Genomic DNA, 288,358 nt, shown 5'->3' on the forward strand with positions numbered 1-288,358 from the left:
CTAACAAAACACACTTGGAAATAGTGGAGAAAGGCAATGAGATGAAAAAAGAAAATGCTTTCCTCGGCAATGGATCAGCTTGTGCTCCGGATTTTATAGTCTGGCCTTTTGTCAGGGTTACTATTGTTTCTTTAAAAAAAAAAAAAAATCCCCCATTTCTCTGGGACTCCTCCTCGCCCCTCAAGCTTCCCAGATACCTCGCTTTACTGTATAAAAGCATCACTTGCTCTTTGGTCAACGATGTGAAAAAGAAGGAGCAGCGGAGAGGTCCTTGGCTATAAGGCTTTCTCTAAGATAAAAATTTTAAAAAATCGAGGAAATAAAGCAAAAAAAATCTTACAGATATGTCTATTAACAGTTCAGTAATTGAGGGTAAGATCTGACATGAGATAACTTGGTTCGTGTAGCTGCTTCAACACCGTGTGACCTTGTAATTGGACAAGTAAATTAATCTCTTACAGCCTATCCTCCATTTCCTCTTGTGAAGAAGGGGGTAGTATAATTACTAGGCTAAGCTTCTTGAGACTGCCCTAGGCCGATAATGCTAACTGAATTCTCCGTACTTGGCCTAGTACCCAGGCAGGGGGACCCTCCATAAATAAAGTCCTAGTGGGACTATAGTGAGGATTACATGAGATAATATCTACAAAGTGCCTGGCAAATATTTCATCCTCAGAAAAGTTAACTTCTATTATTGCTAAACAATTATTTGAAGGGAATGTAGGTGTAAAGGAGCTTTACAATTTTGGTTGACTTTTCACACAGGTGCTTCTCTTAGAGGATTAATAGATTTTTACGTAGTTAGTAATATTCCCTTACTCCTTTCCTGAAAATTCATATCCTCTTAATTTTTTTGTTGAAAATCATCACAAAACATAAAAGCCTAATACATTCAAGCTAACAGAAAAAGTTACTTTTGCCTTCTCTTTTCCCCTTTAGTTTCATTATTGTGACTTTATAATTGTGCAAATATCAAAGCAAAAAGGTGGCTGGCCCCTTATTAATTTTTTTGTTTGAGAGCATGACAGCACAAAATTTGACCTTAACCTCTACACTTATTTGGGAATAGGAAGGTTTTAAGCCTTCAGCCACTTGATTACTGAATATTTTTTAAATTGTTTTCTGTTCAAGGATGACCAGAGTGAAACTGAAATTTTAGAACACAAACACCAGCTGGAAAACTCAGTTTCTAAAACAAATATATTTTTTATGTTTTAAAAGAAGATATCAAAAATGCAATATGCTTTTCATTCACTTTGCAAAACCTCTGGCTCGTGGACTTTCTGTCTGTATAAATTAATTCCCCTTTCATCATTTTATTCTCAAGTCATTGAAGCAGAAGTTCATTGGTTTAAATCATTACCACCATCAAGAATATTATTCTCTTCTAGGGGCACCTGGGTGGCTCAGTCAGTTAAGCGTCCGACTTTGGCTCAGGTCATGATCTCACAGTTGGTGGGTTTGAGCCCCGCGTCGGGCTCTATGCTGACAGTTAGCTCAGAGCCTGGAGCCTGTTTCAGATTCTGTATCTCCCTCTCTCTCTGACCCTCCCCTGCTCATTCTCTCTCTCTCTCAGAAATAAATAAAACATTAAAAAAAAAAGAATATTCTGTTCTGTAACGTGTAGAGAGGAGGACACAGAATAACCAAAAGCTTGGGATACAGAATGTAATAGATACTAATCTTAGAGAATTTGCGACTCTATCTCTTTTTTTAATGTTTGTTTATATTTGAGAGGGAGAGAAAGACAGAGCATGGGTGGGGGAGGGGCAGAGAGCAAGGAGACACAGAATCTGAAACAGGCTTCAGACTCTGAGCTGTCAGCACAGAGCCCAACTCTGGGCCCAAACTTGGGACTGGCAAGATCATGACCTGACCCGTAGTCAGATCCTTAACCAACCTGGGAACCACCCAGGCTCCCCCTAGCATGCAACTCTTCATCTCAGGGTTGTGAGATCAAGCCCCATGTTGGGTATAGAGATTACTTGAAAGTAAAATCTGTTTGGTACCTGGGAGACGGGCTAGATGGGTGAGGGGTACTAAAGAGAGCACTTTTTATGATGAGCATTGGGTGTTGAATATAAGTGATGAATCACTGAATTCTACTCCTGAAACCAATATTGCACTATATGTTAACCAAAATTATAATAGAATATTTTTTTACTACATAAAATCTTTTAAAAATATATATTTTGCCTGGGCACCTGGATGGCTCAGTTAGTTAAGCATCCAACTCTTGGTTTCAGCTCAGGTAATGATTTCATGGTTTGTGAGTTCTAGCCCAAGTCAATCTCCATGCTGACAGTGCAGATGCAGCTTGGGATTCTTTCTGCCCCTCCCACACGCATGTGCCCTAGTGGCGCGATCTCTTTCCCTCTCTATCAAAAATAATTTTAGGGGCGCCTGGGTGGCTCAGTTGTTAAGCATCTGACTTTGGCTAAGGTCATGATCTCATGGTTTGTGAGTTTGAGTCCCATGTCAGGCATCTATGCTGATGGCTGGGAGACTGGAGCCTACTTTGCATTCTGTGTCTTCCTCTCTCTCTGCCTCTCCCCCACTCATACTGTCTCTTTCTCAAAAATGAATAAGCATAAAAATTAAAAATAAAAATAAAAATAATTAACTTTAAAAATATATATATATAGCGCCAATGTGAGTTTTTTGATGTCAATGTATGACTTTTATGGACAGAAAATGCTATTTTGGGGGCACTTGGGTGGCTCAGTCAGTTAAGCATCTGACTTCAGCTCAGGTCATGATCTCGCAGTTAGTGAGTTCAAGCCCAGCTATCTGTGCTGACAGCTCAGAGCCTGGAGCCTGTGTCAGACTCTGTGTCTCCCTCTCTCTCTGCTCCTACCCCACTCACACTTGTCTATCTCACTCTAAAAAATAAACATTAAAAAGTTTTTCAAATGCTATTTTTGATATTTGCATTTTTCAAGTAAATAAAATCTTTTTTAAGGAATAGCAGGTAGAGTTAGTCTTAAAATTTCATAACATTTTCTAATGTAGTCTCCTATACCTTTCCAATTAAAATCACAAATCTCAACTCAATTACTCAATTACACATATTTAATTAGAATCTTAAGTATGCAAAATTCTCTTAAACATTACAACTTAATTATACATACAAAGTATCCGTAGGGTGCCTGGGTGACTCAGTCGGTTAAGCATTTGATTTTGGCTCAGGTCATGATCTCACTGTTCCTGGGATCAAACCCCATGCTAGAGCCCCAAATCCAGCTCTGAGCTGAAAACACAGAGCCTAATTGGGATTCCTCTCTCCTCTCTCTGCCCCTCCTCCATTCACACACACTATAAATAAATAAATAAACTTTAAAAATAAAATTTAGGGGTGCCTGGGTGACTCAGTTGGTTGAGCACCTGACTTCAGCTCAAGTCATGATCTCATAGTTTGTGGGTTTGAGTCCCACATCGGGCTCTGTGCTGACAGCTCAGAGCCTAGAGCTTTCTTCCTTAAGATTCTGTGTCTCGGGGCGCCTGGGTGGCTTAGTCGGTTAAGCGTCCGACTTTCGCTTAGGTCATGATCTCGCGGTTCGTGGGTTCGAGCCCCGCGTCGGGCTCTGTGCTGACTGCCAGCTAGGAGCCTGGAGCCTGTTTCAGTCTGTGACTCCTTCTCTCTCTGACCCTCCCCTGCTCACGCTGTCTCTCTCTCTCTCCCTCCTAGAAATAAAAATAAAACATTAAAAAAAAAAAATTAAAAAAAAAAAAAAAAAGATTCTGTGTCTCCTCTCTCTGCCCTTCCCCTTCCCCTGCTCATGTTCTGTCTGTATCAAAAATAAACATTTAAAATTTTTAAAAGTAAATAAATAAAATAAAATTTTAAAAGGTGTTTCAAAGTATCTCAAAACATAATATTAAAGATTTAAGATATAATATATATATTTAAATTTAAACCTTTCTTTATAAAAATATACCCATAAGAGAAGAATTTTATTATCTCAAAAAATGAGATTGACATCCCAAAAGAATTCATACACTATCTCAGAAGACCAAGGTTCCTTTCTGGCCAGAATTTTTGACCTGGACCAAAGACCATGGTTTCATAGTCTGCCTGATAGATTCTAGCAATATTCTTGAGCCACTGACAGGCACAATGAACCATTTTTTTCTTTCCTAAGTCATTACGACATCAAGAATCTCAAACCTCTTCAAATAGATGGGATGAACTTGCCACCATATGACTTTTGCCTGATTTGGGTGTATGAAACTATCCATCCTACCCCTTAGTACTTGGTTATCTAATCAATCTACTGATTGAATTTGGCATTTGTTTCAAAGGCTTGTCTGTCTACTGGCCATAATGTCAGGGACATTTTAGTGACCTACCCTAAAGGAATGTTCATCAGCTTGAGAATGATTAGTCCTTAAGAGAAGAGGATATTTTTCAGGGGTACATTACTAGCCACTCATTTCATGGACTGAGACTCTCATAATTTTGCTTGGTATCACCAATAAAGAAACCTGTTCCTCAAACAGGATACAGTTCAACTAGATAAGGAAGCAACAACTGATGTTTTTGCCACAGTTTAATATTTCATCACAAAAGTACAATGTTTTAAACTCCCATAGTTAAGGCAATCAAATAAATTAAGGGGCCCTAATGAATAAGATGATAATGCAACCCATTTGTCCATCCCATGGGCAAAAGGATTGCCCAAAACACTATTTTAGCCTAAAAATAAAAATCAAAATATTCAATACACTGTAACAAAATAGAATTTAGAACATTTTTTTGGAGTTTTATCAGTGAAATATGCCATTTACTCATTCATTTGATAAATATTTAGAACTTGGATGGCTGTATGGCTGTCAGTTAAGCATCCAAATTCAGCTCAGGTCATCATCTCACTGCTCCTGATTTAAAGCCCCACATCAGTCTCTGTGCTGACAGTTCAGAGCCTGGAGCCTGCTTCAGATTTTATGCCTCCCTCTCTCCCTGCCCCTCCCCTGCACTCTCTCGCTCCCTCTCTCAAAAATAAAGTTAAAAAAAGTTTTTAATATATATTAAAAAACAAATATTTAGAAGCTTCAATATTTTCAGCACTCTGCAGAATTATTTGTGGGTACAAAATAAAGGAATAATCTCAAGGTGCCCTATTTCAGCTCAGGTCATGCTCTCAGGGTCCTGAGATTGAGCCTTGCGTAGGGCTCCACCCTGAGCATGGAGCCTGCTTAAGATTCTCTCTCTCTGGGGTGCATGGGTGGCTGAGTCAGTGAAGTGTCTAAATTCAGCTCAGGTCATGATCTCATGGTTTGTGGGTTCAAGCCCCGCATCAGACTCTCTGCTATCAGCTCAGAGTCTGCTTTGGTACCTCTGTCCCTCCTCTCTCTCTCTGCCCCTCCCCTGTGCTCTCCTTCTCTCTCCCAAAAGAAAAAAAAATGATTCTCTCCCTCTCTCAAAAAAAAATTTTCCAGTTTAGCTAGGAAACACCTGAAGGAACAAAAATCAATTTCAAGATAGTGTTTTGTATTAAAACTTTACATGAGCTCAATACCTTGAACATCATAGTATTAATAATATCATATATTTTAAAATTTTTTATGTCTTTACTTAATTTTGAGAGACAGAGACAGAGAGCAAGCAGGGGAGGGGCAGAGAGAGAGGGAGACAGAATCTGAAGCAGGTTCCAGGCTCTGACCTGTCAGCACAGAGCCCCACACAGGGCTCGAACCCACAGACTGTGAGATCATGACCTGAGCCAAAGTCAGACACTTAACTGACTGAGTCACCCAGGCACCCCAATAATATCATATTTAAGTGACAATAGCTTATAAACCATTTTCTATACATTATCGCACTTATTCCTCTAAATCTATTTATTTGTATCAAATGAAATTAATTGATGGGATCAGACTATGATGGAAGTGGCCACAGAATCTTCTGGAAGGAGCTGATTGGTGTAGATCATTATAGAATTAAGGAGTATTGGGGTGCCTGGGTGGCTTAGTTGGTTAAGCGTCCGACTTTCGCTTAGGTCATGATCTCGTGGTTCGTGGGTTCGTGCCCCGCGTCGGGCTCTGTGCTGACTGCCAGCTCAGAGCTTGGAGCCTGTTTCAGAGTCTGTCACTCCCTCCCTCTCTGACCCTCCCCTGCTCACGCTGTCTCTCTCTCTCTCCTAGAAATAAATAAAAAACATTAAAAAAAAAGAATTAAGGAGTATTTTTTTCAACATTTTATTATGAAAACTATCAGTTGAGATAACTGTATATGGGCCCACCACCTATTTTACATTTTTAAATGTTTATTTATTTATTTTGAGAGAGAAAGAGAACTGACACATGCATGCATGAGCAGGGGAGGGGCAGAGAAAGAGAGAGAGAGAGAGAGAGAGAGAGAGAATCCCAAGCCGGCTCTTTGCTGTCAGCATAGAGCCCAACATAGAGCTCATTCTCATGAACCATGAGATCATGACCTGAACCAAAATCAAATGTCAAGTGCTTAACCAACTGAGCCTTCCTGGCACCCCCACCTATTTTACTTTTAACATTTTGTAATATTTGTTTTACGACGTATCTATGTACCTACCTTCTGTCTATCCCTGTATCCAGCGTAATTATCAATGCTTTTTTTTTTTTTTTTTTTAAGATTTTATCTTTGGGTCACTTGGGTGACTTAGTTAAGAATCCAACTTCAGCTGGGTCATGATCTCATGGTTCATGAATTCAAGCACTGCATTGGGCTCTTTAGAGCCCATGTGGGATCTTCTGTCCCCCTCTCAGCCCCTCCCCACCTCTCAAAAATAAACATTGAAAAAACAATCTTAAAAATTTTTTTAATGTTTTATTTATTTCTGAGAGAGAGAAACAGCATGAGCAGGGGAGGGTCAGAGAGAGAGGGAGATACAGAATCTGAAAGAGGCTCCAGGTTCTCAGCTGGCTGTCAGCACAGAGCCCTACGTGGGGCTCGAACCCATGAACTGCGAGATCATGACCTGAGCCGAAGTCGGATGCTTAACCAACTGAGCCACCCAGGTGCCCCAACATTGAAAAAAATCTTAAAAGAATTTTATCTTTAAGTGATGTCTACACCCAATGTGGGGCTCAAACTCACAACCCCGAGATCAAGAGTTGAGTGCCCCATGGACTGACCCAGCCAGGCGCCCCTTTGATACTTTTCAAACTAAATTATAGACATCAGTACCTTTATCACTAAGCACCTCAGCATTGCATATTCTTTTTAAAACTTTTTTAATGTTTATTATTTACTTTTTTTTTTAACATTTATTTATTTTTGAGAGATAGAAAGAGACAGAGCACAAGCAGGGGAGGGTCAGAGAGAGAGGGAGACACAGAATCTGAAGCAGGCTCCAGGCTCTGAGCTGTCAGCACAGAGCCCGATGTGGGGCTCGAGCCCGAGAGAGAGAGAGAGAGAGAGAGAGAGAGAGCATGAGTGGGGGAGGGTTAGAGAGAGAAGGGGCCACATCTGAAGTGGGCTTCAGGCTCTAAGCTGTCAACACAGAGCCTGACGCAGGGCTCAAACTCACAGACTGTGAGATCATGACCTGAGCTGAAATCAGAATTTTAACCGACTGAGCTACCCAGGCAACCTAGCATTGCATATTCTTAACGTAGAGTTTAATAGTTACATTTTTCTAATGAGGTAAATTTTACAGCAAAATGCACAAATCTTAACTGTACTAATAGATGAATTTGACAAATGCATACAAATCAAGTAATATGTAAAATGAAGGAATGGTAGAAGCAGGCATAGAGGACCAGACAAATATCCTAAAATATCCTGATTTGACCACCAGAGAACTGAATAAAACATTGCAAATGAGGAGGCAGTGTAATGTTTAAAAATATCTGCTAATGAGGTGCCTGGGTAGCTTAGTTGGCTGAGCGTCAGACTCTTGATTTTGGCTCAGGTCATGATGATTTCAATGGTTTATGGGTTAGAGCCCGCGTCAGGATCTGCACTGAAAGCATAGAACCTGCTTCGTATTCTCTCTCTCCCTCTCTCTCTCTGCTCCTTCCCCCACTCTCAAAACAAACAAACAACAAACAAACATTTTTTAAAAATGTATTTGCTAACAGGGGGGCACCTGGTAGAGCATGAAACTCTTGATCCCAGGGTTATAAGGTCAAGTCCTACATTGGGTATAGAGATTAGTTAAAAATAAAAAAACAATCTTGGGACTCAGTCGGTTGAGCGACTGACTTCGGCTCAGGTCATGATCTCACAATTTGTGGGTTCAGGCCCTGCCCCCGCGTCAGGCTCTATGCTGACAGCTCAGAGCTTGGAACCTTCTTCGGATTCTGTGTCTCCTTCTCTCTCTGCCCCTCCTCTGCTTGCACTCTGTCTCTCTTTCTCTCTCTCTCTCAAAAATGAATAAACATTATGGGGCGCCTGGGTGGCTTAGTCGGTTAAGCGTCCGACTTTCGCTTAGGTCATGATCTCGCGGTTCGTGGGTTCGAGCCCCGCGTCGGGCTCTGTGCTGCCTGCCAGCTCAGGGCCTGGAGCCTGTTTCAGTCTGTGACTCCCTCTCTCTCTGACCCTCCCCTCCTCACTCTGTGTGTCTCTCTCCTAGAAATAAATAAAAACATTAAAAAAAAAAGAAATAAATAAAACATTTTTTAAGAAATGAATAAACATTAATAATAATAATAATAATAATAAATCTTAAAAAGAAATCTGCTAACAGATTGCCCTGAGGGGAGGAAAGGAAAGTACAGCAGGTCAGAACCTCCCCCACAGCAGTCCTTGGGCCCAGGTAACTTCTCTCCTGAACCTCACTATTTTCTGGGAATTGGATTCGATGCAAGGATGACCCATTCATTTGGCTGGCAGACATTTACGGACACTCAGTGTCGGTCTTGTGGGAGAACAGGGCCTCAAGCTGCAGTCAGTGCCTAGCCCCTTCCCATTCCTCCTCCATAGGGCCCAGTGTAAGGATGCTGTGGGGCTGAAACAGACTCATGATGGATCCTAAATAAACAGTAGTCAAGTGGGAAAAAAATCTGTTAATGAAAGCAAAAAGAAATGCAATCAAACATAGCATTGCAAAAGATTTGGGATTTAAGCAAATCTAGCAATAGGAGGATCCTGCTGACGAAGCATCACAAGATGGAGATATACCTTGAAAATCATGGATGACAAACAAAAGAAGCATCAAAGCACAATGATTTTGAATGAAAGCATGTGATTACATGATATGAGTGAATGGTCCTGTACAATGAACAGCCCAGAAATAATGGATGTATTTAGTAGGCTCATTCATTCTTTTTCGGAGCCAGAAAAAAATAAGTCCTTAGCAATTATTTTCTGGAGGAGGCCCAAAGAGACATTATATGTATAAATATTTCTAAATAACTATATCTTACCTCCTTATATAAGTGAAACATCTGAGTTGGAATCTATGCAGCATGAACATGAGTTATATGCAGTGGCTGCAAAAGAAAATAGAGGTGTTAGCAAGAATGTGGAAAAAGTAGAGCACTCAGACATCACTGGTGGAAATGTAAAATGGTGCCACTCCTGTGGAAAACAGTTTGGCAAGTTTCTCAAAAAGTGAAATATAGAATTATCATGTGACCCAGTAATTCCAGTCTTAGTTATAGACATGAGTATTGAAGATGTATTTTCAGGGGCACTTGGCTGGCTCAGTTGGTAGAGCATGTGACTCTGGATCTTGTTTCAAAAATACGTAATATGCTTTCAAACAAATACTTATCCACTAATTGTCATAGCGCTACTATTTGTTATAGCCAAAAAATGAACACAACACAAATGCCTATCAACTGATGAATGGATAAACTGTGTTATATCCATATAATGGAATATTATTCAGCCATTAAAAGGAAGGAAGTACTGATACATGCTACAAAGTAAAAGAACTTCAATAACATTATGCTAAATGAGAGAAGCCAGACACAAGAGATCACATATTATCATAGGAAACATTCAGGGGCACCTGGGTTACTCAGTAATTTAAGCACCGACTCGATTTCGGCTCAGGTCATGATCTTGCAGTTTGTGAGATCAAGCCCTGCATCATTTTTTGTGCTGACAACCTGCTTCAGATTCTCTCTCCCCCCACCTCAACGTAAATAAATAAACTTACCAAAAAAGAAAGAGAGAAAGAAAGAGAGAAAGAGAGAAAGAGAGAAAGAGAGAAAGAGAGAAAGAGAGAAAGAGAGAAAGAGAGAAAGAGAGAAAGAAAGAAAGAAAGAAAGAAAGAAAGAAAGAAAGAAAGAAAGAAAGGAAAGGTAATTCCATAGAGATGGAAAGCTGACCAGTGGTTGTCAGAGAGTGTGGGGAGGGAAGAATGTGGAGTGATTATTTAATGGGTATGAGATTTCCTTTTGGTATGATGAAAATGTTCTGGAACTAGCTAGTGGTTATGGTTGCACAACATTGTGAATGTACTAAATGCCAAAAAATAGACATATTAGCATGGCTAATGATTAATTTTATGTTATGTGAATTTTGCCGCAGTAAAAAACAAGGGAAAAAAAAAGAAAAAGAACAGGATCTTCTATGGACCTCTAGAATCTAGAACAATATGCTGGAGGGAGAAAATGGAAATAAAAAGGCCCCAGATCTCTGCTCTCTAAGACACTTCTCTTATCATGTTATGGCTTCATTCTCTGTTTTCAGGATACTGAAATATTTCCTTGAACAAATATATACTGAATTTTGACTACGTGGCAGTCACTAAACTTGGTACTTGGAAAACAAACAACAGAGTACAACAACAGTCATGGCCCCTGCCCTCCTGGAACTTAGAATCTAGTTGGAGGAGGCAGGCATTAATCAAAAGACTGTAATGAGTAAAAATATGTACAACTGTGACAAAGGCTACAAGAGAGGTTTATGGTATTATGAACACATTTTAAAGGAAGATTTGTGTAAGGAATAGCATTTAATAGGTAAAGAACAGTTTAGTCCGAGAATAGAATATGCAAAAGGCCTGGTAGCAGGAGGAAGTATGCCATCTTTACGGATCTGCCAGAGGGTTATGTGGCTGTAGCAAAGAAGCTTATGAAAAGCCAGACCATGCAAAGCCTTCCGACCAGGTAAGAGAAGTCAGTTATTAGATATTTTCTCATCTCTAAATCTAGCCTCTGCTTTATGATTTTGGCGTTGGGACTCTGCCAATATTTCTCTTTTGCCTACTAGCTTTCGGTTAAGCTCTCCTAATAGAGACTACTAGAAGAACACTGCAAGTCTCAGGAGGAAGGATGGAAGCCTCCTTCTTGCTTGCTTCCTGTTCCCCTCTGTGGTATCCAGCAAAGCCTCTCAATTCAGCAGTGGCCGCTCCTTCCCATTACAGCAGCTCAATCAGTTTGCAGCTTTTACTACACTCACAGACAGAACCAGTCTCCTTATTCTCTCTTCAGAGACACCAGAATTGACTGCCCAGTGCCTCCTACTGGCAGGTCTGGGTCCGAACCCCATGGGGCCCTTCCTCTGAATCAGAGACACAAGCACCTGCCAAGCAGTACCTTCTCTTCAGACATCTGAATTTCAGCTCTGTTTGGCCCACTCTTTATGTATTCATTTATTTATTTACTTATTTATTTTAAGTTGTGTGTTTTAATAATTCCAATCTCTTCCCTTTGTTTCCTCAGCCTTACAAGTGGTAGCTGTTCCTATAATTACTACCACCATGATATCTTAGATTTCTCATTTTACCTCCTCAGTTATATAGTCAACAATCCATTATATTAAATTCTCTTTTTTCGGTAACATGTGGTTTTTACCCCCTTAACATGACCTTGACTGGTATGTAAGGATCTGATCTTTATTCTTCAAGGCCCAGTTCAAATGCTACCTTCTATGTGTGTCTTTCCCCATTACCCTCAACTAAAATTATTCTTTTACTTAATTCATTTTTCTTCCCTTCAGTTAATTTTTTTAACTTTTTTTAATGTTTATTTTTGAGAGAGAGAGAGAATGCACGCGTACCCTTGCGTGCATGCGCAAGTGGAGGAGGGGCAGAGAGCAAGGGACAGAGGATCTGAAGCAGCTCTCTGACAGCAGGGAGCCCAATGTGGGGCTCAAACTCACAAACTGCAAGATCATGACCTAAGATGAAAGTAGGACGCTTACCCAACTGAGCCACACCCAGGTGCCCCCGCTTCTGTTAATTCTTAATGCCTTTCTTAAGGGCTATACAGTTTTCTGTTTTTCTAATCATAAGCCAAATCACACCCACATACCTAATAACATCCTTCAGTTGCCCTACAATTACACTGAAACCCCTTCACTCAAATTAACTCTGTGGATCTACATAATTCACTTACCAATTCTAGTAGAGAAGGGTATGAGTAGAGCAGACAGGAACAGACATGGGTTCTCATCCCTTCTCCTACATATTGTATGTAATTCTGTATAATTTACTTAATCTCTTAATCTCTTAGTTAGGTTCCACTTTGCCCAGCCTCACAGACTGCTCTGAGGATGAAGTAAAATAATATGAAGAAGATTAAGTAAGATAATGGATGTGAAGAACTTAGCACAGTGTTTAACTCACAATAAACATTCAAAAACATGAGTTATTATTTTTGCTATTAGTTTCTGATTTATACAGCTATGAATACCAAGACCTAATTTTTGTTTAGATTTTTTAAAAAATGCCTACGTATACTTATCACACTCTTCCTTGCAGATTCCCCTTTACTCTCTGTTTCAGTCAACTGGCTTCCTTACTGTTCTTTAAATACCCAATTCACATTTGGTACCTATAAGAACCCTGGCATTTATGAAGCTTTGCTTAGGACGTTCTTCTTCAAGACAGATACAGGTCTGTCTCCTTCCTATTTCCTTAAAGTCACTAATCAGATGTTAACTTCTTTTTAAAAAAATTTTTTTTAATGCTTATTTATTTTTGAGAGAGATAGAGACAGAGTGTGAGTGGGGGAGGAGCAGTGAGAGAGGGAGACAGAATCTGAAGCCAGCTCCAGGCCCCAAGCTGTTAGCACTGAGCACAGGGCCTGACGCAGGGCTCAAACTCAGGAACAGCGAGATCATGACCGGAGCTGAAGTTGGACGCTTAATCGACTGAGCCACCCAGGCGCTCCCCTCCCAAAAAAATTTTTTTTAATTTTAGAGAGAGAGAGAGAGAAAGCATAAACAGGGGGAAAGGGGCACAAGGAGAGTGAGGGAGACAGACAGACAGACAGGCAGAATCCCAAACAGGCTCCTCCACACTCAATGAGGAGCCTGCCTGCCTCGGGGCTTGATCCTACAATCCCAGGATCATGACCTGAGGAGCCGAAATTGAGAGTCAGGTGCTCAACAGACTGAGCCACCCAAGCGCCCCTCTTTTTTTCTTTTCATTTTAGAGAGAGAGAAAGAGTATGAGTGGAGGAAAAGGGCAAGGGAGAGAAAGAATATTTTTTTAAATGTTTATTTATTTGGAGAGAGTGAAATGGGAGGGGGCAGAGAGAGAGGGAGACACAGAATCTCAAGCAGACTCTGTGCCACTTGCACAGAGGTGGATGCGGGGCTCAGTCCCACAAACAGCAAGATCATGACCTGAGTTGAAACCAAGAGTCAGATGCTTAACTGACTGAGCCACCTAGGCACCCAAGAGAGAGAAAGACTCTTAAGTAGGCTCCATATTCAGCATGGAGCTTGATGTAGAGCCCTATCCCACGACCCTGGGATCATAATCAAGAATTGAATGCTCAGCTGACTGAGCCACCCAAACACTCCTAGATGTTTCTCTGTGAGGCCTTCCCTGACCATCCTATATATAATGGCTCTCCCTAACTACTTATTCCCCTTTTCTGCTTTAGTTTTCTTCATAGCCTTTGTCATCATCTAACATATCATGCATGTATTTTACTTATTTATTCATTCCCCATCTCCTGCCATTAGTCTATAAACTCCATGAAGACAGGGACTTTTGTGCATTTTGTTCATCATCATATCTCTAGGGCCTGGAATAATACCGAAGACTACCAATGGTATGCTGGTAAACTTTCTCTCTCTCTCAAAAAAAAGCTTAATGCATAATGTTTGCCATAATGTAAATATTTCCACTATGGCCTATTTTAAGCTACCAAATAAATATTTATCAGCTCTTGCAAGCCAGAAGAAGCTGGCTCCAGCATGCCATTGTATGTTTGTAACATTGAGTGACTCATTTAACTTGTCTTAAGTCTCAGTTTTCCCATCTGTGAAATATCTGTGGGATAATAATAGTACCTGCTTTATCAAATTGAGACAATAGTTAAATGAATTAATACAAGTAAGGCACATAAATCAGTAGGTGACACATAGTGTTAATTTCATTATTTTTATTATTTATATATTTATCATGTTTACTCTTCTCCGTATGCCACCAACATTGGTTTGTCATTTCCAATGTTTTTTTTTTTTTTTGTGCCACACTTTCCAATGCCTGTATTGATTGAAACAGGTCCATCAAGTCCTGTGGCATTATTTGATTGATCAACAGAATACCTAGTTTGCTGGCCATGGATTTGATGGTAAGCAACAGATGCAAAATTTTGGCAAACATTCCTCAAGATGTTGACTTATCTTTTAAAGTTTATTTTTATTTATTTTGAGAGACAGAAACAGAGGGTACTAATGGGGCAGAAAGAGAACCCCAAGCAGGCTCCACAGTGACAGCATGAAGCCCCATGTGAGGCTCGCACTCAGGAACCATGAGGTCATGACCTGAAATGAAATCAAGACTTGTATGCTTAACCAACTGAACCACCCAAGTGCCCCTCAAGATATTGGCTTATTATTATATTTCTCCTTGTATTCATGTTTTTTTAAGATTTTATTTTTTTAATTTTTAAAAGTTTTTATTTATTTATTGAGAGAGAGAAAGAGTGAGAGAGGGTAGGAAAGGGGCAGAGAGAGGGAGGGGAGAGAGAGAATCCTTAGCAGGTTCCACACAGCACAGAGACCAATGTGGGACTTGAACCTGTGAACCATGAGATCATAACCTGAGCTGAAGTCAGATGCTTAACCAACTGAGCCACCCAGGTGCCCCTTTAAGATTTTATTTTTAAATATTGCCTACACCCAACATGGAGCTTGAATTACAACCCAGAGATCAAGATTTCCATGCTCTACTGAATGAGCCAGCCAGCCACCCCATTTATTTTTTTTTAAAAGATTTTGGGGCACCTGGGTTGCTCAATCAGTTAAGGATCTGAGTCTTGATTTTGGCTTTTGGTTTCAGCTTAGGTCATGATCTCATGGTTCATGGGTTTGAGTCCTGCATAGGGTTCTGCACTGATAGTGCAAGGAATGCTTGAGATTCTATCTCCTTCTCTCTCTGCCCTTCCCCTGCTCCTGCTCTCTCTCTCTTTCTCAAAATAAACTTTAAAAAATATTTTATTTTGAGGTCCTGTGTTCTAATCTATTCATTGATTTTGATCATTATCCTATTGGAGATTCTGCAATAATGGAGTGCAGTAGTTTCCCACTGACAGTCTGGGGAGCACACAGGAGTCCAGGATGCCTTATCATCTGTCTTACCCCACTTTTTGATTTGTTTGCAAAGTCTCAGATGGCCTATATCTCTGTGCCTAAGAAATATCTGTCCTTAAAGATGTTTGTGTTTTATTTCCTCGAGGAAGTTGGGCTTTATCCTGCCTACACTTGTTAGACTCCATCAATCTCTCATTATTGCTCTTATTGGATTGTAATTCAATTTACACATTTGCCTTCACTACCAGATTGTGAGCTACTCTGAGAACATGAACTGCTTCTCCTTTATCTCTATCCTTTCTCTGTCTCCCAGCTCCTAGCATCCCACCTAGAATGTGCTGGTTGTTTAACAACTATTTGTTGAATTGGTTGGGGTTGCTTTGGAAATGCATTAATGTAAAGCTGGGATATAAGAAGGAAAGATGAAAGATCTTCTAAGATATAGAGCACATTGCCCAATGATAATTAAGTATAGACAAGCAGGGCATGTTCTCACACAGACAGGAATTCTGTACAATTTGAAAGTTGATTGCGTGGGTGAGTTGAAAAGTCAGAGAAGATTTCTCTGGAAAGATACATAAGCACTAATTTGTGAAAAGTCTTCCATGCTCTGCTGCCAGTGATGTGCTGGAGGGCTTGTAACAGTTCATGAACCAATTATTAAGTGTCCAGGAATTTTGTGAGCCAGTTGATCTCACACTGGTAGTTTGAAATCAGCCCCAGTGTGAGTATTTACACTACAGATAGATCTGCAAATGCTGAAAATCAACCCGCTCTTTTTTTCTTGGAGAGTCAGTTGTTCATAGGCCACTGAAAAGTTTTGGACATCACATTTAAAGAGTTGTTAAATCTTATAAGGTTGTTATAAAGAGTAGGTGAGAAAATAAATGTGTAAAGAAACCTAGAATAGCTGGCATAATGGAAGTACTCCAAAAATATTGTTTGATATTTTTATCAAACATCCATGATAAATTTTAAGTACTTCTTCCATGCACTGGGGATATAACAGTAAACAAAACAAAGTCCCCACTCTTATGAATTTTAAATTCTAAGAATATGAAACAGATATCTTCTATTTATTTCTATTTGTTTGTTTGTTTATTTAAAAGGTTATTTATCTTACAGAGAGAGAGAGAGTGTGTAAGCAGGGGAAGGGCAGAGAGAGAGAGGGTGATAGAAGATCCAAAACCAGCTCTGTGCTGACAGCAGAGAGCTCAATGAGGGGCTTGAAATCATGAACTGTGAGATCATGACCCGAGCTGGAGTTGGAATCTTACCTGACTGAGCCATCCAGGCATGCCTGAAACAGATATTTTCAAAAAAAAAATTTTTTTTTAAAATTTTTTAAAACTTTTATTTATTTGAGAGAGAGAGTGTGTGTGTGTGAGCAGGGGAGGAACAGAGAAGGAGACACAGAATCCAAAGCAGGCTCCAGGCTCCGAGCTGTCAGCACAGAGCCTGATGCAGGGCTTGACCTCATGAACTGTGAGATCACGACCTGAGCCAAAGTTGGACACTTAACCAACTGAGCCACCCAGATGCCCCTTAAAATTTTTTTTAAAGTTTTATTTATTTAAGTAATCTCTTCCCCGAAAATGGGGCTGGAACTCAAGACTCTAAGATCAAAAGTCACATGTTCTGACTGAACTAGCCAGGTGCCCCATATAAATACATATTAAAAAAGGGGGGGTAAGGTAAAGATTTGAAGTAGAATAAGAAGGGGAGACAAAGGTGAGCGTGTAGGGGTGAAAAAAGTTTTGAAAATCTATAGGGAATATAAAAATAAATTTTATTTCCCCATCTGGTCTTTGAAAAGTCGGAGGTCTTACCCCAAGGCATCTGGTGGGAGGACAGAAGCCCTCTGGGCAGGGGAGTTAAATGTGGGCAGGATTCAAGTTTCTTGTAATTGTCAAGTTTTGTCATTTGGGTTTTTATGGCAATTTTCGTTTCTAGTTTAGCCAAGTATGCAGAGGTTTCTGACTCTATTTTACCTCTTGCAATAAAAAGCCTCCCTTAAGAATAAGGAGAGAAAGAGGCATGATGATTTAGCAACTAGGATAAATAAACCTTTGAAAAGCATGAAGACCCAGAGGTGCCTGATTGGCTCTGTCTGAAGAGCATGTGACTCTTGATCACGGGATCCTGAGTTTGAGCCCCACTTTGGGTATAGAGATTACTTAAATAAATAAATAAACTTTAAAAAAAAAAGCAGAAAGGGGACACCTGGGTGGCTCAGTCAGTTAAGCGTCTGATTTCGGTTCAGGTCATGATCTTGCAGTCTGTGAGTTCAAGCCCCGAATCGGGCTCTGTGCTGACAACCCAGAGCCTGGAGCCTGTTTGGGATTCTGTCTCCCTTGCTCCCTGCCCCCCTCCCCCCTCGTGCTCTATCTGTCTCTCAAAAATAAATAAACCTTAAAAAAAAAAAGCACAAAGATCTGAAAGGGTTTATGAAGTAGCAAGGATAAGTAAAAGACAATGATATAGACAAAGAGAGCAGCAAAAGTGGAATAAGGTGTGAGAGTACCTGGAACTACCTGTTTCTCCATAATTACCATCTGATGACTTTTAGTGTGCTATTTTGAGCCTGGAATTTGGAATTCAGATTGGATGTCAGATATGGTTTTAGGCCCAAGGGAACCGTGGGCTGTTCTGGGCTGGGTGAATTCAAGTACGTGAGATTTCAAATGCACAAGTGTGGGGAGCAAAGAAGGGGAAGAGAGCTTTTGGATCTTAGTGAGTCAATAAGGAATCCACTGGGATTTGGGGAGCAGACTATCAATTATTAGTGCTCTTCACTATCACTATCATCACCATCATCACCATCACTCTTTTTTAACCTCAAATGCATGCAATTACACGAATATATTCATACCTTCGTTTCTTGGCTCACTATTTTCATTAAGCCAGACACAACTCCTCTTTTTCTCTTTTTCTCCTGTATGGAATTACAAGGCTGTTTAATGAAGCATTGCTTATAACAATTGGAAACGTTGTGAATGATCATCATTAAGAGAATTATTTATTGCAAAATTGTTTCCCTCCTTTTTTAAAAATAAAATCTCTCCCCAAACCATCATTTAAAAAATTTTTTTAATGTTTATTTTTGAGAGAGAGAGACAGAGAGAGACAGAGCATGAAAGGGGGAAGGGCAGAGAAAGACGGAGACACAGAATCTGAAGCAGGCTCCAGTCTGAGCTGTCAGCAGAGAGCCCAACATGGGGCTCGAACCCATGACCCTCAAGATCATGATCTGAGCCGAAGTGGGACACTCAACCGACTGAGCCACACAGGCATCCCCCCTCCCCCATCATCACTTTTGTAATTCTCCCTAGACTGGGCTTCATTTTAGCTAAAACCATGTTCTAGCTTGAGTAGGTTTTCTTTTTTCTTACTGCAACATCGTTTATGAACACTGGAAATAAAGTGAATGGGCCCTCTTTGTTTGAGTTACACTTCCTTAGCCTTCACTCGCAGTCTCATTTTCCTATATACCTGAAACCATCTGTTTATATATTACATTTGTGGATAGAACAGAATTTTTAAATGTTCAATTTATAATATTTTACTTAATGGCTTGTCCTTTCATGCTTAAGGATGTTTATTTTATTCTACATCAAGATCATCAAGATAATTTCTGATATATCTATATATCTCTTTTAAAGACACATGGAGGAGGGGTGACATTGACATGTACGATACACACAATTGTGCAGGGGGTTATACACATTTATAACTAGAAACTGGAACATTACTCATTTCTTTCCTTACCAGAAATGAAAGTAAATGAGACTAAGATAATGGGAATAATTTTGAAACTGCTTCTGTTGCTTAAACTATAAATAAATTGCTGGATTTTAATTATTACAAGTAACAGATTACTTGTGACACATTTTGCAACTGTGGAGTTATATCTTTGGGGAATCTATAGCGGGTAAATTTCAATCCCTAGCAAAGTTATAAATGCATATATTCCTGTGGCTCATAGCTTCTATTTCTGAGAATTTAGACTACAATTCTGTCTGTGCACATGTGCTTTACAATTTGTGAGTAGATAATTGTTTTCAAATTGCAAAAGATTGAGGGCACCTGGGTGGCTCAGTCAGTTAAGTTTCTGACTCAATTTCTGCTCAGGTCATGATCACATGGTTCATGAAATCGAGTCCTGCTTCAGGCTCTGTGCTGAAATCTCTGAGCCTGCTTGGGATTCTCTCTCCCCTTCTCTTTTTGCCCCTCTCCCACTCACATGTGCATGCTCTCTCTCAAAATGAATAAACATTAAAAAGAAATAAATTGCAAAAGATTGAAAATAACCCAATTTTCCTTCAATAAGGGACTAATGAAGCAAATTATAGTACATCCACACAAGGAATACTATGCAGCAATAAACTGAAACAAGATTATGAGGAAATTATTTTTACACTGTTGTACAAATGGATTCTAGGGTGTTTAACCTTGTTTAGCGAAAAAATGTAAGGTGGAGGACAACATATATAAATGCTTCCTTTTGAGGGCACCTGTCTTGCTCAGTCAGTAGATCATGTGACTCTCAATCTTCAGATTGTGAGTTCAAGCCCCACATTGGGTGTAGAGATTACTTAGAAAAAAAAAATCTTAAAAAAGTGCTTCCTTTTGAATAAAAGGGTTAGAATGTATTTGGACTTATATATATATTTTTGAACTTGTATTTGAATATATACATGTAAAGTGGGGTGCCTGGATGGCTCAGTTGGTTGGGTGTCCGACTTCAGCTCAGGTTATGGATCTCACGGTTTGTGGGTTTGAGCCCCGCATTGGGCTCTGTGCTGACAGCTAGCTCAGAGCTGAAGCCTGTTTCAGATTCTGTGTCTCCCTCTCTCTCTGACCCTCCCCTGCTCACATGGTCTCTCTCTCTCAGAAATAAATAAAACATTAAAAAAAAGGTGAATATATATATATATGTGTATATATATATGTGTGTGTGTGTGTGTATATATATATATATATATAAAGAAATCCTGAAAGGGGATGGCTCAGTCAGTTAAGTGTCCAACAGCCTGCTTGGGACTCTCTCTCCTCTCTCTGCCCTCCTCTGCTTGTGCTCTCTTTCTCTCTCTCAAAATAATTAAACTAAAAAAAAAAAAACTTGTATGGCGTAAAAAAATCCTTAAAGGCTTCCTAAGAAAGTGAGAATAGTGGTTAACCAGTGGAAACAGGACCAATGAGGGATAAGAATTTGAGAGAGACTTTGTATTGTATACCTTTTATACAGTTTCTGACATTTGAACCATATGACGTAGCATTACCTATTTAAAAGTAAATTATAAAAGTTTTGGGGAGTGGAACACAACCAGATTTAGACTCTTCATTTAATCAACTTCTTTAACCTCCGTTCCATTCCTTTAGTCCCTAGGGCTAAACTCCTCCTTCTTTCTCTTTATCTCAGCATTGTCGAGTTTCAACCCACAAGAAATATGTATTAGATATGCTTAAATTACAGGGAACAGTGCTAGGTATTAGGGCTTCCAAGGTACAGAGTTGAAAAGGACATAGTCCTTTGAAGCGGTCCAGGTGGATTTTATCATTCTTTTTAGTAGCTAGCACAAGAATAAAAAATGTTTGCTCCTTTTCCTCTTCTCCCCCCTTCTTATAATCTTGCAAAATGCTGGAAATTCCTACTTAATTCTCCTCCCCCTCACTTGGAGAGCATTAAGGCTTGGGGAGCTCAAGAACTTTCCATCAGGTCCCGACTGGAAGACCTCAGGCCAGGGCCAAGACTCAACTTGCTTCCCTTGGGCCCCTGGCGCCTTGTGAAGGTTCTTGGACCTCTCAGATGCTGCTGCGACTGTGGTTTCCGGCTTCCTGAGTTCTCACACTCAGCCCGGGTGCTGCAGATATCATGCCCGAGTTCCTGCTCTGGAGACTGAACTACTCAAGCTTGATGATACTCTGAGTATATGGGGGTGGGGGGTGTCTGTTGAATATGAGTCACAGCTGAGGGGCTTGTTTTTCTATTTTAGTTTTCCTCTTTACCCTAGACAGACTCATTGTAAATACCTTGGGGTTGCATAAGGACAGAGTGTAAAGGTTTGCTTGCTAGAAGCTGAGAAAGATTAGTTTCTAATTGAATATTCTATCTCATGTTAGGCCTTTAGTTCTGCTTCTCTTTAGCCAGGGGCATTTTGAATACTCCAGATATGACGAATCTAGGAAGGAAGCAATCAGAAAATCAATTATATAGAACTTTGCAGTTTATAATACATTTTCCCATATGCTGTTTAACTTAAATGTGACAATTTAAGAAGAAAAGTAATGAAGAGACGTGATGCTTAGGGAGTGAAAGGACTTCCTGTGTAGCTACTGAATGCTTCTTGTGCTGTTGTATACAGTGTGTATATGGATGATTTCGTGGTAGAGTTGTCATTTTACAGGCTGGGGCCAGAGGTTTTTTTTTTTTAATATTTATTTATTTCTGAGAGAGAAAGAGAGAGAGAGAGAGAGAGAGAGAGAGACAGCGTGAGCAGGGGAGAGTCAGAGAGAGAGGGAGACACAGACCCGAAGCAGGCTCCAGGATCCGAGCTAGCTGTCAGCACAGAGCCCAACGCAGGGCTTGAACCCACAAACCGTGAGATCATGACCTGAGCTGAAGTCGGACACTTAGCCTACTGAGCCACCCAGGCACTCTGGGCCAGAGTTCTAAGTTGGTTGTATACTTAGCAGGAGAGATTCTACTCTGTGTAATTGAGGCTGCTTTACATTCATCCTTTCACTCATTCACTAATTGCAACTGTTAGTTGAATGCCTATATTGTACAAAGAAAGGCTCTACCTAAGAAATAATTGGGAGGCTGAGACCGACTACTAGTGAGATGCTGAAGAGGCTCTTAAGGCCCAAAGATGGATGCTGCTAAGGAGTGGTAAGATCAGGTTTTCAATCAGAATTTGGCAAACTGGAGTTCTGTGACTAGCAGCCAGTGAACATCCAGTTTAGAAGAAGCTGGCAAACCAGGTTTTGCAGGAATCAGAAAAAGTTTAACTCCCAAGGTACTTTATTCGTACCTGTATCAAGTTATTTTTGCCTGGCCAGCATCAGCTCTCCCCTCCCTTCCCAATTTGTGGGAATGTCCTTAGGGGCAGATTGCTCCTCTCCTCTTTCTCTGGCAGCCTGGACTAATCCATGTGACCTGAGATTGGCCAATCAACAGTGGCTCCTGGCCAAGTTCTTTTTCTTTTTTTTTCCTCTTAAGTGAGTGGCTCAAAGACAAAAGGATGTTAGGATTGAATCCCAGCTGTAGTGTGTGCTGCTGCTGGCAGAAGCAGCTGCTTCTTGGTGAAGCTGCTTTTCTGCAGGCTGATTTTCCAAGCCTACCCTCCTCCATGCTCTAGGCCCTCAATATCCTTTTTTTTTTTTTTAAAGATTTAAGTTTATTTATTTATTTTGAGAGAGAGAGAGTGAGAGCACATGTGTGAGCAGGGGAGGGGTGGAGAGAGAGAATCCCAACCAGCCTCCCGTGCTGTCAGTGTAGAGCCTGAGGTGGGGCTTGATCTCACAACTGTGAGGTCATGACCTGAGCCAAAATCAAGAGTCAGCTGCTTAACTTACTGAGCCACCCAGGTGGCCTATCCTCAATATTCCTGTAATATATTTCTCTTCTGCTTGTGTTGGCAATAGTGTCAGTGATTGTACTTGCAACAATCAAAAAGAATTTTAACTTGCAGGGGTGCCTGGGTGGTTTAGTGAGTTAAGCATCAACTTTGGCATCACGAAATTGTGATGATTTCTTTCTGTGTAAACTTTAAAAAAAAAGTTTATGTATTTATTTCAAGAGAGTCAGAGAGAGTGAACAGGGGAGGGACAGAGAGAGACAGAGAGAGGGAATCCCAAGAAGGCTCCTCACCCTCAGCACAGAGCCTGATGTGGGACTCAAATCTATGAACCACGAGATCATGACTTGAGCTGGAACCAAGTGTCAGACTTGCAACTGACTGAGCCACCCAGGTGCCCCCAATCTGTGATGATTTCTTTACCAGACTTTGAGATCCTTGAGAGTAGGGCCTAAATCTCATTCTGCCAGATGTTTTTGTGCCCAACTCACACTTATTATTGAATAATAGTGAAGAAACATATTGTATCCACATGGGACTATCGAGTCAGGGATTCATTAATATGGTTGTGGGACAACAAATTCTCTATATGCTACAACAGCCACTAACATTTGAACGATTTCATGTTTATAAACATAAACCAAGAAGATCCTGGGAAGGGTCTTTCTTACTATATTGGAGCACTTAGCTGAGTTTATGCAGGTGGTTCTAGTCCTCAAATTCCTAATCTTGCTATTGTTATAATTTTTGTATATGTGCTGCCAAAGTGAACACAACTGAAGCTTTTGTCCCTGGTTTCTCAGAACCTCTTCCTAAGCATGGCTCTCTGCCCCAAAGTAATGCCCTCGTCAAGCCTGATTTGAAAAACATCACTCCTAGGGACTTGAGACATAAAGTGAAGAGCCTAAGTAACATCATTTTGAGATTAAGGCCTCCATTAAGAGCAACTTCAGGCTGCACGTAGCCCCATTTCCTCAGATTGCTCAAGGCTAAAGCCATCCTCGGACCGCCCTCAGATCAGCTAATCAAAAAAACATTCCTGTGGTCTGAGTCAAGGCTGGGAACTGTAGACAGTTATTCTGTACAAGCTAGCCAGTTTCTCACCGCTTGCCTGAACCCCACGTGGGCCCTTTGAACTCACCTCATAATTGGTCATTTTCAAAGGATTCTCAAAAGTCATAATTGGGTCCCACCAAAAGTAATGAACACCTCACAGATACTGAATGGTCAAAGCTGTTATCATGGGTGCTGTACAATTGCAATTGGTGCTTATGTGATGATGCTATACGTACAATGTGTGCACTGTAACACTCCCGTCCCTAACTCCATAAAAACCCTGTTCACTATTGTTCGGGGCTTCACCTTGCTGCCACTACACTGGTAGGTGGGTGAGCCCCTGCTCGAGCTTGTAATAAAGACCCTTTTGTACTTGCGTCGGTGTCAGCTCCTTGGTGGTCTCTGGGGACTCGCGAATCGGGCACAACAAGAGAAGTATCTGCTAGTTTTTTTTTCAGTGTCATTTTTCCCCTTTCATTTCTTCCACAGATACACACTGAATATCTGTTATTTGTCAGGTTTGATAATTCAGTTGATATAAGATAGTCCCTAATTCTAATATAGGAAATAGACAAATACAATCAAGAGAACAAATGAAATGATTAAAACTGTGTTAAGTGCTCTGTTGAAAATGAATGGTGATAAGGCAGAGAGTAATTGTCATGAGGCAGGCATTTGATGGAGGGAAGCACTTCCAGATAACATAGCTGGAGAGAGTCTCACTGAGGAGATGATAAACCGAGACCTGCATGATGATAGAGTCAGCTTTGCAAAAAGCAATAGCTTAATCAATGACCCAAGATCTGAGAAGAAACTTAGAGAGCCATAGAAACTGACAGTCAGTGTGGCCAGAGGACGAGCAACGGTGAAGAATGCAGATGAATGGATAGACTGTTTTTATTTTAAAATTTTAATGTTTTATTAATTTTTGAGAGAGAGAGAGAGAGAGAGAGAGAGAGAGAGAGAGAGAGGGACTGTGAGTGGGGGAGGGGCAGAGAGAGAGGGAGACACAGACTCTGAAGCAGGTTCTGGGTGGCTCAGTCAGTTAAGCATCGACTTTGGTTCAGGTCGACGAACTGTGAGATCATGACCTGAACCAAAGTCAGATGTTTAACCGACCGAGCCACCCAGGTGCCCCTAGATTGGTTGTTTAAAGCAGGACAGTGATATAGTTGGATTTACATTTTACAAAGTGCAGTCTGGCTGCTTGATCTTTCCAATGTAAAATAAAGTCTTCATTGCCCTCATAAATAACAACTGTTTAGCACCTCTCCTTGGGACTTCCCAAATCCATTGGGAAAACATTTCATACTCTTTTGGCGTGGCTGCAACTCTGATCTTGCTCCCCAGAGGCAAACTACAGGTCTTTTCCACCCCAGCCATTGAAATCCTTTACTAGGAGTTAATGAGGCAAAGTGGAGGAGGTATTAGTGCAAAGACCCTGAGGCAGCAAGCAACCTGGCTCGAGCAGAGAATGTTGGGAAAGCAGGATGTGAGAAAATGTGAGACAGGTAGGTTAGGTTCAGACAGGTAGGTTAGTTTTGACTTTGAAGGGCCTGGTTGATAGGCTACCGTGAAGATTAAGATTTCAATCCGAAGAACAGTGGGCAATGGGCTTTGAGCCGCTAGTGGCTGTGATTACACTTGAGTTTTTTTTTTTTAAATTTTTTTTTATTTATTTCTAGGAGAGAGAGAGAGAGAGAGAGACAGCGTGAGCAGGGGAGGGTCAGAGAGGGAGTCACAGACTGAAACAGGCTCCAGGCTCTGAGCTGGCAGTCAGCACAGAGCCAGACGCGGGGCTCGAACCCACGAACCGCGAGATCATGACCTAAGCGAAAGTCGGACGGTTAACCGACTAAGCCACCCAGGCGCCCCTACACTTGAGTTTTGAAAAGCTTCCACCTCTGTGTGTGAAGAATAGATTGTAAGGAGAGAGGGTAATGGGATGGAGAGGACCACTATCATCTAAGAGAGAGGTGGCTTAGACTGGAGTGTTGGCAATGGGATGGAGTAAAGTGAGAAGCTTCGAGATGCATTTAGGAGGCAAAATTAACAGGTGATGGATAGTGTCCAGTCCCAGGCTTCGTGTAACCTCAGTGGTTTTGGTTGAGTGCGGACTTCGTGCTGCGGACCAGGGCGCCGGCCTGGTTCCCGCGCGTCAGGGCAGTGGGCGTGGCCCGCCGGAGCCGTCGCCACGGGGATCGAGTGGGGCGGGGCCGAGGGCGGGGCAGCTGGGGCGCTGCGTCACTCGGTGGTGGCGATGGTGCGTGTGTGTGGGGGGCGGGGGATACGCTGGGCGCGTCCCGGGGGTCACGTGGTGCGCAGCACGCAGAGTCCTTCTGTCGGTTGGTTCTGGAGCGGCGCAGCCGGAGCGGGGCTGTGAGGTGAGCTCGCGGCGAGGCGCGGCGAGGAGAAGCCGGCTGGCTGAGGCCGGGTTGGGCCGGGCCCGAGCCGTGCGCGCGCTGTGCTAGCGGGAGCGGTGACGACCGCCACCGCTGCTTGGGTCCCCTGCCCGGCCTCGCTCCCGTCCCGGCCCCGCTCGCCCAGCCCGGAGGGAGGCCCCGGGACCGCTGCTGAGAGCGTGGCGGGCGTGCGAGCGGCGCCCAATCCCCAGGGCTGCCCTAGGGAATGACGGCGGCCGGGGCCAATCAGCGCCGCTCGAGGGGGCTGGGCCGCGGGGTGCGGGCTTGGGGCGCGGAGCGGGCCGTGTTGGGGGTGGGGGGTAAGGGCTAGGGCTAGAGCCTAGCTGTGTGGCCCCCGAGAGCTCTACCACCATCCCTTGCTGTTGCCTTGTGCTTTGGGAACGCGTTTTCTTTTATTGACTCTTTCATCCTATTCTGAGGCGCACACCCCTTTCTCAAGCCTCTGTGACTATGGGAGTGTCCCCTCTGTAGTTTAGAAAATGTGGTGCACCCCCTTTCTTAAACTCCAGCCCTGGGGTTTATCTTAATTTCCAAAGCTCCTCAAACTGAGGATATACCACATTTCCCAAGCACCGCCTCCTAAACTGGGAGGTCACTCCCTTTTCCGAGCCACAGTTCTGAATATGCACTCCCTTTCAAATTTTGGGGGTTGCCCCATTATTGAGTCTGAAATCTGGGGTCCGGTAACCAACGTTTTGGGAGTTATAGTCCCATAAATCCAAGGAATAATCCCCTTCTCCAGGCCCCACATGCTTTCCAAGATTTCTTAAATTCGGGGGTCACTTCTTTTCCCCAGCCCTTCAAAAGTGGGGGTGCATCTCATTTCCAGAGTCTACTGAAAAGGTGCGATCCAAATCCTGAAATGTAAAGGTAGATATTTGCAGTTGCACAAATAAAGGAATTCATTGCTTTTTCTAGTTACTGTATTCTTGGGGTTGCACCCATTTTCATGAGTTCCTCAAATTAAACTACCTTATTTCCTGGGAGAGATTGGTTTTCATTCTGAGTGTATTTATTTCCGGTGCCTTCAAGATGTACAGAATCCACCCCTTTTGGTTACACAGCTCTCAGGGTGCAGCCACCTTCCTGATGCTTCTTAAATCTCGGAGGGGACACATTTTTTTTCTAAGTCCTCTCATTCCCTGGCCATGATCCTTGGTTCTTTAGCATGCCTCCTATCCTTTTAAGCTTTCCTGCTATCCAAGACATTTTCATTCCTCAGTTTCCTTTCCTCTTTGGAACCCCATTTCCCTTTTAGGTGGTCTCCCTGTTTGGTCAGGGCACCCATTTCCTCTTCCTTCCTTTGGTGAATGAGTATCTTTCTTAAGCACAGCACTTTCTCTGCTTCTGTGGCCTTTTTTCTGAGCACACTTCCTATAGTCACACCTCCTGAATTCCCCTCCCCCAAGGGGAAGATTTCCCTCTCCCAAAGGGTGCCTGCATATGTGTCTACTTTATCTTTTATCTTTCTGCTTTCTACTAACAGAAACTCTTCTATCTTGGCTTGCCCTATCCCATTTTCTGCATTTTTCTGGTTTTAACTCCCTTTGGATATTGCTCTGCTTACTGGTGTTGTTGGAGATTTTCCCTTTTATACTCCTTGTGCTGGAGGTGGCCTCAGGTCCAGGACTGCCTTACAGTCCAGCACGGATTTAAACTGGAAAGGAATCCCTTTGCATTTCTTTGGTTGTTCACAGGACTATTAATTATCCGGGTGGTTTGCTTCCTATAAGATTCTGGTTAGATGGGGGCGCCTGGGTGGCTCATTCGGTTAAGCGTCTGACTCGGCTCAGGTCATGCATGATCTCACTGTAGGGGTTCGGGCCCCTTGTCGGCCTCTGTGCTGATGGCTACCTCAGAGCCTGTCTTCGGATTCTGTGTCTCCCTCTCTCTCTGGCCCTCCCCTGCTCATGCTCTATCTCTCCCTCAAAAATAAACAAAACATTAAAAAAAATTAAAAATAAGATTCTGGTTAGATGGGTACTGTGTTCTCCTTTGCTTCCCCCCCCCCCCATATTGGGGTAAAAATATGAAGAGAGTCTTCTAGTCTTGCTTCCAGCTCATAAGCTTCCTCCCTACTTTGGCTTTCTTTCTTCCTTTTATCAAGAAAAGAGGTCATTTAAAGGGATCTCTTCATTGCTCTTTTTGTTCTTGTCTCTGAGGTGCAGGTGGGGGATGGATACTTATCTCTCCTCATCATTTTCTCATATGTCTGCCAAGCCTTGTCCCCAATCCCCACCTTAAAATCTCCAAATATCTGGGACCTCTTGTCTTTTAAAAGCCTCTCAGTAGGTTCTTTCTTTTGTATTATCCTCTGCCTTTCCAGATCTTATTCAGGGCTTCTCTGCCTGAACCCCTAACTGGATTAATTTCTCCACAGCTGGAATCCCAAGTGCTTATGGGATAATGATACATCTGACCTTTCTCCCTTTGGGAAGTACTTGAGTGTGCAGCTGTATGAGGCCTCAGTGGGGGAGAGAGTTTGGGCCTGAGAAGCTACACTGTCAGGTTGAGGCAGGAAGGTACTGCATTTTCAGGACCATGTCCTTCTGAATCTCATTTGGAGATTGGATGTTTGCCAAGCACCTGCTTCTTGGGGATGTTGGGGGATTTAATGATACTCCCAGGGACCTGTAGGAATTAATGGGGCTTGTGGAAAAGTGCTCTGAACTCAGTGTGGGAACTTGAATAAAATTAACCATATTGCATTTTCAGAACAACTAAGCTGTTTCATTTTTTTAAAAATTTTTTAAATGTTTTATTTAATATTGAGAGAGAGAGACAGCATGAGCAGGGTTGGGACAGAAAGAGAGAGAGAGAAGGAGACACAGAATCCAAAGACAGGCTCCAGGCTCTGAGCTACAACTGTTTTATATTTCATATTCATGAAAGCCCTAGAGCTAAGGTATTCTATTTCAGGAAGTGAGATATATGCCACATTTAGATCATATGGTCGTTAGTTAAGTACCAAATTGATTAAAAAACATTGGAAGTCTGTCTGAGCAGTACCTAATAAAATACGATTACAGAAAGTGAGCACGTATTTTGTCTCTTTAATATGCCTGTTTGGTACTTTGTTTGGTACCGCTATATACAGTGCATCTTTAAAGTATTCTACATTGGTGCTTCTCAAACTTGCATGTGGTATAAATCACCTATGGAAGGAGGGTCTTTGCTAACATGCTCCTTTTTATCTAGTAGGTTTAGGGTGGGACCTCAGTATCTGCATTTCTAATTCGAGGTAATGCTAATGTTACTGAACTATACTTTGAGTAGTGGGTTTCTATACACAAAGCCCACCCATATCTCTGGAAACAAAAAGATAGTGGCTAGCCTTTTGCTGGGGTATTATTTTCTACTTTATCCAGAGATATCCCCTCAAGTTTCTACAAGGCCATGCTCCCCTTCTGAGGATTATGAGTTATACTTAATTATAGTTATTCTAGCATTTAGCTTTTAAAGCCATGGCTAAAATTTCTTGGTCAGTTTGAATTTCTATGTATTTTGCCAAATTTAAATGCTTAAATATTTCTTGCTTAATTGTGAACATAATTTTTTTAAGTTTATTTATTTTGAGAGAGAGAATGAGCAGGAGAGGGGCAGAGAGAGAGGGAGACAGAATCCCAAGTAGGCTCTGCACTGCTTGTGGGGCTCCATCTCACGAATTGTGAGATCATGACTTGAGCTAAAATCAAGAGTTGGATGCTTAACCGACTGAGCCACCCAGGCACCCCTAATTTTTTTTTTAAGTAAACTTTGTGCCCAACATGAGGCTCAGACTCAAAACCCTGAGATCAAGAGGTGAGTGCTCTGTTGACTGAGCCAGCCAGGTGTTCCACGTGTGAACATCATTCTTTTTTAAAAAAAAATTTTTTTTAATGTTTTACTTCTGAGAGAGAGAGAGAGAGACAGTGTGAGCAGGGGAGGGTCATAGAGAAAGGGAGACACAGAATCTGAAACAGGCTCCAGGCTCTGAGCTACGTGTCAGCACAGAGCCTGACATGAGTCTGGAACCCACGAACTGTGAGATCATGACCTGAGCAGAAGTCGGAGGCTTAACCGACTGAGCCACCCAGGTACCCCTCAACATCATTCTTGACATAGAGTCTTCGAGTGAATACTTCAGAGCTGATATAGTAGTTAGCCATCTTGTCTCTCTAGTTCCTCATTTGTCATCCTACTGTGGGTTGGAAGTCTGAGATACCCCAAGTCAGCAGGTATCTGAATTTCCAAGGAGTTTGAATTTCCAAGGAGTCCTTGGTTTTCTAGGTCTGGAAATGGGCGTGGGAAAGGCAGGTGTCTGGACTTTGGATAGAAGCTCCTGGCTTATCTCTGTGAGAGCTTCACAAAGGGGAATGCTGGTGGGAAGGTGACATTCTTTCATGGGGATTCTATGTTTGGGATGCTGTCTCCGTTTTTGTACCAACATCTCTATTTCTAAGTTTCAGTGTGTTTTCCCTCCCTAAATGTCTTATGTCAACTGTACCTATTTCCCTGGCTGTCATCTGTCATGGCCTTATCCAGAATGATCCTGTTCTGGGCCCTAATCAGGACAAACCTGAATGACTAGACTATTTTGTGTCCTGTGCCTCCCCCTCCCCCTCATCCCTCACATGAATGTCAGATCCTCTTCACTAACGGATTTGATCTGGATTTGGCTCTAGTCCCAGCTCTTCCACTCACTGTGAGACCTCAGGCAAGTCACTTAATGCTACTGGGCCTCATTCTCCCCATTTGTAAAATGAGGGGCTGATTATCTCCAAGGCTTACCCTGCTCTGAGTCTTTGTTAGTACCTTGCTTAGAAACCCAGTGTCTGTGGGAGCTTGTTGTTAGCAGATCTGATTTCCTTCACGTGCTCTGTTGGGCAGGCTGCCAATCATTCCCTCCTCCTAGTCACTCTTGCCTCTGCCTCTTTTCTAGCCTAGGCAGCCAGCTTGTCCTCACACCCAACTTCAGCATACTTCGGCCTCTATGTCCTCTGCCAGTTCCATGCTTTGCCTCATTCAAAATTGCAAAACCAAAACCAAAACCAAAAGAACCAGAATTTCCTAACGTTCTCAGTGTTCTTTAGTGTTCCTTCAGTGTTAGGTACATCCCTGAATCACTAAGAGGGAGTCTTGTAGTTTACATACAACCAAGTTTGTAAGTTTTCTTATCTGATATATATTTAAAAAGTGTTTTCTTAAAAAAAAAAAAGTGTTTTCTTCTCCTTCCCACCCCAACTTTCTTTTTTTGCTTTGAATTAGCAGGGTAGGCAGAATGAAATTTAAAAATGAAGCAGGTAGTTTGCTTTTGGCTGGAGTTTGAGGAAAGTGTGATGTAATGCTTTTAGTCTTCTTCCCCGAAAGGTCTTGCATATCAGTTGGAATCAGCTACCTGGTACTTCTTCCAGGGCATTAAAAGTGCTCAGACTCCCTAAGTGTAATTTGAAAGTGTATTCTGAGTGCAAACACTATTTAAAAATGACTTCCAAGTGCTTTTCTTCCTAACGACACAGCCATAAAACCTCAGACAAAGAGATTGCTAAAGGGGATAAGTAGATTTCAAGTAACTTCATCAGTGAGTAAAACTAACCGTTCTTTGAGAACACCTGATTATCCTCAAAGGCAATTGCTGACACTGCCTGAAAATCAGGGCTCAAGGTTGTCTATAACTCTCCAGCCTCCCTTCCTTTCTAGGAGCTACTGGGGGGGACGTTTACAGTTTTCAAGATAAACATTCTTTAAACCAAAATGTGTGCTTAGTTAGAGCCTCCTTGGTTGGAATGTAAGCTCAGAGAAAGGGAGGATGTTCCTGTTTTATTCAGCTATCTCAGCAACTGCCCCTTATAGGTTGTTGACTGACCTGAACTTAGGGTAACCTCCCAAAAATTGAAACCCTGATTTATAATGCTGTGACAACTTTTCTAGGTCTTAGGCTAGATATCCAGATGTTCTTTGCTTTCTTTGACCAAATAATGGAAGTAACAAGCTTGCAGAAATCCCATAAAATTTTAGGAGCCTATTGTGAGTCACCAAGCATAAATAGGGCAGTTTGTATGAAAGGGAGGTGGTGCCTGGATCCATGCACTTTGGGGAAGGATTTAAAATGATGGTTTGTGGGTGCCTGGCTAGCTCAGTTTGTAGAGCATGCTCTTAATCTCAGGGTCGTGAGTTCTAGCCCCACACTAGGCATAGAGCTTACATTAAAAAAAACCAACAAAAAAACGGTGCCTCGGTAGCTCAGTCAGTTTTGGCTCTAGTCATGATCTTGAGGTTTATTGTTTTGAGCCCTAAGTCAGGCCCTGCGCTGGCAGTGTGGAGCCTGCTTGGGGGTCGGTCTCTCCTCTCTCTCTCTTTCTGCCCCTTCCTGGCTCACACTATGTCTCAAAATAAATAAACTTAAAAAAAAAAAAAGATGGTTTGATTTCATGATTTGACGAGAGATTATCCCATGTCAGGAATGTAATCCTAGGATTTTAAAGGCTGACTCTCAGGCATCTAAGATGACTATTTCAAGCTCTCTTTGTCTTAGTAGAGACCAGATTTTTTTTTTTAAATGTTTTATTTATTTCTAGGAGAGAGAGAGAGACAGCGTGAGCAGGGGAGGGTCGGAGAGAGAGGGAGTCACAGACTGAAACAGACTCCAGGCTCTGAGCTGGCAGTCAGCACAGAGCCCGACGCGGGGCCCGAACCCACGAACTGCGAGATCATGACCTAAGTGAAAGTTGGACGCTTAACCGACTAAGCCACCCAGGCGCCTCGAGACCAGATTTTTAAAACAAATTTTTATGTGTATTTTTGAGAGAGAGCGAGCAAGCGCAAGCGGGGAAGGGCAGAGAGAGAGAGAGAGAGAGAGAGAGAGACAGAATCCGAAGCAGGCTTCACGCTCTGAGCTGCCAGCCCACAGCCTGACGCAGGGCTTGAACTCATGAACTGCGAGATCATGACTTGAGCCGAAGTCGGACACTTAACTGACTGAGCCATCCAGGTGCCCCAAGATTTGATTTAAAAAAAATTTTTTTTCATGTTTTTACTTATTTCTGAGAGAGAGAGAGAGAGAGAGACAGGGTGAGCAGGGGAGGGTCAGAGAGAGGGAGACACAGAATCTGAAGCAGGCTACAGGCTCTGAGCTAGCTGTCAGCACAGAGCCCGACACGGGGCTCAAACCCACGAACCATGAGATCATGACCTGAGCTGAAGTCAGAAGCTCAACCGACTGAGCCACCCAGGCGCCCCCCAAGACTTGATTTTTAAGAGGTCTCTTTCCCACGTGGAAAAGGTGCATGGCAAAGTGGATTGACATACCTTTGTTGCTTCTACAGGTGCACAGGTGTTGGGATTTCTAGATTGTGGAAACCTGGCCTAGAAATGTGGATATTTTACAATAATAATAAACATAGCCAGCATTTTATTTGAGCACTGTTGGAGCTTATTGAATCTTTACAATTTATTATCCTCATCTAGTAGACGTGGAAACTGAGATTAAATAACTTGTCTGAGGTCATTTGGCTAATGGAGTCCAAGTTTCTTTGCCTGCAATTCCAGTACTCTTTTTTATTTTTATTATTTTTAATATGGAACACTTCACAAACACCAGGATTTGCAGGCAAAATGCCCAAAATTTGAGTGTCATCCTTGCGCAGGGGCCATGCCAATCTCTGTATTGTTCCAGTTTTCGTGTGTGTGCTGCCAAAGTGAGCATGATCCCATTGCTCTTACACACTTACTTAAATGCCTTACTTTTCCCCCCAGAGGTTTGCTTAAACTTTAATTATAATATCAAACAGGTGGCAGTCTGGAACTCAGAACTGAGGTACTATAGAGGTGGCCTTGGCATTTCATCCCAGATTTTGTTCCTGACTGTGCAAACATCCCTCAGTTGTAGAAGCCAAACTCTTCTAGCTCAGCCTGCCTTTTCCCTTTTCTTGAGGCCCCTGAGAGTGGCTGATTTGTGCTGTTTGACTGTCTCTTGGTCCCATGGAGTGGTGAATGCTGTCCAATGTGCTTTTTTTTTTTTTTTAGTAGGCTCCATGCCCAGTGTGGAGCCCAACATGGGGCTTGAGCTCACCCGACTGAGCTACCCTGGCTCCCTTAATTGTGCTTTGATGAGTAGGAAATTGGTTATGTTGTGATCTATATAAGAATTATACTTCTGTAATTCAGAAAGGCAAGATAGTTAAAGAGGGCACCTATCATATCCAGGCTATATGGGATGTGGTGGCAAGGACCAGGATTTGGAGGCAAAATGCCCAAGTTTGAGTTCCATCACCTGCCATTATCTTGGGACCACACATAACTTGGGCATGTTGCTTAAACCTCCTGGGCCTCTCACCATGGCATGGGCAGTGGAGGCTGACTTCCAGCATAAGTAGTTACTTAACCTCTCTGGACCTCTGTTTCCTCCCTCAAGTATCATTGTAACTGCCTCACATTGATCATTGGTGGTATCAGTAAATGTTACCCTTTCCTTTCATTCCCTAATCTTTAAAGTGGGAGTAAGAAAACCTAATGTATATGGTTATCAAAATTTGGTAAACTGTGAAGAGTTCAGTGTATACTGTTATTGTTTTATTTCTCACAGATTGTTTTTAAAATCTCTTCCTGTTTGTTGCATTTTATCTGTTAACTATATCAGTAGTATCTGTAAGAGGGAAAGATACTTAAATTTTTTATTTCATTTTTACACAGAACAACTTAATAGTAATCCCTTAATGTCATTAATGTGCAGATGTCCCAAGGCCTCATTTATTTTTATTTCCAAAGACCTTATTATTATAATATTTTTCAGTTTATTTATTTTGAGAGAGAGTGCACACATACATGTGCATGTGTACGAGCAGGGTAGGGGCAGAGAGAGGGATAGAATCCTTAAGCAAGCTCCCTGCTGTCAGCACAGAGTCCAACGTGGGGCTTGAGCTCATGAACCGTGAGATCATGACCTGAGTTGAAATCAGGAGTTGGATGCTCAACTGACTGAGCCATCCAGGTGCCCCACCAAAGGTCTTACTTTTAAAAGTAGTATAAGTATAGTGGGTCTTGGAGGAGGTCCTGGCTTTCAAAGCCCCACTCTTCTACCTGGCCAGGTGGCCACGGGCAAAATATTTGCTTTAAGCCTCCTTTTCTTCTGTAAAATGAGATAATACTGCCAACTTCTCTGCATTGTTGAGAATAAGATATTTGTCAAGGAGTTAGCCTGCGATGTAAATGTTAGCCATTTCCTGGTATTAATGAAGGCCATGGGCACCTGGCTAGTTCAGTTGGTAGACTCTTGATCTCAGGGTTGTGAGTTTGAGCCCCATATTGGGTGTGGAGCCTACTTTAAAAAAAGAAAAATGCATTATGCATACATATATATATATGCATATATATGCCACAAATATAAGTTAATATTTAAAGAATAAGGTAATTAGTTGACTATTAAGTAATATATTTGTCATTAAAACTCCATATGCAGTGAAACAGTTGTAATTCAGGAAAATGTCTTTGTACGGCCCATGGAGTAATGACTCTATATCTAAATTGTTTGCTTGGGGCGCCTGAGTGACTTAGTTGGTTAAGTGTCCAACTTTGGCTCAGGTCATGGTCTCATGGTTCATGGATTGGAGGCCTGCATTGGGCTCTGTGCTGACAGCTCAGAGCCTGGAGCCTGCTTTGGATACTGTGTCCCTTTCTCTGCTCCTCCCCCACTTATGCCCTGTCTCTGTCTCTCAAAAATAAAAACATTAAAAAAAAAAAGTTTTCTTTTGTGATATAGTGATATTTCAATTAAGGAGTCCTGTAAGAATAGCTTAGTTATGTTTTATAAAGGATCCCCTTCTCTGAAAGGAAGCCACACAAACCCACTCCACAGTTATCAACATTTATAGACTAGAGCTCCCATGACTGAATGCAACTTTTCTTAGGCCTAGGGAGCAAAATTGTGGTGTGTCTTCAGGTGCCTCATTCCCTGTGCCTTGCTTTCCTCCCCCTGTCCCTAAAGAGTAATAATGGTTCCTACATTTGCCTGTGGAGCCTCTGAGTGATTGTCTCCTTGACTCCCTACCTCTGTCTAGGGGAATGATACTTGTCTTTTTTCTTGTTTTCAATACCATTTTGGCAGTGAGGAAGTTGACATTTAACAAGCACCTGACCACCACATAAGGACACTGCTTGTTGAATGCTGAGGGTTCCAATGAGAGTGTTCCAGGCCTTGTGAGAGATCATTCAGAGACCTGCAGTTTCAATGTAGGGTGCTGAGTGTTGTGGCCCAGAGAGCGGGCCAGACTGCTGCGGGAGAATGTCAGAGTGGGCTGCTGGCTCCGCAAGCCCTTCAGGGAAGTGTGGAAGGACTGGGCAGAAGAATCAGCTTGTTTGAGCAAAGATCTTGGAGGCTGAAACTACAAGGAATCTAGCTGTGTGGCTGCAAGAGCAGGACTCTGAGAGCGAGGCCGTGTGCTAAGTAGTTTCTTTCTTCCCAACACCTGTATCAAGGTGTAAAGTTGGTACTGGTACCATTCCTGTTTTACAGATAAGGAGCCTGATGCTCAGAGAGAAAATAACTTGTGCAAGTTATCTGGAAAATGTTGGAGCTGGGAATCCAAACCCAGGCTGTCTTACTCCAGAGTTCTGGCACCTAGCCATTGTGTGGTACTGCCCCTCTGCTAAGCTTGCCTACTTTCCTATTTAAAAACAATATTTTATCTATTTGCTTATTTTTAAAATAAAATTTATTTTGAGAGAGAGAGAGAGCACATGAGAGAATAAGCAGGGGAGAGACAGAGAGAAAGAGATAGAGAATTCTAAGCTGGCTCTGCACTGCCAACATGGAGCCTGACTTGGGGCTGGAACTCACGAACTGTGAGATCATGACTTGAGCCGAAATAAAGAGTCAGATCCTTAAGCGACTGCCACCTAGGTGCCCTAAGAAAAAAATTTTTTAAAGTTGTATTTATTTAAGTAATTTCTACACCCCGTATGCGGTTTGAATTCAAAACCTTGAGATCAAGAGTTGCAGCCTACTTTCCTATTTTTTTAAAGCTTTTTTTTTTTTTTAAAGTTCATTTATTTGGAGGGAGGGAGAGAGTGTGAACCCATGCGTGGGGGAAGGTCAGAGAAAAAGAATCCCAAGCTGGCTCCACACTGTTCGTGGGGTTCAAACCCATAAACTGTGAGGTCATGACTTGAGCTGAGATGGAATCGGATGCTCAACTGATTGAGCCACCCAGGTGCCCTAACAGCTTATTTTCTAAACCTTAGTTTTTTCATTAAAAAAATGAGAATTGGGGCATGTGGGTGGCTCAGCCGTTAAGCATCTGACTTTGGTTCAGGTCATGATCTTGTGGTCTGTGAGTTCATGAAATACGAAATCTGTGTGCCTGTCAGAGCGCTGTGTTTTTTGAGAGCCTCTCTCTATTTTTTTGAAACCTCTCATGCCCTCTCTGTCTCTCAAAAAAAGTAAAAAAAAAAAAAAAAAAAAGAAAAGAATCATCATCATCATCATCATCATTACCACAAACCTAAACGATAGATTCTAAATGAGATGATGGTTGTATAAAGCACATAGAATAGTGTCTGTAATAAAACAGGCAATCGGAAGATGTCAGTTTATATATATAAAAACAATATTGATTTGGATCTAGCGTGGTTGTGGCTAGGGGCTTTGAGCTCCACTGAAAGCTGTTGTAGTAATTGGATTAGAATTGATGAGAGCCTGAATTGGAAGAGATTTAGAAGTAGGTGCTACAAAGTGGTGACTGTGGGGTGGAGGCAAGGGTGATACCTATGTTTCCTAGCTTGGCACATTTGGCCAGTCTCTATCCTTAAACTGTGATGAGGAGAAAAGAAAGAACTTGTGAGGGTTGTGAGGGTAGGATGGTTAGCTCAGTGAGGTTGAGTAAGGTGCCAGAGGTCACTGAGCAAATATATTCTGGAGCCAGGCCTGGACACTAGGACACTGGACACTGCTTCTGGGAAGATCCACTGATTTGACCGACTCATTCTCAGTAATTTAGAATGAGTAAACTCAACTTGTGTTTGCTCTGTTTGAATTTTAATTGTGGAAGGAAAAGCTTGGCTTTTGGAGAAAGCATTTCAAGAGTCTGTAAAGAGGGTGGAGAATTTTTGCCTTATTTCTGTTTTTCCTTCTTCCTTTCCTGATTTTCCCCCTATCCTTTGCTTCCTTCCTTATTCCTTCAAATAAAAGAGCTTAATTCAGCTCTTAACAGTGTGATCTGGGGAAAGCCTGAGGAATGGAACTTGTCTTTGCTTTAGACTCAGTCTTTCTTCTGTGTCCTTTTAGGAAAAGAGGGTAGTGGTGGAGGGGCCCTTGCTCCTACTTCAACCAACTTGTCACTTTCCCAGGACTAAAGACATACTTCTTATGTTCCCTAGTACATTGGGTATTTTTTGTTAATATTTCATGTATTTCATTTAATATTTATTGACTGTAATCTTTGTGCCTGATGTCCTTTTTGCTAGTACTCCTCTATTATACAACCATTATATCACCAGTACTGAATATTTAGTGTTTACTATGCTAAGTATTGGACATCCATTAACTCAATTATTCCTCACAAGAACCCCGAAAGTAGGGGTTGGGTTATCAATTCCATTTTATAGATGGGCTAACAGAGAGGCTCAGTGATTTTTCTCATCTTAATTCAGCCAACAATGAGTGGAGCCAGAATTGGTCAGAATTTGAGTGTAAAACCTGTTTGTGCTCCCATCCTTAAGTACTCCTGACCATCCTCCAAGACAGAACTTTGGCAAAGAGTACTCTTGGAAACTTCCTCCTGTGAGATTGCCGTGTCACTGGACCTGCTGATACTGTTCATGCTTTTATGGGACAGCACCGTGGGCTGCAGGGTAGTCAGTTTCCACCTCCTAGTGCTGTGAAGGAGAGGGGTGCTCATTCCCACCAGAGGCACCTTGTCTCTAGGATTTTCCCTTGGACGAAAAATTTCCCTTGGATCTGCTCATGGTGGTCTCCTGGTCATTTAGAATTCTGCTCAGACCTCAGCTCTTCAGAGTACTTTGTAACAGCCTTATCTCCCATCCAGGTACTAACCAGGCCCGACCCTGCTTAGCTTCCGAGATCAGACGAGATCGGGCACGTTCAGGGTGGTGTGGCCGTAGATTGTAACAGCCTTATCTAAAGTGGTCCTCCCACGTCACTGGTTCATGTTATTTTGTTGGGTTTTTCCCCCACAGTGCTTATCCTGACAGAGATTATTTTTGTTGCGTATCTTGTTTATTGCCTGCCTTCCCCATTAGAGAACAGGGTTGGGGTAGTCTTCTCCTATCTATCTCGAGAACTTGGCACATAGGCATTAAGTAAATATTGATTGAAGGAAGGAGGCATGAAGATTTAAGCTGGTCTTTCACTTGAAGTGTCCCTCCGTTGAAAGGAGAGTGCTTTAAGTTTCAGAGGCACTATCACCATTAAATGCAAGCCTGGTGGTAAGCACTGTTGGGTTATCACAAAGCTTGTTCTGTAGTTTCTGGTGATTGACATTCTTTCCTTGAGTGTCCCAGGGTTTATTTTCCCCTAACTCTGTCTCAGCTGACTCGGTGAAAGGTCTTGTTCCATACCCATCTATCACTTTAATTCTTTATTACTTTAAGCCCTCAGTTCCTTCTTGAGCACAATGGGGTTGCTGAGGGCAGGACCTCCTGTTACCTGGCTATAGTACTCTTTCACCTCTCCCAAAATGAAACCCTGAATTTTTTTCAGTACTTTAACTGTAAATATGAGTTCAGAAAATTCTGCTGCCATTTTTTGAGTTCCTACTTTTAGCTAGTCAAGTAGGGACTTTGCAGATCTTTTCTCACCTAATTCTCATAGCACCCAAGACAGAGGCCATTATTATTATTTTTTTTTAAAGATTTTTTTTTAATGTTTTATTTATTTCTGAGAGAGACAGAGACAGAGGCAGCGGAGTAAGGGAGGGTCAGAGAGAGAGGGAGACACAGAATCCCAAACAGGCTCCAGGCTCTGAGCCAGCTGTTAGCACAGAGCCCGATGTGGGGCTCGAACCCACGAACCGTGAGATCATGACCTGAGCCAAAGTCGGACGCTTAACCGACTGAGCCACCCAGGTGCCCCGATAGGGGCCATTATTGATCCTCATTTGATAAGTGAAGAAAGAGAACTCAAGGATGTACCTCATAAACAAGCATGTGGTAGTGGTTAAGGATCTGGAGCTGCAGGAGCTAAGGTTCAAGTCCTGGCTCAGCCTCTTACCTTATGGATGTCTTAGGATGTCTCTAAGTTTGTTCCTCAGTTTTCTCATCTTTACAATGAGAATTAATGCCACCCACCTCTGCAGTGGTTGTAAGGATTACATGACTTAATATAGGTAGAGTTAAGTAGCTATTGTTTATTATTATAAATGGTTGTTAAGTAGGTCTTGTTAGTCTGCCTAAGGGTATTTTCTGTCCTCCTTTTGTAAGGTTAGCTCACATCATCATCATTTTATTTTTTAATTCATTTATTCAGCATCTGTTGAGCATTAGTCATTCCTTTTTTTTTTTTTTAATATTTTTTATTTATTTCTAGGAGAGAGAGAGAGAGACAGCATGAGCAGGGGAGGGCCAGAGAGAGAGGGAGACACAGACTCTGAAATTGGCTCCAGGCTCCGAGCTGGCAGTCAGCACAGAGCCCGACGCGGGGCTTGAACCCACGAACCGCGAGATCATGACCCAAGTGAAAGTCAGACGCTTAACTGACTAAGCCACCCAGGCGCCCCAGTCATTCCTTTCCTTAATGGAACACGTAGTGTAGTCCTACTACATTAGATTTATTTAAAATTTTTAAAAAAATGTTTATATTTGAGAGAGAGAGAGACAGACAGAACACGAGTTGGGGAGGGGCAGAGAGAGACTGAGACAGAATCTGAAGCAGGCTCCACGCTGTGAGCTGTCTGGCACAGAGCCCCATGTAAGATGATGACCTGAGCCAAAGTCGACGCTTAACTGACTGAGCCACCTGGGCACCCCTACATTAGGTTTTATTTAAATATATTCTTGTTTTTAGGGGCACCTGGGTGGTTCATTTGGTTAACCATCCAATGGTTTCAGCTCAGGTCATGGTCTCACAGTTTGTAAGTTCGAGCCCCACGTTGGGCTCCATGCTGCCAGTGTGGAGCCTGCTTGGGATTCTGTCTCTCTGTTTCTCACTGCCCCTTCCCCCTTTCTTGTTTTTAAAATTTTTAAAAAATGTTTATTATTTTTTTTATTTTTGAGAGAGAGAGAGAGACAGTGTGAACAGGGGAGGGGCAGAGAGAGAGGCAGACACAGAATCAGAAGCAGCTCCAGGCTCTGAGCTGTCAGCACAGAGGCTGATGCAGGGCTCAATTTCATGGACTGTGAGATCATGACCTGAGCCAAAGTTGGACACTCAACCGATTGAGCCACCCAGGTGCCCCTTAAACATGTGAACTAAACTTACTGTCCCTAGGGTTTAACTAAAGAGCTATTTTTTCCCCTCATTTTCACAAATGATTTATTTTTATCCTGGGCTGTATTCTTCACATTGAAGTTACTGAGTCTAAGTGTGTAAGCAGTTTTACAGCATGTTCCTTGCTTGCAAATTGAGGTATAAAAAGACAGCCATGGTGAGGGCCCTAGGCAATAGTTTGAATGTTCAGTTTCCCCACAGCTGGGCCAGTCTTAGGTTTTGACCTTTCTGAGGAATTAAATATTCCTGCTTGTTATGTCATGGTGTGATAATTCTGACACAACATTTGAAAAGCTGCCAATTACTTAATCTTCCTGCCTCTATTCAAAGTTTGTTTATATCTAAAAGCATGAATATAAGCATAGTAACAACTTTGTTAAGGGAGAGAGGAAGGGCCTTTTTTTTTTTGTCCCTCTTAATGTTTCTTTATTTTGAGAGAAAGAGAGAATGTGCACAGGCAGGGGAAGGTGCAGAGGGAGAGGGAGGGAGAGAGGATCCCAAGGTGATAGTGCAAAGCCTGATGAGAGGCTCAGACTCATGAACTGTGAGATCATGACCTGAGCTAAAATCAAGAGTCAGATGCTTAACTGAGTGAGCCACACAGGAGCCCCTAAAGGAAGAGCCTTTGAGAAGTGGTTGGTATATCTCTGGGAAGATCTTGTTACCTGTTACAACAGGGTGTTTCTGCTTTGGAGGACCTCTGAGGCTGCTGGCTGCTCTGCACCTCAGTTTTCTTTCTGTACCACAGGAATGTTACATGTAGTCCTAACTAGATCACAAGGCAGTTGTCAAGGTCTAGTATGACAGTATAAGAATGAAAGGACTTTTGCATATTTAAATATTTTTTAAAATATGAAGAAATAACAAAGAAGTAATCCAAAATTAAAATTTTACCAACTAGATAATCCCTGTTGACAGTGAAAAAAACAGTATATTCTTGGCGTACCTGGGTGGCTCAGTTGGTTAATCATCCAACTCTTGATTTTTGGCTTGGGTCATAATCTCACAGCTTGTGGGATCCAGCTCTGAGTTGGGCTCTGTGCTGACAGCACAGAGCTGCTTGGGATTCTCTCCTCTGCCCCTCTGCTCCTCCTCTGCTCATGTGCACCCCTCCCCCCCATCTCATGTACACTCTTTCTCTCTCTTAAAAAATACATTAAGGGGCACCTGGGTGGCTCAGTTGGTTAAGTGTCCGACTTCGGCCCAGGTCATGATCTCGTGGTTCGTGGGTTTGAGCCCCGTGTCAGCACAGAGCCAGCTCAGAGCCTGGAGCTGTGCTGACAGCTCAGAGCCTGGAGCCTGTTTCGGATTCTGTGTCTCTCTCTCTCTCTGACCCTCCCCCACTCATACTCTGTCTCTTTCTGTCTCAAAAATAAATAAAAACTACAAAGAATACATTAAAAAATTACTATTTATTTATTTATTTATTTATTTAGTAGGCTCCCTACCTTGAGTGTAGCCCAGTGTGGGGCTTGAACTCGTGACCCTGACATCAAGAACTGAGTTGAGATCTAGAGTTGGACACTTGAGGTGCTTGGGTGGCTCATTTGGTTGAGCTTCTGACTCTTGATTGCAATCTTATGATCTCGTGGTTCAGTTCATGGGATCGAGCCCCGCAGTGGGCTCTCTGCTGAGCTTGGAGCCTGCTTAAGATTCTTTTTCTTTGCCTCTCTCCTGTGCGTTCTTTCTCGTAATAAATAAACATTAAAAAAAAAGTCAGGTGCTTAACTGGCTGAGCCATCCAGTTGCCCCTTAATTAATTTTTTTACTTTTTATTTTTTTATTTTGAGAGAAAAAGAGTGTGTGTGCATGCTCACACCAGCAGGGGATGGGCAGAAAGAGGGAGAGAGAAAATCCCAAGCAAGTTCTGAGCTGTTAGCATGGAGTCCAATGCCAGGCTCCATCTCCCAAACCATGAGATCATGACCCGAGCTGAGATCTAGAGTTCAGATGCTTAACTGACTGAGCCACCCAGGCCCCTTGCCCTCACAAATACATTCTTAAGGTTGGAAAATTCTACCAATATAGTAAGATAAAAAATGAAAGGTTAAATTTTCATGTTCTGTTCCTCTCATTAAGGGAAAGTTCTTAAACAGTTTCTTGGTTCCTTCTAAGAAATAACTTTATAAGCCATTTATGAGAAGCCCTCAGCTAACATCATCCTCGATGGGGAAAATCTGAGAGCTTTCCCCCTGAGATCAGGAACATGACAGGGATGTCCACTCTCACTACTATTGTTTAACATAGTGCTGGAAGTCCTAGCATCAGCCATCAGACAACAAAAGGAAAGAAAAGTCATCAGAATTGGCAAAGAAGAAGTCAAACTCTCATTTTTCACAGACGACATGATACTCTACATAGAAAACCCGACAGACTCCACCAGAAGCCTACTAGAGCTGATCCATGAATTCAGCAAAGTTGCAGGATAGAAAATCAATGTAAAGAAATTGGTTGCATTTTAATACACCAACAATGAAGCAACAGAAAGAAATCAAGAAACTGATTCCATTCACAATTGCACAAAAAAACATAAAATACCTAGGAATAAACCTAACCAAAGATATAGGAGATCTGTATGATGAGAACTATAGGAAACTTATGAAGGAAATTGAAGAAGTTATGAAGAAATGGAAAAACATTCCATGCTCATGGATTGGAAGAATAAATATAGTGAAAATGTCATTACTACCGAAAGCAATCTACACATTCAATGCAATCCCAATCAAAATGGCACCAACATTCTTCTCAAAACTAGAACAAATTATCCTAAGATTTGTATAGAACCACAAAAGACCCCGAATAGCCAAAGTACTATTGAAGAAGAAAACCAAAATGGGAGGCATTGCCATCCCAGACTTTAGCCTCTACTACAAAGCTGTCATCATCAGGACAGTATGGTATTGGCACAAAAACAGTCACATAGACCAATGGAATTGAATAGAGAACTCGGAATTGGACCCACAAATGTATGGCCGACTAATCTTTGACAAAGCAGGAAAGAGTATCCAATGGAAAAAAGACAGCCTCTTTAACAGATGGTGCTGGGAGAACTGGACAACAACATGCAGAAGAATGAAACTAGATGATTTTCTCACACCATACACAAAAATAAACTCAAAATGGATAAAGGACCTGAATGTGAGACAGGAAACCATCAAAACCCAGAAGAGAAAGCCAGAAACAACCTCCTTGACCTCCATCGCAGCAATTTCTTACTTGACACATCCCCAAAGGGAAGGGAATCAAGAGCCGAAATGAACTATTGGGACCTCATCAAGATTAAAAGCTTCTGCATGGCAAGGGAAACAATCCATAAAACTAATAGACAACCGATGAAATGGGAAAAGATAGTTGCAAATGACATATCAAATAAAGGGCTAGTATCCAAAATCTATAAGGAACTTACCAAACTCCACACCTGAAAAACAAACAATCCAGTGAAGAAATGGGCAGAAGACATGAACAGACATTTCTCCAAAGAGGACATCCAGATGGCCAACAGACACATGAAACAATGCTCAGCATCCCTCCTCATCAGAGAAATACAAATCAAAACCACCCTGAGATACCACCTCACGCCAGTCAGAGTGGCTAAAATGAGCAAATCAGAGAACTCTAGATGCTGGCGAGGATGTGGAGAAAAGGGCAACCTCCTACACTGTTGGAGGGAAAGAAAACTGGTAAAGCCCCTCTGGAAAACAGTGTGGAGGTTCCTCAAAAAAATAACAATAGAACTCCCCTATGACCCAGCAATAGCACTGCTAGGAATTTACCCAAGGGATACAGGAGTGCTATAGGGGCACATGTACCTCAATGTTCATAGCAGCACTCTAAACAATAGCTAAAACATGGAAAGAGCCTAAGTGTCAACTTATGAATGGATCAAGAAGATGTGGTTTATCTATACCATGGAATACTACATGGCAATGAGAAACAATGAAATCTGGCCACGTGTAGCAACATGGATGGACCTTGAGGGTGTTATGTTGAGCGAAATAAGTCAGGCAGAGAAGGACAAATACCATATGTTTGCATGTGTAGGAGGATTAGGAGGAACTTAACGGAGGACCATGGGGGAGAAGAAGGGGAAAAATAGTTGGGGTGAGGGAGGCAGGCAAACCATGAGAGACTCTTGAATGCCGAGAACAAACTGAGGGCAGATGGGGTAGGGGGAGGGGAAGGGGGAGTGTTGGGCATGGAGGAGGGCACTTGTGGGGATGAGCACTGGGTGTTATATGGAAACTAACTTGACAGTAAACTGTTTAAAAAAATAATTTTATACATACGCTGTAATAGTGTGTCTATATATCTGTTTGTTTACATTAAAAGGATATTACCATACATGTGCCCCTATACCATGTCCTTTTTACTTGACAGTGTGTCTTGCAGATGGTTCCATATTAGCATCTACAGATTGCCATTATTCCTTTTAATGGGTGTACAACATTCTGTTGTATAGATGAACCATAATTCACTTAATGAGGCCCCTTTTGATGAACATATTAGCCGTAGAAATTGCAAAGCCATATTAATCATTGTTAGAGGTAATTTGGCAGACTTTGGGGGATATATCTGTAGGGTAAATTACTGGCAGTGGGACAGCTGTGTTGCGGGTATATGCATTTTTGTAGATAGTGCCAAGTTGCCTCTAGAAAAGATTTTCCAATTTATGCTTCTACCAACAGTGTATAAGAATGCTTTATTCACCTCATCCCTGCAAATCCTAGTTATCTTAAATTTTTTGCCTTAGAAGTGAAACATTGTTATTTTGATTTGCATTTATTATTTTCTTTATTTATTATTATTTTCTTTAATAAGTGAGTTGTTTGACATTTTTGTTCTGGTTTGTATGCACTCTTCGTTAATATGGGAAGTTAGCTCTTGTCACATGTGCTGCAGTTATTTTCCCCCAGTTTGAGAAAGTGCCCTGTAAACAGTATTACAAGGCACACAATTAAAGCTTTCATTGTTATTGATACCGGAGCCTGACTCTGAATACTGTATTTAAGGAAATAAGTCTTTCTATATCCTTTGTGGCAGTGGTTCCCATTGTAGGGGAATTTGAATGTAAAGGAGTAATTTGAAGTCCTATCAAGACTTGAAAATTGAGTCCTATATAAATACAGATTGCGTCAGGTTTTTTTCTCTTAGTTTTTCCTCCGTGTCCTTATTGAACATATTCCCTTTAACTCTTATTTTGGAAGCTGGAGCTGTTTGGAAGAAAAAGCTAAGGCCCTGAAGAATGGATAAGTTAAAAGCCACAGAATCTTAGCCTTTTTGAAAATAATTTGTTTAAAACTAAATGTGAGGGGAAAAAAAGTACTTCTTAGACAATTTTTTAAAAAAATTCCTGCTTTTGTCTGGAACTCTTTTTTATTTGTTAATAGTTGTCAAATTATTTTTTTATGATTATTTATTTATTTTGAGAGAGAGAGAGAGAGAGAGACAGCGTATGCATGTAGGGGAGGGGCAGAAAAAGAGAGAATCCCAAGCAGGTTCTGTGCTTTCAGCACAGAGTCCGATGCTGGGCTCGATCTCTCAGCTGTGAGATCACTGCCTGAGCCAATTTCAGGAGTCAGACGCTTAACTGACTGAGCCACTCAGGCACCCCATTGTCAAATTGGGATTTTGGGGTACTGAGCGGCTCAGTCCGTAGAACATAGAACTCATGATTTCAGGGTTGTGAGTTCGAGCCCCACATTAGGTGCAGAGCTTACGTAACATCAACAATAAAATTAAATTGAGACTTTCAGATGATTTATTGAGTGGCACGTCCCTTGCCCTTTGTTAGAGCTCATTTATCTCTTTCCAGCAGTGTTTGTGTTTGTCTTTATGGGTAGACTGGAGCAGGGACTGAGTTGGATTTCTTACTCCTTATTTCCAGCACAATGCCTTACCGATAGTACTCACTAATCATTTGTTGAATGATTTAATGTGAAATCTAAAAACAAACACTGCCACCTCAGAACAGTGGAGGGAAGATTGGAGATGTGACACAGTCGGATTAGTCCTTAGTCTTATTCTTTGTGATACCAGGGACTGAAACTTCAAACAAGTGGGTCAGAGTTAAAATGAAACAGGTTTTAGTTCATTTGTAAGGAAGACCTTCTGACAATTTTCTTCTTTTCTTTTCTTTTCCTTTTTTTGTTTTGAGCCACTGGGAATAATTTGCTCATTTTCATTCATTTACTGCCTTGTTCCCACACTCCTCCTGTATTTTAGTGGGAAGCCTCCTTGGGTACCTGAGGAGAATTTGTGTGGTGAAAGAATTAATTTATAAATTAAGCAGACTTGAGGTTTTTGTTCTGGGGGTTGTCACTTAGCACCTGAAGCTTAGCCAAATTATGCTAAGCCTAATTTTCTCATTTGTGGTAATAGAGTTATCTATTATCAAGGGCTGTCTGGCTGGCTCAGTTGGTGGAGCATGCATCTCTTGATCTCAGGGTTGTGAGTTCAAGCTCTTCGTTGGGTGTAGAGATTGCCTAAAAAAATAAAATCTTTGGGGTGCATGGGTGGCTCAGTTGGTTTAAATGTCTGACTCTTGATCTCGGGTCAGGTTGTGATCTCCGAGTTTGTGGGATTAAGCCCCTCATCTAGCTCTGCTTAACAGCATGGAGCCTGCTTGGGATTCTCTCTCCCTCTCTCATTCTCCTCTCTTTATCCTTTCTCAGGTTGCATGTCTGTGTTCTCTTGCTCTCTCTAAATAAATTAACATTAAAAAATAAAATAAAATCTTTAAAAAATAATTATTAATAGCTAATAACTCCTTTATCGTCCTTACTTTGTACCAGCTCTGTGCCTTTTACATGGATTATCTCATTTAATCCTCACACCCTGCCTCGAGATAGGTACTGTTATCACCACTAACCCCTTTTAAGGAGAGAAAACAAATTCAGAGGGGTAATTTGCCTAAATTCATTCAGCTAGTAAGGGGTGGATCTGGGGATTCAAGGGCAAGCCTTTAATCCCATCATATTATGTTACATACATGACGTCTATAAAAGGGAGCTGTCCCCCTGCATAAAGTCTGGCAAATATTAGTAGCTCAGTGAGTATTCGGTGCTACTCTGCTTTTCTTCCTTTCTTCTTGTTTGGCATCATTTGTTTTCTTTTTCTTTTTTTAAATTTCTTTTGTAAGTTTATTTAGAGAACACGTGTGTGCGTGTGTGGGAGGGGCAGAGGGAGAAGGAGAAAGAATCCCCATATCAAGAGTTGCATGCTCCGGCACCTGGGTGGCTCAGTCGTTAAGCATTTGAATTTGGCTCAGGTCATGATCTCACAGTTGTGAGTTCCAGTCCCACATCAGTGATCTCGTGCCTGCTTCAGGTGAGCCCCTCTTCTTTCTCTTTCTGCCCCTCCTGGTATTCTTTCTCTTTGTCTGCCCCTCACTCACTTGCGCCCTCTCTCTCAAAAAAAAAAAAAAAAAATTATTTGCTCTACCTGGTGAGCCAGCCAGCATCACTTTTTTATATAATCTGGGAGGCCAAACTGTTAATTTGTATATTGCTTCTTATGCATGAAGTCAGATAAAAAGATAGAAAATTTAATGTGGTATTTTGGTCAAGCCAAAATTAAGAGTTTTATACTGATTGGATTTACTTCTATCAGATTTGATATTTCATTTTCCTGGAGAATGTTAGGTAAAGACATCAAACCTCTGACTCTCCTTTTCCTAGGGTCCTTATAGTGGAAACACTGCTTCTTACCATAATAACTTTTCAGTGTATTAGAATGTTTTAGGTTCCTTAATAGAACTGTCAACCATTTCTGCCTTCATTTGACTTGGATTACAGTGTTCCCCAGTATCAGCTCTTCAGAATTGGTTGTTTAATGCTTAGCTCATCCTCCAAATTACATATTTTTTTTCTGGAATATTTCTATTTGAAAACTTAAGTTTATGAAACTGTTTGAAAGGAAAAGAACAGGGGCACCTGGTTGGCTCAGTTGGTAGAGCATATGCCTCTTGATCTCAGGATTGTGAGTTCGAATCCTATGTTGGGTAGAGATTATTTAAAAAAAGAAAAAGGAAAACAATCACCTACAGACCATTTTTCTACCAATCTTTTTTTTTTTGCACATGGTTTTTGTTTTTGTTTTAAAGCAGACTGTGCCCAATTTAGGGCTTGAACTCATGACTGGGAGATCAAGACTTATAATGCTCTACTGACTGAGTCAGCTAGGCTTCCCTAGGCACACATGAGTTTGTTTGTTTTTGTTTTTTATTTTTTTTAGAGAGAGATCGCAAGCATGGAAAAGGGCTAAAAAGAAAGAGAGAGAGAGGAGAGAGAATGAGAATTCCAAGCAGGCCTCACACTCAGTGCAGAGCCCAAGTGCCCCCGCCATGATTCTAGGATCATGATCTGAGCAAAAATCAGGGGTCAGATGTTCAACCAACTGAGCCACCCTGGTGCCCCAACACACTGAGTTTTACTGTGAGCTCAACATGGTGTAATTTACGATTCTGCCTTTTTGTGTAATGTATTGCAAACAAATTCTTCCTAAGATGTGGTGGCATTACACATCAGATAAGAGGGTCCACTTCTCTGATTTTTTTTCTACATTCAGTCCATTGCAAAGATTATGCTTCTGGTATGAGGCAGATGTTGCCCTTGGCAGTGCTCTTGTGTTGCTTGGGCAGTGTAGGCTTTTGAGACCCAAAGTTTAGTGGGAGAAGTTGTAGTTTGAGATAGCTTGCTGTACCGAGGTGGCCTGCTTAAGTGCCCCAAAAAAGAGCTCAAAGGGGCTACATCTTGTCTCCATCAGAACCACCGTTGGCTCCTAAAGATAAATTTTATTCACCTAGAAAATGACCACCAATCCCAGTACCCAAAGGTTTGATAAAGAGTTACTTAAGAATATAAGTTGTGAGAATGAACTCAAGAACAGGCAGAAAATATAAATAGATTAAAGAAAGTACAAATAGATCTTTCTTGTCTAGCCTTTCAGAAAGGGCCAGGAGGCAGTGTCTTAGTTTTTGTTTACTTCTTATGTAGTACTTAAAATTCATAGCAGTTGCAGATTGCAGTTGTTTCATTAATCTTTTTTTTTTTTTTACATAACACTACTTTTTAAAAAAGTGTATTAAAAGTGTATTGGAGATCGAGCAAGGGAGAGAGAGAGAGAGAGAGAGAGAGAGAGAAAAGGAACGTGAGTTGGGGGTGGGGGGAGGGCAGAGAGAGAAGTAGAGAAACACAGTCCCAAGCAGGCTCTGCACTGACAATATGGAGTCTGACTTGGGACTCGAACTTCCGAGCATTGAATCAACTGTGTCACCTAGGTGCCTCTATTTATTTGTTGAGTGGCTATATTTTTGTCTTCTCCCAGTGGACTAGAGGCTTCATGGGGACAGGAACTGTCTCTTTTGGTCTTGACTGTTTTTCTAAATAGTTTTTGAGCAGATACTTGTTCTATGCATTAGCAAATGATTGAATTTAACATGGAGAGCAATTGTTTTTTTTTGGAGTTCTGAGAGGTGCCCCTTATAGGTGAGTCCTTGGTAAGCAGTGTTGAGTGAGAGTCTCCTTGCAGCCCTGGAACTACAGGATGCTGCATGATAGAGCAGGAGGAACCGGTGGAGGGCACACCTGTGTTAGGATGAGAGCAGGCATGAAAGAAGGCACTGGCAGGGTTTCCTGGAGCTTTGTGTTTTGAATAATACCTGTTTGTCTTTTATGTGTAGTGAGTGATGCTACACTCTGGGCAGACTTTGCCTAAGTTTCATAAATATTTAATTGGCTTTTTCAGGAGAATAAAGGCAGCCCCGCTGATGACTGAAAATGACAAAGCATCCACCTAACAGACGAGGAATCAGCTTTGAAGTGGGAGCCCAGTTGGAAGCCCGGGACCGATTAAAAAACTGGTACTTTTATATTTTTCTGTTAATTAAATTCCTTCAGTAAAGGATTTTTGCTAGAACTGATAAAGAGGGCTTTTCTGAAGTGTTCTATAGTTTTTTTCTGCTCCCCGACTCTTGGAAGGTGGAAGGAGACTGAAGCCTAGAGCCATGGGAATGTCTTTTGTCTTTGGTGCTGGAATCCATCTGTCACGGAGAGCATCCAGTGACTACTTGTTAATACTTGTTTCCCCTTTCTGCCTGTTTGTGTGAGGAGTTATGGGGAAAAGAAGCATAGATGGCTATAAGGAAGGGAAGAGTGAATAGTGGCAGCACTCTTGCTCTTGGCTACTTGTCTGGAAGAAGAGAGGAGGGAAAAAAAAATCAGGGATGGAAGAATGAAGGAGAGGAATTAGATTGGAATAACTTGTGTGTTGTGAACACCCCCATCCTGTTTTCTGAATATGTGGTACGGTTGAAATTTAGTCATCACTCTGAAGTGATTAAATTTAGAGCTGAGGGGTTATAGTCCTGACTTGTCATTGATTTGTGACCTCTGGCTGGCTTATAGACTGGCTTATAGACTGACTTAGCTACTTTGAGCATCAGCTTTATCTATAAATGTGTGGGTGCTAGTAATATCAACCTCCAGGTTTTTCTGAGTATCAAATAGTAGAATGTGTGGGGAAAGGCCTTCCTTATCAACTGTAAAATGATGGTTGTTGTTGAGGACAGCCTAGAATTTGGTCATTTGTTAATGTAATGCTTAAGGTAAAGGTGGGGGTTTCAGAACTCAAACCTTTCTTCGTTTTTTTTTCCCCCTCAGTTTATTTATTTATAATCTATACCCAAAATGGTACTCAAGCTCAATTATGACTCGAGATCAAGAGTCACATGTTCTACCAGCTGAGCCAGCCACATGCTCCCCTTTCTGAGTTTTCATGAAAATAGGCTGACCAGTTCCTGGGGTGTAGGTAGAGAAGACAGAGGAAAAAGAAGCAAGGAGTGTCTGGAGCCTTTTGGGGCTGGAAGAATTGATATATGAATTACAGACACTTTCAACACCTAGTTGTTTTAGGCTATTTGTATCATCTATAATTATTTCCCTTTTTGGTTTCTCTTCGCACTTTTTAAGGCAGCTTAATCAAGGGAGGGAATTCTTTTTAAATGTGGAAAAAAAATACAGAAAAAGTAAAAAAGTACAGCTAGCCATAATCTGTGTACTTATCACTCAGAATATATATTAATAAAATACATGAGTATATATATTTTAATAATAAAATGTATTAACAAATTAATATCACTCAGAATGTTAAAAAAAAGACATAAAGCATTTCTTACATAATGGAAGTACCTTTTATACCTTTACCAGTTCAATTCTCCTTCTGTATTCCATGGAGGCAACAGTGTCCCGAACTTAGTTGTAACTTTCTGCCCATGTTTTTAATTTTTACTATATATATGCATAAATAATAGAATTGTTTTAGGTATTAAAAATTAATGTAAGTGATATTATATTTGTCTCTTTAGTTTATGTTTTTGTGATTTACCTATACTGATACAGAAGATATTCATTCTCACTTCTGTATAGCGTCCTATTATATGAATGTGCCATATTTTGTTTATCCAGTGTCCAGTTGATAGACAGATTCCAATTTTTCACTTTATTTATTTAAAAAATTAAAAAAAAATTTTTTTAAATTTATTTCTAGGAGAGAGAGAGAGACAGCATGAGCAGGGGAGGGTCAGAGAGAGAGAGAGGGAGTCACAGACTCTGAAACAGGCTCCAGGCTCTGAGCTGGCAGCACAGAGCCTGACGCGGGGCTTGAACCCACGAACCGTGAGATCATGACCTAAGCGAAAGTCGGACGCTTAACCGACTAAGCCACCCAGGCGCCCCATTTTTCACTTTATTTATAATAAATAAAAAAACCACAGTGCTACTGTGAACATCTCTGTAAATGCCTCTTTCTGTCAGTTTGCAAGAATATTTATTGGGCAGTGGCTTTCAAACTTTTCTTACAGAAATTTATAGTAAGAGATATATTTTAAATCCAGTATAGTACCCATCCATATACACATATAATTTCAGTGAAGCAAAATTTTTTAGTAACCGTTCTTAACCTTAGTACATGTGTTATACTCTGATGTTTTTCTTCCATGTTGTGTGTGTGTTTCCTGACCATATGTACAAATGCTGATCTAGAATCATTTTATTTTATTTTATTTTATTTTATTTTATTTTATTTTATTTATTTTATTTTATTTTATTTTATTTTTTTATATTTTTATTTATTTCTAGGAGAGAGAGAGAGAGAGACAGCGTGAACAGGGGAGGGTCAGAGAGAGAGGGAGTCACAGACTCTGAAATAGGCTCTAGGCTCTGAATATTTTATTTTATTTTTTAATATTTCTATTTATTTCTAGGAGAGAGAGAGAGAGAGAGAGACAGCGTGAGCCTGGGAGGGTCAGAGAGAGGGAGATACAGACTCTGAAACAGGCTCCAGGCTCTGAGCTGGCAGTCAGCACAGAGCCCGACACGGGGCTCGAACCCACGAACCGTGAGATCATGACCTAAGCGAAAGTCGGACGCTTAACCGACTAAGCCACCCAGGCGCCCCTAGAATCATTATTTTATAATTGAATAGGTCATGAACTGCTCTTTGATAAGCCCTACTCCAGTGAATTTGTCGAGTAATATGAACTTGCCAAGTTTATCTCCAAAATGCTTCTACTAAATTATACTCCCACCAGTAGTACATAAAATATCTTGTTTTTCTACATCCTTATCAATTCTTGCCTTTGACAGACTTTCTGGTTTGCCAATCTGTTGGTTATGAAACTTTGTTTTATTCTATGTCGCCTGTACTTCTAGTGAGGTTGAGCATTTTCTAATATCTGTGTTTTGTGAATTGCTCTGGACTATTTTTCTGTTTGATTGTCTATTCTTAGTGATTTATCAGCATTTTACTACTATGTAATGGATTCCAATTCTCAGCTAGTTTGTATTGCAGAAATCTAGTCTGTAGCTTGTCTTTTCACCTTACTTCTGATATCTTTCATGGGACATAATATTCTCTGAAATTCTTCTGAAAGTTTTAAAGGTTTGCTTTTTATACTTTGATCTTTACCTAGAATTAATTTTATATATGGGATGAACTTGATCTAATATTTGTTTGTATTCACCATATAAATAATCAGTTGCCCTACCATCTTTTATAGGATCTTTTATAGGATAGTCTGTCCTTTCCCTACTGATCTGTAATACTACTTCTATAGTCCCGTAACATGAGTCTCTTCTAAGCTCTTTATTTTATTAATTTATGTTTACTCTGGTGCTAATAGCAACATGCCATCCAATATATATTGCTTTAAAATAAATCTTTTCTTGGGGCGCCTGGGTGGCTCAGTTGGTTGAGCTTCTGACTTTGGCTCAGGTCATGACCTCATGGTTTGTGAGTTTGGGCCCTGTGTTGGACTCTGTGCTGACAGCCCAGAGCCTGGAGCCTGCTTTGGGTTCTGTGTCTCATTCTCTCTCTGCCCCTCCCCCACTGTATTCAGTCTCTCAAAAATAAATAACTGTAAAAAATTTTTTTAATAAATCTTTTCTTTTAATTTGTTGAGAGAGAGAGAGAGAGAGAGAGAGCGCACACGCGCACATTTGGGGAAGGGGCAGAGAGAGAGAGAGAGAGAGGGAAAGAGAAAGTTCCAAGCAGGCTCCGCCCTGTCAGTGTGGAGCCCAAAGTAGGGCTTGAACCTGTGAACTGTGAGATCGTGTCCTGAGCAAAAATCAAGAGTTGGATGCTCAATGGAGTGAGCCACCCAGGTACCCCTAAAATAAGTCTTGATATCTGTTTAGACAGGTTTTGCCTTTTTGTGCTTTATTTTATTTGTTGTATTCTTAGATCTTCACTCTTATTTTTTAAACGATTGAAGTTTAATTGACAGTGTTACATTAGTTTCAAGTGTGGACATTTACTCTTAATGTGAATAGTTACATTTGTCGAGTTTCCTAAAAAAAAGCACTTGTAGTTTCAAAATAAATTGTATTGAATTTATAATTAATTTGAGGGAATTAACATATTTATGATAGAATTTTCACTTATGAAAATATTTTTATTCTTGTATTTATTCATATTTTCTTTTATGAACTGGTTTTATAACCTCCATAAAGCTTTTGCATATTATCTGTTAGACTTACTCTTAAGTACCTTCTAGTTTTTGTTGGTTCTTTGAATGGATCTTTTTATATTACATCTTCTCCTTGGTTATTGGTGGTGTGTAGCAATGTTGTTGAATTTTATTGTTGTTGATCAAATTCATTGTGTGGACTTTACTGAGATCATAGCTCAAAAACAATTGCTAAAGACTATGACATTTATGAGATTCTTGTAAATTTGAACATTGATTAATGATATTAAGGGATCATTGTTAATTTTTGTAGGTCTGGAAATGATACAGCTATGTTTTTAAAAAGTCCTCATTTTTTAGAGATTATATACTAACATATTTGTGAATAAAATGATGTGTTGTCTGGGACTTGCTGCAAAGGAATATGAAGTGAGGAAAAGATGGAGGATAGGAGAAGCAAAAGTGGCAGTGAGTGATGGGTATGTGAGGGTTTACTGCTGTTGAGTTTTATGTGCTGATCTTGTATCTAGAAACCTTGCTGCATTTTCATAATTGTCCTATTAGTTCTTTTAAATTCTATTATTATTTTTAAAAAAATATTTATTTTGAGAGAGAGAGAATACCAAGCAGGTTCTGCAGTCAGTGCTGAGTCTGACATGGGGCTTGATCTCAGGAACCATGAGATCATGACCTGAGCTGAAATCAAGAATCAGATGCTTAACCAACTTGGCCACCAAGGCGCCCTTTGACCATATGCATTTTGTCTCTTCAGTCTATTAGTATGGTGTATGACATTAGTAGAGTTTCTAAGCTTGAACAATTCTTTTTTCTTTCCTTCCAAAATTTTATTTAAATTCAAGATAGTTAACATATAGTGTAGTATTGGTTTTAGGAGTAGAATTTAGTGATTCATCACTTACATATAACACCCAGTGCTCATTACAAGTGTCCTCCTTAATGTTCATCCCACTTAGCCCATTCCCCCACCCACCTCCCCTCCAGCAATCCTCAGTTTGTTTTCTATAATTGAGAGTCTGTTAGGTTTATCTTCTCCGTTTTTACCTTACTTTATTTTTCCTTACTTTCCCCTATGTTCACCCATTTTATTTCTTAAATTCCCACATATGAGTGAAATCATATATTTATCTTTCTCTGATTTATTTTGCTTAGTATAATATACTCTAGTTCCATCCATGTTGTTGCAAATGGCAAAACTTCATTCTTTTTGATGGCTGAGTAATATGCCACTAGATACATACGTGTTTATGTATACTTAATATATTAATGTATAGTTATGTACATATATATTTGTGTATAATATATGTCATCTTCAATATCCATTCATCAGTTGATGGGCATTTGGGTTCTTTCCATAATTTGGCTATTGTTGACTAGTGTAATGTTGAACAATTCTTGCTTGCATTCCTGGATAAATCCTATTAGGTGATTTATATAATAAATTATGGATTCACTTTGCTAATATTTTCTTTGAGATTTTCATATCCATGTTCACTAGTACTTTTGGTTTTGATCTTTTCTTACCCTATCCTTGTCTAGTTTTAGTGTCTTATTATAGAAATCTTAGAAAATGAGATAGTTTTTTCTTTATTTCCTCTGGAAGAGTCTCTTGAAGCTCTGCTAAATCGAATACCCTTGTTTGTAAAAATAAAAAACAATTTTTTTTGGAGAGAGAAAGAGTGGGCAAGTCTGTAGGGGAGGGGCAGAGGGAGAGAGAGAGAATCTTAAGTGGGTTCCATGGTCAGCATGCAGCTTGATCTCATGACCTTGAGATTATGACCTGAGCCAAAATCAAGAGTCACATACTTAACCAACTGAGCCTTACATGTGCCCTTGAAAGTTTTAGACTCCCAAATCAAATACTTTCATAGTTATTATTTTGCTATGTTCTTTCTTGAGTCAGTTATCTTGATTTTATTTATGCTTATGTCATATTTTTCAAGTATGTTAGCAATAGAACACTATTTATATAATAGTAAGTAACATAGGAAAAAGTTACCTGTAAATCTATCCATGTAGCTACTTAGTCTTTTCTGTAATGGCTTATATATAAAATAGATAAGACCATGGTGTGCCTGGCTGGCTTAGTTGGTAGAACATATGACTCTTGATCTCATGGTCATGAATTTGGGTCCCATGTTGAGTATAATGATTACTTAAAAAAATTTCTGTTAAAATAGGCATGATCAGTGTGTACATAAGACTTCTGTACTTTTACGGTTTTAGTCATCATGCTAGCATAATATAATGGATACTTGTTCTCTTCAGTGGGTAAACAATATTTCAGATTGTTATTCTACCTTTGTAGAACTTTTTGCTTCCAGTTTTTTTCACAGTTCCACAGAAAGTGTTATTGCCTTTAGAACAAAATAAGATACTTTCAGAACTTTTGTTAATGAAGAAAAACTTAGAAGTTAAAAAGTTTTCTAAAATATTATTTGGCGGCTGATGAAGTAGGCACTTGAGCTTAGAAAACTTACCACCTGCAACTGTGTGTGTGTGGAGCCTGAGCTGTCTGATTAGATACAGCTAACAGTTTATAATTGGGGTGGGGGTGCCGGCACCTGGGTGGCTCAGTCGGTTGAGCGTCTGACTTTGGCTCAGGTCATGATCTCACAGTTCATGGGTTTGAGCCCTGCGTCTGGCTCTGTGCTGACAGCTCAGAGCCTGGAGCCTGTCTTTGGATTCCGCGTCTCCCTCTTTCTCTGACCATCTCCTGCTCACGCTATGTCTCTCTCTCTCTGTCTCTCTCAAAAATAAATAAAACATTAAAAAAATTAAAAAAAAAAGAGAAGTGGGGCTCCCACTTGTGGCCAGAGTACCGACCATCAAGTGTGACCTCCTTGGCCTTGACGCCAGCAGTGCTCTTTCTCCAGCACAGCTCTTTCTCCACTCACAGCTTTTCTTCACCACCCCCCTGCCTCATAGTCCTGTATAGGACCCTGTTGAGGTCTGTTTGTTAGGTGTTACTTATGGGGCAGGCAGGGAGCCAGGCCATTTTGGAGCAACAGAGGCCAGGGTCAGCTTCTGAGAGCCTGGCATTATCCAAGGGGAGCCAGAGGCCTCACTGCCAGTACTGCCACTTCAGACCCTCGTCTGGCTGTGGGGCCACCATGCCTGGTATAGAGCAGGTGGGGGGCTCCCAGCAACTACAGATGTCTGAGGCAGATGTCTGAGGCAGAAAAGCAAGGCTGCTAGCTCATGGCAGCCCCAACAATGATCCTCAAGGGCCGATCTTGGCCTCCAACACTGGTGGAGGAGAAAAGGGACCATCCATTGCCCCATAGGAGAGAGGCCTCCAATTTTTTTTTTTTTTTTTTTTTTTTTACTTATTTACTCACTTATGTGCTAATTTAGCAAACTATGTTAGGCGGTGAATAGAATGCTGTCCTGCCTATTTTTGTTCTAGTTAGGGGAACAGGATCTTGTCGGGGGGATAAAGGGAACTTCTTGTGGCTAAAGTGGTCAGGTTTTAGAGTGGAATGTGAATGAGGCTAAGGGAAGGAATGTGCATAGGACCAGGAGAGGATGAGCTATGCTCTGCCTGGGGAGTTGGGAGAGGCTTCTCAGAAAAGGCAAAACAGGAGCCATAAATAAAGCTGTAGTTAACATTTGGGCAAAAGCAGAGTTTTTTCAGAGGGTTAGGGTATCAGTACCATAGGATCAGTTCTAAGGTTTGGATGGCTAGGCGCAGGTGACTATACTGAGAAATCCAGTTGTCCTTGAGTCACATTCAGATAAGTTTGCTACCTTGAATGCCTTTTGCAAACAAGTCTATCAAATCAACAGCCCAGCCTGTGAATTTAGAGTTGTAAGCATTTCTACAAATACTCTTAAGCCCTTATATGGTCTACTGACGAATGATTATAATCGAAGGTGAAGAGTTCTGGATTAGAGTCTCATATACTCTTTTATTTGGTAAAATTACTTTACCTCTCCTAGTCTCAGTTTCCATGTAGGCAAAATGGGGAATTATAATTGGATTATGTAGATCAGATAGGATTATTCCTGTGGAAGCATTCTGTACTCATTACCAGGAAAATACAGCTACTAGTCATGTCTACTGTAAACATAAAAACATTATGGCCAGCTTATAAGAAGTTTAGGACCAAAAGTCTATAAAGTTAACATTTATAGTCCTGCATTCACTTACTTCATGGATTATCTAGCTTAATTTTCCAATTAATAATACCATGAGATATGGGTGCTATTATGCCTCATTTTATAACATTTTTTTAAAATGTTTTTATTTATTTCTAGGAGAGAGAGAGAGAGACAGCGTGAGCAGGGGAGGGTCAGAGAGAGAGGGAGTCACAGACTGAAACAGGCTCCAGGCTCTGAGCTGGCAGTCAGCACAGAGCCCGACGCGGGGCTCGAACCCACGAACCGCGAGATCATGACCTAAGCGAAAGTCGGACGCTGAACTGACTAAGCCACCCAGGCGCCCCTTATTTGCCTCATTTTAAAAGTAAGACAGAGGAGACTCAGAGAGATGAAGTTATTTGCTTAAGGTCACACAGGGAAGGACTGGGATTTGAACCTCAATAGACTGAGTTCATAGCTTCTCTGAAATAACCCAAATTTTCCAGAGTGTTTAATACTTCTGACTCCTAAATTGTGTTTGTTTGCTTATTTATTTATTCTCCTGATGCCTAAATTAAAAAAAAATTCTGATAATGTTCATCTGAATTCCTAATGCAGATGACTGACATTTATTTGACTCGGAATGTTTTGAGAAATAATGGAGCAGGGGCGCTTGGGTAGCTCAGCTGGTTAAAATGTCTAACTCTTGATTTCTGCTCAGGTCATGATCTCATGGTTCCTGAGATTGAACCCGGAGTCTGGCTCAGTGCTGACTGTGCAGAGCCTACTTGGGATTCTCTCTACCCCCTGCCCCCGTACCTCCCCCACTCACATTGTATCTCTTTCTCTCAAAATAAATAAATAAACCTTAAAAAAAATTAAGGAGAATTTGTGGTTCTTGGCTGGCTGGCTTAGTTGGTAGAGCATGCAACTCTTCTTCATCTTGGGTTGTGAATTTGAACCCCATGTTGGGGGTAGAACTCTACATGTTGGGTGTAGAGATTACTTAAAAAGAAATAAAGAGGCAATGGCTTAAAAAAATAATGGGGGATTTGTTTTATTATCTGTATTTATCATTATCATTATTTGTTATCTTTATTAAACATTTTTTAGTATTTAATTTTTTCTTAATGTATTATTTCTTTTTTTAAAAGTTTTATTTATTTTTTAATGTTTTATTTATTTGAGAGAGAGAGAGAGAGAGAGACAGTGTGAGCAGGGGAGGGTCAGAGAGAGGGGGAGACAGAATCTGAAACAGGCTCCAGGCTCTGAGCTAGCTGTTAGCACAAGAGCCCGATGCAGGGCTTGAACCCACGAACCGTGAGATCATGACCGGAGCCGAAGTCAGACGCTTAACCGACTGAGGCACCCAGGCGCCCCTGTTTTATTTACTTCTGAGAGAGAGAGAGAGAAGGAGAGAGAGACAGTGTGAACAGGGAAGGATCAGAGAGAGAGAGAGGGAGATACAGAATCTGAAGCAGGCCCCAGGCTTTGAGCTGGCCGTTAGCACAGAGCCTGATGTGGGGCTTGAACCCATGAACTGTGAGATCATGACCTGAGCCGAAGTCGGTCGGTTAACCGACTGAGCCACCCAAGCGCCCCAGTATTTATTTATTTTTGAGGGGCAGACCATGAGTAGGGGAAGGAAGACAGAGAGGGAGATACAGAATCTGAAGCAGGCTCCAGGCTCTGAGCTGTTTGTTAGCAGAGCCTGACACGGGGCTTGAACTAATGAACTGTGGGACCATGACCTGAGTTGAAGTTGGATGCTCCACTGACTGAGTCACCCAGGCGCTCTGATTATTTATTATTTATTATCTTTAGAAGTGGTGTTTTCACTGTGATAAATGATTTGTTTATATTACAATAAGTAGTATATCTGCAGGATAGAGCCACATATTGAGTGTGTGTGCTTTTAGATAAGATGTGGTAATGGGGATTAGGGTCTAGCTCTTCATCACTACTTCCTTTTGATTTTTAACTTTTGAATTCTTAGATTTTTCTTAATTTTGAAGAGCTTAAAGTAAATGAGTGTCAGCTTTTTTTATTAGGAAAATTTTTAAGCATAATGAAAAATGGAAAGAACAGTGAGATAAGCACTGTACTTTCCACTTGTATTTACTAATTGTTAACATGTACCCAATTTGATTCATATGCTTTTTATAATATAATTAATCATAATTAGCAGTAATTCCATAGTATTTAGTTTCTAGACCATATTCAGGTTTTTCTGTTGTCCCAAGAATGTCATTTTTCTAGGTTTCTTATTTTATTTTATTTTATTTTATTTTTTAAATTTTTTTAATGTTTTTTTATTTATTTCTAGGAGAGAGAGAGAGAGACAGCGTGAGCAGGGCAGGGTCAGAGAGAGAGGGAGTCACAGACTGAAACAGGCTCCAGGCTCTGAGCTGGCAGTCAGCACAGAGCCCGACGCGGGGCTCGAACCCACGAACTGTGAGATCATGGAAGGTCGGACGCTTAACCGACTAAGCCACCCAGGCGCCCCTAGGTTTCTTTTTTTAATTTAGAAGAGAGCATGAGTGGGGGCAGAGGGTAGTGGGGGGGAGAGAGCGATTCCCAAGCAGGCTCTACTCTCAGTTCAGAGCCTGATGCAGGGCTCAATCCCACAACCCTGAAATCACGACCTGAGCTGAAACCAAGAGTTGGATGCTCAACTGACTGAGCCACCCAGATGCCAAGAATGTCATTTTTAAAAATCAAAGTTCACTAAATCAAGATTGACACTTTACATTTTTTTACACCTTTTTAAAAAAGTTTATTTTGAGAGAGAGGGAGAGAGAGCGAGAGAGAGAGAGAGAGAGGTGGGGAAAAGCAGAGAGAGAGAGAGAGCAAGGGAGAATCCCAAGCAGGATCTGAATTGTCAGTGCAGAGCCTGACGCAGGGCTTGATCTCACAAACTGTGAGATCATGACCTGAGTTGAAATCAAGAGTCAGACGTTTAAACGACTGAGCCATCCAGGTGCCCCATTTTTTTTTTTAAAGATTTTATTTTTAAGTAAAGATTTTATTTTTAAGTATTTTTAAGTACACCCAATGTGGGGCTCAAACTTAACAATCCTGAGATCAAGAGTTGCATGCTCTTCCAACTGAGCTAGCCAGGCGCCCCTACATTTTTGTTTTTATGTCTTTTTAGTTGCTTTTATTCCATAATAATCCTTCACCCCTTTCCTAATCTCTCCTCCATCGTAGCATTATTTATTTAGTTTTAAGAGTTCTGAACAGTTTTGTAGAATATTCCATATGTGGGGTTGGTCATATTGTTTTCTCATGGTGAATTCAGCTTGTTTCTTGTATTTTCTTATATTTCTTGTAAACTGGAAGTTAGATCTAGACAAAAGAGTAAACATTTTTTTGCAGGGTGTTTCAATGGTCATAATATGTGTCTCATCATTAAAAATCATTATTCTACCTCTGTCATTCCCTTTATGTTTTGTGTTTTATTAGTTGACATTCTCCTGCAAGATTAGAATTTTTCTTTTTCATTATTAAGGATCCCCAAGACTCAGATTATTTAGTGTGGTGTTGTAGTCTGTTATATTCATTATTCTCTTTGGTGCTAAAATTATCCCAGATTTAGCCAGTGGGAGGCCTTTTAAACTGGGTTCTTTGTGCTTTTGACACACTCCTATTAGTCTTTGAGTATTTTCTTATTTTATGGCACTGCTAGAAGCCCCAGATTTGTCTTGCACATGCCTGATCCAGACCCTGGACTCTGCCATTTCTCCAAGGAGGCCTAATTCCTTTTAGTTGGAAGTAGTATTTAGAAATTACGCTCTGGAGGGGCGCCTGGGTGGCTTAGTCGGTTGAGCGTCCGACTTTCGCTTAGGTCATGATCTCGCGGTTCGTGGGTTCGAGCCCCGTGTCGGGCTCTGTGCTGACTGCCAGCTCAGAGCCTGGAGCCTGTTTCAGTCTGTGACTCCCTCTCTCTCTGACGCTCCCCTGCTCACGCTGTCTCTCTCTCTCTCTCCTAGAAATAAATAAAACATTAAAAAAAAATAATAATAAAAAATAAATTAAAAAAAAAAAAAGAAATTACGCTCTGGACACTGGGTCTGTTTATTGCTGCTACAGTATTATTGCTTTTAGGCCTTTTCAGTGGATAGAGCTAAGAAATAAAATTAAAAAAAAATTGTGAGTTCATTTTGGTAGTTCCAGTTTACATTTAATATTTGGTAATTTATATTTTGATTTTTCTTTTTCTTTTTTTTTCTCTTACATTGAAAGTTTTTGTTTTTTTCTAAGGTTTTATCTTTTAAGTAATCTCTCTGCCCAATGTGGGGCTTGAACTCACAACCCTGAGATAAGGAGTCACATGCTCATAAGGAACATCTAAAGAATTCTCTTAAGCTCCACCTTTTTTTTTTAATAGTTTATTGTCAAGTTGGTTTCCATTTTTTTAAAAATTTTTTTAAATGTTTTTTTTATTTTTAATTTATTTCTAGAGAGAGAGACCGCGTGAGCAGGGGAGGGTCAGAGAGAGAGGGAGTCACAGACTCTGGAACGGGCTCCAGGCTCTGAGCTGGCAGTCAACACAGAGCCCGACGCGGGGCTCAAGCCCACGAATCGCGAGATCATGGCCTAAGCGAAAGTTGGACGCTTAACCGACTAAGCCACCCAGGCGCCCCAGTTTCAATTTATTTAAATAGTTTATTCCACCTTTGCCAGTCTATAATTACTTGATTCATTTTTATTTTTAAAAGTTTTTTAAAAATTTATTTTGAGAGAGACAGAGAGTATGAGTTGGGCAGGGGCAGAGAGAGAGGGAGAGAAGGAGAATCCCAAGCAGGCTCTGTACCATGGCCAGTTTGCAGAGCCCAACTTGGGGCTCGAACCCATGAAACTGAGAGATGATGACCTGAGCTGAAATCAGGAGCTGGATGCTCAACCAATTGAGCCACCCAGGCACCCTTCTTTAAGATTTGATTTTATTTAAAATTTTTTAAATGTTTGTTTATTTTGAGAGAGAGAGAAAACACAGGCACACATGTGAGTGGGTGAGGGGCATAGAGAAAGGAGAAAGAGAATCTCAAGCAAGTTCCTCACTGATAGCACAAAGCCCAATATGGGGCTCAATCTCACGAACCGGGGAGTTCGTGACCTGAGCCGAAATCAAGAATTGGACGCTTAACCAGTAGAGGTACCCAGGGGCTCAGAGAAATTATTTATTAAAAAAATGTTTGTTAGTGTTTATTTTTGAGAGACAGAGACAGAGGCAGAGACCGAGCTGAGTGGGCAAAGGGCAGAGAGGGAGACACAGAATTTGAAATAGGCTCTAAGCTCTGAGCTGTCAGCACAGAACCCCGCGCGAGTCTCAAACCCCAAGAACCGTGAGATCATGACCTGAGCCAAACAAAGTTGGACGCTTTACCGACTGAGCCACCCAGGTGCCCCCAATATTTTTTTTATGTTTATTATTTTTGAGAGAGAGAGAGAGCGCGCGCGCGCGCGCATGAATGGGGGAGGGGGAGGAAGAGAGAGGGAGACACAGAATCTGAAGCAGGCTCCAGGCTCCCACCTGTTAGCACAGAGCTAGATATGAGGCTCAAACCCACAGGCAGGGAGATCATGACCTGAGCCTATCAACATGACCTGAGCCAGTCAGGCACCCTGAGAAAGTTTTTAAAAATATTGTAGCATTAGATAGCAGTTATGTGAAGGACTGACTGTGCCAGGCTCTCCATATGGAGCTTCTCCATTAAATCTCAGGAAGCCATGTTTTTTATTGTTTCAATTTTATAAATGAAGGAAGAAACCAAGGCTCACAGAGGTAAAAGTCCTTTGTTCCATGGGGTGCCTGGGTGGCTCAGTCATTTAAGCATCCCACTTCGGCTCAGGTCATGATGTCACGGTTCGTGGGTTCGAGCCCTGTGTTGGGCTCTGTGCTAACAGCTAGCTCAGAGCCTGGAGCCTGCTTCAGATTATATGTCTTCTGCTTTCTCTGACCCTCCCTTGCTCACGTGTGCGCGCTCTCTCCCTTTCTCTCTCTCTCAGAAATAAATAAAACATTAAAAAACAAACAAACAAACAAACCAAAAAAACCCCTCCTTTGTTCCTAATTTCACAGCTGGAGCTGGAGCTAGGATTGATCCCCTGTTGGTCTGACTCCAAAGGCTGGCTATGCCTCCCAGGTGATTCCTTTCCCTAGTGATATTTTTCTGAGTGCTCTTCCATATTTCCTGGATTTGCTGCTAGGTTGCCAAAAAACAAAAAAAAAAAGACATTAAAAGGGTTAAAATAGTTTTCAAAACTCCTGTAACAGTAGATATATACGGAGATACAAATGTGATCCAGGGTGGGTGAGTGGGTCTTTCTGGAGTAATGCTGATATGTTTTTTTAATTTAAAAAACATTTTTAAAAAATGTTTTATTTATTTCTGAGAGAGAGAGAGAGAGACAGACGAAGCGTGAGCAGGGGAGGGTCAGAGAGAGAGACACACACACACAGAATCAGAAGCAGGCTCCAGGTTCTGAGCTAGCTGTCAGCACAGAGCCTGACACGGGGCTTGAACCCATGAACCGTGAGATCATGCATGACCTGAGCCGAAGTCGGACGCTTAACTGACTGAGACACACAGGCGCCTTAATGTGTGATATTTTTAACAGGTGTGTATTTTTGATTTATTTTGTCTGAAATGCTTATACAGAAGCCTAATTTCTGTCTTGTCTACTACACATATTATACTTCAGTTAAACAAACAGTAGCGATGGCAGCTAACATTTATCAGAGATCTAATTTGTGTCAGGTATGGTGCTAATTGCCTTAATTGCTTAAGCAAGCCCATTTAGAATTGAAACTCAGAAGTAAAATGACTTGCCTAAGATCACAGATTAATCACCAATGAGTCTGAGATTTAGCTCGTTTTTTAAAAAAATGTTTATTTATTGGGGTGCCTGGGTGGCACAGTTTAAGTGTCTGACTTTGGCTCAGGTCGGGATCTCATGGTCTGTGGGTTTGAGTCCCACATCCAGTTCTGTGCTGACAGCTCAGACAGAGCCTGGAACCTGCTTCGGATTCTGTCTCTGTTTCTGCCCATCCCCCGCTTGTGCTTTCTCTGTCTCTCTCTCAAAAATAAATAAATATTTAATTTATTTAATAAAATATTTTAAAAAATTTTAGGGGCGCCTGGGTGGCTCAGTCGGTTAAGTGTCCGACTTCAGCTTGGGTCATGATCTCACGGTTCGTGGGTTTGAGTCCCGCGTTGGGCTCTGTGCTGACAGCTCAGAGCCTGGAGCCTGTTTCTGATTCTGTGTCTCCTTCTCTCTGACCCTCCCCTGTTCATGCTGTCTCTCTCTCTCTCAGAAATAAATAAAACATAAAAAAATGAAAAACAAATAAAAAATTTTAATAATTTTTTAATAAATAAAAAACATTTTAAAAATGTTTATTTATTTTGAAAGAGAGAGAGGGGTGGAGGGGCAGAGAGAGGGAGAGAAAGGGAATCCCAAGCAGGCTCCACACTGTCAGCACAGAGCCTGATGCAGGGCTTGATCCCACGAGCCATGAGATTATGACCTGAGCCTAAATCATGAGTTGGCTTAACTGAGCCACCCAAGTGCTCCTGTCTTGGTTGTGTTAGACAGCTGTTTTATGTATCTTACCAGAATTCATTTGTAAATCATCCAAACCAGTTTTTCTTAAATTCTAGGGTCCTAAAGAAATCATAGGATTAGGATTTTTATTATTTAGAGAGGGGTATTTGTAAAATATAGAAATAGATTTTCTATGGAGGTTGTTAGTTCTTAAAACAGTTTATCTCACCATACAGGCTGTGGAGTACTGATAAGAATTCATCTTCTAATTTTGGACCCACTACTTTGGGACACACTTTCCAGATACCGTTTCCTACTCTGTGGATGGCATAATCCTGCCTGCCTTCTTTACTTTCAGGGTTGTGCAGATGAACTGATTTAAGAAGTGAGAGGCTTCAGTTTCCTAGCAGTGATGTGTGGTGGATAGAACAGAAAGTGCTAGCTCTGCCGCCCTCCGCCTTTTCCCCGTCAGCTGTCAGGAGCACACCATCTGCCTTGAACAGTAGGCCTGGCCTTCTCTGTTCTGCCCAGAACATGGTGAAAAACTCCTTCTGTCTGTTGCTTTCCTGACTTTTTGGCACATTTCCACTGCTTTGTTTCCATTTAAGTTGATCATGGTCTCTTTCCATTTTTTGTACAAAGGATTTTAAAATCTGAGTTTCATCATGTCCTTAGCTCTCTTCTCACTTTTTTTTCCCCCATTAGAATTATTTGCACGGGGGTGCTTGGATGGCTCACCTGGTGAAGCTTCTGACCGTTGATTTTGGCTCAGGTCATGATCTCACGGTTTGTGGGCTCAAGCCCCATATCAGCAGAGATCCTGTTTGGGATTTTCTGTCTTCCTCTGTCTCTGCCCCTCCCCTGCTCTCTCTCTCTCTCAAAATAAATAAATAAAAGGATTATATTAGAATTATTTGCACTAACTGGTGGCTCAGTTGGTTGAGTGTCCAACTGCGGCTCAGGTCATGATCTCGCGGTTTGTGGGTTCGAGCCCGGCATCAGGCTGTCTGCTCTGTCAGCACAGAGCCTGCTTCAGATCCTCTGTCTCCTCTCTCTCTCTGCCCCTCCCCTGCTCATGCTCTCTCTCTCTCCCTTTCTCAAAAATAAACATTAAAAAAATAAAATAAAAAATAAAATAATCTTAAAAGAATTATTTGCACTGATCAAGTCTGAGTTCCTGGTTCTTACCTCTTCACTTCTTCACCCATCCTTTGTTTGTTTGTTGATTGGTTGGTACCATCCTTTTTTTTAATGTAAATTTTGAGAGAGAGAGGTGCATGTGGGGGAGAGGCAGAGAGAGAGAGGAGAGAGAGAATCCCAAGCAGGCTCCACACTGTCAGCAGAGAGCCCCGTGCGGAGCTTGAACTTTGGAACCATGAGATCATGACTTGAGCTGATAGAATCAGATGCTTAACTGATTGAGCCACCCAAGCGTCCCATGGTAATTCTATTTTTAACTTTTTGAGGAACTTCCATACTGTTTTCCAGAGTGGCTGCACCAGTTTGCATTCCCACCAACAGTGCAAGAGGGTTCCCCTTTCTCCACATCCTCCAACACCTGTTGTTTGTTGTGTTGTTAATTTTAGACAAGAGTTGTTTTAATGGAACTCTGAGGACAAAATCCTGATGGGCATGAGTTCAAGAAAAATGGGAGAGAGAGCTGGTGTGGTGCACAAGTGGAGGAATTGGCCATTTATAGGAGCAAATAGTTCATTTATTATAAGGGGAAGAGGGAGACTGGGTATACAGGTAGAAATGAAGGTTGACTTGTGGGATTGGTGATGGGAACATGTGTTTTTTCTATTTAAAATTGAGTTATTTATATACTGTACAGTTAGTATTATGAGGGTTGCCAAATTCATAGTCGTGCATGCACCACCACAATCAAAATGTAGAGTGCTTTTATCACACACAACATTCCCTTGTATGCCTTTGTACTTCTTCTGCACTTCCAGTGTTTGTACCCACTGATCCTGTCCTTGTCCATGTAGTTTTACTTTCTCCAGAATGTCATATAAATGGAATTGGACAATGTGTAGTCTTTTGAATTTGGCTTCTTACCACATTCAGTTATCATAATGCATTTGAAATTCATCCATGCTTTTGCATGATAATCGGTAGTTTATTTTATTGCTGAGTAGAATTCCATTATATGGATGTACCACAATTTATCCATTTACCTGTTCAAAGGTATGAATTGTTTCCAGTTTTTACTGAATATGAATACACATTTGCTTACAGATTTTGTGAGAACATAAGTTCTCATTGTCTTGGGCAAATACCAAGGAGTGTGATTGCTGGGTCATAGGTTAAAAGTATGTTCAACGTGTTGAAAAACTGCCAAACTGTTTTCCAATGTGGCTATTTCAGTTTGTATTTCTACCGGCAATGCAAGCGAGTCCTAGTTGCTCTGTCTTTCCCAGCACTTGGCCCGATTCTTTTGTTTCTCTCCTTTTTTATTGTTTTTCTAAATTGAGTTGTAATTTATATACCATAAATTTACTTTTTTAAAAAGTGGTTTGTAGCATATTCACAAAGTTGTACAATTGTCACCACTCTCTAATTTCAGAATATTTTTATCATCCTGAGAAGAAACCCTGTATATATTAGCAGTCATTCATTTTTCCCCTCAGTTTGCCCAGCGCTGGGCAACTACTAACATATTTTCTGTCTTTATAGATTTGTCTATCCTGGACATTTGCTTAGAAACAATCATACAGTGTTGTTCTTTGTGACTAGCTTCTTTCACTTAACATGATATTTTCTTTTTTAAAAATTAAAAAAAATTTTAATTTTTAAAAATTTACATGCAAGTTAGTTAGCATGTAGTGCAACAGTGATTTCAGGAGTAGATTCCTTAATGCCCCTTACCCATTTAGCCCATCCCCCTCCCACAACCCCTCCAATAACCCTCTGTTTGTTCTCCATATTTAGGAGTCTCTTATGTTTTTATCTCCCTCCCTGTTTTTATATTATTTTTGCTTTCTTTCCCTTATGTTCATGTGTTTTGTATTTTAAAGCCCTCATACGAGTGAAGTCATTTGTCTTTCTCTAATTTCGCTTAGCAATGATACCCTCTAGTTCCATCCAAAAAAAAAAATTTTTTTTTTAAAATTTATTTGTGTGAGAGAGAGAGAGCATGAGCAGGGGAGGGTGAGAGAGAGGGAGACACAGAATCTGAAACAGGCTCCAGGCTCTTGAGCTAGCTTTCAGCACAGAGCCTGACGTGGGGCTCGAACTCATGAACCTGAGATCATGACCTGAGCTGAAGTTGGACGCTCAACCAACTGAGCCACCCAGGCGTCCCCCGCAAAAAAATTTTTTTAAGGAGCCTCCACGTCCAACGTGGAGCTTGAACTCACTACCTGCAAGAAGTGCACACTCTACCAACTGAGCCAACCAGGCACCCTAAAGTTAACTATTTTGGATTACCTTCTTTCTTTTTTTTAAACTAGACTCCACATCCAAGATGGGGGCTTGAACTCATGACCTTGAGATCAAGAGTTGCATGCTCTACTGACTGAGCCAGCCAGGGGCCCATGTAACATGATATTTTCAAGAATTGTTTGTGGTGTAGCATATATCAACATTTTTTTAAAGTTTATTTTTATTAATTTGAGAGGGAGATAGAGAGCAGGCGGGGGAGGGGCAGTGAAAGAGGGAGACAGAATCCTAAGCTGGTTCTGAGGTGTTAGTGCAGAGCCTGATGAGGGGTTTGAACTTACGAATTGAGAGATCATGACCTAAGCTGAAATTGAGAGTTGGATGCTTAACCCATTGAGCTGCCCAGGAGCCCCAGTCAACATGCTTTTTGATGGGTGAGTAACAATATCCCATTATAGGGATATATTATATTTTGTTTATCCATTTATCAGTTGAGTATTATTTGTATTGTTTTCACATTTTGGCTATTAGGAAAATGCTGCTATGAATATTTGTGTATGAGTTTGTATGTGGACATATTTTCGTATTTCTTGTGTATCTACCTGAGAGAGAGAGAGACAGAGAGAGCATGAGTGAGCTAGGGGCAGAGAGAGGGAGAGAGAGAGAATCCTGAAGTGGGGCTTGATCTCACCCAAAGTAGGGCTCTGGCTCATCTGATGCCGGGCTTGAAGTCACAAACCATGAGATCAAGACCTGAGTCAAAGTCACCACCAAGTGCCCAACTCCTGAAGTAAAAAAACAAAACAAAACAAAACAAATTTTGATAGTAATTTTCATGGTTGTTTATAGTTGTAAGACATTGAATTAAGAAGAGTGCAAAGATGCTACTGTTTTTAAAACTGTTTTTAAAGATTTTAGTTTTTAAAGTAATCTTTCTGCCGAACATGGGGCTTAAACTCACAACTCTGAGATCAAGAATTGTACACTCCAGAAGTGCTTGGGTGGCTCAAGTTGGTTAAGTGTCCGACTCTTGATTTTGGCTCAGGTCGTAATCTCACAGTTTGTGCATTCAAGCCTTGCAATGGGCTCTGCACTGTTAGCACGGAGCCTGCTTGGGATTCTTTCTCTCTCCCTCTCATTCTGCCCCTCCCCTGTGTTCTCTCTGTCTCAAAATAAATAAATAAACATTAAAAAAAAAGAGTTGCACACTCCACTGACTGAGCCAGCCAGGTACTTCATTTAAAAATCTTTTTATTTTTATTTTTTAATTTTTTATTTATTAAAAAATTTTTTTAATGTTTTATTTCTGAGAGAGAGAGAGACAGCATGAGCAGGGGAGAGTCAGAGAGAGAGGGAGATACAGAATCCGAAACAGGCTCCAGGCTCTGAGCTGGGTGTCAGCACAGAGCCTGATGTGGGGCTCGAACCCACGAACCATGAGATCATGACCTGAGCCGAAGTCCGGCGCTTAACTGACTGAGCCACCCAGGCTCCCCAAAAAACTTTTTATTGAGGTATAATTTACAGTAGTGCACACAGATCTTAATGTAGCTTGATGAACTTTTATACATGGATACCACCACTCAGATCAAGATACAGACATGTTGGGCACCTTAGAAGACTTTTTTTCCCCACACTGAGTCATACTTCCTGCTCCACATCCAAGGAAATCACCCATTTGTGGTCTTGGTCTTGTATTTTAGATAAGACTTGTTAGCATGTTGAGTGCATTCTCTTAGCCCTAATCAGCTGCCTGGGTGGAGAACTGGAGAATCTGATTTACCTAGGGCTGGGGTTTATCCAGGCAGATCTGCTGGAGGGGGAGAGGGGCCAGGGAGTTGAAAGGAAGTGACATCAAAGGATAGGATTTCCAGGGTGGCAGTGAAGGTGAGATCAGGCAGAAGGAGTAATGTGTGCAGAAGTATTCAGGGCTCAAAAAATATGATGTGTTCTCAGAATCTGGCCAGGGAATACATCAAGAGTGCTCGAAGATTGGGCGAAAAAAGGGAAGATGTTAAGCAAGAGAGATAGACATAGATTTTTCTTAGGAACAAAAAAGTAGTGGTGTTTATTCAGTTACCAAATATTTACTGAGTGTCTCTGTTTCAGGCCCTTTGCCAATATTGATAGAGGGGGCATAGGTTACCTGGACGTACTGACTGTTCAGCTGTTCCTGGTGAGAAATGCTTCGGATGGAGAGGAGAGATGAATTCAGGACATTTCCAGAGTTAGAAGTGTCAGATGTTGATTATGGAAGTGGTAAAGGAGTAGGGAAAGAGTTAAAGCATCCAAAACAGTAGTTTTTCTGCAGCTTAATAGTCAGCCTTTTGTTTTTCACTAAATACAACGTCCATTTCCATCCTCTCCCCAGCAAAGGCTGGGGAGGACTTAGAACGTTACTTTTGTGCATAGAACTCTTTTGCTTCTGGTGTGGTGCAGTGAGCCAAGAATAAAGACATACTCTGATTCTTGAAGTTAATGAATGCTTTATATTTGCAGAAAGGGTGTTTATTTAATTATTTTTAAATGTTTGTTTATTTTTGAGAGAGAGCACACATGCACGGCAGTGGGGGAGGGGCAGAAAGAGAGAGGGACAGAACATCTGAAGTGGACTCTGTGCTGACAGTAGAGTGCCTGATGGGGGGCTTGAACTCCCAAACCACGAGATTATGACCTGACCTGAAGTCAGATGCCACCAAAGCACCTCAGAAAGCTGTTTATATATGTAGTAAGAATCTGGAAGCAGCCTGAATGCCCAACCCCTGTGGGAAAGTTTAGGCAAATTTTGGGCTAGCCATCAGGTAGATTATTAGATGGCCAAGAAAAAAGACATCTTTATGGACCTGTGTCACTGCAAGGATATTTACACATGAAGTCAAATTAAGAGAAGCAGCTCCTCACTGGGTTTAGTCAGAAGATCTGGATACTGATATTGGTTACACCTCTTCCAAGTCACTGTCTTTTTTCCTTTGTTTTTTCCCCCAAGTTTACTTATTTTGAGAGAGAGAGAGAAGGAGAGAGACCCCACGTGTGAGCAAGTATGTGGGGAGAGAGAGGGAGAGACAGAATTCCAAGCAGGCTCTGCACTGTCAGCACAGACCAACTTAGTGCTTGAACTCACAAACTGCAACATCATGACCTGAGTCGAGACCAACAGGTGGATCTTGGGGCACCTGGATGGCCTAGTCAGTTAAGCGTCTGACTTTGGCTCAGGTCATGATCTTGCAGTTCGTGAGTTCAAGCTCCATATTGGGCTCTGTGCTGAGAGCTCCAGCTCAGAGCCTGGCTCAGAGCCTGGAGCCTCCTTTGGATTCTGTGTCTCCCTCTTTCTCTCTGTCCCTTCCCTGCTCACAATCTGTCTCTCTTTCTCTCAAAAATAAACATTAAGAGTCGGATGCTTAACCAACTAAGTTACACAGGTGCCTGTCCTGGTCACTGTTTTGAGTCTTCATTTCCACATATGTAAAATGCATGCAGTGATAATGACAATTGTTTAAGTGCTCATGAAATTGTGATAAAGATCCAGTGAGGTACCTTATGTAATGGTAGTTATAACCCCCACAGTGACACACATCAGTTATTAATAGCCATGTGAGTGAATGCTGACCAGTTGGAGTGGGAAGTCAGAGGGAAATTTTTATCCTTTCTGGTCCTCTCCCCCACCCCCCTACCCTGTAATGTTTTTCAGTTTATATTTCTGGTGTGTGTAGGGGGACCAAACAGATTCCTGCCAAGCACTGTCTAGCTGCTCTAATTTAAGAATGTGCACAGTGTGTAGGGTTGGGCAGTTTAATTTTACTCGTAAGACTGAGCAGCAGGCCTTCTGGGATTTGAAGTCACTTACCATGGACAAACCAAATATTGTCTGCCTGTGTTAGATCTGGACTGTTCTCTGCCTTTCTGGACATGTTTCATTATTCTCTCTCATTTGCTATGAGCTTCACTCTCCCACAGTCCTCTCCTTTCCTAGGATAGGAAACCTAGCTCTAGGGTAGGTTGGCTTATCTGTTACCTTAGAGTGGTGTTTCTCAAACTCAGAAACATTAGGACTGGAGCCCTGACCTATATACTCTTTATGGATTCCACTTTTGGTAGCATTGGAGCAAAATGCTACTATGTTAGTTCTGATAAGGATGGTCTAGATTATGGAAAAGCACAGTAAAGCATTCTTCATGGAGACCTTGTGGACCACTAACTCTGTGTTCACCAGCACCCAGTGGTCCATGGCCTGGGAAACAGTCACTTAGGGCCCAGCTGCACGTTCTTACAATAACTATGGAATCCATAAGGTTCCTGTGCGGCTCTCTGCATAGAGTTACTATTTCCTTTTTCACCTTCAGTTTTCTGCACCACTTTATCCTTTTTTGTGCTTCCATTCCTCTGTAACTATGCTGATTTACTCATTGCATCCTGAAAGACTCGCTAGCCTCACTGCTCCTTGATTACCTGGAAAATGCCTCTTCATCATTCAGAATTGAAATCAAGTGTCTCCTCTTCATTAGTGTTGTCTTGACCTATTTCTTCCTTGGCCTCTTAATTTCCCCTTGGTCCTAGAACTGGTCTTTTGCTCCTCTGCACCGTGCTTGACCTTAAGTAGTCTTCTGTTGTTGCACTTAATTAAAATTACTTTGGTGTATAGACAGGTTTATTCCCCCTGAGGATATTGTAATGAGTACGAAACAGATACCTTTAGGGTTTTCTGTAGTCTTTTAGGGAATTAGACCATAAACATAAGCAAGTAAAGGAGAAACACATGAAATAATTATACATTTGGGTAAATGCTATGAAGGAATCAAGTGGGAAACTGACATAGACTGGAAGGAGATGGGAACTACTTGAGATATTGTAGTTAGGGGTTCTGATGCTGTAGGAATGTTAGGCTGTTGCCTGGCAAGAGTAGGCAGGGAGAAATGTTTCAAGTAAAAGGAACACACTGGGTATGGGAAGGTATGTGGTATGTCTGAGGGAATGTGTTTATGTTATAACATAGAGTCTGTCTTCCTCTGCCAGTGGCTGTGATTGCACATCTTCATAGATTTGACTCTGTATTTCCAAACCTTGGCACGCTTCCTGGCCCAGAGTAGGTATTCAGAAAACGTCTGTTGAATCGATGAATTTCTCTCCATCTTTTCTTTTTTTTTCTTTTTTGTCCATTCTCCTTGTCCTTTTATATTTGATTGGTTTAGCTGGTCTTCTGTGGCTTGGTTGGCTTAGTGTATAGTTATATTCTTGCTTAAAATAAGGTCACCACAGTAACCTAATTTACTATGAAGCTTATGTTATCTATCCTTTCCAAGTTGAATTTTAGAGAAGTATGACTTTTCAGTATTTTTGTGCCTTTGGTAGAGAGCTGTTTTGTAACTCAGTTTGTCATGGTGACCACAGCACTTGTACATATATCCTCTCCAGTTGGACAATTGTTGTGGTGGGATCTGTTTGTCTTTTTGACATTTGCAACATGGATATCATGGGTTTATTTTGATGATTCACCTTGGTTTGTGTATATATTCCTTTTTAAAAAAAAGTTTGTTTATTTTTGAGAGAGAGAGAGACAGAGAGAGAGCAGGGGAAGGAGACACAGAATCCGGCACAGACATGGGGCTCAAACCCATGGACTGCAAGATCAAGACCTGAGCTGAAGTTGGATGTCCAACCAACTGAGCCAGCCAGGTGCCCCTATGTATAAATTCCTATTGCTGTTTTGTGGCTCTAGGTGCTCATAATCAAATCTTTTTTAAAAAGTATATTCGGGGGCACCTGGCTGACTCAGTTGGTGGAACATGTGACTTTTGATCTTGGGGCTGTGAGTTTGAGCCCTGTGTTGAGTGTAGAGATTGCTTAAAAATAAACTCTAACAAAAAGCACATTTGATGAATATTTATTGAATATATAGACATTGGGTGTAGAGATTACATAAAAATAAAAAATCCTTACAAAAAAAGGTAAAGAACAAAAGAAGGGTCCACTCAAGTGCTTTAGAAGAGGGGTAGGGAGAGCATGTAGAAACTCAGTCTCTAGCCCAGGGATGCCATAGGAAATACTGTCTTTCTTCTGTCTGGTTCTGGTTATGGGGTATAGGTAGGCCAGATAGTTCTAGGCCTATTACTTCTTTACTCTTTTCCTTCCAGAGATCAAGAAGATTCTTGGTCTCTTTGTTTATAGGGAGGCAGAGGGAATTCCAAGGAGCCCACCATGCTTCCTTTTGAGCCCTTCGTACTCTAGAAGCCCTCATGCTTGATCATGTGTTCTGTATCTCCGTAACCTAGCTGTTTGACTCAGAATACAAATTTAGGAATGTTTGTTGAATAATGGAATCAATAGGGCATATAATTTCTGCCCTATAAAGGGCTTAGCATCTAGTGTTTGTATTTGCCATTTAAAAATCCTGTTTGTGATTTGAGTTTGAAATGTTTTTATTGAGTCTTTTGAGCTCTTATTTTCAAAGGAAAACTATTGAACACTTAAATTGTGTTTGATCATTTCAAATTCTCTTATTTACGCAAAATTAACTCAAGAAGAGGTAGAAAACAAGACCAGATTAATAACCATAGAAGTGATAGAAAAGGTCGATAAAGAATTGTCTTGTGAAAAAGTCCCAGAGCAGGTAGTTTCATAGAAAATGAAATCAAGCTTTCTTGTCCTTTCTTTGATTTTAGCATTGCCTAATACTGAAATTGGGCATGAAGAGCATAATACAAGGAAACTTGGACAAGTCCTACTTGTAAAAGAGACACAAAACTTGTCAGTAAAATACTAGAACTCCAAGTAGACAGTTCTTAAATGAATGACACACACAACCAAATATGACTTATTTTACAGGGTAATGATAACTTAGGAAATCTGTTATTTCATTATATTCATGGAATAAAAGAGAAAAGTTATATAATTATGACAAAGGCTGAAAAGTCTCAAAATTTATTCTTTAAAAAAAATTTTTTTAATGTTTTATTTATTTCTGAGAGATTAAGAGAGAGACAGTGTGAGCAGGGGAGGGTCAGAGAGAGAGGGAGATACAGAATCTGAAGCAGGCTCCACGCTCTGAGCTAGCTGTCAGCACAGAGCCTGACGTGGGACTCGAACCCACAAACCGTGAGATCATGACCTGAACTGAAGTCGGACGCTTAACCGACTGAGCCACCCAGGTGCCCCTCAAAATTTATTCTTGATGAATCCTTGGTAAGTAGGTATGAGGAAAACTTCACTTTAAATGCATTAATTAGAAAACTTTACAGATTCATACTTAATGATGAAACATTGGAGATGTTTTCATTAAAAGAGAAGGATGCCAACTATCTGCTAATTTTCAGCATCATCTTAGAAGTACTAATCAGTGTGGTAATGCAAGAAAAATAAATGGTAGTATCAGTATTATACTGATATACAAATTATTATAATCATAATTTGAATAGGTTAGGATAATCTGCCTGGGAAATGCAAGGGAATTAATTGGTAATCCATTAGCGAGTTTGAGTAGGTTCAGAAATCAAAACAGAACAACAAAATATACACTGAGAGTGATCGCTTCCATTTCTTCATCCTATACCTGCTCTGTTCTCTTTAGATAACCAGTTGATTAGTTTCTGTACATCCTACTAGTGTGTGTTTGTTTGTTTGTTTCTTTCTTTAATTTATTATTATTTTTTATTTATATCCAAGTTGGCATATAGTGCAACAATAATTTTGGGAGCAGATTCCTTAATGCCCTTTACCCATTTAGCCCATCCCCCCTCCCACAACCCCTCCAGTAACCCTCTGTTTGTTCTCCATATTTGAGTCTCTTTATGTTTTGTCCCTTTCCCTGTTTTTATATTATTTTTGTTTCCCTTCCCTTATGTTCATCTGTTTTGTATCTTAAAGTCCTCATATGAATGAAGTCATATGATATTTGTCTTTTCTCTGACTAATTTCGCTTAGCATAATACCCTCTATTTCCATCCACTTAGTTCCATATGGCAAGATTTCATTCTTTCTGATTGCCGAGTAACACTCCATTGTATATATATACTACATCTTCTTTATCCATTCATCCATCAATGGACATTTGGGCTCTTTCCATACTTTGGCTATTGCTGATAGTGCTGCTATAAACATTGGGGTGCATGTGCCCCTTCGAAACAGCACACCTGTATCCCTTGGATAAATAAACCTAGTAGTGCAATTGCTTGGGTCATAGGGTAGTTCTATACTTAATTTTTTGAGGAACCTCCATACTGTTTTCCAGAGTGGCCACACCAGTTTGCATTCCCACCAGCAGTGCAAAAGAGATCCTTTTTCTCCACATCCTCACCAACATCTGTTGTTGCCTGAGTTGTTAACCATGTTAACATGTTAACTATTCTGACAGGTGTGAGGTGGTATTGCATTGTGGTTTTGATTTGTATTTCCCTGATGATGAGTGATGTTGAGCATTTTTTCGTGTGTCTGTAAGCCATCACGATGTCTTCTTTGGGGAGGTGTCTATTCATGTCTTTTGCCCATTTTGTCACTGGATTATTTGTTTTTTGGGTATTGAGTTTGATAAATTCTTTATAGATTTTGGATACTAACCCTTTATCTAATACGTCATTTGCAAATATCTTGTCCCATTCCATATGTTGCCTTTTAGTTTTGCTGATTGTTTCCTTCACTGTGCAGAAGTTCTTATTTTTTTATTTTATTTTATTTTTTTAATTTCTTGACAGAAGTTCTTATTTTGATGAGGCCCCAGTAGTTCATTTTTGCTTTTGTTTCCCTTGCCTCTGGAGACGTGTTGAGTAAGAAGTTGCTGTGGCCAAAGTCAAAGAGGTTTTTGCCTGCTTTCTCCTCAAGGATTTTGATGGCGTTCTGTCTTGTGTTTAGGTCTCTCTTCCATTTCGAGTTTATTTTTATGTATGGTGTAAGAAAGTGGTCCACGTTCATTTTTCTGCATGTCTCTGTCCAGTTTTCCCAGCGCCGCTTGCTGAAGAGACTGTCTTTATTCCATTGGATATTCTTTCCTGCATTGTCAAAGATTAGTTGACCATATGTTTGTGGGTCCATTAGTGTTTCTTTTTTCTTTTTAAATTTTTATTCTTTTTAGTGTTTATTTAAATGCAAACACAGTATAACACAGAAAATATCATAAGATATGCACTATTAAATAGCTTGCCTTTTTTTTTTTTAAGTTTGTTTTTGAGAGTAAAAGAGTGTACATACACTTGAGCAGGGGAGGGGCAGATAGAAAGGAAGAGAGAGAATCCCAAGCAGGCTCTGTGCTGCCATCAGGGTGGAGCCCAGTGTGGGGCTAGACCCCATGAACCATGAAATCATGACCTGAGCTGAAATCAAGAGTTGGAGGCTTAACTGACTGAGCCACCCAGGTGCCCCTGTAGTTTGTCTTTTTTAAAGTGAATATGTCTTGGAAATCTTTCTATATCAATTCATGGAGTGTGTTTTCTCGCTCTCTTTTGTTTTATAGCTGCATGAACTCTGTTTTGTGGATCTGCCAAGCAGCATACATATAAATCCAATAACCATAAAGCTATTGGTTGATAATCTGCCCATTAAATACTTCTCAAAACTTTTAAAGGTATTTATTTTTATATACACAAGTATTATGTGACTGAATCTTTGTAAAAATTCAAACTACAGGTAAAAGTCTCTTGGCCATTTCCAATATCTCTTCGACCCTCCCTAGAGCTAACTTTTGTTATCAGTTTGGTGTTCAATATCTGTTCCTTTCTGGCTAATATTTCCATTAGAAATGTGACTCCCAGCTGCAGTGTTACTTTGGAAACTAGAGTCTCTTCATTAGCTGTTAGTTACATATTGAAGCAGGAAATTCTTTCTCCTCTTTTCTGTCTATACATAGTCTCTTCACAACTTCTCTTTTGTTAACCTTGTCACATCTTCTCTAGCTTCCCCTATGGTTGTCCAAATATTTAGGTTGTACCAGTACAATTATTGTTTTGTAGGTAAAAAGTAGTTGATTATCAGCAGTTTCATGTAGTTTCACCTAATAGTGTTAAAAACTTAATTGGTTCATGTGTCTGATTTTCTTCAGGGACATGAGCCAGAACACATACATCTTATAATCCCATTCTAGACCTGGAATTGACTGGGTGGATCAAAGTCAGTTAGTAAAGTTCTGTTGACTGATGTAGCTGAGCTGTTTCCAAGGCAACTAGCAATTTTGATCCACCAAGTCTTCTCTGTTCTGTGAAATGCAGTTGGGTTTCCCCATCCTCTGTGTCTCTCATCCTTGTCACACTTTAGAAAACTAGAGAAAACTGTCTTCTCCTTAGGAAACCTTGTTGACCCTTTGGCTACTGTTGATCCTCTTGGTGAGGTTTTTGTGGTCTGTAGACAGTAGGATGCCTGTGCCCTGTGAAGTTTTTTGATCAAGGAAGGGCTTTAGGCTAGCCAAGGGCTTAGAGGACCTTCTTCAGACTCCTGAGCATGTGCATTGGAGTTGCTTGCCTGGGAATTTGGAGTTGATCTGTACCTTTTAGAAGGTACTGACCAGTGCAAATTCAAAATAATTTGGGATTTGTCCTGAGGTTGCCAACTTTTTATTTTGCCAAATAAAGATATTTAAAATAAGTATCTAGTTATTTACTCTTTATAGTTGATACATGCTCATGGTACAACATTCAAAACATACAAAAAGATATACATTGAATAAAATAAGTCTCATACTTCCTCTCCAGTTCCTTAACTATCCAGTTCCCTTCCCAAGAGGCAAACCGGGTTGCTTGAACATCCTTCCAGAGATAGCCCACGCATTTAAAAACAGGTACGGATGTATTGGCTCTCTCTCCTCTCCCAAATAAATGGTAGTACATTCAGTACCACTTTGCACCTTTAGTTGTTGGGTTTTTCCCACTTTTGTTAGAGATCTTTTAAAATCAGTACATTGAGAACTGACTTACTCTTTTTAATGGCTGCAAAATATTAGTAAGAGGCCTACAGTTACCACTGTCTTAATTTAAAAAGTGTATTTATACACCAAAAATTTAGAAAGAATGTGATTTAGTATAAAGAAAAGTTCTGCAAATTAAATAAATTTAGTTCTGTGAGAAATTAATTCCATGCATTGGTCCAAAAGTCTTGTGTTTGAAAACTGCTGCTAGAGATAGTAAACCATTAAAGCAAGGGCTTTTGAATAGGAGTGCGTTAGGGCATATTATGTTATTTTAGGGAGGCTTGTTAGTCTCTGGTAGGATGAACAGATGAGAGGGCAAAAGGAATATGATTGAGATATCCATGTTCTTCCCTCTGCTTTATAGAGAGGAATAGATTTTTGGAATCCTTTTGTTTTCTACAGTTGTACTATGCAGTTCATCACATTGTACAGTTAGCTAGTCTGCTGGCAAGATATCTTGTACAGCTGTACCTTTGTAGCAGTTGTATGTCAGTTGTATTGGAGTAGGGAGACTAGGTTCGGGGCTGTTTATTCTGTTCACGTTTTTTGGGCAGTTGATGTATGTTCAGCACCATTCAGAATTTTGTCAGTCCTATGTGAAAAATAACCACATGAAGTGATGAGAGCCTGAACTTGGAGAGTGACTGAAGTTGGAATGGGTAACTGGAGTCTGGAGCTTTGGGATTGAAGAATTGACAGGACACATGACCTTTGGGAAAACCAGGGAGAGCAGAATTAATTTGCTGAACGTTTACTGAATGCCCAGTCTGCAACCTCCTGTGATAGGTTAAGGGCAAACAAACTGCCTTAGAGATTACTAGTGTAGGATTTAAAAGGACATAGTGTACAGACAGAAGGAAGGAGCCCTGTTTATTTAGGTAGCACATGTTATGATAGCTGGGTACTAGGTGCTGGATATAAGGCAGGCAGGAAGTGGCAAAAATCCAAGTTGCAGGGAGAAAATATAGGTAGAATCTAAACTTTCTCAATCTAGAATAGCAATCTGATTAATTCAAGTGTATTTAAGGAACAATTGCAAACAATATTACTTTTAACCATTTATTTTTGGAATGAGCAATACAATAGTATGGCTGAAAAATAAAAAAAAATATTAAAAGGTACACTATAAAAAGTCTCTCTCCCACTTTTGTCCCTCCCTTCCCCCATACTCAGTTCCCCTCTTGTGTCAGTTAGGTTTCAGTCCTTGAAACAAAACCACTCTGGGTACTTCAACCACAAAAGGATTTAACACAAGAACTTAGGTACTTAGAAAATTGTTGGAAGGGTTGGAGGAGTGGGACTCAGGGTTGCTGCCCTTAAGTATCAGTTTGAAAAACCCACCCCTGGAGCTGTGTTCTGGAGGTCAGGAAGTTACTATTGCCACTGCTCCACTGCCACAACCACCCTCATCACTGCTGCTTGATACTTCAGAAGCTGGTAACTAGACATTAGATCCTTGCTTATGCAGGCCAGTGTACCAGTATCACCAGCTTGTTTAAAGCTCTTAGGCCTTACCTCCACCTGCTGAATCAAAACCTGCATTTCAGCAGGATCCTCTGATAATTTGCATTCCATGAAAGTTTGAGAGGCCCTGCACTGGAGCCTTGGGCTTGGCCACCACAGTTGCCTCTAAACACACAGTCTCCATGATCTTGATTGCCAGTTGTTAGGGACTCAGGGAAATGTAGTTGATTTTTCCAACTCTTAGTCTAGAAGAAATGGAGATTGAAAGAGCCCATCTTTTGAAGTGATCATACTTCTATAAGCAACCATTGTTAGTTTCTTGTGTAAGATATTTTTATGCATATTTAAGCATATGTGAATATACTTTTTCATCTTAAAGAAAATAAACAGTTGTTTACTACATACAATGTTCTCTACCTTGCTCTTTTCATTTAATAGTTCATCTTGAGAGAGCTTTCTATATCATGACAGAATTTTTTTTAACAGCTACATGGTATTCTATATGGATTAAAATTTTTTTTTTTTTTTTTACAAATAGTTTATTGTCAAGTTGGTTTCCATATGTGGATTAAAAATTCTTAAATTGAAGCTATCTAATACAGTCTGGGTTGCATGGTCATTCTAATTTATTGGCATATGTACAGTATAATCTAGTTGAATGTTTGCTTCCTGCCTTCTTTATGTTTTGGTTTTGTGTGACTGTCATCTTGTTTAAGTTGCCTTATAATCCACTGTGCTGAGTATCCTTCCTCCACTCTACATGACAGAACCCAGGTCTGAAAGGTCAGGTTAATAGTTCATAAACTAAGGAATATCCAGGTTGGGATTTGAACCCCAAGTCTGTTAGCCTCCATAATTTGTGATTTGACACAATTGCATGAGCCTTTAAATGGTAGGCTTTATTTAGTACTTTGGTAACCCCGTCCTTTGGGAAGAGGTTTGGAAGGGTACTGTTTTGGATATTTTGGGTGGGTATTAAAGGCATTTAACATTTTTTTTTTTTTTTTGACTCAGGTATCCAGCTCACATAGAAGACATTGACTACGAAGAAGGAAAAGTACTCATCCATTTCAAACGTTGGAACCATCGTTATGATGAGTGGTTCTGCTGGGACAGTCCTTATTTACGCCCTTTAGAGAAAATACAGCTGAGGAAAGAGGGCTTACATGAAGATGAAGGATCTTCTGTGAGTATCAGATCTGTAATGAGCTGGGTCAGCTGTAGTATTTTATGTTTTAGCCTTTGATGTTCAGTGTGAAAGTCAGTAGCAGCTGGGGACCAATCCTTATTTAGGTCTGTAGTTACAACTCTGAAATCTCCATGGCACCTGGGGTTTGTGAAGAATCCCAGTTGTCAGTTGTTTATATGATGTGATTGATGTGACAGGTCATTGAGAGAAACATTAAGGATGCATGGGGACTTTATCTCTTTCTTTTACACTACTGTATCTCTTTAGATAGATTATTTATTTATGTAGTTTATTTATAAATATCTTAAAATTTTTTTTTTAAAATGTTTTATTTATTTCCAGGAGAGAGAGACAGCGTGAGCAGGGGAGGGTCAGAGAGAGAGGGAGTCACAGACTGAAACAGGCTCCAGGCTCTGAGCTGGCAGTCAGCACAGAGCCCAACGCGGGGCCCGAACCCACGAACTGCGAGATCATGACCTAAGCTAAAGTCGGACGCTTAACCGACTAAGCCACCCAGGCGCCCCAATATCTTAAAATTTTTTTATTGTTTATTTTGAGAGAGAGAGAGAGATCCAGTGAGCGAGTGGAGGAGGGGCAGAGAGAGGGAGGCATAGAATCTGAAGCAGGCTCCAGATTCTGAGCTATCAGCACAGATCTTGATGTGGGGCTCAAACCCACAAACTGTGAGATTATGACCCCAGTTGAAGTTAGATGCTTACCCTACCGAGCCACCCAGGTGTCCCATAAATATTTTTTTTTAAATGTTTATTTATTTCAAAGAGAGAGTGTGAGCAGGGGAGAGGCAGAGAGGAAAGGAGAGAGAATCCCAACCAGGCTCCATGCTGTCAGTGTGGAGCCCAATGTGGGGCTCAATCTTATGGAATTGAGATCATAACCTGAGCTGAAATCAAGAGTCAGACGCTTATCCAACTGAGCCACCCAGGTGCCCCCCCCTTAGATCATGTATTAAACTTATTTTTTATCTTACCATTCATTAAGCAGTCCCCTGTGGAGCCCCATTTCAAGGTCTTTTATAAGTTCTTAAACACTTGGAATTGGCCTATATTCCTTTTTCCTTTTATCGCTATGCCTGGAGGTTTTACTGATTTCAGAGTGAGGGATGAAGTACTAGTTTTGAGGTTTTAATTTTTTAAATATTTATTTATAAGAATTTTTTAAAGATTTTATTTTACCTTTTTAAAGTAATCTCTTTACCCAATATGGGGTTCAAACTCACAACCCTGAGATCAGGAGTCACATGATCCACCGACTAAGCCAGCCAGGCGCCCCAAGTTTTGAGTGTTTTAAAAAAGCATTGAGACATTTGTAGAACTCGTGCTGCCTTTGGATCTGACTGAGTCCTGGATTCTGTTTTTCATTTTAACCCTGGCCAGGAAACTTGAACTCTTGTTTTCAGTATGTGTTGTTCCACCGCTCTTTTCCCCCACCCTGCCCCCACCATTTAGGATTATTTTATGTTGTTCACTCTGATTGCTCAATATTCATTCTATAAACTGTATTAATGCAAACTGCTGGAAAACAGTATGAAATATTAAAGGTGAATGAGTGCTTCCTTTGGCAAAAGATCCTTTAAAAGTGTGGGTGGCATGAATGCTGCTTCCCACAAGATGAAGTAGCTTCCCTCCTTCTAACTTGTATACTGAGTGTGTTCCTAGTGGTCCTGGGCTCAGGGACAGGGCAGGGACTATCGTCAGTGCTGTGCTATGCTTGCCCAGACCTCTTAGGATAAGAAAAGTCTTGTGTCTAGCCCTTTGTTTTGACTCTCAGTGCCTCCGTCTTAATAGCCGTCTCCCCTTCCTACTCTTGTCAGTCCAGCTTCTCTTATAAAATCAGGTACTGTGTCTGTCCTATGAAATTGGACTGGTAACAGTTTTTTTTTTTTTTTTCTTTCTCTTCTTTAATGTTTTTTAGGAATTTCAAATAAACGAGCAGGTCCTTGCTTGCTGGTCTGATTGTCGTTTTTACCCAGCCAAAGTCACTGCTGTTAACAAGGATGGTAAGGCATTTGAGTTGTAATTATTTTTACTTATTATGTAGGGGGAAGTTTGTAATATTAGAGTGTGATAGTATAATTTGAGTATTTATTGCTGAGGAATCCTTTCTTTTCAAGTTAGTCACTGTCAGGAGTTAGGAAGAAATTATAAATGGAGAGAAAGCTGGATTAAAAAGAGGAATTTGATTCTTTGCCTCCTAAATTTTAGTAATTGTTTTCTAAGCATTATAGTTCTAAAAAACAGTAAAATAATTATGGTTCATCCGTCCCTCTGCTGGTAAGTTTGCAAGTTCTTGTCTAGGAGTTCTAAGAGATGGAAAATAAGCCTTAATATTCCTTTTACTTATTTGTAAATAGCCTAGAAATGAACATTAATAAACATTTCTTTAAAATATGCTTTGTGAGGGGCACCTGGCTGGCTCAGTCAGTAGAGCATGGGACTCTTTATCTCAGGGTCATGAGTTCAAGCCCTGCATTGGGCATGGAGCCTACTTAAAAAAATGCTTGGTGGATGCGAGGTGATTGAGGGTGGTCTGTAGTATCAAAGTTGCTAATTGATGGGGTGCCTGGGTGGCTCAGTCGGTTAAGCATCCGACTTCGGCTCTGGTCATGATCTCACAGTTCGTGGGTTCGAGCCCTGCGTTGGGCTGTGTGCTGACAGCTAGCTCAGAGCCTGGAGGCTGTCTTCGGATTCTGTGTCTCCCTCTCTCTCTGACCTTCCCCTGTTAATGCTCTCTCGCTCGCTCTCTCTCTCTCTCTCAGAAATAAATAAAAACATTAACAAAATTTAACAAATTTGCTAGTTGAAATGGGGGCCCGGGGATTTAAAGCACTGATTTGGGATGCCTTTGCCAGTTTAGAACCTGTGAGGAGCCAAGGCTGTGAATATGACCCAGAGAGGCTGTTTTTGCTAGTACAAAGGCAGAAGAAGGGTTAAGAAGATATTACATATAGTCAGGATCCTGACATTGAGAGAACAGACTCTGGGTCCAAGTGGTACATTTTTTTGTAGTATTTTCTATCAGGATATTTGTGGTATGTCCGTGGCCTCTTCAGTGACTGTTTAGACCAGTCAGGCCTCTTAGTACCACTGTTTGTGGTGACCATGTGGCCAGATCAACTTTTTATTCAGTGAAAATTTTCAAGTATTCATTCATTTAGCATTCTTGTTAAATGCTAGACCTGGGGCTGACCAAGTTTTGTCTGAGAATGGGTTGAAATGGTAAAAAAATGAACATGTATTTGCATGTAGCAATAATTTCTGTTTCTCTTTTGCTATATTCATTCCCTCCCCATGCCACCCCCTGGCCCCCACCTGTTACGCCCCTGTAGGTTAACTCTGCTACCAGATATAGTTTATCCTGAAAGCACAGTCCTCTTGTCTCAGGCTTCCAAATCAAGGTTGTATCTTTTAAGATGTCTAAGTAGTTACTGAATACTCCAGTTTATGGTTGATTCTGCCTTTTTGGATAGTCCTTGTTTCCCTAAATGTCTTTATTTCTTTTTTAATGTTTGTTGTTTGTTTATTTATTTATTTATTGAGAGGGCACAAGCAGAGGAGGAGCAGAGAGAGAGACACACACAGAATCTGAAGGATGCTCCAGGCTTTGAACTATCAGTGCAGAGCCCGTGAGATCTTGACCTGAGCCGAAGTCCAGTGCTTAACTGACTGAGTCACCCAGGTGCCCCTTCCCTAAATTTCCTTCTTTTTTCTGTAATTTATTTATTTTTTATAATTTACATCCAAGTTAGTTAGCACATGGTGCAACAATGATCTCAGGAGTAGATTCCTTAAGCCCCTTAACCACTTAGCTCATCCCCCTTCCCACAACCCCTCGAGTAACCCTTTGTTCTCTATATTTAAGAATCTCTTATGTTTTATCTCCCTCCCTGTTTTTATATTATTTTTGCTTCCCTTCTCTTATGTTCCTGTTTTGTATCTTAAAGTCCTCATATGAGTGAAGTCATATGATATTTGCCTTTCTCTGACTAATTTTGCTTAGCATAATACTTCTAGTTTCCCTAAATTTCTTTTATAAGCTTGTGTTCAAAATAGAATCTTTTGTTCTTTTTCATATGTATCACTTTAATCTAAAAACATATTTTAAAGGAAGGCTTACATGTTATTAAACTGCTTTTTAGTAAAGGACAGTTTACTTTTTAAGTCTTATTTTCAAGATTAAATTTTTTTTTCTTTTCTTACTGCATTTAAATCATATGATATGAAATATAGGTGTTCTCTGTGTACATAGATGTGTTCCTGAAGGTCTATTGGGTTGATTTATGCTGATCAATTCATTATATTCCCCCTAAATAACATCCATTGTAGGTGTGCTCCCTTGGGGAAATGGCTGTCTCTTAGATCACATAAAAGTTGTGAGTAGTAACTGGGTAACTCTGTAGATAAAGGAGGTTGTAGAAAGGAAGCAACATTTGTCTTTTGATCCAGTGATGTCCCAGAGTCACATGGAGGACAGAAAAGGGGCCCAGGGGTTTGGATGAGGGAATGGCAAAGGAGTAAAGGCAGATTAGAGAACGGTTTGGGGAGCCCTGGAGCAGTCTCTTAGAGGAGTAGGATGGGGTCTTGATGGAAGGAGGCTTAGGAATCCACTGTTTGCATCTATGTAGATCCCAGAGCTGGGAATCATGGATTTAAAAAAAAAAAAGAGAAGACTTATTTCAAGGCTGCATGAAGTGGGTGTTGATACAGAGTCACCAGGAGGAGGCAGTACAGGAATAGAATGCTGCAGATAAATCATGAGGGGAGGGGGGAAGGACCCCTGTCTGCAGTTACTGTATTTTTGTGAGTGGATGAGTCTGGAATATTTTGAAATAATCATTTAAGGACTAAAAGTCATTTGCTACATTATTAGCCATAGGTAAGATTTTTAAATGTCTTTTAAACTGGGGCAACCAGGGGCACCTGGGTGGCTCAGTCAGTTGGGCATCTGACTTCGGTTCAGGTCATGATCTCACAGTCTGTGGGTCTGATGGGTTCTGTGCTAACAGCTCAGAGCCTGGAGCTTGCTTCAGATTCTGTGGCTCCCTCTCTCTCGGCTCCTCCTCCACTCATGCTGTCTCTCTCATAAATAAATAAACTTAAAATAAAAAAAAAATTTAAAAAAACCCTGGGGCAACCAGAGATTTGCAAGTTGTTTTAAAAAATATTTTGTTTATTTCTTCCATGAGCTAAAATGATAGGAGGTAGAGTCTTCGGATAATGATTGTCCCTAAAACACATTTGCCACCCTAATAATTTTGGTTCTGTTAGCTCTGAATTCTTTCCAGCAAATTTTAGTTATTAGAAAGACATTGAAAATGAGTGGAGGGGCACCTGGGTGGCTCAGCCGGTTTAAGTGTCCATCTTCGGCTCAGGTCATGATCTCCCAATTTGTGAGTTTGAGCCCCGAATGGGGCTCTCTGCTGTCAATATAGTGCCTACTTCAGATCCTGTTTTGGATCCTCTGTCTCACTCTCTCTCTCTCTCTCTCTCTCTGCCCCTCCGCTGCTGGTTCTCTCTCAAAATAATAAATAAACTTGAAAAAAAAAATAGAAAATGAGTAGAGATTTCTGCCAGAACCAGTTTTCCCCAGAGTTCTTTGGTCCGAAGTCTTTACTGGTTCTTAAGACTAATTGGAAGGGAGAAGAGAGGAAGGTCATGGGGAAGGGGAAATCCTGAAAGTTAGTGGAATTGACTGGGTACTGTTATGGCCACATTGTCGATTGTGAAGGAAGGCTAGCCTTTGTGGGAGCTCAGATCTGTACCTGAAAGTGAGAAGAGATAATGACTTCGGTGCTGCCTTTGGGTTAGATTTTAACCATGGGAACTGGTGGGCAGTTTCTAGTTCGGTGTGACTCTAGTCATTGCAGGATGGGGGAAACAATGTTGGACTCTTTTTTCACTCTTTTCCTGGTATTTTCTGCTCTGCCTCAGTTTCATCTGCAGCAGAGGCTATCACAGTTTAATGGCTCTGTGAAGAGAAGCTCTGCTGGCAGAGTGCCCCCTTTATTTCCTGTAAAAGTCATTCTATCTTGTTGGTGCTGCTAGAACCTGAGCATATAGTGAAATCACACCCTGTAGATTAATCTTTGGGAGGCTTGGCCTCATTTTCTTGCCACTCTTAACCTCCTTGGTGGTTTTTCTGAGGCTGAGCATTGAGGCTGCTGGCATGGGAGTCTGATGTGAAACACAACAAAATGGCAACTTTAGAGATTCTTATTAAGTGCTTAGAAACTGAGGAGGGCAGTGCAATGTTACTTAGCCCTTTTCACCTGGAACAGTTCTTTGGCAGTGGTCATTAAGCATCATTTCTTGCGAAGGCAGGCACACCTGGTTAGCTTTGTTAACCCCCCCCCCCCCCCCCCCCCCGTCTGTGTTGGAGTAAGGATGGGAATCTTTGTTCAGAAGCCATTTCTGGCGAGTTGACCTTAGCTCTTTGCTACGGCTGCTTAGCTTCCCTTTTTCACATTGGGTATGGCAGAGCCACTTGTGTGTCAGGGCTTTGTGTCCCCAGTCATGGACCAAGACCATGCTGCTCTGCAAGGCATTCTCTGGGGGAAAGTAGGTTTGCATTTACAGCAAAATGAGGAATTGTTCCTTCCTGTTGATCTGTGGTTCTATAACTTGAGTGAACAGGCGAATCAGGTCCCTCTTCCTTAAAATTATACATATTCTTATGTGTTCTCTGTTCCCTCAGTTCAGTCTTTGGTCTAGTGCCTGAAGCTTGCATTTATAAGAGGAGATTCTATGGAAATGCTTTTATTTCTAGAGTCTCTTGAAGCAGTTACTATTTTTTGTCCTCATGCTATAACTGATCCTATATTTGAAATGTAGGGATGTTGGGATTGTGTGAGCAGCTTTGCACAGAGATAAAAGGAAGATTTAGGCCCGCACATGCAGGTGCTAGCTTCGCTCTTACCTTCATGTGGGGAAGGGGTTGGCACTTCCCTTTTAAACTGATTGGTGGATAGTAATAATTGGAACCACTTAGTGATCCCTTGGTCTGTAACTGTTCCTTTATTAAACAGTTTCCATATCTGATCTCATGTAGTAGTATTCACACAGACATGGAAAGGTTGTTGCCATCAACCCTATCATTTTATAGATGAGGAGCTAAGCTAGCAGCAGAAGCTGCTTGAGGTTACAGAGCACATACATAACTGACAGAGCTGTGACCTGAATGTAGGTCTCAGGAGCTCCTGAACTACAGTTCCTACAGTCCCAGGCTGTTTCTCTGAGGCAGAGTTTTCCTAAAAGGGCAAGAGTTGTCAGGGGCGGGTGTTCACTTGGAGTGTGTACCCACATGCCTGATATGATGGTAGGGTGGGTGTAGATGGTACTTTCTGGAGCCTGGTGGTATCTTCAGGGCCCTGACTAGGAGTCTGGATCTGGACCCAGTCCCTGCTCCTTGATTACCAGCAGTTTACTACCCTTTCTCTGGACTCTGTGCAGTTAGAACGCGAAGAAGGAATTGGAACAGATGAACATTTTTAGAAATTGTTGGCTACAGAACCTAAGCCCATTATGTAAAATTGGCTAAGAAGAAACAATGGGGGAGGGGAAGGTATACTTGCAAACTTGTGTGTATTTCTGCCCACCCCAGGCCCCAGAAGGTATTTCTGTGAGAACATCAGGACTTTGAGAATCCATGTTTGAAAACTTTGAGTCTCCTATCCTTGGCATTCTGGAATTCTCTAACTCTTGGAGAATGACTGGGATAGAGAAAAGGCCCTAAAGTCACAGTTATGGTAAATTTCAAGAGTAGCAGAGATCTATCCAGAGTCACTTGTGCATCCCCATTTCCATGGCGCTAAAGAAGATCAGTTTGCTATGCATCTCTAGTTTTTTTCTTCCATCCCTTTTGTATTTAACTGACTGCTATAAGGTTGTATACTGAGTTTTTAACTCCCAGAGGTGCATGTTTGTTTATGTATTTTAAGGGGGAGAGAGAGAGCTCGAGGCATGAGTGCGGAGGGGCAGAGAGAGAGAGAGAGAGGGAGAGAACCCCACGTAGGCTCCGTACTGTCAGTGAGGCCCAACTTAGGGCTTGAACTCACTAAGTATGAGATCATGACCTGAGCCAAAATCAAGAGTCAGATGCTTAACTGACTGAGCCACCCAGGTGCCTCAGGACAGGGGCTTCTTAAGGGAGACTGAGACAGGGGGATTGCACTTATTTTTCTATCATTTACATGTTATTTTTAAGATATTTGTGGCTGTGGGAGAACTCTGTTTTCAGCCACCCACGGGAAGATTCCAGGGGAAGACATTCTTTTAGTTATACAGGAACCATTAAAGTAGATTTGAGGCCTCTCTCCAGAAGTGAGTCTAGGCCACTGTTGTATATGGGATGTGTTGTTCTTTTCCTTCTGATTTATTGAAGCCTGGGTTAGGCTGTCTATATGATCATGGGAGAGAGGTTTGAGATGATCCTTTGTAGTTCTTTGGACGTAAAAAAGGTCAGGGCCAGGATATTGCTGCCTAAGGACAGTGATCCATGAGTACCTTTGGCCAAAGTGTGACTCATTTCAGAGTAGTCATTGATGCTCTGCGTCAGTGGTTTGGACTTAAGGCTGAGAGACTTGGGAAATAGGCAGTTTGGGGTGATGGAAGAAGAATTGGTCAGAGGTCAGCAGAGAGGCTTAAATGTTTGTTGTTGTTGTTCTTGTTTTCAGAGAGGCTTAGTTTCTGATCCTAGCTCTGTTTCGCTCTGTTTTAGCTCTTTTTGGAACTCAGTGCACACCTCTTTATTTAGAGCCTCCTTTTTTGAGCCTGCCATCAAGAGTAAGCTTCAAAATTGACCTCACATAGCTGAAAATGTTGGACTGTTGGGTAGCATGACTAAATGGTATCCTTCTGGATGTTTGAAATGTCTGTAAAAATGGACTGTTTTTATTTCGATGTAATTGGTTCTAACTTTCTTGGTAAGACAGATGAAAGGAAATAGGCTTGGGTGACTTGTTGGCACACTTGACATTTTAAGATTTCATGAGAGGTGGGTTCTTAATGCCTCCATCCTCAGGCTGGTCAGAATTGTGTTATGGTTGCTTGGAAGGGGTATGTTTAGAGTTCATAGCATTGCTTAGCATTGCTTCTTTGCTGGCCAGTGCCCTCACAATAGAGGAAGGAAGACAGGATCCCAGGCCTTTGCTGTAAGAACTCATCAACCATTGATGAGCTGCCTTCTGTAGAATCCTTTAACCAACCCAGCATAAAGATACATCCTTGTATCTAGTTCTGTAGCCCCTTTGTTCTGTGTTGGTGACACTTGTGCCAGATAATTAACTTTATTTTGTAATTACTGAGAGTAAAGTTTAGTAGGCAATTACTAATTGTGGCAGTGGCTCTCAGACTTTACTGTGTAACAGAATCACCTGAAACACTTGTTAAAATACATTTATTTCTGTCACACTCTCAAGAGTTTTTGATTCAGTGTATCAGGAGTGGTGTTGGTAACTTAATTTCCAACAAGTTCCCAAGGGTTGCTGATGCTCCTGTTTTGGGCACCACACTTTGAGAAGCCCTGGTCTACAGGTAACCAGGTTCTGTGTGAGAGAGACGGCTGTGAGATGTGGTCCCTGGCCTTGGAGAGCCTGCCTTTGATTTGAAATCTGCCTTCTGTATGAAAGTAGACCTAAGTTGAGGCAGGCAAGGTGCCAAAATGAGGCTTTGAGAAGTTCAGAGCAGGGAAAAATCTCTCTAGGTAGGAAGTCAGGAAGCTTTTACAGAAGTATTGCAGTCTTTGAGCTGATCACATTCTAGGCAGAAAATACTTTGATAAAGATGTGGAGATGGAACTATCACAAGTTTCATTGGGTGGCAAGTAGCTCATTACTTTGAGTTGGTGGGTATTGTATGCTGGTAATGAGAAACAAAGTTTGGAAAATAATTTGGCTCAGGTTACATTGGACTTCGAACACTACAGAATGAGGCTTTCATTAGAGGTGGCTAGCCATTGACAGGGCCCTGTTTAGGACTGTAGGAGGGGTTGGGTGGAGTGGAGAGAGAATGTATAAGAAGATGGTAACTAGCCAGAAGGTTCTTGTGTTCTTTCACTCCCAATCCTTGGGATTTTTCCCCCTCTTCCTGTTTGGTGTGAAATTGATCCTGAAAGCTGACTGATCATGTTTACCAATAGTAAACCATTACATGATTACCAGAAGTTCACTGGTAATCTTGACAAGATTAACAGAATCTTCTTTTTTTTTTTTAATCTCTGGGACAAAAAAACCCCAAAACAAATCAAAAACAAAAGATAGGGGAGGTGGGTTCTAAGATGCAAAAGTTTGAAAATTGTTGTTTTGAGTGCAACTAATGAGAAGTTTTGTATTGTATTTGGATGTGTCATTTGGGGAGAAGCTTATTCTGGATTTTTAACTTCAGTCTTACAGCAGTGATTTTTGTTAGATTTTTTTCCTAATGGAAAAACAGGTAATGTCATGGCACCATTTAGGGTCTTGGCCAAGTCTCTATTTTTAAATATTGTAACATGAAAGTCATCCATATAGATTATGAGATTAATGTAACCTCAAACAAAATGAAACCTTTAGTAAGCAGTCATGTTTCTTTTAAAGTTTAACAGATATTACCACTCTGAAGCCTAGAACATATTGATAAAAATTAATAATTCACCAAGCAATAAATAAATCTGCATTTTCCTCAATCTTAATTGTTTTATTGCTCTTCGTTCTTGGCCTAAATTCAGTGCAATTCTTTTTTTCTTTTAATGAAACATCATAAAAATAAACTGTTTTTTGTTTCTTAAGTTTATTTATTTATTTTGAGAGAGAGAGAGAGAGCGAGTGAGAGTGAGCGAGCGCGGGTGCATGAGCAGAGGGAAGAGTGGGGCGGGGGGGGGGGTGCGGGGGAGAGAATCCCAGGCAGGCTCTGTACTGTCAGTGTGGAGCCCCATGCTAGGCTGAGAGATCATGACCTCAACCAAAACCAAGAGTCAGATGTCCAGTTGACTGAGCCACCCAGGCACCCCCAAAATGAGCTGTTTTTGATGGATTTTGATCTATATGGAATAAAGAGAAAATTTACTATGCAATCTTGACTGAGAAATGAAGACCTGCATACTAGTTAATATCTTGGACACAAGACTAAATGTGATTCCTAATATAGTTAATTCTCATACATTTACTGTTGTAGGGAGCTCCCTTGTGTTTATGCTTTGAAAAGTTTTGTTGCTTTCATGAAACTTCCAGTTAAATCATAATATCTCCTTGAATTTTAGGTACTTACACTGTGAAATTTTATGATGGAGTAGTTCAGACTGTCAAACATATTCATGTCAAAGCTTTTTCCAAAGATCAGGTGAGAAATGTGGTTTTGTGCTTTGTGATATAAATAATGCTAACATTGTAATTTTGTTTCTCAAATAAAGGCATTATATTTATTTATGATGGCAAAGTATTTCCTTTATCTGACACAATTTTACTAGAAAGCAATATACAGGTTTTCAGAAATTGTTAATATTTGTTTCTCTCTGCCATTTCCTATTATCTGTTTTCTTCATCTTTTCTCAAAAGTGTCTTGTTATTACTCTTTTTTTCTCTCTCCCTGTGCCCTGCCCCCAGAGCTGTTATTCATCATAGGGAACTTGCTGAAATGCTTGAGGAAACCTAGAGTGTATTTTCTCCTCATCTAATTTTGTCCCTTCAGCTCAGGATCATGACTTGGTGGTTTCAGAACTACAGTTTGGCTTGGATTTGGCAATCACTTAAGCTAATGTACCTGGTTTGAAAATTTTGTTTCCTTTTGTCCTGGTCACCATGCATGTGTTTGCTTGAGCATGGGACAGGAGTTTTGATACTAGAAATATGGTCCATCTAGACATGACCATCTAGAAATGTTGCCTACTCTTTTCATATTTTTTCCCCTTTAGTCTCTTTTTCATGTTTATGTACTAATGAAATAGTTGAGGGGAAAGCAAGATCAAAATTTGGATATTGATATTTTAAAAATTCTGATCATTAAAAATTGTTACTCACCTCTTTAGGTAGTTGTTGATGTGACAGTATTTGGTGATGCTGGAACTTGTCTTTTCTTATGATCAAATGCTTATCACAAGTTTTAGTAAATTCTTCTGTACATATAGTTAGCAGTTTCAAAAGATTATGATACATGATATCTTTAAAGGTAGCCTTAAGAATGTTTTGTTTTGGGGCGCCTGGGAGGCTCATTCGGCTAAGTGTCTGACTTCGGCTCAGGTCACGATCTCATGCTTCATGGGTTCGAGCCCCATGTCAGGCTCTGTACTGACAGCTCAGAGCCTGGACTCTGTCACCCTCTCTTTGCCTCTCCCCTGTTTGTGCTCTGTCTCTCTCTCTCGAAAACAAATAAACATTGAAAAAAGAAAAGAATGTATTGTTTTGCCAGTTTTCCTTTTCAGAAAATTGAAACAGTTATAAAGCTTTAGCCCTCAAGAGGTTTTCTCTTCAATCATATGCCCCTCCAGCATCTATGGAGCTGCTGTACAGTACACTAAAATGTTATTTTGTGGGGTGCTTGGCTGGCTCAGTCAGTAGAGTATGCAACTCTTGATTACAGGGTTGTGAATTTTTTTTAAAGTTTTTTTTTTTTAACTTTTTTTTTTTATTTTGAGAGAGAAAGAGAGACAGAGCATGCATAGGAGAGGGGCAGAGAGAGACAGAGACACAGAATCTGAAGCAGGCTCCAGGCTCTGAGCTGTCAGCACAGAGTCTGACACGGGGCTTGAACCCATGAACTGTGAGATCATGACCTACGCCGAAGTTGGATGCTTAACAAAATGAGCCACAGGTGCCCTCACAGGGTTGTGAATTTGAGCCCCATGTGTGGCACAGAGTTTACTTAAAATTAAAAAAAAATTAATTTTGACCTTAAATTTGGCAAATTGTTTTTATTTATTTATTTATTTTAATTTTTTTTAATGTTTTTATTTATTTCTAGGAGAGAGAGAGAGAGACAGTGTGAGCAGGGGAGGGTCAGAGAGAGAGGGAGTCACAGACTGAAACAGGCTCCAGGCTCTGAGCTGGCAGTTAGCACAGAGCCCGACACGGGGCTCGAACCCACGAACCGCGAGATCATAACCTAAGCGAAAGTCGGATGCTTAACCGATTAAGCCACCCAGACGCCCCTGAATTGTTTTTTATTTAAAAGTTTTCACTTATCGGGGCGCCTGGGTGGCTTAGTCGGTTGAGCGTCCGACTTTCGCTTGGGTCATGATCTCGCGGTTCGTGGGTTCGAGCCCCGCGTCGGGCTCTGTGCTGACTGCCAGCTCAGAGCCTGGAGCCTGTTTCAGTCTGTGACTCCCTCTCTCTCTGACCCTCCCCTGCTCACGCTCTCTCTCTCTCTCCTAGAAATAAATAAAACATTTAAAAAAAATAAAAAAAAATAAAAAAAAAAAAAGTTTTCACTTATTTATTTTGACAGAGTCAGAGACAGTGCAAGTGGGGGAGAGAGAGAGAGAGAGAGAGAGAGAGAGAGAGAGAGAGAGAGAATGAATCCCAAGCAGGCTCCACGTGGTCTAGCACAGAGCCCGATGCAGGGCTTTAACTCATGAAATCGTGAGATCATGACCTGAGCTGAAACCAAGAGTTGGACAGACTGAGCCACCCAGATGTCCCTTTGGCAATTTTTTTATTGAGTTTGTGAAATAAGTTAATATAGATAGAGGACCATAATAAGAACTTGTTCAGAATTGTCAGATTGTATCCTCAAATACAGAATCTCCTCAAATAGAAGTGTAGGGCTCCAGATAACAAACATTCAACTGTTTACTCTGATATACTCAATAAATTGATTGATAGCACTTGAGATGGCTTTGTGTTGGAGATGAGCACTTTACCCAGTGTGGATTTGTGGGTGCTTCATTTCCCAATTCCCAGCTGTCCCTGAGTGTCTCACTTCATCTCAGACCTGTGGGGTAGTCAGGTACTGGCCCATGGGTCCTGCTTATATTTTTTTTTTCCAAGACAGCATCGTATTTGGATAAAAGACTTCTCAGTCTCTTCAACCTTAAGAATCTAGGATTCCATAAAGCTACATACAGAACTTAACTTTCAATTTGTCTTTCTCTTTTAATCCTCTCCCTGCTCCAACTCTCAAAAAAGTACCCAGAAATTAAGTATAAGAGCTAAGGCAAGCCAGCCCGAGATTATCAGGCTCCCTCTCACAGGGACCAAAGTCTGGCTGCTATGGTCTCTACTCACAGCCTGGTAGTTAAAGCTGGTGCAGAATAAGGTGGTTTCAGAGGCTGGCAGCAACCTGGCTCCAAGGGCCTTTCTGCAGTGGGGCACACCTAACACGGCCAGGCAGTGTAAGAAGTAGTGTTTGTTGGCCTTGTCTAAAAGCTCCTTCCCATAGGCATCAGGAAACTGAGTTTCCTGTGCCCTCATAGGAGGCCAGCCCTAAGGCCCTAGCTCCGGACAAGGTACCCAAGCGATGGAGAGCAGCCCTTGGCCTGCGGCCATGGCAGTGGATGGTTGTGTGCCTCCACTTAACTTATTAAAAATATCTGTCACAGACAATTTTTAAAGTTTTTTTCATATATTATTAGAATAGATTGAGGTTTTTTTCTGTATGACCATACTGTTCTAAATGTTTTGATAATTTATATATTAGGAATATTTTCTTTTTTGAAGTTATAAAAAACATACTAATTGTAGAAAACTTAGAAACTATAGAAAAGCACAATGAAAGTAAAAACGATGTAATTCTGTCATCTAAATACAATATGTTCTTAACACATTGGCTTATATCCTTCTGTGTTTTTGTAAATATTAATACGTATTTTCAAAATTGGGGTCATATGGTTATATTAGTATTTTATATCTTGCTCTCTCTTTTTTAAAGATGAGGGCTTTATCTTGTTCTTTTAACAAAATAACATTTTCTCACGTTCTTAATAGTGTATGAGAATATGGCTTTTCCTGGCAGTTTAGTATTCTGTAATATGCATGTAACTCTCCGTTGTTTAATCAATTCCCTAATGGTCATTTATAAGAATATGTGTAAATTTGGTTATATAAGTCCGATTATTCTTTCAGAAAATGGGTTTCTAGGAATTCATTCTAGTTCAAAAGTATGAACTTACTAATTTTTTTGACACAAATTGCCAACATGCTCCCCTTCCCCCCAAGGTGGTTGTCATTTATGATTCTGCCAGCAGTTACTGAAGAGTGCTTCCTCTCAAACCTGACTGCTTTCAGAAAGCTTTGGGGACCTGAAAATTTTCCTTCTAGGGTCTAACCTTGTTTATTATTTATCCCTATGGGATAAATTAAACTTTCACTCTCTGAGTATTTAGACACTCCTTCTGCTTTTGTGAGAGATCTGTGTGCTAGGTGCTGGGGATCCCATGTGAACCTGATATGGTGGTCCCTGCTGTCCTCTTGAGGTCTTGGAAGAGAGATATGTACACAAACTAAATTGTAGTTTTGCAAACTCCAGAGCTTTCAGAACTGACTTTATTAGGAGACAGTCACACTAGGACACAAGATTTTTAGAATAAATCCTTTAAAAAGTCATTTAGGAGGAAAGTAACCAAGAAGTTATACTTCTGTCCAGTGGACAAAAACTTAGTAGCTCAGGAACACTGTAGGTGGTTTGTTGACTTAGGCATAGTCTTTACCCAGTTAAGGAAGCAAAGCCCTGCTTCTGGGTTGGACAATCTCTACAGCTTTCCTGTTCAGCTTCTGTTTATCAGTTTGTGTTCTCTACCCAGGGTATCAGCACCCACTGGCAAACCAAGCCAGACCTCTGAAAGGCCCTGGGTCTGTGTAGTCCTGCATGGGACGAGAAGGATGTAGCTTGGAGACATTTCCTTAGAATACTTCTGTCAGAAAGATTGCTTTGCAGAAGAGATCCCTGGGGTATTTGTCCCTTTAATTATCCAGTGACTTATTAATCAAAATATAGATCACTCTGTCTCAGAAGGAATTGAACATGACTTTTTTTTTTTTTTTAATTTAGGATTGGTTCTCAAGCCTCAGAGTATGGATGGGTATTTTCAGTGGTTTTTTCCCATTATGTGATGTGGTACATGTCCTATTTTAATGTTTGTCTTTATACATTTGGAAAAAACCATCTGATTTTATATTTGCAAGTAATCACAAAGTGTGTTTCATTGCTATTTTGCTCATTTTAGAATATTGTGGGTAATGCTAGGCCTAAAGAAACAGATCACAAAAGTCTTCCATCATCTCCTGATAAACGAGAGAAGTTTAAAGAACAAAGAAAAGCCACTGTCAACGTTAAGAAAGACAAAGAGGACAAAGCCTTAAAGACAGAAAAGCGACCCAAGCAGCCCGATAAAGAAGGAAAGTTAATTTGTTCTGAAAAGGGGAAGGTGTCAGAGAAAAGCCTCCCCAAGAACGAGAAGGAAGATAAGGAGAACATTTCAGAAAATGACAGGGAGTACTCTGGAGATGCTCAAGTGGATAAGAAACCTGAAAATGACATTGTGAAGAGTCCACAAGAAAACTTGAGGGAGCCAAAAAGAAAACGAGGCAGGCCCCCTTCCATAGCTCCTGCTGGTGAGTTTCCTAAGTGGGGTCTGCAATGGCAATGCCAGAGTGTTGTTCTGTGGCTGTTTGTGATTTTCTATCCCTTCCGTACTTCAATCCTTAAATTTTGTTCCTGTCTTTGAATTGTTCTGTGATCTGGGGAGCTGAATTTAAGGGAGGCATGCATCCAAATGAATGTAAGTTGGGAAACATGTTCTTGACTGAGCCTCTGGGGTGGTGTATAACTGTCTACTAGATGCTTCAGCTTATGTGGTAAAACCTAATAAGCTAAGGCCTTATGACTGGTCCTATTCAACTGATCTCAGTTTAAGCAAGCTTAGTAGAACCTGGGATTAGGAAATAATAGTTTTACTGAGAGATATGAAAGAGGAAAGGAGAAGTAAATAGATGTGGACATCAAACAGAGATAGGGCCAAAGAACACTGGACCGAGGAAGGCATAGGTGCATTTTAAAGTTGAGCTCTCTGGAGAGTGATTATTGATTGGACATTTCACAGTCTAAATAAAAAGCTGAGGTGGCTACTTGGTAAGAGTTAAGGTTAAAGGTACAGATTTAGGGAAGAATGTACAGTTATTTTAAGAAGTTAAAATTTGGAATTCTTCTAGAATAACCAAGAATAAAATACATCCTGAATTTCTTCCTAGGCCAAACACTTCTTTTCTAGTCAATTCAGTGACATGAAGAACACTTAGAACCTCTAGACTGAATGCTGGCTATGATAATCTGTCAGTGGTCTTCAGACATTCTTGCTTGCATATTTCCTACATGATATTAAAAAGTTATGAATCTCCCAGTATGTTTTAGAGTGGTGTCGATTTTTGTCACAAGTTTTAATAGTTGCAAATGGTATACTTAAAATATAAAATATGGGATAAAATATATTTTCATCACAAGTGTAGAATTAGCTCATTCATTGGTCCTGCGTGATGTGGAATGCAAAGCCAGTCCTGTCAATCCAAACAAAATGTATTAGTATTCATTCCCAGTAGACAGCCTTCCCACATCTGAGTTCTATTTCTAAGATAGGAAGTTAGATATAGAAGGATTTCTTGCCAGATAAATGAAGGCACCACCTCCTTCAGTGGTTGTTTAACTGAGTTTTGCTCTCAAAAGCTAAGCATGCTGGCATTCTCCCTAGGCCTAATGATGGTACTGTCCAGTTTGGTAGCCAGTGGCCACATGTGGCTGCTGGGCACTTGAAATGTGGCTAGTCTGAATTGAGATGTACTGTGAGTGTATAATATACTCTGGAATTCAAATACTGGGTGCAAAAAACAACAGGAATGTAAAATATCTCATTAATCATTTTTATGAGGATTACATGTTAAAATGATGTTATTGAATGTGTTGGGTTAAATAAAATCTTAAATTCACTTTTTTAAAACTAAAAAATGGAAAATTACACATGTACCTGCATTCACGGCTCTCATATTTCTATTAGTACTGGCATAAATTCACTACTTCCTTTATAGGGTCCTGGGAGAGAATTAAACCCCACTGCTCAAGGCATCCATAATGAATTGACTTCTCCATGCATTGAGAATGCTACTAGTTATAAACCATCCTTGGGAGAATTCAGAAAATTATCTCTGTGTTCTGTGTTCAAATGAGGAACCCCAGTTAAGAAAGTCTGGAGGTTTTAAGCCTCTGGGCAGTGTACCATGTTAAGATGTAGGATGAGTGTTATGCATGCCTTTTTATATAAGTGGGAGAAGGGCACTTATGCAAGGGGAGGTGGAAAATGAGAACTGGTGGAAATCTGATGTGTCCTCATCTCAGCTTAGGAAAGCATGTATATGAGAAGTGAGTGCTCTGAAATAGATTCCCCTTCAGCTGTTCATGCTCTGGCTCGTACCCTTTGGCAAGTATATACTGGGGTGGTTGCACTCAACGTTGCTGACTGCCCCTTTGAAGCCACTTGACTTCACTCAGATTAAAAAAGGTGGGGAGACATTCAGTTTATTGCTTTTATTTTGTAAATGTAACATCTCATACCAAATGGGATTGATTTAATAGAGAAATGGTGTTTTCCAAGTTTGCCTAAGGCATTTCTCTCCAGTCAGAATCTCTGAAATTGTTAATAGCTTCCCAAGAGGATTCTTACTGTAACAAGAATTTGGAAAACACTAATGTTCTATGTTCTACATAGAACCATACATACCCTGAATTGTATGTGGTATCAAAGTAAGAATGCTTGTCAGATAACTCCTATGTAGTTGAAATCTCCTTTAAAAATTGCTTAGAATAAGTTCATTGACCCAGTGAAGCATTGAGCTCTCTAAATTTTACAGACTTGATTGGAACAGGATCTGAGCTATTTAGGGAGGTTGTTTGTATTTGTGTTTAATTTGGAATATGTGTGATTTCCAAGTTCTCACCACTTGGAACAAAATAACATTGGCACATTGGAAAGATTGAACACAGGAAGAGCCAAGGAGTTCAGCACACTCATCAGGTTTGGTTCTTCAGAGCTCAGCCCTGTCTCGTTTGGTTTTTTGACAAGGCCAGTCTGAAGCTACTGGTCTTCAAGGAGTCTTCTTCCCATCTCCCTCCTTTTAACTTCTTCTCCCTTTCTTCCTTTCTCCTTTCAGCCTTCATCAGACACTCTCCCCCTCCCCCAGCTCTGCCTTCCCCACAAGTTTCCTAGTTTCATTTCTTTCTTCTGCCTGTTTTTGGATTCTCATCTTTCATGATTGGGAAGAGATTCTTAAGTGTTAGGTTTAAAAATAAAGAGTGAGTACTATCCAAGAGCTTAGAGTCTGCACTGCTGAATTATTCAGAGCTGGATTTGTTGGGGATCAGCAGCTTTGCCTGGAACACTGACTATCAAATAGCATAGTCTCCTGAGATTTTTCTGGAATTGTTTTTAAAAGGTTATAAATGTTGACATTCTTTTTGGTCCCTCATAACTAGGACCAATGCCAGCCTAACTAATTTAGCAAGTAGAGATTGAAAACAACACTCTGGGACAAGCTATAGTCCTAGGTACACATCTTAGGAATTAGCCTATATGGTGAATTTCCTGAGTATTGGATAAGTCAAGTTTTGTTTTATTTTAATGTTTATTTATTTTTGAGAGAGTGCAAGGGGGGAGGGGCAGATACAGGGGGACAGAGGATCCGAAGTGGGCATTGTGTTAATGGTAGCGAGCCTGAGGAGGGGCTTAAACTCACGAACCAGGAGATCATGACCTGAGCCAAAGTCAGATGCTCAACTAAATGAGCTACCCAGGTGCCACAGATAAATCAAGTTTTGATGAGATTTGATGGTGGTAAAAATGACTTTTTTTATTGCCCTTGTACCGTCATGTTTTAAAGTAGTCATGTTGGGGTAATGTTTTTAAAGAAAGGATTTTAGGAAAGAAGTGTATGTAGAACTGGGTCATAGGAGAAACTAAAAAGATGAAAGAAGGGGCATTTGGCTGGCTCAGTCATTAGAGTGTGGGACTCTTGATTTTGGGGTCATGAGTTTGAGCCCCACATTGGGTGTAGAGATTACTTAAATGAATAAATCTTTAAAAAAGAGAGAGATGAAGCTTGTCAGTCTACAGGTGTCAGCATCTCATGTTAAGGAAATAGTTTTTTATCCATTTCACTTTTGTTTTCTTATTAGCCCTTTGAGGGTCTGTTTATCATGTTTATGTGTGTGTGTGTTTTATTTATATGTAATCATGAGGACTGGGCACTAAGAAATTACATAAATTTTTTTTGTGTTTTATGTACACTGTAGCTGTGGATTCAAACTCTCAAACTTTGCAACCAATAACATTGGAATTGAGAAGACGGAAAATATCAAAAGGAAGTGAAGTCCCATTAAAACGTCCTCGGCTTGACAAAAATTCATGTGAGTGTCCAGTTTGTGTATGTGTGGCTAGAACTTGATGTTGATTGGGTTAGCCCCCCCCGCCCCCCATATTCCTGTTGTTTCCTATGCTCAATATATAGACTCTAATGCTATTTTTGATCACAGGAGCTGATGTGGATAATTTGGGTTGGATAAGAAGTTTTGCTTGAAGAAAAATAAATCCCAAAGCACAGACTTTATTAACGTTGGGCTTGGTGGTATCATCTTCATACCGATAGGCTACATTTTCATTGGAAATTTAATGGCTTAGGAAGGGACGGATTTCATATGCTTAGTGAAACTTTAAAAAATGCTATTTATGGGGCACCTAAGTGGCTCAGTTGGTTAAACGTTTAGTCCAGCTTTGGCTTAGGTCATGAACTCATGGTTTGTGAGTTTGAGCCCTGTATCGGACTTTTGTCAGCACAGAGCCCACTTCAGATCCTCTGTACCCCTCTTTTTCTACCCCCCCCCCCCACAGGCATGCTTGTTCGCTCTCTCTCACAAAAATAAACATTAAGAAAAAGGTATTCATTGATTAAAAAATACTTTGGCTTTGAAAAGGATTTTTAATGGTCCTTTTTTTTTTTTTAAGCTTATTTGTGTGTGTGTGTGTGTGTGTGTGTGTGTGTGAGAGAGAGACAGACAGACAGACAGTGTGAGCAGGGAAGGGTCATAGAGAGAGGGAGATACAGAATCTGAAGCAGGCTCCAGGCTCTGAGCTGGCTGTCAGCACAGAGCCCGATGTGGGGCTTGAACCCATGAACTGTGAGATCATGACCTGAGCCGAAGTCGGACACTTAACTGAGCCACCTAGGCGCCCTGATTTTTAATGGTTCTAAGGATTTATAAACTTTATTGACCTTGAAAATTAGTACACAAACTTTTAAGTTGGGATGCCCCAAAATAGAACTTAGTTGTCAAGATTGGGCGTGGTCTCAAAACAGTTTCAAACCATGAACAAGGATAATTCTCTCCTGGCAGAGAGACTGTGCCTTTACTTAAAACTACAAATTAAGAAGGGATATTTACTTTTATTACTGGTCTAATATTCCAGAAGTCCCTTTAAGCCCTTATAGGAGTAACCAGCCCAGAAGTTTGTAGTAGCAGAGTTATTTCTTCTTGTTGGGTTCTTGACCATCTCTCTCTTAATGGTTTATAGCCCAAGAAAAGTCAAAAACCTACTCAGAAAACACTGACAAAGACTTATCGAGGAGACGGTCCTCCAGGCTGTCTACTAATGGGACGCATGAAATCCTAGATCCTGACTTGGTTGTATCAGATTTGGTTGATACGGTTAATACTGATCCTTTGCAAAACACATCATCCATTAACAAGGAATCTGAAGAAGGTGAGTCAGAGTCTATTCTGGAATTGTCTTACCAGCTTGCTTGTCTAGGGAGAACCCATATAAATCATTGTGTACTACCTTCCACAAGTTTTAGATGGTGTTGAAATAAAATTTTTGAATGGGTTGCAGTGTTTCTTATACTATTCTTTATTGATGATTCAGTAGACAAACTTTCTGTACACATTTGTGATTGGTTTTGCCTGTATATGTCTGAATGGAGGTAGAGTGCTTGGAGAGTCCTGTCCCTCTCTCTGTCTTTCTGGTGCCATCTCTATCCAGTACTTCTGCCTTTTTGTTAACACTTCCAGAAAAATCTATACACTTTGGTCTCTTATTCGCCTTTTTCTTTGAGATACTCACAACTCTGGCTACATGTGCTGGAACCTGTGAATGAATTCTTGTATGCTGCGAGGTGAATGGCTTCCTCTAAAAAGTCCCTGGATTTCTTAGTCTGCTGTGGGACTTTTGGTTGATTATATAAATGTATATGTTCCCTTGGCTTTCTTTTTTTCTTCTAGGTCAGTTGAAATCTCCTTTGGAAGCTGGCCAGGTCTCATCTGCATTGACTTGCCACTCTTTTGGTGATGGATTGGGGGCTGCAGGCTTGGAGTTGAACTGCAAGCCAATGGGAGAAAACAGTATGAAGACGGAACCGGCTTCTCCTCTTGCTGAGTTACAAGAGATTTCTACTGTGGCAGGTTCCTATTTAGTGTTAACATAATTCTCTTCTATATGCTTTTGCTTTTGCTTTGTGAACTTAAAAAAAAAAAAGTTTTCTTAGGATGTTTTTCACCTTTTATTAATAGCCTTTCCTTATTTTAATGCCATAATCCTTTTTGTTTCTGATATTGCTAATTTGTGTTTCCTCTATTTTGATTAGTATAGTTAGGAATTTGTCAATTTTGTTGATAGTTTCAAAGAACCAACCTTTTACCTTAATTTTCTCTATTTGTCTTTTTAAACTGTCATTGATTTCTGTTGCAATCCCCTTATTTTCTTACCTTATATTTTCTAGAAACTTAGGTCATTGGTTTTAGATCTTTTTTTCCAATATTAACATTTAAAAATACAAATAAAATAAAATAACAAATTTCCTGTTAAGCACTGCTTTAGCTACATCCTACAGATTTTGATATGTTGTATTTTCAGTTTCTTTCAATTTAAGATATCTTGTGATTTATTTGCTGATAATGGCTTACTTTGAAGCATGTTGTTTCATTTCTGAGTATTAGGGTTTTTAGAGATACTTTATTGTTACTGATTTCTAATGTAATTCCACTGTGGTCAGAGAACGTACTTTGTAGGTTTTCAGTCTTTTAAAATTTGGGATTTATTTTATGGCCCAGCATATGATCTGATCTGTCTTGGTGAATGTTCCATATATATTTGGAAAAAAAAATGTGTGTGCTGCCATTTTATATTTGTTCTATCAGTTACCAAGAGAGGGATGTTAAAAATCTCTAATCATGATTATGGATTTGTCTGTTTCTCCGAAGAATTCTGTCAGTTTTGCTTCATGTATTTTGGAGTTTTGTTATTAGGTACATACATATTTATAATTGTTATGTCCTCATGATGAATTGTCCCCTTTGTAATGTGAAATATCATGCTATCTTTGGTAATAATCTTTGACTTGAAGTCTATTTTACCTACTATTAGTACAGGTACTTTAGCTTTCTTTTGCTTTCTGTATGCACGGTGTATCTGTTTCTATCACTTTTCTTTCAACATAAGGTGTCTTTAAATTCAAATTGTGTCTTTTATAGATAGTATATACCTATTTTGATTTTAACTGCAGTGTGTAGTCTGTTTACATTAAATATGAGTATTGATATTGTTGCTTTTTAGGTTTATTACCACTTTGCTTTTTGTTTCCTCTTTATCCTGTGTTTTATTCTTTTCCTCCTTTCCTGTTTTTTTTTTTTAGGTTAATTGAATTTTTTCCAAATTTCATTTTAATTTATCTATTAGCCGTTAGCTATACTTCTAGCATTTGTTTTAGAAGTTAGTGTAGGGATTTTGATATATATCCTTAACTTTTTACAGTTTACTTTTAATATTGAACCAGTTTATCTAAAATATGTGGTCATTGAATCCTTTCCTCTTTTATGCTCTGGTTGTCTCTTGGAAACTGTAAAATCCACAGTACAGTGTTATAAATTTTGCTGTTAGTAATTCTGAATTATAAAGATGATGAAAACACAAGAATCTTATTTATGCACATATTTACCATTTCCACTTCCTCATACCTTCCTGAGGTTACGTTTCAGCCTAAAAGCTTTCCTATATTTTTTTCTTGTAGTGTGGGTTACCTGGTGACAAATTCTCTTGGTTTTTGTTTTTCTGAGCATGACTTTATTTCACTTTCAATCTTGAAGGATATTTTCTTCACTGGGTATAGAATTTGGGGTTTACAATTTTGTTTTGTTTTTTCTTTTTAAGTACTGTAAAGCTGTTGTTCATGGTCCTCTGGCCTCTTTTGTTTCTGAAGAGAAGTTTAGTGATCAATCATATCATTGTTTCTGTTTGTAATATGTTGTTTTCATTTTGGTTGCTTTTAAGATTTTTCTCTTTGCTTTTTAGCAGTTTGACTATAATGTATTTAGCTTTTGTGTTTGTTTTTTAAACATGCTTAAGAAGCAGCATTAATTGGAAAATTAATGTTTTTTGTCAAATTATAACCATTATTTCTGTGAATTTTTTTCTGTCTCATTCTCTCTGTCTTTGGTGATTCCCATTATATTTATGTTAGACATTTGGATATTGTGCCACAGGTCACTGGGACTTGTTGACTTTTTCTTTTCTTTTTCACTCTTTTCCCCCTCTTTTTCAGATTGAACAATTTCTGTTTTCAAATTCTTCCCTTGATTCCAATCTGCTCATAAGCCCATCCTGTGAACTTTTTTTTCTGATGCTTTTTCTTCTAGAATTCCCTTTTATTCTTCCTAGATTCTCTGCTGAATACTTGTTGTCTGTGTATTCATTATGAGCATAATTTTAATAGTTTCTTTAAAGTCCCTGTCTACCAAGTCCAACATCCAGATTATCTTGAAACTAATCTCTATTGATTTTTTTCTCTTGACTACAGGTCACATTTTCCCTTTTCTTCATGTGTCTAATGTTTTGGATTGCATCCTACACATGATGTCTGATATGTTGTAGAGCTTGGATTATGTTATCTTCCTCTGATGAATGCTGATCTCTTTGTTTGAAAGGGCAATTAATTTGGCTGAACTCAAATGGCAAATTCTTTTTCTCTGCAGTGGACTACAGCTGAAACCTTTGTTCAGTTCTTTTAGCTTTATTTGAGCTGCTTGAAACTGTTCATTCAAAGATCAGCCAGAGATTTAGGCAGAGTTTATATGTAGAAATTGAGGCCACCCTTTTGTGACTCTCTTCTTTTTATAGGGCTTTCTCCCTTATTTTCCAGCTGTTCTAGTTGCACTGAAGTTTGTCTTTTCTTTCTTGAACCAGTTAAGTCTAAAGAGGTCTTACTTGAATTTTAGCTGCCCAGTGTTACTGACTGGAGCCTGCCTTTAGGTGAAAAGCCTTAAAATATGGGGAACTTACCTAGTCCCCTTCTCTTATTCCAAATATCCAACTCCTGTTTCTGCCTGCTTTTTGTTGCTCTTTATTGCCTTTTCATATTTATTTTTAAATATATTTTTCCAGTTTATAATGGTTGCATGCAAAAGGGATGTTCAGGTATGAGCGATTCTACCATTACTGAAAGAGAAAACTACGTTATGGTAATAGCTTAGGACATTCTACACATTCATGTCTACACAATGGTTTTTTTTTTTTTCTTTCTTTAAAGTAGTGATTGCTTGTCGCATTAATAACTACTTGGATGTTACATTTCTATATATTATGTTTGTGGTAAATGTTCAGAGTCCGGGATGGTACTGACCATGAATAAATCTTGACCTTTGTCTTTTAAAGTGAAGAACATCTAAACCACTTTTTTGTGTGTATGTGTATTTATTTTTTAATTTTCTTTTTCAAAAAAGCAGTATAAAAATGATATATACTGTTCATAAAAATGTCAGCATAGAGGTATTAGGAGTTGAAAAGTGTCCTCTGTCTTGCTCCTTTTTCCTTGGGTAACCCTCTGTTATTAGTTTGTTATTTTTCTAGATCCTTTTCTATATGTTTATAGGTAGGGAAGCAATTAAGATTTTATTATTTAATTAAATTTAAATTTAATTGTTTAATGTAACTGGGTTAATTTTAGGCTTATTGGCTTCTGACTTATTTTCACAGTTTTCTTGAGATCTGTCTTTGTCAGTACACTTGTTTCATTCTTTAATGATAGAGTAATGGTTTCTTGTAAGAATGTTCCATCATATATTTAACCATTTCCCTTTTGATGGACATTTAGAGTGTTTCTGAGCAGTTGATATTTCAAACAATGATGCAGTGGTATTTCTTGGACATACATAAATGTATATCTGTACATGTATATACATATATATTTTAAATTTATTTTGAGAGAGAGAGAACACAAGTGGGAGAGCGACAGAGAGAGAGGAGGTCAACGCAGAGCCCCATCTGGGGCTTGAACTCAGGAATCATGACATCATGACCTGAGCTGAAATCAAGAGTCAGATGCCTAACTGACTGAGCCACCAAGGTGTCCCACCTTGAACATATATTTTTGACTGCTTGGTGAATAGCCCTTTGGGATAACTTTCTGTGAGTGTAATTGCTGAATTTGAGAGAACATACATTTTCAACTGGATTAACAAATTACCCTCAAAAAACCATTCCACTTAATATTTGACCAAAAAGTATGGTAGAGTACATTTTCCCTTACATCTTTGCTTTCTTTGGATATTCTTCATCTTTTTAATTTTCTCTAATTTATGTTAGCATTGGAAATAAGACTTCATTCTTTAAGCTCTTTGTGTTTTTCTTTCATGGGATTAAACCGGTTTTCATGGGTTTATTGAATATTTTAATCTTTTTCTGCAAATTGTCTTTATTTCATATTATTTGCCCATTTCCTGTTGGGTTGTTTGTTTTTATTATGGATTTGCCAGGTTTTCTTTGTATGTTTTTGGTACTGATCTTTTGTCTTTTCTATACATTATACTTTAATTTCTCTTGGTCTGTCAGTTGTCTTTTACTTTTATTTATTGTAATTTACAACACTGAAATTTAAAAAAATTTAATATTTATTTTGAAAGAGTGAGAGAGAGAGCACGTGCATGAGCAGGGGAAGGGCAGAGACTTAGGGAGAGAATCTCATCCAGGCTCCATGCTGTCATTGCAGAGCTGGATGTGGGGCTCAGTTTCCTGAACCGTGAGATGATGACCTGAGCCAAAATCAAGAGTCAGATGCTTAACCTACTGAGCCACCCAGGTGCCCCTGAAACTAAAATTTAAATCTAGTTTATTTTCCTTTAGAATTTAGAAAATATAGGTATGATCATAATATGTATATAATCAATAGTATAGGTATGATCATAATATTATAAACAATATTATGTATTTTATCATATTTAAAAAAATCACTTTGGGGCACCTGGGTGGCTCAGTCAGTTAAGCGTCCTACTCTTTTTTTTTTTTTTTACGTTTATTTATTTTTGAGTGAGAGAAAGCACAAGCTAAGGAGAGGCAGAGAGAGAGAGACACGGAATCCGAAGTAGGCTCCAGCCGCTGAGCTGTCAGCAGAGTCGGACATGGGGCTCTAGCTCACAAACTATGAAATCATGACCTGAGCTGAAGTCGGTTGCTTAACCATCTGACTCACCTGGGTACCCCAGGCGTCCTACTCTTGGCTTAGGATTGAACCCTGTGTCAGGCTCTGTGCTGACAGTACAGAGCCTGCTTGTGATTCTCTCTCCCCCCTCTCTCTGCCCCTCCCCTACTTGTGCTCACTCTCTCAAAGTAAATGAATAAAGACATTAAGATCACTTTAATTATTGTAGAAGTCACCATTTAAAAATTTTTGATGAAATAAAAAGTTTCCTACTCCTAGTTTGTACCCCAAAGTTCTTGATCAATGTTCATGTTAAAAAGTTCTTTATTTTGGGGGTGCATGGGTGCCTTAGTTGGTTAAGTATCCAACTTGGGCTCAGGTCATGATCTCATGGTTTGTGGGTTTGAGTCCTGCATCGGGCTCTGTGCACATATTGTGGAGCCTGCTTGGGATTCTCTCTCATTCTCTCTCTGCCCCTGTCCATTTTCTCTCTCTCTCTCTCTCTCTCTCTCTCTGTCTCTCTCTCTCTCATTCTCTCTCTAAATAAACAAATAAACTTAAAAAATGGTTTATTTTGTATAATTTGACTTATCATGAATTGAAAGGGATAGAGTAAAGGAGAAGGAAATTAGGTAAATTTTGGCATTTCCTAGATGTCTGTGAAGGTCTAAGTGATTACATGATAGCCCTCTTCTAGACTCAGCTGTATTCTGAACTAGGGCAGACTTAATGAGGGGAAGATATGGCCCTTTGGAGAATTTAGCCAGAAATGAGCTGTGGAATTAAATGTCATGAGTTTCAATTGATGACATGGTTCTGGACCTGGAAAGTGTTCTTTTGGTAAATATAGATGGTCTGTAACCTTCTCCCTTTCCAGTATGTGGAGACTATAGTCTTTACAGTTGCCAAAGCAGAGCTTCTTATGTACGCATGAGCCCAGAGGAAGAATGAAGAAGCTTGTGGAGGTTTGTGGCTTGTCCATTGTTCCTTGGAGAATAATATGCTGAGAAGTTCTTTTAGTGAGGGACTTGGAGAAACAGTAAATGTTAAATGAAATGGTCTTCCTGCAGTTAGGGCAAGAAAGGTGAGAAGAGATTCTGCAAATGTGGATGTGGAAGCTCCAATTGCACATCTTTTCTTGCTCAGTTGGAACTTCCTGTGATCCTGCTAGATACCAGGCACTAAAAAAGGTATCACTGACAAGATCAGTAAGACTTAGTGTCTGCCTGAAGACCATCTCAACCTGGGAGACATGGCATTTAAGCTGAATCTCAATGGATTAATAGTGCAGTCCCATGAGAAATAGATGGGGGCTAGAGAAAAGGTGTAGTCTATTTCCTAGTATGTTATTTCACTGGGGAGAAGGAGGTAGTTGAATATTTGGTGATTGTGTATTTTGACACTATATACTTGTGACTTCATTTAATTTTAACTGTCATGAAATCTGTACACCTATGCCCTCATTTGTGTTATACTAAATATGTGTGTAATTTATATGTTTAACAATGAATGTAAGATTTGAAATTCTTTGCTTTTCTTTAGAAGGGCAAATTCCAAATATTAGAAGTAGTATAAATTAACAAATAGAAAATTTTACTTTGTTAAAAAGTGAGTGACATTTAAATAGTTTTGTTTTTAATGGGGCCATTTATAAAACTGACACCACAATGACTACATGTCTTCAGAACTGCATACTTTTATTTGGATAATATCATTTGGGGCGGGGCTTACTGTATTGAGGGGTGTGTGTCTTGATAACATGCCATGTGGTTAATATAAATGCTACAGCAGAGGATCTTTTTGGAAATAGTACAGTGAGAGTACTCAAATATTCACTCATGGCTCATCCGTGGTGCCTCTAGGTTGGCCTTTTGTCCTGCTGGGTCTAGAGTGTTATGCTTCAGCCTTGTGGGCTCTTGGGTATAAGCGATCTCCCTTTTCTTGCTGAACCTCCTGTCAGTGGCAAGCCTTCTCTCCTCCCAAGCTACTTTTCTCCCATATGGGGGAAATGGACTTGATGCACAAATGAGGTGGAAATTTAACCTCAGAACTTGGGTGTCTGTTTCGGTGTGGAGAACTCTAGATGACAGCCACGTTCCTTATAATTCAGCAGATTAAGCTCTTAAATTATAGTGTCTTGAGGGTGGGGTTATGTTAGACATCACTGGAAATTGGTAATGAATTGTTCCTACATCACCAAGAAATACGCTGTGCAGATGAGAGGAGTGAGGAGGTTAGGTTAGAGGCTAAATTCTTTGCCTGTTTTAAAGTTAATTGATTTTGTGGGGTTTGGGGCTCTTTCCAAAACATACACACATACAGTTTCTGTTGTGTCGGTTAATTTAGCTGTTTCTGGTTTGTGGGGGGATGGAAATAAGATCAAGTGAGAGTTGGACAGATGAGCTTTGGGAATGGATGATGGTAAGATTTGATGTCTTCTGCTTCAAGTTGCACAGGGCATTTTCTGGGAAATAATTTTGCAACCACTGGAAATAACTGAAGCACTTGTCCATTTTCTAACCATTTATAGTAATGGTAGAAGTCAGATTACCTTGAGTTTGAGCTAGGAGGAATAAGTGCTCTGAGCTATTTGCTTTGATGACTTACAAGCCAGAGGAAAATGCAGCTGAAATTCTTCTACTTGGGTAAGAAATAGAAGTAGCCTAAGTTGTAAAATAGAATTAGAATAGATGCCCTTAGAAGTTCAGAGATCTCAGATTATTCTCTAAATCTGGGTCTAGCTTGTTTGCTCATACACAGGTTACCAGGGCTTTTTTGAAAATGGGCTGTGGTCCATTCATTTGTTTTAGTCAAGAATATTTATTGTCTACGAAGTGCCAGACCATTCTAAGCTCTCTCATTTGTGAATGTTCTACATGAACCACAAAATAAATGAGAGAGAAGACTAATAGAAGTTAAGGCTTATTCAGCTAATTTTTTTCTTTCTTTCATTCTTTTTTAAAACTATGTACCTGTTAGAAATGGGATACTTTACTGTGTAGTTTAGATCAGTGAATCTAACCTACAGTCTTGATATGTTGTCAGTTATAAAATGAATAGGAAGTTATTTGTCACTAAAATATTGAGTATTTACAAATGATTTACTTGTAAGTCAGCCAGGTAAGTTTTAGAGTAATGCCTATAGTAGTTTTTACAAGTGATTTATTTTTAAATTAACCAGGTCCAAATTTTTTAATTTAATGCGTACAGTAGTTTAGCTTTTGTGCACTTGTGTTCTCTTATGTTTTCCTGAGTAAGAGAGTCATAGGGTTAGAGCCATTGTAGTTTGGGAAGTTGTAAGTGTCTGTGGTTTGCCTTCAGACATATATTGGTGGAGAATTGGTTGAGAATTTATTGTTCTAATGTTAGAGAAATGAATAAAACATCTGCTCAATGCCCTAGGTCTCTCTGTGCAGGAGAATTGGTAAGACTCCAGGTGCCTGTAATACAGGGAGTAAGGTGGCATCATAAGAAATACCTAAATTTCTTGGGGCGCCTGGGTGGCTTAGTCGGTTAAGCGTCCGACTTTCGCTTAGGTCATGATCTCGCGGTTTGTGGGTTCGAGCCCCGCATCGGGCTCTGTGCTGACTGCCAGCTCAGAACCTGGAGCCTGTTTCAGTCTGTGACGCCCTCTCTCTCTGACCCTCCCCTGCTCACGCTGTCTCTCTCTCTCTCTCTCTCCTAGAAATAAATAAAAATATTTAAAAAAAAAATACCTAAAACTATGGGAGAGAAGACTGGCAGTAATTATGTACATACTTGTCACATGAAAGTTGAACTCAGGACTCAACTTGAGCCTTCACTGTAGGCCCAAGGAGCTCTGCTAACTGTTGAGTATACAAAGATGAATGGGGCACTTTTGGTCTTAATGTTCATTAAATGTTATTTGGATCTGATTCTCAGAGAGAGGTGAAATTTTAGGTTGGTGGTTTGGGGGCAGGGGTAGAAGAAGGTCATACTGTCACAGGGCCTTGAAGAATGAGTAGCAATTAGGTGTTTGGACGTGGAGGCAGAGCAACATCAACAGCATAATTATAGAGTCTTTTCTGAGACTGTTAGGTGTACTTTCTGACTTAATTTGAGGCTTCCTGAACTGGGTTAAGGCTGAGCTGATTAGTTGCTGCCAAAGTGAGGTCAGTTGCTTTGAAGAGTTGATGGAACTGCTGACAGTGCTTCGTTCTCAGATGGGGATAGCCCTCGAGTGTTCACCTGCATGTCTGTGTTGGTAGGGTTGCTTTCCTCCTACTTAGCTATTTTTTCAAGTATTTTTTCTGAATTGCTTGAAAATAAGTTGCAGAATTCTACTACTAAATACTTTGGTGTGTATGTCTTACATTAGCATGGTAAAATTCTCAAAATCAGGACCTTATTCGAACTTCACCAAGGGTTTTGTTGGTACCATTTACCTTATTAACGGAAGTGATCTTGTCTTCATTCAGTATACTCTTTTTGTTAACTTGATTTTTATATTCATAAATTTGAAAAGAAATCCAGAAGAGTACAAGAATAATAAAACTAACATTCATGTCTTGCACTGCCCAGAACTGTGGGTAATTGTTCGTGCATGCCACAAGTCCTTACGTTGGCCTGTTCTGACCCTGTATCTTCTGGTCACCTGTTACCTCTCTTCCCTCTCTCCTTCTACTCACTCTGCTATAGCCACATAGCCTCCTTGCTGCCCTGCAAGCACAGCAGGTATGCTCTCACCTGTTGGCTTTCACTTGGCACACTTTTATTGAACACTTTTTTTAAAAAAAATGTATTTTTTGATGTTTATTTTTGAGAGAGAGAGACAGAGCATGAACGTGGGAGGGGCAGAGAGAGAGACACACACACACAGAATCCAAAGCAGGCTCCAGGCTCTGAGCTGTCAGCACAGAGCCTGATGCGAGATTCTACCCCACGGACCCTGAGATCATGACCTTAGCCGAGTTGGACACCCAACCAACTGAGCCACCCAGGTGCCCCTATTAAATACCTTTTATACCTGACCAGAGCAAATAGATCCACTGGAAGACTTATTTCACCCATGAAGTAGTGAGTAATATTTAATTTATTGAGTCATTCATTATATTACCTCAAGTAATTCAAGTCAATTTCTGGAGCATTTCTTAGTACAGAAACTTTGAGGGGAAGAAAGGAAAGCTGGAGGAGGTTAGGAAAACACAGAAAGTTGAGTAACAGATTTCTTTGACCTCAGGAAGGCACTTATAGGAATGGATTGTTCTGGATACTTCCAGTTGATAAATGGTGAATAGCATTATTGATTGATTGCCCAGCTTAAATATTTCTAGAGCTGCTATAATGTTGAAAACTCTTTTTCAAAATAAAATTTCAAGTAAGTCCTATTTTTTTAAAAGATTCTTTTCATGTGTGTGCATGAATGGGGGAGGGACAGGGAGAGAGAGGAGCAGAGGATCTGAAGCGGGCTCTAAAGAGAGCCTGATGTGGGGCTTGAACTCACAAACTGCCAGATCATCACCTGAGCTGAAATTGGATGCTTAACCAACTGAGCCATCCAAGTGCCCCAAGTAAGTCCTATATTTTGATGCATTGATTCTTTTTCAAAGATTCCTGTTGGGTATGGGGATGAAAAAAATCAACATATATGATCAAATGAAGAATCTGTTTTGAAAATTAATGTGAAAAAGTATTTTAATATGTTTTCTAATGTATTTAAATAAATCACTTCAGTTAGTCATTAATTTTTTTCATTGAAAAACATAACATAGCAGGAACATTAGGTCATCCCAGACTGTTTGGACTTAGTATGACCATCATTTTTGAGTAATAAGGAGACAGCAATGAAAGATTTTGCTTAATGTTGATTTTTATTTTTTATTTATTTATTTATTTATTTTTTATTTATTTATTTTTTAATTTCTAGGAGAGAGAGAGACAGCGTGAGCAGGGGAGGGTCAGAGAGAGAGGGAGTCACAGACTGAAACAGGCTCCAGGCTCTGAGCTGGCAGTCAGCACAGAGCCCGACACGGGGCTCAAACCCAAGAACCGTGAGATCATGACCCAAGCGAAAGTCAGACGCTCAACCGACTAAGCCACCCAGGCGCCCCGCTTAATGTTGATTTTTAAAATGAAATATGATTTCTTTTTTTTTTTTTTAATTTTTTTTAATGTTTTTTTATTTCTAGGAGAGAGAGAGAGAGAGAGACAGCATGAGCAGGGGAGGGTCAGAGAGAGAGGGAGTCACAGACTGAAACAGGCTCCAGGCTCTGAGCTGGCAGTCAGCACAGAGCCCGACACGGGGCTCAAACCCATGAACCGCGAGATCATGACCTAAGCGAAAGTCGGACGCCTAACCGACTAAGCCACCCAGGCGCCCCTGAAATATGATTTCTTATAATCAGAACACTATGGTATACTAATTCTTTATGACTATTAGTTCTTAAATTTTTATAACTACTCTGAATTAAGGCAGCTGAGACCCTTTTTAAAAAATTATTTTAGGGGTGCTTGGGCGGCTCAGTCGGCTAAGCGTCCGAATTCAGCTCAGGTCAAGATCTCAGGGTCGGTGGGATCGAGCCCTGCTGACGGCCAGAGCCTGGAGTGTGCTTCAGATTCTGTGTCTCCCCTCTCTCTGCCCCTCCCATGCTCATGGTCTGTCTCTCTCTGTCTCTCAATAATACATAAAAACGTTAAACATTTTTTAAAAAAATATTTTAGGGGCACCTGGGTGGCTTACTCGGTTGAGTGTCAAACTCTTGACCTCAGCTCAGGTTATAATCCCAGGGTCATGGCATCAAGCCCCACGTCAGGCACCACACTTAGCGTGGAGCCTGCTTGGGTTTCTCTCCTCCCTCCCTCCGTCCCTCCCTCTCTCTGTCTCTCTCTCTCTCTCTCTCTCTCTCTCTCTCTCTGGCATGCGTGCGCACGCGCCCTCTCTCTTTCTCTACCCCCCTTCCTCCCTTCGCCTATCTCCCCCGCTCATGCATGCTCTTGCTCTCTAAAATAAAAATTGTAAAAATAGGGGCACCTGGGTGGCTTAGTCGGCTAAGCCTCCGACTTTCGCTTAGGTCATGATCTCACGGTTCGTGGGTTCGAGCCCCGCATCGGGCTCTGTGCTGACTGCCAGCTCAGAGCCTGGAGCCTGTTTCGGTCTGTGACTTCCTCTCTCTCTGACCCTCCCCTGCTCACGCTGTCTCTCTCTCTCTCCTAGAAATAAATAAAACATTAAAAAAAAAAAAATTTCCTTTAAAAAAAAAATTGTAAAAATAAAAGATTATTTTATAAAGAGTCATTTTGTGGATTTTCCCCCATAAATTTCAAAACCAATACATGCCAGGAGAAATTAAAACCAAGTAAAAGAGAACAAAAATGAGGGGTGCCTGGGTGGCTCAGTTGGTTAAGCATTCGACTCTTGGTTTTAGCTCAGGTCATGATCTTACCGTTGTGGGTTTTAGCCCTGCATCGGCCTCTCTTCTGTCAGCACAGAGCCTGCTTTGGATCCTTTGTCCCCCTCTCTCTCTTAAAAATAAGTAAATATTTAAAAAAAAAAAAAACAAAAGTGAAACATTCTCCCTTATGTGGATAGCATTCCCACTCTTGAAGGAGCCATGGTAGAATTTGGTGTATGGCTGGCCTTCCATCCTTTCAGACATGGTTCTGGTGCCTATATAAACATACATGTATAGGGATAACTTTGAAAAAGACACAATAATAGAATCATATTCTTATACTATTCGATGGCTTGGCATTTTCATTTACGGTATTTTTCCATGTCCATGTCTTACCTCCTTTCATAATTACATATAATTTATTGTATGGATATTCCATTATTTATTTAACTATCCCCTGCTAAAAAATCTTTAAATTCTTTCTAATTTTTCACTACCAATTCTTTTTTATGGGCAAAGAGCCTAATACATGGCAAAAGGGGGGACTTAGGCACAGTTGCACATTTCCTACTCGCTGGTGATACAGGGTCTGTGACTCCTATTTTCCAACTGAGCGCCTAAAGCCCTCTGATGAGATGCTGGGTGCTATATAAATTCAGAAGTGAACATAGTCCCTGCCTTTAGGGAAGTTGCATAGTACGTGACACAAGATTCCCACTTGAGGGCACTTGTTAAAGTAGTGTATATACTCTGAGTAAGAGGCTGAGTAGGGTGGCCAATTTGAAGAAGAGTGTGTGGTACAAGTAATGTCAGTACTCCAGAAAGGGTGGTACTTTTGGAATTCCTTAATTTGAGGGAGGGAGATATGTTGATCTGGAATGGAATGATGTTTCTGGTGTTTCTTTTGGAACATGTACTTAGTGGTGAGTACAGGATGATCTAGAAAGATGGCTGGGAGAGAGATTGTTTTGTTGAGGACTCACTTACCAGGAATGTATTATGTAAGTAAGCAGGAAGGAGGGCGGTATCATCGTCAGAAACATTTAACAGGGTCCCTGGAGGCCAGGATGCTGTCACATTAGTCACTGTTCGTGATTGTGTCCTGAGCTGGTGTGTCCTGGAATTTCTAGCCTGGGACGGAGTCACAATCTAGGAAATCTGTGTGAAGGAAGCTCTTGAACAGCAGGAGGAGGAGCCAAGGAAGGCAGCACACATTCAGTCCAGAGCAGAAGAGAGGCATTATCAGCTCCAAGCATAGCTCTGGCATTTGGGGCAGCTCTGCCATCTTGTGGAATAAATGCTCAATGATTTTTGTGAGCACGGAGTGCAGAGGTTTACACCTAAGGGATAGCATTCGTGGGATTATTTTCCTCCCACTTAGCTATTCTGTGGCCTCAGAGTAGTTTTCCTGCATATGTAGATTTTTTTTCCTATATATATTATTTTTTTAAACATAAAAATTTTTTTTTTACTGTTTATTTTGAGAGAGAAACAGAGAGTGAGCAGGGGAGGGACAGAGAGAGAGGGAGACACAGAATCTGAAGCTGGCTCTAGGCTCTGAGCTGTCAGCACAGAACCTGATGCGCGGCTCAAACACACGAACTGTGAGATCATGACCTTAGCCGAAGTTGGACGCTTAACTGACTGAGCCACCCAGGCACCCCTATATTAATTTTTTTTTTAATTAAATAAACTCTGTCCCTAACATGGGGCTTGAACTCACAACTCCAAGATCAAGAGTTCCAACTGAGCCATCCAGGTGCCCCTCTGTATATACATATGTTTATTTTTGAGAGAGAAAGAGAGCAAGTAGGGGAGGAACAGAGAGAGAGAGAAGAGCTAAAGCACTCTTTCTGTGCTGACAGGAGAGAGCCCAGAGTGGGGCTCGAACTGATGAACTATGAGGTTGTGACCCGAGCTGAAGTCGGATGCTTAACTGATCGAGCCACCCAGGCACCTCTCTGCATATATTTTTAATAAGTTTTTACTTTGAAATAATTTCAAATTATTTCAACTTATAAAAAAGTTGGAGGGGCACCTGGATGGCTCATTTGGTTACGTTTCCAACTCTTTATTTCAGCTCAGGTCATGATCTCACTGTTGGTGGGGTTGAGCCCTGTATTGGGCTCTGCACTGACAGCGCTGAACTTGCTTGGGATTCTCTCTCTCTCTCTCTCTCTCTCTCTCTCTCTCTCTCTCTCTCCCTTTCTCTTTGTTCCTCCCCAACTCTCTCTCTCAAAATAAATAATTTTTTAAAAAGTTGGAAAATTAGTACAAAAAATTCTTATATGTCTTCAACCTGATTCCCCACTAGTTAGCAATTTGCTGTTTGCTTTATTGTTCTTTTTAAAAGTATTTTTTTCTGAATTGTCTTGCCATAGGTTGCAGAATTTTACCCCTAAATACTTCAATGCATGTTTCCTAAAAACAAGGACATTCTCCTATATTACTGCAGTATGATTATCAAAATAAGGACCTTATTCAAACTTCCTCAGTTGTTCTAATAATGTCCATATGGGAAAAATGGGAAAAACTTTTTTCTGACCAGGATCCAATCCAGGATGGCACAATGGATTTCATCGTCATGTTTCTTTAGTCCCCTTTCATCTGATATAATTCTTCAGTCTTTCTTTGTCTTTCATGAACGTGACATTTCTGAAGGATATGTCCCTCAATTTGGTGTTTTCTGATAGAGCCTCATGATTAGTTTTAGGTTATTGACTTTTAGCAGAAATACCATGTAAGTGATGTGTTGTTTTTAAGTGCATTCTATCAGGAGGCACATGATACCTGTTTGTCCCATTTATTGGTGATGTTAACTTTGATCACTTGGCTAGGGTTGTATCTGTTCTGCTGTAAAGCTATTATTTTCCCTTTATAATTAAAAGGTTTCTTGTGAGAGGTTACTTTGAGGCTATATAAATACTTTGTTTCTCCCTGAAACATTCACCTACTATTTTAGCATCTGTTGGTATTTCTTTTTTATTTTTTTAATGTTTATTTTTGAGAGAGAGAGAGAGACAGCAAGTGTGCAAGCAGGGGACGGGCAGAGAGAGAGGGAGACACAGAATCTGAAGCAGGCTCCAGGCTCTGAGCTGTCAGCACAAGGCTTGCACAGACTAGAACTCACTGACTGCAAGATCATGACCCGAGCCAAAGTCAGATGCTTAACCGACTGAGCTACCCAGGCACCCCAGTATTTTTTGTCTGAAACAAATTAAAACAACTTTTTTTGATGTTTATTTGTTTTTGAGAGAGAGGGAGAGACAGAGTGTGTGAGAGAGGGGCAGAGAGAGACAGAATCTGAAGCAGGCTCCAGGCTCTGAACTGTCAACACAAAGCTCAGCTCAGGGCTTGAACCCACGAACCATGAGATCATGACCTAAGCGAAAGTCAGGCGCTTAACCAGCTGAGCCACCCAGGTGCCCCTGTCTGAAACAATTTTTACTCTGATGGCTGCCAAATGGTGATTTCTAGCTTTATTAATTTCTTCTACATTTTATTGGTTTGTATTCTATTATAAGGAAGAGCTTTCCCCTCTTTCTTTCTTTGTATCTGCATGGACTCATGGATTCTTACTTTGTTCTATGGGTTGTAATCTGTGTCTGGCATTATTTATTTTAATACCTACATTGTCCCAGACTTGGCCAAGTGGAAGTCTTTCAAACTGGTTTTTGTATCTTCTTCATTCTGTGAACATTTTTAAAAAACGATTTCATTTATTTTTTAAAAAAATTTTATTTTTAAGTAATCTCTACACCCCTGTGGAGCTCAAACTCAGCACCCTGAGATCAAGAGTTTTAGATGCTCCCCTGGTTGAGCCAGCCAGGCAACCCCCGTCTATGCATTTTTATAATATCTTTTTTTCCCCACTTGTCACCATACATAGGGTCATATACTATGGTATGGACTGGGAAACTTTTTTTTTAATACTTAGGGATACGTGTGTTTTTTTTTTTTAATGTTTATTTTTGAGAGAGAAGGAGACAGCGTGCGAGTGGGGGAGGGACAGAGAAGGACAGAGACACAAAATCTGAAGCAGGCTCTAGGCTCTGAGATGTCAGCACAGAGCCCGATGCAGGGCTCAGACTCACAACCTATGAGATCATACTGCAGTTATATAGGAGAACGTTCTTGTTTTTAGGAAACCTGCATTGAAGTATTTAGGCATCTGGGTGGCTCAGTTGAGCCAAAATCAGACACTTAACCAACTGAACCACCCAGGTACCCCTGGACTAGGCAACTTTCTGTTTTCACACAGTGTATCTTGAAATTATATCAGTAAATGGAAAGCTGCCTCAGTCTTTTATTTTTTCTTAAATAGCTTATTGTCAAGTTGATTTCCATATTGCCTCATTCTTTTACATAGCTGATTAGAATTACATAATGCAATGAGCACTGAGTGTTATGTGGAAACTAATTTGACAATAAACTATTAGAAAAAAAAAGAATTACATAATGCAAACTTCCATAATTTATTTAACTGTTTTTCTACTTAAGGACATTTTGGTTTTTTATTTGATGCATTTGACTGGACTTGCTTTGAATATTTAAATCTGTTCATGTTTCTTTTTGATTACCTTTTGTTGCTTCAGAGCTGATTTCCTTCACAGACTTGAAAAAAGTTTTACCTGTTATAGTATTTGAAGTGCATGTCAAAAAATTATTAAAGTCTTGGGATCACATGGTGTCATTGCTGGTAAGAATACCAGCTGTATTAGGGAGTTGTGCTGAGGGTACATATACAAGACAATGAGAAATGGCCCTTATCTTCTGGCTGGAGAAGTTGTAAATGACAGGATACAGGAACAGATCTGAAGTGCCAAAGATGGGGTGCATCAGGTACTCATTTGTGCCAGGAGTTGATGGCATGTAGTCCCTGAGAGCCAGGGCCATCTGGACACCTTCCTGCACGTGGAGTGAGCTGAGTTTGGATAGAAGTGAGCACTTGGCCAAGCCTGGGAGGAATGGCAGGGAGAGGGCAAAGCCTGAGTGGAGGTGTGAGCTATGAGAGCATGAAGCAGTTGTTGGCGCCAGCAGTTGGCTGGGCAGCCACTAAGGCCTCATTGTGGATTATTAATGGGAGATGAATTTGGAAAGCAGGATGGTACTTAGATTGACATGTGCTTGGAATGCTGGACTGAGTATGGTCAACAAGACTAAATATCATCATTACAATCTTCTAACTATGAGGATTGAGGAACTGGCAATGGGTGTTTAAAAAAGGGTTAAATAGGATTATTATTCTTTTAAGCCACGTTTCAGAAAACATAGTTTAAAAACTTTTTTAGTATAAGGCTAATGTATGCTTTTCATAAAAGGGAAAGTATAAAGCATTACTCAAATACATAGAAAACAAGTGGGCTTCTGGTCCTATTCTAGATTATCTGTCACTGTGTAACAATGTTACCAGATACATAGTGGCTTAAAACAACACATTTATTTTCTCACAGTTTGTGTGCATGAGGAGTCCAGGCAGAGCTTACCTGGGTGCTCTGTAAGACTGCAGTCAGGGGGTTGTCCAGGGCTGCATTCTCATCTGAAAACTCTGCTGGAGTAAGATTTGTTTCCAGGCTCACATGGTTATTGGCAGCATTCAATTCCTTGTGGACTGTCATTCAGGGCCACTGTACTTGCTGGCACTCTCTGTTATGTGTCAATGATATTTAGGAGAGATTTTATAATTTGTTTTCCCCCGTTTTCCTCCCAAAAGTAAAGAAAACAGTCTTTAGTTATCATTCTTAAAAGCAAATGCAAATTCTGTGGACCGTTTTTCTCTGCACAGAAGTGTATAGAAGTAATTTTGGGAGAGGTAAGAGGAAAGAGTAACTCTTGAGATTTTTGAGCCTGGAAGCCCAAGGGAGAGTTCTATACTTTGCCTTGGTTCCTTCAAACAAAAACCTATTAGACGTGAAGAAGAGTACAGAGCATTTAAATGATAATACCAGTAATATCAGTAGCTGCTTTGAAATACTGATTTCCATACTGTTCTCTAAAAAACTAGAGTAACTTGGTTCCCGTGATTAACTCTCTACCCAGAGGGTAGCTTTTGAACCAGACTACCTAGAGGATTTAATTTACGTATTTTCTGCCTTTTGTCTCCTAGTAACTGCTCCCATGTTGACAAAAGACTCTAGTTTCTCAGAGTGGATGATGTCACTTGGCTGGCTGGTGCCATCAGTGACCTATGTTCCAAATAAAGTCCCATTGGGACACAGGTTACACACCTGTTTGTGACCTGGGATCCTGTGGCCCAGTGGGCCTTTTGGGACCATGTTTCTTTGGCCACAGGAACACTGTTCTGGGGGATAGTATAATACAGAAATAGAAGAACATTGTGCTATTCTTTCTATTGTGAGGATAATAATGGCTATTATATCTTATTAGAAAGCATGGAAGAGTAGAAAACAGTTGTTTTTACTTGAAGTCTCATAACCAGTTACTTATACTATTATATTGTGTATAATATTTTTATGTATAATGTTTTGTTTTGATCGTATTTCTCTTGTGGATTTTCTTTAGCGTAGTCATACTGTGCATATTCTAATTTTAAATTCTTTGAAAAAGTAAAACATTTTGCTGGGTGCATCATTTACTATTTCTATTGTGCTTTTATTAGCATTAACACTTTAGTGTTTGATTAATAAAGGGCAATTAGGTGTTAAGATTTCTTGGGTTGTGCCACTGATACATGGATCCCTGGGTGTGATCCTTGTGTACACACCACCGGTAACTTTGATTGTTTTAAAACAAACAATTGTTAGGTCAGGTGTTTTGGTTTTTTTTTTTTAATATTTATTTCTGAGAGAGAGAGAGCATGAGCAGGGAAGGGAGATACAGAATCTGAAACAGGCTCTAGGCTCTGAGCTAGCTGTCAGCACAGAGCCCGATGCGGGGCTCGAACCCACAAGCCGTGAGATCATGACCTGAGCCGAAGTCAGACACTCAACCGACTGAGCCACCCAGGTGCCCATAGGTCAGTTGTTTTTAAACAAAAAACTGTGAGAACAGTGACAACCATGATGACATCTAATGTTCAAGTAATTTGCTGTAGTTAATAATGGGTTTTTTTCTTCTATTACCTCAGGGAAACATGTAGGAGATTTGTGAAATAAGTATTTTTCTTCCCATTTGTTAAGGAAATGGTCTTAGAGAGGCCAGCTCTCTTGTTTAATGCTGTGGTACACTAAAGTAAAGATCATAGGAGAAGTAAAGAATGGAACCTGTCATCCATTTCAACATTTTAGAATAAAGAATGAACAGAACCAGCTGTAATACAGATAGAAAGGGATAGATTCTATAAGATTTATTTTCCATAATGTACTTATGGGAATTCAGAGAAGGCAGGATAGAATCTTTTCTGCTGAGAGGTCAAGGCAAAAGCATTATGCAAGTAGGTGGCATTTGAACGATGAGTAGAGCTTGGTTTGCGTGGGAGAGAAGTGTGCCTAACGGAACCATGTGACCTACACTGGCTGAACTGACAACTTTCATTGTGCATACAGAGGGCTTGTGTTGGCTGTCCTATGCAAAAACTAGGATATAGGGCACCCGGATGATTCAGTTGGTTGAGCGTTTGACTCTTGATTTCGGCTCAGGTAATGATCCCACAGTAGTGAGATTGAGCCCCACGTTGGACTCCGCACTGAGCATGGATCCTGCTTAAGATTCTGTCTCTGCCTCTGCCCTTCTCTTCTACTAGTGCTCTCTCTCTGTCTCTCAAAAAAAAATTAAAAGACCTAACTATATAGAATTACAGCATCAAGAGTTATAAAATTCTTGGATTAAAATAATCCAGTGGAGTTTGTTAGGGATAAGCATGTAACTTCCAACATGTAGTTTGACAAAACTATTTGAGGAAAATGGAAATGCACTTTAATTACTGTTTTAAAAAGGCAGACAACAGGGGCGCCTGGGTGGCTTAGTCGGTTAAGTGTCCGACTTTCGCTAGGTCATGATCTCGCGGTTCGTGGGTTTGAGCCCCGCGTCGGGCTCTGTGCTGACTGCCAGCTCAGAGCCTGGAGCCTGTTTCAGTCTGTGACTCCCTCTCTCTCTGACCCTCCCCTGCTCACGTTGTCTCTCTCTCTCTCTCCTAGAAATAAATAAAACATTAAAAAAATAAAAAAAAAAAAAAAGGCAGACAACACAGGGAAGCCTGGTGGCCCAGTCGTTTAAGTGTCTGACTCTTTGTCTCCACTCAGGTCATGATTTCACAGTTCGTGGGTTCAGGCCCCACGTTGGGTTTTGTGCTGGCAGTGGAGCCTGATTGGGATTCTCTCTCTCTCTCTCTCTGCCCCTTCCCCACTAGTGTGCTCTCTCTCTCTCAAAATAAACTAAAAAAAAAAAAAAAAGAAAGAAAGAAAGGAAAATAAAAAAGGCAGACAACACATAATTCACAGTTTTGGTGGACAAACCTGGTCCAGCACCATGTCATGTGATTATTTAAAAACAAGCAAACAACAACAAAAACCTTTGACTGTGTTAGTAAAAGTAAGATGTTTTGAAAGGTAGGGGTAATAACTTTACTGAGTGGCCAAGCTAGGAATCTTGTGGCTGATTTGGATTTCACATTTTTAGAAGGATGCAGAGAAACGGAACGCTTACAGAGTGCTATGACCCCAGCCAGAGCTTATGAGGGCTGGTTGAAGGAATGTTTCACTTTGGTTGATAATTACAGTTGCTGTCTCCAGCCACTTTCCATGAATGACATAAGCCTATTTACCAAGATGTATTTAATATTTGAAATGAACTGCTTTGTGCCAAGTACATATATATATTATAGCCTTCTCTCGACTCTTTGATATAGGTGGTCTATATTCCCTCTTATAGATGAGAAACCAAATCAGAAATAGTTTGAAAAATATGTACAACGTATTTATACAGCTAATGAAAGAGCTGGGATTTAAAGGAGCTGATTCCATTATGCTATATAGCTGCTAGCATGAGCATTCAGTGAGGACTGAGACTGTTGGGGACTTCTGTCTACTTATGAGCGGGTTAATTCCTGAAAGGCTGTTCATAAGTCCCATTTGTTTATAAGTCCAAAATTATACTATGTAATAGTAGGAACCAATATTTATTGAGCACTTAGTATATGCCAGACACTTTTCTAGGACCTTTGCCTGTAATTCATTTAAGTCTCACAGCTCTGTGAAGGAGTTACCCTTAATCTCTCCACCCTGCACTTGACGAAGCAGAGGCAGGAGGACTAAGGGAGTCAGGATTTGAACCAGGCTCTCCAGCTGCAGAGCCCACACTTTTAGCCACTGTCCTTTCTTTTCCTTATGCAAATGGCCAGTGGTGTGTACACAAAGATCCAATGTGTTTGAATTGAGAGAATGGTAATTCTCTATGGAATTGGTTTGGAGTTCTCATTGTTTTCAACTCTTAGGTTTTTTTGTTTTTTTTTTTAAATTCAAAGATGTTTGTATTTTGGCATTCTTCTTTTCATTATAAGTCATTTTATCACAACCTGCGCTTATAAACACAAGCCAAAGGATGCATGAACTTACTGTTGCTGAGCTTGACTGTTGTAGTTCTCAGGTGGCAGGTGGTATTGATGTTCTTAGATGTTGGACCTCTTTACTTCATTCATGTGATGGTAATTGGGGTTGTCTGCAGTGATTTTTGAGACTGTCAAAATGGAAAAGGAATTATTAGGTTGAACCATATGAAATAGCCAACATTTAACCTTGTTAATCTGTAAAAATGGCAAATTCATATGGTTCAACTTAATAGGCTCAAGAAGAGGAAATTCCAGAGAAACCGCTTGTAATTTAAGAAATAAATTTAGGATATATTGGAGGTTTGAGGTGGTTGTTGTTATTTCAGAATGAGCGTGTGCGAGTGGTGGGAGGGGCAGACAGAGAGGGGGAGAGAGAATCTTAAACGGGCTCTGTGCTTAGTGTGGAGCCAAATGGGCTCAATCTCATGACCCTGAGATCATGACCTGAGCTGAAATCAAGAGTCAGACATTTAACCGACTGAGCTACCCAGGTGCCCCTGGAGATTTGAGTTTTGAACTTCTCCACTGACATGCTTTTCCAGTACAACCATTTGTCTAAGTATGTATTCCATTTTGTTTCATCTTACTTTTGTTAATGAAAAGAAAAGTTTTCATGTTTCTTACTGCGTCTTATTGATTTGAACCTCTTTCTTTTATCTCTTGTCATAGATAGAAAGTGATTTTAAGGCATTTTGCGTGTGTGTGTGTGTGTGTGTGTGTGTGTATTTTTCTTTTTACTTGTTTAAATTGCCCATGTAATGGCATACATCATCAGATCATCAAGCATACCAGTTTTATAATCATACCCTAATGCTGATTTTGAAATGTTGAGTATGATTTAGATTGAGTTTAAGAATTTTATTTCATCTGATTGTGGAATGGTATTTGAAAATGTAATCCTAATATTTACCAAACGTTCAGTGTGCTGTCTGCTTCTAATGGAAATTGTATCACTTCATTTAGGAAATATTTGATTCACCTAAGAAAGGTTTATTAGGATTTTCTTGGGTGACCTAATCAGGAGAGTAGGAAAATTTGAATTTAAAGGGATGCTCTCATTGGGGTGAGGGCATTATGAAAGGCGTCTTCAATAAACTGTTTCCAACACACGTGAATTCCTTGTGACAGCTTTATATTTTGTCATTGATACATGACGGATTGTTGCCTTCTGTTTGTTTCTTGGGGCAGAGGATGTGTTTCAGACTTTTTTTTTTGCCTCTTTAAATTTGATCATTGAGTCCTCCTGAGTTCTCACACCTTCCAGCTCCATTCATAGGGTTATCTTTTTTTTTCTTACTGAATCTCTTTGTTCAAACCAAGTACACGGTAGCAAAACATCAAAGATTTTTTGTAACAATTATACTTTCTTTGTACAAAAATCATTGTGAGATCCCTTTGGTTTCATAAAGAGATCCCACCAGAATATTCTCTAGTTTTGTCCACACACACAAATACTAGGATCATAGTAAATTTGAATCTGGTCTTACTCAAGAGTATTAAGTACTGGGTTGGGTTCCTAATTTTTTTTTTAAAGGATTTTTCCTATTCTTTCCCCATAATCTACAACCTTGAGAACTTGTGTGGCTGTTTTTGTTTTTGCAAACAAAAACATGTTGATCTTTTTATTCAGAAGATGAATCCTGGTTGAGTCTCTATTATTTAACCTGAAGTTGTATTCATTCTCTCCAGACAGTAATCTGGGGAGATGATGGCTGCTTGATGTCTCCTGCTCCATATGCTTTCTGCTCTTTCACTTTCTGTTGCCGTGTGTTAATGCATGTGTTGATATAAGTAGGATAAGCATGAGGGGTCTTTGTTTTTGTTTCTGTTCTGTTTTTCAGTAACAAATACTTTTAAGAAAACAGATGATTTTGTGACATGTAAAGCCCCAGCTGTGGACCTAGATCACAAGTTCAGATGCAAGGTTGTGGATTGTTTAAAATTTTTCCGCAAGGCCAAACTGTTGCACTATCACATGAAGTATTTCCATGGGATGGAGAAGTCACCAGAGCCAGAGGAGAACCCAGGAAAGAGGCAGGTCCAAACGAGAGGCTCTTTGGCTTCAGACAAGGCCAGCCAGGAGAGCCTGACCAGGAAGCGAGTCTCTGCCAGTTCCCCAAGTAAGTACTTTGGTTCTGTGTTGTATCTATATTATAGAGTGCTCTCTGTTGCTCAGGTCACACTGCTTGCATTTCTGACACAGAAGAAGGCGTTAAATTGGTCTGGTCCAGTTGAATCTTAAAAGATGAAAACTGACAAGTGTTCCTCACGAGTTGCATCGTGAGGCTGTGGCCCTCCTGGAGGAATGGGATCTTCAGTGGTGGGGATGCCTGGGGGGCTCGGTCGTTAAGCATCTGACTTGGACTTAGGTCATGATGTCATGGTTCATGAGTTTGAGTCCCCACATTGAGTGAGCTTGTGCCCCGCTTTGGGTGAGCCCCACTTCTCTCTCTCTCTGCCACTGTGGGATTCTCTCTCTGCCCCTTGCTCACTTGTGCACGTGCACACACCCTCTCTCTCTCAAAAACAAAAAACTGTAATGGTGGTAGTAAGGGTTACCATAAAATCTTGTGTTCACGTCTTAGTACAAAGAACCTTTTTGGTGACCTTTTCTTTTTTTTTTTTTTAAAGACTTAATTATTTAAGTAGTCTCTACCTAGTGTGGGTTTTGAACTCACAACCCTGAGATCAAGAGTCACATGCTCTACAGACTGAGGCAGCCAGGTGTCCCTGGAAATTTTTTTCTAAAACTTAGAGATTGAAACATTACAAATATGTGGGGGAATTTCAGAGGCCTTTTTAAAAATTAAAAAGAAATTTAATGTTTATTTTTGAGAGAGCACGAGCAGGGGAGCAGCAGAGAGGGAGACACAGAATCTGAAGTAGGCTCCAAGCTCTGAGCTGTCCGATATGGGGCTCGAACTTACTAAATGCAAGGTCATGACCTGAGCCAAAGTTGGATGCTTAACCGACTGAGCCACCCAGGCCCCTCAGCCTTTTTTTTTTTTTTTTTTTTTTTTAAGTAATCTCTATGCCCAGCATGGGCTCGAACTCATGACCCTAAGATCAGTAGTCACATGCTCTTCTGATTGAGTGAGCCACATGCCTGCAGAAGCCTTTTTAATGAATTTCCAGTAAATTCTACAAGCCCTACAGCTTCTTTTAACCTGAAATTATAACATTGTTATACATTTCTGGCTGATAGTTTCTCCATTGTAATACATAGGTATTAAATGACATATGGAACTCCTAGGACATTGTAACCATATTCCCAAGAAAGTATGAAATCAGGTTTTAAAACAGTAGGGCAATCCTGTGTCAACTAAGGTGATACCTGACCCCGTGAGAGATCAATCCTCAGCCATGTTGTGAATATATAGTGGGTCAGGGTCAAGGTGGAATCTCTTAGTCATATAAGATGCATTATTTATTAGAAATATAATATGAGCCACATGTAACTTTTTCTAATAGCCACATTTTATTATTTTTAATTTTAATTTTTTAAAAATGTTTATTTTTGAGAGAGAGAGAGAGAGAACTAGTGATCACGGGGAGGGGCAGAGAGACGGGGACAGAGAGACAGATTTGTCCCCTGTCAGATCTCTGGGATTTGATTCTCTCTCTTAACTAAAGGATCCCTTTCACTGTGATTTGGAAATTTGGTGAACTTGGGAATTTTTGCCTAGCAGTTTTCTTTTTAATAACATGATCTGCTGGGGTGCCTGAGTGGCTCAGCCTGTTAAACGTCTGATTCTTGATCTCAGGTCAGGTCTTGATATCAGGGTCATGAGTTCAAGCCTTGCTTTGGGCTCTGTGCTGGGAATGAATACTACTTAAAAAAACAAACAGGGGTGCCTGGATGATTCCTTCAGTTAAGCATTCAACTTGATTTCACGATTCGTGGGATTGAGACCCGTGTCAGGCTCTGTACTGTTAGGATTCTCTCTCCTAGGATTCTCTCTCCCTCTCTCTCTGCCCCTCTCCTACTTGTGCACGCATGCTCATGCGTGCGTGCACTCTCTCTCTCTAAATAAATAAACGTTTAGAAAACAAAAAACCCCACAAGACGTCAGGTATGGACAATATAAAATGCTTTAGCGGGGGTGCCTGGCTGGCACCAGCAGAAGAGTGTGAAACTCTTGGTCTTAGGGTCGTGAGTCTGAGCCCTATGTTGGGTGTAGAGGTTACTAAAAATAAAATAAGATAAATAAAATAAAATAAAACAAAATAAAATAAAATAAAAGCTTTAGGGTGAACAGATGGGTATTTTAAGTCCTTGTGCTTTAACCTGTTACTTCCCTGCTAGTCCTTTGTAAAACTGGTCAGTTTGGTGGTAGAATGGGCCACATGGGCCACTCACCCACTGTCTGGGGGATAGCCTGGTCATTCCTGTACCCTCTTAGATGGGAGAGCGATTTTGTGCAGCCAAGAAGGAACACACCTCTGTCCTCCTGTCAGGTGGACATAGACCTCCTGGATGATTTCACAACTCTCCTGTGCCTGATTGCTGAGATGGCCAGCAGTTATCAGGCTGAAGGAAACCAGCCAGTTTACCTTGCTGTATTCTAGGTGGGAAAAGAAAACCCTGGCCACTAGTCCTGCCTGTGCCACTAACCAGCAGGAGCCTCAGTTATAATCATTGGTGAACTGGGGTCAGTACACATGTTCATCCTTCATCATGACACTGGCTGTCAATGAGAGCAAACATAGGAGGGTATTTAGAAGACTCCATAGACCCCAGGCCTCCAGAAGGCACCCCCTTTCAGGCATCTCCCCTCACTTTCTCCCATCAAAGTCTCCCTAATCCAATAACTAAATTTCTCAAGATTTGAAAGATTAAAACCAGCTCAGCTATTCTCAACATACCTAAGAAAGCCCTTATCTTGGCAGAGGGGGAGGGGGGGGTTTCCAGACATGAAGTGGGTTCAAGTGGGGAGATATTTCAAGGTGAGACTCTGACACCAGGCAACCTGTGTTCTAGTTCACAGGCATTGTGAACTTGACATTATGCATAAGTGGAAAACACATAGAATATTACAGAACTTGTGCTGTTTGGTGAAAATTACTGTAAAGAAATACTCTATGCTGAGTGCTCTGATTGTGGCAAATGGGACCTTGAGATCTAATAGAGTTCTCACATCACATGGAGATTCCTGGTGCTTCTGTTCCATGAGGACCAGAAAATGCTCTGTAGAGATTATTTTTCAATCCTCTCAATTTCCCTGCTGATTTAGTTGCGCAGAAGAAACTGTTCTGGTCTGAGTCTGTACCGAATCTTAGTAGCAGTCCTGCTGCTGTTCACTTGTGATCTGAGCTCTTTACAGATGTGATTTCCTCATTTCTAAAGTGGTGATGTAGGATCAGGCATGAATGAGACAAGGCCCTTTCACATGAGGAGAAAAGCCCATAATCAGATACAATAAAAAGAGCTAAGGTTTATATTAGGAACATATAAAGTGCTATGGAAACAAAGATTCACAATTCACATTGTCTGTAGAGCAGGAGCTGGGATGTCAAGAGGACAAGGTGACATTTGAGTTAAACCTTAAAGTGTGAGGGTAGAGGGGTTGGACCAAGGCCAGGGAATAGGAACGTATTCCCATTCTGGGACCAAGCAGAGCAGAAGTTCAAAGGCATTGAGGAGAATAAATGGCTATGATTGTTTGTCCCTAAGATGGTTCTTCTGACTCTGGCCTTCAGATGTTTCCCCTTCCCTTAGCCAGTCCTTTTGTCACATAAGTGACTTTGGAAGGTCAGTTTAGATTTGCATTTGCAAATGAGGTTTTTCAGAATAAATCCATTTAATAAATTCTCTTCCATTGGCAAGTCCAGGCTTCCTTGGTATCTGGATTTGTTTCTACATAGATGAGTTGAGTTGTGAGGTAGCCGTTTGTGCCAGAAAGAATACTCTAGAATCAAAGGGGACCTCACTTGTGTTTATCTGTTGTTACATCCATTTGGTTCATATTCGCACTCAGGGTAGCCTTTGGCTGTAGGCCTAAATGAGTCTTGGGGCACTGGAGTGGGCCCTTCTTTGTCTCCATCTATATCTTGTGGCCCTAGACTTGCCTTCTTACAGGGACATGCGCGCGCTCTCTCTCTCTCTCGCCCTCTCTCTCGCCCTCTCTCTCTCTCTCTCTCTCTCCTTAAAGGGAAAAGAATTCTGTGAGCTTAATTAGATTATGGTGTCTAAAAGAGAGAACAAAGGTGGCCTGCTTCAACAAGACAGGTTTATTTCCCTCTCGGGTCAAACTGCAAGGTGCCCGTGGTGGCTTTGTTGTGGATCTATGAAGTTGTCCGAGGCTTGCTCCTTTTTGTGTTATTCCTAGGTGTTGCTTTCTCTGTGTGGTTCAGAATTGCTTACCACTTTGCTTGTCTTTTAGCTGCTGGGAAGGAAAGGGTGGGGCATATCTCTCTTTTTTAGGGGCACAACCCAGAAGTGGCATACCTTACTTCTGTTCATAGCCCATGGACTAGAACATCTGTATCTGGCCCCACCTTGCTCAGGGAAGCTGGAAAATGTACTCTTTTCTTATGAAAGAAATGGAGAAATGGGTATTAGAGAATGCAAGGCAGAAGAATGCAAGGCTTAATAGGGGGATGGACACGTGCAGCCTGAAGAGACAAGTGGCCGTCCTAGAAAAGCCTCACCCTCCCCAAGTGATAAGCTGTTCTCTGATCCAGAGCCTTGCAGGAAATCGCTCTTTGTGCAGCCAAGCCTGGGCATTTGGGCAGCAGCTCTGCAGTCAGGCCCATGTTGTTTGGCTCGTGGAACAGTTGGCCAAGCTTTCCAAGGAGAGAGCTCACAGCAGACAATCATCACCCTCCAGAGAGAGCAAGATAACAGTGAGAATTTGCCATGTGCTAGGCACTGTTCCAAGCTCTTTCTTTTACTGCTTTATTTAATTCTCAAAACAAATCCTATGAGGTGTGGGTTATTGTGCCCAGTTGATAAATTATAAACTGGGATACAGATGAGATGGATTAACCTGAACCAATATATACACATCTTAGTAGGTGGTGGAGCCACAATTTGAATCTGGTTGCAGAGTCTATACCCATTCTAGGCTCTGTGTCTTCTGTCTTTTAGGATTCCAAGGAAGGGTGCCCTGCCCCTGGGTCCTTGAGTGGGGATTGGGAGTGCCTAATCCGAATGAGTTTGGCCTCTTGTCACCTTGTCTGTCCCTGTAATTGAGGGAATCACCCGCATTAGCTTAGTACCTGCTGGACAGTTCTCCCTGTGAGCTCTGCCACCTTAGGCCAGATTTGGCTTTCCAGTTTTCAGCAGAAGCCAGTGTGAGCCTCTGAAGGCTTTCTCTCTTCCCTCTGCGCTCAGAGAACACGGGCCTCTATATAGAACAACTTCCTGAGTTATCTCTTCTTTTTACCTTCATTGTTTACCCCTCTAATTGAAGCCTCAGGAAGGACTCTTTAAAGCTTAAAGTGACCATATTTCTGACCAGCTGCAACACTTGGGATGGTTCTAGTTACAAGTAACAGGAAACTCTATTTGAATTGACTCTACAATAAAGAGGGTGTGTTGCTTCACATAATGGGGAAGTCCAGGGGACATATGGCTCCGGGACTGTCTTGTCAGTGCTATTTTCAGGTTGAATACCCTTGTATCATTTGGATAACCAAGTATCATTTAAGCCTCCATACTGCTTCATTCACATCTAATGAGAATAAGAGTATATCCTCTTTATGAATGTTGGGCCAGAGTCCTACATTTGGGTCAGATCAGTCCATTTCGATCCCTGCCTTGAGCCAATTGGCCAGGCTCAGGTTATCTAAGGCTAAGACTGCAACCAGGGAATTACTTTTACTTGTTTGACTGAATATGGAGTCAATCCTGTTCAAAGCCCTTACATGCTGCACAGTGAAGAAGGGGTAGAAGAAATTCCGGGAGAACCCACAATGTCTCCTACATGTAGCAGGTGCAGAGTGAGAAAAGGAAACAGCATAGCCAGGGAGTGGGTGGTGGTGATCTTGAGCTGCAGAGTAGATCCATGACCTGGGCTAGTTTCCTATTTCAAGGACAATGCTCAGTACCCAAGACTTGGAGGCCCAAGTCCTCTCATAAGTTTGAGTTCACCCTTTCTGTTCAGTAATATATGTGATCTTGCAGCTTCTCTGAATTTCACTCTTCTTCTGTTGAAAGGTAATGATATTTGGGTATAGTTATATTTTATGCAAAATTACCAATTTGAAGGCATATGATAGAAAATCTTATATGCAAGATTTGAATAAAGCAAATCCTAAGAAGTTGAGAAAATTCATTAACCACATGATTTCAAGGCTGGTAGGCCAGTGAGAGTATTCATTTTATATCTTCATTTTTTGGGAATGTTAGCCATGAATTACATGAGTTTGAATAATGTGGAACTTCAGGAATCCCTTTTGTGGAATGAACTGCCCCAACCTTCTCTTACTGTGTATTGGGTTCCCTAGAGGATGTGATTCTGTTTTATAAAATGTGAAATGAAAAATATTGTTGTTAGAGAAGCTCAAAGAAACTTCGATACTTAGACGATAACTAGGTATGCCCTGGCACTTGGCCATTTATAACCTATATTTAGATCTTTCTCAAGGATGCAGGAGCAATGTGGTCTCTCCTCTTCAGCTGCTTCTGCTGCTGATGGGATTAATGCTCTTAGCTTTTCAATAAACTAATGGGTATAGTTACTTTACTTTGGAAGTCATTAAAACTTGAATTTACAAATAAAAAACTGGAGGGGTGCTTGCTTGGGTGGCTCAGTCAGTTAAGCGTCTGACTTCAGCTCAGGTCATGATCTCATGGTTCGTGGGTTCGAGCCCCGCATCGGGCTTTGTGCTGACAGCTAGCTCAGAGCCTGGAGCCTGTTTTGGATTCTGTGCCTCCCTCTCTCTCTGACCCTCCCCTGCTCATGCTGTCTTCTTTCCCTCTCTCTCATAAATAAAACATTTAAAAAAAATGAAAAACTGGGTTGGGCAACAGTTTCTATATGCATGTGGGTGAAGATACATAAACTTAACTCACACCTTTGCTCAGATGTTTCCAATGGTCGACTTTTTTTTAATACAGCCCTACATGATCTGCCTCTAGCCACATCGTCTTCTCTCCCTCAACCTAATTCTAATTTCACTTCCAGTGGAGATATACTAGCTTTCTTGCTACTTACTGGTTTCAAATTTCAGTTGTTCACTGCTAATATATGAAAAAGCAGTGGACTTTTGTATATTAACCTTGTTTCTTTCAACATTGCTATAATCACTGTTAGTTCCATTGTGTTTTTTGGTTTTTGTCCTTGGTCAGTTCTTTGGGATTTTCTACATAGTCATGTCTATGCAAACAAAGATGGTTTTATTTCTTCCTTTCCAACCTGTGTAGTATTTCCTTTTCTTATTGTACTAGTTAGGATGTCTAGCACAATCCTGAATGGAAATGTTGAGAACATCCTTGCCTTGTTCCTCATCTTAAGGAGAAAGCATTCAGTTCTTACCATTAAGTATAAAGTTCGCTGTAGAGTTTTTGTAGATGTCCTTTATCAAGCTAAGGAAGATTCCCTCTCAATTTTCTGAGAGTTTTTATTATGAGCAGTGTTGGGTTTTGTCAAATACTTTTTCTACATTAGTTGCTACAGGATTTTTCTTCTTTAGCTTGGTATAGTGGATTACATTAATTGATTTTTGAATGTTGAGCCAGCCTTGTGTACCTGGAATAAACCCTACTTGGTCATAAGTATATCATTTTTAAATACATTGGTAGGTTCATTTTGCTAATATTTTTGTATCTGGGTTCATGAGAGATACTGGTCTATAGTCTTCCTTTCTCGTAATGTTGTTTGTCTGATTAGAGAATGCTGGCTGCATAAAAAGACTTAGGAAGTGGTCCCTGTGCCTATTTCTTCAACACTGAAAGCCTGCCCTTTGAGTCATGCACTTGCTGCCCCCCTGCCTGGAAAAGTCTTCTCCCCAGATTTCTATATGTTTCATGCTCTCCTTTCAAGTCTGTGCTCAGATATCCTTTTCTCAATGGTGCGATCTCTGATTACATACTATTAAAATTGCAAATCTCCTCTTCCCTCATCTCTGCTATTCCCTTTCTCTGCTTTATTTTTTCCATAGCACTCATCATCTTCTAAAATACTATATAATTTGTTTTCTGCTGCCACCCACTAAATAGAGCTCTGTGAGGGTGGAGATTTTGCCTTTTTTGTTGTTGTTCATTACTGTATCCCTCCTCCCTAGAATACCGCATGGAACATAGTAGATGCTGAAATATTTGTTGAGTAGATGGATTTAATTCATGACTAATAATGTAGTTGTTATAGCCAAGAGGATCTGCAAAAATGAGTTTTGTTTTTATATCTGAGGAAGAATGTCCCATATCAGAGGAAAGTAAATATTGATAGGTTTTATAAAATTTGGGAGGCATTTGACTATGTTTTGCTAATCAACTTTATTACCTTGGCCAAGTCAACTTATTTCTTTGGGCCTTTGTTTCATCTTTTTTTAAAAAAAAAATTTTTTTTAACATTTATTTATTTGTGTGTGTGTGTGTGTGTGTGAGAGAGACAGATCGTGAGTGGGGGAGGGGCAGAAAGCGAGGGAGACACAGAATTCAAAGCAAGCTCCAGACTCTGAGCTGTCAGTACAGAGCCCAACTTGGGACTCGAACTCACAAACCGTGAGATCATGACCTGAGCTGAAGTTGGACGCTTAACTGACTGAGCATCCAAGCGCCCCTGAGCCTTAGTTTCTTAGTCTTAAATTGTATTTTTGTAAATTAGATGTAAGGTCTTTTCTAAAGTTCTTATTTGTTGAACTTTGTTTCTCAGTTACAGAGTATTTCAACAAGGAGGGAACTTAGAGATCCCTAAATCCTGTATTCTTTAGCCAGTAGATTAACTTTTGCCTGGAGAGCCCAGGCTTAACAGCTAGTAGGGCAGCTCACTATCCTCTCTGATGGTTCCTGGATGCCCGTTTAGGAGAGAGGCCTGGGTTGTGGTGCTGACATGGTGCTGAAGAGCTAGATGAACCTGCTGAAAAGTATTCCATTGTATGGACACAGCACAAGTAATTCATTCATGCTGATGGAGGTTTGGGTAGTTTTCACTTTGGGTGATTATGACTACAGCTTCAGTGAGCATGCATGAATAAGTCTCAGTATGGCACATTATCCCTTCTCTTGAGTAAACATCTAGGGGTAGAGTGGGTAGGTCATAGAATGTGTGTGCTTAAACACTTCTTAACATCTACAGAGTAAGGCATGATCAATTATTTGAAATGCTACAAATACATCTGATAAGCTAAACAACTGGACTTTTGCAATGGTAAGGCTGTTGTTAACTTTGAAAACTGAAAACAGTCTCAGTAGAGTGGTAGGTGGGAAGCTTTTTAGAATGGAATTAGGAAAAAACTGTGAAGTGAGAAGTTTGGACAAGGGAGTGTTGATGACTTGAGTTTATTTACTGTGAAGATTAGCAGAGAATGAAGTTGTGGTATTTGGTTTGCAAATTGTTCATTTTTTCCCTAAGATTTTCAAAAATGTTTATTTTTGAGAGAGCACACACAAGCAAGGGAGAGGGATAGGGGTGGGGGACAGAGGATCTGAATTGGGCTGTGAGCCTGATACAGAGCTTGAACTCACGAACCTGTGAGATCATGACCTGAGCTGAAGTCGGACATTTAACCGACTGAGCCACCCAGGCGCCCCATGAATTGTTCATTTTTAAGTGGGTTATTTTGTGTTACATGAATTGTACTGCAATTATAAGAGAAAACAATTAAAAAACAAAGTCCTGACATGCTGATTGCACCTTAAGCCAATTAAATCAGAATCCTTGGGGGGTGGGACCTGGGCTTTCACTTTTTTGTTTGTTTGTTTGTTTATTGTGAGAGTGGGAAAGTGCGCATGTACAAGTGTGAGCAGGGGAGGGGCAGAGAGAGAGAATCCCCACTCTGGGCTCAAACCCATGAACCTGAGATTATGGCCTCAGCTGAAATCAAGAGTCGGATGCTTAACCAACTGAGCCACTCTGGCAGCCCTGGGCATTCATTTTTAAAAAAATCTCTCCTGGTGATTACAGTATGTTGCCAGTGAGGAGCTGTGATTTAAGTAGGGTTGGCAAACTTTATCTGTAAAGGGCCAGACAAATATTTTCAGCTTTGAGGGCCATAAGGTTTCTGTCTTCACTCCTCACCTCTGCTATTGAAGCGTGAAAGCAACCATCATCAACATACAACAAATGAGCATAATGTGTTTCAATAAAACTTAACATAACAGGCAGTGGGCCAGAGTTTGCCCACCAGTGATCTAAAGGCTAGATGATGGGAAAAGGGGTTCCAGAGCCCTGAGGGGTTGGAAAGTGACCTAGGCTGAACCAGATCCAGAACTCTGTTTTATTGCCCATTTTAGTTCACATTGGATATACACTTGAGAATAAACATCTAAGCGTGTTGAAAACAAAATGTTAAAAAGCCAATACTTGTATTTAATTCCAGCTGCAAAAGACAAGGAAAAGAATAAAGAGAAGAAATTCAAAGAATTTGTGAGAGTGAAGCCAAAGAAAAAAAAGAAAAAGAAAAAGAAAACCAAACCTGGTAATTTTTCCCCTGGGGTGTTTCACTTGGGTTTCCTACCTTGGGATCAGGAGAGCTTACTTTCTTCCTATTCCTTGCCTCTGAGCCTGCACTGAGGAGAGGAGGGGCTGGTGGGCCTTTACTGCATCTTGTGGGATCAGCCTAGCACGGACCCTGGCAGAGCAGGAGTCTGCTCCCCCTGGGTGTTACAAGGCACATTGGCATTTAGGAAGGCCTTGGCTGCATTGGCCAGTGTGCCCTGTCATAGGAGAGTGCACATGAAAGTATTATAGTAGGAGAGAATATGCAGATGAATGACTGTATTTGTTTGCATATGCAACTCTTTGTTGTTGTTTTTAAAAGATTTTATTTTGTTGTATTTTATTTTATTTTATTAATTATTATTTTTTAAGTAGGTTCCCCGCCCAGTGCAGGGCATGAACTCATGACCCTGAGATCAAGATTTGTGTGCTTTACCAACTGAGCCTGCCAGGAACCCTTAAAGATTTTATTTATTTTTTAATTTTTTTTTTTTTTTTTTTTTTTTTTGAGAAAGAGAGCAAAAGTAGGGGAGGAGCAGAGAAAGGAAGACACAGAATCCAAAGCGGGCTCTAGTCTCTGAGCTGTCAGCACAGAGCCCTACTCAGGGCTTGAACTCATGAGCTGTGAGATCATGATCTGACCTGAAATTGGATGCTTAACCAACTGAACCACCTATGTGCCCCCAAAGATTTTATTTTCAAGTAATCTACACCCAACATGGGGTGTGAATTTATGACCTTGGGATTAAGAGTCACATGCTCCACTAACTGAGCCAGCCAGGTGCCCCTTTTAAAGTTTGTTTTGTTTCGTGTAAATAATTTCTATACCCAGCTCAACATAGGGCTTGAACTCACAACCCCGAGATCAAGAATCATGTGTTCTAGTGACTAAGCCAAAAAGGTGCCCCTTACATACACAACTCATAAACACTTATCTCTGAACCTTTCAAGAAAGGATTAATTCTTGAAAATTTTGTGTATAGGTCCCACAAAAATGTTAAGTGTTCCAACCTTGGGAGCTAAAGGGATGCCAAGTTTTATTATCAATGTATCTTCTGGCTTAGAAACCAACCTTCTCAGAAAAAAAGGGAGAAGGGTGTTGGTGAGGAGGAAGCTTTTGGTTTTGAGGTTCTTCAAGGTAACTGGAAGTATTAGTCCCTAAATCTGTCCTCCACACCCCTTTGTAGTTGCTCCTCAGCCTTTGAGTTGTTTGAACAGCAGTGCTGTTGGTTGAATGGGATTGATTCTGGAATGCCTTGATGAATGTGTGAGGGTACTAATTCCTTCCTGATCCTGTTCTTCAGAGTGCCCTTGCAGTGAGGAAATCAGTGATACATCTCAGGAACCTTCTCCACCCAAGGCATTTGCTGTCACCAGGTGTGGGTCCTCACATAAGCCTGGGGTCCATATGAGCCCACAGCTCCATGGCTCAGAATCTGGAAACCATAAAGGGAAAGTGAAAGTATCTGGTAAGAAAGCTATCTGCTGACTTCATCAGTTGGATAGGACTACAGTCTGAGAAGTCTGGATTTATGTTGACACTGTAACTTCCCAGGTCCTCTGCAAGTACAGTGGGTTGTATTTTCAAAATAAAAAACTACATCAAATAAAACAAAGGCTATTAGCTGTGCCTTTCCTGAACATCCCTTTTCTCTAACTTTGGTCTACTTTGGCCTTGGTTGAATGCCATGCCAGTGTGTCTATAATCAAATCCATTATACCACATCCTCTTGCACACTTGCCCCTCTCAATCCTCCATTTCTTATTGATGGACTCTGCATTTAACCTGGTTGTTTGTGGAAATCTGAGTCAACTTTGAAACTTCCTCTTCTTCAGCAACTTAGAAGGTTATTGTGAGTTTGGAAGGGGTTGATAAATCTATGGAAAACACTTAGAACGGTATCTGGTACAAAATAAGTGATCAGTAAAGGTTAGCTGTAATTATAACTTATCAGGCACCAAGATCTAGTGATTCTAGTTCTGGTTATCCCTGGAATCTGCCCACTTCATTTCCCACTGTCTACAGAGTTTTTAAGGTGTCTCTGGATGGACTTGATGGTAAGTCAGTTCCTGGCTGGATGGAATGAGGTGGAGGAACATATTTGAGTCATTAGCATGACGATCTGTGTAGTTGATGGGGAGTTGCACCTTCTCTGCCATTGTGCTCTGTGATCTTGAGTAGCCACTTACCTTGGGCTTCACTCTCAGTAAAATGAGGAAGTGGAGTTTAGTTCATTTGGACTGTTATTAGATGAGAGGCCCAAGGAATAGATTGAAATTCCCATTTCCCAGCTCTGAAAGTTTATAGAATGGGGCTGTAAGTTCATTTCCACTCTTGACATTCTAGGTTTTTAAAAATTTTATAACTATAATTTAAAATAGTGACTTTTTTTTCCTTTTTCTCTCAGAGGAGGATAATCTGAGCGAGTCCTCTTCTGAGAGCTTTCTTTGGAGTGACGAGGAGTATAGCCAAGATGTCGATGTGACCACCAACCCAGACGAGGAACTTGATGGGGATGACCGCTATGATTTTGAAGTGGTCCGTTGCATCTGTGAGGTTCAGGAGGAAAATGACTTCATGATTCAGGTAGGTAGAGCTTCCAGGAGACAAACTTTGAGAAACACAAACTAGTCCTTAGAGGGAATTTTGAGGGACTGCAGTTTGAGGCCAATAAACACAGTGAGTCATGTTAGAAGCACTAGCCAGATAGGCAGTAATAGAAGCAGCACTTTGAGCTTTACATTGTAGTTCAGCTTCTTCTGAATCTCAAGCTGGTATAAATAGCCTTATTAGTGGAGTAAGAGAGGACTTGAGACCTCACTGAGTCTAAAAGTCTCCTGCCCTGCTTGGGGCAGCTGGGACCCACAAATGGGAAGAGCTTTGCCTGTGGTCACACAGTGAGGAGTTGAATAGCAGAGATCCAAATCTCTGGAGTGGCAGCTGAATCTTCCTATTACTTCCCTTACTTTCTCTCTGATGTAAAATTTCTGTATGGCCTAAAGAAATGGAGGTCAGTTTTATAACTTGTTTGTTTCTTGTTCTTTATTTTCCTAACATTTATATCTGTCATCTCCATCTCTGGATTGTGCCTGTGGGGTAGGCCTCCTCTGCTGCCTGGGGAGACCATCACTAGCCAGAGCCTGTTTGCCTCTGGCCCTTCTCTTGCTCTTAATGACAGTTTGGTGGAGGTGGCTGCTGTCTGGCTGACTCCAAAGGCTGTCATAAATACCCGCGTGTCTTGGCAGCTGTCTGGACTGTCTAAGGAACCTGAATTTTTAAAGTAAGTCATGGTTATATTGGTTAGGATTCTTTGGGTGTTTTCTTTGTTTTTTAATAGCTTCATGGTAGTCTCTGGGAATTCAGAGTAGTACATGAATGGTTTCAAATAGTACCTTATATTTATGACCTTTTGTAAGCCTCAGGTCAGTGGTTTTCAAACCTTTTCAACATCAGAATCCCTTTTCCTAATGAATTCTTTCATATAATCACAAAATGTCTAACAAAATGTCTAACAAGTTAAATGCAGTAGTTTGAAAATTCAGAATAAGTCATCTTCACTTTTGAGTTCAGAAATATGAGTATCATGCTTTCCTTTTTTTTTTTTTTTTTTTTAATGGTATGCTTTTCCCTATGAAGTCTCATATGCTGTCAGGATTCTGAGTGACAGTTGCCACCTTGAATCATTTCAGTGACTGAGTAGTTTTTCTCTTTTTGTGACATGGCCATTTGTATGGGTGACTCTTCCTAAACAGCAGGCTGTGCGGTCGTTTTGGTTAAACAGAAATGGGAGGGAAAGATTTGTTCCGAGCAGAGCATAATACTGAGTGAGCCTAGCAGTACAGAATTTTATGTACTGGTGGGTTGTGTTGTCTTAGTCTTGACTTTAAGTTTGGAACATGTTTGAATGTGCATTTTTGTTTTGGTTTTAAAAATAAACCTATTTTTAAAAAGACACCCATTTGCAGAAACTCAGTGCACTAGAACTTGAAATTCTAATACAACATGGAAACTACTGTTTTAGAGTGCTCAGCTCTGGGCCTTGGAAGCCTGGTTTGCTCTTCATTTGTCCATAGAAATCTTTAGTGGGTGAGTATTGAAGGCTCTTCCTGGCAAGACTATTTTAGTTAGTTAATCAGTATAAGAGACCCAGTTCTGACTCACTATACTTTTTCCACTGACTTTTCTGTAAGTAGCAAGGATTATGGGAGGCTTGGGGGGTGGAGTAGAACATTGTGTGTCATCATGTGCTATATGAAGAAACTTAAGGTTTGGAGCTGTTGAGGCCATACCAGATGTTACAAGGCAGAGTCTGGAAGTGACTTCCATCTCCAGCTTCCTAGGCTCTAAATGGCTATCTCCTAGCTCAACTCCGCTCAGTTCAGAGAAGTGCTTGTGACTTCCTGTCTGGTAATGTGGTGATGATGAGCTCACTTCAGAACACCTTGGGTTTTGCTGTAGAAGACTTTTCTGTGCTGTCTACTTACCGTCCGTCTGGTTTTATGGCATAGAAGGATAGTTTTGACTTTTCCTGTCATGAGCAATATACCTTTTCCACTCAGTAACTTTAGCAAAAGGTCTACATTTGGAGGGAGCTAACTGGAGCAAATACAATTTAAACTTTATAAATGTATTCATCATTAGTATTACATGTGTTCATCATCTAGGAAGATTCAGTAATTATTTTTAAAGCTTTTTTAAAGTTTATTTACTTATTTTGAGAGACACAGAGACAGCACAAGTGGGGGAATGGCAGAGGGAGAGGGAGAGAGAAACCCCTGACACGGGGTTTGAACCCACACAACATGAGATCATGACCTGAGCTGAAACTGAGAGACGCTCAACCAACTGAGCTACCCAGACACCACTCAGTAATTATTTTTTAAATAAATTGATAATTTGCACCAGCCTAGAATACATTTAGAGTTAGTTATGTAGAAGATGTGTACCTTACTTTAAAGGAATAATTTTCTCTAATCGTTTTAATTACTTATATTAACATTACTCACATAAATTATTATTTGATTTTATTTGTCAGTGCTAATAATTTAAATCATTAGGAGGTTAACATTCATGAATATTTGAGAAATCTTTGTGACACAGAAAAAAGAACGAACATCAGGAAATCCATTTGATATTCAAATTATTTTAATTGCCTTAGGGCAGGTTTGGGCAAACTTTTTCTTAAAGGGCTAAGTGCTAAATTTTGTAGGCGTTGAGGGCCATATGGTCTTTGTTGCAACTATTCAGCTCTGCCTCAGTCAGGAATGGCTGTGTTCATGTGATACTTTATTTACAAAAACAGGACTTGAACTGAATTTAGCCTCTGGGCAGTATTTGCCTTAGACTAACAATTTTTGTTAGGTTAGGTGCCAAACCCAGTAAAAGTTATGTAGCAGTTTTAAACAGAAGCCCATTTTAAAAGCTTTGTTTTAAAATTTATATTGTTAAAAAAAAATTTATATTGCTTATTTGTTGCTAGCTAATGCATTCACATAGTTGGAAGTCCAAAAGGTATACATAGATATACAGAGAAAATCTGACCCCCACTTCCCCATCCCTCAAAGCAGCCCTTATATCATCTTTTCGTGTAGCATTCTGGAAACACTCTGTGGCTAATCAAGCAATAACAAATATATTCTCTACATTGTTTACTTTTTTTTTTTTGGTGGTAAAATAACAAAATTTAGCATTTTAGACCATTTTTAAATGTACGTGGCATTAGGTGAATTGGCATTGAGTACATTGACATTGCTGTGCAACCATCTTATTTAAAAAAAAAAAAAAACAAATGCTTTCTATGTAGTATTTTCAGTATCTTTTCTCATTTAACAATAGTTGAAGACTGTTCCATTTTCAAACATAAAAAAGCTTTTTCATATTTTAAATGTTTTATTTAGTTTTTGAGAGAGAGAGTACAAGCAGGTGAGGGGCAGAGAGGGAGGACAGTGGATCCAAAGCAGGCTCTACACTGACAGGCTGACAGCAGTGAGCTTGTTGCGGGGCTTGAACTCATGAACTGTGAGATCATTGCCTGAGCTGAGTCAGATGCTCAACTGACTGAGCCCCCCCAGGAGTCCATTCATTCATTCATTCATTCATTCATTTTTAAGGCTGCATAATGGATGGATCATCATTTATTTAACCTTCTCCTGTTGATGACATTTAGATTGTTTGTAACCTTAACAGTAATGTAATGAATAATTTTGTGTAAGTGTACCTATGGGACCAAGTTTTAGAAGTAGAATTCCTGGGCCACAGGTTATGTGCATGTATTTATTTGACAAATATTATTTTTTCTCATAGCAATATTATATAAACCTTCCCTGGAGGCTGTACCAAAGAACAGTCTTATGGGCACCTTTTCAGTACAGGGTATTAATCAGAATATATCTTTGCTTTTCAGATAAGTGAAACAATAGTCCATTGGTATAGCCATTTTGTAATTTATTTTTAAATGCATTTTTAAAAATTTCATACTTGTAGCATTTGGAAAATGCAAAAAATCACAAAGAAGAAAACAATTTCCCTTATTATTTTTACCTGGGGATAACCACTGTTAATTAATATTTTGGAATTCACATATACAGGTATATATAAGTGAAAATTATGCTCTATAAATAGTTTTTTATGAGAATAGCACCTTTATTATCGAAGTAGTAAATGTTTATTAGAAAAACTTCAGGCAGTTCATAAATGTATAAAGAATTACTTGATATTTATAGGGGCATCTGGCTCAGTTGGTAGAGCATCTCACTCTTGATCTTGGGGTCATGAATTTGAGCTCCATGTTGGGTGTAGATATCATTTAAATAAGAAAAGAATTACTTGATATTTATATGTAGTCCCCAAAACTAGAAATGCTAACATGTATTGCATATTATTAGTTGGTTTTATTTCACATTAATTCATATTAAAGTACTTTATGGGGCGCCTGGGTGGCTCAGTTGGTGAAGTGTCCGACTTCAGCCCAGGTCATGATCTCACAGTTGGTGAGTTTGAGCCCCACATCAAGCTCTGTGCTGACAGCTCAGAGCCTGAAGCCTGCTTCAGATTCTGTGTCTCCCTCTCTCTGCCCCTCCCCTACTCTCTCTCTCTCTCTCTCAGAAATAAATAAACATTAAAAAATTGTTTTTAATAAAAAATTAAAAAATTAAAAAATTCAAGTACTTTACATTAATTTATTCTTTTAGTGATTGATTTGAACATCTTTTTACTTAAGAATTAGATTTTTTTTTTTAATGTTCATTTAGTTTTGAGAGAGAGAGTATGAGCTGGGCAGGGGCAGAGAGAGAGGTAGACAGGATCCGAAGATGGCTGTTTACGGACAGCAGACAGCATGATGTAGGGCTCAAACCCACAAACTGCAAGATCATGACTTAAGTCAAAGTCAGATGCTTAACTGAATAAGCTACCCAGGCGCCCCCCAAAAATCTAATTTGGGTGGCTCAGTTGGTTGAGTTGGTTTATTTGGGCTCAGGTCATGATCTCACTGCTTGTGTGTTCAGGTTCTGCATCAGGCTCTGTATTGACAGCTCAGAACCTGGAGTCTGCTTCAGATTCTGCGTCTCCCTCCCTTTCTGTCCTTCTGCCACTCGCACACACTGTCTCAAAAATAAACATTTAAAAAAATAAAAAGAGGGGCGCGTCTGGGTGGCTCAGTTGGTTAAGCGTATGACTTAGGCTCAGATCATGATCTCACGGTTTGTGGGTTCAGGCCCCATGTTGGGCTCTGTGCTGACAGCCAGCTTAGAGCCTGGAGCCTGCTTCACTGAAATTCTGTGTCTCCCTCTCTCTCTGACCCTCCCCTGCTCGCGCGCACACACACTCTCTCTCTCAGAAATAAATAAAACGTTAAAAAAATTTTTTTTCTAATTAAAAAAGATTTTTTTCCTTTGACTTGTATGTTAATGTCCTTTATCCATTTTTCTGTGGATGGTTGATTGTTTTCCTACTTGTTTGTATAGGCTTTTTGTAGACACGTTTTTGTATCAGCTGTGAGAACAGTTAAAAATATTTGTACCTATTTTGTCATCTTTTGACTTTCAGAATTTTTGAATCAACTATATCAAACTTTTCTTTGATGGCTTCTGAGATTTGAGTAACAGTTGTTTCCTCATTAGAAGTTCATAAAAATTTGGGGCACCTGGGTGGCTCAGTCAGTTAAGCGTCCGACTTCAGCTCAGGTCATAATCTCACGGTTCGTGGGTTCAAGCCCCTCATTGGGCTCTGTGCTGACAGCTAGCTCAGAGCCTGGAGCCTGTCTTTGGATTCTGTCTCCCTCTCTCTCTGACCATCTTCTGCTCATACTGTCTCTTTCTCTCTCAAAAATAAATAAAACATTTAAAAAAAGAAAAAAAAAGTTCATAAAAATTTATAACAGAATTTGATTCTGGTACTTTTGAAGTTTCACTTTTTTTCCTTAAAGCTGTATAAATACCTTAAAGCTGGAATTTATCTTGGTATAAGGTGTAAGAGCTATGGCAACCCAGCTGTCCCAATCCATGCCTCATTATTGAGATGTTACCTTTTCTTACTTTATTTCTGTATGTATTTGGATTGCTTTTTTGGATTCTCCTTTTCCAATGATCCACCTGTTTATATATTTCTTGTACAAATCTATTTTAATTATTTTATCTTTATAATGTTTTTAAAATAGCTGATGGGGCTAGTACTCCCTTTTATTCTTTTTTTTAACAAATTTCCTGGCTACTGATTTTATGATCAGCTTTTATCCAGTTCCACAGCTATTCGTTTATTACTTATTTGGCCCTACATTATTTTTTTTTTTTTTTTATTTTTTTTTTTTTTATGTTTTANAGAGAGAGAGAGAGACAGCGTGAGCAGGGGAGGGTCAGAGAGAGAGGGAGTCACAGACTGAAACAGGCTCCAGGCTCTGAGCTGGCAGTCAGCACAGAGCCCGACGCGGGGCTCGAACCCACGAACCGCGAGATCGTGACCTAAGCGAAAGTCGGACGCTTAACCGACTAAGCCACCCAGGCGCCCCGGCCCTACATTATTTTTATAAATTTAACCTAAGGACAAAGGACACCGTTATGATGACTCTTACTGTCCAGGAATAAGATAAAACTTACCATTGAATTAAGTCTTTGTGTTCTTTAAATAATATTTTAGAATTTTCTTCATAGAAATTTTTCATGTTTTATTTTTAGATATTCTTGGATATCTTAGATATTCTGTTCTTAGATAGTCTTAGGTTTATTCTTAGATATTTTACCTTTTCTGTTATTATTCTTCATTTCTAAATTTAAACTTAAAAAAATGCCAAACCCATATGAAAAAAGTTACTTTGAAGTTTTCAACTTAGCTATATTTGATTGAATTTTAATGAACCCCAGTTCTTAAGACACTTAAAAGCTCATTGGTAAGACAGACTTTAATTCTTAATTCCGTTTTCTGCTCCTAACTGGCTTTGTTATTGTGCACCCTTTACTTTCTCTCTCAGCTCTAGTTTCTTCATTTGTCAGCTGAAGAATCTGAATCGGATCTGAAGTCTGTCTTCCAGCTTTGCCTCTGTTGATTCTGATGCAGTTAGCCTCCTAGAGGATTCATATTTGCCCACGAAAGCCCTCTTGATGCCAGGGCCTCTCTGACTCCAAATAGATGAGGACTGTCTGAGCTTTGGACTTCAGTTCCTCGTGGTTAGGCTGGTGGCCCACCCTCAAGGCCATGCTGGGAAGGAAGGAACCTCATTGTCCACCTTCCAGAGCTATCCATTTGGTTGGGTAGTTAAAGGCTTAGGGTCCTGATCTGAGATTGTATGATGTGTCCTAGTATCTCATTTGGTATCACTTTTCCTTTCCATTCCCTTCTCTGGACTCTTAGCCGTCAGGCTTACTATCCTCAGGCCATCCACACAACTCCTGGTGCTGCCCTCATTCATTGTCGGCTCCTTTCTTTCCGCCTCTGGCTCCTCCCCCTTTTTCCTTACCATTTTCCCCCTAGCCCCTTACCCAAGTAAGGCAGTGGAGCCTCGGGGTAAAACTAGCTTTGCTATTAGCCAGGCCTGTGTTCTGACCCGCCATTGCTTCTCTTCAGCTGTGTGACCTTTGGTAAGATTTAGAGAGAATAAACTTTAAGTGCTAACATGTGATTACTCCAGGAGCTATCAAAGTAAATTAGGTTGTCCATTAGTAGTTGTAATAGGTGCCTAATACATAAAGGCTGCGTGCTGGGCTCTGTGATGGGAACTGTTATATATATGACTGGATGATTCCTCACAAACAGCTCCACATGGTCAGTAGGAATAGTACCCCGTTTTGTAAATGGAGAAAACTGAAGCCCCAGGAGGAGAAGTGACCTATGCAAGGTCATACAGCTAATGAATGTCTGAGCTAGAATTCAAATTTAGGTTTTTGACATTCCAAGTTAAATCTTCCTCTAAGGACTTGAACAGTTTTCCCTCTGTTTTCATAAAGCTATCAGAAAAGTGAAAGCCTCTAGAAATGGAATGAAAACAATCATTTTTCTAAGATCAGCACTGTTTTATGGATCTAAATGATCTTCATCTGTGCTGTGTGGTATAAAAGCCACTAGCTTCATGTGGCTCTTGAGCACTTAAAATGTGGCTAATAGAACCAAGGAACTGAATTTGAACTTAATTTGTTAATTTAAGTGTAAAGAGCCATAGGTGGCCTCTGGCTGCCATCGTAGTGGCCAGCACAGCTGTAGATGAGGGGTTGCAGCTCAGCTGCTGAGTAGTCATTTGGGAGTGTTCTCCTTCCCCTCTCCTTCTCCTTCCCACTGCCCCTCCCCTCATAGTGGATCTTATTTTTGGATAGAGGATACCTTCTGAGTTTAATTTTTATTGCTTCTTTAATTCTAACAGTGTGAAGAGTGCCAGTGCTGGCAGCATGGGGTCTGCATGGGATTACTGGAAGAAAATGTGCCAGAGAAATACACCTGTTATGTTTGCCAAGACCCTCCAGGTAGAGATTTCTGGAGTCAGGGTTATTAACGATATGTAGCCTTTTCCACAGCTGGCCGTGAAGCAGCCTGTCTGTGGTCTTGAGACTCATTTCTTCAACATTGGCCAGTCTGACTCCTCCTTGCCCCTGCTGCTAGCTCACCTGGTAGCCTGCTCTCCCAAACTTAGCAGTGAGAGAGTATGTGTGAAGCCTGTGGAAGGCCTGGCCTGGAGCTAGAATTATTTTTTATTGTGATAAAAATCGTATAATATGAGATCTACCCTCTGAACAAATTTTTAATTATACAGTAGTACAGTATTGTTTATAAACTGTAAGCACAGTGTTGTACAGCAGATCTCTAGAACTTTTTCATCTTGCATGACTGAAACTCTCTATAAACTATGAAATGCTTTACAGATTTGCGTGTCATCCTTGTTTAGGGGCCGTGCGAATCTTCTCTGTATTGTGCCAGTTTTAGAATATGTGCTGCTGGAGCAAGCACCTTTTATTGAGGGTTCATGAAGAGGTGGCCTCTGTCTTTGGCTTTTTGGGGCTGTTGGAGGTTAGGAATATGCCTCTGCACCCTCTGGTGGCACCTGCCCTCCATTGCATCACCTGGAAGAGAGAGCTGCCCTTGAGGGGAAGGGTAAAGGTATATAGTTGGTAGAGTTTGACTGCTACTCAAAATAGTGAATTAATTCCTTAGCAGGATCAGTTAGTTTCATTGTTCATGGCCTCATGGCTGGCTGGTGGCTCTTGGCTGCCCCTTTTCAGAAGTTCTTGACTTGCTGTCAGTGGAGTAGTTACATCTTCTCCCTTCACCACTGGTAAGGTTTCTCCCCTTGGCTCTCGTCCCATGATGCCCTTATAAAGCTAGACAGTGTTCAAGAGCCTCTACTTCTGTTGATTCTATTAGTCCTGTGAGATGGGTCTGGTAGGAGCTTCTATTCCTGTTTTCCCTTGTGAGGAAGAAATTGTTGCCTAGGGACATGAATGACTTTTCCAGTCTCATAAAGAAAATTGGAATTAGAATTGGCATGTGGGGCCAAATCTTGATTTGGCTGGTTTTGTAGGGAGGGTCTAGTCACCAAAGTTTGTTTTCTAGCAAGTGTGTCCCCTTGGCACCTGATGACCTCAGTCATGATACTGTATCTCCTTGTGCTGGATGAGTCTATAGATGGAGGGGAATCTGGCTGCTTGTTGCTCTTTCCCGAGGAAAGAATATGGTCAGAAGATTAGTCTGTGAATCATAGAATATTATCGATGGGCAGGATATCAGAGACCACTCAATTCAGCCATGATATTTGATAGGTGAGCAAATATAGGCCCAGAAGGGACATAAAGGGGCCAAGATCAGTCAAGCCAGTTAGTGCAAGATAGGAGAGAAGAACCACTGCCTTGACCTTTGTCTTGTGAAACAGGTGTTATTGCTCTGAATCCTGCTGCTCAGGCCCCTCATACAGCAGCTCCCTCTGAGATACCACATATAATCCCTGGGGCTCCTTGGCACCATTTACAAATCTCTTTTGTCTACTGTATTGTCTCTCACTCCTTCCCTCCATTTTTCCCTTTTTACAAATCATACACACCATCTTCATCAACTCCTCTGCACTTCCTGAACTTTTACAACTCTAATTGCCAGCACTGCAAATAGACTCCTCCTTGAATTGAGTGCTTCATGTCTTTTATATTTATAGACTGTGTTTGACTCTGCAGTGTCTTGGGCCAGGAGTTTAACCTAACAGATTTATTCTTTAAAGGTTACTTAAAGGTGTTTTTAAGAGAATCGAGGTACATCCCTACTGTGTGTTTTAGTAAAGCCAGAAAGAGCCCAAGGACCTTGATAGGGGTTACATGGGTTGTTTCAGGGTTTTTATAGATAGTGGGAGATAAAATGCTTATGTGGTTGAAATCTGTTCCCTTGGCTTTTGGAGCAGGAAACACCACCAAGTCATGTATGGTTGTGTTTTCAATTCTTTCTGAGGATCCCTGTAATGAACAAGACCACCAAAACCATCCAATTCATATGTTGCTTTAATAGATAGGAAATGGAGGCTCAGAGAAGGGAGAGTGCCTGACTGTTTAGTAAGGGTATGTGACAGTTGGAAGAGGGTCTTGCACCTTGTTTCCATTTGATAATCCATCCAAGATGCCTTTTGCCAGATGCTGGGAATACAACTATGAACAAGGTGCTTCCTGTTGTTCTTGCTCTTAGTGGAGTTGGGGCCAGAAACAAATATCAGAATAAGTCAAATAAGCAAGAAGATGTTAGATAGGGATGAATGCTTTGTGGGGGAGGGGCAGGGAGGTGGGGAGGAGGAAGCAACCAGATAGGGAATGAGTAGGAGGCATTTGAAGAGGCTCTCTAACTTTGGAAGATAACAAAAGGCCTCTCTGAAGAGGTGGAAAGATGCCAATTCTGCAGAAGCCTTGAGGAATAGTGCTCCAGACGGAGAGGATGCTAGAGGAGAGATCCTAGGACTGAAAAGTGGGATATGTTCCAGAAACTGAAAGGAGGCTACCGTAAGGGTGAGGCATGGAGGGTAGGAAGGAGCTGGGTGCTGTAGGCCTCATTAGGCCAGTGTTAGGGCTTTGGCTTTTCTTCTGTATGTAGTAGGAAGTCATTGAAGGTTTTAAGTAGGAGAGGTTATGATGTGATTTAAATTTAAAGAGATGCCCAGTTTCCCACTCCACCTCTGGCCAGTTCTAGGAGTTCAGGAAATTTTCATGTCTTACTACCTTATCTCCAACCCCTAGTAAGGAGCCCAGCATGTAGTATAGGTGCCAAGTAAATGTATATTGGATGAATGAATAAAATGAATACACCAATCCATCCTTCCAGTAATTTATGTGATGATTGTGCAATGATGCAGTGGTTTCCATCAGGCCACGTATTAACTCTCTCATTGTCACTGCTTTAGGTCAGAGACCTGGCTTCAAGTACTGGTATGACAAGGAGTGGTTGAGCAGGGGACATATGCATGGCCTGGCATTCTTAGAAGAGAACTACTCCCACCAGAATGCCAAGAAGATTGTGGCCACCCACCAGCTTCTTGGAGATGTGCAGAGAGTGATCGAGGTTCTGCATGGCCTGCAGCTCAAGATGAGCATCTTACAGTAAGTGTGGCACCTTTGGGGAGGAGTCACATCTGGCATCATCAGGGGGCAGGATAAATTTGAGAAATTGGAAAGGCACAAAATCAGTGATGAGACAAATGAGTTTGAGACCTTCACTAAAAAATCTCAGTTACACGATAAACCTTCTTTTTTGAAAAAAAAAATCAACCATATACAGGTATAATTTATATATAATTAAGTTTGCTAATTTTAAGGATTCATTGAGGGCTTTTTTTAAAATGTTCATTTTTGAGAGAGAAGGTGTGTGTGCACGCACGCACGCAGGCCAGGGGCAGGGAGAGAGGGAGACAGAGGATCCAAAGCGGGCTCTGTGCTGACAGCAGGGAGCTCAAAGCAAGACTCGAACTCAAAAACTAGGAGATGGTGACCTGATTCGAAGTAATGGACTGAGCCACCCAGGCTCCCTAAGAGTTCACTGAGTTTTGACACACGTATACGCCCTTGCAACCACCACCATTATCAAAACATGGTGTATGTATCTGTAGTTTAGTTTGATTACTACTTTGGTGTATAGTGCTGAATTTAAAAAAAGGTTGTTTTAATGTATATTTATTTTTGAGAGACAGAGACAGAACATGAGGAGGAGGGGTGCAGAGAGAGAGGGAGACACAGAATCTGAAGCAGGCTCCAAGCTCTGAGCTGTCAGCACAGAGCCTGAAGTGGGGCTTGAACTCATGAACCATTAGATCATGACCTGAGCCAAAGTTGGATGCTCAACCGACTGAGCCACCTAGGTGCCCCCTGAATTTTTTTTTTTTTATTGTGGTAAAATATACATAATATAAAACTTACCATCTTAACTTTTTAATACCAGTTCAGTAGTGTTAAGTACATTCACCTTATTGAAACCAATCTCTATAACTCTTCATCTTGCAAAAATGAAACTGTATTTATTAAATAACTCCTCTCCATTTTCCCTCTTCCCAGCCCTTGATGACCATCAATCTACTTTGTCTGTCTGTGAATTTGACTAGTACTTCATATAAATAGGATCCTACAGTATTTGTCTTTTTTTTTTGTCAGTAGCTCATTTCACTTTGTACAGTTCTTCAAAATTTCATCTATATTACAACCTGTATCAGAATTTTTTTCCTTCTTAAAGGCTGAATAACACTCTCTTGTATGTAATACTGCATTTTGTTTATCCATTCATCCTAAAAACCCTTGACTGGTAAACAAAGTAAAATTGAAAGCTGCTGGAAGAGATCACATTGGCAGTCCTGCTCTCCAGCATAGTGGATGCTCAAATATTTTCTCTTCATGGTTTGCTCATGCAAAGAAGTTTGAGGTGTTCTGGAACTGGACCTCTGGCTACTAAAAGTGAGAAACTGAGTGTGAATTCGCTTCTGTGGTTGCATTCTGTGTGTCATGTGACCCACGTTCATGTAAGCTCTGAGAAAGACATATCACTCTTGATGGGTCTGTTAGCTTTGATAACTTACCCCCACTTTACCAAATAGGACATCTGGGGACTTGCATGGGGCAGCTGCTCTCCCATGATTTCCAGTGGTAGAGTCAGATCTAGAACTCCAGGCCTGGCTTCTGTCAAGTACTTGTCCTAAGCTTTCTAACTGTCTCTGCAGTGGTTCCATGCATTTTCTTCTAGTATCAGCACAGTCTATGTAAGGGACAGCTTCTCTTGCCAAGAAATTTCTCAAGTTCTCCCATGAGCCAGTCCACAGGGGACCATCTTAAGTCATCAACAATGGTAAACTAGTGCCATGAGTGAGATAGACATGACAGGCCACCCCCCAACATGGTTTCCTTTGTGCAGATTAGTCCCAGAGGGCCCTCAGCATCAGGCAGAGTGTCAGAGTGCTGGGATGGTAGAACTTTCTCTTGTATTCTGGTGCTCAGAGGCCCAGCTTCAAGAACTGGCATGACAGAGGAGCAGTTGAGCAAAGGCACATTCAGACCCGATATATATTGGTTTGGGTAAAAGCTAAGGTTCTGTAACAGAGATCCCCCAAATAGAAGCTAAAACAAAATGGAATTTTCTTTCCCACATAATGAACGGTCCAAGAGTAGGCAGGGGTCCAGACCAGGTAGATGGCCTTTTTCCAGGATTCCATCTGTGGATCTGGGGACTTGGGTTCCTTCTGTCTTATTGCCCTGGAATTCCGTTTGGGTTCTTCTCACCTGCATGTTTGAAACAGCCTCACCTGTACCTCAGCTGTTCCAGCCCCCAGGACGGGGGGAAAAGAGAAACAGGAGAGAGCAGGCAGTTTTCATGGACACATCTAACTGCAGGGAAGGCTACCTATATGCTCTGTTTGAACCCAGGAGTGAGGATGGAGGTGGGGTTAAGAGAAGGGGAATGTAGTTGCTGGGGGAAATGAGCTGTCATTGTGACAGTATCTGTTGAGGTGAACTGAATCAATTGACAGCCCTGGATAAGATGTCAGAGACAAGCTTTTCCCTCACATTTTATAAAACCAGAAAACTTTACCCCTTATATACCAAATTAATTTCTTCTTAATGATATGCCAGAAATTGAGACAGGTAGAATGTGGTCCATGTGAGGCCCTGGAAAGCCTCAGGTGATGTTCATGATTGTAAACTTTGTCATATTTTCTTTTCATTTGAGTATTTAATCAGATGGTGTTCTCTTTCTTCTTACTAAATGCCATTGCTCCTGGTCCCATCCCATATTCTGGAACCTTCTCCCTTCCAAATCCCTGTTTAGATCCTTCATCTTTAAAAAAAAAAAAAAGTTTAGTGGCTCAGTCGGTTAAGCGTCCGACTTCGGCTCAGGTCATGATGTCGTGGTTCATGGGTTCGAGCCCCACGTTGGGCTTTGTGCTGACTACTAGCTCAGAGCCTGGAACCTGTTCCAGATTCTGTGTCTCCCTCTCTCTGTGACCCTCCCCTGCTCATGTTGTCTCTCTCTTTCTCAGGGGAAAAAAAAAAACCACACACACACACAAAAAAAACATTAAAAAAATTTTAAGTAACCTCTATACACAACATCGCGTGTTCCACTGACTGAGCCAGCCAGGTGCCCCCTAGATCCTTCATCTTTATAGCAGTGACTTTGTACTGGAATTAAATCTGACTTCTCTCTTAGGAATCAGAAGAGGGTATAGGGAGATCTTGTTCATCATTATATGTGGAGAAAAGATCCTGGTCCCAGTATGTCTATATACACATGGTACAGACTATGATACCCTGCTGGGGGCGATCCAGGGACTGAGCCTGCCTTGATACTTTCGTCATTTCCTCTCCTTCCTCAGTGGATAGAAGGGGTGTTGGTGATTGCTGGAGTGGCAGAGGTTGAGAGAGGTTAGTTGTAGCTTCTTGGGAACAGAATGTTAGGTTCTGTAAGATCACTCCATGCTTTCATATGCACAGCCTATTCCATTTGTGCAGGAGGGCTTCAGTCAAGTGTGTGTGGAGGAGTACCTGTATGTGGAGTTGCTGAGGAGTTAAGTCTGATTTCTTGCTTATCTGGGTTCAGTGTTTTTCATTTGGGGGCTGGGAAGGCACTGTTGACTATATTGTGGGACAATTCTTCTTTATCCCAATCAGGATTGTTCCAAGCATTATAGGATGTTAGGCATCCTTGGATTCAATGAAATAAATGTCAGTAGTACCTGTCATTCATTGTGACAATTAGAAAGGTCACTTTACATATCTGTCCATCTCTGAACCAAATAGGAGTAGGTAGTACCTGTCTGTATCTTTGGCAGTGCCCTTCTAGCCAGGAGCTCTAGGAACTGATGGGTCTCATTCAAGAAGTCCACCATCGTGTTTTCCTTCTCTCCCTCCCTTCTTTTTTTTTTTTTCCTTTTCTTCCTTCTTTTCATTTAATGATCAAGGGTAATAATAGAAGTTTTGGATAGTAAAAAAGAGTTAAAAAGTGAAGTTTAGCCCGAGTAGTGGCTTTTAAGCTTAAAATGTGCATCCCACAATACATTTTATATTACTCAGATGTATAAAATTGAAACTAAAATTTCACAAGACAGCTATTCTTACTTAGAATGATACACTCTGATATTTTTCTATTCTGTTTTTCTTTTTTCTACAATTGATTATAGTGCTTGCTTCGGCAGCATGTAGACTAAAATTAGCACCATACAGAGAAGATTAGTGTGGACCCTGCGCAAGGATGATGTATAAATTTGTGAAGCACTACAATGGATTACAATCCAACAGATTAATTTAATGACCCTCTATTTAGTCAAAACTCAAACAGTGAATGATTCTGGAAGACTAAAGTGTAGCATAGAGTTTAGGTGCACATACATATATGTGCTTTCAGCAGATTCTCAAACGGATGTGTGGCTCAAAAAAGGATCAGAATCCCTGTTCATTCATTCATTCTTTCTTTCTAATATTTACTTATTTTTGAGAGAATACGGAGAGTGAGTGGGGGAAGGGTTAGAGAGAGAAGGAGACACAGAACCTGAAGCAGGTTCCAGGCTCTGAGCTGTCAGCACAGAGCTGACGCGGGGCTCAAACTCATGAACTGCAAGATCATGACCTGAGCCAAAGTTGGACACTTAACTGACTGAGCCACCCGGGCACCCCAGAAACCCTGTTCTTTAATAACAAGGTTTGCTCCTTGGAATTGTGAGAATAAAGGATTTTAAAAGAATTTTTAAAAACTTTGTTATTAACAGCTTCCATGTAGATGACTTGGTTTCCCATCCCCTTGCCCCATCATCAGTGCTTTTTTGTAACTGAGTGCTATTGCATGCCAGGTTATCATGCCTGCTTATTAATAAGTTAAGGTTATTTTTAGTAACTCACATTTGAAGAGTACTTTGATGCCAACAAAGTACTTTTATTTGAGTTAATTCACTTAATCTTTATCAAATTCAGTGGCTAATGGCAGACAGGTGGCTAGTCTAGTTCTGCAGAGGGAATGGGAATGAGTCTGATTGAGTGACTTATCCCAGCTGCACTGTTAATCAGTGGCTGAATAGAAATCTAGTCAGGTCTTCTGACTCCAAGTCCAGTCTTACTCACTGTGAGTGTCCACAGTGGGAGCTTGCCTGCAGGTGGTCTCCTCAGAGACCATGGATTTATGTTCCCTTTTGCTTGGCAAATGGTGGCCTGTGGCCAGATGGCCCGAGTGGAAACTCCTCTTCCTATTGGGAGAAGCCCCTGCAGTGATCCCAGGTACTCTAGAGCCCTTTCTGTGTTTCCCTCCCAACAGAAGCAGGCAGCATCCTGATCTGCAGCTGTGGTGTCAGCCTTGGAAACAGCACTCAGGGGAGGGTAGACCTCATTCCAAACACATCCACATCGCTGAAGCCAAGAGCAAGGAGGAAGTCCCAAGCTATAGAACTTTGAATGGGGCGGTGGAGAAGCCCTTGCCCCTTCCCCTACCCCGGTCTGTGGAGGAGTCCTACATCACCAGCGAGCACTGCTATCAGAAGCCCCGCGCCTATTACCCTGCTGTGGAGCAGAAGCTGGTGGTGGAAACCCGCGGCTCTGCCCTTGACGATGCAGTTAACCCCCTCCGTGAGAACGGTGATGATTCTCTTTCTCCGCGTCTGGGCTGGCCTCTAGACCAGGACAGGAGTAGGGGGGACAGTGACTCCAAATCTAGCTCCCTAAAGGTATGTGGCTCACTTGTACTTGTTCTTAATTTAGTGTGTGAGTGCTTGAGTACCCCTCCTAGGGTTCTTTGGGAGGTTTATTATAAAATTGTTTTTATTGTAAAATTGTATTTAAATTTGCTTATCGTAGGTATATTTTTGGTCTGTTAAAATGGGTACAAAGTCAGGAGAGACCAGGTATGCCAAAGATCATTGGTTCCAGGAAATGCCCACAGAATGACGTGGTCACTGGAGTTTGGGGGTAGGGAGGTGGGAAGAAGCAAGGAGAAAAGCGTTGATTGGCACTTGATAAATGGAATTAAGTTAAGAAAATGAGTTTTTTTCTTAACAGGGTTTACTTTATTTTTGCACCTTGCTGCTAATTCTTAGCATGAGCAAAGAATGAGTCAAGTGTTTTGTTAAGTATAAGGTTTTCAGTATAATTCTGTGATAGCTTTACTTTGACCTTTAACTTTGCAGCCTTGACGTAAGAACAGTCCATTTTGTCAATATTTGCTGCTTTCATCATCTTTCCCAAGAACATCTCTCAGTTTTTCGTTCTTCAAGTCACGGTCTTCTAGAGCCTCTTTATGTCATTGCCCTCCCCATGTTGTCATCTTTAACTGTTCACTGGTGTTATTCTGTCCTGTCCTCAGTTGGTCAGTGAGGCTTTGTGTGTAGTTGGAGAGTTTCTCCATCGCTGTTTTCCTTCCTTTCAGACTTTACCCTGTGGTTGGCATCACCAGCATTAAATGGTTGCTACATATTGCCAAGTGTGACATCCTAGATTATAAGCTCCTCAAAGACAGGCATTGTACCTCATTCAGCCTATGCCCTTGGCAATGTCTAAACAGTGCTTGGCAAGGCTGGTGAGATGTAGTTTCAAGTCTAAGTTTAGCCACTTACTGTGTGATGCTGAGTGGGTCACTTTATGTGTCTTTTCACCTACCTGTAGGAGGGTCTAGTGACGTGTCCTTTCTGTTACTGTGCAGTGTATCTGTGAAAAGCCCTCAGCACAAAGCTTTGTGTAGTCAGCTCTAAATAAATATTAGCTAGGCTCTATTTCATTTCGTATGTATGTATGTATGTATGTATGAATGTATGAATGAAACCCCAGAAAAGGTTTGTGATCCTGCAGACTAGGCAGATTTCCTAGAGATATCTGCCACATAATAAAAAATTAGAAAATACCCGGCCTAAACAGGACAACTAAGATTAAAAATCTCTTTCATTGATGGCAGGCCGACCTTAAGCCAGCACTGTGTTTTGTAAACCTTACCCTGTTTCATCCTCATGAACCTTTAAAATAGGTTTTACTACTTTCATCTTTCTTGTAAGGGAGCAGAGGCTCAGAAAGGAAAAAAGAACTAATCCAGGCTCTCACATTCAGCAGGACATGGAACGAGGACTTAAAACTACTTTGTCTGACTCCTGCCAACTAACATACCTGTCTGCATCCACCCTGCTCTCCTCTGACCTTAGGGCTCTAGAAGCCATTCTGTGAGGCTTATTTCAGGCCTGGCACATTGGGCCAATCACTGCTAGGAGGCCTGTGCTGCCTTTCATTGTTTGCAGTTAGTACATGCTTCTGCCTAGTATCCAAGACAGGAGGAGGGGGAGATAGAGGTTTGGAATATTCAAACTGCAACTGGTTTTTCAGATGGTTGTAAACACTGGCTGTTTGAGAAGGGGCTGGGAGCTGTCTCCACTCAGTAACTTAAATGCTGTTGCATTCCTAGGTGAGGGAATATGTCTCCAAAAAGGTCCTACCCGAGGAAGCCCCTGCTCGTAAGCTGCTGGACAGAGGCGGAGAGGGGCTGCTCAGCTCCCAGCACCAGTGGCAATTTAACCTGCTGACCCACGTGGAATCTCTTCAGGATGAAGTCACACATAGGATGGACTCCATTGAGAAGGAGCTGGATGGTAGGTGCTCCTTCTCTGGCTCTCCACAGACAGCTGTATTCTTGCCTCCTTTCTTTTCAGTCTCATCCACCCCCATCCTCCTCTCAGGACGGGCAAGCTTTACTTTTAGTAATTACCAGGCACTTCTAAGTCTGTGTGATGCCAGGAGTCCTCCTTCAGTTACCCACTTCTTCTCCTTCTCCTTCTCCTTCTCCTCCTCCTCCTCCTCCTCCTCCTCCTTCTCCTTCCTCCTCCTCTTCCTCTTCTTCCTCTTCTTCTTCTTTTTTAAATGCTTATTTATTTTTGAGAGAGAGACACATTGTGAATGGGGGGATGGGCTGAGAGAGAGGGAGACCCAGAATCCGAAGCAGGCTCCAGGCTCCGAGCTGTCAAGAACAGAGCCTGACGTGGGGCTCCAACCCACGAGCAGTGAGATCATGACCTGAGCCAAAGTCAGATGCTCAACTGACTGAGCCACCCAGGCACTCCAGAATTTACTTCTTACTCAGAGGCTTGCTGCTCCCACCCAGTCTCATGGGCAGTGTGGTGAGGAAGATAAACCTTGATTCCCTTCTCTAGCTTTCTTGAGGGCCTCTTATGTGTCCTGCTGATCTGGGATCACATATTCTGTTCTGATACTCCAGGCCCTGAAGTGTGAAAATCAATAATTCTTCAAGATTTTATTCAGATAAACAGACTTTTCCATTGTATTAAGATTTGTCATAATCCCATTTTATTTCAACTATAGTAGGACATGAACTCTTCAGTTCATTCAAATACCATTAAAATAAACTGAGCTTTTATAAGAATTTGGATACAGTATTCCTTTTAAGAAGTAGCCTAGTAAGCTATTATATTGACTAATTTATCCTTTGAAAAAGTTACTGTTTCAGTATTAACCATAGCTTAATAATTTAGTAGTGTAAACAGTTGTTAAGATTTTTAATTATCATGACAATATATTATCTTTTAGCATGAGAAATACTATTTTAAGAAACAAATATTACCTTAATGAGCATTGCCCTGTATCTAGATGGTCTGGGAGAGTGTATTTGAAATGAAACTTTACCTGTGTGACCTTCTGTCTTGCTTAGAATCATTATACTGCTGAGAAGCTGTAAAGCTTCCTTAAAAGCAAAATGGGGTGATGGTCCAGAGCACAGTACGGAAAGAAGAGTGGCCTGCTGGGTGCTGGGCTCCCGAGGAGATACTAGTGGCTACTAGTCGATACATTTCTGGGTCTCGTCTTCAGTTCTGCAGATCTAGAGAGGCTTCCACCTTAGGGGCTCTAAACTCTCCTCTTCACAAAGCTCAGAGAGTACCAAGTGGCCTAGACTCTTCTAGTCTGTACACTGGTGCTCTTTCTCCTTGTACATGCCTCCTGGGTCACCATAGTCTTGGGGGAGCCTTTCCTGAGCCTGGAACCAGATCTGAAATAGTTACAATGACCACAAGAGGGGCCTCTCCGCAGTTGTAGGATCATCTTGTCAAGGACAGATGGACTGATTGACACTTTGTTTGTTGGAATTGACCCAGCCAGTCCTGACTGCCTCTTCTTTTCCCTCTCCTAGATGGGCTCTTCCAGCATTGATCTTGGGCCTTTTTCTCCATTTATTCTCATGCCCTTTTACTAAGCAGTCCCCTATCTCCTTTTTTTTTTTTTAATATTTATTTATTTTTGAGGCGGAGAGAGAGAGTGCAAACAAGGGAGGTCAGAGAGGGGTGGGGGGACAGAGGATCTGAAGCAGGCTCAGATGCTGACAGCAGTAAACCTAACATGGGGCTCAAACCCACGAACTGCGAGATTGTGATCTGAGCTGAGGTTGGACACTCAACCGACTGAGCCACACAAGTGGCCCCTTCTATTTTTTTTTCCTTAAAGACTTACTGATGTATTGAAATGGCTCACTATGGAGTTTTTCTTGCTCACCAGGTCACTGGTACTCTTACATGACTCTGATCCTTTATTCTTGGCTTTCAAGTTAAGGTCTGAGAAGGCAGTCGTCTTTTCAAGTCCTTGTGCTTATTGGAATGAGGAGGAGGAGGGACACTTTCTCCTTCTTGGAATCCCCAAGTACCAACAAGAAATCAGAGGGTGGTAGGTTAGCTCTGTAAAGCCCGAGCAGTCAGTAGGGCACTTCTCTAGGCCATTGCCACATTTTCTCACAGCCTTTGTTGAGTGCCTACTTTGTTTCAGGCACAGTTGAGGGTTAGGGATATAATGGTGAGCAAGGCAGCCTTGGCCTCTGCCCTCATGGAGCTTGATCTTGTGGTAGAGGTAGGTATTAATTAAACTATCCCATTATGTATAATTATAAACCGTGGCAAGTGCTCTAAAGGAGGAGAGCATGCGATTGTATAGCACTCTTAACACAGCGACCAGATTCCATGTGTAGAGTTGGAGAAGGCTTCTTTGAGAAGTAACTTACAGAGATCAAAGAATTTTGAAAGGTGGGAAGAAAGGAGGAGGGCCAGATCTGAGGAGGGAAGAGGATTATGTATGAGGCTATAAGCTACATGAGGAACAGGCACTGGGTGAGTCTTCCTCTTTCTGTACTTTCTGCTCAAGGGTCCAGAAAGTGCTCAGTACAGGTTGGTTTATGAACTAGAAAGGCTGCAGGCAGGCATTTGGGGGAGCAAAGGGCCTCCCGGGAAGGGCTGGCTTCTTGTCAAAGATTCAGGGTTCCAATGTGGCCTCTCCCCCAAATGCCTAAGCTTCAGGAAGTGGCTTGGGGAAGAAGAAACATCTTCTATAGAGAAATCTCTTCTCTCAGAGGCATGGCAGATTTTTAAATATTGAACCAATATAATCAAGATTGTTAGTACTTAGACATCTTACGTTAAAAAACTTAGAGAATATTCTTTGCTACTGATGATAAGAATATGAAATAAATTAGAGTTTATAGTGATAAAAACAGACCTTTTCAAGTCCCTTTAGATCCTCATTTTTCTTTTTTGAAATTAAAGTTTGAAATTAAAGTTTACGTAGAGAGAGAGTGCATGTGCTAGTGCACACAAACAGGGGAGGAACGGGGCGGGGGGGCGGGGGGAGAGGATCCCAAGCAGGCTCTATGTTGTCTAGTGCAGAGCCTGACACAGGGCTTGATCTCTCAAACCTCAAGATCATGACCTGAGCCAAAACCAAGAGTAGGAAGCTTAACCGATTGAGCCACCCAGGCGTTCCTAGGTTCTTATTTTTCTTAATAGGAGGCTAAAACACTAGGCTCTCTAATATTCAACAAGGGAAATCCTTATAAAGATTGGGGAGTAATAACATTGAGAAAGATGGGTTCTTTAAAGCCTTCTAGACTCCAGAGCTGCACTGATAGAGTAGTTACTAGCTGTAAGTGGCTAATTAGTTAAAATTGAATAAAATTTGAATTTAGTCCCTCAGTTGTACCAGCCAGGTTTTAAGGGCTCAGTTAGCTACATGTGGCTAGTGGCTACTGTATAGACAACATAGACATCGACCATTTCCACTGCAGAAGGTTCTATTAGACTGTGCTTCTCTGAAGCATTTGAACTTTATCCTAGAGGATACTTTGTAGAGAGGGTGTACAGTCAGTGTCACCTGAGTGGCCTTCCCTCCTTGCCCCCTATGAGTGGTAGATGGGAGAGGGTGTTGAAATTCTTGTTCTCACAGATGAAGTGTTGGGAGCTCACTGGATCTTCTCTCTCTTCTGTCTGCAGTGTTGGAGAGCTGGCTGGACTACACTGGGGAACTGGAGCCCCCAGAGCCGCTGGCGAGGCTTCCGCAGCTCAAGCATTGCATCAAACAGCTGCTGATGGACCTGGGCAAGGTGCAGCAGATCGCGCTCTGCTGCTCAACATAAAACTGGGCACCCAGAACTAGTAGGGGCACAGTCCTGGGGCACCTGCAGGAGGAGCTTTGCGTATTTAAATAAATAAACCTAGCATGCCGAATGCACGTGACACTGACTGACTTCAGGGATCTGGGCAGGGGTGTGATGGACATTGGACAAAGGGGCCATTTTGGCTGCTGGAGGGCAGGGCACTCTGATCTTGAAGCCTACCAAGAAGGTGGCAAATAGACTCTTGGGATTCCCTTCTGTGCACATCGTTGAGTGGAGAGTGAGTCTTTTTGCACAAACTTCACTTGAAATTGTGCCACTGGTAAATGGAATGAGAGCCAAAAAAGTTTAGTCGGAAACAGTTGTAAATTCAACTTGCAGCTTATTTAATTGACTTTTTTTTGTCAGGGTGAGGCACATGCCAAACCTTCTGGTTTCTACCTGGTATGGATTTAGACAGCAGGCATCATTTACATTGTTCCAGCTTCGTGAGAATGTCCTGACTTCACATTCTTTGGAGGTTGGGAGGGAGTGGAGGCCTTGGCTGCCCTGGCTTCTCCTTAGGACTCTTCTTCACTTTTCTCACCACATGTCTTGCATGACTTCATGGTACCGGGGACAAGTTTTATATGCTTTTACCCCAGAGTGGGCCAGGTTGTGTCTTTTGTAGCAGAGCCCATACAGCCTGTGGAGGAACTAGAATCTCACTGTAATAATCTATGAGGAACTCCAAACTGAAGCAGGCAGGGTCTGGAACCCAAAGGACAGTGTTTTCTACCCACTTCTTAATATTGACAGCTTCCCAGTCTTATTTAATGTCTAAAAAAATGTTTCCCAAAATTTTGAACACTTTCACTGTAAAGATTTGTTACAAAGGATGTGGTTTGGAGAATTACTTTATTTTATATTGTTGTAAACAAACTTCAGATTCTACATGTGCCGCTTTTCTCCTTCCCAGAAGGGTGTATGTTCAGTAGTTGACATTTTCAGAATTGTTTTAATATACTTAACACTTTAGATTTCCTGTTTGTATTTTTTTTGTGAGGTCAAGGTGATTATGCTGCTTAAAGGTCCAGGTACAGTGTGTGTACCTTTTGAGACAATATTTGTTACTTTTGCAGGTTACGGTTCCACGTGTAATTGCTATATTGTTTTGTTTTTCCTTGCTAGACAAAGTTAAAGAAAACGTTCCATGCTTTGAGGAGTGACCCGTTTCACCATTTAGTTTACTTATCACGAAAGGCAAAAATCAAAGCACAGTTGTCCATTAACACTCACAAGTTAATTATGGGTTTATGAATCTGTAATAGTATATGCTGCAAATATTTACTATGTAAACGTGAAGTAGCCAATATATCGATAGAAATGACAGTGTCTCTAGTGACCTTTGGAATGATTAGGCCTTTAAGGCACATAGGTCATTGTGGTCTTGAAGGCCTCTGTACCAAAATCTGTTTCAGGGAATGCTCTGTCCAGTGATTTCTTCACCATTTTATATAAAATGAATTTAGGACCAGTTGACCTGCTGTAGCTTCTCCATCAGAGGGAATACATGTGGCTGTGACATCCGTAGTAAAGCTGATGTGATTCCTCTACAAGAGGCTGTTTTCCATTGCTAACGTTGGCATTTCTGGTGTGGGAAGAAACGTTCAAGGAGTGTGCATGACATCTATATTTTGCATAATTTATCAGACATCCACATTGTAAGAATTATGTGTCTGAAAAGGGATGAAACAGGAAGATTTACTGTAGCCACAACTATGAGGTATGATGACTGTTGTATTATTAGATTACTGATTTTTCCTTTCTGAAAATACATTTGAGCATCACATCTGGGGAAGCTACAACTTTAAGGGAGTCAATCTCACGTCTTTCTCAAAGATGGAAGCAGAAACTGAATTACCCTAATTTTGCCAAGTGGCCGTTATTGGGTTTATTGTTTAAATTTTGTAAAGGAAATAATTTCATTTCACTCATTTTGACTTTTGTCCTTAGGGAAGCAGGGATGACTCCCAAGTTCTCATAACCTCAGTGTGCTTCTCTTAACTTAAAGCCATGTTGAGGGGCTCCATCCCCAATTCCTGGGTCAAGTTGAATGAACCTGAAGTTGGAGCACTGGAAACTGTTATTTGAAAAGATTACTGTTACCGTTTAGAAAGATGTACACTACCTAAGTTTTCTTTTGAGAAAAACTATCCACCTATAAAAAATTGCCTTGACAAAAACAGTTCTGGTTTGACTAATCATTTTGTTTCTTTAAATGGTGTTATGCAAGGTGGACCCTTGATGAGCCAACATTGCACTGTGGATACATATCTATGTTTACGCGCTATTAGAACAGAGGCGCTGTATATAGAAATGTTGCTTTGAAGCAATATTTGCAAAACATGCAAACTTCTGTATCTGTATTTGGAAAAAATAAAACAGGTTTTTGTTGCTATGTTTCAATCATGTTACTATAAAGTTCTGTAACCTACTTTTAATATGCATAATTTTCTATAAACTTTACCTTTTATTTTTTTTAATGTTTTATTTATTTCTGAGAGAGCGTGAGCAAGGGAGGGTCAGAGAGAGAGGGAGACAGAATCTGAAGCAGGCTGCAGGCTCTGAGCTGGCTGTCAGCACAGAGCCCAACGCAGGGCTCAAACCCACAAACTCCACAAACCGTGAGATCATGACCTGAGCCGAAGTCGGATGCTTAACCAACTGAGCCACCCAGGCACCCCTAAACTTTACCTTTTAAAGGAAGTCTGCTTTTATAGTGTAAACAGATTTATCTTCTGCAGGTAGGCAAATTCAAGCTTAAGATCCTAAATTCCAAGAAAGTATGCAAAAGAATTTTGAATTCATATGTGTCTTTAATTTCAAAAGTAAAATGCCCCACACCAGCCTCTATCCCAGTCTGGCTCTTGCTTTGTGGTGTGAGCTGCAGGCTTATTAGATTTCAGTTTTTGACAGCAGTGAAGGAGGTAGTCTGGCCTTCCTCTTATTAAGAGATGGCACCCATTGCAATTGGGACCTTTGAGGCCAATCCAAACTGCCTACGGACCCCAATTAGTTCTTCCTGGGTGGGCACAAGACTTAAGGAAGAGGCTTTAAGATTTCACAACAGAGCTTGTGAATTACAATGTTAAAAAATTCATTCTCTTTCTAAACAATTGCTCTTATTAAAACAATAAAGGGATGCAGTTGGAGAGACACTAAAATGAGTAGCTCCAGCAATGTAACAACTCATTAGTTCACACCAACTCTTAAATCACTTAGGGCCTAAAATATGGCAAGAATGAGTTTGGAGACTTAAACCAAAGCTTGCAAGCTTTCCAAAAGGACCTGTACTGAAACAACTGAAATAGCCCTCTGGCTTGGGTCTTTTCGGAAGCCAGTGGCCCAAGGGCAGGTTGATGGCCGAATTGCTATTTGCCTGCCACAACCACTGAACACTACCTTTTTAGGTAGGAAAACAAATCCATATTCTAGCGGAGAGAGAGGGGCAAATATGGGAACCCAAGATGTTAAAACCCTCTTTACGTTACGTAGACTCCCACCTAAACAAAGGAATCCCAAGTCGGGTCCTGTGGGGCGAGGAGAAAAATTTTCCAGATGAGGAAGCCCAGGCCTGGCTCACACGTTCATGATCCCACAAAAATCAGCAAATGCCAAGTGAACAGAAAACAAAGGCTTTATTCTTATGGGCTCCCAACATGCCAAAAAGGAGGTCGGAAGGAAACAGGCTCGGGAAAACAAACAGTAAAGGACGAACAAAAGGGACATTATCAGACGACTGGAGCTGCCAAAAAGTCATTTCTCAGGAACGCGTAATGGAGACCCAGGTTCAGCCCCCGGACTTGATCGTGGCCAGAGAATGACTGAGCCCGGCTGCTGCTCAGCCCGTGATGCGCACATCAGTGCGGCGGCGAAGCCGCCGAGCCCGCGCCGCTTCGGGCAGGATGGCGAGCAGCTGCTCCTGCACCAGCATCTCCACGATCTGCTCCTTCGTGCGGATGTCGGGTCGCAGCCATTGGCGCGAGAGCTCCCGCAGCTGCCGGAACGCCTCTCGCGGGCCTGCGGCGTCCTGGTAGCGGAACTGCCGGAAACGCTGGCGAAACGTCTCGGGGCCGGGTCGGGAGCCGCCAGGGTGTGGAGGGGAGCGTGGAGCGGCTTCGGCAAGCGGCGGGGAGCCCAAGGCTGCAGGCCTGAGAGGCAGCTCCAGGGCAGCGGAGGCCGCCGCGGGGGGCGTAGGAATCGTTTCAGAGACCGCGGCACTGGAGCTGGAGGGGTCAGGGGCAGACGGTGGGGCCTTAGGAGTCGACGAGGAGCCCGCAGAGTTATCCTCCGGACCTGAGCTCCGGCCGGCTCCTTCCTCTTTCTCAGGCGGCGACGCGAAAACCCCAGCGGCCACCAAGCTCGGCTCCGTCGCGGCCATGACTACTAGCTCCGCACGTCACTCTTTGTCCCGCAGGCGTGGGCTCACCACTGCGTCTGCGCGGGGGCTAGCTGAGGAGAGAGACGTTTCGTGCGTCAGGGCAGAGCCCGCAAGACTTCCAGCAAGGCGGACGGGGGCGGGTCGACAGCGCTCCCACCTCACCGGCGCCCAAAAGGGCCCGAAGCGGCCGGAGGCGGAAGTCTCCACTAGCTTCTATGATGAGCTCGGCGCGAGAGAGCCCGGAAGCGGAGTCCCAGCTCCCGGAAGCGGCGCCTCCTTGTGTTAGCGAGTCGCGTCAGGAGGTGGATGTTACCGGAAGGCGGCAGCGGTCCCCGCTAAGCGTGCACTGGGCTTCTCTTCACGATGGCGCCTCCCAGCACCAGTTACTGGAGTCGGAGCCAGAGTCCGAGGAGGAGGGGGAGGAAGAGGAGCGGGAGGAGGAGCTCCGAGGGGTCTTTATCCGCTCCCGCCCGCAGGTGATCTGCACCTATCGCTGATTACGCGCCTCCTTACTTCACCCTGACTGGGATGAGGGCGAGCCACGGTTTCCCTGGCCTGGCGCCTGGCCGGGGGCGGGAGCCAGAAGACGGGACGGAGATCGGGCATTAGGGGAGGCCTCGACCCGGGGAAGTACTCTCTCCGTCAAAAGAGGAGGGCAGTGGCACTTGCCTTATTGACAGGATGACAAAATACAAGGCGTGAAGATCCCCAACACCCATAGTAGGACTCGCCCCTGCCGTGGCACAAAAGTTATCCGCGACAACTGTGCCATTATTATTTTTTGCGCGTCCTTTGAAACCAAGCAACAAGTGTCTCCGTGGGTTCTGTTTTAACATTAAGATTAGTAAATAGACTGTAAATGCTTTGCCCCGTATGGTGGCCATTAGTCGCAGGGGCTTACTGAGCCCTTGAAATGTGGCGAGTCGGAATTGGGATGTGCTGTAACGTAAAATACACTCAAGATTTAGTACCCCCCAAAATGGTAAAATATCTCAGTATTTTTTTTGTTGATAACATGTTAGGTTGATAATATTTTGCGTATGTTGGGTCAAATAAAAGGCATTATTAAAATTAACCTGTGTCATTTTACTTTTTAAATGTGGCTACCAGAAGAATTTACGTGACGTGTATGGTTTGCGTTGAGGCTGTCTTGGTGGAGTCCCCCATTTAAGGGTTTCTTTACTTTACATCAGATTTGTTGAGAGGATCAAATCATTAAAGCCCTTGGAAAGAAAGGCCTTTTTAAGTGTTTGTTACTGTCTTCATTAGGTAAATTGCTATCTCTGAGCTAGTTTTTTCATCTGTGAAATGTGGAGGTAATAGAATTTACCTCAGAAATTATGAGAATTCAGCGAGATGATGCAGATAAAAGCATCTAGCTCTGACAGCCTTTCAGTGATATATTCTATTTGATGGCTGACTCACAATTATGTTTTGTATTGCCATTTTACGGATAGGGAAACTAAGGCCCGGAGACGGAAGCCCATGTGAAAGGGTTCATATGAGCTTTGTGCAGGAGTGGGCCTGTTTACTGTAATTTGCAATACACCAGCAGCCGTGATAGAAACTTTGCGTCCCCCACAGGATGTGCTGTCTTGGGTAGCAGTGGATCCTCTCAGAACAGGTTTCACAGTCTGAAAACCTTGAAAGCCCTGTAGTGGGTCTTGAATATTTTTCAGTTATTGACATTTCAAATTGGGAGATTTTGCATGCATATCTGATTTCTGGCTTTTCTTGTGAAAGTGGGTAAGCTGATCACATTGGTCCCACGCTCGTTCCTGCCATCAACAATTACCTGGCCCCAGTAGCATTCTCCTTTCAGACAAAGATGCTCCGTGCTGTCCCTGATGGCCTCAACCTCTACCACTCCTTTTTGTCTCTGAAACAGAAACATTTACTATTGCTCTCATGTTGTTTACTTTCAAGCTGATATTTGTCTTTATTTCCAGAGGTGGGAAGACAGAGGGCTAGAGTTTGTTACGCCTATTAGCTTCAAACCTTTACTTCTGCCTTGCTCCTGTGGCATTTTGATTCATTGCCCTGAGTGACCCAACAGTCCTTTTCCCTGGGTGGTATCAGGCAGTCAGTATCCAGGGTTGAGGGAGAACATCAAACTCTGCTGCAAGGATGACGGGTCATGGAAGGCTTTACGGGGGAGGAGAATTTTAAACTGAGACTCAAGAAGAAAAAGGGTGGATTTAGGGCCATTCCAGGTAGAAGGCATTGCCAGTGCCCAGGCACAGAGAGAATGGGAGCAAAACTTTGTGGAAACTTTAGACTACACGAGAGTGGCATGGGTCTGGGAAAGGGATAAAAACTGAAGTTGGAAGATCATGTGGAGGTTAAATCATAGAGAGCCTAGAGTTCCATGTTGAAAAATTGAATCGTTGAACTCTCAGGAAAGGGAATGAACTCTTGGGGTCCATGGAATCACAGAATGTTAGATCTCTAGTCCATTGCTTGGATTCCTGTTGGAATCATGGAATATTAGAAATGGAGAGATCTTGGAGATCTGCTAAAATTGTGGAATGTTAGAATGGAAGGGACCTTAGGCATCAAATCCAAAAATTAGATTCAGTTATTTCTGAGCTGTATGGGTTCAGAATCTGAAAAGTTACAATATTTCTTCTGGAATTTTTGTACCTCTGCGTATAATTTCAGGTAGTTTCCAAATATCTGTAAAATTCCCTTAAGCCAAAAGGTGAGGGGCTTGCAAATGAGGACATACCAACCATTGTTTGATCTCAAACTCTATTCGGGTGAAAGGTCAGGGGTTGAGCAACCTAGCTCCTCCTGGCTGCAGCAAGCCCCTGAGATGTAAATCTTTAATGGACATTGTGATTAGAACGGTCAAACACGTTCTCCAAGCAACTGTTAAGCCACCCCCCGCCCCCCCAGCCGCAAAATTCTCTCTTCTGTACACCGGCTTCGCCCCCTCTCCCTATATAAACCCTGAGCTATGGCTCGATGGTGCGCTCTTCCGAGGACTCTCTGGGTGCTCGGGAGGGGCCGTCCAGCCAGACTAAAATAAACCTGAATAACCAACTCCTTTTGTGTTTGTGGGCTTTGTCCTCGGTGATTCTCCTTTGGAAAAGGTGATCTAACATATCCTTGAACCCACCCACAGGGCCCAGGTTAAGTTTAAAATATATTTATATGTATTTCATTTTCCTGAATTTTGCAGGTTAAGAAGTCAGTGCACCACAAGGAAATGGATTGGTCCAAACTAAAAAAACTAGTAAGTGGTTCCATGAGAACAGAATTCTTTTGACTCGTAGTAGAATGTTCTTATCATATTAGGCCTTTTTATTGGCACTAGTTTGGGAGCTGAGTTGGGAAGGAATCCTAAATGATGCATCACCTATCACTTAGCTTTCAACACAAGGCCAAATTCCCAGTTGACTCTCAGGAAATGTTAAATCAAGGAAAAAGGCAAGCAGTGGGTTTCATCTCTGCAGGGCAGCTCTGATATGACTCCCATACTCTTTCAGAGACTGGGATCTTTTGATGGCATACTGTTGACTGTTGTGGTATAGAAGCCTGGATACATTTTTTATTTGGAAATAACTATAGATTCATACAAAGTTGCAAAAACAGTACAGAGAGATCTCATGCACACTTCACTCAGTTTTCCCCAGTGGTATCTCCCTGCATAACCATAATACAATATCAAAACCAGGAAATTGATAATGATAGAATCCACAGAGTTTATTCAGATTTCACCAGTTTTTATAAGCACTCATTTGTATATGTATGCAGGCCTATGCAGTTTTATCATGCAGGTGTACCACAATCAATATCTAGAAATATTCGATGAGCACTAAGATCCTGTAACTGAACTAAAGTGAGTTTGATCCTGAATGAATCACAGAGAATACACCAGGTAGAGTGGTCTCCCAAAGTAAACTGTATTTGCAGCAACTAAGAAGATCACGGGTAATAACTTAATAACTTCCCAAAGCTGTGACTCCCTGAGCAAAGATAAAGGATTCCTTTTATTTGGGGTTAGGATGAATATTCAGGTAAGGGGGACCTTGTCATCACATGTAGAGGTGGGCATAAGGTCATGCATACACCTTAAGGATACATGCATTGTATATTATGTAAATGAGGCTTGTACCTCCTTGAGTGGAGATTTTAGTATTATAATGTTTATTTTTTGAGAGAGACACAGAGTGCGAGTTGGGGAGGGACAGAGAGAGAGGGAGATACAGAGTCCGAAGCAGACTCCAGGCTCTGAGCTGTTAGCACAGAGCCTGATATGGGGCTCAAACTCATGAACCATGAGATCATGACCTGAGCTGAATTAATCGATCGAGCCATCCAGGTGCCCAAAGATTTTAGTATTATAATGATGTAAAGATAACAGTTGGTCATCCATGGTCCATTTGCACAGACATGAGTCAGGAGTTGAGTTCAGAACTGGTATGGGTGATCTGGGCTAGCTACAGCTCTTTGTCCAGGCAGTTGTTACTGCTTAAGGGTTAGTTTCTGTTCCTACCATGGGGATGTTACACCCTTTGGGATATTTTGCCTGAATTAAAAAGATAAGCTGGAAAGAAGAGCTTAAGGGAAAATATGGGACAAAGGTTGGTGAGTGCAAGCAGGTAGGCAGTAAAAGTCAAATCTTGGGGTCTGTCTCTGACAGTCCCTTTATAATTGCTTCCACTTTATGGTTACACCCATTCCTCTCCACTAACCACCCCCCGCCATCCCTAGCTGCAAGCAACCACTAATCTGTTCTCCATCTCTACAATTTTATCTCTTCAAAAAATGTTATATAAATGGAATCATACAGTAAGTAACCATTTGGGGTGGCTTTTTTTCCACTCAGAATAATTCCCTGGAGATTCATCTAGGTTGTTTCGTATGTCATTAGTTTGGTCATTTTTATTTCTGAGTAATAATTCATAGTGGAGATGTACCATGGTTTGCTTACCCAGGTGCTGGTTGAAAGATATTTGTGTTATTTCCAATTTGGGGCTATTCCAAATAAAGCTGCTATGAATTATTTTATAATATGGCTTAGATAAATCAGACTCTTTCAGAGCCTGGGGGTAGTAACTACCACACAAAATGGCTCTGAAGAGTCAATGAGGAAATATATATAAAGGAACTGGTACCAAGTCTGGCATTATTTAGATGTTCCTTAATTTCTTATATCAATGTTTTATCATTTTCAGCATACAGAATCTGCACATATTATTTTATATTTAAGTATTTCATGTTTTTAGTGCTAATATAAATGGTATTGTTTAAAAATTTTCAGTTTCTAATTGTTTGTTGGAATATATAAATACAATAGATTTTTGTCTACTTACTTGTATCCTGTGACTTCATTAAACCAGGAAATTCATCCCAATTGGGTTTGTTTGTTTGTTTGTTTTTTTAAGTTTACTTTTGAGAGAGAGAGAGAGTGCAAGCAAGGGAGGGGCAGAGAGAAAGGGACAGAGGATCCAAAGCAGGCTCTGCGCTGGTAGCACCAAGCCCGATATGGGGCTCAAACCCATGAACTGTGAGATCATGACCTGAGCCGAAGTTGGACTTTCAACCAACTGAGCCACCCAGGCGCCCCTGTTTCTTTGTTTGTTCCTTCCCTCAGTACACTTGCTGTTATTGTAAGAGTCCCAAGTTACTTGCTGTTTGTGTTTTGTCCCAAGTTTTTAGTTGTAGGAGACGAGGGAGAGAGGCTGTAATGGGGTTACTGCATCTTGCTTATCCCTGGGATTCATTATTTATTCTGATGCTCAATCATCCCAGATTTGGCCTGTGAGAACTTGCTCAATCTGACTTCTGTGTTCTTTGGACCTGTCCCCTTCATTTTTTGAAAATTTCCTTACTTTTCAGCATATCATGCCTTCCCCATCCCAGTTCTGGAATCAGCCATTTCTCCAAGAAACCTTTGTTCTTTTAGTGGAGAATGGTGTTTAGAAACCAGTATTTGGGCACTGGGTTTGTTCATTGCTGTTGGAACAAGTTAGTTAAAGGAAACCTCAACTAATGTTGGAGTTAGGAAGGCCAGTAGGGGGAGCTCTCACCCAACCACTTGTGGCCAGTTACCCCAAACAAGAGGACAGGTATCTTGCATCTCCCAACAGGAAGGTGTTACTTACTACTCACTAGCTGGGCAAAAAGAAAGAAGATATTCTTCTGGCCCAGCAACAAGCCCAGCCAATGGGAAGTGCTGTGGCTCAGCCAACGAGAAGCCATCATCCTGAACTCTTACTTTCCTCCCAGCCAACTCTCATGTTTCCTTTGCTAATGACTTCCTTGCCCCATCTCCTCTCTGAAAGCCTTCCATTTTGCATAACTTTTCAGAGCGTCTCTGCTTGCTAGAGGAGGTATTGCATGATTTATGGATTGTTTGATAAAGCAAATTAGATCTTCAAATTTACTGAGTTGAATGTTTGTGTTTTTACCAGTATATATATATACACACATATATTTATATCTTTGTTTCTGCTTCTGTCTCTCTCTATATAGAAATCCATGAGTTCATACCAACAACTTCACTTCAAGTTTAATGCCATGAGGTTTATTCCAGTCTTCTCCCTTTCCATACACTTAATTCCCTTCTTCAACAGAGAGAAACTTGGTTCTCAAGATCTTCTTTGACCGATCCTCTCTGAAGTAGCTAGTTTCCTGTAGTTGCTTCCATCCCCCCAATCCTGCTGGGGGCTTCAGTGCTACTTGCTATCCCACTACAGCCTCCCTCCCCCTCAGGCAGATGCTCACCCTGGCTGACCCCATCTAATGTCTTCTGGATGGTCATTTAGGAATGGAGAGGGAAAGGAAACATTATTATCGTTAACTTAAAGAAAAATTGTGGTATAATCTACAAAAAACCAAAATTTACCATTTTAGCCATCTTTAAGTGTGTAGTCACATCACTACAATCTTCCCCAGCTAAAACTCTATACCCATTAAATAATAACTCTTTCCAGCCCCTGGAAACCACCATTCTATCTTCTGTCTCTGTGAGTCTGACCCTCTAGGAACCTCATATAAATGAAATCCTGCAATATTTTTCCTTTTGTGTCTGGCTTCTTAGCATGATATTTTCAAGGTTGATCAAAACTATAGCATGTCTCAGAATTTCCTTTTTAAGGCTAATATTCCATTATATATATGTTGTGCATTTTGCAGTTCATTTGTCAATGGACATCAGGTTTTTCTACCTTTTCACTATTGTAAGTAATGCTGCTATGAACATTGGTACGCAGATATCTTTTTGACTCTCTGCTGTTAATTCCTCTGAGTATATACCCAGAAGTAGAATTGTTGAATCATAGGGTAATGCTATGGTTAATTTTTTGAGCAACTGCCATACTGTTTTCCACAGTGGCTCCACCATTTTACATTCCCACCATCAGTGCACTTGGGTTCCAGTTTTCCCCCACCCTTACCAACACTTGTTATTTTGCATTGCTTTCTTCTTATTATTTTATGATAAGTTCCAAGTACACAGGACATTCATATTTTCAACAGATTTAGTAATCTTATCATTTCATTTACGCTCACCACATACTACACACATCATTCCAAAAGGCCAGCTGTGATCATGGTGAAAAGAAAGCAGGTTCAGCTAATGAGGTGGTTTGAATAAAAGGTCCCCAGGATGTTTCTGTGTGTGTGTGTTTTATTTTTTTTATTACAAAGTCTAAGAAGCTTGCCCTAGCCTCTCTACTGACTTTATTACTTTCTTTTTGGTAACCTATTTTATCAAATATGCTTGATCTTTGGGTAAAGATCTTCTGATATTTTGATGAGCTGGAGGCAACTGGTCTAATGTGCTTAATCTGGCTGGATTATGTTTGCAGTTAACTCAGTTATTAGTAATTATTGTTCCTGATAAACCAATGTAAATTCAGAAGCCTGGATACTTTCTAATCCTTTCCCTATTTTCTCCTTTCATTTATTTTTATTCCAATTGCAACCCTCCCAGTTTCTAGTTTTCAGTGAACGTGTTTTTACCATGGTGCTCTGCTAAGAGCTGTGTTGCTTATTGCACTGCATCGAGTTTGTCTTATTACTTAAAAACTGATGCATTCAAGGGCACCTAGCTGGTTTAGTCAGTAGAACATGGGACTCTTGATCTTGGGTCCGTGAGTTCCAGCCCCACATTGGGACTAGAGTTTACTTCATAAAAAATTTTTGGGGGATGCTGGGTGGCTCAGTCAGTTAAGCATCAGATTCTGGGTTTTGGCTCAGGTTATGATCTCACAGTTTGTGGGCTCAAGCCTCATGTCGGGCTTTGCACGGACAGCACAGAGCCTGCTTAGGATTCTCTTTCCCTCTCTCCCTTCCCATTCCCAGACCTCTCTTTCTTTCTCTCTCTCTCAAAATAAATAAATAGGCTTAAAAATTTTTTTTAAATTGATGCATTCACTTTAGTAGGTGTGATACATATACACCCAGTATAAAATTCAAGTCAAAAAAGAGTAATTGTTATACTTCTCCTTTTTCTCATTCTTTCCCATCCACTTTTAATTATTGTTAGTTCCCTTTATATCTTTAAATATGCTTATACATCTGTTTCTTGCTTTATCAGATTTAAAAGGTGTCTTAAGATTTACAGCTATAGGGGCACCTGGCTGGCCCAGTCGGTGGACTCTTGATATCGAAGTTGTAGGTTTGAGCGTCACATTGGGGTGTAGAGATTACTTAAAACAAAATCTTAAAAGATAGAGATTTACAGCTATAAAAGTTGAAGAAACCCACGTACTTAACCCTCCCAGTCTCTCTCTCTATCTCCATACCTGTTAGTTCTGTTATTTCTTGGTTTTTTTAATTATTCATTGACAACTCCCTCACTTGCTTTTTGCAATCCTGACCTCTACATTCAGCAAGGCTAGCTTCCTTTTTTGATGTTTCTGAACTTATCTTCAGTTCTGAGGTGGGGTTTTTTGTTTCGTTTTGTTTTTTTAAAAAACAATTTTTTCCTGAGCTCTGCCAATGCCATCTCCTCCAGTAGCTTCATCATCTCTGAACCCTTGCACCTTGCTTGGAACTCTTGCTGTTTCATATTAGTTTTTTTTTTTTTTTCTGATTAGTGCCTTTCATCTGCCATTTGTTTTTCTTGTTCCCTGCCTCCCTCCAATTTTTCTGTAATATATAGGTCTGGTGCTATTTATTTATTTATTTATTTTAATTATAAATCCCCTTTAAATGAAGTGAGTTCTTTTCTGAACCAGCTATTTGTTGGAAGTGTGCATGGAGAACGGACTGAAGTAGAATTCCAGGCTGGCAGGAAGTGTCTTAGGGTCATTAGCAAAGCTCCTTCTGACAAAGGTTTTGTGTGAGTGAATGGGTTTATTTCCTTCCTCTTCCGGCAGATAGAGCTTGGCAGCTGCAGGGCTGCAGAATTGGCCCGTCTGTGCCATTCCCTGTCAGCCCACAGGCCCTGCTTCTCCTTGGTGCCAGTGGCACCAGGGAAGCTCTCACCATCCAGCGTTCTACAGAAGATGCTGTTGGGTCTGTCTTCAAGTGCTCTGACCTTTTTGGGAGAATTTGGAACTCTGCTAGCTTTCCCAGAGGCCTGCAGCCCAAGGCATTTTCTGTTGGCTCTAATCCCTTAACTTGCCATTTCTACACAGGCCAAGGTAGCTTTCTACTCTTAGTACCTTCGCCAAGTGCTTTCTCTGGCCACTGGGTTGTTCAGTCCACAAAAGCTAACAAGTGAATGCTGCCAGGGGTAGCCCCTAACCAATGGGACAGCTCTGAGGCATGCTCTGTGCAGTGTTACTAAGGTCCTGGCACAGTGGAGCCCCACTTGTCTACAAGAGTGACTTGTTCATTAATGTGGCCCTCTCAAAAATTAAAACAAAAATTTGTTTTAAAGTTTGCTTGTTTAAGTAATCTCTACATCCAGTGTGGGGCTTGAAGTCACCACCCTGAGATTAAGAGTGACATACTTTTCCCACTGAGCCAGAAAGACACCCTCAAATTCTTTCTTTTTTAAAAAAACAATATTTTTCTTTTATTTTTAAGTAATTTCTACACCCAACATGGGGCTCGAACCCACAACCCTGAGATTAAGAGTTGTAGATTCTACCGACTGAGCCTGCCAGACACCCCTTCAAAAAAAGTTTTTAAATGTATGAAGATCAGATTTTTCTCTTTAACCACATTGATTGCAGATTCTCTATTGAGCATCTTTGCATTTCTGAATTATGTTATTTTTAGAAACATCTATACCCAGCATGGGCTTGAACTCTTGACCTGGAGATCAAGAGTTGCATGTTCTACCAACTGAGCCAGCCAGGCACCCAAACTAATCTAAAAATTTCAAAACTATCAAAACAAGCCAGCAGGCTAGATATGACCTGTGGACCACAATTTTGCAACCACTGATTATATAGTCAAAGGATTTTAGGCCTAAAGAGGCTGTATAGATCCTATGCTGGAGGTTGCAAGTAGGTAATGTGCCTGGCAGTAACACGATTTTGTGAGGTGAGGACTTTGGTGAATTAGAGAGCCAATTCCCCAACTATAGATAACCAAGTTAAGTTTTAAGAATATTTTAACCAGAACACCATGTGGGTCAAATAAAGCAAGATCAATTTAGCCCGTGGGTGGCTGGTTTGTGACCTCTGCCTGCCCAACCTCGCTTCTTGCCAGGACTCTGCAGCATCTCACATTCCAGCTACTTCTCATGCTTCTTGATCAGGCCCTGCACTTTCTACATTTATCTTTATAGCTTTATTTCAGTCCGACTTTCTCCTATGGCTGTGGTTTCCATCCCCAGCATATTATGAACTCCTGTGAACAGAGACTGTGTCTTATTCACCTTTTCAGGTTTTGTATATAGTTGGAGCTCTGTAAATGTTTGTTGCATAACTTATAATTAGCAAAACAAGGATCTTGAAATGAAATTATTTGTAGAACTGACTCTAACTCAGTAAAAAAATTTTTTTAAATGTTTACTTATTTTTGAGAGAGAGAGACAGAGTGCAAGTGGGAGAGGGGAAGAGAGAGACAGAGACACATAATCCAAAGCAGGCTCCAGGCTCTGAGCTGTCAAAACAGAACCTGATGTGGGGCTTGAACTCACGAGCTGTGAGATCATGACCTGAGCCAAAGTTGGACCCTTAACTGACTGAGCCACCCAGGGGCCCCCTCTAATTTAGTTTTAAAAGGAGGATGGGGCACCTGGGTGGCTCAGTTGGTCAAGTGCCTGACTCTTGGTTTTGGCTCAGGTTTGAGTTCAAGCCCCAGATCAGGCTCTGTGCTGACAGTACAGAGCCTGCTTGGGAGTCTCTCTCCCCTCCCTCTCTGCCCCTACCTCACTTGCATGTGTTCTCTCTCTCTCAAAATAAATAAATTAAAAAAAATTTTTTAATAAAAGGAGGAAAGTGAGGCCCAATGTGGTTAAGTGATTTACCCAAGATCACATTAGAATGCCCTTTCTGACATTCTATTTTATAACAGTTCAATTATAAGATTAGAAACTTGGACAAAAATGATACTTTTTAAATTTCTAGAACTGACTTTAATGTCTGACTCTGAGTCCCCAGCCTGCCTCCTCATAGACAACTTAATTTAGATGTCTTCAGATAAATTGAGATCCAATCCAATAATTTTGAGGGGATGTAATTTCAGGCTACTTGACTCATCTTAGGCCAGTTCAGAGTTCTCCAGACTCCCTGCCTCTTTCTCCCCAATACTGATCCAATTCCCAGGGAAATTGTACAACTACCACTGGCAAGTGGTGAGGTAGGGAGTGTCTACTTTCAGAGTCTCATAAGGTTCTTGCTCCTGCTTTCCAGCATCCTCAGATGCCCCCTCATGAGTCTGTCCTGTCCATATCCCTTACCTTCCCCATCCCCAGTAGTTTGTTTGAGAAACACCCTAAACTTTTGTATTTCCTTCCTTAAGACCAGGTCTGTAGTAGGGAAGGCAAAAGCCCACACTGCTCTTTTCTCTTATTCTCTGACTTCACTTACTCTGTTTCTCCCTGAGTACTTTGCATCTTTTCTCCCGGTAAGGGGGAAAAAAACGAATTCGATCTCTTCTCATCTTTGTAACTGGTTAGTGTCTCCCCCTAGGAGTGGTGGCCTTTGAATTGAGTAATTCAGAGCTTGGGTCTTATTTGCCATCAGACTGTCTTCACCGTGTTGTGTCCTTCTGTTTGGCTCTCAGTGGGGAGAGGGTTGGCAGATAGGTGTAGCTGGATAGGAATGGCAAATCAGGCAGTACTTAAGTCATTGTTTTGTTTCAATTTTATGTATTTATTGGGGCACTTGGGTGGCTCATTGGTTGAGCGTCTGACTTTGGCTCAGGTCATGATCACACGGTTTGTGGGTTCAAGCCCCGTATCGGGCTCTGTGCTGACAGCTAGCTCAGACCCTGGAGCCTGCTTCAGATTCTGTCTCTCTCTCTCTCTCTCTCTCTGCCCCTCCCCAGCTCATGCTCTGTCTCTTCTGTATCTTGAAAATAAATAAACATTAAAAAAAAAAAGTTTATGTATTTGTTGAGACAGAGAGAACAGGGGAGGGGCAGATAGAGAGAAGGATAGAGAGAATCCCAAGCAGAGTCTATGCTATCAGTATGAAGCTCGATGCTGGGCTTGAACCCATGAACCACGAGATCATGACCTGAGCTGAAATCAAGAGTCAGACACTTAAGTGACTGAGCCACCTGGGCACCCCAAAGTCGTCGTTTTTTATTGAAGATTCTCATACAAAGGAAATTGGGATAATCAACTGCCATCTTTAACCTAGTAGACTGCCGTACTTTAGGTCCTATATTCTCCTCTACTTTTGGAAGGACCTCGGAGTCATTGAGTTTTAGCCACCAAATTCCTTTCAACGTTTCAACCCCATTTAGCTGAGGACTTCTGATTTTCTTTTCTTTTTTCTTTCTAATGTTTGTTTATTTTTGAAAGAGAGAGAGAGAGAGAGGAGAGAGAGAGAGAATAAGTGGGGGAGGGGCAGAGAGAGAGACATACACACACACACAGAATCGGAAGCAGGCTCCAGGCTCTGAGCTGTCAGCACAGAGCCTGATGTGGGGCTCAAACTCACCAACCATGAGATCATGACCTGACCTGAAGTTGGACGCTTAACCGACTGAGCCACCCAAGTGCCCTGGAGGACTTCTGATTTTCTGAGTGTTCTGATTTGCTGATTTAACAAGATTTGTAGGACAGCACCATGCACCCACACTTCAGGGTCTCCCAAGTTCTAAGCCTTGGAGTGCCCCCTAGGCTGAGGTGTTGGGTGCTCTTGCTCCCAGCCCTGAAGCCTCCTATTTTCTTTAAGATGGCCCCATGATTGGCAATCAGTTAGCTTCTTGGAGCCTCAGTATTATGTAGGGAGTGGGTAGGAGGCCCCTCACCTTTTGGTTGTTGTGAGGATAAATAAGATAATGCCTATTGGTGTTAAATAAATATTAGACTCTCGGATTCCAATTCCTTCCCACTGCCTTCTCTTCCAGAACCCTCCATTGTGATATAAGGAGATTCTGAGAATGAGATTTCTCAGAACTCACGGCTTCCAGAAGCTGTTGGTAGCATATGAGGAGTGGAGAGGAGCTCCTACCTTGCCACTGCAGGAAGCTATTTCTAATATAAGTGGATTCTTGGGAAGGATTTGTGGTCCTATCCTTAAAACGCAAAGTGGCTAGTTGTGCCATTTGCCAGCTCAGGAACCATGAGGAAACACAGAGTGTCTTATTCATGGCAGATCCTGAAGAAAGAACTGGTGAGGAGTGTCAAGGGTTCTGGGAAGGAAGAGTGGAAGGTTGCACAGACAGGTATTTTGAGGAAGGGAGAGGCAGGTGTAGGAGGGGTCCTCCTTATACCTTTGGAGTCACAGCATGGCACAAAGGGTAAAGTTCCAGGTTAGGCTTCAGAAAGACTGAATCCTAACCCCTTCCCTGAAGACTACTATCCCCTTGACAGTGGGCTTACCCTCTGAGCCCCAAGAACTGTTCTATACCTACCTTTCTTGCTGTTATGAGATCCAGAAAGAATAAGGTCTGGCAGCAGGACAGAGTGATAGGTTAAATTTATGGACCCTGGAGCCAGACTGCCTGGGTTCAAATCCCTCTCTCCTGTTAGTCCTATGACTAATATTAGTATTGGGCAAGTTACTTGATTTGCTGTGATTATTTTTGTCTCCATAAGGGGTGATGATAGTATCTACTGCATTGATTTATTGTTGAGGGCTAAATGAGCCGATACATATAGAGGGCTTAGAATAGTGCCTGACAATGGAAAATCGGTTTTTGATGAATATTAATTTTATTAATAAAGACTTTCTCCATATTTCTTTCAGATGTATATTTTTCAAAGAAAATATTACAGTTACAAGGGAACCTCATTACCATCCCATTCCGTTCCTCCTCACTGGTGACCACTTTCCTGAGGTTGATGTGTACCCTTCCTATCTAGATTTAAAAATTTTATTACATATGTATGTATTTATAAGCAACATAGCATGTAGCACATTTTAAAAAATGGGATCAAAAATGGCATCATTTTTCAACCTTTTTTCCACTTAAAATTTTGTGTGAGCTTTACCCACATAGACATACACATATACAACTCTAGTGCTCTGTTCACTCCTCTGACTGTCCTGTAATGTGTTATTACATTCAGTTGTTTTCAGCTTTTCCCATGGGAAATGTCTTCCCTTCCCCAAATCTGATAAGCATAAAATGATATCTTGTTGTCACTTTAACTTACATTTCCATTATCTTTAGTAATGTTTCCTTCCCTCTCCTCCCCTCACCCCTTTGTTCCTTCCCCCCCTCTTTCTTTTTGTTAATTTAAGGATTTTTAAAAATTTTTTATTTTATTAAAAAAATTTTAATGTTTATTTATTTTTGAGAGAGAGACACACAGAGTGTGGGCGAGGAGCGTCAGAGAGAGGGAGACACAGAATCCAAAGCAGGCTCCAGGCTCTGAGCTGTCAGCACAGAGCCTGATACGGGGCTCAAACCCACAAACTGTGAGATCATGACCTGAGCTGAAGTCAGCTGCTTAACCAACTGAGCCACCCAGGTGCCCCTAAGGTTTTATTTTTAGGTAATCTCTACACCCAACATAGGGTTCAAACTCACAACCCTGAGATCAAGATTTGCACGCTCTACTGACTGAGCCAGTTGGGTGTCCCAAGAATCTTTCCTTCCTTCCTTCCTTCCTTCCTTCCTTCCTTCCTTCCTTCCTTCCTTCCTTCCTTCCTTCCTTCCTTCCTTCTTTCCTTCCTTCCTTCCTTCCTTCCTTCCTTCCTTCCTTCCAAAACAAATTTTAAGTTTATTTATTTTGAGGTGGAGGCAGGGAGAGAAGGAGACACAAAATCCCAAGCAGGCTCTGTGCCATAAGCATAGAGCCCAATGTGGGGTTTGAACTTACGAATCGTGAGATCATGACCTAAGCTGAAGTCAGATGCTTAACCCACTGAATCACCCAGGCCCCCTTTCCTTTCCTTCCCTTCCTTCCTTTTTCTTTTTTCTCTTTTTCTCCCTCCCTCCCTCCTTCATTCAATATATATATTTTAAAGTTTATTTATTTTTAGAGAGAGAGAGAGCAAGTGTGTGAGGGGCAGAGAGAGGGAGAGAGAATCCCAAGCAGGCTCTACACTGTGAGCATGGAGCCCATTGTGGGGTTCAGTCTCATGAACCGTGAGATCATGACCTGAGCCAAAATCAAGAGTCGGATGCTTAACCGACTGAGCCATCCAGGCACCTGTTTCTTCCTCCCTCCCTCCCTCCTTCCTTCTTCTTCTTCTGCTGCTGCTGCTGCTGCTGCTGCTTCCTCTTCTTCTTCTTCTTCTTCTTCTTCTTCTTCTTCTTCTTCTTCTTCTTCTTCTTCTTCTTCTTCTTCTTCTTCTTCTTCTTCTTCTTCTTCCTCCTCCTCCTCCTCCTCCTCCTCCTCCTCCTCCTCCTCCTCCTCCTCCTTCTTCTTCTTCTTCTTCTTCTTCTTCTTCTTCTTCTTCTTCTTCTCTTCTTCTTCTTCTTCTTCTTCTTCTTCTTCTCCTTCTCCTTCTCCTTCTCCTTCTCCTTCTCCTTCTCCTTCTCCTTCTCCTTCTCCTTCTCCTTCTCCTTCTCCTTCTCCTTCTCCTTCTTCTTCTTCTTCTTCTTCTTCTTCTTCTTCTTCCTCTTCTTTTCTTCTTCTGTTTTATTTTTATTTAAGTAATCTCCACACCCAACCTGGGGCTCAAACTCACCAGCCCAAAATGAAGAGTAGCATGCTCCTCCAACTGAGCCTGCTAGATGCCCCTCTTTCCTTAAAACTTTTTAAAATGTCATTTATTTTTGAGAGAGAGAGAGCATGAGTGGGGGAGGAGGAGAGAGAGGGGGAGACACAAAAGCTGAAGCAGGCTCCAGGCTCCAAGCTGTCAGCACAGAGCCTGATGCAGGGCTCGAACCCACGAGTAGCGAGATCATGACCTGAACTGAAGTCAGATGCTTAACCAACTGAGCCACCTAGGCATACCTGGGTGTCCCCTCTCTTCATTATTTATAGGTAATTTGAGTTTTCCCTTTGAATTGCCTATTCATATCCTTTGTTCATTTTTCTTTTGGGTTATTTGTATTTTTCCTTTGATTTATAGAATTTTTTAAAATTAAAAAACAGTTTGGGATAGTAATTTTTTTGTAATAGTTATTCTTTGTAATTTTCTATAGTAATCCTTTGTTGGTTACGTGCATGGCCAATATATTCTTCCAGTCTTCAGTTTGTCTTTTCATTTTATTTATGATATCCTTATTAACAAAAGTTAATAAAAGTTTTTAGCTTTTGAATTTGTTTAATTATGGAAATTTGCAAACACAGAAGTTGCAGTATATGTAATGATCACCCCTTAGACCTAAGCCACATTGACTGTACATACTTGTGTGTGTGCTTGTGCACAGGTGTGTGTTTGCTGAATTGTTTGAGAGGAAGAGGCATTTTTATGACACTTCATAAAAATAAAGACATAATTACAATGTTACTATAATATTAAGAAAATTAACACTAATTCCCTAATGTCATCTAATCTCTAGTCATAGTCAGTTTCTTTATTTGTCCCTAAATAATGGCTTTTACAGCTTGTTACTATGAATCAGAATCCAATCAAAGTTCATACTTTACGTTTATTTGTATGTCTTTTAAGAAACTGGGTTAGTTGAGGGGTGCCTGGGTGGCTCAGTTGGTTAAGCATCCAACTTCAGGTCAGGTCATGAAATTGCGGTTTGTGGGTTCGAGCGCTGCATCAAGCTCTATGCTGACAGCTCAGAACCTGGAGCCTGCTTTGGATTCTGTCTGTCTGTCTCTCTCTGCCCCTCCCCTACTCACACTCTGCCTCTCGCAGTCTCTCAAAAAGAAATAAACATTTTAAAAAATTAACAACAAAAAAAGAAACTGGGTTAGTTGACTTGTAGACTGCTTTACATCCTGAATTTGTTTCTGTGGTGTTGAACTTGTTTCCCTATCCCCTGTATTTACTTAGCAGGCAGAGGCTAAGGCTAAGACTGCCCTTACTCCCAACTTCATGCTGGGATAGAGAGTCTGATTTGTTCTCAGTTCCAATTCCAAATTCCCAGAATCAAGGAATGCCTGGAATCAGATGGCCCAGCTTGGATGAGTGATTATATTAGTTTTCTATTGCTTCTGTTAACTAACATTTTACACAATTTAGGGGCATCTGGGTGGCTCGGTCAGTTAAGTGTCCTACTCTTGGTTTTGGCTCACATCATGATCTTGTGGTTTCACAAGTTTGAACCCTGCGTTGGGCTTTGCACCAGTAGCACAAAGCCTGCTTAGATTCTCTCTCTTTCCCTCTGTCTCTGCCCCTCCCCCACTTGTGCTGTCTCTGTCTTTTTCAAAATAAATAAACTTAAAAAAAAAAGATTACACAGTTTAGTGGCTTAAAACAGATTATATTAAGTCAGCTAGAAGGCTGGCATGGGTCTCCCTGGGCTAAAATCCAGGTATCAGGAGGGACGCCTTCCTTTCTTGAGGGTCTAGGAAAGAATGCGTTTCCTGGACTTTCTAGCTTCTAGAGTCCACTCACATCCCTTGGCTCACACAGCCCCCTTCCTCTGTCTTCAAAGCCAGCAATGTTGCATCTGCTTAACTGTTCTTCTCTCAGATCCATCTAATTGAGGAATACAGGCTCTTTGCATCACCGCCACCTACTGTTACTTGTGCTGTTTTTTGGACCAAAATGAAGGCCTAGATATTTAACTAGAGCTGAGTTGGTGAATATTTTACCGACCAGCTCTTCGTGGGGAGCTACCCCCATTTGTAGTAGTTTCCTGTTTCTGTGGCATAAATACTCCCTGCTGTGGCCATTTTTGGGCTACCAACATGATTTGACAGGCTTGAAAACTCTGAAAATGCAACCATGGCTCTGGCACACCATTGCATTGTAATCCTCTCCTGTCTCACCTTGTCAGCACTGTACAGTGTGCTGTGGCTGCTAAAAACTGATGGTTCCTATTGATCTTGTTTGTTTTGTTTCCACAGGGGCTGTACCAGCTCACCATGGATATCATTGTGATGATCCGAGTGTGTAAAATGTTCCGCCAAGGACTCGGGGGATTTCGGGAATATCAGATCATTGAGACTCCTCACAGAAAGCACCCTGTCTTTTCCTTCTGGGATGTAAGCATCTGGCCTTAGGAGGATTATGAGGGCTTAGGTGGGGTCCAGTAAATAGCACCCCACTTCCTAGTCCATATTCTGAACCAACAGAAGACAAGGGTAAAGCAGATGGGAGACCCAACTGTCACTTTTGCTAACGATGGGACTTACATTGGAGAAGTGACATATCATCAAGTGAAGGGATGACCTAGTACTACAACCCAGAATTAGATGGCCTTATATGCCCAGTCGGGGACAGTGCTGGACCAAGGCAGTTCTCCACTGCAAGACCAAGGCCTCCTGCCCTAAATTCACAGCAGAGAAGGGTAGAGCAGAGTGTGGGCTCAGAGGGACTGAGAAGGAATGATCACACCCAGTTTTTCCTTCCAAAACTCATCAAGGAGTTTAACTTGCTCCTTATCAAAGTGCAAGGAGAGGGGCCAGTAGTGTTCTACCATTGCAACTCCCTCCATGTGGAAAAAAACACCAGGAGTTGAGAAGAAGCTGTCTCCATTTCAATGGGAATCAAAGGAGCCAGAGAAGTCCAGAAGTCTTATTAGAGTTCGGGTTTTCTGAATGCCCACCATTGTTCATCTTCTCTACCTTCTTTCCTGTCTCCCCATTTAAGCAAGGGAACATGTGCATGGCCCTGCTCACTCTGGAGACCATACTGTTTAAATTTTCTAGAAGGTCCCAGTTTATGCCAGTGATAGCTCATGTGCCCTTTTTAGCTCAGAAAAGTTGATCACCTTCTCTTAACCTGTTATGGAGCCCCAAAGGTGTCCTCATTACCATCCAGGACTCCAAAGCTTCCTCCCAGTCCCTGGAGGAACCCTGCTCATTTTCCTTTTGTGCTTGGAGTGATTAAATTCAGCCCTGCTTCCCAACTATACCCAGTGATTCAGTCTAAGAAATTGCCCCAAATGGTTTCTGAAGGAGAGGGGTATGGGCAGTGCTGATGGGCGAAAGAAAGGCAGTCTTAGATTGGTCTCTAAGGGGCCAGCAGGCATGTGGGGCTGAGTTTAAGATGTAGCAGGGAGTTGGGGCACCTGGGTAGCTCAGTTGGTTGAGCAGCCAACTTCTGTTAAGGTCGTGATCTCACTGTTCATGAGTTTGAGTCCTGCATTGGGCTCTGTGCCAACAGCTCAGAGCTTGGAGCCTGCTTTGGATTCTGTGTCTCCTTCTTTCTCTGCCTCTCCCCAACTCATGCTCTGTCTCTCTCAAAAATAAATAAACATGAAAAAAAAGATGTAGCAGGGAGTTGAGGCCTCTGGGTCTACAGAAAGGAAGAGCATGCTCTATCTAAAGATATTCAAATTCATATATTAAAAAACTTCTAAAATATTTATTTATTTTTGAGAGGTGGGGGCAGGAAAGGGCAGAGAGAGAGGGAGATGCAGAATCTGAGACAGCTTCAGGCTCTGAGCTGTCAGCACAGAGCCCATGGGACTCATACCCACCAACTGTGAGATCACAACCTGAGCCAAAGTTGGAAGCTCAACTGACTGAGCCACCGAGGCACCCCTTAAATTCATATATTTTAAAGACATTATTCTGCCCAAACCAAAATGAGTCTGCAGCTAGATTCTGCCCTTTGGTTGGGCTATAAGTTGAGAGGGGATGGAGTGGAAGAATTGGAACCTGAGAGACTGAGGTTTGTTGTCAGGAAGGACATTCTGACTCAAGGTGTCATCATGCAGTGGTAAAGTGATGGTCCCTGGGGACCAGGAGTCTTTGATTACCAGAAGACATGAGCTGATGCCTAGGCATTTAGAAGTTGAAGACCCCAATCAGCCTTGTCTTTGGGGGAGGGTGAAGCCCAACAACATTGCCTGGGCAGGGTGGCCTTGAGCAGAGCAGAAGCCTCTCAAGGGAAGTCTATGGGGGTCATATGGCCAATGGGCAGAGAGCTGGGGGACCGGAGTATAGGGTTGAGTAGAGAGACCAGTTTTCATCAGAGCACATGAATCCAGATATTTATGAGTACTACTGCTTTCTTTCACTGACCTTCTTGAAAAGCACCATGCAGGTACACAAGTTATATATGGGGCTGTTGGATGGGGAGGACCTGAGGTATGCCTAGACAGATGAGGGAGGGGGGTCCTGGTTTGGCTCAGGTGAGGTCAGGGCCTTGTTTGTCCCTTTCCTTCTCCCTACCTGCTCTTACATATCCTTCCCCTTCTCTCTGCTGCATCCTCTACTTTTCCACAGCCCCCCTGCATATGTTAGGAGATAGAGTTGGATTGGCTCCAACTCTAAGATCTCTTATGCCTCCTCCTCCTGGCCATACTCTAGAAGATGGTTTACTCAGTGTGTGATCCTTGGGAAGGTTCCTTCATCAACCTCGAGTCCAAAATGGGGGCTCAGTAATACATGCTTTGTCCTCATGATGAAATGGAATAAATAAATAAGGAGATGGAATATGCCTGGCTCCTTATAGGCAGTTGGCGAAGATTGGCTTAATTGATGCCTCCTTTTTAATCCCTTTTTGTCCCTCTCTACTTTCCCATTTGCTTCTTTCCCCTCTTCCTTTTCTCTTTCCATCCTTCCTGTCTTTATCCTCCCTCACCCCATCTTTACCATGACACATTGTCAATGCTGGGCCTGAGTCTGGGGCTGAGTTTGGGCTTTTGAGGTAGACATGAGAGAGCCAGCTGGTAGGAGGGTTCCCATGGCTTCCTGACCACCATGGGGATGGGGACGCAGGAGGGTTTCCGTGCAAAATTCTAGGAGCACTCTTGCTGACTCGCTTTCTTCTCCCTCTTTCCTGTTTTCTCCCCACCCCACCCCCCACCCCCCAGAAAAGGAAGCAAGGCCGAATCACATTTGATACCATGGACTTCGTTGCAGAGGAGGTATGCATAACTCTGACCTTGCTGCTCAGAATTTTCTTTCTGCATCATGGCCTGGAAGAAGCATCGACCTGGGTATCAGAACAGCTGGGTTCAGTCCAGGTTCTGCCACTAAGCCAGCGTGTCTCTTAGTGAGCTAGTCTCTTAGTTTCCTCGCCTATAAAATAGCTGATCTCAGTATCCCAAGATTCCAGTGGTGACTTTCTGAGGCTGTGAGCCCCACTGAATGTGTTGTCAACTTATAGCTGAGCAGAACCAACAGGGAAGATCTCCGGCACTTGGACCTGTGGACAAACAGCCAAAGGCAAAGCAGAGGCTGTGAGAGCTCCAAGCAGAGGAGAAATAAGCAGAGTGGTGGGAAAAGCCCAGGCTTATGTGTGAATTCTGACTCTTCAAGTTTTCTGAGAGAAACTAGGTACACCTGTCTCCCACATGGGTGTCAGATGGCCATTCTAGGGAGGGAATGGCTCATACCTGGGTAGGGCTTTGGATGTGTGACTTGTTCTCTGAATTTCAAGAATCATTATCTTCCCAGTTTCTTCCCACCAAATTTTGGATATTAAATTAAAATTTAAAATTTAATTTAAATTCTAAAGGAGCCTACCTATTTATAGGAAAGATTTGAAGTTCTTACCAGTGGAGACCTGACTTGACCCTTGCCTGGAGTAGCCATGTTGGTTTTTCTTTCAGGGATTGGGGGAGAATAGCTTTGTAACTGGTATCGGGACCACCTGGGCCACTCTGTCCCCCTCTCCCTCCTTGGAGCCGGGGTATGGCTTCTGTTGCCTGCCTCTTCTGGGCATGAACTATTTTCTCATACCCCATCATGTTAAGACAACCAAATTCTGGATTTGTTTGTTTTTTTCCTACTTTCCAGACTGGCCAGTGTCTGACACTGGGCACTGACAGTTACCCAAGCTTTACTCTTGAGGCAGGAGAAACTCTGAGAGCCACAGAACTCCAGAGTTGGAGGCAGTTCTGTGCAGGGCAGTAGAGAGAGAAAAGAGGGCATAAAAGAAAACATCCATTGTATAGGCAGGGCCTCTCAGCTTCCTCTAGGAGTTGTGTCTAACTCTGGCTCTGATAAATAAACCTGCCCTTTGGGTGACTGACTGCTAATGAGCACCTGTTTTCTTTATGGAGTGATGAACTTGTTCTGAAATCAATTGTGGTGATGGTTACATAACTCATAGAGCCTTAGAATCATGGACTTTTTATTATAACAGTTGTGAGACATTGGAAACAATGGGTACATTTCAAAGACATAGTGAAAAAAATTGAGTCAGGGGGAAAAGGAAGTTGCATAAACCATATCTGAAGTCTGACATTTATGTGAATAAAAAATAAAGCAACCCTCCATACTGTGGCTGTATGTATATGCATAAGTATATATTTATACATAATAACGGCAAGCCCTGGTGGTGGAGAGCAGATCTGGATTGAAAGTGTTATGGTACAAGGAGACTGTAAGCATCTGTATTGTTCTGATTTTTATTTTATTTAAAAATTTTTTTAAATATTTTATTTATTTCTGAGAGAGAGAGAGAGACAGCATGAGCAGGTGAGGGTCAGAGAGAGAGGGAGACACAGAATCTGAAGACAGGCTCCAGGCTCTGAGCTGGCTGTCAGCACAGAGCCCGACATGGGGCTCGAACCCACGAACCACGAAATCATGACCTGAGCTGAAGTCAGACGCCCAACTGACTGAGCCACCCAGGTGCCCCTATTGTTCTGATTTTTAATGGAAAACTAGTTGTGTTATTTTCAAAAATTTTATTTATACATAAGAAAAAGACCAGAAATGAGTATGCTGGATGTTAATGGCTAAATCTGGGTGGTGAGATTATGGGCAGTCCTTTTTTTCCCCTTAATCCTTTCTGGATGCTAGCGGAACACAATGAGGTGTAGCTGGCCTGAGGTGAGGGAGGCTGTGAGCCCCAAGAAGCAGGCAGGAGCCAATTCTCCCTGGCCCTGTTTGAATTATACTCCCTTTTCCCCAGACTTTTTTTTTTTTTTTTTTTTTTTAGGTCTAAGCTTAGATCTCTGTCTGGTTGTGGGGATACTAGGCGATGTAACATCCCACCCATCCTTAAGGAGCTAAGTAGGAATTAAGGTGAGGAAACTTACCTGGCAAGTTAAATAACAGAATCAGTTTTATAGGAATCTAGAGAAGGGAGCCTCTAAAGATTGGGTGTGGCAAGAGTGATTTCCTAAAAGAATTAGGGCCCCTCATGGGCCCAGAGAATCAGTCCTGTTCATAGAAAGCAGAGACATCTGTGTTTTGTCATAAATGAACCCTGTAGAAATCCCTTTGGGTTATTGATAGCAAGAGAGAGCTAGGAAGGAAGAAGGTTGGATTCGGACCTTAAAAATAGCCAACACTTCCATAGTCCTTGCTGGAAGCTGGGCCAATTGTAAGCCCTTTACATGTATTAGCTCTGCTATTTATACAGTCAGGTTCTGCTGTTCTCAGATAGGGAAACTGAGACTCAGGAAGAAGTGACTTGTCCCAAGACACACAGCTAGGAAGGAGCAGGCCAAGGTTCAAACCCAGGTACCTGGCACCAGAGCCTGTGCATTATTAATCACTGAGTAACACTGCCCTTCTGTGTGAACATGTGAGGCTTCAGATCTATGGTCCCGAACTCATCATGTCTCACTTTCTTTTGACTTCTATGATAACTACTTTTATGTAAGATTAGCCAGCATTCATTCATTCTTTCCATAAATTTTTATTTTGTCGAATGCCTACTACCTGCGAGACATTATTCTAGAGTAGGGTAAATAAGATAGATGAAGTCACTATTTTGTTTATATTGGGGCTTGTATTCTAGAACACGTATATCTAATGGAACTTTCTGAGATGATGGAAGCATTCAGTTGTCTATGTTGTCCATTATAGTATCCAGCAGACACAGGTAGCCCTTGTGGCTAGTGTGACTGAGGAACTTTTTTTTTTAAGTTTTATTTATTTTGAGAGAGACAGAGATGGTGTGAGTGGAGGAGAGGCAGAGAGAGAGGGAGACAGAGAATTCCAAGCTAACAGCACAGAGCTTGACATGGGGCTTGAACTCACTAAAACCACAAGATCATGACCTGAGCTGAAACCAAGAGTTGGAAGCTTAACCAAATGAGCCACCCAGGTGCCCCTGAGGAACTTATTTTTTATCTAATTTAATTTAAATTTAAGTAGCCACACATGTGGCTAATGGCTGCCATATTGGATTGTGCCATTTTGGATAGAGTGAGTGAGTCAGTGTGTGTGTGTGTAGGATGGGGAAATGACAGATAATAACCACATTAACAAAAAGTAATAAGGCCATTTCAGAAAGTATTAATTGCTTTGAAAAAAGTTATTCAGAGACTACAGACTGCTGTGAAGGGGACCTACTATTTTAGGTCAAATGCTCCATTAGGGACTCCGTGAGGAAGTGATAACATAGAAGCTGAGAACTGAATAAGAAGGAGGAGGCACATATCCATGTGAAAATCCAGGGGGAGGACATTCCAGACAGAGGAAACAGCCCAAACAAAGACCACAGGACAGAAGTGAGCTTGGCACCTGCAGGAGATGGGTAGAAAGCTAGAGACTGGAGAATGCAGGAGAGAGGCAGGAGGTGAGCTTGTGAGGAGAAGAAGGAGTAGGGAGTCAGACCATGTGGGGCCCCTCGGCTGGTTACAGAGTTAAGATTTTATCCTAAGTGCGATGGGCAGCCAAAAGGGGTGTTAACTCAAGTACCACTTTCCCAGCAGCAGGGAGTGGTGGATGAATGGTTAGATCTGTCCATCCCCTGGTCCGTGAGTCCTGGTTCACCAGGGTTGGTTTCTGTAGGTTCTCTTTATTCTTTAGTCTTCTGTAGCGTGCTAGGATATAGGCTAAGGCAAGGGAGGTTTCCTCTGATTGCCACGTGCTTATGCTGGGGGCTCCTGGAGCCCAGAGAGCCCCATATTGACTCAGAGTGATCAGTGAACGGCACAGGCAGTATGGTCAGGAGTTGGGGATACAGGCATGAGCATGTGGCAGATCGAGGTTATAATCCTGCCCGAGTGTTTTCATCTGTCAAATGGGAATAGTAATTGTGCCTCATTTCTTGGGCTGGGCAAAGATGCAGTGAGATGGTTGGTGCATGTAAGGTTCGTACCCCGATGCTGGGCACACAGTAAGTACTCATTACATGTCAGCCACTATTGTATGAGGGGTGGGAAAGCATAAAAGCAGGAGTGTGGGGAGTTGCCCTCTGGGCCCTGGGGGATTCTGCTAGGTCTTGTGTGTCACTCTGGCCCTCTCTCCCCAGCGTCACTTCCCTCCAAAAGCCATTCAGATCACACAGAAGCTGCCTTCCTGGAGGACAGAGCCTGAGATCCAGGCCCTCTGTAACGTCCTGCAGGTTCTGAACAGCTACCGCAACTATTCAGAGCCCCTCCAGCTGCTCCTGGCCAAAGTCATGCGCTTTGAACGGTTAGTAAGGGGTACACCCCTTGGCATCTGGGCGGGGCTGGGCAGGAAGAGCCTTCCTGACGAGGCCATGGCAGGTCTCCGGGCGTCTCCATGGCATTTCAGCCATGTTTGTCAGTTCAGTGCTGTCATTTCACCTTAGTGCTCCTTGTTACTCTCGTGGCACAAATGATCTCCATTTACTGAGAGTCTACCAGAATTAAGGAGCCACTGAATCTGTTGAGGTTCTGGTAGGAACCTCAGAAAGGATCTGGTCCAATTCTTTCCTTTTTCAGTGGAGAAATAGGCTCAGATAATAAGAATGACTCATGTTCTGTCACCCATGTATTAGGGGGTAGAGCTGAGACTCAAATCCAAGTCCTAAAAGGCACCATGGATCACAGGTGATTGCACTATGACCAGATAGGAACTAGGGTAAGGGTCTGTGCACCTGGATGGGAAAAAATTGATATATGTTTTTATTAATCTCTAACTAAAATGTATCATTTCCTTCAATCATGGATGTATATAATGAACCACTACAGTATTAGCTATTCTTGTGACTATTTTACCAAAAGAAATCACCAATATTATACGTTCAGGTTGTTGGAGGTTTCTTGAAAACTAATTTATATTCCTCACATCTTTGAAATTATGATAGTAATTAGATCTGCTGCTAGATCTGGTTATTCAGTGTCTTAATAAAGATGCATATATGTTGCTATACCACAATTTGGATTTTAAAAGGTAATTTTTAACTGTAATGCTGCTGTATTTTATTTTATATATTTAAAACATTCTGTGAAGTCTTCACCAGATCATTGAAGGGTCCACGGCACAAAAAAGCCCCATGTAAATATCTGGCACTAGAAAAGTCTAAGAGGTGTGCGTGGAAACATTGCCATTTCTTAGGCATTTCAGTGGCTTAAGAGGGGCAGCACAGCAGAATATTTGAGGTAAGGCCTGTCTTAAAAATCTACGATGTAAGGACACTGGAGGTCTTTGCCCTGATATCTTCCTTCATGGAGGTCACAGGTCACATAATCACATGTGATTATAACCCATGCAGGATTTGTTTCACAAGTAATAAGCCCAGGAGAGGAGGGAACCCTTCAGCTGGCTTGGCCAAAGCAGATTCACAGAAGAGATGTCATTTGAGTAGGTATATTTGACAAGTGGAGGTGTAAGACAAGAATGTTCCAGGCAGAAGGAACCATCTGCTTTCTTCTAGCTCAGTGAAGAAGAGCACTTGTCTTAAAGTAAGATTCTAAGGCAGAATGATGTTATTCAAAGAAAAAGAATCATGGAGGTAGAAGCTCTGTAGTTTAATGCTGCAGCTGCCACTCAGAGGTGTGACTTCAGGCAAGCTACTTAACCTTTCTGAGCCTCAGTATCCTTGTCAGTGTAATGAGGATACAAACACAGATTTTACAGTTTTTGTGAAGATGAAGAGGTGGTGACTGTTAAAGTCCTCTTTGGCTAATTAATATTTCATTTTATTTTATTTTTTTCCCCTCAAGTTATTTAACATATAGTGTAGCCTTGGCTTCAGGAATAGAACCCAGTGACTCATCTCTTACATATGATACCCAGTGCTCATCCTGAGAAGTGCCCACCTTAATACCCATCCACCATTTAATCCACCCCCTAGCAACCCTCATTTTGTTCTCTGTATTTAAGGGTCTCTTATGGTTTGCCTCCCTCTCTATTTTTATCTTATTTTTCCTTCCCTTCCCCTATTTTCATCTGTTAAGTTTCTCAAATTCCACACATGAGTGAAATCAATTGGCAAAGAAGATGTCAAACTTTCACTATTCGCAGATGACATGATACTCTACATGGAAAACCCAAAAGATTCCATCAAAAAACTGCTAGAGCTGATACATGAATTCATAGGAGATAAAATCAGTATACATAAATTGGTTGCATTTCTATATACCAATAATTGAAGCAAAAGAAAGAGATATCAAGGAATCTGTTCCATTTACAATTGCACCAAAACCCATAAAAAAACCTAGAAGTAAACCTAACTAAAGAGGTAAAAGATCTGTACCCTGAAAACTATAGAAAGCTTAGGAAAGAAATTGAAGAAGACCCAAAGAAATGGAAAAACATTCCATGCTCATGGATTGGAAGAACAAATATTATTAAAATATCAGTACTACCCAAAGCAATCTATACATCCAATGCAATCTGTATCAAAATAATACCAGCATTCTTCACAGAGCTAGAACAAACAATCCTAAAGTTTGTATGCAACCATGAAAGACCCCAAATAGCCAATGTAATGTTGAAAAAGAAAACCAAAGCCAGAGGCATTACAGTCCCAGACTTTAGCCTGTATTTCAAAGTTGTAACCATCAAGACAGTATGGTATTGACACAAAAACAGACACATAGGTCAATGAAACAGAATAGAGAACCCAGAAATGGACCCACAAATCTATATGGCCAACTAATCTTTGAGAAAGGAGGAAAGAATTTCCAATGGAAAAAAGACAGTCTCTTTAGCAAGTGGTGCTGGGAGAACTGGAACATGAAGAAGAATGAACCTGGACCACTTTCTTATACCATGCACAAAAATAAACTCAAAATGAATGAAAGACATAAATGTGAGACAGAAAACCATCAAAATCCTACAGGAGAAAGCAGGCAACAGCAACTTCTTTCTTGACATGTCTCTGGAGGTAAGGGAAATAAAAGCAAAAATGAACTATTGGGACCTCATCAAGATAAAAAGCTGCTGCACAGCAGAAGAAACAGTCAACAAGACTAAAAGGCAACTGGCGGAATGGAAGAAGATATTTGCAAATGGCATATTAGATAAAGGGTTAGTATCCAAAATCTATAAAGAACTTACCAAACTCAGGGGTGCCTGGGTGGCTCAGTCGGTTGAGTGTCTGACTTCAGCTCAGGCCATGATCTCATGGTTCATGGGTTCCAGCCCCGCGCTGGGCTCTGTGCTGACAGCTAGCTCTGAGCCTGCAGCCTGCTTTGGATTCTGTGTCTCCCTCTCTCTCTGGCCCTCCCCTGCTCATGCTATCTCTCTCTCAGAAATCAATAAAACATTAAAAATTTAAAAAAAGAACTTACCAAACTCAACATCCAAGAAACAAATAATCCAGTAAAGAAATGGGGAGAAGGCATGAATAGACACTTTATCAAAGAAGACATCCAGATAGGTGGCAAACAACACATGAAATGATGCTCAACATCACTCATCATCAGGGAAATACAAATCAAAACCAAATGAGATAACACCACACACCTGTCAGAATGGCTAAAATTAACAACTCAGGAAACAACATGTTGTGAAGGGGGAACCCTATTGCATTGTTGGTGGGAATGCAAACTCATGCAGCCACTCTGGAAGAGAGTGAGGAGATTCCTCAAAAAATTAAAAATAGAACTACCCTATGACCCAGCAATAAATTGCACTACAGGTAATTTACTCAAAGGATACAAAAATGCTGGGGCACATGCACCCCAATGATTATTTTCAGGACTGGAAATTAGCAGATCAGACAGGATTCTTTCAGTTGCAAGTGACAGAAAACCAAGCCCTAGGGAATGCATTGGTGACTCATGTATCTGAAAAGTGCTGGGATAGTTCTCTAGCTTCCAACTCAGCTGAATCCAGGGGCCCAGTGTCACCAGGACCCAGCATCTGTCTGTCTCTCTCCACCTTACACGTCATTCTCAAAACCCACTTTCTCAGCTAGCAAGTGCAGCAAGCAGCCTCACAGCAGCAAGATGGCTACTACAACCACGGCTCCAAATTTTCCTCTTTTCAGTTTCAGTCCACTGGAAAATGGAATACTTCTCAGTCTCTTGAGTCGCAGCCTTGGGATTCTTTCTTTTTTTAAGCTTATTTATTTATTTTGGGGGGGGGAGAGAACATGACTGGGGGAGGGGCAGAGAATGGGAGAGAGAGAATCCCAAGCAGGCTCTGCATTATCGCAGTGCCTGATATGGGGCTTGAACTCATGAGCCATGAGATCATGACCCAAGCCAAGATCAAGAGGCCGATGCTTAACTGCCTGAGCCACCCAGGAGCCTCAATATGTTCTTTCTGAACCAATTGGCTTCACTTGAATCATCCATGGGCCAGTGGTATTCTGATTGTCTGAGAGTCAAGAAAAAGTTTCCCCCAAAATAAAATCAGGGTGCAGTTGGCAGAAAAGGTGATCTGATGCTTGGCTGCAAAAGCAATAGATATCTGCTCCTGGAGACTTGGGTTCTAGCACTGACTCAAGTGTGACTCACTGTGTGCCTTCAGCAAGCCTGGGATTCCTTGGGCCCCGCTTCCCTCATCCCCATAATATAGGTTGAGCTAGACAGTTTCTGAGGGTTTTTCCAGCTCCAGCTCCAGGAGTCTGTACTCGAACAAACACTGGCCATGCCCTCTCATCCTAAAATCTCATTTCCTAGCTGAATGTGCTTGCCTTCTCCCATTCAGTCTTTGTTGTCTGAGCCATCTACTCTTTGTCCTCTTCCCTATCTCCTCTTTAATGCTCCTCATTACCTTCTGGGTAAAATCCAAAGTTAGCCTAATTTTTGAAGTCTCTCATGATTAGACGCAGCCAAATTTTTCTCCCACTATTCCTCTGACTTCCCTGTCTTCCACTGTCCTTTCTAATGGAACTTACTGTTATTCCTTTGAACATACCATGCTTCCAGCCACCTCTGTGCCTTTGGATATGGTCATCCCTCTGCCTGGGACACTCTCCCATCTCTCTGCCTACCTGGAAGACTCCAGACACTGTCCTGGAGCCTACTCTGGCTCTCCTAAGCTGGATTAAATGCCCTTTCCTTGTGCTTCTGAATTAGCCTGTGCTTACCTTTCTTCAAGCATTTTTTTTTTTTTAATTTCTAGGAGATAGAGAGAGAGACAGGATGAGCAGGGGAGGGTCAGAGAGAGAGGGAGTCACAGACTGAAACAGGCTCCAAGCTCAGAGCAGGCAGTCAGCACAGAGCCCGAAGAAGGGCTCGAACCCACGAACCGCGAGATCATGACCTAAGCGAAAGTCGGACGCTTAACCGACTAAGCCACACAGGTGCCCCTCTTCAAGCATTTTTAAACCTTAGTTAGTCTCTGTAGTTGACCATAATTTTTAGAAAAAAAATCTGTCCTTTCTCGCTGTGCCTGATAGACACAGTTGGTATTTATTTAATTTATTGAATGAAGGGAATGAATGAATCTTGAAAGAAGTGAAATTTGAACTTATATTTTAAATACAGAAAATTTTCTCCTCTGAGCTTAAGAGAGAACTCGTAGTTTGCTCTGGACCTGGCACCTCTACCCTGACAGTTCCCAGTTGTGTAGTGAGCTCTTACAGATTATAATAAGACCATCTGTCTATCCTTTTCTAGGTATGTTCAGCTATATTTTACAGACAAGAGAAACTGAGACTCAGAAAGAATATGAGTGCCCAGTGTCATACAGCTAAGTGGCAGAATCAGGACTTGGATCTGGGTCTGACTCAAAAGCCAGTCTTCTTCAATATTTAGCTACTCATTCATTACTTTCAGTATTTGCTCATTCATTCATTCAGCTGCTGTTCACTGAGCATTTACTGTATGTCTAAGCAGTCTGACAAAGGTTCTGCTCACAGGAAGCTTTGGTCTGATAGAGGTGGGCGACTAGGTGAATGTTAGTGAAGAGGTCAAGCCTGATGGGGCTGGACCTGGACTGCTGTGGGGTCCCCTCTAGTCTAGTCTGTGCCTTCATTGTCCAGAGCAAAAAGTACAAGCCGCCCAGAGCTCCTCTCAGGGGGCCGGGCTTCCTGCTGCTACTAGATCTACTGGCTTTGGGCTTTTCTCAGGTTTGGTCGCAGACGTGTGATGATCAAGAAGGGGCAGAGGGGCAGCAGCTTTTATTTCATCTACATGGGCACAGTCGCGGTGACTGAGGACGAGGACGGCAGCAGCGCCTTCCTGGACCCCCACCCGTCGTTGTTGCACAAGGGCGACTGTTTTGGGGTGAGCACATGGAAAGGTCTGCCTTCCTTGCTAGAACAGTGAGGCCCAGTCCTGCCCTCTCCTGTGTTGTGAGTCGTGCCCTGTGTGGGTCTCCAGTGCCCTTACCTGTCACCTGCCAATTGACTGGACCAGGCGATGTCCAAGCCTGGCTCCTCCCGTCCGTGATGTTTAAGGAATATGTTCCCTGTATAACCACACAGGGATGCAACGGCCCCTCATCAAGGCACTCCCGGCTTCTTCTCTCTGGTCTGGTCAAGCCTGTTGCCTCTTATTCCACAGGCAGCATATTAAGAGAGAGGGGATAGGCCTCCAGAGGTGGGGAGTGAGCAGGAGCACAGGACCAATCAGGGAACCTGCAGCCCTGGGAGTAGAGATTTCTGGGGGCTGGTGGAAGCAAGAAAGAGGTGGGCAAGGCTGTGAGTAGAAAGCCAGGGGTAGCCTCTCAGTTGCCTTTGCCTGTGTCCATCCAACAGGACTTAGGCCTTCTGAATACTTCAGGCAGGAAGTCCACCGTGGTCTGTATGGAAGAAACAGAGTTCCTGGTTGTCGACAGAAAAGATTTCCTTGATAATAAGCTGGACCAGGAATTCCAAAAGGATGCTCAGCATCAGTTTGAATTTTTCAGGTACCCGCATCATCAGCCAACATCTTTCCCCTTGGTGTTTATTAGGTGCCTGACTTCGCCCTAGGCCCAGTGGGAAATAGTGGGTGCTTTTCTTTGTGTCTGGAATGCTCTTGCGGCAGGAGACACTTCCCACCCAACTTCTTCATCTAGCAAACTGCTATTATACCTTCAGGTCTCAGCTCAAACATTCCTTCCTTGTGGGATGGTACTAATAGAAGAGCTAACATGTACGAGCACTTGCTCCGCCAGGCAGAGTGCTAAGCCCTTTGTATCAGGGATTTTACCTGTGATATTGTTTCTCTTGTAGTCTCTGGTTTACGGAAACCAAGGCTTGAAACTTCTGTTCAGTTCAGAAGTCCTTGGGCTTCACCACCCGACATCACTAACCAACTTCATCAGCCCTCACTCCAGAATAGAAAGGATGCCCCCCAGTGCTTCTATCACACCTTGTGTTTCTTTAAAGCTCTAGCCAAACCGTAATTCTTTTTTTTTAAAGAGACAGCGAGCGAGCGAGCGAGCGAGAGAGTGAGAGAGCACTTGGGGGAGAGGCAGAGAGAAGGAGAGAGAGAATTCCAAGCAGACTTCATGCTTAGCACAGAGCCCTACATGGGGCTCAGTCTCACAACTGACAATGAGACCATGACCTGAGCCAAAATCAAGAGACGGGCGCTTAACCAGTACTCCCAAACTGTATTTCTTTTTAATCTTTTTTAAATGTTTATTATTTTTGAGATTGAGAGAGACAGAGAGAGAGACAGAGAGAGACAGAGCCTAAGTGGGGGAAGGGCAAAGAGAGAGGGAGACACAGAATCCAAAGCAGGCTCCAAGCTATCTGCACAGAGCCTGACATGAGGCTCAGACTCACAAACTATGAGATCATGACCTGAGCTGAAGTGGGATGCTTAGCTGACTAAGCCACCCAGGTGCTCCCAAATTGTACTTCTTGATCACATAGCACCACCTTTACAGTTTATATGCCCCTCAGACAGGAAATACTATGGCGGTGAGGGCAGATTGGCACCTTCACCAGGGTAACCCCCCCCCTCCCCATGTTGTCATCATGCCAGGCACACGCAGGCGTTCACTTAATCATTTCTAGTTACTTGTCTTTAGGAGAAGAATGAAAATCAAATGAAGTATCTGCACCGGCCCTGAAAATACAGGGTGTAGGGTTGTGCACCTCTAGAGCAGTGTGGTGGGCTGCCCTGCAGGGTGGAGTGGAGTGGGAAAGCAGGAGCTGTAAGAGGGACTGGAGCCGGCTAAGGGAGGACTTGGTCCTGCAGAGAGGAGCACTTACTGTTGTCACACAGTGGAAGAATAGGGCTGAGTTGCAATCTCAGCCCTTGGGCTTATTAACCATGTAACCTGAGATGGGTCACTTCCCTTCTCTGAGTTTAGTCTCCTGCTCTGTAAAGTGAGGATGATTCATCTCCCACATCATCATAAGGATTGATGATGATCATGGGAAGTGTGTGACCCCATGGGTGTTTCCCTCTGTGCTTTCCTTCCTGTGTCTCCAGACCCTTCTCTTTTGGACATAGCACCGGCCCTGTTCCCCCTTGGTGCTGTGGATGAAACTCACTGCCCTGATTCATCCGAGTTCTGGCCTCATAATCTGTTGGAGCTGAGAAAGTAGGAGATGATTGTTAGCAGCCCTGTGGGGCTGTGTGTGAGGGAAGGCAAGCCCCTGACTGGTGGCATAGGAGCTCAGGGGAAGGCGGGAGGCACAGTGGAGTGGGCCTTCAGTCACAGAAAAGAAAAAAGAGGGGAGTTCAGACGTTTCCCACTCACCGGCCACAGGCCAGAGTATTTGAAGCTGGTAGGCTGGGGGAGGCTGGAGTGAGCTGTCCAAGCCAAAGGTAAGGTCAGGACTGCTGGGCTGGGAGACAGAATAGCAGGTGAGCTGAAGTGAGGAACTCTCAGAGTTGCTTGGAATGAGACTAGCCTAGTGAGCACAAGGTTAGAAGATGGAGCCAGGAAGAAGCCTCTGGGGGGCAGAGTGGGAGGAAGAGAAGCAGAGCACTGACTGAAGACCAGCAGAGGAGAGAACCCCAGGAGGGTGCCACAGGCCAGGGGAGGGAAGGGAGGGACTAGAAGGGGGAGTACAGTCCTCAACCTCAGGCATTTGCAAGAGCAAGATGTGTTCCCTTTCTGGAAACTGCTGAGAGCAGGGTACTGTCGGTGATGAGGGGCAATTAATTCTAACAGGATTTTCCCCTCAGGAAGATGGATCTGTTTCAGTCGTGGTCTAATGAGAAGCTGTGGAAGCTCGTAACCCTGGGGAAGGTGGAGAAGTTCTCGTATGGGCAGCTAATCACAAAAGACTTCATAGAGTCACCCTCCATCATGTTTGTCTGCAAGGTGAGAGGCCTAAGATGGAAGGGGTGGAAGCTGGGAAGGCATGCCTAGTATAATGTCCTGTGGCCACACAGGCAGGGTCTGAGCCCAGTTCTGCAGCATTTCCTCTGAGCTTCTGTATGCTAGCTGCAAAAGGCATACAATAAAGTTTGGCCTCCCTCCTTCCAAGGGTTGCTATGAACTTTGCTGTTAGAAAGAGGGCCAAAGGAGTACCTGCTCCCTAAGTTCAAATATGTGCTGTTTTTATATAAAGATATATACTTAAATTACGCATTTGGCTCTTAAATCTTAATGATGCCAGGTAAGTTTTTAAAATTATAATTTTTACTGATTTGAAGGGGACATGCACCCCAATGTTTATAGCAATGCCATCAACAATAGCCAAATTATGGAAAGAGCCCAACTGTCCATCCACTGATGAATGGATAAAAAAGATGTGGTATATGTATACAATGGAATACTACTCAGTGATGAAAAAGAATGAAATCTCACCATTTGCAACAATGTGGATGGAACTGGAGGGTATTATGCCAAGCAAAATAAATCAGTCAGAGAAAGACAAATATATGATTTCACTCATGTGGAATTTGAGAAACGTAACAGGTGAACATAGAGGAAGGGAAGGAAAATAAGATAAAAACAGAGAGGGAGACAAACCATAAGAGGCTCTTAAATACAGAGAACAAACTGAGGGGTGTTGGGGGTGGTTAATTGTGACAGGCACTTTGGGATGAGCACTGGGTGTCATGTAAGAGATGAATTACTGGGTTCTACTTCTGAAGTCAAGACTACACTTATAACTTGAGAATAAAAAAATAAATACATAAAATTATAATTTTTAAATTATAGAAGTGATATGACCCCAGCATAAAACAGAGTTCTGGAAAAAGGGAAGAAATCACCCAGGAGCTCGTCACCTCAGAGTAGATTTTCAGAAGCGGAATTGTTTGGTGTCATTATTTTTTTTTTTTAATTATTATTATTTTTTTATGTTTTATTTATTTCTAGGAGAGAGAGAGAAAGACAGCATGAGCAGGGGAGGGTCAGAGAGAGAGGGAGTCACAGACTGAAACAGGCTCCAGGCTCTGAGCTGGCAGTCAGCACAGACCCCGACGCGGGGCTCGAACCCACAAACCGCGAGATCATGACCTAAGCGAAAGTCGGACGCTTAACCGACTAAGCCACCCTGGCGCCCCATGGTGTCATTATTTTTATGAATCTTGGAACAAGTTACTCTCCAAACAGAACCACTTTATCCAGCTCCCAGCTGGGCACACCTTTGCCAGTGCCATATACCTCTGCCAGGTTTGTCAGGCAGTCTTTCGAAAGTTTTTTTTTTGTTTTTTTTTTAAGTAGCCTTCATACCCAGCATGGAGCCCAATGTGGGGCTTGAACTCATGGCTCTGAGATCAAGACCTGAGCTGAGATCAAGAGTTAGACACTTAAGGGGCACCTGGGTGGCTCAGTCGGATAAGCTTCTGACTTCAGCTCAGGTCATGATCTCATAGTTCATGGATTCGAGCCACACATTGGGCTCTGCACTGACCACTCAGAGCCTGAAGCCTGCTTCGGATTCTGTGTCTCCCTCTTTCTCTGCCCTTCCCCTGCTTGTGCTCTGTCTCTTTCTCTGTCTCTCAAAAATAAATAAACACTAAAATTAAAAAAAAAAAAAGGAAGAGTTGGACACTTCAAGACTGAGCCTCCCAGGTGCCCCTCAACAATTTTCTAATTTAATAGATGGCAACTGCTACCTCATTGAGGACTTAATTTACATTTTTCCTGATTACTAGTGAGATTAATCATGTTTGTTTACTGTCTGAATTTTGTCTTTTGTGAATTGCTTTTTGTCCTGTGCCAACTTCTCTGTTGGTTGATAATGAAAAGAAAATCTAACATTTATTGAGTGCATACTATGTCCCTGGTTGAGTGCCTCAAGGGCTTTATTTCATTTTGGCCTCACAGTGGCCCAACGGAGGTTGGTGGTGTCGTTATTCCTATTGTACAGAAGTGGAAACTGAGGCATAGGAAGGTGAAGTGGCCCCTCCAAGGTCACACAGTCGATGAGGGACAGAAGCCAGGTTCAACCCAGATCGGTCTGACTCCAAAGCTCTTCTCAGGAACTGGGATTTGCAATTTGAGTCGATCTTTCTGTCAGTTGTTGACCCTGCTCAACCCCTCAGTAGTTTTCATGATCATCATGAGAACTACCATTTTTCGAGGCCCTTTGTTCCTGTACCAGGGGTTCTACTAGCACTGTGAATTTTTTTGTTTATTTTGGAACAGGTAATACATGCACATGGTTCGAAATTCAAAAGGTTCAAAAGAGTAATGTTTCCCTTTCACCTCTTTCCCCCTGCCACCCAGTATTCCTCCCCAGAGACAGTCACTGTCACCACTTTCTCATGTGTCTGTCCTGCATCTATTCTCTCATTCTCTTCTTTATATATAGAGGCAAATGCATGTGTATATTTTTCCCTGGTTTTCATAAATGGCATCATATTATACAGGCTGTTCTGCACTTGGCTGTTTCAAGAGTGTTTCTATAGATTGTTCCATATCAGTACATAAAGAACCCACTCATTCTTTTTTACCACTTGTGCAGTGTTTCACTACATGTAGGCTTGTACTTGAATTTATCTAACCAGTTCCCTATTGATGGATATTTAGTTGCCCTAATCTTTTGCTATTTCAAACAGTGCTTTGATGAATAACTATGTATATAGTACCGTTTCACCATAAATCTTCACTATAGCTCTATCAGGAAGATATGTATAATAATAATAATAGTAATAATAATTATTATTAATTTGAGAGAGAGCACACAAGTGGGGTAGAGGGGCAGAGAGACAGAGGGAGGATATTAAGCAGGCTCCGTGCTCAGTGCAGAGCCCAATGCAGGGCTTGATCCCATGACCCTGGGATCATGACCTGAGCTGAAATCGAGTCGGACACTCAACCGACTGGGACAACCAGGTACTCTTGAGGAAGATATTATTACTCCCAAGTTTACAAATGAAGAAGTTGAAGTTAAGACACCTTAAGAAAGGCCATCCAAACTTTTAGTATCTCCCATATATCTGTTGCTCATATTAAGCCACCAGACATTTGTTGAGTTTGTGCCAAGGTTGATTCATGCTCTGGAGGGATATGAAGTTGGAAAAGACTGTTTCTCTCTGCTTATGTGTGCCTTTCATTAGGTTCTGAGCAGAGACCAAGTGCTCCATGCCAACTACCAAGTGATTAGTGCAAACCTTTTGAGTTACGGGGACTCAGGCGGGGGAAATCTCTCTAAAGGCTGGAGGCTGTACATAAGGCTTCCTGGAGGAGGTGAGGCAGGGGCTGAGCCTTGAAGTGTTGGACAATTAGACAAAAAAGGGGACAAGATTGGTTGTGTGCTGGAGCTGGCTCTTACTGAGCTATGAGAGCTAATTAAGTTTCCAGGAATTTTGTGGGGCGCCTGGGTGGCTCTGTCGGTTGAGTGTCCGACTTCAGCTCAGGTCATGATCCCATGGTTCGTGGGTTTGAGCCCCGCATCGGGCTCTGTACTGACAGCTAGCTCAGAGCCTGGAGCCTACTTCAGATTTTGTGTCTCCCTCTCTCTCTGACCCTCCCCTGCTCACGCTGTCTCTCTCTCTTTCAGAAATAAATAAAACGTTAAAAAAAATTAAAAGAATATATATTAAAAAAAGTTTCCAGGAATTTTGCAAGACAATAAATACAAGTGTTATTAAAAATGAAATTATGTAGGGGTGCCTGGGTGACTGGGTCGGCTAAGCGTCTGACTATTGGTTTTGGCTTGAGGTTGTGATCTTGTGGTTTGTGAGACTGAGCCCCGTGGTGGGCTCTGAACTGACAGTGTGGAGCCTACCTGGGATTCTCTCCCTCCCTCTCTCTGCCCTCCTCTGCTCACACATGCACTCTCTCAAAATAAATAAATAAACTAAAACAAGTGCTATTCATCATAGATTCATCATAGAAGTTACACTGTTGATGAACAAGCAACATTCTGGTATATGTAGCACTAAAACTAAAGGTTTCCATTTAATGAATATAATTTATACAAAGGTGAGAACTGGTTTGCTTTTAGACTGCAAATTAGTCTTAATAATATTAAATGTATTGGGGGTACCAGGGTGGTTCACTTGGTTAAGCATTGAACTTCAGCTCAGGTCATGATCTCGTGGTTTGTGGGTTCCAGTCCCACATCAGGCTCTGTGCTGACAGCTCAGAGCCTGGATCCTGCTTCAGATTCTGTGTCTTCCTCTGTCTATATGCCCCTCCCCCACTTGTACTCTGTCTCTCAAAAATAAACATTAAAGGAAAGACTTTTTAAAAATGTATTAGGCAAAGAGTAGACTACATACAACTTTATCAAATCACAGTTTACTTGTGACTCTAGATTGGCCATGGTTACAAGAATTCAGCCAGAGCCCACAACAGCCTTCTGTAAGAATCCATTGGCTATATGGAACTTCTTTAAAAAAAATTTTTTTTTACATTTATTTATTTTTGAGAGACAGAGTACAAGTGGGAGAGAGGCAGAGAGAGAAAGAGATACAGAATCTGAAGCTGGCTCCAGGCTCTGAGCAAATGTTCAACACAGAGCTTAATGCGGGGCTCAAACCCATGAACTGTGAGATCATGACCTGAGCCAAAGTCAGACACTTAACCAACTGAGCCACCCAGGAACCCCTATATGGAACTTCTTTAAAAATTTTTTTAAGCATGCTCCATGTCCAATGTGGGGGTCGAACTCACAATCCTGAGATCTGAGTCACATGCTCTACTGACTCAGTCAGACGCCCCTATATATAGGAACTTTCAATAAAAGTATAGTATATTTTATTATTCCTAAATTGTGTATAACACAACCTTTATAAGAGTAAGATTTATAGACATGCAAACATTTCCCCAGAGAGCCAGTTATTAAACTTATTACTAGGGGTATATTTGTGTTGTTAATTCTGGGTTCAGTCCCAGAGAAGGGAGTCAAGACTAGCTAAACATAAGCAGGAGGGGAGTTATTGTAGGATGTTGAATGGCTAACAGATTTACTTGTGAGGGGGAGGCGTGAAGGAACAGACCTTCGACCGAACATGACCCCCACATGACTCCAAGTCAGAGGCCAGAACTGGACAGTCACAGGTGCTGCTGCTCCTGCCACATTGAGGAAGCCATGTCTGTACCCACTGCCCCCACTGCCTCCATGAACATAGTAGATATACTGCAGTCCAAAACCAAGCCTTGCCCAAGCGCATCTGGGTGGTGGAGCCCAAATCACTTCCTTAGGTGCAAGGGGACTTCGGAGATGTTTGAGAGTGTTTGGCTTCCAGCCTATACATTCTAAGGAATTGGATGCACAGGATTTGACCCAGAGGATGGACGGGATGAGGAGAAGGTACTTGCCAGCCACAGGGAGTAGTTTGATAAGTTTGGAGAATCTTGATGGTCACGTGGAGAGCATGGGGAAGCTCAAGAGAGAATGGTAGTGCCGAACCCTGAAGGCCAGCCTGAATATTTGCAGTTCCTTCTCCTTGACATCTGCTCCCTCTTTCCTAAAGTTTTGGGGTGATCACCTCCAAAGCCAAGAATGCCATATGTCCCCAAATTTAACTCTGAGGTCTTTTGATACTATATAGCCAGAAAAGATTGGGGGCATGACTGGTAAAGGATATAAGGTCAAGACTTGCCTTAATCAGCATGATGATTACATCTTGACCAGCAAAAAGTCCTTAGTCTCTTTTAGCCTCCATTTCTTCATCTGTAAAACAGGACTATTTACCTCATAAAGTCTACAAGGATGAGAGTTGGTCTAGCCCAGATTTACTCGGTTCACATTCATCTTCGAATTCAGCGGTTCTAAGTGTTGTCGCTGGATCAGCAGCATCAGTATCACCTGGGAACTTATTAAAAATGAAGATTCTCAGGCCTACCCAAGAGCTGTTCAGTCCAAACCTCAGTAATCTGTCTTGACAAGCCTTCCAGGTGATTCTGGTGTACACTAAACGTGGAGAACTCTGACCTGAGGAAAGAGTCTCTCTATATTTGAGTAAGCATAAAGAACACTTAGGGGACTTCTTCAGAAGGCAAATTTCTGCCTCTGCCCAGAGATTCTCATTCATTAACTCTGGTCATTTGCATTTGAATAAGGATAGCCAGAGATTTTAATGCAAGCGCTCTTGAACTTCAGTCTGAGAAAAATAATACAGGTGTCACAAAGTGACAGCAGGAAGGGGGCATCCTAACTAATAATAGGTGAGTTTGATTTGTCCTTTACAGTGTTTTACTGAAATCTGATTTAATAGTTATTATGAAGACTGTAAATAAAATTTCGGATTTCTGGCGTCTTTTGACTATTCAGAAGATCAGGCAACACCAGGCTGTATTGTGATGTGGCCCTCTCTGGCTGGAGCTGAAAAGCACCTGCCCTTTCTAAAGGGACTGCTCTTTTGTCCCATTTTTATTTCCTGCCAGGCCAGCTGCTGGGGCGTTCATTCATCGGAGACTGGGAGGTCCCGACCCCTGAAGTTCACCAATATTGCCACTAGAGGGAGATAGCAGTGAGGGGCCTTGGGTGTCCAGGGGACCTGGGAAAGTTAGGGAAGGTGATTTCCTGGTGGCATAGAAAACATAGTTAATGCCCATAATCAATTCATTTGTAACAAATTATCATTTGTGGACACATGGTGAAATTGTTTTCTACACAGATACAGATGGGGTTAAAGACCCATGAGAGCCTTTCTGAGAAGAAAATGTTCACCTGTGTTTCTCTGGCACCTGCAGTTCCTTGTTGATAAATGTTGAATGAATGTTCACTAAGCTTCCAAGACCAACACCTGGCATATAATAAGGGCTTAATGAATGTCTTATCCCTTCTCCTTCCTCTTCAACAGTAGTTGGACTTGAACCTTAACTATAATGTGCCTCTTAAAGTTCCTACTAAAAAAGGGTAAGATTTTATAAAAAGATATAAAATAAATAAGAAAAATGACATATCGTTCTTTCCTACCAGATTAGGAAAGATTAAAAGGATTGTGAAAACCCAGCTTTTAATGTAATACAGAGATATAATAGACTCTGTTATACACTGTTGGAGAAAGTGTAAACTAATCTAACATTGCTGGAAGGCAGTTTGGCAATGTGTGTCAGAATTTAAAACATACATGCCTGTAGGAGACAATCCCAAGGGGATAATCAAACATGGGCATTATATTAGGATAAATAAGGTTATGTTGCAATTCTAAGCAATCCTCAAATCTCAGTGGATTAACTAACAAAGGTGCATTCCTTCAATCTCACTATTTGATCAGCAGGAGTCCTTGCTTTTCATGGTCATTCAGGGACCCAGGCCACTGGAGACTATCTTCACCTATGCTTCTGTGGTCAATAGGACAGGGGAAGGTAGTGTTGAGAATCAAGCACAGGCTGTTAACATTTCCACTCACATTACCAGAGTCACTTTGCTAAGGAAAGTGGCCAAAGCAAGTAAGAAGGCCATATCTGATTCAAAGGGAAAAAACAATTCTGTCTTATGCTTGGGGGGAGAACTTGAGTATTTGTGAGCTGTCTTAATGACCACTCTAGGCATTAAGATGTGTGTACAAGATTATCAGTTAAAGTTGCTGTCACAGAAACCCAACTGCAGTGGCTTAGTGAATAGTAGTTTCCTTTTGTCTTGCAGCAGAGTCTAGAATTAAGCAATCCAGGGCTAGAACAGCTGCTCGGGGAAATTTTCAAGACCCAGTTCCCTTATAGCTTCTCCTCTCATCATCCACGCATATAGCTTTCATCCTAATGGTCTCTGTGTGACTATTCCACCTCCAGCCATCGCATCTGAGTTTTAGGCAGAGGTAAGGGGAAAGGACAACTGCAGGTTTCCTGGGAGTTTTATACAGCAGCCTTCCACTTATGTGTCAGTAGCTAGAATGGTGGTGAGTTTTGTAAACTGGGGATTTTACTGTTCTGGACAAGATCAGAGTTATATATAATACTGACACATTAGAAAGAACTGAATATTAATCTTCAAAAATATTTCCTTGAGGTGTAATTGTGCAATAAAGAACTCAGATCCAAACTTTACAGGTTAGTGAATTGTTACATATGTATATACTTATGTAAGCATCACGCAAATCAAGATAGAGATCATTTCTAGTACCCTGGAAGGCTCCCTTGTACCCTTCCCAAGGCAAAATGCAACCCCCAACCAAAGATAACCATGAAGCCAGAAGATTACTTTTGACTGTTCAATTTTTAAAAACATTTTTAAATGTTTTTATTTATTTCTGAGAGAGAGAGAGACAGAGAGAGAGACAGAGAGACAGCATGAGCAGGGGAGGGTCAGAGAGAGAGGGAGACACAGAATCTGAAGTAGGCTCCAGGCTCTGAGCTGTCAGCACAGAGCCTGATGTGGGGCTCGAACCCACGAACCGTGAGATCATGACCTGAGCTGAAGTCAGACGCTTAACCGACTGAGACGCTTAACCGACTGAGCCACCCAGGAGCCCCCTGACTGTTTTTTTTTTTTTTAAATATTTATTTGTTTTTGAGAGACGGAGCATGAGCAGGGGAGGGGCAGAGAGAGAGAGAGGCACAAAATCCAAAGGAGGCTCTAGGCTCTGAGATGTCAACACAGAGCCTGATGCAGGGCTTGAACCTACAAACTGCAACATCATGACATGAGCCGAAGTCGGATGCTTAACTTACTGAGCCACCCAGGCACCCTTTTACCTATTCTTGAACTTCATATAAATGAAATCATACTGAATGTGCTCTTTGTGTTTGACTTCTTTTGCTCAACTATTTATTTTAAATTCTGTGTAAGTTATGGCATACATAGAATAATATGCAATCCCTAAAGACAATAATATAGAACCATATTACTTGGCATGAAATGATGTCCTTGATATATTATTGAGTTCTTAAAAAAGATTACAAGGATCTATTTTACATAAAATGACTCATTTATGAAAAAATGTAAATACATTATTTGTTGTAATATATTATTATAACATTTTATGTTATGTTTACAGAGAAAAGTTTGAAACAATATTCACCAAAATGCTACTTGTTATATCTGGGTGTTAGGATGAAAATAGTTTTAACTTTCTTTATGCTCTTCTGTTTGGTTTGAATATTTTTAAAACTTTTAATTTTGGAATGGGTTTAAATTTATAGAGGAGTTGTAAGAACAGCACAAAGAATTCCTGTATAACCTTCATCAAGATTCACCAGTTGTTAACATTTTGCTACATTTGCTTCTTTTTTTCCCTCTGTTTCCCTTCCTGAATCATTTGAGAGTTAAATATCATTTGTTATACTCACTTACCCCTATATACTTAAGTGATTATTTTCTTTAAAATTTTTTAGTGTTTATTTACTTTTGAGAGAGAGTGACAGAGCAGAGCATGAGTGGGAGAGGAGCAGAGAGAGAGGGAGACACAGAATCTGAAACAGGCTCCAGGCTCCGAGCTGTCAGCACAGAGCTGAACATGGGGCTCTAACTCACAAACTTGTGAGATCATAACCTGATCCAAAGTTGGACGCTCAACCGACTGAGCCACTCAGGTGCCCCTTAAGTGATTATTTTCCAAGGTCAGAAATTAACTGCAGAATAATTCTCCAAATTGGAATTTAACACTGATGAAACATATAATCTACAGTCCATAGTCCATTTCACCAATTTCCCCAATCATATTCTCTATGGTGATTTTTCTCCCAGTGCCAGCATTTATTTAGTTCTTATGCCTATTAAGCTAGTTGAACTTGTGATGAGTAGATAACATTTTCATTAAAAAAAGAAAAAGGAAAAGAAAAAGGAACTTGAAACCTCTTGCATTAAGCCAAGTAAACTGGGGTAAGATGCAATAGAGAGAGTTTATCTTCAAAGTCTGGTCTGCCTGTAGCCTTAGGAGTTAGCCCCTTTGTTTGTGTCCCTTGATGTTTCCAGGGAAGCTGTGAAGTCCTGCGTCTGATAGACCTTGGGACCTCGCCTTTCTACTACAAGTGGATCTGGCAGCATCTGAAGCTGATAGATGACACACCTCTGAAGACCCACCTCAATGGTAACTGGCCTCTGCGCACAGCAGGGGGCGCCTGGGCCCTTCTGCTTCCAGTTCCCAGCCTATAGAATCTTAGACCGCTAGAGCTAGAAAGACGCGGCAGGATGTCTGGTTTGATCTCCTCTTCTCCCAGCTGTGCAAACGTGGCCCACTGGCCCCGCCGGGTGAGGCTCCTGCCCCCCGTCCAGCTTCTCCTTTTTAGGCTTTCCCTTTGTGTCAGGCGCTCCGAGGGAGAGGGGTGGAAAGGAGCCTGGAGCTTGACAGAGCTGGGTTTGAATCTCACTGATTAGCTGAGTGACTCTGATGAGTACTTAAAGCATCTAGGCCTGGTTTCTTCATATCTGTCATGATAGTGTCATGATTAGGAGCATAGGCCCAGGAGCCAAACTGCTTGTGTTTGAATCTAGGGTCCTTTTCTCATGAGTTGTGTGATACTGGGCAAGTGACTGTGTCCCTGTGGATTAGTTCCCTCAGACTCCACAAAATGTGAACCTCATAGGCTTGTTATGGAATTAAGCAAATGAATATATAAAGCTCTTAGAACACTGCCTGGATGCATTAGTATATAGTAGATGTTTGCTGTCTTTACCACACAGGTTACTAGGGAGGCTGAATCACATTGTGTATGGACAGGGCCTGTTGATGCTCAGAAAATGTCCTTTCTCTTCTCATGTCAATTTTCCCCCTCTCTTTTCCGCTCTCAATCCACCAGAGAAAAAGCTGCATCCCATAACATTTTTTACCCAAAATTTATTTATTGTGGCAAATACGCATCACATAAAATTTACTATCTTAACCATTTTTAAACCTCCAATTCAATGGTATTAAATATCTTCATAATATTGTACAGCCATCACCATCATCCATTTCCTTAACTTTTTTCATTTTGTGAAACTGAAAGTATATACCTGTTAAACAATAACGAATTGTTTCCTCCTCCCCCTAGCCTCTGGCAACCACTCTTCTACTGTCTATCTTTATGCTTTTTAAGTACCTCGTATAAGTGGAAGCATACAGTTTTTGTCTTTTTGTGATTGGCTTATTTCACTTAGCATAATGCCCTTAAGGTTCATCTATATTGTAGCATGTGTCAGAATTTCCTTCCTTTTAAAACCTGAATAATATTCCATTTAAACCTGAATAATAAACATTTTGTTTATCCATTCATCCATTGATGGACACTTGAGCTACTTCCACATTTTAGCTCTAGTGAATAATGCTGATATGCGCATGAGTGTACAGTTATGTCTTTGAGACCCTGTTTTCTTTTGAATCTACATCCAGAAGTGGGATTGCTGGGTCATAAGGGTAGTTCCATTTTTTATCTTTTTAAGGAATCGCCATACTGTGTTCTATAGTGGCTGCACCATTTTACATTCCCACCAACAATGCACAAGGGTTCCAATTTCTCCACATCCTTAGCACCACTTGCTATTTTCTGTTTTGTTTTGTTTTTTTAATGTTTATTTTTGAGAGAAAGAGCGAGCACATGCACGCACACAGTGAAGGGACAGAGAAAGAAGGAGAGAGAATTCCAGGCAGGCTCTGTACTGTCAGCGCAGAGCCCTACACAGGGCTGGAACTCACAAACCCATGAGATCATGACCTGAACTGAAATCAAGAGTTGAACACTTAACCAACTAAGACCCAGTCCCCCCTCTTTGTTTTTTTAATGATATTGATCCTAATGGATATGAGAAAGTATCTTGTAGTTTTGATTTATATTTCCCTAATAATTATTATTAACATTTTTTATGTGCTTATTGTGCATTCACATATCTTTCTTGGATAAATGTCTATGCAAGTTCTCTGCCCATTTTAAAATCTGCTTGTCTTTTTTTGTTAAGTTTTAGGAATTTCCTATATATTCTGGATATTAATCCCTTATCAGTTGTATGGTTTGCAGATATTTTATCTCATTCTGTGGGCTGCCTTTTTACTCTGCTGATATTGTCTTTTGATGCACAAAATTTTTAAATTTTCTTAAAGTCCAGTTTGTCCATTTTTTCCCTTTTGTTGTTTATGTCTTTAGTATATATCCAAGAAATCACTGCCAAGTCCAGTGTTGTGATATTTTTGCCCTGTTTTCTTCTAACAGTTTTATAGTTTTAGGCCTTACATTTAGGTCTTTGATCCATTTTGAGTTAATTTTAATATGTGGTGTTACTAAGAGTCTAACTTCATTCTTGTGAATGTCAATGTTCAATTTTTCTAGCACCATTTATTGAAAAGACTGTTCTTTCCCCCATGGAATGGTCTTGGCATGCTGTCTAAAATCATTTGACTATATATCTGAGGGTTTATTCCTGAGCCTTTATTTCATTCTTTTGGTTTATATGTCTGGTTTTATGCCAATACTACATTGCTTTGATTACTGTAGTTCTATAGTAAGTTTTCAAATCAGGAAGTGTGAGCCCTTCTGCTTTGTTCTTTTTCAAAATTGTTTTGGCTATATGGGGTCCCTTGAGATTTCATATAAATTATAGAGTGGATTTTTTATTTCTTCAGAAAAGTCATTGGGATTAAAAAAATGTTTATTTTTGAGAGTGAGAGAGAGAAAAAAACATGAGTGGAGGAGGAGCAGAGAAAGAGGGGGACAGAGGATCTTAAATGGGCTCTGTGCTGACAACAGAAAGCCTAATGCGGGGCTCAAACTCACAAACCATGAGATCATGACCTGAGCGAAAGTTGGATGCTTAATTGACTGAGCCACCCAGGTGCCCTGTCATTGGGTTATTGGGATTTTAATAGGGATTGCATTGAGTCTGTAGCTCACTTTGAGTGGTATTGAAATCTTAGCAATACTAAGTCTTCTAATCCATGAACATGGGATGTGTTTCCATTTATTATACTTTGATCTTCAGAGCTCTTTATTTGTGCATCTCTCTGCTCCCTGGTGAACTCTTGCTGTCCTGTCCTCCCCAGATTCTCAGTTCTGTCTCATCAGTTCGGGGAAGCTTATGGGATCCACCTGGGTTGCCTTTCCCTGCAACATGGCCCCGAAGACCTCCAACCCCTCCAGGCAGTAAGCTGGGGCAATAGTAGAGCTCATCTCATTTGTTTTCTGTCTTGCAGGAATAATTGTTCTTCATGGCCTGTTGCCCAATATCTTGAAAGCCGTTTGTTGGATACATTTATCCCAGTTTTTTTTTTAGTAGTTTCAGGTGGGAGAGCATGTCTAGTCTGTTAGTTCACTTGGCTGGAAGCAGAAGTCTAGATATAGGGGCGCCTGGGTGGCTTAGTTGGTTAAGCGTCCGACTTTCACTTAGGTCATGATCCCGCGGTTCGTGGGTTCGGGCCCTGCGTCGGGCTCTGTGCTGACTGCCAGATCAGAGCCTGGAGCCTGTTTCAGTCTGTGACTCCCTCTCTCTCTGACCCTCCCCTGCTCACGCTGTCTCTCTCTCTCTCCTAGAAATAAATAAAAAATATTAAAAAAAAAAAGAAGTCTAGATGTGTCTCTCTTCCTTCCTTTCTTTCGTTTTTAGAATTGTGTTTCTTAATAGCTGAGTTTTATACTACTGTATGTATATACCACAATTAATTAAAGCAATGGCCTTTTACAGATATTTTGAGTTATTTCCAATTTTTCACTATTACCCTAATGTGGAGAATTTCATTGTGTGTTTATCCTTGCATACTTGTACAAGGAAACAGTGGATAAAATCTTAGAGTTACTGAATTGAGTAATTGATCTAGTGCATGCTGGCCATGCACACTTAAAATATTGATAGATAGTGACCAAAAAAGCCTTGTAAAAAGGTTTACTCAGGGCTTTTTATATGTTCTCTGCTAATTTAGGCCTATTCTTTGTAGATTTTGGGTTTGTTTCTATTAACATTACTTTTAATAGTTGATTTTAACACTGGAGATCTATTTTTATTTTTTTATCAAACAATTTTTAATGTTTATTTTTGAGAGAGATAGCACACACTTGAGAGCATGGGAGGGGTATACAGAGAGGGAGACAGAGGATCTGAAGTAGGCTTTGCACTGACAGCAGAGAGCCCTGTGTGGGAGTCAAACCCATGAACTCTGAGATTATGACCTGAGCCAAAAGTGAGCTGCTTAACTTACTGAGCCACTTAGGCACCCTATATATATATGTGTGTGTGTGTGTAGATATATCTATGTGTGTGTGTAGATATATATACACGTATACATATCTACACACACATATATATAATGCTTATTTATTTAAAAAATTTAATGTTTATTTTATTTAAAAAATTTTTAATGTTTTATTTATTTCTGAGAGAGAGAGAGAGACACAGTGTGAGCAAGGGAGGGTCAGAGAGAGAGGGAGATACAGAATCCGAAACAGGCTCCAGGCTCTGAGCTAGTTGTCAGCACAGAGCCCGACACGGGGCTCGAACCCATGAACCATGAGATCATGACCTGGGCTGGAGTCGGACGCTCAACCAAGTGAGCCACCAGGTGCCCCTGTGTTTATTTTATCTTTGAGAGAGAGAGAGAGACAGACAGAGCCCAAGCAGGGGAGGGGCAGAGAGAGGGGGAGGGAGACACAGAATCTGAAGCAGGCTCCAGGCTCTGAGCTGCAGCAGAGACCCTGACGTTGGGCTTGAACTCATAGACCGTGAGATCATGACCTAAGCTCAAGTCAGACACTTAACTGAGCCACCCATATGCTCCTAATGTTTATTTGTTTTTGAGAGAGAGAGTGAGTGCACATACGTGCATGCACATGTGCACAAGTTGGGGAGGTGCAGGGAAAGAGGAGACAGAGGATCCCAAGCGGGCTCCATGGTGACAACAGAGAGCCTGATGAGCTCGAACTCACGCACTGAGAGATCATGATCTGAACTGAAGTTGGCACTTAATTGACTGAGCCACCCAGGTGCCCCAGATCTATCTTTAAAATCAAAGTTATAGAGATTTAATTTTCATACAATGAAATGCCCACATTTTAAACGTGTGGTTCAATGAATTTTGACAAATTTATATCTGTGGTAATTGCCACAGTCAAGTTACAGAATATTTCCATCCCCCCAAAACTTCCCTTGTGTTCTTTCTCAGTCAATCCCTACCCTTCACCCCTGACTCTAGGTAACAACTGATCTGATTTCTATTGCAATAGGTTAGATCTGTCTTTCCTAGAGTTTCATATAAATGGAACCACACAGTATGTACTCTTTTGTGCCTAGCTCCTTTTCATTCAGTACAGTGTTCTGAGTAGTTGGTTTACTCCTTTTTACTTCTGAGTAGTATTCTCTTGGAGATCTTATTAACTCTTAAATAGGGCCTATTATGTGTACCATGCAAGGTGTAGCACATACTTTATCTGCAATTCTTATAACAATCCTATGAGGGTGCCAGAAAATTACCTCATCCAAGGTTCTATAGCTTGTCATTTATTTATCTTTTATTGCTGCCTCTGTCCCCCATTCCAGATAAATATGATCTGTTAGTGGAAAGACATGAGCTTTTTCTTTTCTTTCTTTCTTTTTTTTTTTTTTTTGAGAGAGAGAGAGCGCACAAGTGAGCAAGGGGCAGAGACAGAAGCAGGGCTTTCATTCACACTATGTGGGGCTTGTGTTCTCGCAGTGCGGGGCTCGAACTCATGAACTGTGAGATCATGACCTGAGCCAAAGTCAGTTGCTTAATGGACTGAGCCACCCAGGCACCCCTAGAAAGACATGAGCTTGAAAGCAGGTAGACTTGAGTTCACATCTAAGCTTCAGCCCTTTTCTGGGTGAATTAAACTCTCTGCTGCTCTTTTTTTTTTTTTTTTTAGAGTTTATTTATTTATTTTTGAGAGAGAGTGTGCATGTGCATGAACAAGCAGGGTAGGAGCAGAGAGAGAGGAAGAGAACCCCAAGCAGTCTCTGCTGACAGCACAGGCCAGACCTGGGCCTCAATCCTATGAACTGTGAGATCATGACCTGAGCCAAAAATCAAGAGTCAGACACTCAACCAACTGAACCACCGAGGCACCCCATCTCTGCTTATCATTTTATTTCTTAAATGGAGCCAATGACACTTGTCTGGATGTAATGTATGCACAGGCTCTGCTCAGGGCCTGGCACAAAGGGACAACATGGAAACCACAGTGTTTTCAGTTTCCTTAATTTCCCCATGCACCAGGCTAGCCAGGCAGGTGAGGATGGTATACCTTTCATCATCAGCAGCAAAGCCCTAATATATGCAAAGACCCAGTAATGTGTTTTTCTGTGCTTTCTCTAACAGAACCTTCTCCTGTGGAGAGATTTAAGGAATTCCAGATCAAATCATATCCTGTACAGGACTTTAGTACTCTGAAACTTAAGCACCTCCAGAAAGCCTGGGAACAACAGGGGTCCAGCTTCAGTAGGACTAACACCTCAGGAAATACTCTCCCAAAGACCTTGGGCCCGAAGATCAAGTAAGCTTAGCGGTCGGCAGATAGAAGGATCCAGACTCTAGTTGCAAAGGAAGATAGAACTTGAAAGGACAGAATGTCAGGGATACTGGGGAGAGGCTGGAGGTAGCAGGCACAGCTCAGTCCCAAAGATTGGGGTATATATAGAAGGCAGCCTAGAGAAGTGCTAGATTGGAGACCCAGGAGCTGCATTCTCTGCCTGTAACCCACAGGTCCATTTTAGGTGATCAGTTACTTCCTTTCTCAGGGAACCCATTTGAGGAAGAAGGTGCAGGACAGATATGGCTCTGGCTCTGATATTCTGTCTGTGTGTCACTGGATCTTTTTGCTTTGTTCTGTGTGTGTGTGTGTGTGTGTGTGTGTGTTGATAGAGAGAAGACTCCAGAATGAGTGTGGGTATGTGCACACAAGAGGGGGAGGGACAGAGAGAGGCAAAGAGAATCCCAAGCAGGCTCTGCACCGACAGCCTGACTCAGGACTCAGTCTCACTAACTGTGAGATCATGACCTGAGCCGATATCAAGAAGTCGGATACTTAACCAACTGAGCCAACCAGGTGCCCCTCACTGGCACTTTTTGACTCAGAGCCTCTTCAGAAAATTCTGCCTATCTAAGGGAGGCAGTAGCTAAGAGCCTGGCTTTGGAGTCAGTTCAACCCGGGTTCAAATCCTGGCTTGGCCACTTATTTTATATCTGTGTACTTGGACAAGGGACCTGACTTTCTAAGCCATAGTTTCTTTGTCTGTAGATAATATGATTCAAGTCCTGGTGGTGTTATAAGCCAGCAATTAAATGAGATAATGGTAATTATAGCTAACACTTCTGGAATACTCTGTGCCTGGTACTGAATTATTAAATTTAATCCTGACAATAGTTCTATTAATGAAGTACTGTTATCAATATCATTTGTCAGTTGAGAAAACCAACCTACACAGAGAGATTAAGCTACTTCATACAGGTAGGAAGTGGCAGAGCCAGGATTCAAACTTGAGCAGCTTATTCGTGCTCAGTCTTGTTTTTTGGTACAACTATCATGGCTGGAATGAGGATGCATGATGAGGGCTGCACTTATGCCTCATCCCAGAGAGGCTGAGGAGCAGGAAAGAACACTCAATGGTACCTGCCTAGAAGCAGCTCAGCGCTGGACCCAGAGGAATATAACACCTCTTTTCCTCCATTAAATGTAAAATTAAACTATCACAATGATACTAATAGGAACATCACAACCTTCATGTTGTCCCAAGTCCCACTTCAGTCAAGTCCTTTGCGTATTACCATTTCTAACCTGTCTGTCTCCATAAGGAGCATCCCATGACTTCTGAGTTGTTATTCCCTCTGATGGATAGTCTTTCTAGGAACCCAATGCTTGAAGTCCCAATCCCAATTCTTCACAAGGTAGGGATGGAACAGACTCAGTTTCTCTGCTGTAAATCAGTAAGGGAGAACAGACAGGTTGGACCCAGAAGTGAAAAATAAAGTCCGTGCTGGGCGTGTGCTACTCACGTATGCATCCTGGGGGTGGGGGTGGGGGTTGAGAACTGTAGGCTGCCTTGTTTATGTGTTGGGTGAATTTATGAATTGGGTGAATATATCGGCTATATTCTCATCTGATAAATAATTTTTTTCTCTGCCTCTAATCTAGATAGCATAGCCTGTCTCTTCCTTCTACCTTGCCTGAGACCAAAGAAAGCACAACAGGATTGCCTGTGTAAAATTAATTCCAACATGAACAAAATACAGTATCTACAGACTGCCTAAGGAAATCTGTTATATAAATAAACAAAGCCATCTCTTCTCTGCTTTTCTGCCAAGAAGGAGAGCCCCAACCTGTGCTGTGTCCCCAGGGGCACAGAGCCTACTCTATGTCAAAGCAGTCTGTTCTATATTGGACAGACTTAGAAATTTCTTCCTCATGTTGAGCATACGTCAGCCAGCCTATACTTCTCACCATTCAGGTCTGGCTCAGCTGCATGAGATCATTAGCCCCTTCTTCCACATAACAGCTTTCAAGTTTAAAGGAGTCCTATCTCTTTCTCTAAGTCTCCCCACTATTCAACTTCTCTAGTTCTTGACATGATCTCTTCCAGGGCTTGATTTTGAGTTTTCTCACTTTCTGAGGTGGTATGAAATCTCCAGGAAGGGGAGGTCTTAACATGCTGCAGAGTGGGGGCTCACTGTCCAGGACCTCATGAACTGCCTATGTTACAAATGAATCCTCTTTAACAAGTTGTCAAATTTCAGATCTAGGCAACCACATTCGCTTGAATGTCCCATGATCAATACCAAGTATGGTGATCTCCCTGAGGAGGCTGCAGTGGGTGCCTACATCAAGATCCACACTGTGGAGGAAGGAGAAACTGTGGTAAGTGTGCAGAGAGCCTCGTTCATTTGGGCTAGAGTGTTAAGTAATAACAGTAAAGGTTTAAAAACATTCAGCTCTATATTTGATGATATTAAGGAGTATTGACTTTTTTAGATATGATAATGGTATTATGGTTATGTTTTTTTAAGAGCCCTTAATTTTAGGAGATATGTAACCAAATACTTACAGATAAAATGATATGATACATGAGACTTGTTTTAAAATAATCTGGGAGCAAGGCAAGGGGTACCCTCTCACCACTCCTGTTCAACATTGTACTGGAAGTCCTAGCTAGACCATTAAGACAAGAAAAGTAAATCAGACATAATTGGGGAGGAAGAAACAAAGCTCTCCTTGTTTGCAGATGTTTGGTTGTCTATGTAAACAATTCCAAAGAATCAAAAGCAAAACCAAAAAACCCTCCTGAAGAAGTGAATAAATGATTATAGTAAGATCACAAGGTATAAGGCAATGAACATTGGAATTTGAAATTAAAAACACAATACCATTTATAGAAGCACAAAAATGAAATACTTAGGTATAAATCTAACAAAATATATTCAGGATCCATATGCAAAAAATACCCCTTATTAATTAAAATGAAAAAATTCAAAGAAGATTTAAATAAATAGAGGAATATTCTATGCTCACGAATTAGAAGGTTCTGTTGTTAACATGTTAGTTCTTCCCAACTTGTTGTATAGATTCAATACAACCCCAGTCAAAACCCCAGCAAGTTATTTTGTGGATATTGACATGTACAAATTTTCGAGTGAGTTGGAAAATTTGTATGAAAAAGTGAATATAAACAAACTGGTAGATCCATACAATGAAATATGAACTATCAAGCTATGAAAAGACATGGAGGTATTCTAAATGGGTATTCTAAAGTGAAAGAAGCCCATATGAAAAGATTAAGTATTGTATATTCCAATTGTATGACATTCTAGAAAAGGGATAACTATAGAGATAGTGATGAGTGGTCACCAGAGGTTTGGATTTTGAGGATAGGGATGAATAGGTAAAGTACAGAGGATTGTTAGTACAGTAAAATTATTCAGTATGATACCATAATGCTAGGTACAAAGCTTAAGAATTTTACAAGACCCTTGGACCTTTATAGCACAAAGAATGAACCTTAATGTATGTAGTTTGTGAAAACAACAACAAAAAGTTATTTAGGAGGCAGAGGATCCCAGGAGGGAATGCAGACTATGCCAAGAGAATCTAATGATATTACAAATGTGTGAAACAACCTCAGGAAAGAGGGTGGGAGAAAAAGGTGCTGACCTATGTAACACTGGAAGTGACCGGGGTCTTTGAGATGGAAAGCTGAAGGAATTGCACATGAGCACTGTACTCTAGTTGATAAAGTTGTTACCTATGGGTGGATGGGTAACGATTCTGATACTGTGTCCAAAATGAATGAATTCAGTAAGTGAATGGTAGATGATGGCAGCCAGATTTCTCACCATTGGAGTAGGAATTTACAGACAAACAAGGAGGAGGCTAGAATGATCCATGTGGTAATGGATTAGTTGAAGACATCAGTGTGAACTCCTGTGTAGCTTAATATAAATACAGATGGTTACACATGGAAATATTTATAGATATGTGTATCAATATATATCTTTTGGTCTGTCTGCTGACAGGGCCTAAAAGAAATGACACTCCAGTAGCAGAGAGCACTCCTAGCACTCCAATCTTGGTTTCTAATACCATTCTTTATTAAGAGGAACAAAGTTGGGGCCGCTGGGTGGCTCAGTCAGTTAAGCGTTCAGCTTCAGCTCAGGTCATGATCTCACGGTTCAAGGATTTAAGCCCAGCATAGGTCTCTGTGCTGACAGTACAGAGCCTACTTTTGATTCTGTGTCTCCTTCCCTCCCTGCATCTTAAAAAATAATTATAAATAAACAAACAAATAAGAGGAACAAGGCCTCCTTGGAAAATTATTGATTCTAGCACTAAGGCAGGAAATAGACAAGATGAACCTGGAGCGTTTTGTAGTGCCAGGGAGTAAACAAGTGTTGGGACAGAAACCCTACATTGATTGTGGCAGGCATATCAAAGGGGTTCAGGTGCCAACTGAAAGAGCTCCCAGTGTGGTCAAAGCTGGAACAATTTGAACAATTTAAACAACAAAATAAAATAGTATTAGATTATAACTCAAAGTATACAGTAAACATCCCTGAGTACATATCAGTATAATGAATAAATAAAAAGGGGAGAAGAGACAAATCTCTCATGCAGAAGAATTCCAAATAATTTACATAGATACTTGGCTCTAAAACAGAGGATATATAACTCCCTTTCTTTGAGTGGGGGTTGCACATAGTGACTTCTAAGGAGTACAGTATGGAAAGGGGGAAAAAGAGTGACTTTGCAGTGGAGGAACCTGAGAAACATGACCTTACCCAACCTCCACGATTAAATTGTGTTGATAGTAAGTCCCTTAATATGATGAAATGGGATGTGATGTGATGAGGATAGCACTTTATGTCCCTGTTCCTCTTCCCAACAAGCCACAATCCCTGTCTAATCATGGGAACAAATCAGACAAATTAGAAAAGCTGGGTATCATACAAAATACTTGACTGGTACTCCTCAGTAGCTGTCAAGGTCATCATAAGCCAGATAAGCCTGAGAAACTGCCTCAGCCAAGAGGAGCCTAAGGAGATGAGAGGATAAATGGAATGTGTGTCCTGGATAGGATACAAGAAAAGGACATTAGGTAAAAAGAGGAAATCTAAATGACTCCTTGACCAGAGTTAATTATAATAGTGTAGGGATATTGGTTCATTAATTATAACAAAGATATTTTACTAATGTAAGACATTAATAATAGAGGAAACTGGGTAGAGAGTATATGGGAACTCTGTACTATATTCTCAATTCTTCTAAGTCTAAAATTGTTCTACAAAATAAAGTCTGTTAAAAACATAACTATCCACGAGTTGGGCGGGGCGGGGGGACAGGGAACATATGTATGAAACACGTTTGCCCACGAGTTGATCATTGTGGGAGTGGGCGGCATGTGAGCAGCCAGGAGGGGACATGAGGGCTTTCTGGTGAGTAGCAATGGGCCTCCGACTGCTTGGGGAGGGGCTGTCTTCTGAAGCCCCATGTGTGGTCGTCATACTGTATGTGGTCATCATAGTCCAGAGAGCCACTCCCTCGCCATGCCCTTACCGCTGTTCCTCAGTTAACAGTATCTCCAGGGTCCCCTTCATGCCACTGTCACCTCATGTTGTGGCTGGCTCTTAATGCTCCTGCCCACTGGACTGTGAGTCTTTGGGTGCAGGAAGGCCAGTCACTGCTAGATGGGAGCCCTAGTTCCTAGCACAGCCCTCCCTCAAGGCTGGTTGAATATTTCCAAGCTCCTCCTTTTGTTCAGCAAAACTCTGCCTTGTGCAACTTTTAACTAGCTCCTCCCCAAAACTTCCCCACCTGCCCCCCCTCCCAAGAACAAAACAGAAGAAATCAGCTTCCTTGCCACATGACGGCCCCTTAGATATTTAAAGAATGGCATTTTGGTTTTTGTTCAACATTTCTGGAGCCAGGCACAGTGCCAATGCCCCATTAATTATTTTCTTATTCAGTCAAAACATCCTCCATTCCTTCATACAGTTTTCATGTGATGTGGTTTCCAGCCCTCTCATGGTTTACTACACTGCAGTGTGTTGATGTTTCTGAGTAAGGTGCAAAGGACTACACACAGAGCTCCTGGGGCCAGCACCTGGCCTGTGAGTGCAGCCTTGCTCCAGGCACAGCAGCTGGGAATGCTGGGCACCCTGAGCTGAATGGGAGTACCAAAGGGCAGAAAGGCAGTGCCCAGTTGGGTAATGGTGACAGCAGTGGAGGCTATGTAAGATGGAACAAGAGCAGGGTCTGTGTTGTCAAGGGCCTGCAGTGCTGCAATAGGGACCTTGGCCTTGATTCTCTTGGAAGACCTAGAAGGCTTTGGGTGGGGACTCAGAGCAAAGACCCGACTGCCTCATTCATTGCACAGGGCCCAGCACATAGAAGGCTCCCCACATATGTGTTACATGACTCTTATGGTGAAAATGCCTGATGTATCTTTGGTAAGACTCTATTCTCCCTGTTTTCAAGGCCCTGGCTTCATTTGTAGGAGAATGAATAGTGACAGCTGTGCCTGTATTCACCTAGGAGATCATATTTGCCTAAGTTGGGAAGCAGGAATATAAAGCTAGGTTAGTCCTGGAAACAGTGGAGGTTGAGGCCTGGCTCAGTTTTGAGCCAGGAGGTGTAGGAGAGCCAGATTCTCTAGGGAACAGACAAACTGAGGCCTCAGATTGGGCAGAAAGAATATGACATTGGGGTGAAAGGCAGGGGGTCCTTATCGTCATTTGCTTCTAATTAGCCAGCTGTTGTAACCTTAGGCAAATCACTTTACCTCATCAGAAAATGAGGAAACTCACCTGGGTGAGCTGCTAACTGAGATGTTCTGTGACCCCATTTGAGCATTCATTCAGCAGATAGTTTTGTTTTGTTTTTGTTTTTGTTTTTTTTTTACAAATAGTTTATTGTCAAGTTGGTTTCCATATAACATCCAGTGCTCATCCCCACAAGTGCCCTCCTCCATGCCCATCTCCTCCCTCCCCCCCACACCCATGAGTCCTCAGTTTNTAGACTGTCTCTCCGCAATATGTTCCTTGTGTTGTTTATATCTTTAGTATCTATACTCTCCACTGTTATATTCCCAGAGCTTTGCACAGTACCTAGCACAAAGGAGAAAAATAAAGGTTAATTAAATGAATTATTTTACTTATCAGACAGTAACAGAGGCATTATCTTCATGTATCTTTCTTCCACTATACATATATATTTTTTTACAAATAGTTTATTGTCAAGTTTGTTTCCATATAAAACCCAGTGCTCATCCCCACAAGTGCCCTCCTCCATGCCCATCTCCTCCCTCCCCCCCACACCCATGAGTCCTCAGTTTGTTCTCAGCATTCAAGAGTCTCTCATGGTTTGCCTCTCTCCCTTTCCCCCACCATTTCCTCCCTTCTTCTCCCCCAAGGTCCTCCGTTAAGTTCCTCCTAATCCTCCTATACATGCAAACATATGATATTTGTCCTTTTCTGTCTCAGCAGATAGTTCTTAAGCATCTACCATACACTAACCATGGCCTGAAGTGCCAGTGTAGGCACATAAACTGACATCCTTCCTGCCCTTATGGGGGCTCATGATCTAGTCTGGGGACAGACAATAAACAGATAAATTAGTAGACACAAAATGTTGTAAATTGCTGTTAGGAATGGAACAGAGAGCTGGGTTGGGGGGTGGGCTTCTTAAAAGGAATGATCAAGGAAGCCTTCTCTGAGGAGATGATGTGTAAGCTGAGACCTGAATGGTGAAAAGAACAAACTGTGGATGGCCTGGGGTAAGAATGTTCCAGAAAGGGAATAGTAAGCTCAAAGCCTGAGGCCAGAAGGAGCTTGGTGTGTCAAGGGGACTGGAAGGGAGGGCAGCATGACTGGAACAGAGTAAACAAGGCAGGGCGGCAGGAGGCCAGGCTGGAGAGCAGGGCAAGGGTGAGATAGGCCAGGCAGAAAAGGGACCTGACTGGCTGGTGTGTGTGGCATGATGGGTTGCAGGTAGATGAGGGTACCTGTCAACAGCACTGCCCTCAGTAGGTTCCTAAACAGATCAGATCACTGGGTTCAAATCCTCCCCCCACCTCTTTCTGTCCTTGGGCAAGTTACTTAGCCTCTTTGTGCCTCAGTTTCCTCATAGTATGGTGGTTAGAAGCATGGACCCTGAAGACAGACTCCTAGAGTTCTTATCCTAGCTTTATTGTCTCCCTGCTGTGGGATGTTGGACATATTTCTTAACCTCACATCATCCTCTGTAAAATGAGGATAATAATAGGACCCGCCTCATGGGGTGATTGTGAGAGTTTAGATGAGTTGGTACACAGGGAGGCCTGCAGAAAAGATGGGGGAAGGCTGCAAAAGGAAAGATTTAGAAGGGGAAGACTCACTGTTCGAATTCTGTCATTGTCCCGAAGAAGAGAAAATGCCTTCACTTGACACAAGAGTTGAGATTGGACATTGGGGAAACCTTGTAAAACGCTATGCCCTGAAGAGGGACTGCCTGAGTGTGATTCTTGGAAGCCTGCATGGAGGTAGGACATGGACAGAGCACCTACAGACTCTTCTAACCTGAGCAGCCAGAGGACTTTGATGTCATGTAGCAAAAGGAACCCTGGATGTTCCCCCATCACTTGCAGAGGGGTCCCCAGATGGATTCATCTTCTGTTTGGGGCCTTGTTTTTCCCATCTAGGAAATCTGCTGGCAGAAGTAAATGGTTTCTGAGGTTGAACTTTCTGGGACTTCTGTTCTCCAGGGCCTTCACCAGATCCTCCTTCCGAAGAACCAGTGTGACATGCGGCCCCTGGTCCTTGTGAGCTTGGGAGCCGAGGTAATACGGATGAGGAAAGAAAAATTTTGGGAACTGGTTGACAGCGAGGTAAAAGAGAAGTTGTACAGCTTCCAGATCAAGTACCCCAGGTGAGTGCTGGAAATGTGCATACATCCCACCAGATCGAATAAAAAAGTTTTCACCTATTATTTTAGTAAAAGTAAGAAAAAAGTGCTAGTACCTAGTGCTGAAAAGGGGGGAATGAATCTGGTAGTTGTTGGGACCCCCTAAATTGTCTCAATCCTTTTGATAATAATTTTACATTATGTTTCCAGGGCCATACCCTTTGAAGTAAAGGTTACTTGTGAATTTATCTTTATATAATTAAATTATACAAAAAGCTACATGTGCTAAGATGCTCATAGCAGCCATATTCATAACAGAAAAACCACTACTACCACCCACATGTGTCATACTATGGGGATAGTATAGAAAATTGTGGTGCGTTTCTTTGATAGTGCATAACCGTTTTATTGAAAAAACTGTTAAGTTTAGGGGCACCTGGGTGGCTCAATTGGTTAAGCATCCGACTTTGGCTCAGGTCATGATCTCATGGTTTGTGGATTAGACCTTGTGTCAGGCTCTGTGCTGACAGCTGGAAGCCTAGAGCTTGCTTCAGATTCTATGTCTCCCTCTCTCTGCCCCTTTCCTGCTTATGCTCTGTCTCTCAAAAATAAATAAATGTTTAAAATTTTTTTAAAAAATGTAAGTTTAGGGTGCCTAGGTGGCTCAGTCAGTTGAGCATCTAACTTCAGCTCAGGTCATGATCATGTGGTTCGTGGGTCCGAGCCCTACATCAGGCTCACCGTTGTCAGCACAGAGCCCTCTTTAGATCTTCTGTCCCCCTCTCTCTGCCCCTTCCCTACTTGTGTTCTCTCAAAAATAAACATTAAAAATTTATTTTAATTGTAAGTTTAATGGTTCTGCAGCAGGAAGGTAAAATAGGTGATATAATGATACATGAAAAGGACAGGGTGCAAACTTGTATATATACTATGGCTATGTCTTTGTAAAACAGAAGAGAAAAATCTAGAAGGAAATCAGAAAAAATGGTAACCTCTGTAATATTGCCAAATTTATAAGAGTCATTCTGTCTGGAAGGTGAGACTAAAAGGTACTTCCTAGTTATCGTTATATATTCTTCTAATCTTTAATTGTTTTTGCAATGCATATGCATTGCTTTTATAATGAAGGAAGAAAAGAAATACTTAAAAAATTTTTTTGTTTTAATGTTTTATTTATTTCTGAGAGGGAGACAGCGTGAGCAGGGGAGGGTCAGAGAGAGAGGGAGACACAGAATCTGAAACAGGCTCCAGGATCTGAGCTGTCAGCACAGAGTCCAACGCGGGGCTCGAACCCATGGACTGCGAGATCATGACCTGAGCCGAAGTTGGCCGCCTAACCAACTGAGCCACCCAGGTGACCCAAGAAATACTTTTTAAAAGTTGTTGTCAGGATAGTGGCATTCCAAATTAGTTTTTTTTATTCTCCAAATGTTTGGTAATGATGATATATTACTTTTATAATTAAAAAATTAATATCTATCTTGAAAGATTTGATAAAATTTTTTTTTACTTTCCAAATTTTCCAGAGTGAATATATCTATATTGTGAAAAAGATCTTTATTTCCTATGTAAAAATTAACGGAGACAGTGGCTACAAAGCTATTTTGATCTCACACTGTTATTACTAAAAAGTGTTTGAGTATATACCCCCTAGAATATATATGTAAATGTGAATAACATATGTTAATAATTTATTATTATTATTATTATATATGTATATTGCTATACTAATATATACATTATTGACATATCAAAATAGATATTTAAGAAGAATAAGATAAAGATAAATATGAATGAGGTCCTACTATTTTTTTCGCACACCCCAGTGGATCTTTTTCACCTCTTTGGGTGACATGCTCTGCAACCCCGCTTTGGGGCCCTCAGCCTAGACTCCTGGTCTTACCACTGGGCCTCCTCCCTCCATCTCCTTCCCACTAGATCTTTTCTGCATACTGTGCTCTTGCTAAAACCCAAATCTGGCCATGTTAAACTCCTTAAAACCTTTCAGTGGCACTTCACTGCTTATGGATAAAATGCAGACTCAGTGCCAGGTATGTGACCCTTCATGGTATGACCTCTCACCTCCCCTGCAGCACTTCTGGCCACCTGTAATCTGCTCTGTCAGCTCAGGCAGATTGTCTCCTACACCCTGTATATACTTGACTTTGCCAGTGCTGCTCCTTCTGCCTGAAATGCCATCCCCTAGTCTTGCCTCTCTCTTTTTTTTTTTCCTGATTCTTTAAGATTCATCTCCTCCAGGAAGCCTTCCCTGACTAACCCCAGGTTGGCATAAATATCCCTTCATGACACTCTCTCCAGAGCTCTGCCATTGACCATTGTATTGAACTGTAACTGTTTAGTGCTGGGTAGTTTGCACAGTTCTTTCCCCATCACTTGATTAATTGATTCATGAAGGCATGGACTGGGCTTTCCCTGCCTTTGATGTCTGACACCTATGTGTGTAGTACCCAGCACACGGTAGATACACAATAAATGTTGAATAAATGAATGAATGAATGAATGAATGAATGAAGCATTCTCATTGCAAAAAAACTGGAAAATGCTGAACATTTTAAAAAGTGAAAACCAGAACCATTTGCATTTCTCCAACAACCCTAAGTTTGCATTTTGTGTATTTCCTTTTACCCTATGTATTTTTTTTTTTTTTTGCTACATGGATATATGCCAAATGGATATGTGCCAAATATGCATTTATTATTCAGGGGCACAAAGTTTCAAAATGGAGATCATACCAATTATGCAATTTCTCATCCTCCCCCTTTTTTCTTTTCTTGCGGTGATATTGTGATCAGACATGGTTTTGCTGACAGGTGTGGAAGCAGGTGGTTCTAGTAGTAAGGAAAAAGGAGGTGTGAAGGGAAGCAGATCTGTAGAGTTACTACAGCCATGTCCAATAAGTATGTGGAAGAATCGATGTGGGATTTGTATAACTTTGGATAAATCATTTCCCCTCTCCTTGGATTCAGACTCCATTCTGCAAAACAAGAAAATGAGACCAGACCTGTGTCTCTTCCCAAGCATGGAACATATGCACAGAAGATTTACAAGATGATTTTAGGTGGTATACAGGTTGACATTTTTAGCTTTCACAGCTATGTATTATTCTAGTGTGAATTAGAAAAACAACATGACTAGTTAACTAAACCCATGATTTGACAGATCTTGTTGCTGAGAATAAAGCCAAAGTAAATATTTAAGTAAAAGAAACTTGGGAAATTTAAGAAAAGTTATTAGTAAATTAAAGAACAGGTGAAATTTAAGAAAAGTTATTAGTAAATTAAAGAACAGGTGATATGTAGATATAGCCCAAATTGGGGCAGTTTTGTGGGAAAAACACATTGGGAAGCACTGGTCGTTCCTTGCAGTTCAAAGATGCCACAATTCTCCAATTCCTGTGTACAACCAATAGAGCCACCTACTCAAAAAAGGATTTTAGGAGAATTAGATCCTCGAGTGATACCTGGCATAGGATGGGTATCAGTTATTGCCGGTAGAATTGAAATTCAGAAAAGGTTTCCATAGACTTGAGGGTGGCAGATGTTTGAGCGCTCGGCATCTGTGCTGTCCAGTCAGCACTTCGCTGCAGTGATCTGCAATGCTGACAGACGGAATTCTGATGTATTCATTCACTATCTGAATTCCTGGTTTCTAGACTGCTAAAGCAGGCAGAAAACATATCCATTATCTAGCTCAAATCCTCCATGTTGTAATTGAGGACTGTGAAGCCCCAGGAAGGGAACGCGACATCCTGAAGTGGCCGCACGACACCTGTCCTGTGAATGCCACAGGCTAGATAACCTGACGTGTCTCCCCCTACAAGGCACAGGGAGGGCTGTGGAGAATGTAACAAATATATAGCTGAGTCTCCCAAGACAGAAGAGAAATCTCCAAGGGCCAAAAGGAAGTAGAGCCAAAAAGCCAAAGCACAAAGTGTGATCTAGTGTGGGATTGCCCAGTGGGAGTGGGCTGGTCTGGGGGTTAAGGGCATCAGTGGTTGGAATTTTACACCTGCAGGAACATATGAACCTAAATCCCCTCCACAAAGCTGAGGCCTTTAGAAGAGCCAACCTGTTTTGTGAAAAAATAAGCTGGAAATCAACATGACCATCAGCATCAAGGAATCTTGTCTGTCTTAACTTGGACTTTGAGTACTCCCCCAAAAGAGACCCCTCAAGAATCTATAATCACATACTTGCCCTTCATAAGTTTTGGTGAGTCCTATAGCATCTTTGAGCCCCAGTTTCTGTGTTTGTGAAATGTGGTGGTTGTGAGGATTACATGAGTTAACAAATAAAGTGCTTGGCCTGTGGTAGGTGCTAAGTCAGAGTTGGATATTGTTTTTATTATTGAAGAAATTGGGAGTTAGTGAAACTTTTTTTTTCTTGTAATTTTATTTTTATTTTCGTTTTGTTTTACAAATAGTTTGTCAAGGGGCGCCTGGGTGGCTTAGTCGGTTGAGCGTCCGACTTTCGCTTAGGTCATGATCTCGCGGTTCGTGGGTTCGAGCCCCGCGTCGGGCCCTGTGCTGACTGCCAGCTCGGAGCCTGGAGCCTGTTTCAGTCTGTGACTCCTTCTCTCTCTGACCCTCCCCTGCTCACGCTGTCTCTCTCTCTCTCCTAGAAATAAATAAAACATTAAAAAAAATTAAAAAAAAAAAACAAAAAAAACAAATAGTTTGTCAAGTTGGTTTCCATATAACACCCAGTGCTCATCCCCAGAAGTGCCCTCCTCCATGCCCATCTCCCCCCTCCCCCCCACATCCATCAGTCCTCAGTTTGTTTCTCAGTATTCAAGAGTCTCTCATGGTTTGCCTCTCTCCCTCTCCCCCACCATTTCCCCCCTTCTTCTCCCCCTTGGTCCTCAGTTAAGTTCCTCCTAATCCTCCTATACGTGCAAACGTATGATATTTGTCCTTCTCTGCCTGACTTATTTCACTAAGCATAACACCCTCAAGGTCCATCCATGTTGCTACACATGGCCAGATTTCATTGTTTCTCATTGCCGTGTAGTATTCCATGGTATAGATAAACCACATCTTCTTGATCCATTTGTCCGTTGATGGACACTTAGGCTCTTTACATGTTTTAGCTATTGTTGAGAGTGCTGCTATGAATGGGAGTTAGTGGAACTTTTTAAGTGGAGACTATCCAGTGGTATGCTGGTGAATGTTTAACAACTGACTCCCTGGGGGGTAGGGGGGTGGAAGGTAAGCCTGATTTGAAGTGTTTACAGATTTCTATGGTGTGTATACTCCCACCACGGCCAATTTCGGGCTCCCAGCCCTGTGTCACTGAACATGGGCTTGAGGAGAAAGGCATGTAATCAGCTCTCTGAGCTGGGAGGGGCTGACTTTGGCACACCACTGAGACAAACAGACCTAGCCAGTAGCCCATTCTGACCTCTGGGTTTTTTATTAAGTTGGTGTCTGTGGATCAAAGTTTACTCTCTTCTGGTCAATATAATGTAGCTGGAAGAATGTTCTAATTTGTTAGTGACTTATTAGGCTTGCTTCCTTAGATGAGAGTGTAACCAAGTCAATGGAAATGGAATGTGCCCTTGCCTTGCTGTGGTCTCAGAAGGAAATAAACCAACGAGTGCTGAGCCCCCTCTCCCTTCCCCACTCTCCTCCTCTTCTGTGCTATGAGGGAAGGGGATGGAGTAGAGCCAGGTACCAAGACCAGTCCAAGGCAGCTACCAACCTACTTTCCGTCTCTGTAGGTTTGCCTGTTCAGGGCATTTCGTGTAAATGAGATCATTCAATGTGTGGCCTTTTGCTACTAGCTTCTTAGCACAACGTCCTCAGGTTTCATTCATGTTGTAGCCTGTATTGTTTATTATCATTCCTTTTTATTGTCAAATAATAGTCCATAGCATGTACATATCACACTTTAGCCACTCCTCAGGGGATGGATGTTTGGGTTGTTTCTACTTTTCGGCCATGATGAACAATGCTGCTATGAACATTCTTCTGCAAGGTTTTGCATGGACATAGATTTTCATTTTTCTTGGGAATATGCAAGGAGTGAAATTTCTGGATAAGTTAACTCTGTTTAACCTTTTGAGGAACTGCCATACTCTTATCCAAAGTGACTACATCAGTTTACTTTCCCATCAGCAATGTACCAGAACCTTGTTTTGATATCTCCACCTTATTATACATTTTAATCTATTTTTAACTTCATTTATTTATTTTGTGAGAAATAGAGTAGTGTGCATGTGTACACATGAATGTATGAGCAGGAGAGGGGCTGAGAGAGAGAATCCCAAGCAGGCTCTGCACTGTCAGTGCAGAGACCAACGTGGGGCTCCATCTCGTGAACTGTGAGATCATGATCAGAGCCAAAATCTAGAGTCAGATGCTTAACTGACTGAGCCACCCAGGCACCCCTATGTGTATATATATTTTTAATTATAGCCATCCTAGTGGGCATAAGTGGTATCTCATTATGGCTTTGATTTACATTTCTTTGATGGATAATGATTACCTATATAATTTAAATTTTTAATAGCCACATTATAGGAAGTAAAAAGAAATGGGTTGTAATTAACTTTTAAGATATATTTTATTGAATTCAGTGTATCTCAATATTACCATTTCAACATGTAATCAACATAGACATTATTAGTCAGATTCTCTACATTTGTTTTTGTTCTAAGACTTTGAAATCTGGTGTGTAGTTTATACTCACAGCATATCCTTCATTCACATTGGCCACATATCACATACTTAGTAGCCACATGTGGCTTATGGCCACCACACAGAACAGTGCAGGTCTAGGGGAAGAAAGTGTGGAAACGTAGAGGAGGCAGAGAGAAGAGTCTGGAAGAGGCACATAGGTGGGATGGAGCACACTGCATTTAGGAATTGGAAGAGTGACAGGAGGCAAGGCTGAAGGGTCAGGGGGTCAGGAGGAGCAGGTGTGGGAATTTCAGCATCTGTGTCTTAACTTCAGTGATGAAGATCTGTGCCAGAAGTTCCTCCAGGAGAACAGCTGGAATATCTTTCGGAAAGACCTCATGCGGCTACTGGTGAAGCCTCGCCAGCATCCACCATTCATCCCAATCCGGCCCAAAAAGAAAAGGATCTACAACCCCAAGGGTTTGATGCTGGATTTGTGTAGCCTTGACAAGGAGACTAAGCCTTGTTATCCCATTTTTATGGCACCCCAGAAATACCTCCCCCCATTGAGGATTGTCCAAGCCATCACAGCCCCCCGGTACAAAGTCCAAGAACTCCTCCCTCAGTATAAGAATGCAGGAGTCCTTATCTAGACCCAATAAAAGATGTTGGGTTAGCCACCATGTTTCCTGAATGGCCACAATGGGACTTGTGGGGTTTAGAGTTGGGGGTTCCTGGCGGCTATGGGTCCAGAGAGATGTGTGGGGGCAGCAGCTCAGGTACTGTCTCCCTTGACATTTTTGGGGCTGAGTGGATGGTCAGGAGGCTGGGTGTGGTTGGGGTAAGCAATGAGGATGGTCTCAGGGTGGGAGGGTCTTATTAGGTGAGATGGACAGGAGGCACAGAGGGGCTCAGATCAAAGTGAGCACGTCTAGGGCTGCAAGCTAAAATGCCTTCCAGAGGCCACACAGGTCACCTAACGGAGTGCAGCAGAAGGACTGGGCAGGCAACAGGCAATGGTGGGGATTGGTGTGCACATTCCCTATCCAGATGGAACAGCTGCTCCCTCTCCTCATTTGATGCCATGCCAGGAAATAATGCAAGCCCGGGACATGCCATGTCAGGAAACAATGCATCCTGGGACTGCCAGTCCTTAGATTTTTTAAGAGAAAAACCCAAGAAACCCAATACTTTAGATGATTACTACTGGTTTTTAAATGTGAGCAACTAATTCAAATTGTTTTTGAAATACTGTGTTAGGCAAACAAAACACATATGTGGGCTGTGTTGGGCCTACAGGCTGCTGGTTTGCCAGTGCTCATCAAGCCCCTCTGACAGGGCGTTGCCAGAAACTGGAGGAGGTGTGACTGGGGATGGGGTGGAGGTGGGGGGTATAAAGAGCAGGAGAGACAGATGGGCAGTGTATCAAGAGCAGGTATCCTGGGTGTCAAGGAAGGGGAGCCTGAAGCCTGAGAGAGAAGAGGCAGAGATAAGAAAGTGATAGGTTGGACTTATAGAGGGCTCCTTGGCCCCTTTGGGGGGTCCCAAACCTGCAGCTGCCTGTTAGTGACCTGGGCCAGCTCTCTTTGTTGGTAGCCATGGGCCAAATCACCTCTCTCCCTTGGGAAGCTCCATAGTTTAGCTTTGAGAGCACTGGGGGCCTGGTAGAGGCCACAGCAGCACATGAGCCTAGCCTGGGGCCACTGGGAGAGATAGGAACCCTCCTCCACCCATTCCTCTCCACCCCACACACTCAACTACCCACCTGGCAAGGAGCAGGTTAGGAAGAACACCTGAGAACAGAGCCTGACTCTATTTCTATGTCACTGGACCCCTTTGAGCACCTTGAGTCCTTTACCTGCATCTGTCTCCCTAGTGGCAAAGTGAGCAAGTTAGACAAGATCAGTGATTTTCAACAGAGGTGAGTATAGTATATACTCATTATATAAACATTATAATTTTGTTTGCTGTATTTAAAAGAAAACTTCTCATGTTGCACAGCAAAGAGGAAGGGATATGGAATTTTTCTATCGGAAGAAGGTGTGAATGTAAAAGAGTAGAGAAGCAGTAGACTCATCATCTCTGACTTCCCTGATAGCTTCAGATGGTAAAGGAGACTGGGATGTGTGCAGCAGTTCCGAAAAGGATGTCTGTGACCTACAAGGATGAGGTGGCACTGTTCTGGGACCAGGTAAGTTGGGGTGTCTGACTATATTTAGGGGTCTCTTTGCATTTAGGGCTATGGCTCCAAAATGATGGTATGGACATCTTATTCATTCATTTGAAATTTATTTGAAGCAGGTCCAAAGGAGTTAAAAGGCATTCTCTGTTGTCTCTTATTCTCTAGTCCAAGAGTCAGCAAGCTCTGTAAAGGGCTAAATAATAACTGTTTTAGATTTTCAAGCCATACAGTTTCTTTAGTGTTCCAATAAAACTTTATTTATAAAAACAAACGGCCTGTGGGCCATAGTTTTCTGACCCCTACTCTAGGTACTGGGGAGCCCTTGAAGGTTTTTGAGCAGACATGACATGACCAGAGAAGGAGTGAGAAGCTTATTATTCTGTGACAGCCATCTGGCTAAGCATCTGACTAGAGTCTGATGAACTTGGGTTAGGATCCCAGCTCTGCCACTTAATGACTGTTGAGGATTGAAAGAGGTGGTACATGAACTAGAAAAATGGTTAAAAAAAAAAAGAAAAGAAAAAAGAAAACAAAGAAAAAGAAAAAAGAGGTGGTGCATGTATAGCAAGATGTAGGATTTAGTTTACCCAGATCGGGGCCCCACTTCCTGGGAACTGAGAGGAAAAACTTTCAGAATAGGAGGTAGAACGTGTTTTCCAGGGGAGTGGTGGGTGAGAAAATGGACTAGAAGGGGAGCCCTGGAGTGAGGGTGCTGGAGGGAGACCACGGGGGCTGGGCTTCACGTAGTCTTGAGGGGAGCAGAGCAAAAGTAGAGCTTTTTCGGAAGCCATCATTTACCAGACAGAAGAGTCTGAGAATGAGAAATGTCTAAAGAGGTTTTCAAAGAGCTTTTCTGTGCATTGTGAATATGTTTGTCCTTTGGTATTTTCTTGAAGAAACCAAGTAAACATTTGCATACCACCTACTTATGGTTTTATGCAGTACTGCTGTTTCTTTGAATTCAGTAACCAAGCAGAGACTGGGCCCCCAGTTCGATTTGGGTTACACTTGTAAAGTCCTTGGTACACAGTAACTGCTCAATACATGTTAGATGTTATTAGGACCTTTTTGACTGAGATCAATTTAGCCATCCAGAGACTCTCTTTCTCTTAAAGTGAAATAGGAAACCGAATCTTTGGAAGTCTAAGTCTTCATAATCAGTGCAAAAGGCCATCCTGAGTGATGTGGGGTGGGGTGGGGTGGGGAATCCTGGTTGACATCTTGCCCAAACCCTACACTCTTCTGGAATGGTTAATGTCAACATGCAGGGGCAGGTTGGAGGGAGAGAGCAGAGCAGGTCACAAAAGCATTAACATGTCCTGCGGGTGAGGGTGCTGTTTGGAAGAATGTGTGGGTGCAATGGGGAGGCTTGTGGTTGCTTCTAAGTGTATGAGAGCCACCCAGCTTCCAGGCCATGAGCTTCAGAATGAGCAGTGGTTCTCAAGGCTCCCTCATATATGCTCTGCAACATGGAACAGGGATCAGAATCAGGCAGGGGAGGACAAATTATGATTTGGGAGAGAAGCTCGTGCAAGAGGAGCAAACATGACACTCCTTGACACAGTGTTAGCAACAATCTGCTCTCAGTGCCACAAAGGTTCCTTACTGCCCACCTGGGCCCAGATCCAAGGTTCAGGAAATCCCCAGTGACCTGCCGCCAGGAAGAAAGGCCCGGGCTCAGGTATGGAGCACCCACTGTGTGCCAGGAACTGTGTGAGGCACTCTAGAGAGGCTCTCACTTGTCCTGAAAGCGTTTCCTGGCATTATCCTCATTTGACAGATGAGGAGCCTGAGGCCTAGAGGGGCCAAAGCCTTGTCACAGCTCACTCAGCTACCAGGTGGTAGTTCCAGGAAATGCATGTGTCTCTCTGCACCCGGTGCCCTTCCAGGCAGTCGGAATCACCGTGTGTGTGTTGCCACACCGCCGTTACTCATCTATCCCAAATGAGCCACCTGTTTTCACCATTCAGTACACACAACCCTGGAACTATGTTTAAGAGAATATAATCGCCCTTCGGAATGATTTTCCATATGTAAATAAGCATAGTCATACTTGGAGAGGCACACCCTGGCCACTTGAGCCAAAAATATAGCCCTAGCACTAACAGCTTCCACTGTTTGGGGGAAAATGGAAAAAAAAAAAAACCATTTGAAAAACAAACACAGGGAGATATTGCCAGAGTTTTTATAAGAAGTGTTTAAGATCACATCTTGGGGTTGGAAGCAAAAACATTCTTTAAATCCTCCATTCCTTTTATACAACTCATGGAAAAATCGTACCTTCCAGTTACAGAAAGTCTCAGGGGTGAGATGGTCACTTGACAATTCCCATGATACCATCAGAGGCCGTTTTGCCACGAGGCCTTTCTATTTGGGGATTTAAGGGGCTTAACCACAGGGGTGCTGAGTTGCAGAATTTGTAACCACTGGTTCAGAGCTGACAATGAGGATGAGCAGTTTCTAGGTGGCTGGGAAGCAGCTCCAAAGCTAGAACAAGAGATTTTCATGGCTGCTGGAGGCTGTGAGCTCTAGCTCTGTGGACATAGCTGTGGAAAAGTGGTGTATCCAGACATGTGCTGTGTGACCTTCAGCCAGGCTCCTTCCCTTTCTGGAGCTTCACTGCTATCATTTGTAAAATTGGCGGGGTCTGGTGTGTGTGCTTCACACACTATTGTCTTGCCCGACCTATCCTTCAACTTCTAAAGCCTACACACCCCCAAGAGAAAAAAATCAGAATCAAGAAGAAAATGGATTATTGAGACGCTTTTGAAGATTATGTAGACCAGTTACTTTATAGAATGTCTTTTGATTTGGGTTGGTTTGATGGTTCTCTCATGATTAGATTTAGGTTATACATCTTTGGCAGGAATCATGAAGTGGCTCTGTGTTCTTCTCATCAGATGCTATCAGGTGGTGCGAGATTTCAATGTGTCCCATTACTGGTGATAAGTTTGAATATTGGATTGAAATGGTGTCTCCACTGTAAAATCACTCTTGATACTTACTCACTTTTTATTTTGAAAATCATGTATACTGTATATGTATATATGTTGTGGTAAAAAAAAAAAAAGTAAAATTTACCATCTTGTTTTTAGGTGGAGTAGTTCAGTAGCATTAAGTATATTTACATTGTTGTGAAACAGATCATCAGAATCATTTCATCTTGCAAATTTGAACTGAATACCCATGAAACTATTCCCCTTGCCCCTTCCCACCCTTCTACTTTCTTTCTGTCTCTGAATCTGACTACTTTAGATATACCCACTCTGAGTGGAATCGTAATGTATTTGTCTTTTGGCAACGGCCTTATTTCACTTAGCACGATGTCCTCAAGGCTCACCAATTTATGATAAGATTTCCTTCTCCTTTAAGGCTGAAAATATTAATTGCACGCATATTCCACATTTTATTTATCCATTCATCTATTGATGGAAATTTGGGTTGTTTTTACCTTTTGGCTTTTGTGAATAATGCTGCTATGAATATGAGTGTGCAGATAGGTCTTTGAGATCTTGCTCTCAATGTTCTTGGATATATACCCAGAAGTGAGATTGCTGGACTCACATGGTAGTTCTAGTTTTGATTTTTTGACACTGTCATCCTGTCTTTCATAGCAGCTGCACCATTTCACAGTCACACCAACAGTGCACAAGAGCTTCAATTTCTGCATGTCCTCGTCAATGTTTGTTACTCTGTTTTTTTTTTTGTCAGTAGCCATCCTAATGGGTGTGAGGTGATATCTCACTGTGGTTTTGATTTGCATTTCCCTAATGATTAATGAGGTTGAGCATTTTTCATGTGTTTTTGGCCATTTGTGTATCATCTTTGGAAAAATATCTATTCAAGTCCTTTGTCCATTTTTTAAAATGTTTTTAAAAATTATTTATTTTTGAGAGAGCACGAGCTGAGGAGGGGCAGAGAGAGGGGGCAACAGAGGATCTGAAGTAGGCTCTGCAATGATAGCAGTGAGCTCATGTGGGGCTCGATCTCGTGAACCATGAGCTCATGATCTGAGCTGAAGTTGGACGCTCAGCCATTAAGCCACCCAGGTGCCTCCTCCTTTGTCCATTTTTTAATCAGTTGATTTTTGTTGTTGTTGTTGTTGTTACAGTTTCTGATATATTCTAGATGTTAACCCTTTTTCAGACATGATTTGCCAATGTTCTTCATTCCACAGATTGCCTTTTCACTCTGTTGATTATGTCATATTTTTTTGATAGGAATTTTGTGAGGAGATATGGAACTATGTAAATATCCCCTTCCTTTTTATACTTTTCATTTATTTATTCATTTATTTATATCAGTATTGGACTCATGGCTTCCTATATTATTCAGTGTGTTAAAACCTGTTACTATCATTCTAAATTTTGATACAATCCTTTTGACACATTCTTATCATTCTCTGAGCACTTATTTTTTGCCACAAAAATCTTGTATTTCCCTCAATGTAATCCTGGAATTAGCTATTTCTCTAAGGACCCTGGTTCCTTTTAGTAGAGAATGGTATTTAGTAGAGAATAGCCCCAACTCTGGCACTGCTTAAATCTATGGTTTTGAAAGGCCCAGTATCTGATCTGGAGAGGCGTACCTCATGAACCAGCCAGAACAAACCCCTCATTTACAGATGAGGAGACTGAGGGCTAAATGGGATCAACTGGCCAGTGTTCCCCAGTCAGTGAGAGAGCTTAGAAAAGAACAGAGGCCTCTGACTCCCTATCCAGTGCTGCTTCCCTGGCAATACATGTTGTTAGCTATGAGGTGTGAGTGAGGCCTGTCCCCTCTGCACTTTCCTTTCCTTTTTCTGTCCAGAGGGATAGCTTCACCCTGGAGGCCCAGGACTGCCTGAGACCTAACCTTGTCTCTCCGCTTTTTTTTAGCCTTCCTTCTTTGGAAACTTTTATGGGTGAATCCACATTAAATTGCAGAGGAGATCCTCAGCTTTTCGCTCTAGCTCTGGTGGACTTGGGGCTGGCAGACTTGGACGAGTAGTCCAAGTGCACCTGGGTCTCCCACTCCAGACCAGGGATTTGGGTCATGTGTCTTCCTGAAGCCCATCTCAGTCAGCTAACAGCTGTCTCACAGGGACTTCAACAGAAGATGGGGTCCAGGCCTGATCCTGAGTTGGGAAGGCAATGGGAAGGGTCTCCTCCACCTGCCTCCTGGTTCCCAGCCCACTTGGGTTTTACTAACAAGGAAACACTAGAACACTCCTTCCCATACTTGGAGGCCAGTCTCTTGAGCCTCATTTCAAAGTTGGGAGTAAGGATCCTTTGAATAACATTCCATTAGAGAATGTTTTCTGTGCCTGATTTGGGGGTGGGTGGTGCTACATCTAACCAGCACCACCTAGTTTGGTCAACTATGGGCTGAGGAGGCATGACTAATCAACCAGTGCCTATTAGCAGTGACACCATACTAGTCTGAGCTGAGCTTTTGTCCCCTTTATATTCAGCAGTCACTTCCTAAGCCCCCACCATGTGTCAGGCGTTATGTGAGCTCAATCCAGTGGACTTTCAAGTAACAGTGAAGATACAAGTGGGTTCCATATATGAAGCACAAGTAGGGACTGCAAGGGAAAGGGCCTAACTTCTGATATTTGGTTCTGGCACCTTAATTCTGGAGTGTTAGGTCCTTGTACCAAGACTGTACATATAAATTAAAACTTGAGTTGGAGGGCTCAACTCAATTGGTTGGCTCAGTCAGTTGGATGCTGACTCTTGATTTTGGCACAGGTCACGATCCCAGGATTGTGGGACAGAGCCCAGCATCGAGCTCTGAGCTGAGCATGAAGCCTACTTAAGATTCTCTGTCCCTCTCCCCAACTCACACTCACTAAATAATCGCATAGTTGTTTTTAAAAAAAAAAAAAAAAAAACTGAGTTAGGCAATGAAGAATGATTTTGCTAAGTGAAAAATGTGGAAAGGGCACTATAGGCAGAAGAAATAACTTGAGCAAAGTTGGAACCACCAAAGTGTGAGGTTATCTGGAAGAACAGCAGGGCACCAAGGTGGGCTACTGTCTAAATGACAGGGGAAGTTGTTTTAAGACATGAAATTTCAGATACCTCAGAGCCTAGGCCTGCAAGGTGCAAGCACTGTACCTTCCAGGGAGCGTGCTGACTTTTAAAAGCAATGGAGACTCCATGTAGGTTTTAAAAATTTTTATTTTTTTAAAGTTAACATGTGCATAAAGGGAAACTGAGAAACACAAGAAGCAAAGAACAAAGTCATCCACAATCATCACAAGCAGTTTACAGTTTGACTTCTAGGTCCCATGTGTGTACCTACACAACTAAGCATTTTAATGTAATTAAGATTGTACAGTTACGTATCATGCTTTTTTACACACCATGAATATTTACCATTTCAAAGTCCCAAAACTATGAGTATTTTGATAACCAAGAATACACTACACCAACACCATCTGAAAGAAAAAAATGTAATCCTGCCTTTCTTGGCGACAAAAATGGCAGCAGGCCTCAAGATAAAGGTACTGGCAGAGTTACAATTAAAATACTGCATTCCCTTAATGTTTAATTAAAAATGAGACAAAGTAACAGAGTACACAAAGTATAATGCTTCTAAAAGAATTCATTCTCTAGTCTATATTCAAATATTAGCAAGGAGGTATGTTTCCGCTGAATCACTTAATGTAGCCCTACAGTACAGCCAAAGAGATGCATACACATTATCATTAGAATGTAGATATGAACACATCCACACACATCCCTCCCACTATACTGCCTTCTGCCCCTCTGCTGCCAGTCTAATGAGTAAGTCCTGACATACATTTCTCAGAGACAGCTTAACACCTCCATGCCCAAGATGCTTCCTTCCTATCAATTATAACAAAAAGAAACTTATAAATTGGTTACTTTAGTAGCTGTACATTGTATCATACATTGTCATCTCAGGACATCCAAAAAGTTTAGTGTTACAAAATAATGAACCTTGTCCACAACACACACAGATACTTTATAAAAATGCACACAGACTTATGTTTATAACCTAAAACTGTCTTCTAGATGTGGAGATACTAGCAAAAAGCCCTTCCCTTCACCCCTCCTCTGCTCCCTCCACCATTTCAATTACAAAGTACAGGACTACATCTAGCTCCAAGAGGCTGATTAACAGACACTCCCAGAACAGTCTTTCCTAAAAACTAACAAAAGGGCATTTATAAAGGGATTATTTTACTATTTCTATTTTTAATATACTTTGGGCATTAGGACTTGCTTTGTCCTTTAACACAGAGCAATATTAACTAAAATGCACATACAGAATAATGGCTAGACAATCTGAATTTGTCTTAAAGACTCCTGGGCACAGAACCCTTCTCTTCTCACCCCCCCCCCACCCCCCGCCTTCAATGAACACTCTCCAAGACATCAAGTTTAACACTTCCATTCCCCAAATACAACCATTCCTATAAACTAACAGAACACTTAAAGGGCGGTTACTTTAATTTTCTACTTCTAACATGTTGTTCACTTTCAAACATCAAAAAGACTAGATGTTTCAGGTAAGGATTTAAAATTTGCCCACTACTTAAGTAGTAGCACTGAAGGAACATTCTGGCCTAGAACCCTTCCTCTTCTCACCTCTACCAACCCAGTGGGAAGTATAAGCATCTGTAATGCTCAGAGGAGATTTTAACAATTTCACTTCCTCTAGTTGTTTTCAGAACAGTCTTTCTTATGAATTTAAACACAAAGTGTATACAATATATTTATATACTAACTACTTTTGTCATACACTGGCAACCTCTTTAACATCTAGGAAGACTAGATGTTGTAAATTAGGACTCATTTGTCCTTTATATACACTATATACACAGTTAAGTAAAACAGAATGCAGACATAGGCGACAATGGTTAACCTGCCTAATTATAAACATACTGGTATAAGCCCTTTGCGCTTTCTTCTTCCTCCCTGAACCAGCACAACTACTGCATAATGTGTACTGCTCTGAGAGGTGATTTAATCATTCTGATCATTCCATTTTCAAAAAGACAATATTTCACATGAATTTTAACAAAAGGATATCTACAAAATATGTTATTTTTCTACCTCTACTTTTAACATACTTTGTGCACTTCTAAACATCTAGAAAGGCTAGATGTTTCAAATAAGGACTTAAGTTTGTCCACTATATACACAGTAGTGTTGAATAAACTACACACATGTAACAATGGGTTATATCTGAAAGTGTCTTCTGAACAGGAAAATTCTGGTCTAGCCCCTCCATTTCTCACAATTCCTCTCCACCACCAACTCAAGGGTTGGGTACAGATAGGCACACGTTGTCAGATGTGACTACAATGTCATCTTAAAAGTTCTTTTCAGAAGACAGCCTTTCAATGAATTTGAACACAAAGTGTACAAAATGTGATAGTTTACTAACTCTACTTTTGTCATACATTGGCAACCTCTTTAATATCTAGAGACTAGATATTATAAAATTGGGACCCATTTGTCCAGTATATATACAATATATACAGTCAAGTTAAATGCACATAACATATAGGGCAATGGATAAACTGAAATTTCCTAGCACACACTAACAAAACATCTTTTGCAATTTTTTCCCCTCCCACCTCCCTCAAACCAATGAACAAGTAAGCATACTGTTCAGAGAGGTGAGTTAGCAATTCCATTTCCAAAAACAGTATTTTCCATCAGTTTTTAAGAGCTATTTACAAGAAGTGTTAATCTACTTCTACTTTTAAATACACCAAGCATTTCTAAATATCTAGGGAAAGACTAGATATTTCATAGAAGAACTTAAGTTGTTCACTATGTACAAAGCAGTGTTAAATAAAATTGCACACACCTAACAATGGGTATAATCTGAGGTATCTTCTATATATGACCATTCTGGCCTAAACTATTCCCTTCCTCACCTCCTTTTCTCCACCACTCATCCAGTAGACAAGTACAGGCATGTGTAATGCTTAGAGGTGGTTGAACAAATTCATATCCAAAAGTCATTTACAGAAGAAAAGCTTTCCTTTGAATTTCAACATGTGTACAAAATGTGGTATTTTACTATGTTGTCATACACTAGCAACCTCTTTAACATCTAGAGACTAGATGTTGCAAAACTAGGACTCATTTGTCCAGTATATGCACTATATACACAGCAAAACAAAACACACGTAATATACAAAATATGGTTTTGTCTGAAAATGTCCAAATATTAACACACTGGCATATTACCTTTTGCAATTCTTTCCCTTCCACCTCCTCAACCACTGAAAAGTGGTCAGAAGTGGTTTAACAATTCCATTCCCAAGACAGTTATTTCCTATGCATTTTAGCAAAAAGAGATTTACAAAATGATATTTTACTACCTCTACATTTAACATACATTGGGCACTTCTAAACATCTAGACGGGACTAGATGTTTCAAATAAGGACTTAATTTGTCCACTATATACATAGCAGTCTTGAATAAACTGCATACATGTAACAGCTGTAATGAGAAAGTGTCTTCAAAATATGAACATTCTAGCCTAAGACCAGCCCTTCTCTTCTCTCCATCAACCCAATGGGCTATAATGCTCAAATTTTCAGAAGACAATCTTTCTAGGAATTTAACACAAAATATACAAAACATATTAGTTTACTAACTCTATTTTTGTCATACACTGGCAACCTCTTTAACATCTAGAAAGACTAGATGTTGAAAATTTGGACTCATTTGTCCAGTATATACACTATATACACAACTAAGTAATACAAAATGCAGGAACATAAAGACAACGGTGAATCTTGCCTCACTATGGCAGAGCTCTTGGCACTTCCTTCTCCCTCTCTCCTCCTCTGAACCAGGGCACAAACACAATGCCTACTGTTCAAAGAGGCGGTTTGGCCATTCCCAAAAATTAAACAGTATTTCATATGAACTTTAACAAAAAGATATATACAGAATGTCTTTTTACTACCTCTATTTTTAACATATCAGGCACTTAAGAACATCTAGAAAGACTAGAGATCGCAAAAAAGTACTTAGCATTGTCAACTATATATACAGTAGTTGAGGAATAAGATGCACACACACAAAAATGGTTATAATAAGAAAATGTCTTCTAAATATGACCAGTCTGGCACAGAACCTTCTTTTCTTCCTCAAGGTCTTCTTCCTGTCCTCTTACCCACTGAACAAACGTGGACGTGTGTCGCTCCTGATGTCGCTTCTAGAGGTGGTTTAACAATTACATTTCAAAAAAAGTCATCTCCAAAAGGTATTTCTTTTCTATGATTTTTAAAAAAACAAACAAGCATTTACAAGACGTGTGATTTTTCTAACTCTACTTTATCATATGTCGGCAACCTCTTCACATCTAGAAAGCCCAGACGTAGCAAAAGTTTTCTTTTGAAAGGTTGGGGGGTAAGTTGAGAGCAGCTTTTTCATATTATATACACAGGCCTTCTATAAACGGCCAGTAAATCTTCCCAAAGGGTGGTCTTCCTATTGGTCAAATGCGGTGCGTAATTCTCCCATTTCTATCTTCCAATGTCAACGTTTGGTAGAACGAAGACAAACCGCCTTAGGGCCCGTTAACTGTTTCACCCGTCGTGGACCGGGGCTTCGCTCACCTTCCGGACCCGTTAGGGCCTCTGTCCACTGTTGTTCGGAGGTGAGGTTTCGTCCAATTGGGACGGAGCGGTCATCCCACGGCCCGCATCTGTGGGCTCAGAGGCCCAACGGTGGTCGAGCTCGCGTCCATGGACACCCGCCTTCTCGGGCCCTCGAAGGCCTCAACGGCCTTCCTGCGCGGCATCCGAGTGGCCTCCATTCTTCTCCCCTGCCACGCCCGACGTCCAAAGGCGCCTTGTCCCCGCGGGCTGGACAAGTGCTTCGCATAGGCCCCGCAAAGCTGGGCCAGGAGACTGGGCGGCCAGCGAGCTCTGGGCTCCAAGAGGCCGCCGCCATTGGCACCAGGCAGAGGGTGGGGGTGGGGAGAAGTTCGCGGCTGCTTCAAGGTCTCGGCCCAGCCAGTGGACAACCGCGGCGAGGGCTCTGGGTCTCTGCAGGTCAGAGCACCGCGACCTGTCCCCAGGGCCCCCAGTTCACCCGCCGGCCCAAGGCCGGAGGGCCTGGAGGGCCCCGGGATAGACGGCCACGCTACGTTTCTCACCTCGCTCTCCGCCGGAACTGACTTGGCAGTTCTCTTCGCTGGCAAGAGAAGAGCGGTACCGGAAGTGCCCTTGCGCAGGGAGCCGCGAACCGAGGTTCCGGGACTGAAAAGTTCCGGCGTGGGGAAGGGCAAGGAAGGCGTCACGTGGGATCAGGCCGCTCTCCTGGCTTACCGTTGGCAACGGGAATGGTTACCCGACTCAGAATTCTCTGGGCTGGCGAGCATGCGTGTTTCTCGATTCCCGCTTTTCCCCACTGTTGGGGTAAGGAGGCTCTTTACGATTTTTCAGTCATTCATCATCTATTTATTGAGCACCTACTATTTGTCACATAAACACTGGGAATGCTGCAGTGAAGGGAAAAAAACACGAAAATTTCTGCCTTCTTGAAATGTACATTCTAATAGGAGAAACAGATAATCCTTACAGTGCGTGAAAAACCAGAGAGCGAAAAGTGCTGTGGAGAAATAAAAAGGTGAGAGAAATATGAAATGAGTGTGGAATGTTTTAAGTGGTGGTCAGGCGACTTTTGAGCAGGAATCTGAAGGAGATGAAGGAATGAGCCATACATCGGGATGTCAGGTGCAAAATCTTTCCTGGCAGCGGGGGCGAGGGGTGCACAGTCAGTGCACACCCAATGCACAGACCCTAAAGCTGAAGCATATGGGCCTGCCCTGGCCCAGGAACAGCAAAGAGGCTGGAGCAGGGTGAGCAGGCAGGAATGTAGAGGTTAGGCCAAGTCATGTATTGTGAAGGAGGCAAAAAGGAATTTGGTACTTTCTTTCTGAATGAAATGGGAGCCGTTGTGGGGTTTGAACTACAGCATGGGGAAGAGCTGAAGTGGAGCCAGAGGTAGAAGCAGAGAGTCCTGCTAGTAGGCTATTGCAGTCAACCAGGTGAAATAAGATAGGGCTTGTCCCAGGATGATGGCAGCAAAGGTGGGAAAGAAAAAAAAAAGTGTTGAATTCAAGATAAACATAAAATCGAACCTGCAGGATTTACTGATAGACCAGATGTAAAATGTGCAAAAGTGGAAATTAAGGAAGACTCCAAAACATTTGGCCTGAGCAAGTGAAGGAAGGAATTGCCATTAACTGTGATGTGAGAGGCCATGGGAGGAGCAAATTTGGGGGAAAATATCAGGAATTCACTTTTAGACATGGTTAATTTGAGATGCCTCCATTTGACATTCAAGTGGAGATGCCTGATAGACAGTTGGATTTATGAGTCTTGCATTTATGGGAGAGTCTGTGCAGGACATTTGCATTTGGGAGTTATCAGTATATAGATGTATTCAATAAAGATATGAGACCGCACGAGACAAAGAAAGAAGCCACTGGGCTCAATATCTGGAGAGAAGAGGGAGGAGGAGGAGCTAGAGATCACATAGGGGGTTCAAACACTAGGAAAGTCTGACTAGGTGTGTGGTTGACACGTTGACTAAGACAACGTGAAGGAAAGTCTCAGTGTAGAGTTTCTGATCCTCTTTCTGAGCTCCCTTCCACCTAAGTAGCCAACAGGCTAGTAGCCCTAAAGATGATGATTATGACAAACGTGTATATCCTGCTTTCTACTTGATATCTCTTCTTGAATGTTCTAACAGTAGCTTAAACTCCTCTTGTGCAAAACAAAACTCTTGATATCTCCCCAGAGCCTCCTCTTCCCCAAATCAGTAAATGGTAGTTCCATCCAGTTCCCAAATAATAACATGGGGCATCTTCCTTATTTCAACTCTTTCACTCCTCATCCCCTAACCAACACAAGTCCTTTCTTCCTCCTAAACATATTTAACATACAGCCCTTTTCCTGTACTATCCAATATGGTAGCCACCAGCTACACAAGGCTATGAACTTTTTAATTAAAGCAACATGAAATTAAAAGTTCAGTTCTTCAGCTGCACTAGCCACATTCCAAGTGCTGGAGAGCCATAGGTGGTTAGTGGCTACTGTATGAGCATAGATGTAGAACATTTCCACCATCCCAGGAAGTCACAGGACACTGCTGGTAGATAACCTAGTTCAAAGCAGCAGCATCTCTGCTGGTCTGGATGACTCTAACAGCTTCTTAATTGGTTCTGTTTCTCCTACCCTTCCCTTTTCATCTATTGTCTCTACAGAAGCCAGAGTTAACTTTTAATCAGAAGTCAGATTTTGTTACTGTCTTGTTTAAGTTTTCAGTGGCTTTTCAACACACTGAATAAAATCCAAACTTGTGAGTGTATCCTACTACCCTGTCATTACGCCTTAGCCACAGTGGCTTCTTTGCTTTTCCTTCTACTCTCCAAGCTCTTCTCAAGCTCAGGGTCTTTCCACAAACTGTTCCCACTAACTGGAACGATCTGCAGCTGACTCTTGGAAAGGCTGAGTGTCTGTTCATCTCATAAGTCTCAGTTCCAGTATCATTTCTTTAGAGGACCTTTCCTGACATCCCTGTCCCAAGGGCTTTCTTCCAGTTATCATTACATTATCCTATGTATTTCCTTCATTCATCATAATATATCATTATTTTATTAATAATGAACATTTTGGGGTGCCCAGGTGGCTCAGTCAGTTAAGCATCTAACTCTTGATCTCAGGGTTGTGAGTTCAAGCCCCACATTGGGCTCCATGCTGGGTGTAGCCTCTTTAAAAAAAAAATAATTATGAACATTTCTATGTACTTCTTATGTGCAAGTACTGTACAAAGGACTTGGCTTTATATACTTCACCTTATTTATTTTCTAGTTTCCTTTCTTCTTGTTTTCCCTGATGTCCCTGGCACCTAGTACAGTGGCTGGCATACAGTAGACATTAATAATTTTAAATAAATGAATAAGTTAATTGAGCACTTACTGTGGGCCAGGCACTGTGCTGAAGCACTTTACATACATTGTCTCATTAAAAAAAATTTTTTTTAAATTTATTTCTAGGAGAGAGAGAGAGAGAGACAGCGTGAGCAGGGGAGGGTCAGAGAGAGGGAGTCACAGACTCTGAAACAGGCTCCAGGCTCTGAGCTGGTAGTCAGCACAGAACCCGACGTGGGGCTCGAACCCATGAACCACGAGATCATGACCTAAGCAAAAGTCAGACGCTTAACCGACTAAGCCACCCAGGCGCCCCAATACATTGTCTCATTTAATTGGCACAGCAAGTCTGTGAAGTAGGTACTATTACTATCTTCCTTTATAGATGAGAGGCTATGCAACTTGTCTGTTCTCAGGAAGAATTAGGATTTTAACCCATTTCATCTGACTTTAGAGCTCCCTGGGAAGGCACTATAGAGGGAAGGCACTTTAGAGGCCTGAGCACACACCAGCCTGCAGCCACCCACAGTTTAGACTAGAAGCTGGAAAATAAAAAGACTTCTTTTTTGAAGGGCTTCCTATTTCAGATCAGCCAGAGTTTCTAGGTTTTCACTGCTCAGACAGGTGGCAGATTCAGGGCATGGGTCTGGACTTGGGATTATGCAGAGTGGCACAAACCAAATGCTTCAGTTTCATTCTGAGCATCCTCGGTGGGGCTGGGGTACTGGCCCAAAGACCCCAGACAAGACTCTGAGCTAGACACCATTCTGCTGACTCCACCATGTCTTTCTACCTGTCTCAAATCAAGGATGACACAAGGAGAGAAAGTAAAAATAATGAGCCTTCCTGGCGCTTCTCCTTGGGAAATATCACATGTCAGGCCTGTGACACAGAACGTGTTTATTAGGCCAAAGGCTCCAAGCTCATTAGCTGGGAATGGTGCTGAGCTGCAAGCCACCCACAGAGCTCACTCGAGAAACAAACACAGTGCAGCACCCATCCCTCCCGGGCTGGGCATGCACGGCTCCACCATTATCAACTTGAGCACACATCTGCACTGAGGCAGGTTGAGTTGACCGCAGGGCCCCGGGAAATGGATTGTGTGTAGGTGTGTCCCAGAGAGGCTGCTCATAATCCTCACAGCTGCCATCCTTTGCTTGCATTTGAGCCTTGCTTCTACCCTAGTACAGAGTTCTCAAACTTGAATCATTCCCTAATCAGCTTAACAACTTCCTCCATACCCCTGTACCATCAATACCAGTTTTGACTTAATCTCTGCGAATTGACACACTTAGTACAATCATCACTACATTAGCCTTGTCCTCAACGGTGTTTGTGATATCACCAATTTGACATGCTGGTGTATGTTTTCTGAAGTCTGATAATGTAAATATACAACTCTTCAAAAAATGTTCATTTGGGTTCCACTTGAAATCATATTGGTACAACCAAGATGCAAGACAATTAGTTTCAAAGAGGCTCAAGAGACAATCTGAAGGACCCCCCAATGGTCAAAGCTGCAACAATTTGAGGAAGAAAAGAAATAACATAGTACTGGATGATAGCCCAAAGTATAAGCTAAATATCCACGAGTCCATACTAATGTAAAATAAATGACTGAATAAATAAATAAGTGGGAGAGAATAGATAAATCTTCCTTAAAGAATAATTCCAAATAATTTATCCCTTTCAGACTGTGGAGCTTAATTCTTCCCTTGAGTGTGGGGTGCACTTAGTGACTTGCTCCCAAAGAGTAGAAAGAGGAAAACCAAGTAACTTCACAGGGGAGAAATTTGGTAAACACTACCTTAGCCAGGTAATAAAGGTGATCAAGTCATGTTGACAGCATGTATCCCTGACATGATGTCATGAGAAGTACCTTACCTCTGTGGCATCCTTCACCAAAATCCATAATTCCACGTGTGGCCAACTAATCTTTGACAAAGCAGGAGAGGGATATGCAATAATATAAAGACAGTCTCTTCAGCAAGTGGTGCTGGGAAAACTGGACAGAGACATGCAGAAAAATGAATCTGGACCACTTTTCTTACATCATACAGACAACTAAACTCAAAATGGATGAGAAACCTAAATGTAAGACAGGAAGCCATCAAAATCCTTGGGGAGAAAGCAGTTAAAAACTTGTTTGACTTTGGCTGCAGCAACTTCTTAATACATCTCCGGAGGCAAGGGAAATAAAAAGCAAAAATGAACTATTGGGACCTCCTCATCAAAATAAAAAGCTTCTGTACAGCAAAGGAAACAATCAGCAAAACTAAAAGGCAACCAACAGAATGGAAGAAGGTATTTGCAAATGACATATCAGATAAAGGATTACTATCCAAAATCTATAAAGAACTTATCAAACTCAACACCCAAAAAAAACAATCCAGTGAAGAAATGGGCAAAAGACATGAGTAGACATTTCTCCAAAGAAGACATCCAGATGGCCAACCAACACATGAAAAAATGCTCAACATCACTCATCATCAAGGAAATACAAGTCAAAACCACAATGAGATACCACCTCACATCCATTAATGTTAATGGCTAACATTAACAACTCAGGCAATGACAGATGTTGGCAAGGATGCGGAGAAAGAGGATCTCTTTTGCACTGCTGGTGGGAATGCAAACTGGCACAGCAACTCTGGAAAACAGTATGGAAGTTCCTCAAAAATTAAAAATAGAACTATCCTACGATCCAGCAATTGCACTACTAGGTATTTATCCAAGGGACACAGGTGTGCTGTTTTGAAGGGGCACATGCACCCCAATGTTTATAGCAGTGCTATCAACAATAGCCAAAGTTTGGAAAGAACCTAAATGGCCATCAATGGATCAGTGGATAAAGAAGATGTTGTGTATGTGTGCGTGTGTGTGTGTGTGTGTGTGTGTGTGTGTATACACACAATGGAGTATTACTCAGCAATCAAAAAGAATGAAATCTTGCCATTTACAGCTATGTGGATGGAACTAGAGGGTATTATGCCAAGTGAAATTAGTCAGTCAGAGAAAGACAAATATCATATGACTTTACTCATATGGGGACTTTAAGACACAGATGAACATAAGGGAAGGGAAGGGAAGGGAAGGGAAGCAAAAATAATATAAAAACAGGAAGGGGACAGAACATAAGAGACTCTTAAATGAGTAAGGGGCATTAAGGAATCTACTCCTAAAATCATTGTTTCACCATGTGGTAACTTGGATGTAAATTAAAAAAATAAATTAAAGAAACCCCATAACCCCAGGTGAACCAGAGAAGCCCAAATTGAGGGGTACACTATAAAACACCTGACCAGTACTCCTTAAAAAGAAGGAAAGTCTAAGAAACTGTCCTAGGCCAGAGAAGACTAAGAAGACATATCAACTAAATGAAAGGTAGTATCTTGGATGGGACCCTGGAACAAAAATGGATGTTAGTGGAAAAGCTAGTGAAATCCAAGTAAAGTGTAGAGTTTAGTTACTAGTAAGGTACCAAGGGTGGTTTCTTAGCTGTGACAAATGCACCACAGTCTTTTAAGATGTTAACAATATGGGAGACTGAGGGAGGGGCATATGGGAACTCTGTGCTCTGGGAAATCTCTGTACTCTGTAAATCAAAGATTTACATTTATTTTTTGTAAATATAAAGGTTTGTCTAAATAAGTTTCTTTAACAAAAGAGATGTGTGTACTAGTTTGGAGCATGAATTTTAAGTCATGTAGACCTATTTGTTTCCTATGTCTCCTATAAATAATTTCACCAAGCAAGTAGCTTAATAGAAATGTATTATCTCATTATTCTAGAGGCCAGAAGGTCAACATTAGTCTTACTGGGCTAAAATCAAGGTATTGGGAGGGCCATGCTCCCTCCGTAGGCTCTTCCACCTTGTGGTGGCTGTATCATTCCAGTCTCTGCTTCCACAGTTGCATTGGCTTGTTCTATTCTCTCTGTGTCTGTCTAATCTCCCTCTTCTATTTATGATGGTATCTAGGATAATCCTGGGTGACCTCCTCATCTCAACATCCTTAATCACATCTGCAAAGATCCTTTTCCCAAATAAGGTAACATCTGTAGGTTCTAGGGATTAGGTCCCTATATCTTTGGGTGGCCATTATTCAGCCTACTACAGCCTGGCTGTGTGAAATTTAGAACTTCCCACAGTATCAATGAGCCTCCTTTAAAATGTAAAATAACGAAAGCTATGTAATTATTGTTAAAATGTTCATCTAGGGTCCACCTGAAATCATCTTGGTGATGATTGGCTTGGGCCCAAGCCACACTTTGTCAAATTAGTGCAACAGACTGGTCTCAGAAGCCCCACAGATAAATTCTAAATCCGGCGCCATCATGTACAAGCTTGTGACCTTGGGTAAGTCAGCACACTCCATGAAGGGCATTCTCATCTCCTGTGCAAGAGGGATGCTAAACCCCTCCTCAGAGGAATGCTGTCAGAACTCGTAGATCATGGAGCCGATGTACATTAGATGTTGTCAACCTCCTGTTTGTTCCACTCCACCTTATAGAGTAATATTACATCTCACAAAATACTTTCTAATACAACATGTTTGAGCTCCACAAAATTTCGCCCTCTGAAGTAAAGCTAAAATTTCCTTCCTGTGATACAGATGAAGAAACTGAGACTTGATGTCAATTGACTTAGCCAATGGCACCCAACTAGAAGACTAGAGACGGCAGGTGTCTGAGAACACAAAGGGCAGGAGTCAAGAGGCAGTGCCCCCTTTAGATGGGGCCAATTTGCCAACTTGTTCACTTGACATGTTTTCATGACTTTCATTACCTTTCTAGCCCTGGTAGGCATTTGAATTATGACCCATGATGTGTTTCTAACTCCTGGCTCAGTTGCTGGAATTTGATTTAAAAAAACCAAACAAACAACTATGGACTTGAAGCTTTGAAGTGCTGCTCACAGGATTCCTCTTGACCCTGGCTTCTCAAATTAATAGGCTTCCTCTTCTCCAGACTGGATGAGACAGACCCATAGTTTGTCCCCTGGTTTGGCCAGATTTCTGGTTTTGATAGCTCCTTATTCTGAGTCCTTGAAGCAGAGACTCAAGCAGGACCTTCATGCTGCAGGGCCCAGCAAAGCTTTGAGTGTCCTGACGCAGACCAGGGAGGCCTGCTGAAGGGAACTCCTGCTCTGCCCTCAGAGATCACACAGAGAGGGCCAGAGGGTGTGTTGAGGGTCTAGGAGCTAAGACTGCCTGGATTTCTATCCTGGTTCCCCCACTTGGTTCCACCACAGCCCGCTGACCCGGGTCACCAGACGCACTCGCCGCCCCCCACCGGCCTGGGGGCTCCATCTCGGAGGCGCAGGGGATCCGGGGGCAGAGGCAAAGCGCCGCAGCTGGTCCGCGGCTGCCATGGCAACGCCCGGAGGCCGAGAGGCGAAGGAGGGGCGGGTCCTTGTCCTGGCCAGGAACGAGGCCCTGCCCCCGAAACGAGCCTCAGGCGGAGGCCCCGCCCCCACCCTGAACAAGGCTCGGGGCCTCGGGTGCGGCGATTCCCCGGAAGTTGTGGCGTTCTGGTTGATTCCAACAGTGCCTGACAAGCTGCCTCGGACTGAGCGACTGTGTCACACTGACCACAGACGCCATCATTGCCTGATAATCCGTCTGTCTGGCTGTGTCTGACTGAACACAGACTCCGTTGGTGTCTGACGGACCAAGACTGTGTGATCTGTCCGCCTGACCACCACAGCGGACTGACTGACTGCCCCTACCTGGGTGATGGCATCCGGGCCTGACAGGGCGTGTCTGACTGAGTCCATATAACTGCGTCTGGCTGCCCAGCCCCCATCGGTGCTCGACAAGCTGTATCTGATTGACCCGCTTTCTGACTGATCCGTCTGCCCGGTGGTTTGACCACATCTCTGCTAAGCCCCCTGGGAGCGGCCGGCCGAGTGTGACTACGCCTGGGCCTGAGCGCCCCTACCGGGGCCCCTTCCCTGGCTGGCTGTGGGAAACGTGCTGGCCACCCTGACCGCGTGGGGCCTCACCCTCACTACAGCCTGTGTGTGGCGGAGGCCGCCTGGCTGAGCACCGGGAAGGATGGAGCAGCCCGCCTGATGTGTGGGCTGACCGCATCTGCCAGGCTCTGGGGCTGAGTTTGCATGACTGGCTGGTTCTGGCTGACCATCTAACCGGGTCTCAGGGACTGGGTCTCTGGGTGACTGAGTCTGCCAGACTGTCCTTCCCTGGCCGTCTGTCTGACTCGGCTTGACCAAGAGCGGCTTTGTCCGACTCCACCTGCCCACTGCTGGGATGGCTGACCTCCCTGGCATTCCACAGGAGTTGAGTCACACCACCCCTCCGTGCAACTGACAAGCCTACTCTGCCTTGGCCCCTGAGATGCTCTCCCTCCAGCTGTCCAACCAGTGGCTTCAGACGTGTTGCTTGTTCAGGGACTTGGGGCCTAGACATTTTCAGCTACAAGTCTGGGATTTGGGGGGGGGGGTGTTGGGGGGGAGAGGTCACTGCGGGGGGGTGGTGGTGAGGATCCCAGTTCAGAGGCCCAGTGGGGGAGCCAGGCATCAGAAACAGGACTCAAGGCCAGGTAGGGAAGCAGATGGAAGAAACTGTGGGGGTTCTCAAGGTCCCTGAGCTCAGGCATCTAATTCTGTAACAGAGTCATCACCTTATGGAGTCATGGTGGTGTTTGGGTGTCTCCTGGCATCAGTGCATGACCCTGAAAACTTTATCCATGTTTGTGAGATATCTCTGTCAGTGCCTCACTGTTCTGCAGAAGGGGCATCCCACAGACTTTAGACCTCCTCCTGAAAGAAACTATCTTTCTCATAGTTTTTGTGCATTTATATGGACCAGCCACATCAACCACATGGGATGGAAAAAGAGGCTGTGTACCAGAATAATGGGGAAAGAAACACAGGCAATTCGATTAGAGGGAATAATTTTTTTAAAGTAAGCATGTCAATTGTATGGGTGTGCTATGATTTATAGTTATTGTTATTAATAATAATAAATGAGAGCATGGGACTAGCTTATCTTGATGGAGCTCTAGCATTCTGAGATGCTGCCTTTCCATTAATAACAAAGGCCTGGCTGCCTCATTGATTTCATTATAAGCAAAATGAGGAATGAGAGGAAATAAACAGCTCCATTCCCGAGGGCTTTGTCTTAGCTTGGGCTGCTATAGCAAGATACCATAGACTGGGGGGTTAAAATACAGACATTTATGTCTCAAAGTTTTGGAGGTTGGAAGGTCCAAGATCAAGGTGCAGGCTGACTTGGCTCCTGGTGAAGCTCTTTTCCTGGACTGCAGACAGCTATCTTTTGCATTGTCATCACATAGTGGGTATGATGTCCTCTCTTCTTATGAGGACACTAATCCCATGATTGGAGTCCACCCTCATAACCTCCTCCAAACATAATTACCCCCCAAAGGCTCCACCTCCAATACCATCACCTTGGGAGTTAGGTCATGTAGAGGACTGGGGTTTGATGTATGGACTCTTTTGTAATACCATCAGCCTAAACTTTCTGATATTCTGCTTTTACCCCATCCCTGCTCTTCTCAGAAACTGTCATGACACCTCAACCTGGCTGTTAAGACTCATCGTGGTTTAACTTTCAACCAAACTTTATGACTTTATTTCCCACCTTCTCCTATATGAATTCTCTCCCCTTGCTGGATAGGTCTCTTCACTGACCCCAATATTTGAATTTGGGGAGGACACATTCAGTTCCTGGCAGACTCTCCCAACATGAAGTTGGCTCTCAGCCAGTGTGGGCAGTGGGGCTTCCCCAGGGTAGGGGCTGGGAAAAGAGGCAGCAACAAGTGGCCTGGAGCAGTTGTACCTCATTTATTTATTCATTCATTTGACAAGTCTTTTTTGAGTACAGGTGAGTGCTAGACATTGTGCTGGGCTCTCACCCTCCTCTCATGGAGCTTAGATTTATGCCTCTCAACTCTGATCCTGACAAGGCCACGTGCTGGGTTCCAAATACTTTCTTTTTGGACAATCTGAACAGCTGAAGGTGGGAGAGCTGGTATAGTGTGGTGGTTCCTAAAGCCTGATCCCCCAGGAACTTGTTAGAAATGCAAATTCTTAGGCCCCACCACAGATGAACTGAATCAGAAACTCTGATGGTGGGGTACAGGGATCTATGGTTTAGCAAACCATCACCTCCAGGTGATGGTGATGTGTGCTAAAGCCTGAGAAGCACTAGTAGAACAATTGATCCTATTGGCTCTGGTGTCAGAGTGACCATATCGGAATCTCAGCTTTCCTGCATAAGATCTGTGTGATTTTGACCAAGTCAATGAGTCTTTCTGTGCCTCGCTTTTCTCATTTGCATGATCAATATAATTGCTTTAAATTATTGTTGTCCGTATAAAGTCATATAAAGAGCTTGGCACATAATTTCAATTCTAGGAATATATCCTGAGGACCTATTCCAGCATAAGCTGAATGGTGCATGTACAGGATATTCACTAATGCATTGTTTAGAATAGGAAAGAAACACCTATCCATAGGAGACTAATTTAATAAATCACAATCTGCCATACAAAAAATGAAGCATCTCTTTATATACTCATATGAAAATATCTTCAGAATTTCCAAGTTAAAAAAAAAACAAGGTACAGAAGTGTGTCCAGTATGCTCCCATCTGTGTAAAGAAAAAGAGTCTTCATAGAATCTTTATCTATGTATAGATTATTTCTGAAAGGAGACTCAGAAACTGGTAACAGTGGAAAAAGAGATGGATGGCTGAAAATAGGGGCAGGAGGGAAATTTATTTTTATCACGCATGTGTCTTTTTATGACTTAAAATTTGCAATATGTATATCCACGTCCTATTCACAAAAATGAAGTTTAAAAAAGAGTGGGGAGTACTCAGCACAGTGCCTGGCAGCGGCGGTAGTGATGATGGCCATTCCACAGCTCTGTGCGGATGATTCATTGCAGAAATGCAGCCCAGAGATACCTGGCATGTGGCCACAGCCTCTCCTCTTCTCCTTTAATTCTGTGTAGCCCCTATCGCCCCATCAGAGATTCTTTGCATTTAGATATGAAATGCAGTTTCAGGATTTTTTGGTGTAACCCTTTTATTTTAAAGATGAGGAAACTATGGCCCAGAGAGAGGCCAGAACTAGCCCAAGATCATCTAGAGGACTGGGGTTCGCTGTAGGGACTCTTGATTCCATCAGCCTAAGCTTTCTGATAATTCTGCTTTCACTCCATCCCTGCTCTGCTCAGAAACTGTCATGACTCCTCAACCTGGCTGTTAAGACTCGTTGTGGTTTAACTTTCAACCAAACTTCCCAACTTTATTTCCCACCTTCTACTAAGTGAATTCTCTCCCCTTGCTGGATAGGTCTCTTCATTGACCCCAAATGCTCCTGCTTTCCAGACATCACAACTTGTCAGTGCTGTGCTCTCTGCCTGAAATGCATTTCTCCTTCCTGTCCGTTTGTGGAGATCCTACCTACGCATGGAGGCAGAATCACACCTAAATTGCACTTCCTTTAGGAAGTCCTCCCTGATTACCCAAGCTCACAGAGTGGACTAATTTAAAAATTTCTTGTAAAACTTGCACTTCTTTTTTTTAATTAAAAAAATTTTTAATGTTTATTTTTGAGAGAGAGAGAGACCGACTATGTGGGAGTGGGAGAGGGGCAGAGAGAGAGAGAGAGACATAGAATCCGAAGCAGGCTCTAGGCTGTCAGCTAGGCTGTCAGCACAGAGCCTGATGCAGGGCTCAAACCCACAAACCGTGAGATCATGACCCAAGCTGAAGTTGGACGCTTAACCAACTGAGCCACCCAGTGCCCCAAACTTGTGATTGTTAACAGGGGAATAAGATGCTCCTTGAACAATGGGAAGTGGACTAGGATACAGCCAGTTTCTCATCCTAACTCTCCATTTCTGGAGAAAACTGGGCACATGACCTTGGCCCTTATTGTCTCAGGGAAGCACTGGGTGAGGACACCACTGAGCCCTCCTGAAGCCAGGATCCTGTCTGCAGGAATGAACTGCTAGTTCTGCTTCTACCCTGATGTTTACTTGGCCTAGAGGCCCAGCATGATGAAACCTGGCCCTGTTGCCGAGCACCTTGGGAGGCCTCCCTCCAGAGTCTCTCTGTGCTCAGACAGTGGCCCTTTGTGGAGCAGAGGAGCAGGACTGAAAGTGGAGCCTCTGGAACACACCCTCCCCACCCCCTACCCCCACCTCCAGCCACCTCTGCTGGCAGCTGTGGACCATCCTGTGCCTGGGTGGCCTCTGTTTGAAATCCGTGGCTGTCGGCTGGCAGAGTGAGGTAGAGCCTCTAGGAGGCCAGCTAGGCTGGGAGGGTGAAAAAGGGTCCTGTCTAACGGAACATCTCTTAACTCTCTAGAGGCTGCTTATAATGGAGCTCTCCAAAGAGGAGACTGGTCCCCCTACAGGCCAGATTGACACTTCCAGCATCCTACCACCACCAAATATGCCCCAGGTAGGATTTAGGGCTGGACCCTCTTATGTGGTCTCAATGAGGTCTCTGGTTGGGGGCAGATTAGGGAGGGGAGATTAGGAATCCTTAGATATAATCCCAAACCTGGTGGGGTAGGGGCCAGTGCAAGGGGCTCGTGACTGCAGGGAGGAAGGTAGTGTAGTATGGGTGAAAGGGTGCCCACCGTCCTGCGGGTCGGGTGGGGGAAAGCCCAGGACTCCAGTTCCTGATGAGCCACTGACTTGGATGAAACTGGCTGGTGCTTCCCTTTCTATGCCTCTGTTTCCCTAGCTGTGCCTTACTTTCCCAGCTGCAAAATTATGGAGGCAGAGTAGATGGATGTCAAGAGTTTCTGCAGTTCTGACTTTTTATAATTCTGTGATCGCAGGGAAGAAAGGGAAGAGCTGGGGGTGGGTTGGAGGTGGGTAACTGACACAATGCTCTCCGTTGATTCACCAGCAGTCGCTAGGCAGCCTCTTCTCTGCCTCCAGGTTCCCTTCCACCCTCTGTTTCCCCTCTCTCCTTTCCACCTGACTTGGAGGGCTTCTTGTGATGAGGTCTAGAAAGTGTTTGACTTATATTTGTCTTATTCCATCTTATCCCCAGAGGAGGGGACTGTGCACAGAGCAGGAAGGGGCTCAGGAAACAAAGGGAGAGGAGAATTAAGAGGTAAGAGTAAGGGATGCCTGGCTGGCTCGGTTGGTTGAGCATCTGACTCTTGATCTCAGCTTTGGTCTTGATTTCAGAGTTGTGAGTTCAAGCCCCATGTTGGGGCTGGCTGTGAAGCCTAGTCAAAAAAAAAAAAAAAAAAAAAAGGTTAAAAGTGGGATGGAAGGAAGTGTCAGAAGAGAGCTCAGCAATAGCTGAGTGGAAGGAAAAGGGAAAAGAGAGATGCTGAAAGAGGAGAAGTAGAAGGGAGAGGAGGTAAAAGAGAGACAGAAAGGAGGCTGACATGAGATGGGGAAAGGGAAGGTATGAATGGAAGAGAAAAACAAGAAGAGACCACAAGAGAAGACGATAGCCTGGGCCAACACGCACATGTGGGGACATCTCAGGCTATTCTAGGACAACAGCTTCAGTCTGGCTGGAGCTAAGAGCATGTGGGTAGCGGGGGCACAATATTAGAACTGGATTGAGAAGGTCTTGAATGCCAGGCTAACAATGTTGGTCTTTACATTTACTATTTTCTGTTGCCCAAATCCCCTGTGATAAACTGTGTGAGGTCCAGGGACCTTTTTCATTCATCTGTTCATTCAATAAGGGACGATGTCTCATGCAACTCTGTATCCCCAGAGCATAGCACGATGTCTGCACAGAAGAGGTAGTCAGGAAATGCCTGTTAAAATTGAGCACTTGAAAAGAAGTGGAGCACTTGGAGAAAGCGCGGCTGAGGCAATCTCACAGTGAATGTAAGAATAACTGTAGTACAAGCTAGAAAGTGCTAGGCAGCCTAGGAGAGTCCAGATAAGAGTTATGACAGATCAAAGGAGAGTGAGACAGCCTCCCTGCTACCCACAGCAGAAGAATCCCAGAGAAGATTGTTTGGGGGCTCAGCTTCCCTCACATACCTAACCTGGAATTAATCCATGTGGTCAGGAAGATAGACTCCATTGGAGGACACAGGGCTCTGTGAATGAGGGGAGAGCAAGGAGTTCTCCAAAGGAAGGTCGGCGGGGAGGTGGGGAGAGTGATTATTATCCAATGAAAGGAATTTAGAACTGGGCACAGCTGCCACAGTCTGATGTCGTGGGGAAAGGTGAGGCATGAACAGGGAGCGGTGAGTAGGGTAGAGTTCATCATAAGATTGGCAGGAGCTGGAAGTAGAAATAGAGGCATACCACAGAGGGCCTCAGATACCAAGCTGAGGAGTTTGGACTTGTCTCTTTAGCTAGAGAGGGCCCTTGTTGGAACTGTGCTTTGGGAGAATTAACTAGACCACTGAGGTATAGAATGGACTGGAGGCCAGAAGACCAGCTATTAATGGGAAATTATTCCAGTATGTTCTCTGATAAAACCCATGTGCAAGATCCTTCACCCACATTGGTGTGCTGTACATTGCAACTTGGTTTGGTTTTTGTTCTGCCCATTCTAGGTGAGAGCTGCAAAGGCCAGAAGTCATACCTCTGCCGGAAGGGACTGCCCTTTCCTTCTCCCAGAGCCACAACCAGTTCACCTGGGGGGTGGATGCTCCAGAGATCTACAAAGGCAGGTGAACACTTGTAATGTGTTCAGTCTTGGAGATCGGTGGACAGTTTCTAGCCAGATTTCTGTAGTATAGTGGGATGTGTAGCCCCTGTCTCCGGATTTGGCATTTGATGAGAGCAACAGCTCCTAGCAAACTTAATAAGTGGCTTCAGGCTCCTGCTTTTGAGCTGGGGGTGGCCCGGGCCTGTCGCCCAGAGTCAAATATCTTTTCCAGATACCTCTACAAAAGAGGATGCCATAGCATGGCCTAGTGTGGAGCATATGACTTTGGAGTCAGACATCCTTGGCCTTGGGTCTCAGCTGTGCTACATCTTAGCTCTGGAACTTTGAGCAAATTATGCAAATGATCTGGACCCTTCTTTCCTTATATGTAAAACAGGGGTAGTAGTACCAACCATACAGAGTCATGACATTGAATAAGCTACTAAAAAGCACTTGGCACAGTGCCACACAAGTCACAAGCACCAGGCAAGTGTGAATTCCTATTCATTCTTTAGTAACAGAGCTAGGTACTGTTACAAATGGAGGGGTCACAGAAATTACGGGCCCCATCCTGTGACCCCGCAGTGATGAGAAGATTCCTGATTTCCAATCTAGGTCTCTCGTGTTGCAATATCTGCTGATTCTGTCTTCATTAGAAGCAGGAACTGACATCCCTCCTTGCCCTTCGCTACATAAATCCTTTATGAGTTCCATACCTGTCCATAAAATGATATTTTGACTCCTACATTGTTTCCCCGAGAACATTTACCCATCATTTGCTCTTTGCTCTGCCAAATCAATTATGTGTATGATCAATTAGTGTACCATACTCGAAGTGATAGAAATATGTGGGAGGATTATATTAGCAACACAGTAGGCGAATCCTAAGCAAATCCAAGAATCTTGGAATATCTGAAGAAAATTGGTCATAATTGTTCTTGGATTTATTTAAAAAAATAAGTCATATTTTAAAAATCTGATTATTATTATTTTGGAATACAGATTGCTATTTTTATTGTGGCAAAATATATGGAACCTAAAATTTACTATTTTAACCATTTTAAGGGCACTGTTCAGTGGCATTTAAGTACATTCACAATGTTGTATATCCATCACAATTATTTCCAGAACTTTTTCATCAACCTAAACAGAAATTCTGTACCCATTATACAATAACTACTTCCCTCTCAGTCCCTGGTAACCTCTATTGTACTTTTTGTCTCTATTAATTTGCCCATTCTAGATATTTCAGTTAAGTGAAATCATGCAATATTTATCCTGTTGTGTGTATCTGGCTTCTTTCACTTAGTGCAAAGGTTTCCGGGCTCATCCATATCGTAACATGTATCAGAATTTCATTCTTTTTAATGGCTGAATAATATTCCCTTGTATGGATATACCACATGTTGTTTGTCCATTTGTCTATAGATGCTCACTTAGGTTGTTTCTACCTTGTGCCTATTGTGAGTAATGCTGCTAAGAACATTAGCTTACAAGTATCTATCAGTGGGGTGCCTCAGTGGCTCAGTTGGTTAAGCGCCTGAATCTGAATTTCAGCTCAGGTCATGATCTCACAGTTCGTGAGTTCAAGCCCCACATTGTGCTCTGTGCTGATGGTGCAGAGTGTGCTTGGGATTCTCTCTTTCCCTTTCTCTCTGTCCCTCCCACTTGTGTGTTCTCTCTCTCTCTCTCTCAAAATAAATAAATAACTTAAAAAAACACACAAGTAACTATCAGTATTTTATCCAATCTATAATGAATGGAACTGCAGTACGCTGGATAATGCCCCCCCGCCCCCGGCACTGTCCCCCTCCAAGATATCAGCGTCTAATCTCTGGAAACTGTTAATTTATATGGCAAAGATTTTGCAGATGTGATTAAGTTAAGGGTCTTGAGATGGAGAGATTGTCCTGAATTATGAGGGTGGGCCCTGAATGCAATCCTTATAAGAGGTGGACACAGGGAAAATTTGACTGTCACAGCAAAGGAGAAGGAAATGTGACAACAGAGGCAGAGTTTGCAATGATGCAGTCACAAGCCAAGAGTGCTCACAGCCACCAGGAACTGGCAGAGGCAGGGACAGATCCTCCTCTGTGTCCTCTGATGGAGCTGGGCCTGATGTTACTGATTTAGGATTTCAGGCTTCCAGAATGTGGGAGAATAAATGTGTGTTGTTTTAAGCCACTAAGAGTGTGGTGATTTGTTACAACAGCCATAGGAAACTGATACAACAACTGATAGAAAAAATGGGTGTGTACTAAAATCTCACAAAGCTAAAAATTGTCAGAAGATCAAATGTTTTTTGGACAGAATTTATATCTGTGGAATCTAACCTGAGAAAGTTAGACTTGATAGGAAAGAGGCCTCAAAGTGGCAGAAGCCATAACCAAGAAATACTTCATATGGATGAAGAATTGACCAATTTACCTTTCTAGTCAAGTTTTGATGGAAAAGAATTGACCTCAGTGAAAATAATTTCATTAAAATAAAATGGGAAAATGTTGGAAATAGTGTAATTGTGCCACAATTGGTCAAGGAATTAAAATGGCTTAATGGAATTTATCTCAGGAGAACAAAATTGCCTTGAATATTCATTGATGTTGATACAATCCTAAATAAAAGGTTTGTATTCATAAATAGAGCCAAACATCCTTGGGGTCAAAGTATTTTATGTTCCAGGGGCGCTTGGGTGGCTCAGTCGGTTAAGCGTCCGACTTCAGCTCAGGTCATGATCTCACGGTTCGTGGGTTTGAGCCCCATGTCGGGCTCTGTGCTGACAGGTAGCTCAGAGCCTGGAGCCTATTTCGGATTCTGTGTCTCCCTCTCTCTCTGACCCTCCCCTGTTCACTCTGTCTCTCTCTCTCTCAGAAATAAATAAAACATTAAAACAAATATTTTATATTCCTTTCCCTCATATCTCTGAGGTTGACTGATTTTCAGAAAATAAAAGCCAGAATATTTTTTCTATGTAAGATGGGCCTATGGCTATAGAATCAGCATGTCCCAGAGGATAGGAACTCTAGAGACGGCTCTTGAGTAGAATCATTTCACATCCTAGGAAACTTAGGTCAGAAAAAGAAAAGACAGTCTAAAATCACCTAGCAAATAAGACTTTCCCTTGAATTATCAGGCCCCTCCCTCCAATGTCAATTTCTGACAGCTTCTCAATAGCAATTTGGTTTTTGTGTGAGGGAGAGGATGTGAAAGTTCACCGAAACCCTGCCACATTTCAGAGCTGCTTTGGGCTGACACCATGAACTGACTGAGTCCACTCTGAGATTTGTGTTGGCCTTTAAGTGGGACCCAAGCCTGTCCTTCTCCATGACCTCTGCCATGGCCCTCTAAGATAGGTCTAATCTTTCTGGGGAACGTTTGTGGCACTCTCCTACTGGTCTTCTGTTTCTCCTCCTACCAGTCCATCCTTTACACTGGCCATCACAGTGGTCTTTCTTTAATAAATACTAAATTTAAAAATTACAAAATAATTCAGATACATCAAAAAGCGTAGTGCATATCATTTCATACCCATTAGATTGGCTATAACAAAAAAGAGAGACAAGTATTGGTGAGGATGTGGAGATATTGAACCTTCAAATATTGCTGGTGAGGTTGTAAAATTATGAAATTGCTTTGGAAGTTCTTCAGTAGGTTAAGTGTAGTTACCACATGACCCAGAAATTCCACTCCTAGCTATATAGCCAAGAGAAATGAAAGCATAAGTTCACAGAAAAACTTGCACATAAAAGTTCATAGTATCATCATTCATAACAGCCAAATGGAAACAACCCAAATGTACATCATCTGATAAATCAGTGAACAAAAATGTGGTATCTACATACAATGGACTATAATTCAGCCATAAAAAGAATAACATACTGATTCATGCTACAACATGGGTAAATCTTGAAAACATTATGCTAAGAGAAAGAAGCCAGCCACAAAAGACCACATGCTGAATGATCCATTTATATGAACGCATAAAAAGAGAAAGTGGATTAGTAGTTGCCAAGCTGGTAGGAGGGGGGAATGGGGAGCGACTGTTAATGGATATGAGGTTTCTTTGGAGTGATGAAAAGGTACTGGAATTACAGGAGCGATGGTTGCATAATCTTGTGAATAACAAAACCCAGTAAATTATACACTTAAAAACGATGAATTTTATGGTATGTTAATTATATCTTGAGACAATTATAGTGCATAGTAGTGTACACTCATGTACATACTACCTAACTTAAGAAATAAACTGTTACAGACAGAATTGCAGCTTCCTGTGTACCACTCCTTGACCCATTCCCCTCCCTTTCTACCCAGAGGTATCCACTGTCCTATAGTTTATCTTGGTGTTTATCATAGCAATAAATGTCTTTATAAGTTTTACTACATGTATGAGTATCCCTAAACAATACATATCATCGCTTTGTATATTTTAAAGCTTTATGTAAGTTGTATCCTCTGCAATATGCTTTTTTCCCCCCTACCAACATTATACTTTCAAGAATTATCCACATTAATTTTATGTGTCAATTTGACTGGGCCACAGAGTGCCCAGATATTGTTCTAGATGTGTCTGTGAGAATGTTTCTGAATGAGATTAACATTTGAATCAGTAGACTGAGTAAAGCAGATTGCCCTCCCCAATGTGAGCAGGCCTCATCCAGTGCATTGAAGGCCTGAATGGAACAAAAAGGCAGAGTAAGGGAGAATTTGTTCTCTCTGCCTGGATGTCTTCCAGCTGGGACACTGTTCTTCTCCAGACTGGAACTTCCACCACTGGCTCTTGTGGGTTTCCAGCTTGCCACCTGCAGATCTTGGGACTTCTCAGCCTCCATAACCACATGAGCCAATTGTTTCTTTATCTATCTGTCTATCTATCTATCACCTATTGGTTCAGTTTCTCTGAGAACACAGACTAATACAATTTGTGGTTTTTGTATCTTGTTTAAGAAAGCCTTCCCTACCCTGAGGTCCCTAAGAATGGCCTTTTGTTACTTCTAAAGATTTAAAAGTTTTGCTTTTCAAATTTAGGTCTTAATCCAACAGAAGGTTATTTTTGTGTATGCCACGAGGTAGGAATCCAATTTTATTTTTTTTCAAACGAATAACCAATTGTTCAGTATCATTTTTAAAGTAATCCATCTGTATTCATTTCCTAGGGCTGTCATAACAAATTACCACAAACCAGTGGCTTAAAACAACAGGAATTTATTCTCTTGCAGTTCAGGAGGCTAGAGTCCAAATCAAGATGTCAGCAGGGTTGGCATCCATCTTTCTGCTGGAGACTCTAAGGGAGCAGACATCCCATGCCTTTCTCCTAGCTTCTGGTGCTTGCCTACAGTCCTCGCAGGTTCTCTGACTTATAGACATATCACCGTAGTCTCTGCCTCTGTCTGCATGTTGCTGCCTCCTCTGTCTGTCTGTATATCTTCTCTTCTTATAAGGACACTAGTCATTGGATTTGGGGCCCATTCTAAATCCAAGATGAGTTAATCTTGAGATCCTTAACTAATCACATCTACAAATACCCTATATCCAAGAAAAAGAAAAAGGTCATATTCTGAGGTTCTGGTTAGACATGAATTGGGGTGGGGTGGGGACACTTCTCAACCCACCACAATACCTTCTGCTATTCTTTTGTAAAGATCATGTCTGTCCTCTATTAAATTTCTATATCTGTGTGGGCAGAGCGATCATTTTATAATGCCATTTCAAGTCCTTGATGAACTGGTTATATACTTTTCCTGAGATAATCTTATTTAATCCTCACAACAGTCCATAAGATAAGGTAAGTACTACTAAAATCACACACACTGAAGGGCGTGTACTAGGTAGCATTTGCCACATCATGCTGTGATAGCAAACACTCCCCAAACCTCAGTGTCTTTAAAAAAATTTTTTTTTAAGGTTTATTCATTTTTTCAGAGACAGAGAGTGAGGGAGAGAGGGGCAAAGAGAGAGGGAGACACAGAATCCAAAGCAGGCTCCAGGCTCTGAGCTGTCAGCACAGAGCCCAACGCGGGGCTTGAACTCACGGGCTTGAACTCACGGACTGAGCCGAAGTCGGAAGCTTAACCGACTGAGCCACCCAGGCACCCCCAAACCTCAGTGTCTTACAACAACAAAGTTTCTTCCCTCCCATCAAACATCAGTAGCTGTGGTGTGGCTATAAGGTGGTTGGAGCTCTGTCCTATGGGTCTTTTCACTTTTGAATTCAGGCTGAGGACACAGACCCTATCCAGGACATGCCATTTCAATGGCAGAGATGAAATAGTATGACTTTAGAATGAAACATCTGATGGCTCTTCAAATTTCTGGCCCACATTTCAATGGCCAAAGTAGGCCATGTGGTCAGGCCTGGCATGGAAGTGTACTCCTTCTTCTGAGGGTACTCAAGTCACATGGCAACTGGCTAGAATGCATAATCTTACAAGAAGGGTGAAAACAAATAATGGGAATAAGAATATCTCTACCAAAGGTATTAAGTAAACTTGTCCAAGGTCAAATAGCTGAGAAGGGGCAAAGGTAGATTCAAACTCAGACTGTCTTTCTCCAAAGCCATAGTGCACTCTCTGGCTCCCTATTGCCTGATAGATGGGAGTCCAAATGTATCTAAGCTTCCGGGCGTCTGCATATGCATTCCTGCAGCCTGGAGTCCCCCTTTGCCACTTCTCCATGTTCAACTCACTCTTTAAGACTCCACTCCAATCCCAGCTCGTGTGCTAGTTTCTCTCCTTGGAATTAATCACCATGTGTCCCCATCACTTTTTATAAGTATATATCACTTTGTACTCACATTGTTATCTTCTCTGAAGGGTGAGGATGCACCCTTATTGTCCTGTGCAGCCTCGTGCGGTGTTTCCTAAGTGTTTGCAGCATTCAGAGATGAGTTGGGGGGCACAGGCTGCAACTGGGCCATGCTCCTGGGGATGAGAGCACTTGGCCTACTTTTCCACTCCTCTAAACTAAGCTTAGCACCTGGTGCTCCGGTGACTGGCAGTTCGGCTCCGCGTGACTCACCCTGTAAGCCCTCACCCCGTCACCTCAAGGCCCTGGGCTGGGGTGTGTGTGCTGGTGGTGTGTGCGTGGAGGGAGGAGGTGGGAATTAACTTTTGCCTTTCAAAAATACTTCCCTTTTCCTGTCCCACAAAAAGGACGAGTAAAGGTCCTTCTCTTAAATGGGCTGGGCAAGTCCCTACCCATCAGACCTACAAAGACTGGGGAGGCCCCGGAAGGTACAGAAGAAGGAGGAAAGCGCTGCTGGGTCAGAGGCGAGGAACAGAGATGTGGGAAGAATGCTGAACTGAACGCTGAAAGACCGTACTAACCTGTCAGAGTGATTTAACGTAATCTCTGTGAGCTTCAGTTTCCCCTGCCCTAGACTGGAGACCATACTGATCTTGCCCTCCTCCCTGTTACAAAATTACATAGTAAAATGCTGGTTAGGAACGCAGCCCTGGATGCACACAGACTTGTACCGGAATCCCCCTCATAAGCTGTACGACCATGGGGAAATTGTTTATCTCCATGAGCCATGGTATCCCTACCTATAAAATGGGGATCATAATTATAACTTCCTCCCAAGGTGAGAAAATTCTGTAACATGCTCGGCATATAGTGCCCAATAATACTGGCTGTTTTCGTATGAGGTGATTTAAGGAAAAGACCGCATCAGGTGTTTGCAAACATTAAAAGGAGGGAGACAGAGTCTAAATTTTCCTAGAACCGGCTGCTTCCTTTAGCCAAGTATGGGGCGTGGATCAGAGGAATGAGGAAATAGTTTGTAAGGTGACAACACACAGAACTGTTTGTCTTCGCAGAACTTGGGGGAGGGGTAGAGTTGTTAGTTGGCTCTCCCCAAAGATCGGAGGCCCTTGTCCCCCACTCCTGTCCCTACAGATGCAATCCATTGACTTGTCCTCTCCTACCAATCTCTTCGCTGGGGAGGCTGCCTTTGTAATAACAATAACAATAACAGTAGTAATGAGAACAATGATATTGTTACTGTGAGGCTTGTAAAGGCTAATACATTATCCCAATTATCTTTCATAATCTCTCTCCCATAAAAAGAATCCAGAATTAGAAGGAACTTGGGGATTTTTCCGCATTTCAGAGATAGGAAGACTGAAATCCAGAGAAGGGAAGGGATTTGCCCCAGAGCACACAGTAAGTTAAAGGCGGAGGCAAGACTAGAACCTGGAGCGCCTGACTCCTAGTAGAGTATCAGTGCTCCTTTCGTGACACAGCTGTGGGTTTCCGTTCTTGCTGCCCCCTTGTCTCCTCTCTTATCTCTTGGACCACCGCAGTGGTTCCTAAATGGCCATCCCGGCCTCTGGCCCTTCCATGTCCATTTGTTCTTGTTTTTTCCCTCCTAATAGAACTTGCCCATTTTTCAACTTGAAAGTTCATCTGGTTCCTAGTTCAGCTTCCAAATGAGGACCCAGTCTCTTTTCTGACAAAAAGTAAAAATTTTGCCGATTAGATTGATAATGGGGACTGGTTTTGCTACTTATGTGTTGGCATTTTCTCTTCTTTTTCAAAAAGTTTTCACTTAGGGGCGCCTGGGTGCCTCAGTTGGCCGACTCTTGATTTCGGCTCAGGTCATGGTGTCAGGGTTGTGAGATCGAGCCCTGAATCAAGCTCCAGGCTGAGTGTAAAGCCTGCTTCAGATTCTCTCTCTCTCTCTCTCTCTCTCTCTCTGCCCCTCTCCCGATTATGCTCGCCTGCTCTCTCTCAAAATAAATAAATAAACATTAAAAAAATACATATGTGTCTTAAAAAAAAGTTTTTATTAATGGGGCGCCTGGGTGGCTCAGTCTGGTAAGCATCTGACTTTGGCTCATTTCATGGTCTTGGAGTTCATGGGTTTGAGCCCCGAGTTGGGCTCTGTGCTGACAGCTCAGAGCCTGGAGTCTGCTTCGGATCCTGTGTATCCCTCTCCCTTTCTGCCTCTCCCCCAATTGCGTGCATACTCTCTCTTTCAAAAATAAACATTAAAATTTTTTTTAAAAGTCTTTATTTAAATTCCAGTTGTTTAGCATACTGTGTAGTATTAGTTCCAGGTGTACAATATAGTAATTCGACACTTCTGTATATCACCTGGTGCTCATCACAAGTGCACCCCTTAAGCCCTATCACCTATTTCACTCATGCCTCCACCCACCTCCCCTCTGGTAACCATCAGTTTTTTGTTCTCTATAGTTATGAGTCTGTTTCTTGTTTTGGTTCTCTCTCCCTCTCTCTCATTTCCCTTTGCTTGTTTATTTTGTTGTTGTTGTTTAATTTTAATGTTTATTTATTTTTGAGAGAGAGAGAGAGACAGAGCACGAGTGGGGGAGGCACAGAGAGAGAGGGAGACACAGAATCTGAAGCAGGCTCCAGGTTCTGACCTGTCAGCACAGAGCCCAATGCGGGGCTCGAACCCACAAACTGTGAGATAATGACCTGAGTTGAAGTTGGATGCTTAACCAACTGAGCCACCCAGGCACCCCTATTTTGTTTCTTAAATTCCACCTATTAGTAAAATCACATAGTATTTATCTTTCTCTGATTTCCACTTATTAGTGAAATCACATAGTATTTATCTTTCTCTGATTGACTTATTTTGCTTAGTGTAATACTCTATATAGCTCCATCTGTGTTGTTACAAATGACACGATTTCACTAATTTTCATGGCTGAGTAATATTCCACACACACACACACACACACATATCTATGTCTCTCTCTCTCTCTATATATATACATATGCCGCATCTTCTTTTCATTCATCTATTGATGGACACTTGGGCTGCTTCCATAATTTGGCTATTGTAGGTAGTGCAGTTATAAACACTGGGGTGCATGTGTCCTTCAAATTAGTATATTTGTTTTCTTTGGGTAAATACCTAGTTGTGCAATTCCTGGCTTGCACAGGGTAGTTTTATTTTTAACTTTTTGAAGAACTTCTATACTGTTTTCCACAGTGGCTGCACCAGTGTGCATTCCCACCAACAGTGCAAGACCAACAGTGCAAGAAAGAGGACTCTCTTTTCTCCACATCCTAGCCAGCACCTGTTGTTTCTTGTGTCATTGATTTTAGCCATTCTGACAGGTATGAGGTAAAATCATTGTCGTTTTGATTTGCCTTTCCCAGATGATAAGTGATGCTGAGCATATTTTCTTTTTTTTTTAATTTATAATCTTTATTTTCTTGCTCAAATTATTTCAGCTTTTATTTATTTATTTTTTTTACAAATAGTTTATTTTCAAATTAGTTTCCACATAACACCCAGTGCTCATCCCCAAAGTGCCCTCCTCCATGCCCATCCCCCCTCCCCCCCACATCCATCAGTCCTCAGTTTTTGTCAGCATTCAAGAGTCTCTCATGGTTTGCCTCTCTCCCTTTCCCCCACCATTTCCCCCCTTCTTCTCCCCCTTGTTCCTCCGTCAAGTTCCTCCTAATCCTCCTATACGTGCAAACGTATGATATTTGTCCTTCTCTGCCTGACTTATTTCGCTCAGCATAACACCCTCAAGGTCCATCCATGTTGCTACACATGGCCAGATTTCATTCTTTCTCATTGCCATGTAGTATTCCATGGTATAGATAAACCACATCTTCTTGATCCATTCGTCCGTTGATGGACACTTAGGCTCTTTCCATGTTTTAGCTACTGTGGAGAGTGCTGCTACGAACATTGGGGTACATGTGACTGAGCATCTTTTCATGTGTCTGTTGGTCACATGGATATGAAGACCCAATCTCTTTAAATACATATATTGTCAGGGAGCTCATCACTCCCAAGGTCACAGTTTCATTCTTGGGTAGCTGTGACGGTTAGCACGTTCTTATAGTGAGCTGAAATTGTCTTCCCCAATATCTACCCACTAGAGCTGAGTGGGATTCTTTCACATCTATTCAGTCAGCAAGTTTGTAGTCAGCGTTTAATATGTGCCAAGTTCTCGGTGGACTAGATACCCAGAGGAACAAAAAGATAAATTAGACATAGATCCTTCCCTCAGACAACGTGGCCCAGGGGGTTGCAGAATTTTTTGCTTTTTTTATTAGACCTGAATAATAGGAAATAAATCTGCTTTCTGTGTGACAACCCTTCAGAGGCTTGGAGATAGCCACTATGTCCACCCTATGCGTTCCCTTCTCAAGGCTATTAAATCAGTCATCACACAACATGACATCTAGGTCCTCAGCATTCTGTCTCCTCCTATAGACATGTTCTTGTGTGACAGTGTTGCCCAGAGCCGAGCCCCCATGGCTCAGCAGTGATCTGCCCAGGGCAGCACCTGGCTGGTCTGACCTCTGGTTTCTGTTGATACAGTATATCATGTTCACTTTCCCCATTTCTTCTTTTCTTCCCTTCTTCCCTCCCTCCCTCCCTCCCTCCCTTTCTCTTTTACAGCCATATTACACTGTTGAACTTGAGGTCAACTCAAACCTTTAAGTCATTTTCACTGGAACTCTTCTTCTTTTTTTAATGCTTATTTATTTTGAGAGAGAGAGAGAGAGTGGAGGGGGGCGGGGAGAGAGAGCACAGAGTGGGGTAGGAGCAGAGAGAGCAGAAGAGAGAGATTCCTAAGCAGGCTCCAAGCTCTCAGCACAGAGCCCTACGTGAGGCTCAGTCTTACAAACCGTGAGATCATGCTCTAAGTTGAAATCAAGAGTCTGACGCTTCACTGAGCCACCCAGATGCCCTTCACTGGAATTCTTCTAAATCTAGATTCTTTATATCTTGTACTTCGGGCACTTGATCATTTGGAACTGTACAGTCCAATATGGCAGTCACTAACCCCTTGTGGCTAGTTAAATTTTAAGTACTAAAAATTAAATGAAGCTAAAATTTCAGTTTCTTAGTTGTACTAGCCATATCTCAAGTTCTTTACCGCCACAGGTGGCTAGTGGCTCTCCTATAAGATAATGCAGATTTAGGACATTTCCATTATCACAGAAAGTCCTATGGGACTGCTTTGGCTTGGACCAAGGGGGCAGGAATTTACATTTGTTTTGCGTGGCACCTCATCTCGTTGGTTCCAGCGTGGCCCCAAGGCTGCTAAGATCTTCTGGAAGCTAATTTTGGATTACAGAGTGTTTGCCGTCCCTTCCAGCCTCATGCCAGCTGTAGATTTGATAAGTGTTTCATGCCTGTCTTTGCTTCATCTAAAACCACTGATAAAAATGCCAGCAGAGCAGAGAGGGCTGCAACTGAGCCCTGCACGTGGCACTCAGCACTGCAGCCTCATGTGGCAGTCATGCAGTAGTTGAACAAATGAGGCCTCCATACCAGGCCTTGCGTGCTGTGTCCTGAGAACACACAGGGAGACAGAAGGCAGCCAGTTAAACAGGGTTCTGCTGTGGTGGGCACACTAGTAGTTCAAATGCCTTTGTCTCACAACTGGGGCTGCTTCTGGCTGGTGTACGGTGGTTAAAAACGCAGGCTTGGGAATCAGCTTCCTGGATTTGAATCCTGGCTCTGCCACTTTATCAAACTATGTTATGTCTTTGTGTTTCAGTTTCCTATTGTAGAAAGTGGGGATAAGACTAGCCTCATTCTCACAAGATTATTGTGTGATTAAATGAGTTCGTGTAAGTGCTCCAAACATGCCGGTTATCATTAGTTCTTATTAATTATAATTTTTTTCCTCCTGGACAAGACATGCTCAGTCTTGCTTTGGGGCCTTGGCTCGCTCAGTTCTGCTCTTAAGTTGGTGGAAGTTCTTCGGAGTGCAAACTAAGCCTCCTCTCCTTGATTTTTTAAGATCTCAGCTGCTCATTTGACACTTAGTTTCCTATGTTGGAGGAAAGGACCACAGTGAAGAAGTTGAACCATGGTTGGGCTTTATCTGAGTTCTGTGCTGCCTGCTGGAGACACCTAGGACCGGCTGCTCATCTGCAAAATGGGGATAATCACAGCTGCCTCATAGGATTATAGTCGAGGCTAAGGGAGACAAAGTAGGTGAAAGCCTCTGCCCAGAGTAGGCCTTTACCTTCCTTCTGACTTTCAGTAAAACCCCAGAAATACATAACACTTGCCTCTTTCCCCTAGCTCTGCTTTATTCAGTATCTAACAAAGGAGGGCAGGCCCGTTATTCCTTGTACTTCTGGAGGGCCTGGCGTTGTCCAAGGAGCCCTCAGTTTCTTCATCTGTGGAATGGAGACACCTAATCGGTGCCCCCCATCTTCTCCCCGCGGCTATCTCGGGCTTGCTGAATTTGGGTTAATTTCTCCCTCCCCAAGCCTCAATCTGTACTCCAAGTGGGACCTGAAGGAGCGCCTATAAGGGCCAGAGGTTATAACCCTAATTTAGAAAGCTCTTTACTCTGATCGTACCAGCGCCTGTGGACGGTGGGCGTCGGGGCCAGGGGCCAGGGGCCAGCCCTGGCAGGGCCCCGCAGAGAGTCCGGAGGTACTGCCACCTGGGAGAGGGCTGGAAGGCACTGCGCGATCTTCCGCAAGCTCCGGCTGCGGGAACAATGGAAGGGTGGCGGGGAGGCTGGTGGGCGTCGGCCAGGTCCGGGCTGGAGGTGGAGGAGGCCGCCGAGCGGGGCGCCGGGCCGTAGGGTTAGCCCAGGGCACCGGGCCGGGAGCCGAGGCGTTTTAGCTACGGAAAACCCTCGCCGGCGCTGGCCGGGCCGAGGGAGGGGGTGGGGGCGGGGCGGGAGCCCACCGGGCCGGGCCGGGCCGGGGAGGGCGAGGAGGCCCGGGTGGGGGTCTCTTCTCCCTCACCCCGCCGCTCGGCCCCGGCCTCTGAGTTCCGCGGCGGCTCAGGTAGGCGCCAGGCGCGGGGCCCACGTGGGGCGGCGGGCGGCGGGCTACGGGCGCCAGGCGGGCTCACGGGGCTCAGCCCCCTCCCCACCCCTCCCCCGGGGCCGGCGCGGCTCCTCCCAACGCGCGGCCCCGGCTCCGGCGGCTCTGGTGGCTCCGGAGGCTGCGGCGTTCCCCGGCTGCCCGCCGTTCGGCGCCGCTGCTCGCTGGCTCGCGGGTGGCTGCTGGGGCGGCCGGGAGCGCCGTCGCCGCCTCCCCGGGGGCAGCCGGCCGGGGCGGGGCGGAGGGGGGAGCCGGGGTGTGGGGGGAGGGCGGGGAGGGGGCTGGGCGCCGTGGGAGGGAGGGAGCTAGCGAGCGAGTGGGGCATTTCTGCGCAGCTCGAGTGCGCCTCGGAGCCCGCCCGGGCGGCCGCCGGACGCACGGACTGAGGACAGACAGCGCCCGGAAGCCGCGCCGCCGTTGCCAGGTTAGTCGCCCGCGCCACCCTCGTCCGGGCCCCGGGGACCCTGCCGCGTCTCCTCTCGCGTGTGTCTGTGTGTGCGAGGGCTCCAGGATCGGTCTCCCGTCCTCGAGCATTGACAGGCCGGCGGGCCGGCTCCGGGGGGCTGGACACCGGCCCGGCGGGGGGCTGGGGGGCGGGCGTCCCAGCCAGGAGCCCCGGGTCCGGGTCCGTGCGTCTCCGTACTGGAGCCGGTATGTGTGGCGTGGTCCACATCTCTGGGTGTTGGATGTGAGCGCGCGTGTGCCCGTAGGTCTGGGCAAGTGGTTACTGTGTGTGCGCGCGTGTGCGTGTGCTCCGGGTGTGCATCTGTGTGGGAGGGGGGGTGTGCGCTGTGTGTCTCCGCGTGTCTGGACTGGATGGTGTGTGTGTATCTGGGTGAGGGTGTGTGTGTCTGCGTGTGTCTGTTCGTGAGTGTGTCTATTAGAGGGTGTGTCCGAATATGTAGCTGAGTGTGTGTACATCTGGATGAGGGTGTGTGCCAGTGGCTTCGCTTGTGGCTGGACCCTGTGGCTGTGTGTGTGTGTGTGTGTGTTGCCGTGTGAGCGCCAGTGTGACTCCCCGTGTGTGCGCGTGTGAGGGCGGGTGTGCACCCGCGTAGCCCCCGTGTGCGTGTGCGCGGCTTTGTCTCCGCACTGCCGGGAGGAAGGGGTGGGGGCGGCCGCCGAGGCGCTGTAGTCCCCGCGAGCCAGGCACCTGGCCGGGGCGGTGGGTGGCGGCGGCGGCGGGAGTGTCCCCGCCGGGCGGAGAGTCTGCTGGCAGGTGGGCCGACCACACCCCAGGGGCCCGAAGGAGCTGGGCTGACGGCGGAGCCCTCGCGCCCAGCGAGCTGGAGCGGAGGGCGTGTCCTGCCTGAAGCCCGGGTGTGTGTGTGTGTGTGTGTGTGTGTGCGCGCGTGTGTGTGCGCGCGCGCTTGCCTGTGTGTGTGGAGGGGTGGGCGTGTGTGCGTGTGGGTGTGGGGTGGTGGTGGCGGCAACAGCGGCCCCCAGGCTGGTGACCCAGTAGGTTCAGGGATCCATTTCCTGTCGCGGCGCGGGAACAGTGGCCCAGAGTCCGACGGCATCTGGCCGGGTCAGCCACAGTGCCACCCTCACCCTTACAGCTCTCAGGGGTAGAGCTGCCCCTTAGGTGCCCTGAAAGGAGGGAGAACCGCTCTCTTAAAGGGCCAGAGCCTGTGCAGGAATCACCCCGGCCCCTCAGGAGACCTCTACTCTTGAGAGTGGTCTCTGGGTGTGTCTGTAACCCCTTTCCCCATGTACTGGTGTAGCACACGCATGTCTAGATTTGTAGTCTGACTGCATGTGTGTCTCTCTGTGTTTTTCTTGTGCATTTGGGTCCCTAGGTATGTTTTGTCAGTGAACAATGAATAATGTATCTTGATGTACATGAGTATGTGTTTTTATAAGTTCTGGTATATTTGTTTTTACATACATATATAGCTGTTTGTATATTAGCCTATGCATGTGGGTTTGCAGGAGACAGGGCATCTTGCTGCCAGCTAGGATAGGATAGAAAAATTCTGTCCAGGACCACTCTAATATAGAAAAACTGGGTGAAAAGCTGGTTTAGAGATTTAAAACCCCTGGTTTTGTGGGTTTCAGATGCTGGTACTGAAATGTGAGTAGATTGGGGGTAGACTGGATACAAGGATAGAGAGAAACTGAGACTCTTATAAGGAGGAAGGAATTGTTCTGGAGGAAGGACATCCAAGTGCAGGAATTCTTCCTCCACTTCCAGTTTTTCTTCCCTATTACTTTACCTCCCCCCTCTGCTGCTCTGCTTGCCAGGATAAAGTGCACAGGATTTGGAGTGTAGAGGGAGGGAGCTGAGAGTGTAAAAGGAAGGAGGGTGGATGGGTGATAGGATTGGGGGCCAACAGCAGATTTCTGCAATTCTTAAAATGTTTCTGGCAGCAGAATCTGGGCAAAGCTGAGCTTGCCGTCCCCTTCCCTGAATCCCTTTCCCAGGACAGGAAAGACTTGGGCTTGGAGCTCAGGAGCCCTGGAGTTTGGTCCAAGGGTCTTCTTTGGACTTTGGTCAAACCCTTTTGTGTTTATCTGTTCACTCAGCACATTTGTATTGTGCTTCTCTTATGTAAGAGTCTAAACCTGCTAAGCCTCAGTTTCCCTGGCTGAGCAGGTAGTAGGATAGATTCTGGGACTCAGAGCACCCTTAGGTTTCTTGGAGTGATGGAGCTTGTCTCATTGTTACCCAGATTTAGAAATCTACCTTTTTTTAGTCCCCAAGGATCCTGGCCTTGATCCCCACTCACCATGCCCCTTTGCTCCCATATCCTCTAGTCTAGAGCAGTAGCTCTCAAGGTATGGTCACCCCACTAGCAGCAGCAGGGTCACCTGGGGTCTTGTTAGAAATGCAGATCTGGGGGGCTCCCATCAGACAAACTGCATCAATGACTCATGGAACCCAGCAGTCTGTGTTTTAACAAACACAGGTTATTGTCTTGCCCTAGAACTTAAGAGAGGTACAGATAGGAAACGAACCTCCTATAGGTTGAAACCCCAGAAAAGCATCCCTTGCCTTCTCCCACACATGTACTGAAGTGGCCCCGCAGCCCTAGCCTGGGAGGCCGGGGTTCTGGTTTCAAGTCCCAGGTCTTCCCTGAGATCTTGGACAAATCACTCTTTCATTGAATAATGTTATAACTCATTGTCTGTTCTGGGCTAGGCTCTGAGCAAGGGGTTGCACTGGTCTGCTCTGTTCTCCACTCCTTACCTTGACCTATAAGACCTTCAGGATCAAGACCCTACCCACCTCTCTGGAAACCAGCTCTTCTGGCCTTCTTTTGGTTCCTCCAGGAACCATGAGTTCTCTGGCCTCTGGGATTTTGCACATTCTGTTCTCTCTGTCTAGCACACTCTTCCCTTGCTTCTTACCTTGTTTAACTCCCATTCTTCAGATTTGAGCCCAAGAGTGATTTTCTCAGGAGGGCTTCTGCCAACTCCATGGAATAGGTCAAATTTTCTTGTTACGCATTCTTACAGCTTCCTGTAGTTCATAGTGTTTGTGAGAGTTTGTAATTATACATAACTTGCTAGTTGTTTGTCTGTCTCCCCTCAGTGAAGTGCAGATGCCATCTGAGCAGAAATTTGCTGTCATTCTTCCTAGTGCCCCCACACAGTGCCCAGCTTATGATTGGTGTTCAATAAATTTATTGAAGTCGATGACTTTATATAATGGGTGATGGTACTAAGTGATTCCCAAAGTGTCCCTGCCAGACCTGACATAGTAATATCTAAGCAGGCCTCAGACTTCTTAGAGGCAGATTTATCTGTCTTTTTTGCTGCTACATCTCCTGGCCATAGATGGACCCTGGCTATGTGCCTGGGCCCATCCATGCAGGACTCTGCTCTAGGGCAGGCAGGAGAAAGCTCTCCAGAAAATACAGTCTTGCTAGCATCTGTGTCCTCCTGGAACAGGATCCTATAATAATGAGAAGAAGAAGAGCATTGAATACGGAATCTAGAGATCTGGGTCCATGGCTTGTATGCGGGCATGTCACTTTTCCTTTTTTTTATTTGTTTCCTCTTCTGTAAAATGAGGGTATTAGGATGGATGGTGTACTTAATATTGGTTACAAGCATGGGCTCTAGAGTCATTCAGGCTTTGCCACATAGTTGGGTGGACTTGGGCAAGGCACTTCATCTCTTCCTTCTTTTCCTCACCTTCTGAATAGAACCAATAATATTATCTGTTCCACAGGGTTGTTTTTTGAAAATAAACTGTGGTAACATACATGGGATGCTGTAACCAGTTCTGAGCTGGTAGTAAACATTTGATAAGTATTTGCAATTGCTACTATTCAATTCAGCACTTTTAAAAATGTTTTTATTTTTGAGAGAGAGGCAGAGAGACAGAGAGAGAGACAGAGAGAGACAGAGCATGAGCTGGGGAGGGGCAGAGAGAGAGGGAGACACAGAATCTGAAGGGGGTTCCAGGCTCTGAGCTGTCACCACAGAGCCTGATGCAGGGCTTGAACTTGTGAACGATGAATCGTGAACACGTGAGTCAGATGCTCAACCGACTGAGCCATCCAGACACCCCAGTTCAACATTCTTATATGCCTCTGTGCCAGGCCCTAGGCCTCCAGGAATGGAGATGAATCCAGCAGTCCTCACAGGCAGGGTGTAGGGGCAGATGTGTAAAGGTATACAGTGTACAGGGTATCAGGGTGAGGTTGTTCACTAAGGAAAAGGCTTCACAAAGAAGAGAGATGGTGTTTGGGCTGGATTTATCTTCCAGCTAGTTAGAGCAGCATGTGCAAAGGCACCAAGGCTTGTTAGGGGAATTCCAAATAGTTCCATCTGGTTGGAACAGAAGGCGGCGAGTGGCAGGGACAGGTGGGGCCATTGGCCAGAAGTAAGGCTGGAGAGGAAGTTTGGGGCCAGATCTGGCTCAGGCTGAAGAGCTGGAGTTCTACAGGTGGTAGGGAGCTAGGGAAGAGGATTAAGCCAGCCTCTGGAAGAATCAGATTTGCATTTCAAAAACACAGCTCTACAGGTGGTGGTAGAGGATGGGCCAGGTAGAAGGCGAGGTGAGGGGGGGGTGTGTGTGTGTGTGCTGTTGACCTAGAGATTGGGCTCAGAGGGTGCTTGTTTGTGTGAGAGAAGGGCCCTGTGGGATGGATAGAGACCTAGGATGGGAAGGAGCACAGGTGGTGGACTTCAGGCCATCTTGGGTCAGGAGATGAAGGAAAGGCAAGAATGACCTCTCATAGGCTTTCACAGGCTTTCACACCCCTTAACTAAGGCTGCCTAGTGTGTAGGAATCTGAAAATAAGAGTCCTGGGTCTGCTGCTCAGTGGATTAACAATGTATTGAGGGCTGCTCAATGGAGTACACAATCTGGGTAGCATAAGAAAGTAGACATTTATTCTCTCCCAGTTCTGGAGATAGAAGTCAGAAATCAAGGTGTCAGCAAGGTTCCTTCTGAAGGTTCTGTGGGGGGAGTCTCTCTCGTTCCTCTCTCTTAGCTTCTGGTGGTTGCCTTGGTGCTCCTTGGCCCTCAGCTCCTTCCGCCTCTGCTGTCACGTGGTTTTCTCCCCTTTCTCCCTGTGTGTCTCTGTGTCACCTCTTCTTTTTATAAGGACACCAGTCATTTTGGATTTAGAATCCACCCTAATCCAGTATGACCTCATTTTATTTTAACTAATTACATCTGCAAAGACTATTTCCAAATAAGGTAACATTCTGAGGTTCTGGGTAGACACGAACCTGGGGGACACTATTCAACCCAGTACATACAGGAAGATGGAAAAGAATGCAAATCCTGGAGCCCCACAAACCCAGGTAAAAATCCAGGCTTTGCAGTAGAGCATGGGCTTTAGAGTAAATTAGTTACTTTTCCTCAGCCTCAGTTTCATCTCCTGTGAAATGGGTATGGTAGCCCCTGCAATGGCTGTGGACGTCAGCCCTGGCCTAGCTAGACAGCCGGTGTGAGTAAGCCTGGTGAGGTGGCGTGCAGTAGGAAACTGATAATGATTATGTCCTCTCTGGCGCCCCCTGCCCAGCACTTAGTAGCTTATATCTTGTGGCACTTCCTCATCTGCCTAATGTGAATTAGCATCATCCAGCTCTACTTACCTCACCAGATTGTGAATCCCAGGGGATAATGAAAAAGCTCTTTGTAAATTGCTTAAGAGTCTGCTGCTGGGATTTTCAATTATAATCGTCATCATCATAATAAACCTCGGCCATCGCCACATCCACTGCATTCTCGGTGGGGCCCTGCCCAGCCCACTCCTCTCCCAAGGCAAGTCTTCTTTGCCCCTGTGTGCTCAGAGATATCCTACAAATCAGAGCTGCTGTCAGTTAGGAGAACCTTAGAGATGGTCCTTGCCCCCCATTGCCCTCATTAACCAGAGAAGGGAAGGAAACACGCTCTACGAGAAAGTGACATCCCGAAGGTCATACAGCTGGCCAGTGGCAATTGGAACACCTTGTCTGTGGTTCCTGTTGACGGCCTGACCAGTGCTTTTCCTGCATTGCAATGTTGGCCCAGGAGCAGGATTGTGGGGCTGGTGGAAGCCTGGAGGGTGTAGTGTGCAGGGCCCAGAGATGGGGAGCCAGCGGGAAGAGTCCTGCTGAACCAGGGTCAGAATCCCAAGCAAGGGGGGTCCCTGAGTCCCTTGAGTGAGCAGGCAATGCCTGTGCAGCCCGAACGGGCAGGTTGTTTATGCTCAGCCTGGCTCTGGACACCTCTGCCTGCTCCAGCCAGAAGCCACCACGGGCGGGCAGTGGCAACATGAGGAGCCAGAGCCTGGAGGTAACCCAAGGCTTCAATGTCTCTATTGACAGCCAGGGTTGTGCTTCTCAGCAGGCTGTGTCACTCTAAGCCTTGCCTTGGCGGGCGTAGGGAAGGCTCTGGAAAGGAGAGAAGGCTTATCCTGCCTTGGCAATTGCCCTAAGTCATCTTCCTTTTCCCCAAGCTGGAGGAGCCAAGCCCTTCTTCACCCCTTGATTTTCTTTACCTCCCTCCCTCCTCTTAGTTTTCTCTCTCTCCCTTGTCCTGCCTTCCCCTCCTCATCTCCCCATCTTCTCTCCAGATTGGAAGTCTAAAGATAAAGTCTCCAGACCCAGTTTGAGTGGGTGGTTCTGGGGTTGCTTGGGGCCACTTATGAATCAGAAAGCCTAGAGTCTTCCTCGTCAGAGGCCCACTCTGGTGACTGATAAACAGCTGCTTACGTTATTGGCTTACCATGTGCCAGGCCCTGTGCTAAGCGCTTTACACGCCTTACGTCTTTTAATCCTTGCAACTACCCAGCAAGGCAGAGATTAGATCCCCATTTTATTAAAGGAGGCTAAGTAACTTACCCAAGGCCTACCCAGCCCTCAGCCAGCAAGTGGCACAGCTAGGATTTAAATGTAGATCTATCCAAAGCCCATGGGTACTCTTGAATCTTTCCTATGCTGCCATGGACGCGGCATTTGAGGGTGTTCAGGGGTTCACAGAGGGATGTGCATTCGCTCAAATTCAGAGAGCAAATCCTTAGCTCAGAGAGCCTCCAGGGCTGGGAATGGCTCTCAGCCCATCTGGTTCTAGGCAGCAGCCCACCTGTGAGAGAAACCTTCGTGACAGGCAGGTGACAGGGCAGGTCTGAGGGTGCTTGGCTTTTCCCCTAGATATTGTTTGGTCATTGGTCACCTTAGTTTTTCACAGATTATCCTGAGTCTTCTAGTTAAATAAGCTTATCATCTACAAAGCATGATAGCTTTATCTCTTTGGAAGGGTGTTTGGGGGCTTGGAGATCCTGTGTCAGGCTCAGTGATGGGGAGGGAAGCAGAGACTAGAGCCAGGAAACTCAGGTTTAGGAAGACATTCATGCTAGAAAGGAAAAGGAAGGAAGCCAGAGCTGGCTAAGGGCCAGAACAAGACACTCCAGAGAGAGGAAAGGAATCTGCAGGCTGGGGCTGATAGGGAACCTCTCTCTCCAAGTTCAGCCCTGGAGTTCAGACTCCCTCACCGGCAGGGCTGCTAATCTCAGAATGTCGCTTCA

At 42.1% G+C, this 288,358-nt stretch overlaps 4 protein-coding genes and 4 non-coding genes across 22 annotated transcripts in view; 4 read left to right on the plus strand and 4 right to left on the minus strand.

The window, feature by feature from the left end:
- Positions 1 to 26,391: 26,391 nt before the first annotated feature.
- Positions 26,392 to 169,096, plus strand: PHF20 (PHD finger protein 20). The gene is made up of 18 exons (XM_039227141.1): positions 26,392 to 26,447; positions 51,649 to 51,763; positions 84,264 to 84,435; positions 86,371 to 86,455; positions 95,689 to 95,768; positions 100,585 to 100,972; positions 104,694 to 104,807; positions 105,970 to 106,158; positions 106,677 to 106,856; positions 130,561 to 130,839; positions 141,206 to 141,304; positions 142,629 to 142,793; positions 143,733 to 143,911; positions 152,172 to 152,271; positions 155,172 to 155,367; positions 160,550 to 160,955; positions 162,674 to 162,857; positions 166,527 to 169,096. The coding sequence occupies exons 2-18, from the start codon at positions 51,681 to 51,683 to the stop codon at positions 166,667 to 166,669; spliced, it is 3,042 nt and encodes a 1,013-aa protein (XP_039083072.1). The 5' UTR covers positions 26,392 to 26,447; positions 51,649 to 51,680; the 3' UTR covers positions 166,670 to 169,096.
- LOC120228647 lies at positions 34,067 to 34,170 on the minus strand. Its single transcript, XR_005527542.1, has one exon. It is a non-coding gene; the product is annotated as a U6 spliceosomal RNA (small nuclear RNA).
- On the minus strand, positions 59,052 to 59,182 carry LOC120228651. The gene has a single exon (XR_005527547.1).
- On the minus strand, positions 152,646 to 152,752 carry LOC120228652. Its single transcript, XR_005527548.1, has one exon. It is a non-coding gene; the product is annotated as a U6 spliceosomal RNA (small nuclear RNA).
- Positions 159,425 to 159,531, plus strand: LOC120228653. The gene has a single exon (XR_005527549.1). It is a non-coding gene; the product is annotated as a U6 spliceosomal RNA (small nuclear RNA).
- A 1,213-nt stretch (positions 169,097 to 170,309) lies between the features above and the next one.
- On the minus strand, positions 170,310 to 171,245 carry SCAND1 (SCAN domain containing 1). Its single transcript, XM_039227183.1, has one exon. The coding sequence runs from the start codon at positions 171,069 to 171,071 to the stop codon at positions 170,532 to 170,534; it is 540 nt and encodes a 179-aa protein (XP_039083114.1). The 5' UTR covers positions 171,072 to 171,245; the 3' UTR covers positions 170,310 to 170,531.
- Positions 171,246 to 184,637: 13,392 nt separating this feature from the next.
- CNBD2 (cyclic nucleotide binding domain containing 2) lies at positions 184,638 to 238,522 on the plus strand. Its single transcript, XM_039227182.1, has 12 exons — positions 184,638 to 184,774; positions 189,529 to 189,666; positions 192,447 to 192,500; positions 196,793 to 196,956; positions 202,757 to 202,913; positions 203,387 to 203,538; positions 205,761 to 205,899; positions 215,843 to 215,957; positions 222,159 to 222,333; positions 224,571 to 224,691; positions 231,065 to 231,228; positions 238,179 to 238,522. The coding sequence occupies exons 1-12, from the start codon at positions 184,724 to 184,726 to the stop codon at positions 238,495 to 238,497; spliced, it is 1,749 nt and encodes a 582-aa protein (XP_039083113.1). The 5' UTR covers positions 184,638 to 184,723; the 3' UTR covers positions 238,498 to 238,522.
- Positions 238,523 to 280,726: 42,204 nt separating this feature from the next.
- Positions 280,727 to 288,358, plus strand: part of EPB41L1 (erythrocyte membrane protein band 4.1 like 1) — a 127,675-nt gene continuing 120,043 nt past the window's right edge. For all 15 annotated transcript variants that reach the window (XM_039227095.1, XM_039227098.1, XM_039227094.1 and 12 more), the window contains exon 1: positions 280,727 to 280,812. The gene's annotated coding sequence lies outside the window, so the exon portion shown is untranslated. The remainder of the gene's footprint in view (positions 280,813 to 288,358) is intronic.

This window comes from Hyaena hyaena, unplaced genomic scaffold, assembly GCF_003009895.1.
Source record: "Hyaena hyaena isolate Hyena2069 unplaced genomic scaffold, ASM300989v1 scaffold_25, whole genome shotgun sequence".
NCBI lineage: Eukaryota > Metazoa > Chordata > Mammalia > Carnivora > Hyaenidae > Hyaena > Hyaena hyaena.

Excerpts from the sequence above, each read along its gene's own strand:
- SCAND1 (XM_039227183.1), bottom strand. The coding sequence starts at position 171,071 with ATGGCCGCGACGGAGCCGAGCTTGGTGGCCGCTGGGGTTTTCGCGTCG.
- CNBD2 (XM_039227182.1), top strand. The coding sequence starts at position 184,724 with ATGAGGAAACACAGAGTGTCTTATTCATGGCAGATCCTGAAGAAAGAA. Across the intron at positions 202,914-203,386 it reads ACAAGGGCGACTGTTTTGGG|GACTTAGGCCTTCTGAATAC; the intron begins GTGAGCACATGG and ends TCCATCCAACAG. Across the intron at positions 203,539-205,760 it reads CATCAGTTTGAATTTTTCAG|GAAGATGGATCTGTTTCAGT; the intron begins GTACCCGCATCA and ends TTTTCCCCTCAG.
- PHF20 (XM_039227141.1), top strand. The coding sequence starts at position 51,681 with ATGACAAAGCATCCACCTAACAGACGAGGAATCAGCTTTGAAGTGGGA. Across the intron at positions 100,973-104,693 it reads CCCTTCCATAGCTCCTGCTG|CTGTGGATTCAAACTCTCAA; the intron begins GTGAGTTTCCTA and ends TGTACACTGTAG. Across the intron at positions 106,857-130,560 it reads AGAGATTTCTACTGTGGCAG|TAACAAATACTTTTAAGAAA; the intron begins GTTCCTATTTAG and ends TCTGTTTTTCAG.